Below are 286,462 nucleotides of genomic sequence, written 5' to 3'. Positions count from 1 at the left end.
ATGGTTTTCTATTTCTCTGATGCCAGCCACCCAGACAACTCTGTCATTAGTTCTCTCCTCTCATTTTACATTACTCTGAGGTGTGTTATGGGTCATGGGTCAAGGGGTATCATTTTAAGGATGAGTTATTCAAAGGGAAAAGCTCTCTTCATCTGTTTTTGTGAGCATCTCTGGAAACAGAAGTTTTCTCTTTAACTCTTAAGGCCACAAATTTTCAACAACTCTCACTTTTCCATTTTTGTTTCAGCATCACGTAAGATCACAACTACTTCACCATTTTCTTAAATTCACACTTTGAAATACTCTATTTTCCCCAAAATACTCTTTCATGAATTAAAGGAGTTTTTCCAGAACACTATTGTCCATCTCTATAGTTTTAGCAAAAGAATATTTCAGCTTATTAAAGCATCTCCTTATTTCTCTCTTCATCTGAAGCTTAATTCCTTTCTTCACTGTGTTTGATAGTTTATGTTGTCTTTTTACCTGTTGATTACTCTCTCTCTTCCTCTCTCTCTCTGGAAAAAAGGATTAATCTGCAAGTCTCATCTGGGTAATGAAAATGTTAAAATCTTGCCCAGGCTTTGTAGATGGTTCTGTGATCTCTGCCGGAGCAGCAGCTGGAGCTATCTGCGATGGAAGACTCTTCATGACTGCTCTGGAGAGTGTGGTCACTGTCTCAGCCGGCCACAGGTCAAGACCTTTTTTCTTTCTTTACTCGGCAGTCTCTGGTGAATTCAGTCACAGCAAAAACTGCAGCCGAGCCAGGGACTGGCCTGGCCCGGCCAGAGCCCGGGGCAAGCCCCGCAGGCCCCATCTCCCAGCCGGGAGCCGCGGCAGGCCCAGCCCAGCCCCTGCCCGGGCCGCATGGCCTGGCCAGGGCACGGGAAGCCAGCTAAACCTCTGTTACTTATCACAGCCAGGAAACAAAGAGACAAAGAAATTCCAAGGCTTAGGTCTTAAGGTGGTGTTCACAGATTGGTCTCACTTTTCAATGGTTAAAACTGCTGTCAGTTCTTAGAAATGGCCAGTTATTGGCCAGGAAAAAAACTCCCATCAGCCTCCAGCAGTTTTAACTTCTTTAGGTGTTTCTCTTTGTTTTCTTAAATGCCAATCTATCACCTCCACCAGAGAAGTCTTTCAGAGAGTAGGTGGTTATTATAAAATGACAAATCTACTTAGATGTGGAACAAAAATCTAAGGGTCTTACCTACACTTTGTTGATAATCCCTGGGCAGGGCAGATGTTTCTATCTCTCTACCAGCTTTGGGAAAGGATTTTGAGGCAGATCATCTCCATCAATGCTGCAGGCCCTCAAGGATTATAGCTGTGCTCCTGCACCTATCCCCTGCACAGAGTTGTGTTAGGGCTCAGTGCTGTGCTAACCGTGTCCTGGCAACAACTTGGAACACCAGGAAAATAGCAATAGGCTGGCCTAGGAAGAGCTGTCCAGCATGACAGAGAGATAAAGAGACACTGTGCTACAGCCCCTGCATCTCTGCTTGTGCTCCCTGATGGTCAGCAGATGATGGGTTGAATATCACTGCCCTCATCTGCCTATTGGGAATGGTCCCTGCTCCATGTTATCCCTTGAAACCTGCTCAGAAACTGAGCAGAGATGTGAGCTAAGCCACAGCCCAATCTAGTAACACAGCAACAGATAATTGAATGGTGCTCTAGGCCCCAGGGAAAGTCCTGGCACTAGTTAATTGATTAACATGGAAAAATGGGAGCAGATCTTTGATCAAATTGTAGTTCATAAGATCTCTGATGGAATGAGGATTGCGAGAATGAGAGAGGAATCTCATTAACCAATGTTGTTTATAAGTAGCATTTAAATAATCCTTCTGAAGACACACACAGCCACCCCTTAGGAACATCAAAGAACTGGGAAACTGATGTGAATCTTCAGGTGGCAAACATGGGCCTGGTGACCTCTGGGAATTTGATAGTTCTACAGAACTTACAGAACATCTACTTAGATGCACTACAATGCATCTAAGATTGAATCAGTGTGATTGATTTAAAGCTGCTGTAAATTCACAGCTAAATAACCAGGAAAACACACACACATAAACACACACATTGCTCTGTGTGACATCAAGACCAGAACTGTAAACCTCTGAGACCACTGGACAACATGAGATCTCAGATTGTTATTCTGTTGTCAGAATCTAATTCCCCTTTTAATAAAAAAGCTTTTAAAGTAATTTTCTTGTAGTCACAATGGGAAGCCTCTGTAACTCTCTCAGGACCTTCCTTCACACCAGCATCCACAACTCCAATCAAAACAAAAATATGCATTGCCAAAATCCAACATTCTGATTAGCATGAACAGTTAATCAGCGCTTTTGTCCCTGTGATTAATCTAACAAGTGTCTGTTATACAGCAAACATTCCACCAGCTCTGATTCCTCTCTGCTTGCCAGGTCCAGTTTGTGGAGGGGTTGGGCATGAGGGCCATGAGCTGCTCTCCTGGCTCACAGGCTACATCTCCAAGCCATCCTGCCAGGTGGGCATGCAGGTGATTTGTGTGACATCTTTGGCCTGGGGATTTACAGCACAGCTTTAAGTATGAGAAACTGCAGGTGAAGCTTGATTAAATTTGCTTTTCTTTTCTGTGTACAGCTCTGTTCTTACTGCTGAGGGAAATAGTTTGATGCTATGGCATATGGCATATGGGGTCATTACAGATATCTAGTCCTTGAATCCAGAATTTATGGAGAAAATGTTGGGGGCTTTTCCTTTTCTTTTGAGCAGACTCTCAGAGCAATTTGGTACCTGAATCCAGGTTTCATTTGGTGAAGCAGCAACTGCTCTTATCAAGATATAGGCATCAAACTGTGGGGTCCCGCCCATCTAGGATATGAGTGAGTGATTCCTTGAGCACATTTAAGATGGGACAGGAAGATGAGAGCTATGGGAATCTCTCAGGAATTACCTGAAGACTGGAATTACATGAATAAGCCCTTGGAAAAACACGAAAACCACAAGGTGGGAAGCAATGTTCACTTGCTCAATTCAGTCAAAGTCACTTGACTAAAGCAAGAGTTTTCTGACTCCTGATAGTCTGTCTGAGTCAACCAATCTGAGATGATCCTTACACAGGCATACAAATCCAGGTGTTTGTGAGGCAGGGAACAATGATTAGTGGGTACTTTGATGCCTCTGAAAGGCATTTTAAGAAGACATGAAAAACCTGTTATTGAAGAAGGTTTCCTGAGAAGCCAGCTGCCAAGAAGGTAGACTTAAAGCTCATTCCTTGGTGCTGGTGATAACCAAGGCAGAAACACCCAAGTTGAGTGTTTGATATGATTACAAGTAAACAATAATCAAAGGAAAGAATTTGTGAGGGAGGCAGAGGCTTGTTTTGTCTCTTTCAGGCTCATGACTAGGGGTTGGTCTCAGGCAGGAGATTCAGGGCTGCCACGTTTTTAGTGTAAAGACAGACTCTGTTCAATACCACCTTTTCTAGTAGCACCACTGAATTTCTGTTTGTGTGTCTGAATCTGAAGAATCTGGTTGTTTTTCCTTGGGCTACTTTTTTTTTTTTTTTTCCCCCCAAAACCTCTGCATTGTTTATTGCACTAATTGTCTCCTGTGTCAGGCAGTTTGATTCTAACACTGATGATGTGCTGCATCACCTCAAGATAACTTTACTGAAAGGAATGGGCTAGATTCTTTGTTTAATGAGAGCAAGAGCCCCAGTTAAACCAACAGCTGTAACTTTTACCTTGGTGGTAAATTAACCAGCTTACCCCATCTGCAGATCCAGCCATATGATGCTACATGAGGCACCAAGCCACAACACAGCAATAGAAAATCAAGGCCACTTAATCCTGTCAGGTTTTATTACAGAAAAAAAAATGTTCCTTTGAGTTGGAATTACAACAAAGATATACATGTTCTGATATGACTCCTCCAGCTCAATGTATTATCTCTGGAAGATAGAAAGATAATAATTCTATGTGTAAAGAATGTCTGGCAAACTGCCAGCTTTTTTGGTTGGTTTTTTTTTTTTTCCCTTTTGATTACTGGAAAGTAAGATGGGAAGCTGGCTCTCTATCTAAGAACTGGAGCTAAAAGCATTTCATGATGAAAAATAACTTAAACAAACATCCTTTCTCTATCTCTCACAGTTCCTGTTGGCTTGTTTTGATTTATTTTTCTTCTTAAGACCAAATTCTGTATAGTTAATAAGCAGAGTGATAAAAAGAAAGCAATGCTCTGTAGCCAATCTGATGTATTTCTGCTCTGAGCACAATTTTACTACCGTATCTCTTAAGGTCTCACTCAACTTCTCTCTCTGTTTTTTATTTCCTTTGGTGGTTGCACATCAAATAAAAAGGAGAAAAAAGAAAATCATGCTGAAAGGTGGGATGTCAAATGTGAAGATGTAGAGAAGGAAAGGTACATGGTATGGTCCCTGTAGACAGGCTGAGGGAGAGGCAGCAGTGGTCTGCAATTGGCATTGATTTGACGGTGTAAGAATGCTGTCAGTCACATTTACCTCCTATCCCAGTCCGGTGCTTAAGGTCTCAACCTGCCATGACTCTGTCCTTGGGGTGAAGAGGTGTTTTATATCATTATTGATGCTATTGATTGAGCCTTGCACATTTCAACTTTGAGTTCTTCTTTCTTATCAATGCTTTCATTAATTATACTTCCCCTATGAGCAGTAAAAGTGTCCAGGCACAAAGGGATGAGCTCCTACATGAAGTGAGATCACCCCAATTTGCTGCTGTAGCTCTCTACCATGAAGGTTCCCACAAAGTAGTTATTGGTCTCAGAGCACATGAGCTAAGACCCTCTATATGAGGACTTAGACTCCTTCTTTGCTTTAGCTTTCAACACCCAAATAAACAAGCAGCCACAGATGTCATGCTCCTAATGTCTGAAGACCCAAGCGCAAGGTCACATTACACTATCTCGAGATACTGCTCATCAGCAGCCTGCAGATAATGAGGGGTAATCTAGTTTAGGCTCATCCTCTCCACTCGTGAGCTAAACTGAGACCAATAATAATGCTTCTGCCTGGCAATGAGTATACATCCAAGAAATTGCTGTGGCTCAGCTGGTTTGTTGTAATCTGCTCATGCAACAAGCACCGACCATTTCCAAGGCTGCTGTAACAGCTTGTTCCAAGGACAGCAGTTACAGCTTGGCAGCAAGACCATTTAGCTTTAAAGCAAAGGCTCCTCAAAGAGCACCACTGCCTTTAAGGCTGGGAGCAATAGGCTCTTGACCTCCATTTGGTTCAACAGCTATCGCTGAGAAGAAATAGGACTCTGCAGCAGGGATGTTTACAAAGCAGGGGATAACACAAGGAAATGTCACCCCTAGTTTAATTCAGACCATAAAACCAGCAGATTCCTGCTTGTATTTTCCTGAGCAGGCATTTCTGACTCAAGTGAATTAATGAGTTTCATCTTGTACTCCTGCATATTTGATATTCTGCTGTCCTAGGGCATTTAAAGGAGCTAGTTTGGGTGGTTGCTTTTTTGGAATCTATTATATTTTCTTTATCTTTCTTTATCTTATATTTCACCAAAGGTTTCCATTTCTTCAGGCCATTAAAGCCACAAAAGGGAGACATTTAAAAATGTTGTTGTGCCATGCAGAGCTCAGTCACAATGGATTTCACAAGCCACCCTGCCCCTATAAAAGAGGAACAGGATTTGGTCTTGCAAGACCTTGCTGAAATACATCAGTTTAATTAGGGAATATTTTGCAAGTGTGGAAAATAATTATTCTGCATATAAAGTGGAAATGACCAAAACGTGCCTTATTAATGTTGATTCACTCTAGCCAGCACACAGTGAGTAGAGACTGGAGTCCCCTGATGAATGGCGCTCCCTTCACACCAACATGCTCCACGTTCATAGTGGCTGAACAAGGCACATTTTGTGGGAGCAGTGGCAGGACCAAGGGCACACAACCTGTACGTGGACCAACACCTGTGCAACCCCAGAGGCTGGAGCTAAGGGCTGCCCCTAAGCCCTTCCTGGATTCTGCTCTGGGAATCAGGCAAGAATGGCAAACTAAGGGAAGAGGAAAATTTGGGATTAAAATTTGGAATTGTCTTCAGTGAGGTCGTTATTGCCCTTTTATTGCCACTTGTCTCAGATAGAGCTTTCCCCTAGATGGGGTGTCTCTGATCACACAGTGAGTCTTGGCCCCTGGTTCAGGAATGGCACATGATCCACAGCACCTTTCAGCAGCAGACACAGGTCACGAGGGGAGGACACAATCCTACCCCACACATGCTTCTCCCAGATGGGCAAATCTGTGTGTCCTGGATATATACCTGCAATGACAGGGAGAACCAACATCATGGGATCTGAATCCTAAGGAGGACAGGGTTTGCTGTCATCAACTGACTTTGATGCATATGTCAGGACAGCCCAGAAGAGGACACCTCTGACACAGGTGTTCGACCTGTACCAGACAAATTCCTTCATGGAGCTACAGACTCATGTACAATAGTTAAGATGGCTAAATCTGTTGTTTCTACTCTTCACCAGCCTTTTGGGGGCGTCTCATGGACTCCCAAACATCAGTAGACCAGACAATTAAATTGTTTTTCTCATAGACCACACAGGGGTGTGACCTGCAGAGAGAACCAAAACACTACCCAACACCTTTGGAGTTAATTGTTGTGCTAAACTGATTTTTGTCTACATTCTTAGATACTTGGAGAAAATCCTATTGCTGCTACAGCACATGAAGCTTGGTGAAGTTTTAGTGGGGCTGTAACTCAGTCCTTTATAACTGGCATATGCAATCCAAGTCAGCGAGGGGCTGTCTCATTTTATTTAGAGCCATGATACATCATCTGGCTTATCCTAAGGCAGGCACCTAAAATGTATTGGGAAATTACATTAGCAGTGGCCATTTCTTTCTTGTGACTAGAAATGGGAGCTGAGGGTGGCTCAATCAAATGGAGGGGAGATGTTTGCATTTAGATGTGTGAAGGAAAATGAAGTTAATCCTACCCGGTGATGGATGTGGCTTGCACATAGCTGCACAACGATGCAGGAAAAGGAGACTCTTGTATTGTACGTATACAGAAAGAGATGGAGGTTGTGTTAAGAAAGCAGAGGAAGAAGCAGGAAAGAGGAAAGTAGCAAAGTCCGTGCTCTAGGTGACCCAATGAGCCAACAGATCATTTGTGGAGCCCTTTGCCATTCAAATCATTGCATCAGACATTCAGTCTTAATAACAACCAGTCTTAATAACAATAAACTTAATGACCTTTAATCAGTGGTCGCTCCTTTTTTTTATGAAATAGTGTCACCTGCTACAGCACAGAAGGAAACGTCTCTGTTGCAAACTGGTTTACCGGGTACCAGTTTTCCTCCCTTCTTTCTCCTGACTTTAATTCAGAAAGGGACATCCCGAATAAAGACCTGCACAAGCCTTGAGGACAACAGAAATAAGCAATGAACTGTACTCTCCTCTCAGTACCAATGTTCATCATATTCAGAAAAAACAAAACTGGAGGGCCATTTTTTCCCATGGACTGAGTGTGGTCTGGAAGACTGGATCCTTCACAAACCCAAGAGTCAGTAAGTGCCAGTCCACTCTGACAAAGAAATCTTTAATAGTAAAATAAAATGTTCCTTGAGCAAAATGTTCCCTGTCCAAGGTGAGAACCATTCATTTTCAGTCTAATGGTACTTTATTCTTTTTTATTTTTTCTTTTTCTTTTTTCTTTTTTCTTTTTTCTTTTTTCTTTTTTCTTTTTTCTTTTTTCTTTTTTTTTTCTTTTTTCTTTCTTCTTTTTTCTTTTTTCTTTTTTTCTTTTTTTCTTTTTTCTTTTTTCTTATTTTTGTGTTAAGAAGAAAAATAAGGAGAGCTTGGTGGCTGCATTTACAGTGAGAAATTTCTGTTCAGCTCTCTGTCTGATGACCTCTTCAAATGGATATGCCCTTTTGGAAAAAGCTACTTTTTCACTTACTCCAAGGAATGAATCAGAACAGAAACTCAACTTTAAATCAGGTTCTTTCTAACTTCCTTCCTCTGGAGAGAAGGAAACCAAATTCTTTGTGTAGGCAGTGATTTATATACACAAAGACATCCAAAGCAGCAAACAGTAACCTGAGCATCTCTAGTTTTCAGGCTCCACATATCATGACTGGCTCCACACAGTCATGTGTTCAAAGATATCCATAAAAAAGAACAATTTTCCATCTTAGAAAAGAGCTCTCTTTCTGACCTGTTAGGAACCACATGTGCTGGCAGGCCAGCAAGGCTCTTTTCACCTCAAACATCTACGTTTCCATCTCTTTGCACATGTAATTTTGCACCTCATTGCTCCTAATTGAGTGGTTTTGAAAACCCACCCCATAGAGCTATAATTCTCTGCCATGGCCACGGTGTCAGAGAAAATAAATTCTCAGACACTTCTGTCTATAAATAATTCTGCTGCTGTGAGGTTATCCACAGGGAGTGTTGACAACTATCTCATTACTAGCGTATTTCTCCCTTTTCAATCAAATTGCTTGTTTCTTACCCCAGCCTCTTCCCAAAAGCAAAGGTGCAGGATTGCCACAATCACAGGGCTTCCTAAACACCATTTTCAGCATCTTATTCCTCCCACAATGGACAGCACAGCTGTCGTGGGAGCTGTCATCTCCAGGATGGGACTCAGGAATGAGACTCATATTAACCTGAAATTGTTCACAGCAATTTTCTGGAGTGAAAGGATGTCAGGTCTAGGTCTAGGTCTAGTCACAAAGCCAAACTCCAGCTTGGGCAATTACATCCTGCTGACCTAAAGTCCCTCTTACAGTTTCAGCAGGACATGAGTCCTCTTTGAAATACTCTGCTGCGGTTTATCTCAGAGACAGATGCATTTTGATGGGGAAGGTGATTTCTGTAGATCTGGCCACCAAAACCAGTTGTGAGTTTTGGAGCAAACACCATAATGTCTGTTTTTTCTCAGGTGAGCAACAACAGCCTAGTTTCCAGCATGGAAGGGTTTTTACTGAAATGGGAGCTTGGAGCAACAAATAACTCAGGTATTCATAGTAACTACTGAAGAGGAAGCTCAAAGTGGGTAGATTTGGATTGGATACAAAGGAGAAATTATTTACTGTGAGGGTGGTGAGGCAGTGGCACAGGCTGCCCAGAGAAGTTTGTGGATGCTCCATCCCTGGGAGTGCACAAGGTCAGGTTGGATGGGACTCTGTGGTCTAGTTGGCAGGATGGTGTCCCTGCCGATGGCAGAAGGGTTAAAATGAGATGATATTTAAGTTCCCTTCCAGACCAAAGCACTCTATGAATCTATGATTCTAAGCTTCAAGGTCACAATATTTACTGTATGACCCAAGCAGCCATGCCTCAGGCACTGCAGGCAAACCTTCACCCCTTGCTGTCACTTCCCCACAAACCATCACCATCAAGCAGCACAGATTTAAAGGTTCTACACAGCTTTTGTGCCAAGTCATCAAGTACTTGCATGCTCTGGTTTCTACCACCTTTATATTTACTCCATAATTAAACAAGCAAGGGACATAAATAGCTGACAGCTTAAAAGCACCATCTTATACTCTTTTCCTTGCTTTGTAAACACTGACCCTCTCACATAAACTACAGAGCACAGCTCTAACTCGCTCTCCCCAGCACTGCTGTTTTTTGCCTGAGTCCAGGGTATATTGTAATCAGTTGAAATGCTTTTATTTTTTGCCTTGAAATTTGTCTTTTTAAGTCAAAGAAAGTGGCTTTTCCCATCCTGAGGATTGCTGGTACATCTTTGAGCTGGAACAGAGTCTCATCAGAGCACTGTGCTCAGGTCAAGGCAGTACAAGAACTTTTATTCTAATATGATGTGAGCCACAAATTTTTATGAGGAAGTTTGAGGAAAGAGCTAGTTGACCTTCTCCAGAACAGATCAGCTCTGATGAAAGAAGTTAGTATGTTTCTCTTAGCTTGGACATCCCCCCGCCAAGGAAAATTTCTGCTGATACAAAAGGCCCTGGAGGGTGGAGGGATGGATGGATAGAGCTGAAAGATATCAAAATGAACATCTAACTTTGAAACTTTGTCTTGATCATGCGGCTCTACAGAAGATTCAAGGTGCAGTGCCTAGAGTAGGAAAGCCCTGACTAACTAGGTGCTCGTGCCAAGGTGCCCCTGCCCAGTGATATAGGGCAGAAAAGCTAAATTTGGGGTCTTTGAGCACCATCTGCTGGCAGTTTCCCCAAGAAGGAGCTGGGGCGGGATCCGAGATTTCACCATGGCCAGGTCTGGGAGCAGCAGCACACTGCTGAAAGAGTCCCAAGGTCTCCTTTGAGCCTCCATGGGGGAATGGAACAAGGGATTTCAGGATTTAGATATCTAAATTAGGTATCTACACGTGCTGTGTTGGCCTTTAGGTGCTTCATAGGAGTTCATTCTCCACACGGCATTCTCAGCCATTACCTCAACCATCTCTTCACTCCTTTGTTGCCTTTCCATGCATGTTTCACCTGTATCTTATTTTTAAAATCACAACCCCACAGGCCATAGTGACCTTGAACAGCAGCTTGGCTCTTAAGTCCTGAAATAGTCTCCTTTGAGGCAGATCAGATAGGAGAGGTCTGTATAGGACATTGTTGGCTGCTGGACCCCATCTTGTCCCCAGTTGTGCATCTCACCTGTTCCACCACACCTCCAGGACAAGGTACCGCAACACTTTACAGCTGAGATACGCAGACAAAATTTGGTTCTCTGTAAAGTCATAGTGTCATGGAATATCCTGAGTTGAAAGGAAACCATGAGGATCATCAAGTCCAGCTCTTGGCCATATACAGGACAACCCCAAGATCACAGCATGTACCTGAGAGCATTAACCAAATGCTTCTTGAACTCTGTCAGGCTTGGAACCATGACCACTTTCCTGGGGAGCCTGTTCAGTGCCCAACCACCCTCTGGGTGAAGAACCTCTTCCCAATATCCTACCTAAACCTCCCCTGACATAACTTGATGCCATTCCCTTTGGTCCCATCACTGGTCACAAGAGAGGTCTGTGGAACTAGAAAGGATATCTTTGTCCATGGGGACTAGTACCATCCTTTCTTTCATAAATCCTTTCCTTAAGCCTATAGACAGGGACACAACGTTGGAGCATTTCTCATATTCATGCAGAAAACAGTGTATTGCTGGAAGGAGGTAAACTATCTGCATATAACAGCAGAGCAGAAGTGACTGAGATGACAGTCAGAGATATGTAAATGGAATATTGATTTTTATGTGCTGCAAATAGCAAAAGGCAGTTGTCTCTTGATACACTTGGATTAATGAAGCGCAGCATTTGGCACTGCAAGTGTTGCTGCCACAAAGCAGAAGATTGGGACCATAGTCTCTCAGACTTAGAGACAAAGCAGGCTGAAGGAGTTAAATGCCTGCAGTCCCATAGAAAGCTGTCTGTGAGGCATTCATCAAATATGAGTCACCAAGTCAGCCTCTATTGAGCCTTTCACTGTTTTCAGTTGTCTCTGTGCTACCATCAATCTAACACTGTGGGAAGGTGAGGAAGCAGTGCTGGAATTGGGGTGAGTCCCAACTGTTGGGATTGTTCAATACAGGGGATTCTTAGTCTGAAGCTTTAAGCACATTTCTAACTAGCTTAGCTTGGGAAAACAAAACAAAACAAAAATCAAGAACCTAATATATCTCTTTCAGGGAAAAGAAAAAGGAAGAAAAGTTCCAAGCAGTTTATTGACCTGAAACCAGAAAGGGATAATGAGCAGCAGGAGGAATGCAGGGTGGAAACCACCACCTCATCAGGGAATCACAAAATCACAAAAAATGGCTGGGGTTGGAAAGGATGTTTGGAGTCCAACTTTGCTGCTAAAGCACCCAAGAAAAGAAAGCTCTAGAGATGCAGAAGACATCTCAGGATGTGGAAGATGCCCTGAGATGCAGAAGATGCCAGAATTCAAAGGCTGATGTCTGAGATGAACCAGCCCTACTCTAACCTATTCATGCTGCAGGATCCTCCTGCAATATGGATAAGATACTTGGAGGTCTGGCATTGAAACAAAAACCCCATACAATAGGAACTTATTTTCCCAGGTGCCAAGCAACAGGATATGAGTAAATGGTCTCAAGTTGTACCAGGAGAAGTTTAGATTCGCTATCAAGAACAATTTCTTAAATGAAGGGGTTGTCAAACATTAGAACAGGCTGCCCTGGGATGTGGTGGAGTTGGTATCCCTGAAGGGATTTAAAAGACGTGTGGATGTGGCACTTGGACACATTGTTTAGTGCTGGGTAAACAGTAGGACTAGATGATCTTAGAGGTATTTTCCAATGTTAAAGATTCTATAGAAATAAAGATCTCCTGTAGCAGCTCCTTGTAAGCAACAGTGCATGCAGCAAAAGGAGGAAATTGCAGGGCATTGTTCTTAATTTTAGACAGCCACATGGCACAGAACAGAAGCTAGTCCTAACTACATTTTTAAGAACTTTATGCAGGAACTAGTGCCCCTACAAAGAAGCACAAAGATACAGGTGAGCAGATGGAATTAGCAGGGCTGGATTAGCAGTTGGAATTGATGACCTTAAAGGTCTTTCACAAGCTAAATGTTTCTATGATTCTATGACTTGAGACCTCTTCTCAGGCAGCAAGCATAGCTTAGAAACTGATTCAGGCTTGAAGCCAGACCTGTTGAGCATTGCTAAAAATTAATGCAATCATAGGACAGGTATGAAATAGAGGGGGGCCATGCTGGGGTGTGATGCACAATTGTACCTCTTCGGTTGTTGCAGTGCTGTCCCACTTTTGAAAAAGGTCTGTTCATTTGGGGCTATGAGAAACCTAGTCTAATGGAAGGTGTTCCTGCCGTGGCTGGGGGGTTGGAATAAGATGATCTTTAAGGTCAATTCCAACCCAAACCATTCTGCATTCTATGATTTAGGAACACATTATCTTTTTGAAGGGGCCATTGCAAACTGCAAGATAATCTATTTTTTTATCTTCTCAGAACCTCTAGAGAATAAATCTTGTATCCCAGATTGCTGAAACAGGAGGTTTCCTGCCTGCTGGCAGAAATCTCCTTCCTCTCTCTCTCAATCTCATGACCAGTCTCTCTGGGATAAGTCAGTCCCTCTAAGAAAATCCCCAGACTCTGCTTCCTTGAGTCCTGCTTGGTCATGTAGATGAGCTCTAAGTCCCAACCTCCTCCTGCTCAGTTGAGGGCAAACCCAACTGTCCATGAGCTGAGGCAAAAATTAAAACCAGGTTTTACACCACGGTTTTGCCTTACCCTGCCTCCCTGTACCCAAGGTTCCTCTCTGCACTTTTGAATTAGGAGGTATGTCAGGCTTGTGGAACCAAGCCCAAACTTTCCTGAGAAAACACACCAGAGTCAAAGGCATGTTTTTAAAATAAATAGCAAAGCTGACAAGCAAGGGTGATGGAAGACGGAACCGGCATTGTTAGAAGCTGGTAGGAGTAAACCAAGGGGGCTCTGCATGGCAGTTTCACACAGGACTCAGCCTCCTGCCAACAATATCTGGGGAATATTGCTCAACAACCAAAAGAATGAGCATTGAGCATTGGGAAGGGAAGAAATTAGAAGTGTCTGTCCTGGCCAGTCCAATAACATGAGGACTAATAACAGAGTGGGAGAAACAAGTGTAGAGTGAGGGTTAAAAAAAAAATACAAGGAGAAACAGGGCAAGAGAAAAGCAAATCAGAGTTATAAAAAGAGACAGAGAAGGGAATTTTATTCATGAGCTTTCCAAACACATTTGCCATTATTGCAGGCATGAGAATATTATTCTGCTGCTGTCAGGGGACATGTGATGGGGCTCCAGCCGTCAGAAAATCACTGCCAGCTGTCAGAGGGCCAAGCCATTAAGGGCCATGGGCCAGCACCAATCACGCTGTCAAGAAATACACTTGCTTGTCAAGGGATTAGCAGTCTGGCCTCCAAAGCCTTCAGAGAGCAATGGCTTCAAAACTGGAGACAATCATGTGAATAGTGCAGTCCCTGACAATGGAAGCAGTGGGTAGAAGTGCTCCTTTTAAATACAGGAGTAAGGAGTAAAGGAGAAAGGTGTTCAGCTGTTTCTGGTTCGCTCTGGTACATAAGGAGCTCTGGGTAGCAGAGAGCATCTTTGATTTGACAGCATTAAGAAAAAACAATTCAATTCATCCAGAAGCACTGTTTAGCCTTTGATCAAATGGGCTGATGCACAACAGTGACCTCTGAGTGCACTGCAGCTTTCTTTGGGAAGACTGACATGAGAGACCAGAAAATCTTTGCTGGAATCTCGCTGAATTTTATTCTTCTTTCATTCAAGCATCAGCACTACTCTAACTTATGACAGTTGCACCTCTTTGTGAACAAGGCACCTGTTTGGGTAGCAAAACTGATGCAGATAATTCAGTTCCCACCCTTGTTCAGCAATAGTCCCAGAGAAAGGCCAGTCTTAGAACCAGCAGGGCTTACTCTGTGGGTGCTTTTCTTATTTTACAGGTGATGAGACTAGACTTGGCTTTTGAAGTCTAGCCTGCAAAGTCACTGTATCCATTTCCCTGAGACAGTCACACTCATGGTTCTACCAGGAAGCTACAAAGCTATATTTATATAGATCACAGAAATCACACAGTGTTCATGGAGGGTGTGCTATGGTTTGTATTAAGCACATTGGGTCAAGTTTAAACCATATATAAACATTGCCTAACTTTTAGGTCACACCTACTGTGGTATTTTAACTCAACCACTGGGTGATTCAGACTGTCCAGAGCTGCCATGCTCAGCAGTCAGTGCAAGGAGAAGTTGCCTGAGACAGGAATTCAGTATTACATCATATTGACTTACCATTGTGGTCATAATGCTTTAACACAGGCAGAATTCAGTATATGATTCATGCCCATGATGTAACTTCATATATTATAATCAGGTAATTCCTATAGCAATTAAATTATGTCACACTTCTGGATGAAACTTTTCAGAAAAGTGTCCCATGATGGACTCACTCTCTCCTGAAGTTTTGATGTGATACACCTATGAATTTTGCTGTGTCATAGAATCAAAAAATTGTTTACATTGGAAAAGACCTCAAAGATCATTGAGTCCAACCTTTGACCAAACATCACCATATCCACTAAACCATAGATCTATGTGCCATATCCTGTGGTCTCTTGAACACTAAAGAAACTCAGTCATGTACCCTGGGCAGCCCATTCCAATGCTTTACAGCCCTTTCAGTGAATAAATTCTTCCTGATGTCCAAAATTAACCTCCCCTAGCACAGCTTAAGGCTATGCCCTCTTGTCCTGTCATAGCTGCCTGGGAGAAAGGACTGACTCCCACCTGGCTACAACCTCTTTCAGGTAGTTGTAGAGAGCATAAGGTCTTCCCTGAATCTCCTGTTCTCCAGACTGGACACTCCCAGCTCCCTCAGCCACTCCTCACATGACTCACTCTCTAGATCAAAGGTTTATTGCCCTTCTCTGGACACATTCCAGCACCTCAATGTCTTGTCCTGAGGGGTTCAGGATTGAATGCGGGATCTGAGGTACTTTTACACAAGTAAAAGGGGACAATCTCTGCCCTGCTCCTGCTGGCCACACTATTTCTGATACAGTCCAAGATGCCATTGGTCTTCTTGGCCATGCGGGCACATGGTGGGTCATGCTTGGTCAGCTGGTTGTCAAACAGCACCTGCAAGTCCTTTCTCACTGGGCAGTTTTTCAGCCACTCTGCCCCCAGCATTGCTGGGGGTTTTTGTAATCCAGGGGCTGGACTTAGCACTTGGCCTGGATCTGTGGATCCAGCCTGTCCAGATCCCTCTGCAGAGCCCTTCTGCCCTCCAGCAGATCCACACTCCCACCCAACTTGTTGTCATCTGTGAACTTAACTGAGGTTGTCCTTGATCCCCTCATCCAGAACATCAATAAAGGTATTAAAGAGGACTCTCCCCAGACCTTTTCCTTGAGTCATTTGGGGTCTCTTCTGCTCCCTGTCCCTATCTACCAGGTCAGGGGGCCAGCTGTGCTAAAGATAATTTGCCTTACTGTTAAAGACAGAGGTGAAGAAGGTACTCAGTATCTCAGCCTTATCCTCGTTCTTGGTGACAATGTCCTTCCCTGCCTCCAATAAAGAATGGACATTTTCATTGGCCCTCCTTTTGTTGTCAATGTGTTTATAAAAGCACTTTTTATTATCTTTCACAGCAGTGGCCAGATTGAATTCCAGCTGAGCTTTCGCTTTTCTAATTTTCTTTCTACATGACCTAATGGCATTCTTGTACTCTGCCTGAGTAGCCTGCCCCTTCTTCCAAAGGTCATAAACTCTCTTTTTTTCCCAGAGTTCCAGTGAAAGCTTCCTGTTCAGTCAGGCTAGTCTTCTTCCTCAGATTAGACTGGATATCAGGAAAAATTTATTTTTGAAATGATTTTGAAATGATTGTCAAGCTTTGGAACAGGCTTGGCAATCACAGGGAAGTGATGGAGTCACCATCCCCAGAAGGATTTAAAAGACATATGGATGTGGCACTTAGGGACACAGTTTATTGGTGGGCTAGGCAGTACTGAGTTAGTGGTTGGGTTTGGTGATCTTAACAGGTCTTTTCCTCCCTAAATCATTCTGTGATTCTATGATTCACTTCTGTGACATCAGCTCCACTTCTTGGGAGCTGATGCCACAATAATGCAGGGTCCTTGGTAGAACAGCTCCATAAAATTTCTTTTTTCCCTGTCTAGTAATGAGCTGTCCTACTGAAGCAGCTCATCAACAATTTACTGTGGAAATGGAAGGACACAAGTCACCCCGGAAGAAAGTGAGAAGTGGAAATGTGTTATTGTATTTCTTTGCGTTTCATTTTATCCCCTTTTAGTTCATAGGTCTGGAAAATCCAAGCTATGCTAATAAAGTAAATTTGAATTGTCTGAGCAGCCTCTTTTTTCAATGACTTGTTAAAGAAAAGAGTTTGGTGGAGGTGTAAGTTGATTAGCTCACTGGTAATTAACTGATATCCAGAAAAGTAACAAAGGATTTTGTCAAATAAATAATGACTTGATTTTTCCTTTCCTCCTCCTCCTTCCTGCAGTAAATGAAAGAAATATAACACTACATGAGCAGAATGCACTTCATTTCCAGGCTAAATAGAAAAATTTGCATATGCTTGGGGTAAATGTGCCATTTTCCTAGAGATCAAGGAAAAGAATAGCAGCTGCCTTCCCCACTGTTGGTGCAGTACAACTGAAGATATTGCAAATTTTTAATTTTTTTTTTTAACATTTGACATTTTAATATATGTGCATCTGATTACCACTGAGACTCTGCTTGTTCCTAGTGGTTTTCTCCTTTTGTACCTGAGATTTTTTTCAAGTAGCAATATGAGGAAATTGCTTTTGCTGTCCATGAGACCAAGTGACAAGCAGCACACAATTGGATGGACAGGGTTTATGGAGTATGATAAATCACCTTCTATGTTCAGACACTAACTGATTCATTACACAAAATACAGGTGATGAATGGTTTATGGGTGCTTTCTTACTTATACTGAAAGTTTTAAGAAAAGGGGAGATACTGGCAACATCTAATTATTTCAAATCCATTCCTACTGCTGGTTTAGGATTAAAAAATTCCAGCCCTTCTCCCTCACAGACCAGATTAGCCTGTCTTCCAGCCATTTTCTTACTTCCTGACAACATTTTTCCTTCAAAATTTGCTTTAAGTAACCCTTATATCATTGGGACTTCCAGTCCTGCAGTAGGTGGTTACTGAACTGTCCTTGACCAATCTCCAATTGATCACAAGAAAGCTGGGCTTTTTACAGGGGCATGCAGTGATAGGATAAGGGGAGATGGTTTAAAACTGGAAAAGAGTAAGCTTAAATGGATAGTAAAAAGAAATTCTTTAATATGTGGGTGGTGAGGCACTGGAACAGGTTCCCCAGAGAAGCTGTGGATGTCCTATCCCTGGAAGTGTTCAAGGCCAGTATAGAGGGGCTTTGAGAAACCTGATCTAGTGGAAGGTGACCCTGTCTCCTAAGGCAGGGGTGCTGGAAAAAGATGATCTTTAAGGTCCTTCCAACCATTCTATGATTCTGTGATCATACAGTCAAATTGGTATGACTGGGAAGGACAGATACACACCAGGAGTTCACACTTGAAATCAATGGTACCAGAAACTTTAGCAGGATGAATGTAGATGGGAGAAGGCCTCAGCTTGAAGAGCCTTGGCAGGACAGGTTAGCAAACTGAAGTTGACACCCCAAAGCTTGTTACTGATGGCTGCCGGCCTGCACAAGGTAGCCGCTATCACCAGGAAATTCCTGCCTAATCCACCCAATGGCTTTGAACACTGTCAAGTCACATAAATCATGAACATCCCAAAATCTTTCCTGCAAGGCTGAAAACATGTTTGTTGGAAAACAACTCTCTTACCTCTGCACCATAGCAATATGATACTATCTATGTACAGATTCTTAACTGCAAGCTGCCCGTGCCCTCCCTTCTCTTCCCCAAAAGGAGCTGCAAGCTGCCAGACAGAATTAGTGATGTGTTCTCCTCCACACTCCTTCTTGCCTCCATTCATGTGAAGGGAGCTAGGATAGGAACAAAAAGAGAGGAGCGCTGCTCCTGTTTTCACCATCCAAAAAGTGCTACTGTCATTTTGTATCCCAAATGGACTCAGTGCTGCCTGTTCAAGCACTGTAGAGAGCCATGTTTCATGGTTCCCTTCCTCCAGGATATCTCTCCTCCCAGATTTCAAACAGGGAATTTATAATTTGTCCTAAGGACAGGCCACTCCAATGAATGGTATAATATACAAAAGCAACAGGCTGTCCAGGGAAGTGGTGTAATAACCATCTCTGGAAGTGTTCAAAAAAACCTGTGGATGTGGCACTGGGGGATATGGTTTAGTGGTGAGCATGGTGGTGGTAGATTAACAGTTGGACTCAGCAATCTTAGAGGTTTTTTCCAATCTTAATGATTCCATAATTCTATGATTCAAAGTGAGATTACTTTCCTTAAATGACTCAATTCCAGACAGCTGAGGTCAAATCAAATCCAAGAGCCAATTAGGTATGCACCTTCCATGGATGCTGTGAGCACAGAAAACCTAACAGGAGCTTCATTGACTTCAAACCAAAGCAGAGTTATTTTTCAGAAGAGAGTAAGGACCTGGAATTCATGACCTTACCTAATGTCATCTAGCCAAAATTGCCAGACATCAAAGCTTAATTCCATTCATAAATCATTGGCATTTAGTGCCCTTGGAGACAAAGCACCTGAGCACCATGTGGGATAGGACACTCGATATAGAGAAGTTCCAGTGATCTCAGGGCATCCTGCCTGGTCTTCAGCTGTTGCTCTGCAAGAATCTCCAATGACACAAGATGCCAGCATTTGAGAAAGTGAACTAAGCCTGTAAAGCAGGATTCAAACCGAAATTAACACACTTAAATATTGTTAAAACTTTGTGTGAGTCTGTTCATTTGAGATCTGTGTATGTAAACTAGCAGGCAGGAAAAGACAGCTTGCTATGTTTTTCCCTCAAGAGAAAGCTGTTTACAAGTGTAAACAATGAACTGCTATGGCATTCGCTTTTGCTGTTTTAAAGCACTAGAAGAATTCTAAAGCACAAAGGCAAACCAATTCCCAGACTCTTTTGAGAATCAATGAAATTGAGGCACATGCCATTTGTGCTTTTGAAAAGTCTCCTTCCCTTGAGATTTCCATTTGATGTTTCAGCTTATACCAGTGTACCTTTACCATAGACATTTTGCAGCTGGTAAGGGCTCTGATTCACAAATAAGGGTGAATTAAGCTCTGATAAGTGGAGAAGAGCTCTCCTTCCACAATTCTCCCTGTGTCGAGTGCTTCTCCCTTGGGAATGGATGAACAGCAGGTTTATCTCTTCCCTTACCAATTTCAACGCTGAAAATTAGTGCAAAGTGACATGAATTTTACTTCATACTAGTACAATGGGTTGAAAGCTGCAGGTGCTTGCAGACACCTACGCAGGCTGTGTGCTTGCAGAGCAGTAACCACCAGGTGCAGAAAAGCTTCAGATTAATCCACTGCTACAAGAAAGCAAACATCCTCATTTTGGTAAAATAGGACCTGCTTTGGATCAGCTTTTGATTTTAAAGGGTTTGGGATACATCTTGCTAGACTTGAGCAGACAGGCTGTGCTGAAAAAGGGTGGAGAAGAGAAAATACCTCCCTAATATCTGCTTTGAGTATTGGTTGTAGGACTGAACCATCCTCTGCATGAGGGTATGTTCTGTCCCTGGCAAGTCACACCTCCTTCCCTAAATATCTGCACTCAGGAGCCCCTGTTTCCATCAATCCTTTACAACACTATTCAGGTAGTTGTATTCTTATCTGAGCCCCTCAGTGCTGAGTCCTCACAGCACCCACAGAGCTGCAATCCGTGATGCTGTCATTCACCACTGCAATCAGTTGCCAAAATGCAACAATAGCCTTGAGAATATGACTAAGAACAGCCATATCACACTGGGGAAATTATGAATATTTATATGGCTCTAGGACATGAGTTCCCTTGATGATAATTTACAAATGCCTGACTTCATTTACCTCCAGCACAGGCATTTCTGTTTTACCTAGCAACAAGCAGGCAATCAGATCTGTTAAAGTCCATTAAAGTCTCTTGGATCAGATCCTTCCTCATGTCAGGAAACAACTTCTCATTTTCACTCATTCAGGTGCCAATAATTTTCCATTATATTACTCCAGGTGTAATTACCATCATCTCGGCACCAGTGCCCATAAAGAGCCCTCAAACTTCAGGGCACATTACAAAGAGTCTGATTCAACCTCTTATAATCCTACTTTTAGCATCTTACTTATGCTATTTGCATATAAATCAATGGGATGAATTACATGTTGCACATGATTGGGCTTGCAGAATCTAGAGGTGTTGATGCCCTTTTCCTCTAACCAGTATAGACTAGGCAATTCAGAAAGCTGCCAATAATGACATTTGGAGCTGCAGTATTTAGAAACCACCCTTATCGTGTCAAGTAAGACTTTAGAGCTGAGAGTCACGACTTAGGATTCCATACCTAAGATGGTGCAAATGCTGTTCCCCAATACAAAAGGGCCTTAGAAGAGGGACAAGTTCATAAGGTGCTTAGAGGGCTGGAGAGAGTTGGGATTGTTCAGGCTGAAGAAGGCTCCAGGAAGACTATTGCTCCTTCCAGTACCTAAAGGGGCTCCAAGAGAGCCGGAGAGGGACTTTTGACAAGGGCAAGGAGTCTTAGGACAAAGCAAAATGGTTTTGAACTGGAAGAAGGCAGACTCAGATTAGATACTAGGAAGAAATTCTTTCATGTTTGGGTGGTGAGGCACTGGAGCTGATTAAACTGTGGATGTCCATTCCTGGAACTGTTCTAGACTTTGAGCAACTTGGTGAGGGTGCCGTGGTGATGGTGGGGGGTTGGAACTAGAGGATCCTTAAGATCCCTTCCTACCCAAACCATACAGGGATAGTTACCTGTAAAATTTGAACAGGCAATATGTAGGACAAAATTCAGTTTTATTTTTGTGACTGATATCCTTATTTTCACATTATGACAACCAAGCAGTGAAAACATCTTCAAGATTTTATATCAATTTTATCTTTCCCTTTGCACACATACACTGATGAGAGGGAATAAGTATAATCTTCCCCAACATAAGTCTCCATAACGAGTTCTAAACAATCTGCTTATTAGGTCTCATTTTATGCAGAAATAAAACAACCAGCAGTACAAGCCACGATAAAGTGTTTGCACAGAGCAGAGATAAAAGTGTTCCTTGGGTGTCATTCCCTGAATTTACTTGATCACAAGGAGCTGAACGCGTGCCATTTTTGAACAGCAGTCCTTTCCCATAGCCCAGCAAAATTCTGCTGGATCCATACACTAAAGTGACAGGACATATCCCTCTAGTGGTATAAACCGACATGATTCAATTACCCACTGATGAGTTAAGCCATAAGGTTTCAAGCCAACATTAAATTGTATGGAAATAGGATCCTTTGGCACAGGCAACCTGAGGCCACAGGAAACCACTCCATCAGCATGACAAGCACACTTTTAGTAATATTGAAAGTAAGTATTTCAGTAGCTCTGTTTGGTTTTTGCTGTTTCAGAAGCAAGATGCTCCCTCCATAGGTTGTACAGATCAGACAAAGAAAACCCAACACCTGGACAAAGGCAGGTTTGATCCTTTAGTCAGATAGACCACATTTAGATGCAAAGATGCAAAGAACTTCAGGCTATCACATTATATCCAGTGCAGTAATGGACAGAACTAGGCATAGCTCAAGGTTACAGAGGAAAAGTACTGATTTTAATACGCATTCTTGTAACACCTGAAGCAGTCAAAGTTGGTTTTGTGGAGTAAAATTTACCTCTACGAAACATTTTCAGGGGAAAAAAACACATTTATTATAATAGTTTGTGGCTGCCTCTTCAATACTTTCCTTTTGAGTGCAGTGACTGAAGGGTTTGTCAGAGTTCAAAAGCAGAGAACCAAGCCACAGAACAGGTTAGAAGTAAATGCATATTGTGATGGAGGATACCCCAGAAACTTAAGAAAATTAAGAAAATTAAAATTAAAGAAAATTAAGGCCTAGCCATGAACTTTTCTTGTATTTCTGCAGAAATCAGAATGGATGACAACTTACCTTATTGGTATCTACCACAAAAAACACTTTGTTACCAGTTTTAAAGCTAGTTTCATGTCTGACTTCTTTTTCTAGCTTAGTGGCAAATCTTCTCATGTCCAACATGCACATGATGAGAAAAGAAAAAAGCATCATTATTTTTAATTATTTATTTAAAGCCAACTTGCCTACATTTTTCCACATTTTTTCCAATTTTGCTCCTGGTGAGTAAATATTTATTCTTTTTAACTTTTTAACTATCAGTTAATATTTAAAATAGTTCATAGTTCTCTCCTTAGTTTCTGAACTGCAATATCAAATGTTTTAATTATTTTTCTGTCAAGAACCTCTAATCTTAAAATGGTTTATCATGAGAACAAAAATCAGAGCCCTACAAACTTCCTTATTATATAAACTAAACCTGCAAAAGTCTGAAAAGCTGAAGTGCATCAAGCAGGCCAGAATCCTCCTGATTGTTTACAGCCAGTTTTATGTATCTTTATCAGTCTGGTACTCTTCCAGACCCCAGTTCTGAAAGTCTAAATCTGTGGGAGTAATCTAGGTCTGAAAAATATAGGAAGACAGGTCTGCATATAAAAATCTACCGGGATTTTGATGATGTTTTGATAATTTAGTTGTCATTGCCATCACTAAAATAAATTTTATTTTTGTGCTTTACACCATGATAAAGAGTAGCAATATATGTTAGATACATTTCTACCTGATGCTGAACGTAATTATACACAAACTGAACTTCAGAAGGCAAGACAGTCTTCATGATAGATGTATACATTCTGAAACAGCAGTATTTACAGTAGGAAAGGTCTGTGTTTAAATTGGCATTTCTTAGCTTACAGAAGGAAAGTTGAGAAGAAGTAAGATGTGGAAAAAGAAGTCCGTGTGTTTACATGCAGGTGTAATAAATTCTGCCAGCCAGCAAGGTGTAAGCACTGTGTGCAGCCCCCAAGGTCTGCCCAAAGCTTCTCCTCAAGTCTTTGGATTGCCTTCTGAAACACAAAACACACACAGTATTATCAGGCCTTTACTGGTACACTTTATTCTTTTCCCTTGTGTCTCAAGTCTTTCCATTTTTAGATCATACTTGCCTCTGGATACCAACTCTGCTTGAGAAGCACTTTGCGTATTATGGGTGTAAGTATAGTACGCATAGTAAGCATTGAGGAAACTAAATAAGGCATCAGAGGAAAGGAAAACCCCCATTTAGCAGGCAGTGCTAAAAAAAAACCCTCCTTCCTTCTCCCAGCCCACGAGTATGAGGAACACTTGCCTCTTCATTGCCTTCAGGAAGAAATTCTTCAATGCGAAGGTGGTGAGGCACTGGCACAGGCTGCCCAGAGAAGCTGTGGATGCCCCATCCCTGGAAGTGTTCTTGGCCAGGCTGGATGGGGCTTTGAGCACCCTGGTCTAGTGGAAGGTGTCCCTGCCCAAGGGAGGGGGTTGGAACTGGATGTTCCTTCAGATCCCTTCCAACCCAAATCATTCTACGATGCTGTGAAGCTGTTTTTCAATAACATGAAGGCAGCACGCTGTCTCGCTCGCCTGACAAACCCTCCACGACGTCTCTAGGGAAAACCGGAGTGGAAAGCTGAGGGAAGGAGAAACCTCCTCACTGCCCGCAGACCGGCTTGTAAAGCGGGTGAGGAGAGCGCCGTGATGTTGCACGTCCCGCCTCACCCTCATAGGAGCACGGCGCGGGTTCCCTGATAGCCAAGCACACCCCGCGCTGGTGTTGCCTCACAGACGTTCCCCATATCCACATATTTTCACCACAAGATTTTTCACCACAAGACGTTTCGCCACCTCCGTCCGACAGGCCGCAGCCCGTCCCCATGGCGACGGCGGCTCCGCCCCGCCGGGCGGGCCCAGCGCCGGCCCCGCCCGCTCTCCCGCCGCTGCCGCTGCGCTCCGGGCCCGGCGCCCTTCTCCCTCCGCTGCCCCCGTGCCCTGGCTCCGCTCTAGCCTGGAGCGGCCGCCGCGATGGCTCCGGCCGCCGACCGGGAGGGTTACTGGGGTCCGCCGACCTCCACCCTGGAGTGGTGCGAGGAGAACTACGCTGTCTCCTACTACATCGCCGAGTTCTGTGAGTGGCCTCTCCGGCCCCGGTCCCTGCCCCGGCCCCGGGGGCCGCGTCCCACCGCCGCCTCCTTCTCCCTTTCCGCAGCCCTTCGTGCTCTCTCCCCGCGGCGGGGGAATCCCTCCTTCTCCCTGTCCCCTCTTTCCGGAGGGGGGACTGTGCCGCTGCCCCTCAGCCAACCCTGTGGGTGGAAATGGGTGTCTTCTACCTCGTTCCCCCAAAAATCCGAGTCGGGAGCACGGGGAGGTGTAGCCCCTCTCTCCCCAGCGCGTTGTTTGGGCCCCCGTCCCAAGCGTGTCCCTTCGGCCTGTGTCCATAGGGATGGCAGGGCTGGAGCGGGGGTGCCGGGGGCCTGCGGGGGTGGCTGGCACGGGGTGGCCCGTGAGGTGGCTCCTGGGGGTTATCACGGGAGCCGGGGGGGTTGTGTGGTACCACAGGCATGGGTGAAGAGAGGGGTTTTCACTGGAGTCGTGCTTGGGGCGCCACGCCGTGAAGCCGCACGGGTCTGCTGCTCCGCTCCGCTTGAGGTGGAACCATCTGCCCAGCCTGGACGGTCAAACCAAATGAAACCGATCTGGGAGAGAAAAGGTCTCTTCCTATGCAAGATACGTCTTCACCCAGGAAAGACACCTTCCCTCAGGTGGTCTTTGGTGCCTCACGATGACCGTCATCAATCAGGTGGCTCTGCTGCAGGTGGTGGGAGTTCAGCGAGGCTTGAAGAGTCGCTCTGTTGCACGTGGCTATCTTTTAGGATAGCTCAGAGCCCTGCAAGAGAGCAGAGCAGTGGTTTGACATCGAAACTCTGTTATGCAGAAACAGTCAGGATTTAACATGTTTTAGGGAAAGAAAGAAGGGGCTTCAACTACGGTGTCATTCATCAGGTGCTTGAGAAAGGAGTGTCTTGCAAGTGATAAAAGATCAAGCCCTATATGTCGCTGAGGTTTTGTTGAAAAACTAAATATTTTGTATCCTGAGCAGTGACTTTAAAGGGTGTAGTAGTTATAATTATGTGCTGCTGCCTGGCAGACGCCTTGTACTACAAAAAACTTTCACACGTATAAGGTAAGTAGCTGCCTTTGAAGTGTTAGGGCCCTGGGTGCTAAAGTGACCAGGCTCACCTACCCTGAAGTGATTGAAGTGGGCAATCTGTAGAGGCCTTTCACATAGCTGAGATACTTCAGCAGCGGTTTGGAAGAGTTTGGCATGCAGAAGACGGAGGGTTCTGGGTATCCATGCCAAGCTGCAAGTGTTTCGGGTTGCAAACACTGACATGGGTGAGGATCCAAAATGAATAATTGTGAAAGAGGCATCAGAGTGTAGGAATAGGAAGGAGAACAGGATCTGAAATGAACAATGGCAGCATAAGCAGCTTAGGAGCTCAGAGGAAAAAGGAAGTTGGTGTGTAGATTTATGGTTGAAAAGAGGCAGGTTGGCTGAAAAGGAAACAAAATTAAATACTCTTTAAGGGGACAGAGTTAGAAGTTTAAATAGAATGAGACTTTTGCAGAGTGTGTATTTTTGTGCTTTCCTTGTGAGATAATTCTCATAGGGAAGAGGAAGTTCTGTTGCTTCACTAATGTAAAAATAAATTTGACTAGCATGTAAATTTTTAAAATAATCCCTGCATTGTTGGCCTTGTTAAGTGATACTTTTTGTCTACTTTTGGATTATTCAGGAGAAGGAAGATGAGGATTAGAGTAATGGGAGGCAGAAAGGCTTGTGTTCTGAAGAAAAAGGGAGTAATTATACAAGGTCTGGTCCCCCCTTATGATTTTGGTGTTTGGGACCACGGCTTGTTGGTCTGTCAATTGCACTAAAAAAAACTGTATATAGGGGCTGTGCTGTAAGATAAAGCATTTAAGTGGTCTAAGTGTAAAATGCAAAACAGTAAGTAAGCCTGCTGTGGTGTATGGATAGCTTAACAGCAGCTAATTTCAGTCCAGGTGCCAAGATGGGTTAGATTTTCTTCAGCAGTGGTTCTGTAACAATGTTTTCAGGGTCTGAGGCAGTAAGTGTCCTGGGGATATTATTTGAAGTTTTACCTTGCAGAAGAGTGAAAAGCAGTTTCTGACTTGGTATCACTCAGGTAAAGCTGATTGTATGTAAATTTTTTTGCATTAAGTGTTTGTTATTAATAATTTATAAGAAACTTTGGAGGCCCAAAAATCGAAGAATACTGGCAGGTCAAAAGCCAGTAGGTTGTAGGCTGAGGAACCAAACAGAAAGCTGCTTGTGCAAATTTCATTTTTGTGCTGTTTAGCATTTGGTTTTAACATGCTACTTTTAGTACAAAATTGCTACATTGTGTTCTAAAAGCCCACATGCAGTTCCTTGCCATTCGCTCCTTAAAGAACTAGTGTAAATTACAACATTTTATCAATTGTACGTAGTGAGAGATGTGGAAGCGAAGTAAGATGGTGGTGTAGCTCTTCATACTTGCATTCCCTTGATGTATCCCAAACACAATGACATGTATTCAAAAGTTCACTTTTTTTATAATGAAAATATTTTTTCTTGCCTTTCTGAGTCTGCATCTAGTCAGTTTTTCTCCCCTGTGGAGGTGGATGACTAACTGCTCTACATCCGTCTGTAGAATATTAAACCAATTGAAATGGAAAACCAGTTGAAAAGAATTGTTTTGTGAGCTTAACTCTATTAAGCCTTAAAATGAGTCTTACATCCCTCACTGATCAAACCTATTGTATGGTGCAGTAATTCCTTTTTTAGGATTTCTCACTGATTGACTCCTGTGTGCTGAAGAGCAAGTAGTAGACATGTTGGGTTTTTTTTTCCTCCTTTTAAGCTAAACCTTTCCAGGTCCCGGTGCTTGAAAGCTGAATTATCCAAACTTTGTACACTTGATTGAGAAAAATAGTAAAAGATAAACCCACCATCCTCCCACATAAGCAAATAGAAAAAGGGCAAATATAAATTCTGGTTTTTAGCACTTACCATTCAAATGTTACAGCTTACTCTAATTTTAGCAGGGTTGGTGTTTTGGGCCAGTTTAGCCCACATAACATTGAGTTTTGGAGGTCTGTTTTGACATGAATGTGTATGACGGGAGCCTTACCCTTCTTGCATTTAGTCATTCCTGCAAGAAGAGTTTCTCTTTTAGAATATGATAAGTGAATATAACTAATCTTCACATATCCCCTTTGTTGAAAGCATGTAGAGTATACCAATTCAAACAGATACTTTAGATTCAAAGGAGCCCTGTGTGGTACATGAGCGCTTATCATTCAGTCAGGAAAATCTTGGGGGCGAATTTGTTGTTTTTATCAACAGAATGTTGTGTTCCAGTTTGGATCAAACTTGAGTCATGTTTCCAGTTTTGCTGCTTTGAGCTATCATTGTCCACGAGTAATACGCATCATCTACAGCATGACTGCTTTAGAGATATTATATCCTTATGCTGCCATTTACAGAAGTAGGCATCTAGAATATTGCTTCAGGCTTTTCAAGGAATTGGTGAAATTGTTTCTTTCTTGGCTTCTGGTCTTGTCTCAGCATGTTCTGATACCTTAGTATAAGAAAATATTTTTTATTATTATTAATATCATTACCAGAGTTAAATCCATTAGTTTTTGTTTTCATTAGAGATCTGGTAAGTGACTTCTTGTAACTGGGATTTCCTTATGGGACTCTTGTTTAGGTAAAAATCCCACCCATGTAATGAGAATCTGCCCATGTGTCTGGCTATTTTTGTTCCATTTCCTTAAAGCCTTCTGATTTTTGCCTCAGACAAGAGATTGAGATAAGATTATTGTTTCTTGTCTTGTTCAGTGTAAAATATCTCATTATCTCTCATCTTGGATGGTAGAGAGTGCCATCCAAGCATTCTCTACATTGTGAACTGTGACACAGAAATACTATTGTTTCTTTTTAGGCATTGCTTGAAAGGACAGCTGCCAAAGATGCACAGATCTCTATTTTCTGTGGGGATCATTACTTTAAAGCATAAAAACTTGCAAAATTTACTTAAACTTAGAATGATATCATTAATGTTGAATTTGTACTGCCACGTATGGATTGTCACTTGTTCCTCGTGGGTGTCCTGTTGCATTTTGCCTTTTTTTGCCAGAGGCTTTGGAAAGCAGCCAGAGACTGTTGGGCTAGGTACTCTCTATGTGAGAGTAAGAAAACTAAAATAAAGCCAACTGTCTGCCTCCAAGACCTCTGCAGTTCTTTCAGTGATAAAGTGGCAGATGAAGGAAACATCAAGTTTAATTGGGTGTGATCAGCCCAACTGCCTGCCTGGCTGAGATGGAGCGATTTAAAGATGACATGACACAGATGAGTTCTAAAGAGTAGCTTAACAGAAAAAAAGTCACAGACCTGTAGACTTGAAGACTGAAAGGGATTTGAGTGAGTAAATTTAATGACCACATTGGAGAAAACCACATCACAACTTTCCTCTGGAAATTTATCTGGCTTCTTGAGGGAGCTCCCTAAACTTAGGGGACACTGCAAGCAAAAAGGTAAAGAAGCATTAAACTAATTGATGGTGAGTGTAAAGTCAAGTGGAGTGTGCAGAACAGTGCTCAGCTGTGTGGTGCATTTTAGGATGAGCACTTCTAGCTTGTTTTTTGTGCTGCAGACAAAAAGAAGTTGAAAGAGGGGTTCCCTTCTCCAAAGAGTAATATAGCAGAAGCAAAATCATAAGCCAGATGGTCTGTTCTGTCATGTTTTTTTTTTATTTCTTTCTATTTGATTTTGAATGAGTGGCAAATACTGTTGCATTAATTTATTTATTTTCCTAGGCTGTAAAAGTACATTCTTGGCTTAAGCCTAAAGGTAGTCTTGTAACACTGTTTTGATGGATTTTGCATCAGAAATGATTTATATATTATTTTTAATTCTTCCTTGCTTTTTATCTTCCATTCATGATCCAACTATACCTTTTATCTCATGACAGTTCAATTTTCAGTTTCCCCACCAACCTTCATTGAAAGATGGAGTCGAAGGCTCTGGGAAAGTTGATTTCTCCAATCATCAGTTCTTATTTATCCATTATGTTATGGATATGCTTAAAACCTGGCAGATGCTGTGCTAATGGACCACATGTGTTTATCTACTGATATGTGTGTAGTTATTAAGAGACAATAAAATTCTTAAATATGGATTAACAAAACATTTGATTACTCTATAATTAGTGCTTCATATTCAGTACTTGTACAGCTGGCAGTTGGACATCTGCCACTCCAAATGAGCAGTGACATTTGTACAATTTAATTTTTCTTATGTGCAAACTGAGGCAGGCAGGTCTATGAACTGCATGATATGAATTTTATATATTTTTTTATATAATAGAATATATAGAATATATATTTGTAGCTAGAAATCAGAAGATTAATGTAAAATAAATTATTATAGAGGAACACTGCTGACTTTTAAGTTACTTCTAATGAGCTTTTAGTCAAAGATTAAAGGCTGTCATAATTGAAAGACAAAAAGTCTTCAGTCTGGGGTTTGTTGTGTTTTTTGTGTGTGTAACTGCTATTTATGTAATGCATTTTCTTTATTTGCTGGTGCCTTTCACAGATAAGTGGGAAAGATTTTTATTTTTTTTTAAAAAAAGAAGGAAGATTTAATTATCGATGCAAAGATGTTCAAAGGAAGTCTGGGAATTGTCTCCAGTCCCAACAGCTCAGCAGTGTATTGTTGTTTTATCTCACAATACGTGCGAGTGCTCACACACTAGGCTGTTTCTTTGACAACCTCAAGAGGATCATGGAAAAGTTAGTGGCTCATGAAAGGTTAATAAAATGCAAAGAGTTCTTTTAATTCAAAATGTGTATCAAAACATGACATTATAATGCTAGAAGAGAGCCCACTTGCAAGTGGTTATCAGGGCAAAGCTGATACCTTAGATTGCCTTCTAGCTGGGGGGCTCTTTGCACTTGCCTCTTTAATTACACTCATTCTTCTGTCCATTAGCAGAGAAGCTGAGCTGCTGCATGAATTAAAGGTGCTTCGTTATTCTGTCTTTGAGGAAGTACTGTGAAGAGCAAAAGAATGTGTCAGGAAGAAAGGAATTCTAGAGAAGGCTGCAATAGAAAAAAACCCAGAGCAACACCGCTTCAGTGTCAGTCATTTACCATTAATTGATCTGAATATGCCCATATAGAGAAGCTCAGGGTAGAGGCTCAGTGATTTTGCTGGCTACTGTTTAGATGTAAGGTTTCAGGTACAGACCCTTCTTTGTACTTGAAAATGCAATTATAAATTTTCAGTGTTTTTGTGCTAGTTCAAAAAAATGGAGTGTCTAACCATTATATATATTTTTTTGTTTCTAAAAATTAATTTCCTTGAAGAAATATGTTGCATGTGCACTGTGACCAGTGACTGTGAAACTGGTATTTCTAAATGATCACTGCAGTCAGCATCTCCAGGATCATTATCTCCTTTACAGTCAGGTCCATCATCCTCTGGCAGAGTACGTACTTCAGTGTGTCTGGAGTTTGGAAAGCAGAAGTTTGCTCTGACAATCTCAGTGGAGAGATTGCACCCTTTGTGCCCCTTCCTCGGCCAAACAAGATTTCTCTTTAGTTCTTTGCCTCTCCACCAACTGGTGACTCAACCTGCCCTGCACGTTGCAGCACTTTCCTGAAGGAAATTCCAAACTTTATTTCAAAATTGAGATTAGTGTCCAGCAGCATGTCTATTTCCCAGCTGTGTCCTGGGGCTTCAGTTTCTTATTTTGGTTTTGCATTGTTCCTTTGGACATGTTTTCTGAATGCAGTGTCCTTGGAGTGACCCTGAAATGGTGCGTGCAGAGTGTGTGTCTCTTAAAGGATCTCTGGCTGGTTTTGGGAACAGGGAGGTGTTTTCCCTTAGCCAAGTCCAGGTAATATTGCAATTCTCCTCTCTAATCGGAGAAACTGGAGAAGGGGACAAAAGTGTGGCCTGATTAAGCTGGGCAAGGTTCAGGATGTTAGTTTGAGGCTTGACTTTTATATTTGAGAAGGCAAGATTTAGACTTCCTCAGGCAGGAAAGGAGACAAGCAGGATTAGGAAAGACATGGCGTTAGGGGTGACCTGAATATCTATGTTTTGTATGAATTTTGTAGGTATTCCAGCTAGTAGGGTTTCAGGGTATCAACTCAATGGTCATGACATGACCCTAGAAGCTCTCGATTTATAGTGTTTTAATGAGCTCATTATTTGCAGTAAGATAATGATGCCACTACTCTAGGCTGGATTTTTAGTAATTGCTGATTCCAGTTGGATAAGGATTTGCATTTGAACAAGAACCAGCATCTGGGAAACAGATGCAATATTAGCTCAAGGAAGTACCTTAGAGCACTGGGCATTAAAATTAGTCTGGACACTTTCAATCTTCGGACAGAGATATTTCTGTATTAACCTGATAAACAAATGACATCTCTTTCTTCATTTTACCTGGTCAACACCATTTGTTTGTTCAGGCAAAGACCTGCTTCCTGACTGAAAAGCATTCTATTGTGGTCCCTTCAAATGTGTATTTTAAGCTTCATTGAGGAAACCCAGGGACAACTGAAAAATTACTTGTATGTCTTTGAGAAAGAGGGTCTGTAAATCTGGCTTGCCTTGAAGTCAAATGCGTCTTCTGCAACAGGAAGCTAAAATGACTGATGAACTGATTTTGTAGTCACAAGAGAGGAGTTTAAATTTCTTCTAGGTAAAATGAGTGTTTCTTCTACAAGTACTTATCCTTTCTTGCACAGCAAACGTTTGCATGTTTGTGTGAGTCTCATTACAGATTTGATTGTTCTTGGAGGGAGTTTGTAGTGCTGCTCTCCTGCCAGAGACTTCCAGGTCTGGTGCTGACCCCAGACTGCAGCAGCCAAGCTACTCTGGGGATTATTGCATGCAGCTGCAGCGTGTATTTCTACTGATATCCCTGCATTCCTTCCACAGGATACAGATGTTATTTATTTTTTAGATTTTAAATCTTATAGACTTAAAAAAAGCCCCCACAAATGTATAAATTCAGAGTTGCACCAGGTAATATTTTGTTCATGAATGGAAACTGATGTCTTTGTCTTTTTTTTTTTCCTTTTTTTTTTTGCCAAGTGTTTTTCACAGTTGTGAAAATGATCTGTATAAGCAGAAAGAATAAAATATACACAGTGTGCTGACCACAGTGTTTGAGTAAACTGCCTGGAAAACCAGAGAAAACTTTTTGCTTTATTTTTTTCAATTTAGTAGCAAAAATGTAGAAGAAAGGTTGGCAACACACTTCTGTTCATACCAGCTTAATGCTATCTCCATAAGCTGCCACTAGAAGCAGCAGTGTGGAAGTTCAGGGTTCTTTAGATGCAGCAGAGTAAAAACCAGAGGATCATTGATGGTTTGTGCTACTGGTGAACACTGTGTCTCTCTAAGAATCAGTTCAATTGAATTGTGTCAATGCCTTGTAAAGCAGCAGAGAAATGCACTGTGGTAGTGAAATCATACAGCAGATGTTGTTTTCATTCACTTAAACAAACTGCTATGCCTTTGTGATCTGTGATACCACAGTTGCTTTTCACTCAGAGTTTTGGTAGCTGTTAAATCTTTCAAGACCCAAGTTTTATAATCCTAAAAGGCTCCTCAGAATACATTCTTCTGCACAATGCATAACATCAGTGCAGTACTGAAATTCTGAAACTTGAGTCTATCAGAATTTCATTTTTTCATGTCCTTTTTTCCCCCCTCTATTCTGGCCTGCAGAGAAATACTGTAAAGCAATTTCCATTTCTTAAACACATTTCCTTCCAAGCTCTTCCATGCTGATTTCCACTTGACTTCTGGGGTTTTGTTTTTTTTTCTTTTCTATTATTGTCTCAAGCATTTCCTCTGAAAGATCTCCTCTGCCAGCCTTTGGGCCACCCCTTGTGTTGGGAACATGGTTAATTTGTATATGGTTTTCAACTATTTTGTGTCTTACTAAGTAAGACAGATTTCTGCCCAAATTCCTGCCACCTACCTTACGAACTATAATTGTGCAGGTACTATATTCATTTACATTTATAACAAAAGGATAGTCTTTAGAGCTTGAACCTTCAATATATTTTATATGTCTTCCTTTAGTTGGTTAGACTGTGAGATACTTTACATACTGAGTTTGATATTACTTTCTCTGTGGAAAAGCTTCATTCTCCCTCCAGATAAATAGCTTTTGCCACGGTTAATAGATGGCTGCCAGTCTTTTTCTTCTCGTTTTTCAAGCACAAACAAGAGCGTTATCTTGAAATGACAATTGGACAGTGACCAAAGAATACAATTGGAGTTATAGACTAGGAGTGACAACCTTTGAGTCTTGCATTATTGAATTAATTGGGTGCTGTTGAAAGTTCTTGCTGGAGGTTATTATATTAACTGGAAAAGGTTATGAAGACTTTGGAGAAATGAAGTACCTATGTAAAAGAGATAAAGTTAGATACTTAGGAATGAAGATGATGACTCTGGGTCATTTTTGTGATCAGTTGCTTGTCATCACATGTTTCAGGTAGTCTTAAGGTTTTTCATTTAAAACAGCCCTGGGAAAAAAAAAATATATATTTGTAGAAGGAATTTTTTATTAATACTGATGATAAGAGGGTGAATGGCACCAATCAGTATTTGAGTGTCTGCTGTGTGTCTGAATCAGGCTGTGATTACTGACCAGTTTCATTATCCTCATGTGTTCTCCTACAGTTGCCACGTAGTATTTCACCTTTAATTTCCTGCCATCCAAGTCAGGCAAAGTAGGAGAGGCTTTAGTTGTTTTGGATACCCAAGGGAAATCCAGATTGATAGTAAGAAAGGAAAGAAAGTGAGAGGATTTGGATTTTGAAGGTGGGCTACTCAAGCTAAAGCTACAAATACCCGGACATTATTCTCTGCTGCTCACCATTCAGTGAGCATGTTGAGCTCCTCCCCTAAGGCTCAGCTCTCCTGTGTCACTGGGTAGTGCCTGGTCCTACCAGGGCCTCTGGGCTGATACCCACAGCTTCCATGGGTATCAAGTTGTTTTTTTCATTATAGTGAGGACTGACAGATGCTGGGTTGGATGTACTTGGTAGCTTAAAGTTGTCAGCTGCTAAAAGCTGTGCTTTTGGATTTGGACAGACCCTTAGACTGAGAGGAGTTGGTGCAGACACTGAACAGGAAGCCAGGATGCTGACACCAGCATAGGAGAAGAATGGCTGGAAGGAGTTAAGAATATTGAAAATGAAACGGATGATCAGTGCAATATATTGGTCGCTGCTTAATTTTAGCCTGGGATGAACATTAATCTCCATGTCTGTTACTTCCTTCCAGTCCAATATCATCAACCTGCCTTAAAATAACATTCAAAATAAGTTTTATTTTGTTTTCCAGTAAAGGATATAAAAGAAGCAAATCTGCCCTTCAGCAGCAAGCTAATTGCATGTAATATTCTAACTTTACATCATCTCAGCCTAATCTCTTTAGACTTTGATTGCATTTTCCAGATGTAAGCACTTGTTTTTAGTGAGCTTTCTAGATTGGTATTTCAAATGATCTGCCTATGTCAACTGTTTTTACTTTAAATTTGCTTTCAAAATCCTTCCAGGTGTACTTCAAAGTAATTGGTGTGCTCGCTATCATCTTAGATTCATGTTTATTAGGGAAATTATGCTTTCTTTTCCATGTGGTTTCCCATACCCTAGGAAAGCAATATTAAAATATGACAGGATGGCATAGCAGCTGGCTGTAATGCAAGTTTATTCCTTGCAGTCTGGTTAATTGTGAATTTCTTGCATTGAGAATAAAATGTCCTGTAAAGAAGGTGTGCACTGTCATATTTCTCTAAATTGCTTCCTGCAGTCTCAAAAAAATGGCCACAAATAAATTCTAACATCTTTATTATTACATTTCTAAATACTGTTATTTTTCATGTAATGGTACATTTAAAATGCAAAAGCCATTTATTACTGTTCCATGATGCCCTGCACTTGTGACAGGTATTGGTGTGATAAACATACAATTACAGTAAGATAATAGGCTTCAAAAGAGACACAGTACTTGGCTTTTTAATTGAGGTGTTGTAGCGATCTTTATTCTGGCCAATCACCTCAGAATATTTTCATTGGAATTGCTTTCATAATTATCTATTAAACTTCACAGCTGGTCCTCCACGGTTTTAATCTGCCCTTTTAATGCTTTCTGGGGAAGAGCAGTTCATGCTGATCTCAGTCTTCACTCATGAAAGGTTTTGAGACAGAGCCCTCTAAAAAAAAAAAAATTAAAAAAAAAAATCAGTGTAAGTTCTGGGGCTTTAGACACTTTTTCTTCACTTGTGATAGCCTTTAAGAATTCCAGGAGGAGAAGTTCATTATGCTAAATATGAGAATTAGTAACAGAAACATTGTTTCTGGAAAAGTACCCAGCTCCTACTGTGGCTGTACTTTCTGCTTTGAAGCTTTACTTATGAGAAGTGGTGTGGTGAACTCATTAATTTTTATTGTGGAAGCTAAGGATGGTCAAGTGGCTAGAGGAGCACTTTGGTGTCCTGAATTCAGTCGTATGCAGGTTTCTTTGTGACTCAGGCAGCTTTATCCAGCCCGTCTTGCAGGGATATTGAGCCAGAAGACTGGGGTTGCTTAGATCCTGCAGTAAAGAAGACTAAACAGGTGACCAGTGTGTTTTAGATTTGAGGGGAAAGACCAAAAAATTCTTTGGCCCCTCAATAAATGTTTTAAATTTAAATTTGCACTATAAGCATAAATATAAGTATTTCTGGGATTGCAAGGGTACTGTCAAGGGTATTTGTTTCTTATGAAGGAACAAGTGGAGCTTTAATTTGTATAATTAGTTAAGTATTAGCTTTCTCTCATTTCTCTCATTTATTTTTAGTATAATTTACATAAGAAGCAAGATCAGTGTTAGTATAGTATTCTGTTAGGTTGTAGTTTTTGAAATGCCTTCACTATACAGTAGCAAAGCAGTTTGTGGAGATGGGGGTAAGGAAAAGGATAGCTTAATTGTGACCTAGGGCAATTCAGAAGCAGTTTATAATAAGGGCTTTTGTAGGACGTGCATACCAAAGAGGCTTGTGCATAAGAAAATACACCCACACTTTACAGGTTTGAACTGAGCTTACTTGTGTGTGTTTTGTTAGTCAGCAGCATCGAGAGCTTTCTCTTCTAAATAGCTTTTGATTGTTTTGAAGAACACTAGTGTAACATTAAATAGTGTAATCAGACTGAAACCATCTAAAAGTATTAGCTGGACTAGTATGATGAATGCCAAGGGAAGGAATTCTGCAGCTGGAATATAAAGTGTAAAACCATAAATCAGAATGTATCACTTTACACAGCATGTTGGAACCACTTATAACTGTGCACTGGAATAAAAATCAAATTGTGTTGTTAATAATTAATTATTTTTTTTCTAAAATTGCCTCTTTAACCCTCCTCAATCCAATATATCACTGAAATGGTTTTATTTCTTCAGAAGGATATCCTGGAGAAATGGAGGCCCGACAAGGGAGAAGCAGCCTAGAAGGTCTAGAAGCCCTGTCCTGCATGCTGACTTTAAACACTTAAAAATTCCAGCTGGCCAGCTCTGCAGCAGCAATGTTGCCTTCAGTTTTTTTGGCCTTGTCCCAGCACTTGGACTTACTGGAAGCAGCTCTGCTGCCGCTGGGTCTGAGACATGTGCGACTGGAACGCGGTGTGCTCACACCAGTGGTATGCATCTGAGTTGGTGCTGGCCTTGGGAAGGAGCCTGTGTTCCCACCTCATTTGCCACCTTTCTTCACCCTCAGTGCATTGCTTTCTTTATGTATCTTGCAGTGTGTTTTCCATTCTGTTTGAAACTCTTCCACGACTCATGTTTCTTTTGGGAGATGTTGCTTCTGCCAAATCCTAGATTTCTAGGTATTTTACTGAAACTTCCCTTTTCCTTGGTTCAGCCTTATTGCTCATCCGAATGCTTTTCTTTAGTAATGCAAATAATATTTCTTTTCAATCCTTCCCCAATGTAAATCCTTTGGATTCCACATTACTTTCAGGCTTCTGCCTGGCTGAGATTTAGGTAGCTGTTCTTTTCCTTTGTAGGTCTTCCTTTTCCTTTGTAGCATGTAGTATGCTTAGTTGTGTCTATTTCCTCCCTCTCATTTGTGCCTTACAATATTTCTCATAATAGTATGAAAACTTCTATACAAAGCTAGATTAATGCAGCATTCCTTTGTAATGTACTTCATTATATTTTTCTGTGCTGTTTTATCTGTCATAATTTTATAATTCCTATGATCTATGCGAACTTTACAGATTTCTGATATTATTTTAAATACCTAGGAAGATCTAGAAGTCTCAGTAAAGATCTATTGATTTGAGTTGTTATTTATGTGTACTCATTTTTATAGTTCCTCAGGAAGCTTTTATACACAGCTTTTACAGTTCAGTAATTCCTTTGGTATTTGTGTCCTTCAGTATTTTTCCTATTTTGTTATTAGAAGTGTGGTGGCCACTACAAGTTGCAGCTGAATTGCAGAAGTTATAACTTCAATTAATGTCCCAGTAAACAAAACCAAGATTAGCTTAGTATTTGGAAAGAAGAATTACACAACGTAAGACATGGATCTTTTAACTTAAAAATAAACACCCCATACTCACATTTTTTTATTTTTCTTTTATAATTTTATTTTTTAAGTCAGCATTGGTCCTGTGTTCCAGCCTGCAGTAACACTGTGTTGTATTTCACTGAGTGACAGGAAGTTTTTATTGATCCTTCATGCACATTAGCAAGTAGGGATTCCAGTAATTACATACTGGCAAAATTCCTTTTGGGATGACTTGGTTTTCTCCCCTTGAGGTCCTTTTGAAATATCAAATGGAAACAGGAGTTTTCATTTCCTAACACTCTGAAGTGCAGTTATTGTAGACTTTGAAGTGGAATATATGAAAACTGGCTGGTGGAAGTGAAAATCTAATTGCTGCTCTGCCCTCCTGGTGATAAGCCATAAGCAAAAAAAGCGCGAGGTTGAAGGTAGTGGCCAAACCAGATGATTCTGTGTAGCTGGCTGTTCTCAACAACAGAGCATATGTAATGGTAGTTGGTTGTGCTCTCAAATGTGCCTGAATTGCACTGCTTTGCAATTTCTTGCAACTCAGTAAACTCTAATAATGAGCTGTAGTTTGCACCAGCACTGTATGAGATGATTCCAGAAACAAAAGCCATGAAATAGAGCTCCTTATATCTGAAAGCAGATAGAAAGATGAATCAAGTTCTACATGATGCCATCTGACAGGCTTTGTTTTTTATAAGTATTTTTAATTTCTTCCTGCAGTGATGGAAAATGAAAGCTGCATGATCCAGGAACTGACTGTGCAGAGCACCATAATATGCAGCCAATGAAATGGATGTTTTTAGCCTCAAAACTTTTTTTGTTTACTCGTGTGTTTTACTTAAAGGGATACTTTGACTCTATTACAACTTAGGAAAGTGGCTTCTATTTTCTAAAATATATATATGTTTCTCCTGTTTCACATTTGGATTCAAAAATCTTACTATAATGAAAAATCTGACAGCTGAAAAATCTCACTGTGGTGAATGTTGTGTTTGTTAGTCCTGATATTAAATGAGCTCTTTATATATAGTAAATTTTTTAAACAGCAAGTATTTTCTTCTTTCCTCTCTGAGGGTAACATTTATTTCTATTGGTTTTGGGTCTTGTAAAAGCCATAAGACAGTGAAAAGTCTTCATTTGTTTGACGGAGAAAGCAAGAACATTTTAAAATTTGGAAAGATCCTTGTGCTTGTTACATCTTGCTGTCATTCTGTGTACAAACATAGGAGAAAACCTCTCTTAACACAGGATAAATAACACTGATCACTTTGTCAGGAGCTGAGCATGATAATTTTAGCTTCTTTTTATGATAGCACTTTTCCTTCCTCACTGAAAACAATATCTTAATTCTAACTTCCAGTGTTTTTCCTTATCTTTTTGCATCCTGTTTGTTATTCCTTTGTGACCATGTTATTTTATAACTCATTTACAAGTTTACTTTTTTGTCTCTTTTGACTCTTTATCCAAATTTATTGTAACAATTTCTTTCTAGTGTGGAATATTTGGAAAAATGGAAATTTTATGGAAGGTACTTCCGATTTTTGTCCTTCCCGACTGTGTGTACAATGCCTGTGCAACAGTAAGCTGTACATTGTACCTGTGTTTGCCTGTAGAAACTGTTTCCCTTTTAAGTTATTTTTCTTCATATTTGTGATCAGCCTTTGTGTACAGGTCTTTGTGTTAATGATAGTACACATTTTTTAGGATCTGAAGATGACTGTGAATGTACGTGCATTAGAAGAACACTTGTCAGATTTTGCTGCTGTATTTGTAGAACAGGAAGCAGATGTGGTTTAACACTCATACAGTTCTTCTTCCTACAGACAGAAGCTTGTTGAAAAGATGTTTTGCATAAATTTGATTTTGGTCTGGTACCTTATGGTGTTCTCTCAATGAATAAAACATTACTTTGAAACAATGGTTTGCATTAAAACAGTCTTGAAAGACTTGTGCAGTCCGTCACATTGTCACATTGTCACAATTAGACATTAATTTATCCCTGTACCTAGTACCATGTATAATCTTTGTGGATGTGGTCTGGTTTAGCACTCCAATATGCTACTACATTGTGTAATCTGATTGTGGAGCTTCCTGAGCTCCACCCAGAAAGCAGGTTCATCGTGCTGCTCATTTCTGTTGGGAAGCAGTTGTAAATATTTCCTCTCTAATGGGAAGCTTTCCTCTTTATTCTAGCCTGCATTTATTTAGGGTTAGTTTATATCTATTTAGTCATTGTCAGTATTATCCTTCAGTTCAAACAGCTCCCTTTTGTCTTTGGCATTGACCCACAAAGTCTTTACAGAGCACAGTTTTGTTCTATCCAGCCATTGTTTTGTTCAGTGAGCTGAGCAATTTTTGTCCCTTCTGAAACTGTAGGCTCCCATTCATCACTCCTATCTGAGTGGAGCTTCTCTGCACCTGATGAGTTTTCTCTTTTGTTCTATCAATAACTAGAGAACAGTGTATTCTACTGTTGACTTGCATGAAGACATAACTATTTTCACTGTCTCTACTGGAAATAAATTTAAGCAGTTTGGTGCATTGTGATGGTTTGTGGTCAGTTACCATGCAGTCTAAATTCACTTTTCTGCCTCTTCAATTAGATGAATTCTATATATGGAATAAGGATTCATATTCTCATTGAAAGGTGTGTTTGTGGCCATCATATTTAATCCTATTCTTGTCATTTCAGTCTGAAAGTTCATTAATTTCTCCCTCAGATAATGTGGCTTGCCTTTCTGTTGATGAACATGTTGAAGATAAAATGTTGAGAAGCAGTCTTTGGACACTAAAGAAAAATTAAGTCACTCCCTGGTCCAGTATTCAAGGAATCCAGTAGTGAAATAGAAGAATGCAGTACAGAGTTAAGCCCAGGTCCATCCATGTGCATTCATCAGATTGTTGATGTACCCTATTTCTTATAGGTGTAAGCAATAATTTCTTCTTTAATTATTTTACGTATCTTCTGCCCCTTGCCTTAGTTGCAATTTCTCCATTCTCTGGTTTTCCCGTGGTGTTCTGATGCATTATGTTCCCCCAGTTTTAAAAAAAGGAAATTTAGTGAAAAAAGATGAGATTTTTTTTGTTGACAGTTTGTTTTCCCATTTTCAACTTCCATATTTATTTCTTGCAAAACTTGTTTCATATCCTTGTTTGTTAAATGACTTTAGAGTTATGAGTCTGCATTGTGCCACCTTTTTCTTCTTTCTTGATATTCTTTGTTAATCTCTGTGCATATCCAACTGCCATTTTTTGATGGAATTAGTAAAAATCCCTTTTAATGAATTTATAAGCTATTCTGTGTGAGGATAATCCTGTAAAGACTAGCTAGACTTCTATGAAATATGTATTCCTGGGTACCTTGGGTTTGCAAGAGGCCTTGGAGTTTTTGTTCTTGAAAAAAGTAATTTTGCTAGCAGCATGCCAGAGGACTTTATTGTTCCCCTGCCCCCATTTCCCCTTTTAAAAAAATGTACACAACTTTCAATAAGTATGTTTGCAGATAGGCTTGCCTAATCCATGCTGCAAATGTTCTGAAAAATACGGGCCAAAAAGTGCAGAAAAGGAGTGGCAGGAATGTACAGCTAGATTAGGTCTATGGTATTTCCTCTCTCAGCAAGATGGTCCCAGATTAAATGCTCGTAAATTTTCAATAATTTAACGTAATTATAGTTTTACAGGAAGCGTTGAAACCTTCCCTTCCCTTTCCTACAGGAGAATCTGTTTTCTGCATTCTTACAACCATCTGAAGTTTGTTATCCTACTGCAACTCTCTTCCACAGTCCTGTGCCTTCCCAATTGTGGATAAGCATCATGGTATTTCTTTTGTTTGGCAGTTTCATATTTGAATTTTTGCCAGGCTTTTGACAGTTTCATAGCTAAGTGACCTTGAACAGTGACATTTATATAATGTCTACTGACTTCTCTTGAAAATGGTTGAGCACTGCTTTAGAAAGCAGAAGTTTCGCTATCCAGACTATGTAACCTTTATTCTACTTCTCAAGGTTCAGTGACGTGTTTGCATGATTTACAGGAGGACATGGCAATGGTCAGCGTGTCACACAACAGCATTTGAGTGAATTTCTTCCAAATGTGGTCTCTGTTGAAAGGGAATCACTACCTATTGCAACACTGTAGGAATGTGGTAAAAGGATTCCATGTTAAACATGAAAAAGGCTTTTATATTTGTATAAACTTGTACATCCTTGCAGAAGGTTTTTTGTTTTCAGCTGGGCTCCTTTTACATGCAGGAACTTTAGAGCTGACTAGATGAGTGAGGTCTCTGGCACATCTGATTTGACTGTTGTTACTTGGTGAAATTCATGCTTGGGCACGATATGATGTTAAATCAGTAAGGAAGTGATTTAAAGAAGTTCTGATAAAAATCAGATGAGATTTTTAACTGGTTGAGAAGACTGTCTCAAAGTGACATTTGTATCTACTTTGTGAGAATATGAAAGAGCTACTTTGTTCAAGGGAGCTAGGTACGCTTCTGCTACATGCGTTCTGAAATAACCTTTTTCCCATTTGAGTATGAATTTTCTTTAAGACTGTGAGGTATGGATTTTTGTTTTTAGAGGTGCTGCAATGCCTTAGGGTTATATGAACATAGTTAGGTATGTTTTGCTTTTCTTTTGGATGGATCTTGGCAAGTAGGATTCCTGAAAAATGTCTGCTAGAATTAGGGGTCTGATTCAGAAAGGACCTGCTCACTCTTGTTCTTTGTTCTAGAATGTGAAATGCTTCTGGGATTTTCTGCTGAATAAAAAATGCAGAGATAGGCAGAGGGTTTGGTGTCTTCATAGCCTCATAAATTGTATATTTAATTTGGATATTTGCAAATTAGATTTCAGTTTTATATATATTTAACTGATGGTATGTGAAAATGTGCAGTTTACTCTATATAAGCCTTTTTTAACAGATTTGCTCATTTTCCCAAATTGTATGGCATTTAATTCCCATAACATAACCTCTGTTCTCAAAATTATGATTTGTGGTTAAGCTAAAAAGCTGAATCTGCATCTCTTCTGTTGAGAGATGCACCATTTCCTTTTGTTTCACTTAAACTTTGCAGGATTTCATTGCACTTCTGCTTAGGTCAGCACAGTTTGGAAAAGAAAAACAGACCAAATCTAAATCACTGTATGAGAGCTGGGCTCTTGGCTTTTATCGCTTTCTCTGGTCTCTGCAACACATGTCGTTTCTTTGCATTGGGTAGAATGTAGGATAGAGTCCTAGAAGGTTTTGTGCTGGAAGGGACCTTCAAGACCATCTAGTTCCAAGCCCCTTGCTGGGGGCAGGGACAACCTTCCATTAGACCAGGCATGGAGAGCAGTGGTGTCTTGCTGAGTCACTTTCTGAATGAAAACTGTTGAACCTGTCTCTAATGAGTGAATGTAATTTTGTTAGATTTAGTTAAAGTGCATAATACCCAATTCTAAATCTCTGCTTTATGTTTCTGTCCTACAGGGAACACAGTGAGTAACCTGATTTTCATTCTACCTCCAATCTATGGTGCGATTCAGACCTATAAAGATGGCCTTGAAAAACGGTATTTAGCTGCATATTTGTGTCTTACAGGTATGTGTAATACTTAATTTGCTCTTTCATTATAAAGAGGGCTCAGATATGCAATGGAAAATATATCTAGATATTAATAAACCCAGTAGTTAAATCCAAATACTATGTGTGTGGCAAGTAGACCTCAATTTTCTACACTTGTTAATGTTTACAGAAAATTTAATCTGTTGCAGGAACATGAAAATAGAATTCACTAAATAATTTTATCAGATTTTAAAGTGATCCTTTTCTGGCTTTGGGTCCTGCTAAGTGTATCTTAGTTTGCTCTGTATTTTTCTGATGATTTACAGAAGGTGTCTTGTGTATTCTACTTATAAACAGTTTCACACTATATTAATATTTTTCTGACATTTGTGTGGGAAAGTAATATAAGAAATGGCCAAGGTGTAGAGGGAAGTGGAAAGGCATTCTTTAATGACTTTGAATTTGTTTCCAGTTCCTCTTTGGCATTTATCACCCAGCCATCATGTCTGGGAAGTTTTGCAAGAATGGAAGAGCAGTATAATATTTGTTTAGATCAACTCAAGGGAAGTCTGTCCACTCTAAAATAACAAAATTCAGAAAAGAACCAACTTCCTTTTAAATGTTAATTGTGTGACTAGAAGTTTTGTTCCTTATAAGAAAAGATGTTTGAAGATGGTTCAGATTTGGCACTTGGGTCTCAAAACTAGATTTCATAGAATTTCTGTGTTTCACAGGATTTCTGTGTTTGTTATAGCTCCTGTCTCTGTGGAGATTTTTCCCAGTCTTTGGAGTGGTAAGGGGTTGATAAATGTTACTTTTAAGACTGGCATGTTATGTATTTAGGTGGATGTTGTTGAAAAACACATACCCACATGTTAAATGTATCCTTGGTACCAGTTAGACTGTAACATAGACAAGGTGCAAATTCACAAGTTTTCAGTTATGTCAGCTTCGCTGATACATGCACTGCTTTGCATATTGTCTGAGCACTTTCTAATTAGCCATTTGTAAATTTTCTATGGTTTCAAATAATTACTAATTTCTGTCTCAGTATGAGACAGACAGAATTCTTAAAGGTCAGGGTTTACTTTTAAAAAGATATGGTAAGAAATGCTGTGTAAATGTTTGGTGAAGTTAGGTGTTCTTGAATCAGTTTCCCATACTGCCATTCTTTTTAAACTATGGAAAGGAACCCCTTAAAACTCAGTTTGAAACTGTCTTCACCATGATTTGTAACTACCTCTGTCAGGCACAGTTTATGATGGACAGTGTGCTGCTATCTGTCCAGAATGTCAGGCTGTCACACCAGATGAGCATTTCTCATATCCCATTAAATGTTTAAAATAATAAAAAAAAACCCCAAAAAACAAAAAACACCTGTCTTTGATCACTGTAAACACCTTGGACTTCAGTTTTTCCTCTCTCCAGTGTTGTTTGAAGGGGAGCTCAGCCTGCATTTCGACAGCAGTGCTGGAAGGCAGTGCTGAGTTCCATCTAGGCCCTGCTCATCTGTGACTGAGTTGGCTTTGATTCCTGTCTGTAGTGATAAATGGCTTGATTTTTATCACATGTTGGAACCTAACATTAAAGGTCTCTCCCAAAAGCATTTCCCTTCTGCTTTGTATCTGCTTCAGTATCTGTAACCCTGTTTTACAGCAGGTGAAAGATGTAAAGAAGTGTGGAAGACTTTATAGTTTTTCAGTGAAAAATAGGAACAAGATGATTTGGAATCACAAACCACTTAACATTTGCTCTACTACAGAATAAAAGCAGTGAATGAGAACATAAAAAGAATTTTAAATATGGTTGAAATGTGTCAGGAACATTGTCATTCTCTCTGTGCATGTGACTTAACAAGAAGCATACTGGAGATAGATTAAGTGTACAGAAAAGTCTTTCTGTAAGAAAGTACGAGACAAAATTCTTTCTATCATGTGAATTTTATTTATTAACAGGTTTCACTCTATTTATGTAATTTGTAACAAATAAATGCAGACTTAATCTTTGAAAAGATAGTGACTTTAACACAAACTTGTGATTTCACTTGAGGCAGTATGCTTCATTAAAGCAGAGTTTCTAACTGAGTGTTGTTTTGTCAAAGTAGAAATTCTTTAACAATTCTGCTGTGAAGATGGGGGTGGAAGGGAGGGCACTTTAGTTAGGTTTGAACAATTTTGAATAGTTACTGAGATTTTACAAGATACTGAAAGACAGCTGTCAAAGCCAACGTTAAATTAAATCTGCTAGCATTTGAGAACATAAGAGGTGTTGTTTCTAGACATTATTTTGATCCAAATCAGCTGTTTCTTTTACGTGCTTCCAGACATTTAGCTGATTGTCAGTTCCTTTGTGTTTTACCATGCTGTGTTCAGTGTTTGACTTTTATACCCACAATTTCTTTGGTTGACATTTATTTCATTTTTGAAGTAAATGCATTTTGAACTATGGAAGCTCGGTTTGTTTCACATACATGGTAAGATCTTGCCAGCACAAGGGGTATTTCTAAATAATTGTTCAAATAAATTTCTTGCTCATACTGGTGCCAAGACTGAGTTACACTTTTCAGCAAAGCCTTTAAGATACAGCTCACTGTTCTCAGCCCCTTTTTCTGCTGCCTTTCAACATAAAGTGCATGTTCTCAGTAGGAACTAAATATGATTTTTAAGCTGTAGAGAACCATTTAATCTACATATAAATTATGAAGGATAATCTTAAGCCATTATTTCAGTATGTTGTGTCACTTGAAGTAGGTGGAACAAATCATTGGACCATTACTATCCCAAAGAATAAGCAGTTGGTTTTGAGTAATTCCTTATGATTCTGGGGTATTGTATCAGGTTCTATACATGCCAGGTCCTCATCTCCTGCATCCTGAGGAACTGTGATTCCAAAATGGTTCATATTCTAGAAGTATCATGATTTTTAAAAAATTGTGTCTGTATATATATATATATATATATATATATATATATATATATGTTACTTCTGGACCTAAGGAAATAAGAAAGCACACAATGAAGTAATGTTTGTTAGATACTTCAGTTGAAATTTGGAAGGATTGTTCTGATTGTGTTTCTTTGGCCTGCTTAATACAGCTCAGTCATTCAAGCAGTGCCAAAATGGAGGAAAGAAAAAAGGTGCAAATTTTTTTCTATATTAGGCATAGCCATAAGAACTCTTAATTACTAAATTTAATTTCCAGTGAAACTCTGTATCATGTATTAGAATATTTTCAGTCAGAGTTAATTCCGTTCCTCTTACCTAACACCTGTAGAGAAGCTCCCAGGGCCGTGTCAGTGCTGGTAAATCAGCTGTGGTTGGGAACATTCCTGTGTGCTGAAGCCAAGCAGTGTGGATGAGCCCGTGTCTGTTCATCTTAGCCTCCCAAACACGGTGACCGCATACAGACACCCTGCTGGGCTGTTCCTGGAAGCTGCTTGGGGAAATGCTCGTTGGAACAGGCCTGATTCATACCACAGACTGTTCCAACAACTCACTAGTGCAGACACTTGTACTGCAATGTCTGGGAATAGTACCAGCCAAGCAGGTGTTTAATTGTAGAGCTGTACCTCTGGAGTAACCAGTGTTTCTCCTGTCTCATGCTGTGGAGGGGAGCCATTACAACACAAAATAAACTAAAAATAGTTAATTTAATTCTACTTTTTCATCTTGTTTCATTCTTTAACTTTTAATGATGCAGTGTGTTGTTGTTTAATTATGTTCAATCATTGTAAAAAAATAAAATGGAATTCAGCTCCAGATTTAAATACCTAAACATATGTGTCTACCTGTGCAGAGGGTTCTGTCTGCCAGTGCAGTCAGTAAAGCCAGGAGAACCATTTGACTCATTCTAAAATACCTGTTTAGCCAGCTGTATTACTCTTTATAATGACATTATCTGAGTGGAGGCTTTGAAACCTAGTTTATGTGTAGATACCTAAATAAAGATATCTGTGAAATCCTAATAAACTACTTTTTAAGTAAAGGACTTGGGCTTATAATGAGAATTTTGAGTGCTGATGGATAGCTACATCAAACTGAATTATCACTGATTATGTGATACTTCTGATGCTTCCTAAAACTGTTGAAAAAATCACTCTAGGTTTCAAATCCTGAAGGTTTATAGGATTCATATATAGAGCTGGATCTTTTGTATAATATTAGATTATTTCTAGCCATAGGTATTTCCCTTAAGTTTTTTGACAGTACATGTATGAAGTAAAGTTTGTAGACGCACTGTTTTTATATCATCGTAACATCACTGTTTTATCCACTGGCAGGAACCCCACAGGGTGTTTGCTGCAGTACAGAAAGAGACCCTGTTATTCTACACAGAATAGCAACCCTGACTTTGCGTTGCTAGTCTTCTGAAGTGACATTTTGATCTCATAATATTGTGACTTAATGTGCATTCTGTACTTAGTACATAATTTATATATATATCCCCTGTAACTTGGCAGGTTCATTGATGTAAAAATGCCAAGTGACTTGCAGTATTTACGAAAAGTGAGTTAGAGCAGTTAGAGAGGGAGTGGTACTTACTGCTTTGATGGTGTTAAAGCTTCCCAACCAATGTGCAGCTTTTACTGAGTTAAGCTCCTTTGCAAAAGGAAACACCTAAAATATGAAAACTGTAACCCCCACTTACAAGGTGAGGAGCAGATTTATTGTTCTGTGTGTTAGTGGCTGTATGGGAAAGTTTCTTCTCCTGAAATCTTGTGTCATTGCAGTGATCATGATCACTCATATTTTGAAAAGTTCAAAGCTGGCAGAATGTCTCATTGCAGGTGGTTTTTGTGAAGTAACTATTTCTTAGAAATGTCTTGAGCCTGGAACCATATGATCTGTCCCTGTAAGCTTTTCTTCTTCCAGAAGCCTATTTTTTATAGATAAATATTATAGATAAAATATTTTTCTAGAATGCATAGTAAAATTTCATAATCAGAGAAATTCTAAATATGATTGTTACACAAAAGCAAGAGGAGTTATTGTAACTGTAGAGATTAATTACAGTTGTGGGATTAAATGACTTGAAACACTAATATCTGCAGCATTCTTGATTTTTTCAAAGATTGAAGAAGAAAAATTAATCTAAAAATAATTGCTTCTTATACAGGAGGAAGGGAATGAATTTGGTTGCTGATTGTTGAGATCTATTAACCCAAACAACATTAACAAAAACAAACAAGAAAACCCCAACAACATATTTTGTTAATCTAAAATTTGTTGAAATTTCTTATGCAATGATTTTGCCATACTTGGAAATGACATTTGTTACAAATTGTAAGTTTGTATTCTGTGACAGCCAGGATAATGGATGGCACTGTTTTAATGATGATCTTAATGGATTTTTTCCTCCAGAATGAACAGTTTTCGTCATGTGGTCTGTATATACAGAAAAATAGCTATGAGAGTTCCTCATTAGAATCTCAATGAAGGTGAAAGCAGTTTTTGCTTATTGTTTGGAAAGATTTTTCAGAAGCAAACCAACGTAATCAGAGTTTACAAAAGTGCATGTGGTTGTTTATTTTCTGGTATGAGTTGTGCTTAATTTTCCCAGAGAAATAATGACATTGAACTGTTGGATAATATATTTTGAAATGTTGCTGTATTACTGTCGTGGTTTTAAACCAGTAACTAAAAAAACTATTTTTAATTTTTTTATTTTTTTTTTCAGTAAAGCTACATGCTTAGGTATTTAATTTCACTGATTAAGTGTAATAATCACAGTTCTAGTTATTAACTAAGGAAGCATCTCTAGACATGTCTCTTGACTGTCTTGGCAATCCTTTACAGACTGCACAGAGATAGAATTCTTGTTTATGCATCAGTGAAACTTGACTGGTTTGTGTAAGCAAGGTGATACTCTAGCCACAAAATATGGCAGCACTGCTCAGTGATCAAGGCTTGAGTGAAAATTACTTGACTTTCTCTGAAACAACAGTCAAAGGTAAAACAATTTCTTGAAGGAAGACAAGACATCACATTACTGTACTTGTTCTTGCAAAATAAAACTGAGCTGATGCTTAATGAGAGTGTTTTACTGATAATATTTCAAAGTAATGAATGATGCATTAAATACTGTACCAGCTTTGTTCTAAACAGAGAAATCTAGCTTCCAAGAAGCATTATTCATGCCTGAGTGAAAAAACTGTATAGGCAAAGCATATGTCTCATAAAGTGACTTCAGAAGTAAATTCAAAATGTGTAAAGAAAATATTTCAAATAAATACAATTAATTTCTTAGAAACTCATTTTTCTATTGATAAGGCCCAGAAATGGTAATCTCATTTCAGAAAATGAATCCTATGTGGGATTGGTTTGTTTACCTTGAGTTTCTGAGTTCTAGCAGCAATTCACTTCTGCTTTTGAATCACATAATTGTCTTAAGTTGGAAGGGAGCCACAAGAATCATCAAGTCTAGCTCTTAAATGAACAGCCCCTGTGGGTATCAAACCTCAGACCTTAGTGTTATTAGCACTATATTTTATGGAGACAAGAGAAAGCTTTTAGTAAAACACATGTTTTAAAACTGGACAGTAAGCAGAAATATTGAGAGTCTTCCAGAAGTACTAGTTATTGAATGATTCTTTGCCTTCTAGAAGAGTTGGAACACAGAAATCTTAATTTACTTAAAATTAAAATAAATAAATAAATAAAAGGAAAAAGACAAATTGATAGATGACACTCCATTCTGGTTGCCTCTGCTCCTTTCCTCTTTGAGATTACACCCAGTTAGTAGGACACAGTATTGAGAGGAGGTAAAGAGGGCACTCACACCTCAAGCCCTGTGAATTCAGGGATTTAATTGGTGACTAATATATAAAGTAGAAGGCTGTGAAAAACTAGGGGTTTGTCCCTGCAGTGAAATGCTGATGTTATAATTGCTTTTTCACTGTTGAAGCATGCATTTTGTGCGTTTAAGTTAATGTACCTGAAAATTTTACATGCATACTATTATGCTGATAATAGTTCTGGTTTGTTTTCAGCTGTGGGATTGGGATCTTGGTGCTTCCACATGACCCTGAAGTATGAAATGCAGGTGAGTACTGATAAGTAGCTGTGAATCATTTTCTGTGTGTATCTCACTGTACAGTCAATTTGCCATTTCTTGGCTAGATGAAATTTGTATAAAATGAGTTAATCTGCCTTAAGTACCATTGTACATGGCTCCTGTTCTCAAACAAGGCAGTAATGCAGGTCTTGTTTCAATAGGTATTTTTGACTGATTATATACAGAAATATATACTTCCATCTACAATAAGAACTGTCATCAATTGCTTATGTTGGTAGAGGACACTTTATCCTTTGGGAAATCATGTTACCTTTTTACACAAGATGTTATTTTAAAATACCCACAGCTTTGGCATAATAGCTAGCAGTATAAACTAGAGTTATTGCTACCTATTGTAACTTTCCTTATCTTTGTTTCTATTTATCTAGATGCACCGGTAGCATTAATACTGAAATCAGTATCTTCTGAGTAGCAGTAATTGAGTCATTTTCTCTCTTATTTTTGAGTAGACAGCATTCTAGAACAAGTCACAGGATATAAGGATTGTCCTGGTGTTTCTTGTTTTCTAAAGTGACACAAGAATTCTTGTCCTGTTGTACTCTGCAAAGATTAAGGAAATGTATCTTTGAATTAAAATCACAGGACGAAGTGGGATTTTGTTCAAAATGAAGAAACCTATATTTAAAAGTCTGTGTTCCCACCACAGCCAATGGAAATACAGTTAAATCAGTGGAGTGGACAGAGGTAGTTGGCTGGGCTGAATCATTCTCCAGACTCCACTGGCAGTCTTTGCTCAAAAAAGATTTGTTTGTCTAAACAGAGATGTTTAGTGTTATTTTGGACCCTGTGAGTGTTCTCTCAGGCCTTCAGCTCCCATCTCACAAGGGTGGGGTTTTCTTAGACTCCCATCACATCTGCCAGTCTTGGATGGGTGTATTGGAGGTGACAGAGCATCTCAGGTGGCATTAAGCAGCTATGCTGTGGCAGCTGAATTGAGTCCTGCATTTTTGCTGATCCCAGTGGGACCTACATATTGCTGATTGCTTGATGTTTGCCTCCATAGTGCTCTGGTTTGTCTCTCTGGCAAATGGTGGAGACTGACAGCTTCCACAGAGCATATCGCTGTCACCATGCAAGAATATTTGGTGCTTTTCTTGGCATGAAAAAAGTGGTTTGGAGAGCCATTTCACCACTCCCTCCCAAATTAGAGTGCTATTTACCTGTATTTGGTAGTGAAACTGCCTTGATTTTCTGCCTCTTTCATATTGCTTCCCTCAGCTCCTTGTTCCTATCATGGCCAGTATTTCAAATCCTCTTTCTCACACTGATGCCGAGGTGAGAAAGGGCACCCTGAAATCACAATCATTAAAATGATCCATACGTAAAACCTTTTATGAAGGGGGAGATTCTGTTTTGGGTGGAGGGTTTTTGGGTGTTTGTTTTGGTTTGGGTTATTTTGCAGTTGTTACTGGAAGTTGTGTGTGTGTGTAGGGGCTTTATTTTAATCTAAGTCACTTTGCTGCTGCTTGCCCAATAGTTCTTGTGTTGCATCAGAACAACTAAGGGGCCTATGAACTGTGGTAAGTAAAGTGGGGCAGAAGCAGATGAGAGGGAAGCAGGAATGTCTTACATCATCTTGTCAACTGATGTAAAAGGCTTTGTGTGAGGCAGAGAAAGTACATTTATTTTGGCAGCCAATCCACAAGTGATCCATAATTATTCCAGTTGTTTGCTTACCGATCACCATGGAGGAAACAGTTCAACCAGTAAATAAACTTTTCTCATTCACTTTCTCTTGTTATGTTTACAAATCAGCATAGCTGTTCAAGGAGACTTTCTTTTTTTACATTTGTTTTGCAATCTTAATACTGTAAATGATGGATTCAATTTGCTAATTAAGAAAAATGTGAAAGCTTCTGTTCTTGAAAGCAGTTGTTAGAATACTTGTGTGGAGATCACTCCTTTTTATGTTATTTTTATGGGAATCTGCTTGATTGGATTCTTGAGGAATGCACAAAATGCTTATTTAGCCTGTTAAATCAGCTCCCTAAGTTTCCTTCTTTCGATGGTTCTTCATTGTCCAGGCATGCCTTTGACAGTACTCCTAGAAGCATTAATTCCTTTAGATACAGAAGTCATTGTCTTCTGCATGCAAATTCTAGTTAAGATCTTTTGAGAGGCTCTTTGTTGCTACTGTAATGTCCCTGAGATGCTGCCAGCATATGAACTTAAGAGTGTAATCACCTGTCCAAATCTGGAAAATTTTCATGTATTGTATTTCTTGTTCTTCCCCCGCCTTATTCTTTTATGAGGTGTTAAATGACTCACACTCTTTAACAGCCACATGAATTAATCCTGTGGCTAATTCCTACCAGACTTGGAAAAACACATCTCTGACTTTTTAGAATACTATTACTGTAAAGCTGAATTCAGCTATTGTTTCTGTTTTGTCCCCTCTAAGGCATCACAGCAAAGATGAACTACTGTGATAGCAAGGTGCCACCGAACATTCCTTGCTACCAATGCTCCTGATACTGTCTTAGTGCTGCCTGTTGCGGTCCCTGACCCTGTAATGCACAGGTCTGGCATTTAAACCTTGCTCTGCAAGATTGGTTGTGTGCTGGCTCAGCACCTGGACCTGGCTTCCCATAAGCCAGACCAGTCTGATCTCCTCACTGGAGAGAGGCAGTGGCAGCGTGGGGGAAGAAGCAACATCTGCCCTATCGGTGGCAGCTGGGCAGCAGAGCTGTTTAGCGCTCTTGTGAAACAGTTCCTGAGCTTTATATAACCAAAATCACAATGAGCTAATACTTCACACTCAAGATAATACATCTCTCTTCTTTCATAAAGAATTAGATCCACTTTTTTTTCTTTTTTTCACAATAGGAAATTTTAAAGCTAAAATGGAGGTTTTGACAGTGCAGTTAGAAAATTATCCCAAACTGAGCAGAATCAGGCTGGCTTTATAAAAGGGTTTGAGTGAGCTGCTTACTGCTCTTAATAATCTCATTGTTTAGAATAACATTGTTATGAGCTTAAGTACCCTGTAGCAGTAGTAGGAAAGCAATTTCTTTACAGGAACAGCCATCAAGAACTTTGAGTGATGATTGAAAAAGGTCATAATCTTTTTTGCATCTAGTTCTTGTTTTTCTTAGAAGTCAAGCTCTAAAAGTTCTAAAAGCTCTTACTGTTAATGTTTGCCTAAAATATTAGCAATCAGGAGCTGTGGATCTTCATTGATCCATTTTGTATCCTTTTTCACTTCCACGACTTTCAGTCCTTCCTTAATAGGAAGGTAAGTTTAAGTGTATATTTATAAGCAGAAATTCATGAAAGTTCTTTGGTGAGAAGTTCTACAAGAAAATGATGCTATGATTCTTTTTCCTGCTAATGTTAAATGGCAATTTTGAGTGTACCTGCTATTGAGAAATCAACTCTCGTGTGATTACAACTTTAATTCCATTCTATTAAGGTGGCAAGTTCCTGAAGAAGTAACTGTTTTAGCTGAAACACATCATTCTTCTCCCAGAGTATAAAAGTTATTTGAGATAATAAAACCTTATGTGCAGCCATAATTTCTGGGAGAAAACCCCAACAAAACAGCCCACAAGAACCCCACATCAAATAAACAAAAAACCCTGTCTCTGAATTAAAACAATGTAAGAAATTTCTAAAAGTAGAATGTAAACATGCAAGCATATTGCCCATTCGAATGGGCTAAAATTGTAATTTATGCTATGAAAAAATTACATTTCAATTTCTCTGTCAAGTAAGAACATGCTACTGACTGTAAGGCCATAGATGGGATGGTCCTCTTCAGCCTGGCTTTACAGAACTAATTCCTACGAATATCTTAAGAGGCATGTGCAGCAAAAAAGTCAAGATTCTTTGAAGGTGTGGGCGTTTATGAAGGATAATATTCAAAAGATTCAGAGTAATAAGCTTTTTAATGCAGCTGAACAGGGTTTGACAGTGCTACGTGTTAGAGTACAGTCAAGAAGATGGATATCCAAATGACTTAAAAACTCTGTTTACTTAAGACTTACTTCTCCTTAATTAACTTAGACAAGCTTGTGAGTTAAAAGTAGCTTTCATGTTTTGATGTCTTTGCTTTTTACAGCTGTTGGATGAACTGCCAATGATATACAGTTGTTGTGTGTTTGTCTACTGCCTGTAAGTACTTGTTAATTTTTTTCCTTGAATATTTATGAAATGTTAACTTTTGAAATGTAGAGTCTCTGAAGCAAAATTTAGCATATATGGAGAGAACACTTCTACTGCTTTCAGTGAGATCTGTTTTTGTACAGCATTATGATACTAGAGTACCAGGCTGGCTTTAGTCCTAGTTTTTCTACTTTAGATATATTTTACCAATGGGTTTTTTTTTTTTCAGTAGGGGAAAAAACAAACTCATTAAAGCCTTAGTGTAGTATACAATCAGAGCTCAGTGCTACTTCTGTAAAAACAGCAGACATAATAAAATCTACTTCAGTAAAGCCTACAAAATTAGCAACATTATAATTTATTGGAGCTGGATTTCTATGATGTATTCTGGCTCAAAATTCAAATTTCATATTTCTGGCTAAACCTGCTTTTCACTCATCTGGAAAATTAAGGGGACAAGATTTTACGAGGAGTTGAATACATATTTTGGGGAGAGTGTCTTAGAACATGCATGACAGCTTAATGTGATGCCAGAATATGTTCTCCCATTTAATTTTGGGAGCAATGTAGCATTTGATAATGTAAAGATGTAAATAATGTAAAGATACCCTGAGTTGGCTTTTTCTTGCCTGTTGCTGCAAGGTCTGGATTGAATATGATTTGTTCTGTCACTTGGCAAATGCTAATGATAAATCAACTTGTTGCAGACAAAAAGAGAAAAAAATATATTTTTGCTTTTGAGCATATAAAATATTCAGCTGTTGAAAATTGTGATGTCTTGGTGAAGATTACTGGTAGCTTGCAATGGAGATGGGATGCTTTAGGACGAAACCCCTATCTATGGAAATTGCCCTCAGTTTGTGACTCATATGTTAGTGTGATTTGTACAAACTCAGGACCAGAATCATAATGCCTCTTTTAGCAGAAATATTTCCATTGTAGCTCCCTATCTCCTTGAAATTGCCTTTGCATTTGTCTGATTTGAATGTGATTGGAAAAAAGGATGAGAAATGGCTATAAAAAATCTATCTGATTTTTTTTTTTTAGTATAGTCATTACTTTATCTTCAAAAGCACTGAAGTCTGTTACTGCATTTATAACTCCAGTATGATTCTGTGTATGTATGTCTGGTAGCAATTAAAATGCTCAAAAAAATGAGCTAATGTCATATAGGAGGCCTTTAATAATTGTTTTGGTTTGCTTGAAGGTAGGTTGCAGGTGGTTGTGCACAGGACATTCCCTTATACATCATTCAGTCCTGCTGATTCTCAAGCTGTGTAATTACTTCAGCAAGCCATTTTGCAAAGTAGCACATTAGTGCTGCCTTTAGACTTTTTGTTTCCCAGATGTATTTTTATTTTATTTCCTTTTATCAACTCATGATGGTGTCTGTTTCTCCAAGTTTATAAACAAAGGAACTAGACAGATGTAACTTGGAATTATATAGACAGCTTCCTTCAGCACGGATGATAATGGGCTTCTCAAAATTCATTTCTGCTGGGTTTTTTGGACCTTTTTTCTGATGAAGGTATAGTCTGTGTGTATTTCCATCACAACTGAGACTGAGACATTGTGAAGGTAATTTTAATTGGTTGTTTTACATACTGGGAGCAGTCAGGTGGTTTTACCTTCCACTTCTACTGGTACCCAATCTAGCAAATTTACTGCACTGCAACTGTAGTGAAACTCTTAACAACCTACATTTTAACAGATCTGAGTTAACCGTTTTGTAAGGCAAAAAATTACTGTTTGCTCAGTAATGTTTTTGACAGCTGTGTCACATTTTAAACTAATTTCTAATTTGCCATCCATTATCACCCTGTAAGCACCTTCTGAAAACACTTCTGCTTCAGAAACTCTTTTCTTAGAGTGGGTTACTTCTTGGCATATGCTTGAGCTTATTGGTGTTAGGGTTTTTTTGCCTTAGATTTTTAAAAAAGCATTTATTGGTAAGAGCATGATTTTTTTTCTTAAAATAATACATCTTTTTGGAAGGAGTTAGAATTTCTGGAGGGGCCTAAGACTAATTTGGATCAATTTTCTCACACTTTTTTTAATATTATACCTTGGAAATTGCATCCATTATATGGTAAGTGATGAATGTTATCTCTCTCCTTTATCCTCTCTTCCAGGTATGAATGTTTCAAGTACAAGAATACAGTCAATTATGCACTGCTTTTCTTGTTAATAACATACAGCGTCGTAGTCAGCATAGTAAGTAACTTTTTCTAATATGGCATTTTCACCCTTAGTTTGGCAGTTTTTCTGACAGTTGGAGGAATGTTATAGAGGCAATACTAAATCTCTGTCACTTCCAGTCAAGAAAGACAAATTATTCTTTTGTTGGGAAAATTATGTTGCTGGCCAGAGAAACCTAAAACCTTTCTATCTAAACCACTGTACAGAATAAATAAGGAGGAAAAGCAATAATCCAGTTGCTAAAATAGGAATGTGAGAAAAACAGTTGCCATTAACTTGAGACCTTGGATAAGCTGTGTGTCTCACCTTCTTTCACTTTAATTCATCTGTAGGAATAAGAATCATTCTGTTTGACTGCAAAAAAGTGAACTGTGATACCCAGTCCAGAATCCAGACTGGCGTTTTAAAACAGGCAGAATAAGAGAAGAACTTAGCTGTTTGTTAAAATGCTTCTAATTTTTTTGTGTCATGTCATGGCTAACTTGTCTCCCTTTGTCAGTGGAGTGCTCATTCTTTATGAATAAATTCAGTTTCATTCTGGCTGTCAACCACAGATGGAATTTCCTATGTAATTTTTATTGATAACCATTTCTTTAAAAATTAAAGTATTATTATAAGTCATCTTCAGCTGCCAAAATACTTGCCTCTTCTGTTTCTCCTAAAATTTTTTACACTTGTGGCACATTATGCCTAAGGTCTAGTGCCCTTCCCTTTTCAAGAACATAACTTAAATTAGCTGTATTACTAATAGGAAGAACTACTAGCTTTTTGTAAAATTAATTGAAACATTACACTGTTGTCAAAAACAATAATAGCAAATCAAAATTAAGTATGTTTTCTTCTTGCAGTGCGTATCGAGAACATCTGGTAACTTCAGTATCTTAATTGTTTTTGTATGTGTTCAACTCTACTAAATTAGAAACCTTATGTTAGATGTTAATGTTTCTATTGGTGCTTCTTAGTTTAAAATAACTCCACAGTTAAAACCTCAGGTTTTGGCAGAGGAAATTTGAAATATATGATCAGCTTTAATGGTGCATGGATAGGCACTCATGGCTTGATTCTAGCAGGAGAAGCCTTGGCAATATTTAGATGAATAATATTATGATGGTTCTGTTGCAAATTATTGCTCTTTTTTAATTGTTCCAGGTTTACCTAGATTTGAAAGAGCCTGTATTCCATCAGGTAAATCTTGCTCTGTTGGAAGAGCTAGTTTTGGTTTTTAACTATGCTATTTCAGTGGATTGTGTTACAGTATTTTACTGCTAGAAGAAAGATGGAAGAGAAGCACAATTTGCCATTTGTTTTTTCTTTAAGCAGTATTGCTGCCTGTCATTTCACCATCCTCTTACTTAGTGACCTGAAAAACTAGATTGCTTAATGTGTGTTGTGTTTCAGCTTTTGACCTAATATTTCCTATGGTTTTCATCTGTGGCAAGGGTAATGAGGTGACCCTGAGGTGTGAGAGAGGAACAGCTAAATAAGTCTTTTTCTGCTGCTTTCCATTAGCAGCTGCTTTGAAACTATGACCTTACATTATAAGATGTCTTGATTGGCTTAGCACCACATTCTTCTCTCTGCTTTAACATATTAGTTTGAGTTTTTTAACTACTCAGCTTTAATTTGTGGAAATTCAAGGTGAGTTTAAGCACAGAATGCCTTCTAGGGTTTTGCACCAGACTGCTTTGTCCAGACTTAATGGCATATTTGGTACAGGCTCCTTTTGTAGCAGTATTAATATGCATCCCCTGCCTGTGGGGATAGGACCTGCATCACTTACCTCTTCACAGGAGGTTAGGAAACGATGCTCATTTCTGTATGCCATGGGTAGTTTTCCCTCATTTATGTTTTTTTTATTAGGGATAACAGCTGAAAAATTGCCAAGCAAAAAGCACTGAGCTCTTTGCAAGATGGAGCTTTAAAGCTTTGCTTTTTGAAATTGGTAGTGCCACTGCTTGTCAAAATATGCCTGCTGCATCAGCAGTTGTAAAAATGATACGTGGCTCTTGTTGGTGGATTAGTGAAGTGCTGATCAAGAGAATAAATTTTCAGCTGCTCCAAATAATCTCCCCTAGAAACATGAATTGTTACCCTACCTGTAGATAAAAGAGAAAATTGTGGTATGGGATGTTTTGGTGATATTAATTACATCCTTTATTTTTTTTCCCCCTACTTACATTTCCAGCAGAAAGGTACTGATTGGGACGAAAGTGACAATTTCTGGTGCTTTTACTGAGCTGGTCTTAATGGGTTTTGAATGAAGTGACTTAGAGTAGTTTTATTAACTGCAGTGGCAAAATCTACTATTTATAATGAACTTTTATCTCTTTAATCAATTATTTTCCCAAGCTGCATTTATTGGAATTAATACATTGCAGCTTCACTATAGTCCATTTTGATGCATTTGTTATAGGTATTGCCCCATATCACAAAAACTAACACAATAGATATTATAACTTTTTGAGAAAGAGGGAAACCTTGAACTGTTGTCCCATGCCTTTAATTTTCTGCATCTGTTTTCTCTTAGGTTCAGAATATGAATTCCCTGTTATAATTTATACATGAGGAATCAATGTAGAAAATATTTGGATCCCGTAAAAGTATTGGACTTTTTACAATTCTTTCCAAATTGATTTTTATGGAGAACATACTGTTATGGCCGAATTCCAAATGCTCAAGTACTGTAGTCATTTATTCACAGTCTTTGCCAAATATGTTGTAAATCCTGAGGAAATATTTCCCTGGTTGCACAGCTAAGTAAGGTTATTTTCTTAATACTTGTACATTATTTTAGAGTGCATAAAAAATGAAATAATTTCTGTAAGCATTTTCAAACTGAGTGGTTCACTTAGACTTAAAGTAAAATTAAATATGTTCATGCAATCATAGTTTAAATCACAGTCTTTCTAACTGGGTTAGAAAGCAGCATCAGGAGATAAAGCAGCATTTGGTTCCTCCAGGTGTTTGTCTGTGATCATTTTGTCAGCCTTGCAAAAAGAGGAAGAACTACAAAGATAACTTTTTGTTGTTCATTGTTTCAGTCTGGATTGTGGTTTTTTTTTTCATCTGGAAGGAGGCCAGTAAGAATGAAAAAAGGATCCTATTACATTTAGCAACCAGGATCCAAGCTTCATTTTTACCTAAGTTACTTTCTACTTGTCTTTCCAATTTAGGCTCATAAATTGCCAGCTGCCAGCAGGGCACAGAGGTGATTTCAGTTTGTTGTCCATGGCACAGTGGCAGCAGAGACCAACTTTTTTTTTCTGCATCCATATATTAAGGGAGATTTTTAAGGTTTTTATTGCTTCAACTGTTGGAAGCCTGAGATGCATGTTTTGGTAAGTTGGAGGCAGCACATCATTTGAAGGAAAAGACCAATTCCTGCTTGACAGCTGATCTAGTATTTTTTGCCACCTCAGCAATTAAATGAAATATATTAATGGTCTTTACAACCGTATATTTTCTTGTTTATATCTAAATCTCTTAAACTAGAGCACTATTAATCCTAGTTTTCAAGGTGCTAAACAACCCTATGTACCAGCTGCCTGGTTGTTTTTAAGCCAGTATCATTGTCACAGAAAACAGCTGTGCCTCTCCTCTCTTTTCCATCTGGCACACAAATTTATTTTCTGATGTGAATCTGACTGGGGAAGTCAACAGGTTGAAACTCTACTTGGAATTAATTTTAAATCAGATTAGTTGTTCATCCCTGTTTACCACATGTATACAGGGAAAGGGGCAGGGGAAGAATGGCTGCTAGTGTGATCCCCAGAAATACAGAGACAGCCCTGGAAGTAGGGGTAGTTACTCTGGAAGTTAAATTTTCAACTCAAGTCTTACCAGTAGCCTTCTTCCTAATATGATGAGGCCCAGAAAGCTGTCACTACACAGCAACGTGTTCCATCCTGATGTCTGTTTGTGGCATACCACATCTGATCACTTGTCATGATCAAAACCTTGTTCAGCTAGTGAGCCAAATTATGTGAACAGTGGAACAGTTCTAAAACCGTGTTTTATTTGTGTAGTCATCTGCTATGACAGTTTGAGGCAAATTTTTAGCAAACAAATAACTAAAAGGTTAATGGAAAAATATACTAAATAGCTGTTTCTTCTACATTAAGAAATTTTGTATAAAAAATAGGCATTCTAGAATATTCTTGTGTCCCATGAGAAACCAAGGCAGCTGATGAAGCAGATCAGTAGGAGAGTTGCAAATAGGGTAAGGTAGTGACTAGTGAAAAAGGACTAAAGGAGATTATGAAAAAGCCTGAATTTTCTTGGAATCAGTAGGGGGACTGTTTTGTTTGGTTGGTTTCCTTTTTAACAACCTGTAGCAGGAAAAAGAAGAGTGTACTGCTGGTATTTGTGATGATACAAAGTTTGGGAGGAAATTAACAGATAACTGGGAGACCCTGAGGATGAGGAGTGATTCGAAATGGAAGAGATGTACTGATGGACAAATACAAACTATTCTTGTTCTAAACTGTTCACAGATCACCAAAAGAGTGCAGGGTGTGCCTGGATGTGATACCTAACAAAGTTTTACCTTGATAGAAATAGTAAAGCCATGGATGGTAAAGGGCATAAAGTAAGCACTGCTGCCTGACATCTGAACTAAGTTGTGCAGCTTGGTGTGTAGCCCTCTAGTAAGAAACAGCTGAGGGAGGTGTGCAGCTCCAGTCTCTGTATATCACAGCAGCACCTCCTGGGTGCTCACCTTCAGTGAGGAGGATTGGAGCATACAGAGCAGAACATTTTGTTGTTCCAGTCTTTTACAGGCTTTTAAACACAAATGTGTTTTACTGCTAACAACCTGTTTGGGTGGGGAAGCGGAAAAGGCAAGAAATTGAAGTGTCAGCTATGGGCATATTTTTCTTCAGTCACTGCAAGGTTCTTTTTTTTTTTTTTCCTTCCTTCATTACTACTGTCCTCTTCTGCAAGCCATTAACTCACTAGGAAATACCAAGCTGAAAACTCTGCAAAGGAAGCTTTTCCTAGCTTTTGCTCTTTGCTGCTTTTAGCAACTGCTGGAAAAGGTAGCATTTTACCTGGGCTTCAGACTGCCTGTAACATCTGTTTCTCTAGGCATAGTCTGACACTATTGAACTCCTTGTACAAACAATCCAATAGCAATTTGGGTACAAGCATAAGGGTGGTCACAACCCCTAATGTGTATGACAGAAATTGTTCTTAATGGATAATTTTTTCCCATATCTCTACTGCAAAGGAGTATTTTAGCAATGGAAATTTTAAGAAGGAGCAAAGAAAGAGAGATTGGCAAATCAAACTGTAATTTGCATTCTGGAGGAGCCTTTCTATGAGTATCTTCCTCTGTACCATCTCTCTCTTAGAATAAATTGCTGTATTTGATTAGAAAAAAATGAAAAGGGCTGTTTTAAATGAGGCAAATAATGTATTTATGTGGTTGGATCTTTTTAGGCAAATGATGTCAGCGATGAAGAATTGTACCAGCAGGCAGCAGCTAGCACACCTGAGCACTCCCCTTCCTACCCTTAGCTTGGGACTGATAAGCACTTAAGCTGTGTCTAGCAGGTTTTGTTGGTTTTCTTTTTTTTCCTGGTTTACTTGCTGCACCCCAAAAAGGGGACTGGAATTAACTAACAAGCCAGAACCAATTAGCCTTTCAAATAGTTTTGCTTTGTTTAGCTCTACAGAGCAGAACACACAGTAGTAGTAATTTATTTACTGAAGTTCTTTAATCTTGTTCTGAATGCAAATGAAGAGCTGCTGTGCTGACTGACTTTGAATAGTCAGTATTGGAGCTTACTTTTACCTGTTGTCAAACATAAAGGCTCTGTTATCTGTCTTGTTCTGTATACGTGCACTGATAATACAGTGTGTGGTACTAACATCATCCTTAAAGCTAAAAGGAGTTTGCAAATTTGCCTTTATGGATTTTTGGAAGGGGTGTTTCACTTTGCATTATTACAGTAACCTATTTTATGTGAGATGACTAGACATACTTACAGGTTAGTAGGATCGGAACGCCCCAATTACAGTAGAGTGAGAGGCAGTCCCTGTCTCAAAGACAGTCAGAAAGAAGGAGAGGGGTATAAGAAGGAAAATAGAATATGGTAAGGACACAGATTTGTCTGTGAGGTGTAGCAGCTTTTAAAAATAGACAGCAAAGGTTTATAATTTTTCTGTTTCATGTAAAACAAAGGCAGAATTAAGTAGTAGAATTAGATAGTAGCTAAGTAGAAGCAAAATAGGAGAGTTAAGTCAATGAACAAGGAAGAAAAAGATACTAGAAGGCTTGTGGGCCACTGGAAAGAGGCAAAAAAAGCGAGGCACAGCTGCTTGGAACAAACTGCCTTTTGACAGGAGGAAACAGTGTTCAGAATAAAAAAAATACAGAAAGTAATTGAATGTCACCAGTGTCTAAAAATCCTTCCTGCTGCAGTGACTTCTGCATCACTCTTGGGCATGACTGGCCACATTTTTTCCTCTTCTTTAAGATCTGTACATCTTGGAGGTGGTGTTACATGGATTTTAAGTTTGTGAATAAAAAAAGGAGAGTGATTTGAAGATCACGAGGCAAATAATAAATTATTACTTTGACTTTTTTAAGTCAGGTGATTGCATTCAAATTCATCAAGCCTACAGTGAGTCAGATTTTGCTCATGGATCTTTTCAGTGTGTGCAGCCTTCCCACTATATAATTAGATTATATAGTGAATCCAAACAATCTGTAATAGTTGTTTGAAATGCTTCCTGGAAAGTTTTTCCCCTTAGTGATGCTCAGTGTGGGAATAGTGCACAGTCTATTCAGGTGTTTGCTTTCAGGAAAACATTAATCAAATAGAAGTACTGCTTTCAAAAACAGCTTTAGCTGATGCTTGTACAATCCTGGGCTAAAATGCACAGAGAGAGAAGAGATAATAGGAGTTAGTTACTGGTTTTGATTTCAGGATGCTTTCTGAGTGCCATCTAGTGTTTGCTTTCCGATTTAGAATGGTGGAACGTTGGTTTTACAAAACTGGCTTTTTCCTGTAATTGTATAAGGGACATGCTTTATAATCATACTTTTATTTGAAACTTGAATAGACAGCTTTCTGGAGATGAAGTTAGAAGGAATGCTATTTTCCTGAGACTTAAAAATAAAAACAAAAAAGACAGAGGCTGCAAAAAATTTTTACTCCTGTAGTATTTTATAAGGTCTCTTGAACCCAACTGCTGAATTTTATCTCTTTTTATTTTCAGATCATGTATGGAACACTAGTTTCCATCATAGTCCTAAGATCTGTTTATATAGTATTATGGTAAGTAGCCATTTAATTAATTAATTAAATTCATTAATAAAGCATTGTAAGTTACAACATAGCATTTGCAGCTGTTTTATTTTGGTGGGCTTAACATGAGAAATTGGCAATGGGAGAATTTCTTAAACTAGGTACATAATGTTAGCTCCTGGGCTCCCCTGGGCTGAAAGGGAATGACTCATCATCTTGCATTTTTTTGAAGCCACTGAGATAACATTAAACTAAGCTGAGATTTCTATATTTATGATCACTGTTTACTGTCAGGTGTTCTGCTGGTGGCTTCAGCTGTTAGCCTGGGATTTAAACAGGAATTGAGTTTGTCTTCATATTGCTGGGTAGTGTGAAATCTGTTGCTAATATCCAAACTCTAATGATAATTTTGGGAGAGTGGTAAGACTGCAAAGTGGAACCATCACTTAATAATTTCCTTTTCTCTTCCCTGCTCAAGTATTTAAAACATATTAACACACAATAGTTTTTCTTAGAGTTTTCATTGGATAAAGTTAGGCATAATGTTATGGAAATTGAAATTAAAATTGTAACAAACAAAAGGTATTAAACATGCTAGGAGACATTGAGAAGCATTATAATCATCAGAGCACAGACTTGGTAGGTAAAAGGGAGGAAAATGGAATTTAATCAGTATTGGAGTAAACACATACCTTTAGCTCTCAGGGGCTCAGCTGGTTGCCCATTTCTGTCTATCCACTGTGAATATTTGGTGTTCCCATGTGTTTGGGGATTGCTTCTGAAAATTACTTATTTCTTTCTTCTGTCATCATTTTAAATGTGCTTTTTGTTAAACTTTGTTTCAAGTTCCACGTGTGTCTGTTCAGGAACACAAGGAAGAATTTAACAAAATGTGAATTCAGAGTATTATAGAATCCTCAAATATTCTGAGTTGGAAGAGACCCACAAGGATCAAGTACATTGACTGAATCGCCTTCCAATTGCCATTTCAGGTCACCCGGTTTGGCTTTCCCCGAGAAATTCTCACAGGCCAAATACAAATGTTCACAGACTTTTTTATTAAGCAAGAAGAACTTAAAACTGATAGTGTGTTGCAGCTTTAGAAACAATCATCAATTTAAAGGCACTTTTCAAACCTGTGGACTGGAAATTTTAATCCTCGCCTAGAGATCTTAAGTGATACTACATTAATTCACCTCCAAGGGGAACTAAATTGAATCAAATTGAAGAAATTTTAATTTTGTTTTTATTCAAAGATTTAGAACAGTTCTAGTCTTTTAGATTAAATTTATTTTTGTCTGTGTAGACAAACTCTTGGGCCTGCTATTTTTCTACTACTGTAAATTCCACAAAGTTATGCATTCTCATTATTTCTGAAGCATTTCATGGTCTTCTGTTTTTATCAATAACATCACCACCTTCCATCCCAAAGTATCACTCATTGTTTTGCTCCAGCAAAGTCTGTCTCTGAAGTTCCACCTACTTTTTGCTTCAGTTTTGGAGGCTTGAAGTGTATATTCGTAATTAGCTTGATCACTTCATTGCAACAGTACCCTACAAAGACTTATTTCCCCCGTTGGTGTTATTATGCAAACTGGGTAGAAATTTGGGATGGGGAGAGAAGTAGGTTTAAAGTGCTTCTAAATTTTAACTAAACTACTACTAATTTTAAATTAGTTCTGCTAGAGAAGCTCTGCCAACCTGAAGGTACCCACTCTTTTCTCTAAAATTCATCCCCAAGCACACTTAGCTTTACCTTCTCTGCTCTGCTAGAACATATTCCTGTGTTTCCATGAGTAGTGCTAGCACTTGGCCAAGCCACTTCCAGCTTACTGACTTGAGTTTTGCTTGTTTTTCTCTTACTTCACTTCCTATCACTCATATTTCTTAGTGCGGCCTTGAAGTCACACTCTGAGATTAGAATGAAAATCCCAAAGAACAGCATGTTATTCTTTCCAGGCTACTACCTCATCCTGTCCTCACCAGTTGTTCCTCCTCCTTCCTGTTCCCCCCCCCTTCATCTCTTTCTTAGAAATGCTTTCTTCGCAAGATTACAACTAGGCAAATGTTATTCTCTGTTCACAAAGCATGTTCCCTATAAATAAGTGATGCCAGTTGATTTCTTCACAAAACACCACTATTTATTCCTCAACAATTCCTGCTATAATTACCTAATTACTTGCATGTTTAATATACCATTTAGTGCTCTGTGATATCATGGTCTTGCTCATGTCTCTGGAGCACTGAGGGGGTAACATTACAGTGTAGTCTTTGCCATGTACTGCATGGTGCTCCATGCATTTACTAGACTATAGTTTATATCGGCAGTGAATTTGTGAATATGTACAGCTTTTATCTGGTTAGAGCTTCCTCCACAGGGCAAGCTACCTGTTGTGTTTTGCACATTTTGGTTCCCAGTGCTCACAGCTCTGAAATGTGCTGTAGCACACACAGTGGAGGAAAAAGAAGCTCAGGAATGTGTTTTAACACAGAATCTCAACTGTGGGTTCATAATGCTTAAAAACAGCTTGAACAGTACTTCATGGCAGCCTTTCACAGTTGGATTTGGGTTTGCTTTTGCATTTGCCTTATTAATGGGAAAGGAGCCTTCCATGTAGGAAGTTCAGATTTCCAAGGTCCAATTTGAATGTAGATAGGGAAAGTAAATTTATTAGTGATGTGCTTTCTTGCATTTGATTCTTCAGTGTTTTCCATATCTTAAATAAGACTTTTTTTCTCCCCAAATTAAATAGCCATTTTTCTATTTACAATAGTATTCAATTCAAAGATGATCATAAAAGCGCCGGAGGTTAATACCACTCATTTGGTTAGTGGTCATGGTGGTCTATATTCACAAAATAATAATTTTGAAAGACCATATTTATACAAATTCCCTAGTATAGGGATATCATCTCTTGCCAAAGACCCTCTTCTTTTGGGAAAAAGTCCTAGTTGGTAGCAGGGCTTTTTTTTGTTTGTTTGTTTGGGGTTTTTTTAATGAAAAAATATACATGGGACTGAGGAATTAGTACCTTTCAACCAAAGTTAGTTTTCCCACTTTTTAGTTTTGTTCTAGGAGTGTGAAATTAGGAAAACAATTATTATTATAGAAGTAAAAGAGCAGTCTTGGAGAATATGAGATCAGGAGAGGGGGGGAGTAAAATACAATATTTAAACAGATGTAATTTGAAGTTGGTATTTTTTTCTTTTGGGGCAAAAATCAAATTGATAAAGAATTTTATTTATGTATAACAGCATTTCTGTATGTTACACATATTTAGTGTAGTATATACTAGTATGTTATTGTATCTTAAAGCATTCTGGACTAAACTTTGCATTATTTCTTTCTCTAGGGTATACCCATGGCTTAGAGGTCTAGGTTATACATCTTTAACTGTATTTTTAATGGGATTTTTTCTCTGGAATGTGGACAACATTTTCTGTGATAAATTGAGGTGAGCTTTTTCACTTGTCTGGATAGCTCTTAATAGCCTTTAAGTATAAAGACTGGATTGTTTCTGAGGTGCATATTCAAGTCCATCTCAATGCCTGTATGGTTTGTTGCCTAAAAAACATCCATGAGATTTTATGCAGATTGCTCATGACTAGAGTCAGCACTCAACCTGGGGCTTTTAAACTTTTTTTTAACCATTTATTTTTTGTTATTTCTCTTTAACCTCAAATTAAATTGAGAAGAAATAATGTCACTGAAGTAATTTTGAGGATCTGTGGCTAAAGCCTGCTATTCACAGTTGATTTCATCTGAATGTGTTTTTATCCTGCTTGTTTGGGTTTTTTTGGGTTTCTGCAATTGCCATTTCCCAGGGAAATAGACAAAGATAGTAATTCTGCATGTTAAAGAAGACATGCAGAACTACTGCTACCACTGTTCAAGATATATCTATTACAATAACCATGTTATCAATAAACAGCAATTAGTTGGAATTCCCGTGTTGCTCAGCAAGCTGGAGGAGGTGGAAAGGTTAATTCCAGCACCCATAAAAATACATTTTTGACAATTTGAAACACAGTTATGCCACAGAGTCTGTGTTGTACAGATTGTCCTAGTAGGCTGGTTTGTCAGAGCCAAATAACAGTGTGCTGTAAAGAAGTCTAAAGTTTTCCATCCCTTCTGGCTCTGCAATCCCTGTCCTAGGTTAAGCCAACTGAAAGATAATTCCAACAGAGTATTCTTGAAACTTTTTTTTAATTAATATAATACATGATCTTCATCCCCAGGAGTGCTTGATACAAATGAGATAGATGGGATAGAGTAGTTATTGGCAGCACAAGTGGCTGGATTTACAGTTACTTTGCAAATGTTGGCATCAGGGTTGATTTTTGCAGCTGCCTCACATCACTGGTAAGATCAAAACCCCCAGTTCACCAAAGCTGCTGAGCTGCTGTGTGTCCATGGGGCTTTTGAACTGGTTCCTAGACCCAAAAATGACACCAGCTGCTGAGGCACTTTTTTCCATCCTCATTTCATAAGGACAAAAAAAGGTTAGTGTCTTTCCTGTAATACTTGTTTGGTCATGGTGCTGGAAAAAAAAATGTGCTTGTTTACTAGCTTTAATCAGACATCTGCAGAGCCTTGGATTTCTCTAGGAGGTATTATAATTTGAACCTTTGGAGAAAATACATTTCAATTCCTTGAAATTCTTTATTCTCTGAAGGTCTAACTTGTGAATCATCCACCTACCTTCTCTGTTTAAAGTTCAAAACTGAGTTTTGATTCAGGGGGTTTTGTTCCATTTTTCATTAAATCTGCAGCTTATTTAAAAAAAAATAAAATTAAAAAAAATCTGTAGCACTCAGTTTCTCTGGTTTTAACCACACAATTGAATTTCAGCTTTCAAATTTCCTACCATCCAAAGGCTTGGAAGTTGTGCTGGGCTGCCAGTCTGCATGTTCCACTGTGTCATTGTTGGGCTGACTCAATTGAAGCTCTGTGCTAATATTTGTGACTCAGGAGCTTTGGACCAAGCACTGTAATATCAAGCAGTAAGGACATATTCCAGGAGCTGCAGATTTTCCTTCCTTAACACATGCAATCATTGTTTTCCATTTTTTGTTTTGACAAGCAAAATTAAAGTGCAAATGAAAAGAACAGTAGATGCAAACAGTTCCTCCACCATCCACCAAAATAGGCGTTATCTGCAGAAGCCTAGTGAACAGGAGAAATGTAGTAGGAACAATGTAGTTTCTTCTCTTTATTTCTTTATCTCCATCCCTTAGCCCCTTCCCAAGTTGCTTACACCCCATAACTACAATTTACAAAGCATGTTGGTGGAGTATTTCAGATCCTCTGCTTTAATTGCATCCTCACTAAACACCCATTTTGTCCCTGTTTTAGAGTCCAACAGAGAGGCAAGTTGAACTTCCATGGACCTGCAGAATGGGTGGTGTGATTGCCAGATTTAGAGTGATAATGTCTGATAAATCTCATTTCTTCTCTTGGACCTTAAACTCAGCATTTCATCCTATGGGCAGTAGTTCACAGGCTTTTGGGGAGGAGAATAGTAGAATTCATTTGGGACTGTGGGATGCCATAAATACATTCCCTGAAATTTGAGTCCAGAAGTAATAGATCACTCATCATATGAAGAAATGTCTGTTTTCCTTAAATGTGTAAGAAAGTCAGTTTGCTGATATCTCTCTGTACTGGCAGTTTGAAGTATAACTGCTGCTCTTCACCTGCTGTGAAAGCCCGACTCCTGGAACCCTCACCTGTCAAGCACATGCCTGAGATATGGAAACAATAACATGTGATCTGACAATCAAACTTGGTGCTTTGAGATTGCTTAGCTGGGCAGAGATATTCCATTGCATGGTATTTCTTTCTTTCAGAGCATTACGAGAGAAGATGCCTCCCGTGGTGGGAGCTGTGACACAGTTTCATGCATGGTGGCATATTCTCACAGGCCTTGGTTCTTACCTTCATATCCTGCTAAGGTAAGAAATGTTTTCTAAAGTGGATGTTCACAGAGCTCTTATGAGTTTTCTGAGGTTCAGATGTACTTCAGAATGTTGTACCATCCTGAAGAGCAGGAAAATGATTTATTAAACTGCTGTGCAGTTTTCTTTCCTCCTTGTAACTGTTCTAAAAACTCTAATCTGTATTCTTCAAAATGTAGTCACTAGTCTTTAAATAGCCATAGTTCTTCAAAAAAATTAATTCAGAAATGAGGACCCTGTGGCAGTTAAACCAAAACTATTTGACAGTATATTAATTTCAGAATGTAAGCCATTAATACCTGTCTGTTCTTGAGAAGCAGTCCTGAAGTACTTAAACATGTTTAAATTTAGGAACTTAACAAATCCTTTGATAGGCACTGTCACTCCTGAAAAACAGCAGGCATCCTGCTGTAATGCAGAAGGGTGATGGCTGAAGTAATTGTAGTGGATCTGTTCCCAAAAGGGCAGGGTATTAGTTTGAGGAAGAGACTTAAACAAGAATGTAATTTAGCAAGTCTGGAGCCAGCAGATTTTTTGTCTCATTTTTGCTCTGTACCACCATCTAGTGGAACCAGGGGCAAGAATAGAATATAAGCTGAAATCTGTGAAGGATTTCTGCAGTTTGTTTGTCATCTAATGAAATAATATTTTACCACTTCGTCCATAACAAAGAGAATGCCTTTTTTACATACACATCCTATGTAGTCAAGAAAACTTGGTTACATATCAATTTTTCTACATCTAACATGGTATTCACCTTTTTTTTTAGATGTTAAAATACCTAATAAAAGGAACATGCAAGGAAAATAAGTACATTTCCATTAGGTGATCTGATAGCTTATAGTTACATTTATGTGTGTATATATATGCAAACATATTTACCTACACATATGTAAATGTATATATACATAAATACATTATTGAATGTGTCAAGATATATGGAAAACAGTTGCTTCCTTTTGTTTTACAGGTTATCTTTCCCCCTAAAGAGCTTGAGGCAATATTTTAAAGAAAATTCCTTGCAGGAATCAAGCGTAGGCAAGGTTTTTTCAACAGGCCACAAAGTGGCATTACCACTTAAAAAAAACTGAGGTCATTCACAGGAAAAGATCTACTGAGAGGAGAAAGTGTCTAAGAACAAAAATAACATATGGAATCAAGCTATGCTGTTTTTCAACCCCATTTAACGTCTGCTATATTTTGTGGTACCCTGATTTAATTTCATCCTTCTAAAATGACAGGCTCCAGCCCCTATTTAATTTATTATTTTTTTTTTCCACTCTCAGGGTTTCCTTTTTTCTCCTCACATAGGTGATAGGGTAAATTATTTTGCTGATCAGTCTACTACAGGGGGACTTACTGTAAGTTAACATCTCCTATATTGACTGAATCTAGGCAGAATGGGTAGCTCTGTAATCACAGAAACAATTATTTTCTAGCTAGAAGATAAAACTGGGATCAGGACATCCTTACTTTATATGCTGCCTTATACTTGAAATTTTAAGCATGCTTTTTTCCTTCTCCTCAGTTTATATACAAGGACACTTTTCCTGAAACACAGGCCAAAGGTGAAGGTAAGCAAGCAGTATTTTGTGTTTATTAATGTACATTTGGTATATCTCGTGCTTTCAACTTTTGGTGGGGCTCAATAATTATGCCTGTTAGGATACTGTCTGACTTCTGCTTACATCCCAAGAAATGCAGTTGAAATTTTTGTAGAATCGCAGAATGGTTTGGGTTGGAAGAGACCTCAATGATTATCTAGTTTCAGCCCCTCTGCCAGATGAAGGGACACCTTCCACTAGACCAGGTTACTCAGAGCCCCCAGGTTATTCCAACCTGGCCTTGAACATTTCCAGGGGTGGAACATCTTCTCTGGGCAACCTGTGCCAGTGCCTCACCACCCTCAAAATAAAGAATTTCTTCTTAATATCCAATCTGAACTTACTCTCTTTTGTTTTAAAGCCATTCCTCTTTCATCCTATCATTAGATTATGTTTAATAGTGTTTGGTTTCTGTTCCAAGAAATATAATATTCCAAGAAATCCTTCCCCTATTCCTATTTTTTCTTTTGACAGTTTGTTTTTGGAATATGGCCTGTTCTTCTTGTGGAGCCACCCAAGAACCTTTGACTGAGCCCTGGCAGCCACACACGATCACCTGGCCTGGCTGAATAAAGCATTTCAACAGTTACTCTGGCTGAAGTGTCAAAATTATGGATCAATCCAAGAACCATTGCTATTAAAGGACTTCTCTGTGCTACGAGGCCAGGAACAGAGCAAAGAGCTGGCACACTAGGGAAATAGCACTTAGTACAGCTTTATTCTAAGTTGTTAAAACAAAGATTAAGACACAAAGGTTTTATGTATATATTGTATAGCGGATGATATTGATGTAATATTTCGTGCTGGTCACAGAAAACTAACCATTTTTGAAGTGGATTGCATATGTTTTTTCATTCAGTTTTTGCTCCTTCTGTGGTATAAACTAATACTAGTAACTGAATGACAAAACCAGGCCATTGATGGCCAGGCTAAGCATTTGTGTGGCCTATAGTGAACTGAATGCTTAACCCAAACTACTATAACCTTGCACTTTTATACAATTAATGAAGTATGTAATGGTTGATTTAGGCCTTTATTCTACCTTGCTTTTCCAGAGCCTCCTTTGCAATTTATGTTTTAAGCAAAATGGTTGGGATACCTGTGCCATTTGGTTAATTTTGTACCAAGCTTCGGTTTTCTCTTTAGTCCAACTGAGAGGTTCATCATGGAGGATGTTCCAAAGTGTGATCAGCAGAAGACACTGAAATGGTGAGGCCTTATAGGCGTTCCTTCTTGTGTCTGGAAGCCCAGTTCCTAATTTGTTTCACCAGTGTTTCATCACAAAACTGTACAGTGGCTGTAGAAACATAAGAAACACTTTTTTTCATTTTTTTGTAATTGTTATTTGCATACCTTCCTTTTCTATCCCTTTCTTTAACTTCCCATTTCCCATTCATACAATGGAATCAAATGATTGACAAACACCTTAGATGTGCTCCAGTTCAGCTTTGAATTAATCTTTCTCTTATTTTACAAGTCTTAAATATGGGTCTGACTTTCATAAGCATCTTCTTATTCAGAAACTTTGAAGTAGGAGTAAAGAACAAGACTGAAGTTGAGGATATCCCCAAATACAGTGGCAGTGCTTTGCTTGCTTTTAATCTATCACGTGCTTGGTCTGTGAGAAAGCTGACCACCTTTTAAAACCAAATTTAGGGGATTAATGGGGGAGACAAACCCTGTTTTCTGCAATTTTTATAATACCCAGCTGATGAAAGTTAATAAGTAAATGTAAAGAAAACATTAAACTAACACAGTTTCTCAAAATATACCTCATATGAAGGCTGTGGTTTTGACGCTCTTGATTTTGGGGCAACTAACAGAGGCTATCTCTGTGCCTACTTGCTGCCATTCTATGCAATTTTTGTCTGCTTTTGATGCTCTAAGGGATTTATCCTTCTTGCCATGAAGAAAAAAAGGGAAACGCTCAGACTGATCCAAAATCCCATTCTGTGTTGATTTACAAAGTGCTCACAGCAGCAAAGCATGGTAATGTAGCTGTAAAGCTGTCTCCCAGGTTTCAGAGCCCTGACTATTGAACAATCAGTGCTGACTAAAATAGTCTCCTCCCTTTAATGTCTTTTTCTCTGTTGAAGTTTCTCTGCATCTTTCACATCCATCAGTAACTCTCCTACTGATGTGAACCTCCAAATAAAAATGTGGCTTCTGTTATGTGGTGAACCTGGACCCTTGAGATCAAATAATCCAAACTCTGGGCTGGAAAAAGATATTTAACCTTGAGTGAGTTCAATGAGTTTTAAGCATGTGCTGATAGCAGTGCATTTCAACCTGTACACCCCTATAAAGACACCTGAAGGGTAATTTTAGAACAGCTTTGGTATCAGAAGGCTCCAGTTCCATAGACAAAGTCAGCATCTGTGTTGGGAAATTTGAGTGTTCTTCAGACTGAAAGAAATTAGCAGAACTAACAGAGAGCTAGTAAAAAGCTGTTATGGATCAGGTGTCTTTAATTATCCAGAAGGCATATTTTTTGTAAAGAGATTTGAGAACTGTTTCAAAAATGTAGCTTGAAAATAAGTGCCTGCCTGTTCACCTCCAGGCTTTCTCAAAAATGCTTTCTCAAGCATTTTTCTGCACACTGTATCCCATTTTCTTATTTAGTATGTTTACATGTGTTCATAAGTTTTAAGAGAAGCAGTGCAGCAGCAAGACATATCAACAGTCACTTGTTACATCTGCTAGGTATGATATTATTTTTGTGGCTATGAAAAAAACTTTTATTTTAGTGGCCTTAGTTTTGTTGCTGAAGGATCTGGGGGCTCTGTTTATTTTAGCAATTGCAAGAACCAGAGTGTCTTGAAAAGCCACTTTCTTATTGATCAGGCATCTCTACAATGGTAGATTTTAAAGAAATTGGTTGATTCTTCTACACATTTGGAACTAGGAAGTCTATGATGGGGGGATTTCAGAACTTGTTGAATTGTCAGGATTTAAAAAAAAAAAGTTGGAAAAACTTATATATTCATTTTATACTGCTATTTTTCATTCATGTATTGTTTGTCATTGATGTTTTTTTCTTTAAAAAAAAAAGAATATGCAAATTGGCTTCTTCCTACATTCCAAATGACCAAAAACATGCACACCTCTACCACCTTGCCAGCAGCCTTTCTTTCACCAGGTTATATTAGACCCTGAAGAATGTAATTTACCTGTGTATCCTTCTCCGCATAAATAATCTAAAATCATGGGTGCTTTGGTTTGACTGCCTTACTGATCTTGTGAGTGATATTGAAAATGACAAGCCAGTTTTAACTGGGTATCACTGAAATTCAGACTGCCTTTTCTAGTGCCTGGAAAGACGTACATTCTTATTCCTGTAATGTGTTAAATGTCTATTAATTGCTTTTAATTTATATCACTTGTGTGACAATGTTGCTTAGAGCAGTATATCCCACATTTTTCTTGCACTACATCTTAGCAAGTCATGTGGGATCCTATTTTTTGAGTAGGATTCAGACAGCAGCTACTTTAAAGAGAATTATGGAAGTAGCAGGTGTCATTTGATATGAATTCTACAGGATGTGTTTGACAGACTTGATACCAATGAACTGTTCTATTCCTTATATCTATGAAGAACCAGGAAATCTGCCACCATACAACCATCAATTTGACACAGGTGAGCAGCAAGAGTAGCTCTGCAGTCTGTGAGCCGAAAAATTCTTTCTTGGAAATAAGAGGAAAAACTTCTAAATTACTTTCGCAGTACAGATCAAACTCATACCTTATTCTGGGAATTTAGATTTTTTGGATACAGCTCAAGACATGCATTCTCCAGAACTGAAAATGTGAGGAGGAATCTCATCCATGTTTTGAAGGCCATGTTGTTGGCTAGCAGTATTAGTTATCTTCAGACTTCATCATAATGGTTTTTCTGTTAACACAGGGCTGATGTGCTGCCCATGAGTGTTTAAAAACTCCCCCCTTGTCAGAGTTGGAATATGCAGTGTTACCATTTGCCAGTCTACCTCTGTCATGTATTGTACCATACCTGTGCCCTTAATTACATTTGCCTGAATGTGTGCACATCAGAGCAGCTTTAGACCCTGCAGCCCCTGGGATTGGCAAGTGTTGTATTGATTCGTGGCTGACTCTGTTCTCTCCTTGTAAACATCCTCACTTGTTTGGTGTCTGTCACTTACAGCTTGTGCTCAGTCTGCCGCTCATCCTTGTGTAAGTCTGGCTGCTTTAGAGAGATTTGAGTAGGAGGACTTCAGACAGGTGGAGTGAAATCTTTTGGGAGGGATATAGTGGAAAATACTGCTCCATGATTAGTTTTAATTCTCTTTTAATCCTGTCCTGTGCTGTCTGGCTTAGATAAAGCTGAATTGTATGATTTTAAATACAGCTGATTCTTTTGGCCATCATGGATTTGCTTCTAACACCTCATTTCAAGCAGCTGAATGTCTTTTTCACAAAGCACCTCCACATGAATCTCAGCAACAGAAAATCCTCCCAATACCATCAGTGTTTCTCACAGTCACTATCACCTTGTTTAATCTGCATTCAAGAATTTCAGTAATACCATTTTTAAAACCTGTTTTTCTGTGGATATATTACACATTTTAATAGCAGGTAGTGAAACAATTCAGTACAGCACTGCTCAGTCAGAGGAGCTGTAATGGAGCAGCACTGCTGTTTTCTTTAGTAGACATCAGAATTTGGGAACACATCCATTTTGGGCGAATGTGTGCCCCGTAATTTAGATTAATGTATTCAGGTAAAACTTTCAGTTTACTTTAAACCCCATCTGCACTTTATAAGTAGGCAGTCAGAGGCTTTAACTGCAAAGTGCTCTTTGGTTGTGAGACTTTATCATGAAGAGGGATAAATGATGGAGTCTTTATTACACATGAGCAGAGCAAAGCCAGAAGGAGATTAAGAAATCTTACGCAAAAAGAGAATAACAAAAGATTAAGCACAGAATCCTGTAGTATTACATCAACCACCCTCCTGGTATCTGCACTTTAGATACTTGAATGTTTTGCTATTTATACATTTAACTTTCCATGTTGACTCTGCTCTCTTCATCACAGAAGTTACGTAGTTTCTGTTACATTCAGTTCATTGTAGAGGACTTAGGGGCTGTTTTATGAGGATGGAGCATGACACAGATTGTTTTGTATATGAATGAATATATTTCTGACCTTTCTGGAATGTCCTCTGCCAACTTTGAGAGTCTGTAACCTAAAGACAGAGAACATCCTGTGTAACTATTAAAATTGGTTTTGGGTTTCTTTGTTCAGTTTCTCACGCACAACTGCCTGCAGCTGCCAAGTGCCTGATCTCTTTGTTGCAAGGCTTTTCTGAGAGCTGGGGCTGTGATTTCTTCTGAATTCTGTAAGACAAAGTCTTTGGTAGGTGAATGGCAACTTTAGTTAAAAATTCTCCTTCTGCAGAAATCATAGCGCCATTTTTAGTGGCTTTCCAGTTAGTTATCCAATACATGTCTGCCTCTGACTCAAACATGAGCCTGACTATCTACCTTCCTGATGCTGTTGTATCTTTCCAGGCTTTGAAAGCTGGGTGAGGGATTTGGCTGTACAGGAGGTGTTTATTTTGTGTTGTGTAGTTCAGTGGCAGGCAGTGTGAGGGCACAGCAGTCAAGCAAGCACTTTATGTGGAGCGCCCTTATTGGAGCTCCCAGCCAGATACTCTAAACAGGGCTGGGGACAGAGGGATTTATATGTACAGTTTGAGAAACAGGTTTGATGTCTGAACCATCTGAACCTCTTACTTTACTGCAGAACTCTCTCATTTTACTTGTTGAAATTGTTTTGGTTAGACTAAGTATGTAATTGTAGATTTAAGAACCCAGTTCTGAGTTCATGTGAGACCCTAAACCAGTGCCTACAATTATTTTTTTTTACATATATCACACAAATTTAATCTGCCTGATGTTTAAGAGCAGATTGTTAAGATTTTTAAAAATGCAAAGATAAAGGGTCTTTTGCTTATTTGTCCACAGGAATAGCTATAAGCACAATCTTAGATTCCTCCTCCTGTCCCCAAAGCTCTAGAACATATATATGTTTCTCCAAAGACAGTGCTGAATAAAATGGCTCATAGCATGTTATGTACCAAAATGTTTTCTACATTGAAGCTGTGGAAGAAGTTTGTTTGTATATGCTGTTGCTCCCTGGATTTTGGAAGAGAGGGTTTCAGGCAGCATAAGCAGTTGTTACTCCTTCGACTGAAGAGAAACAAATTTTTCTCTTGTTTTTCCAAATTGATGTTGACTGTTTCATGTTTATTGTTGATCTCAGCTTAATTCACCAATGATGTTACAGTCTGATCAAACACCATCTGTCCACCTGGAGTGGACATGAAATCTCCTGTTCATGAGGTGACCATACTTTCTAACACGGACACTATGAGTTTCAATATGTGGGTTTCTCTTCCTGAAGTTCAATGCATTGTTGCAGATAGATAACACTGTGACAGACGAGTAGCAGTTGACTTGTAGAACACAGCTACATTAAGAAAAATGTTTATTGACAATTTTGATATACTGAGCTGACTATTCCTACCAAACCAGCTGGTAACTAACATTAGGCTTATATGTATCAGCGTATCTTATTTTCCAAAGCAGAGTAGCTTTGAAATATTTAATATGTTTAATTTGTTATTCATGCTGCAGTCAAGCACTAATTTGTGTCTTTATAGTACAAACTATTAAAGAATTTCGTTTTAAATACAACCTTTTCCAGGTGGTTCTTGGCTTACTATGTGTTGCACAAGGCTGGCTGGTTCATCTGGATGTTGTTCAGTAGATGGGTGGTTGTACATCTTGGCTGGCGGTGTGCAAGTGGAACAGCAGGATTTGTGTGTCCTGCATGGACGGGGAAGCAGCCAAGAGCTCTGTGAGAGCTCCCCAGTCATTCTGCCTTGTGCTGTGGGGCCCTCTGAGCACTGGGCCTTGCTTGGAGGTGTAGTGTTGGCTGTAAATACTGCAGGATCACCTTCCATCCAAAGGCCTTTCCCAGCACACACCAGTTAGGAGGGACTGCAGGTGGGTGATGTGGGTGGGAGAGGAAAAGGCCAGGAGTAAGGTGAATGTGCAGGGAGCCCCAGAGCATGCAATTTGCACACACTTTGCTTCAGCCTTTTCCTGTTCCTTTCAGTGAGAGAGGAGGATAGTCACTGCAGGGCAGAACCTTTCCAGGCAGGAATTGTGGACAACCAGGGACTAATCCAACAAGCCTCATCACACACCAGCAGCCAGAGTCTGGTAATGACCATAAGGTGTTTTCCTCACTTACAGCTGCTCTTCCAGGTGCTCAGAGACCCCATTTTCTCCTGCTTACCTCTCTCAAAGCTGTGTCTCTGCAGGGAGAACCTGGAGTCAACTCTTCAGGGGCCAAGCCACGGGGCAGCAAACCTCGGAGCCAGCGGTGTAAATGGCTGGGGCAAGCTGTGCCACCTCCTCTCAGTGGTGCTGCATACAGAGGCACATCCAGACTCCACAGACAAGCGTTGCCAGAACTCTGGGACTGGGTGAAATCCAGCTTTGCATATTGAACTTGAGGCTGGTCTAGAAATGAGTAATACTTTAAAATTTCCCTGGGGATAAAAATATTGTGGTTCTGCCAAAGCCCTCCTCCCAAACAAAAAATTGAATTTTGAGCTTGATGATTCCCTTTCAAGACTGCAAATTGCAGCTTTATTAATTTCTCACTTTCCCCTACTTCAAGTCCCCCCTTGGTTGGTTGGTTTGTTTGTTTTTTTATTTTTTTTATTCAGCCCGTTGAAGGGCTAAAAGTGAAGGTCTATACTTGCACCACTTAAATTCAGTGGCCCTACACATAGATTTGGCTGTTCATGGTGCTGTATGGAGAGAGTTGCAGCCAGTTAGCAGAGGAGCTGACTATCCAGCCTGGATATTTGTTGCTAAGTTCATGGGGATGGACGAGACAATGGAGTCACTAATGAAGCTGTAGGTCACTTTTGAGGGCTCCTCTGATGGGTCTCCATGGGGACATGGACAATGGTTGTGCTGGCACAGGAGAGAATCAACAGAAGAAGGACAAGGACAAATGTCTGCGTTCAAACTCAGTCACCCAAGAGGAGATAATGTGATGAGCTCAAGAAGAGGTCCCTTGCACCCTCAGCAAGAACAGAGCTGGGATGATGTCCTCATTCACCTTTTGTATGTGAGGTACACAAATATACTCTGTACTTGCCAAGATGAACTAAGGTGTGAAGCACTGTGTGCAATGGATAAAACATCCCAACCTACGAGCAGGAACCTTGTGGATTTACTTTAGACCTATTTTACAATCACTATAGTAAATTTAGCATCCTGGCCCCTAAACTCCTTTCCAAGGTGAGTTACCCCCAAGCTGGGTATCTCACCTTGCTCACATGCAACACCCAAGGCTCTCAGTGCATAACACTTTCCAGCTGCTACAGCAATACAAATAGCCACTAAGAACATCCAACCTCATTAATCACCTTCCCTCAGACTAACTTTATAATTAGTATGCAAGAGGCACACACCAACTTAATGAAATTAGCAGTAATTAGTGGCCCTGACACACACGTAGAGCCAGTACAGGGACCAGCTGGAGTGTGGGGTGTGCAGGTCCTGTGGACCTCGTGCCCATGGCTCAGCACCCAGCAACACCTTGGGGCATCGAGGGTGCTGACTCTGATCTCTCATCCTGGAGATCAGATAGGTGAATGCTAATCAACAGCAGCTTGCATGATCCCACAGAAATGGAATTAAGCAAGTTACTCTGCTGATGTAAACTGATGTCAAACCCCTAATATTTATAGGCTGGCCGAGTATCAGAGCTGCAGTGATTTATGTGGATGTCTAACTTAGCTCTGCTTTTTCCTCATAGCTGGTGTGTTGACTCAGTGCCGAACAGCAGAACGAAGTACATTTGTTAAAATATTGCAGTATTGTAGAAGCCTGGGGACAAATCCAACTTCTCAGGTAGGAGAAGTGATGAACAGAACAACCAGATCCCCTCTGCAGCCAGGCAAACATGTCCAGGCACTTGTGAGTCATTGCTTCACAGGGTTTTATTGCTTAATGGGGTTTTGTTCATTTAGAGTCCTCTGAGGGTTGATTTGTTTGGATTTTTTTTTTTTTTATTTGTTTGGGATATTTTCTTTAATCATCTCATTTTTAACATCCCACCTCAGCTGAAATGAAAGCAAGATTAAGTGCTAGTTACAAAATGAAAAACAACAACAAACCTGCAAGCCACAGCATGAAAACAGAGCTGCTACAGAAAGGATATTTTTATACAGGTTATCTGAAAAGCAAACAAACTCCAGCTGTTTTCTTTCTGCTGACATTAATTAAAGCAGGAGGGCTGATTAACGCTGTGGACTTGTTTCTGCTGAAAATCTCTCTGCCACATCCCCCTGGATTTGACAGTTCACTATCAATTTGCTTTGCAACCGAGGCACTCATGCACATCCCTCCAGAGTGGTTGTGGCTCTTCAGTAACGCCCAGGACATCTGATACTAAGTGGCTTTGTCCATATGCTCACATCATGTGGTGTTCATGTTCAGGATGGAGTAAAAAGCCTTTTTCCCATGCCATGAGCTGTGTTACATCCCAGCAGATCTCTTCCTCTCCAGTAAGCATCACAGGGCACATCAGCAGCCCCTTGTCAGGTTTCTACAACCATGAGAGCAACAACCCCAGGTCAAACTCATGTTGATCAGGCTTTAGGGGAAATCAATGTTTAAACATATTAAGGGCAGAACCCTAAATCAAAATAAAAACCTGGCCATTCTTGCCTTGATTAGATTCAACATTGCTGAACACAGTGCTGGAGGCAATTACCTCCAGCAAGGGTGGTGATTTTTATCTGGAGTGGAAACATTCCCATGTAGGGAGGCTGGAGGTAAAGAACATCTCTTTACAACCTCTGATTTCAAATGAAACCCTGGTGTTATTCTGCCTGAATCCATGCCCAGCTTGGCTGTCTCTGCTTAGAGAGCCATATTTTAATTGTATATATATTTACTGTCTGATAATACCAATATATGAGAAGGCAGCCTGAAGCTTCAAGCTCCCGAAGGCTGAAGTTGGAAGTCAGCAAATTAGAGAGTGCAGGAAGAGTCTTGTTTTATTCATTAAGGTGTGACAGTAGTTTTAAGTCTCATACATGGATCCTGGAAAGGAACATATATCCGTATGAGTTGTGAAGGAATGGTTCATGTCCATGTGAAGACTAAAACTCTACTGCTCTTGCATTAAATACATTTTTCCTTGGCTTGGCGAATGAGAAGTGACTGAACTGATTCCTGCAATCACTTGCACTCACCCAGATACGAGGCTGTGGGACCTCTCCTGATAGAGACCTCAGGCTGACAACAATCTGTGGGTGTGACTGGAGCAATGCCTCTTCAGTTGAGGTGCCCAGAGGAAGGGACAAGGGCTGAAGTATCTCACTGGCCAACCCACCCAGAGTGGCAGTCCCAGATCACCGAGGTCAAAACTGGCACACAGACTCACTGTGGCAGTGGGACCTGTACCAAAAGCACAGGGGTGTTTGTGCCTGGGACTTACCCTGTTTCCCTCTGGGGAGTGAGATAAGCCAGTGAGGGCTGGCATGGTGCTCCATCCCTACAGCTGCCTTGCCCTAGCACAGTTCAACTCCTTTGAAACCTCTGATGACAGGGATCCTACAGCCTCCCCTGCCTGCCCACTCCAAAGCTAGGCTTGGAAAGTATTCCCCAATAGCTCAATTAGATACAAGCCTTGTCCATCCTTTGGGTTTTTTACCTTGTAAGAAGCTGAATGTGAAGAGGAATTTCTTCTTCCTTTTTTTCTCTAAATTATTGATGTCACTAAACTGGATTTTTTTTTTTCACAGTCTTCAGAGCTGAAACAGAAACTTTTGAAACACTTTTTTCTCTATCTCTTTTTTGCTTTAATGTCTTTTTGGCAAAGGCATCTAACAGTGAAAAGGCATTCAATGGCTCTGTGTATCATCAGCCATTAAAACACCATATGCAAAGATGAAGTAATCTGGATGCTTTGAGATGGATTTATATCCTTGGGCAGTAAGATTTCCCAGCCTCATACATGGTGATTGGTCTTCCTGTGCCATATGACTACTGCTGGGTCTGTTTTTTCTCTCTTTTTCCCTTTTAAAATACAGAGATGTGCGTGTGAGACAGTGTCGTCCCCCAAGGAAACCTTTGAACAAGATCAAGGGCTCTCAAAAGATGCAACACCTGGGTCAGGCATCCCAAACCCTTCCCACCGACCTCATGCAGCAGAAATTATCTCCTTCCACAGCCCAGACTCCCTGAGGTCCACTATAAGCATAAGTCCTGGGCATTTAGGTTGCAAACAATTGCCCACATGAAACAAGAGCCTCCATTGAGAATTAAAGGTAAAGCTAATAATTTTGTCTTTGCTTTTCCTCACCAAACACCTCACAGAATTGTGTGCTAATTAAAACAACTGGAAAGTAAGAAAAATGAGCTGAGTTACTGAAAAATAAGGAGGATTTCAGATTGTAAGGAGGACTGCTGGCTGTTGTCTACAATTGCTAGCCTGTATATTAATTATTTTCCTGCTGATTCAGAGGGAAGATAGCCAAGCTGTGAATCAGCCCTACCTCTTCTTGGAACACCTATCATTTCCCTAGATCTCCTCTCCAAATCCCAGCCAGGTCTGGCAGTGCTTTGTAAATGAGATCAGTAATTGCAGCACAAAACATAGAGTTGCAGAGTCAGGAGAGAATTGAGTAACTCTGCTTTCTTCCACATTGCAAGGAAAATGCTAACTGTGAGCTGGATATAATTTTCTCCAGAAGATGGATTGATATTTACTTTTTTGCAGGATCAGAGGGCTCCTGATTTCTTTGCCATTGCATTCGACAGACTGTGCAACACCGACTCCTTTAAAAAAAAGCCACTGAGAATCCAAAAAAAGACCAAATTCCCAGCTCCTGACCACTGTCCAGCAGCCAAGACATGCCTCCTTGTGTGAGTGAAAGTAGATATGACACAGATTTAATGAGGCAACCGCTTCTTGGCAGCACCATAGCTCTCCTCAGAAACTGTACTGTTATTCGTTTACTTGACTGATGCAGTGGTGTTGTGAAAAAAAAAAAAATAATGGGAGAAAGCTACTTGGTAGCCAAGTAAATAAGGTTTGAAAAGAAAAACAAAACCTATAGCTAAATCAGCAGGGTTTGCTGAAGTTTAGGCAGGCCTTGGACATATCATAGTTTTGGGGGTTGTGGAGAAGCATTTCTGGGAACTCTCTGAAAACTTAGGGTGCCTTGTCACCATGTCTGCAATGCCTGAGGCTCCACTGGTGATACAGAGCACCTAAAATTAGAATCACAGAATGGTTTGGCTGTAAGGGACCTTCAAGATCATCTAGTTCCAACCTTGCTGCCATGGGCAGGGACACCTCCCATTACAGCAGGCTGCTCAGAGGCCCGTCCAACCTGGCCTTGAACACCTCCAGGGATGGGATATCCACTGCTTCTCTGGGCAAATATTATTATCATAGTCTTCTCAAGACTGAAATATTCTCATTCTATAAAACTTTGTAAAAGAGGGAAATCAATGTATATAAGATGCCATTGGTTTAATTAGCATCCAGATTACTTGTGTGTGAGGGGACTGTCTGCTGGTAAGCACCAGTCTCATCAGCTGTGCTGGATAATTGCTGCTTTTCCCAGTGCATTTTAAAAAAGCATATCCGGAGCTTTTAAAATTATGCTTGAGTTCGTTTCTCAGACTGGCAGCAATGAAAAACTACTGGTGTCAAAGACCTCTGAAAAAAGTACATTTGGGAACATCTCCTTCTCCTACACAGTCTTTTTGGCTACAGTACAGTATTTTTCCCCTAAAACATAAAGCTTGGAGGAGAGGAAGCGGCAGAAGTCAATCACCAGACACTGCAAGAAGTGAGGATGATTTCTGAGCAAACGTTGAGTACCCAAGTCAAGGCTCTTGTGAACTCCCAAGCACAGCATCTCAGTTACAGTTCAGGGCTTAGATGAGGATGTTAAGAAGTGCCTTGCTTCTGGGGTATTCACAAAGAATTACATCATTATTATTTTTCCCCCCGCAGCCTATCTTTCCAGCCTGTCTGTACTGCAGCAAATAAATCTTGACTTGCTGGTGGTTTGAGGCTCAGCCCGGATGAAACTGAGGTGTGGAGGTGACCTCTCCAATTAATACCCAAGCAATTTCCCCTGAGCTCTGTAATCAGAGACACCTGGGAGCAGATTTTGGAGTTGGTTCCCTCCCCAGCTGCAGGAGTCAGCACAAGTGCTAGAGTTGGCTGCACACTGATGTTAGGTCAAGGTTAGGCTGATAAACAATACAGAGAAAGAAGTACCCTACAAGCCTCCAGGACATGTCCTAGAGATGTTCCTTGCTGAAGAAGAAAAGGTGGTAGAATGGAAATATCTGCCTTGGAAGTGGTGGGTGCCAAGGTGTCACAGGTGTAAGTTCCCATGGGGTGATAGTGATGAAAACATGAGGGCATGGTTCCTGGTGCAGAGGAAAAAAGGGGCTGTTGGAGGACATGGCCACTGTGGCAAAGTATCCTCAGCCCCTCCAAAATATCCATTTCCTTGAGGAGCAGTGAGTGTGAGTGGCCAATCCATGGGTCCTGGAGTATGTTGGAGGCACCTTGATGCCTTAAGTTTCAGCTTTCATATTTTTCAGATTCTGTGCTGCCTAGGTGTGTAGTTTTGAGCTTCATACTAAGTGCCAGTGAGCTCTCTTCACAGAGCAGGTAGACAAAACAATTCCTATTCCAGCTTGATAACAGGGACAATCATTACAAGTTTCAGATCCCAAAGCATAAGCAATGGTGAACTGAAGAGAGAAAACAAGAAAGATGGGATTTCATAACCTGAAGCTGTGATTGGACAATTCACCCAAATATGCAGATGGACCAAAACTTATAAAAATGTGAGACCTCGTGACCGGCCTTCCATTTTGTGACCATTTTAGGTCCATCCTGGGTGTAGCCCTGGCCAGGCTTTTGTACTGCCCAAGGGGCAGATAATATAATAATATAATCTAATCTAATTAATACAATATTGTCGTGGTTTTAAACCAGTAACTACCCCATGACAAATATATATATTTGTATTTATGCTTATGCTTTAAGGCCTTTAAATAAATACTTACTTTATTCTTAACTCTCTCTAGGCTCTGTTCTAGGTCAGCCTTCTCAAGGCATCAGGCTCACTAAGAAATATATTGCACAAAATTAATAAATTCCTGGGGAAATTTGTCATTTCAGATCCACTGGCTACTCATCTTACTGTCTTGTCTTGCAGGGAATCATCTGAGTCACATTTGTCTTCTTCTGGGAGCTTTCCTCTACATTAGTGGTAGCAAGGACTTGGTCAAGGTGTTCCCATGATGTCCAACATTTGCCTGCCCCTCCTCCCCAGGTGTGGCCACTCCAAAAGCCGAGGAGGGCAGTTCAAAAGTAACATCTGAGGATCACTGCCTGGAAGGACAAAGTCTTCTGCCACAGGAACCAGGCAGTGCTTTGATGTATCTACACCTTATAAATGGGAAATATTGCTAGGCAACTGGGAAACAAGGAGAAAGTCAAAACACAGCAGGGTTTTCCAAAATTTCCTTAGGAAAAGCAAATTCTGCCTTTCTGTGAGTCCTTCAGAAACAAGCCACTGGTTTTGCACAGAGAGCATGTCTGGTAGGACAGGGAAGTTTTATCAAGTAAAACTAGGTCTCGGTTATATCAGTGTAAATCTGAAGTAATTCAAGTGATCCCAGGGATTATTAGGGCTTGTGAAGCCAAGATTTTATTTGATCTTATATCACAACAAGGTACTTATTTACAAAAAGAGTTTTGTGGAAGAGCCTTGATATGCAGCTCTGCCTTGCCCAACTCAGGAGCTGCTGGAGTATGGAGTTTCCATGTCTCTCTGCTGGGAGGTGAAGGCAGAGATGGTGGCAGAAGGAGAAAAAAAAATTCGTTTTCTTTTTTTCTTTTTTTCTTTTTTCTTTTTTTTTTTTTTTTTAAGAATAAGATCAGCAGACAAATTGCCTGAAAAATGCTTGTCAGGACTGTTTGGTGTCAGCATTTGTTAGGGTGGCTTCTGACCTGTCATAAAAAAAGAAGAGTTGAGAGGACAGCAGTGCCATTTGCTCCTTTCATTCCTCTCCACTCTAGGGAATGTAGAATTGCTGGCAACCTGCTTGTTTTCCAAACAGTCTTGCTTTTCATTGTGGAAAAGCCTGTGTAAAAACCAAGGTCATGGACTGAACTCCTGTAATGCTGTCTGCTCTCAGGCAGAGGTGCACTCCTGCCAAAGCAGCTGAGCCCTGGTCCCCTCCAGCAGGGTAGTCACAGCTGAATGATGACCAAAGCCCTGGAGGATTTGTGGCCAGGAATTGTAAAATGGTTTGTGTTGGCAGGGAACTAAATGGCCAGAACACTTGCCACTAGACCAGGCTGCTCCAGACCCTCAACCAGCCTGGCTTTGAACACTTCCAGGGATAGGGCAGCCTCAGCTTCTCACTGTGCCAGTGCTTCAACATCCTCACAGGAATGAATTTCTTGCTAATATCTAAACCTTCCCTGTCACTTTGAAGCCATTTCCCCTTGCCCTATCACTCCATGCCCTTGTCAAAGTTCCCTCTCCAGCTGTCTTGTAGCCCCTTTAGGCACTGGAAGGTGCTCTAAGGTCCCCCTGGAGCCTTTTCTTCTCCAGGCTGAACAGCCCTTACTCTCTCAGCCTGTCTCTGTAACAGAGGTCCTACCCATCCCTGGGTGTGTTCAAGGGCATGTTGGATGGGGCTTGGAGCAACCTGGTCTAGCAAAAGATGTTCCTGTCCATGGCAGGAGGGCTGTTATTAGGTCATCTTTAAGGTCCGTTCCAACCCAAACCATTCTGTGGTTCTGTGAGAACTCACGTAGGAGACCAGAGTAAGAAAGTTGTTAGAGTAAGTCCAGCTCTCTTCTGATTATGCAGTGCTGAGCAAAAGGCTGCTCACATGGCCATGGGACTGGGGACCTCAGCCCCATTTCCCATGCTTGTGTCACCTGGTGTCACCCCTACGGAGAAGGATTCAAGGAGGATTCAGAATAGAGAAGACTAAATGCTTAATGCATAATGCTTAATGCTAAATGCAGCCAGGTGCTGCCAGAGCTTGGTTTGTGATACCTGAGTTATCTTCTATAGATACAATCCCAGATAACCTTTCCTCTGCTGATTTACCTTGCTAGATTTTCAGGGAAAGGCCAGTCTCAGCATCTCTCAGGGCCACAGCTCCCACCCTGATCTCAGGCGCCGCATCAACCCTGTCCTCCAGTACAAACCCCACTGCCATGATTTCATCCCTCTAATCAAGGAGCTTCTTGCTGTTTGCCTTCCATGTTGCTTTACTAGCAGACAGCCCATTAGAGAGCTACTTGATTTGTCACTGTGCAGAAGTGAGAGCTGATAAAGACAATTAATTAATGGTATGGATTTCCCAGCAGAGCTCTCAATTAGCACGAGCTGTTTGCCAACCGACCAGGGTGCAGATCACAGTGCGTGTGCACCCCAAACCATGCCCAGTGTATTCAGGGAGGCAGAGGGTGGGTTCCATCAGGCCTTATGGTTTCCACCTTGCATTGTATGCAGAAACTGGGGGAAAAGGGGTCTCTTCATGATGAACAGTTACAATTCAGATCTTTGGGTAGAGATGTCATTGCTGCTTGTCATTGCTCATAAAGACTTGGCTGCCGTGTCCATGCTGCTCTCCTGGGGATGGTCATGTAACAAACTACAAAGTGAGGATCTTCTGGCTGCCAGAGACCTCAGGTTATTCCTACCCAGTTTATGAGCTGAATTTCCTACTTATACTGGCCATAGACTTACTTGAGTTGGAAAAGTGCTCTAAGGTCATTGAGCCCAGCCACTAACCCAGCATTGCCAGTCCACCACTAAATCATGTCCCTGGCAGTGCATGGCAGAGAATGGAAAGGGAGGAGAAGCCTGACCCTAGGCAATCTTAAATTAGGAGGGAAAGGGTATTACAAGGTCTCATAGTAGCAAGAAGATGCTGATGAAGTTCAAATGGGAAATGAAATACAAGTATTAGCAGAACAGATATGCAGCTTCTGAACTGTCTGCCAAGAGAAGTGGCAAAATCTCAGGCCTGACTGCATGAATGACCAGAGTTATCCCCAAGTATCTCAGGTGTCCTCTGAGACCTGCCCCCTGCTAAGCACCTCCCCAGCCTCTGGCAAAGGTTTTTGTAGAAAGAGCATTGCTGAGTTCAGCCCTGAGACAGGCTTTGAAAGGAGAAAGTCCCCCAGCCATGCTTTGTGGGGCTCCACAGGGTCTTGCTGTACATCACAACATTGCTTTTCAATAGCCTCAGCTTCTCCATCATGGTCAAGGGCAGCAATTTGGCTTCTCATCCAAGAGCTGCTTTGGCTAAAAATACGAGGAGTTGCTACAGTTTGTCTTTTGGTTACAACTGCTGGTCCTTTGGTCACTACAACCCCCATAAATGAACGAGCTAATTAATGCCCATCTCCTCCCTCTGGTGATTGACTATGACCTTGAGTGACCTTGCTGAATTTAACTTTCTCAACCAGCTATTTTCGACAGCGAATAATTTAACATCCTTGTGACCCCAGCCTTGCGTCTCTCCTGCCAACTGGCTCTGCAGTTTAAATGAACAGCAATAAATAAATACATATCTGCAGAGGGACCTAAATGACTCCCATTACTGGAGCATCTGAAGGCCTGCTTAAATAAATCAAGTGAGTAGGAGATTATGCTGCAATCATGTGGAGAGGGAAAGGAGAGAATACATTACTGGTATTCCAGAGCCTGCAACTCAGGGGTGAAAAACTTTGCAGAATTCAGAACAATGAGGTTTAATTCAAGTGCAGGTGGACAACCAGAGGCTCATTTTGTGATATCTTCAAAGAGGAGCAGCAGATTGCAATCTGCTGGGATCACCAGTGCTCAGAACTCCCACCAGGCAGCTCCTGCCTTGGGGATGGGGCTGTTGGAGGTTGCTCCCTGTATATCCATGGCATGAAAGTGAGGATGCAGGCACTAACTACCCACCTGAAGTCATCCTCTCACTTTTCTCACCCAAACATGCCCTCAGGAGGGGAAAGCTGGCCTTGTAGGAGCTGGGATGGCAGGATTGAGCAGTTCTTCAACTCCCACTACTTTGGGCAGGTAGACACTTCTAACCATCCTGGGATTAAATCTCACCTTGGGGATCCCCTGCATGAGAAGGAATACCAAATATTCCTGTGAGGAAGGAAAACCCCTCTAAGTCATCTGCTTTGCAATCCCAGAGTGAACAATGATATTCTATTTGTTGGAGGAATCACTGGCTGCAGCTTTCCTCATCCACTTTGCCGTTTACCTTATTCCTACTTATTTTTGGGACCTGGTTTTAAAACATTGTTTCTTCCTTTCCCCTGCCCAGCCTTCATGTCAGCCCTGTCAGTGTGGCTTCATTTGCATGACACCGAGGAGACGTGAAGTGTTGTTATAAATCGTATTTACATAATTTTCCTTCCCCCACTGAGGCTAAAATCAAAAATGCAGCTAAATTAATCTGGAAGATCTGGGCCTGCCACGAGTGCAGGCTGGGGCTCCACATCCCTGTGGGGCAAAGGAATGTCTGGGGACCCACTTGCTGCTTAAATGTGGTGGAAGAGCTTTTCCCTAATGTTTTCCAGCTTTTCCCTAGCGCTCCAGCCTGCTAACAAAATGAAAGCCAGGCTCCTGCTGTTGATTTGTCTCAAGGGTGAGTCCTTTTTCTCTTCTTATTTTTCCTCTTTTTAATCCTTTGATCCAGTTCTGCACAGCATCACTCATCACCCCTGTGGGTGACAAACTCCACCCTGTGTCCCTCTGTCCCCATGTCCCCAGCAGTGAGATCCTCCCCCTCGGCAGCTTTGGGGTCAAACTGGTGAAACAGCTCAGGAAATTACTTTTTATTAAAGCAAGACCACAGTGGCTAACTGGGTAAGAGGTGCCTCTGCTGGTGAGAGGAAGGATGGATGACCATATTAATTAATTCATATCAATGGAATGTCTCTCAATTAAAACACATCACAAATCAAAAGAGGCTCTATGCTCTCCCTGCCCTCCCAGGGGGCAGCAGCAGCACCATCCATCCCTGCCCTACTCTGCCTGGCAGCTGGCTTTAAGGCTGCTAAGGGGATTCTGGGGTTGGAGAACTTTTTGGGGTCTACTCTTCCCCTTTAAAAATCTTCAGATACTGAGGGTTTGTCTTTTATTTTGGTCTTTGCCTTTTGCTGCTGGAGCTTCCCACCGTGGAGGGGCGATGGTTCAGCACTGCACATGGACAGGCTTGAGACCTAAATATAGCAGGGGTTAGGGTTATTTTCTTGGGTGATTTTGATGAGGGGAGAGAAAAGAGGTGTATGAAACACCTGGTTTTGAGCAGCCCTGAGGTCTGCAGAGGAGAGGGGAAAACAAGCAAAGAGAAGGAAAATGTTAAAAAACAGCTTTTGCTGCCAAACAAAGCCTTCATGGAACTACAAATTTTTGGCCTTCCTATTCATTTAACTAATAAATGAATTAAAATAATTGTAGCACAAATATTGCATGAATTGTAAGCAATGAAGTTACAAAACTAACAGGAAAATAACATGGAAAGTTCAGGAGGGTTTCAGATAATGAGAAACTGGAAGAAAGGGCTGGTCCTAGAGGAGGTGAATCACTCATGTGATTCGTGGTGACCACGTACAGCTGCAGGTGACACCTCAATGGGAACAGAAGCCTGTGCCAGGCCAATGCTGCTCTGGGCACAGCCTCCTTTCTAATTTTATCACCAAAATTTCACTGCATTACCGCTAATGTGGCAAGCAGATGTCCTCAAGCATTCACGCTGTCACTGGCAGGCAGCAGCTAACCCTCAGCCCTGCTTTTTGTTGTTCAGAAGAGTCTGATCACCCATGATTTTAAATGTGAGAAGTTTATTCTTGTAGCTTCCAAATGTTTTCTTTAATTGTTCTTCCCATGCCATCTATTTTTGGCTGAAATGATGATCAACCATGAACACTACCAATTAAACTTGTGTGTCAAGTCAGCGCATCAGATCAGAGCTGCCCTGACAGAGGGTCTGTAAAACCTCACTGGTTCCTTCCCACTGGTGGGGATGTGCTTTTGTGTGGCTCTTGTTTGGTACTCCCCTCTTAAATGTCTTTTTGTAAGCTGGGACAGCTTTCCACCAGTCTGGACACCTTGGCCCCATCACCAGCCTCGTTGTGTCTGTTGCACATCGACCTCCATGGATGTGCAGGTGGGCCAAGTGCATGCCCAGCCTTTGACCCCCCCCCCTTCCCAGCGCCTCAGCTCCCCTCTTACGAAAGAGAAAAGGGGATTCACTTTGGTCTTGGGCCAGAAAAAACATCTCCTCAACCTCTGTGATCATGCCCTGTGCTATTCCTTACAGGGGATGTGCTCTTTGCACTCAAATCCTGCAACCTCTGAAGACTCTTCCCTGCACCCTCCATGGGTTACATCCCAACACCTCCCAGCTCCCCTGTGTCTAGGTGGCCCAGCTGGTGGTGGTGCATGGTGCTCCAGCTCCCAGTTCCCAGTGCCAGGGGAAGGTCCCAGGCAGTGACAGTGGGACCTTGTCCTGTTATTCAGTGCCAGGGCAATGCTGGGCCAAGTGCCAGTGCCTGGAAGGTCCCAGTGGCTAGCACCAGTGTCCAGGGATGTGGGTGCCGGTCCCAGATCCAGTTCCCAGCTGGTGCTGCTGGTGTCAGGGCAGCCCCATTTCCCCATTCCTGTTCCCTACCCAGATCGGTGCCAGGTGATGGGTCCATTTTCTGGGTGATCCCAGGTCTTGGTGCCCGGGCATGTTGGACCTGGACCCCGGTTCCCAGCAGGGCTCCCAGTACACCAGACTGGTCCCCAGCTCCTGGACCAGCGCCAGCTGGCGCCGTCCCCATTTCCCACTACGGGCTGGTGCCGGTCCCCATTCCCAGTAGCGACCACAGCTCCCAGCAGTGGGGAGTGCCGGTTTCCGGCGCCGGTTCCCGTTCCTTGTGAGAGCTCCCGGTGCCGGCTCGCTGTCCAGTCCCCGATCCCATTTCCGATCCCAGCGCCGGTTCCCATTCCCGCTCCTCGCTGCCGGTGCCATTCGCGGCAGCGGAGGCCGGTTCCGCCGCGGCTGCCGGTGCCGGTTCGGGGCCGGTTCGGACCCGGCGCGGTGCCGGGCGCAGGCGCGCTCCCGGCCCGCCCGTCGGGGCGGCGCTTGCGGGAGGCGAAGCGCTGCGGGCAGCGGCGGCACCGGCACCGGCACCGGGCAGCGGCAGCAGCCCCGGGCAGGTAAGGCGAGCCCCGGCCCCGGGAGATGGTGGCTCGTCCCTGCAGCCCCGCCGCTGCTCCCTCCGCGGGGGGACGGCTCCGCGCCCCGCCCGGGGGTCCCGCCGCGTCCTCGGGGGATGCTCGGCGGCACCTGTGGCTTTGGGGAGCGGGTGGCGGCTGCGTGCCGGGGTGGGGGGCTGCGTGTGTTTCTATGTGAGCGCGGAGGTGCGTCAAGGGTTCCTGGGGAGAAAAAGCCCGAAGAAGGCACTCTCCTCCTCCTCCCCTGCGCGGAGCACGCTGCAGCCCTTGCCTTCAACAAGCGCTGCTGTGAGCGCTGGTGCTTGGGGGCGCTGGAAGTCGGGGTACTCGGCGTGGTGCATAGGAAAGTTGCATCCCGGGTGGTTAAAACCCCGCAGCTGGCCCCCGGTTCAGCTTGTGGAGCCAGGCTGGACAGAAACTTTAAGCACCGAGGCCTCGGCGCTGGCTAGAGAGCAGGATTTCTGCGCTGAGAAAAAAACCTGAGGTTTCAGTATTGTTCTTTGTTCCGGTTTTTTGGGGTTTTTTTTGGGGGGGGGACAAACGCAGGGGCTTTTAGAAAGTCTCGTGGAAAGTTAAGGCGAGAGAGAGCTCACGCTCTAACGAAGGGCCAATTTGCTGCTGGGCTGCAGGAGACTGATGGCTTTTGGCATTTTTAACCAGAGCTTGAATGTGTGCTTCCCAAATCCTATCCTGTTCTCCCTTCCCTGAAAAGTGTTATTTTGAGCTTAGGACACCGGCTTGGTGCTTTCTAGCAGAGGGTGTCCCATTGGCTATGGCTCTGGTCTTCTATCCCTCACCTCCCACACTGGTAGCTGCAGGTGAGCGTGGGCTGCACGCCTGGCTCTGCAGATCCACCCTGTGTCACGCTTGGGTGTATTACCAGTTATTTATCACCAGTTACCATTTCTGCCTGGATGCCGTGGTGGGGAGCACAGCCACGGCAAATGGAGCTGGAAGCAGAGCAGCGAGCTCGGTGTGTCGCGGAGAACGCTCTTAAATCCTCAGCTGCTTGTCTTCTGCATCCAGCAAGGACCATGCTGCAGGCTGTCCCCAGGGCACCTCTTCATCCCATCCCATCTCCATCCCATCTCGTACCTTTGAGGATGCTCCTGCCAGGGTCAGCCTGGGTTCCAAGCGGGCTGAACCGGTGTTATACTGGCGGGAAGGCAGTGTGGGGTCCCTGGAGCTGCATCTCTCACCCCTGGCTCTGTACATGGGTAGTGGGTAACCCAAAGTGCAGGGAGCCTGGCTGGCCCTGCTGCTCAGGGCAGCAGTGGATTGAGGAGGAACAAATCTTGGGATACAGGTGAGAGCAGGTATCACCCCAAGGCGGCATCCTTGGGGCAGCAAGGACTAGGACAGGGGAAAGAGTCAGGCATGGATGGAGGTGCAGAGCCTGATCCAAGTGCTCACCACTTAGCTTCTGCTCGGTGCAACATATTGCTACAGGCACATGTGTCCTGGTGGGATCTATTTCCCCTACCCTTCCCGGGAACATCAGCTGTCTCCCACTTATTTGAGCAATTCTTTCGTATGAATCACCTGGGGCTCAGCTCCGTCCCATGACCCAGGGTTGTAAAACCCAAGAGGGGAGTAAGAAATGCTCTTTCAGAAACCCTTTCTCTACCCTTAGGAGTGGGATGTGAGGTCTAAGCCCCTCCTGCAATGGGTGTGTGTGCACAGGTGCTGCTGTGTGCAAGGGGGCTGGCTCGCTCAGTGGCTGGTGCTTGCCAGCAGCCATGTGCCAGAACTGGTTGGGAAAAACTTTCTGCTTGGCACCAGAATTAAGGATCAAGTCAAAAAGGAAAAGTGAGCGAAAGGAAAAGCAGGTTTTGAGGAAGCCAGCAGGGCTTGCTCTAGCAGGCCCTGCTCAGAGTAGAAGTCAAGTGCCTTTGTCACGGCACGGTGACACGCAGAAGGAATAATGCCATCTGCAAAGCAGTGACACATGAAACAGGGGCAAAGTGACATGACCAAGGCACTCAGGAGGTTTGTGGCAGACTCCAGTCCACCCTGCTCCCTGCCATCAGCACACCAGTCCTTGTATAAAATGACTCAGGTGTGGCTTTGATATGGCCACAAGCCCAGGAAAATCCCTGCCCAGCTGCTGTGCCCACCATGAATGGCATTTTCTGTTCAAGGGAGCTTTCAGCTGGTGATGGACAGCTACCGTGGGTATTCTCAAGCCTCTGAGGTGGAGGGAGATAGAAACCCAGAACTATTACTGAAGAGGACTGACCTGTCGCTGTGCTCTCATTTTTAGGGAAAGGAGATGCTCCGGGTCTCCTTTACCTGGATGTGCCAGCAGTTTACATGGTGCATATGGGAGTTTGTCAGTGGAGAGGATTTCTGCAGAGGGGGGCTGGGGGAGATGACAAAGGGCACTGCTGGACAGATTAAGCCCACGCAGCAGAGCTTAAATCTGCTTAAAGCCTTTCAGGGAGGATCTGAGCTCATTCTCATTTTTCATGCCGAGATTCGCCTGCGATACCAAGCTGAGGGGTGGATGAGGTGCTCAGTCAGAGGGGAACACCTGAGCTCGAGGAGGGGCTCCAGGCTGTGGGGATGTCCCCTAAGTTGTATACCAGCTTGTGCAGTGGGGCACACTATGTCTGGACTTTGTGCTGTGTTCAGAGATTGAATCATACTGGGGTAGCTGAGGCTGGGGGTTCAGGGCTGTTTTGGTCCTGGATGCCCCTGGGAGCATTGCAAAAAGGCAAAGGGAAACAGGCAGAGGGTGTTTGTGGGACATGGGTACGGAAGAGTTAACGTGGAAGGACCAGGCTCTTCGATCTGGTGCTTGAGAGGGATTAACTCAGCCTGGAGCAGGTGCAGGGAAAAGGGCTCTGAAGCTGCTCAGAGGGATGGAGAGCTATTATACGAGGCTATAAAAGCCCAGCGAAACAAAGGCAGAGAGGGGATGTGCTTGCTGACTCCAAATACATCCGAGGGGTGAGCTCCAGGCAGGCAGAAGAGCGATTTTAACTGGGGGCAGTGCTGGTGCTGGGGTGTGAATTCATTCAGTTTAGCTTAGGAGGCTTATCTGGAGGCTCTGCAACTGTGCCACATCAGAGGAGAGTGGGAGAGTGTGAATTAGAGCACATCACCTCTCTTGCAAGGTGCTTGGCTGTGATATAAGGAGGTCTTAGCATTTGTCAGTGTAGGAGGCCGGCACCCTGTGGTCCAGACACCCTGTCCTGTTGTCTCCTTTGGGAAGGGCTGTGTTAGCCAAGCAGGTCTCACCATCTTCCTGATGTGGGACCAGAGCAGACCAGCCATGTAGCAGATGAAGCCCAGCTGAGATAATTTTTTGTCTTTGATTGTGCCTCAAAAAAATGAATCCATCTCTCCCTTTCCTGCGTGGATTAATAACAAAGCATCCATGCTATAAAGAAGGCTTTGGCTCTGATCCCAAGAGGAGATTTAGACAGCATTCGTGCTGGGGTATGATGATACGAAGAACGGGTGCATCCTCTAAATCTGCTCACGCTTCTGCATTAATTATTGGATATTTTTGGCTGTCCAGAGATGCCAAGATTCTTCTCCTAATGCTTTCTCCAAGCAGGGCAGCATCAGGTTAATACAGAGAGAAGGAGAAGGATGCAGCTGTGCCTTGAAGGCTGGGATCAGGCGCTCGCTCTCTCTCTCTCCCCACTAATTTCCAGAGGTGTCAAGTCCTTTCTCTGCAGATGTCCAGAGGTGATGCCCCTTCCAGAGAAGCCTCCTCAGCCCACACAGAGGTGTTTGCTGTCCTCTGCTCGTGCTGGGGTGGTGCAGGGCACGCTTGGGCACCATTTACATACTTATGTCTTCATGCCTTCGCCTTCACTGCTCTTCTGAGGGGCTGTGGGGCACAAAGCCTTGACAGTGGGCTTGTGCTGTCCTGCTCCAGGCCAGACAGTGCTCCTGCATCTCCCAGCCCCGGGGGCAGTGTCATGGGTGAGGAATGGGGGGCGGTGATTACTCTGGCTCTGCTCACTTCCAGTTGATTAGCCAGGGAGAAAGGGTCAGGCTCTGGGCACTGCAGAAAATGGACACAGATCCAGTGGCTTCATGAAAGCTACGTTTTTCACCAGTCAAGCATCTGTCTGGCTGCATTAACCCATTACCTGCTCTCAGCTCTCCCTTTCACACCATGGAGACTTTTCATCTGTACCTTATTCCTGCTAAATTGGCTTATACTGTAGGATGCACCCCTTCGACAGAGGAGTGACTTCTTTAGGTCGTGGAGGGAAATAGGAATGGTTGCCATTGAGTTTTTCACCTGCTCTGGGAGCAAATCCTTTCTGCTCCACGCTCTGTGGCCAAGGAGACTTCACAGTTTTTGCTTTTCTGCACGATGCATTGGTTTTTCAGCCCATATTGCAGATCCTCATGCTTTGGGTATCTTCCTGGACTGGAGATGTGACAGATGATACCCCTGCAAAGCCGTGCTGGGAGCCCGCGGGGTTTGCAGCATCTAGGTCAGAGACTGGCTCCTTTGGGCCTGGTCCAGCCCTTCAGAGGGGCTGGACTGAACTCCTCAGCCCCTGCCTGCAGCTTTTGTGTCCCAATTCAATAACACTTTGATGCATTTTGCCTTAAAATACTCCTCTGGCAGAGAAGAGATCTCCCCGCCCCTTGGCTTGCCCTTGTGCAGGAAGAACCAGTTTTAGTCCTTCCACCATCCATCTGAGCATCAGCTCTGCTCTGTCCTGTGACTTCCATCCATTGGCAACAAAGGTTAAAGGGAGAGGGGACTATAAAGCATCCCAACCACCTTAAGTCTGCCCCATGCTGGGAGAATGGAAACCTTAATGGGAAGCTCTGAAATGATTTGTGGGAGAGGGGTCCTTCTCCATACCATGCAGGGTAAGTCTCAGCTTATCGTGGCCCCCAGCAGAAGACAGATGTCTTGGAAAGGCACCAGAAGAGGCCATGAGGACAGTCAGAGGGCTGGACCACCTCCATCCACTATGAAAACAGGCTGAGGGGGTTGGAATTATTCAGCCTGGAGGAGAGAAGGTTTCAAGGAGACCTTAGAGCACATTCTAGAACATAAAGAGGCTGCAAAAGAGCTGAGGCTTTTCAAGGGCATGGAGAGATAGGACAAGGGTGAATGGCTTCAAAGTGGCAGAGGGTGGGTTTAGATTAGATGGTAGGAAGAAATTCTTTCCTGTGAGGGCAGTGAGGCACTGGCACAGGCTGCTCATAAAAGCTTTGGGTGCCCCATCCCTGGCAGTGTTCAAGGCCAGGTTGGATGAGGCTTTGAGCAACCTGATCTACTGAAAGATGTCTTGTGGCAGAGGGGTTGGAACTAGACAATCTGTAAGGTCTTTTCCAACCCAGACCATTCTACGGTTCTATGATTCTATGACATTTTCTCCTTGCCTAGCTGCGGCTCATCCGTACATGAGGGAGACTGCAGCCCTAGTTGATTCCTTCGAGGTTTATCTTGGAGCCTAGGCATAGGTTGCAGCAGACCAGGGCAGGGCCATGCTTTTACCATCAAGATTCTACACAGAATTAGCTGCAGCATGACAGGCAGGTCTCTGAGCTCCGGGTGAAAAGGGCAGAGCTCTCCAGCTCTGCTCCTGCATTACCTTCCCTTAAACCATGATGCACTGTGTTTTTGTGGCTGTTGCTGGAGTGGTTTTGCTACATCTCCAAATAATCCATACAGTGATTTCTCTGGGTGGCAAAAGGCATGCCTCCCTTGCAGTGAGCACCCTCCATCCCAGTTTTCATCACATTTCCACTGGTTTGAGCTCCCCTGACTGCAAGCTGCAGGATGCAAGGTGCCTCTGATTGACTCCATTCCTTCACAGCCCCTCCTGGGCTGTTCCACCATTTCCTCCAGTCCCTTATAGAGATGACAGATGCATGTCTGTTTGTCTCTCAGGGTTTGGGGTTCATTTGTTTTATTTTTTCTGAGGCACACCCTGGTAATCAGAAGCTTCCTATGAAATATTTGCAGGCTCCTTGCTCCCAAATCCTTGAAGAGCTGGTTTTACCAGTCATCTGAGCATGTGTAAATACTGTGAGGATTGCTTAGGGGTGATTAAAGGAGGTGATTTCTCTGCTGAGCAAAGGGAAGCCTTGATTTGATAAAAGCTGCAGACTCTACTTTTTCAGAGCCAGACCACCACAGCTGCATGAGTGCAGGATGGGGATGGTGGCTGCTGGCTGCTTGCCCAGCAAGTGTTGCCTTTGGATCCTGGCAGGTCTTCATGCAGGAGAGTGGTGATTTATTGCATCTAACACGGGGCTGTGTCAGGTTTCTGTCCCCTGCAGGGGAGTGAGACTCCCACTTGTGTCTCTGGGTACATCTCATACCTACTCTGCAACTCGCTGCTCCAGCTCGGAGCTGCTGCCACATGAGAGTGTCTAAAGAGACACAGAGCAAGGACTTGTGGCAGGGTAATGTCTGGGGAAGGAGGAGAGGGCTTAATCCTGATCCCAGAGCGCTGTGCTCAGCCCACATTCTCCTGCCTGCTGCTCAGTGTGGGTTAGGCACATGCGCTGAGCCACCTCCTGAAGACAAGCCAGGCCATGAAGAAGATCATCAGAGCAGTGATAGGCATTCTTGTTTGGGTGAGAGCAGGGTGATGGGTCTGGCTGCCAGCCGTGGTAGCAGGAGCAAGCACCAGTCACACTGGGCTGCAGCAAAGCAAAAGGTCTTCATAAGAGGAGGAATCCCCATCTGGAAAGTGAGAGGTTGTATGTGTCCATGGCAGAAGGTGTTGGACTTTTGGTGACCTTTAAGATCCTTTCTCTCCCAAACCATTCCATTACTCTGTGATCTGGGACACTGAGTGGAGAAAACGTGCAGTGCTCAGCATTGTGACCTGTATCCATCTCCCTGGAGGAGGAGGAAAGTTTATGTCCAGTTCCTGCCTGGAGAAAGCAGCTCCAAGGCTGTATGGCAAACTCCTACTTCTGTGTTTAGAGAAGGCCAGCACTGCTGAAATGAAGGAATAATGGTGGGGGGAAGCTGGCTGGAGGTTGGAGGAGTTGCTGCATCCAAGGCGGAAACAGCTTGAAGAGCTCAAATTAAGGCAGTGGGAACTTGTGTTCAGACCTTTCAACTTGTAAGAACTGAGTGGATCCAGTAACAAAGATTTCTAATAAATCTCAGATTTGAGGTGGTCCAGTCTGCCTAAGAGAGGTCTGTTCAAAAGTACTATCAGTTGCTGCAAGCCTTTAAATACGACTTTTGTGCCTGATGCTTTAGAATAGTCACAGAAAGAAAAATTCATTTAAGACAGAGAGGGAAATGGAGGTAAAATTAAATTTAAAAATAGCAGATCTTGCTGGGCGATCCTGAAAGTTTTACAGACAATAAGAATGTTCTTATCAGTCAGTACCCAGATGTGGTCTGATATTTGCTGTTGTGGCTTTGGGATTTATAGGATATGGGTTTCGGGAAGTGACTGGCAAGGGGGTTGAGGGACTATCAAAAGAGAAAACTGAACAAGGAGGAGCCAAGTCAGAAGTGGATCAGAGTGCTTTTATTCAGGTTTGGGTCAGGCAAAGAAAAAATCCTAAAACTGTTTATTAGCAAAAGTTGGGAATCTTGTCAGAGGTTTGAGACCTGACCTGAGGCCAGCAGCTGTAGGGCTGGGGCAAGGCCTGTGGTGTGGAGCCTGCTGTCAGAAGCAGTGGGGTGCCCCCATCAGCTGGAGTTGCAGATGATCGTGTCCTGCTTGAAGCAGAGCAGGTCAAGGAATACATTTCTGCAATGGCCTCTCTTAAGAGGAGACCTGAAGGACTTGATTGTACCTCCAGGCCTCTGGTAGGACAGAGTTTTAGGCTCTGTCTACAGCAAGGGGTGGAGGTGATGGAGAGAGAAGAAACCTATTGCCTTGGGGATGGTGTTGTTATAGAATCACAGAATGGTTTGGGTTGGGAGGGTCCTTGAAGGCCATCTCATTCCAGCACTCTGCCATCAGCAGGGACACGTCCCACGAGACCAACTTGCTCAAATCCCCATCCATCCTCACCATGAACACTTCCAGACAGAGCGTGTTGTGATCAGGGCTGAAGCTGCAGCAAGGGTGCTCTGGATCAGCCAGAAGGACAAACATCACAGCTAGGCTGGGAGGGATGATCTTGAAGGATCCAGCTGCCTCTCCTCACTCTCCTACAGAGTAGCTGCAGCCCCGTTATCTCTTCTGCTCCTCCCGAATGCGTCTCTGTGCGTCGTTTGAAGTTCAATTGCTTTAATCATCCCAGAGGCTGCGGAAGCTATTGAAGGCAGAGCATTTGCATGGAGACGTGCTGCATTTTATCTGCACTAATGATGAGTTTTCTGAATGAATTTTCCAGTTCCTCAACCTCTTAAATAAGCACCTCTGTGACCTGTAATGCCCAAGAGAAAGGCTCACATGGGTACACCAAGCAATACCCTGTGACTCGTCTTTCCCTCTGTCCACCTCATAAAGGTACAGGCCTGCCCTTAGACCATAATATTTTAGCCCACCTAGCAAGAAAACCAGTGCGAGCATATTGATGTGGCACAAGGCTTCCAGTGGAGTCAGTGTGACTGGGTTTGAAAGGAGCTGGTATAGCTGTTCAATTAAAAACACTGAATAAATTATAAAAATACATTCTCAGTCCAATCCTGCAAAGAAAACTCCCTCTCCCTCTCCCCTCTCCCTCTCCCCTCTCCCTCTCCCCTCTCCCTCTCCCCTCTCCCTCTCCCCTCTCCCTCTCCCCTCTCCCTCTCCCTCTCCCTCTCCCCTGCCATGTGGCTGGATGACCATAGGTGCAGGTAGTTCAATTCTGTATGTGAGTCTGCTCTTCCTAGGTTGTATTTTTCCAGTGCCTGAAAACCTGCTCTGCATGATCAGTGTCATGTGCTGAAGAAGGTTCCTGCCTTCTCCTGCACAAAGGTGTTTTTTTGGAGGCTGCACTGGCTGCTGAGTGAGCCTGGGAGTGCTTTGGTGTTGCTGGCACTCTGTGCTGCTCCTTACAATTATTAACTAGGGTCAGGGTGTGCTGATGCACGAGGGGTTAGTGAAGTCATGGCTGTCTCCAGGGACTTGGCATGGCAAAGCCCATTAATTCACCTTTTGTTACTTGTCCTGCAACTCCTGCTGATCTCCAAGGGTTATTAACCCTGCTGTGGCCTGGGAAACAAGCCCAACACATTGCTGGTGTTTCACACAATCAGTGATGCTGGATGAGGGCCCAAACAGCATGTGGAAGGTACCCAAAACTTAGCTTCTGTGTTCTCCCCAAACTGTGAGTGGATTGGGGTGAGCTGGACCCTGAGTGCTGAATATATTCATCAGGTCTCTGCTTTCCCTAGAACAAGGCTGGCTGGCTGGTGGCATGTTACTGCCTTGCTCTTCACACTGCTTTTGGGTCTGTACTTCTGCCACCACCTTTTGCTGTTGTTCCATCCCTTTCCCTGCTGTTCCTGCATCCCTCCAGCCTCCTGCATTTTCTGATTCAGTGGGAGATGCTGCCACTAGCTTTGCTTTGAGCTTGTTACTCCTCCTGTGTCAGGATGCCTTTAGACATGTGTCCTGGTCCCATCTGATCTTAGAGTCTGTGCTGGGGGAAGGGCCAGTCTGGCTGGTGCCACAAGCTCTTGTGTGCAAAGCTCTGGCCAGGCAGAGCTGGAGCCAGCACAGGGTTATGAGAGTGTTCCCAGAGTGGGGCTGCCTTTTCTTCTGCAGCTCCAACATCTGACTGTGTTTGCAAGTGGTGACTCATAGCTGCAAGGAATGAGGAACTCCCAGTCAAAGGCCTCTGTCCCAGTGTGAGTCATCCAAGCAGAAAGGGAGCTCCTGGTCAGCACACCCCGCTGGCTTCCGAAGGAGATGGGCATTCAAGGATGCCCAGACCCTCCTGTTAACCCTGGCCTTCCATGGAAGAAAATATCCCAATCCTGCACATACATACATACATGCAGACTTGCTGGCTGGCTACATCTCTCCCTGTGGTGTCATCTTGCTGTTAAGCAATAAAGGAGTAATGTTCTGGTGGAAAAAAATCCAGAGGAAATAAAGCAAGAATGATAAAAATCACTGTGCATTGCCGGAAACAGCCTCCAAATGTGACATCTTATCTCCAGTTTATTTTGTGCAGATGCTGACAGCCAGGCGTGTTCTGGTGATACGGAGTCACTTGCAGTAGCTTTCTGCCAGGATGTGTGACCCCACCCTTTTCCTGGCCTGGGTGCAAATGCACTTTTTAATGGGAGATTGATCTCTATTCATACAACTGTAGAATGGTTTGGGTTGGAAATACCTTAAAGACCTCCTTATTCCAACCCCCTGCCAGGGGCAGGGACACCTTCCACTAGACCATGTTGCTCAGAGCCCCATCCAGCCTGGCCTTGAACACTGCCAGGGATGGGATATGCACAGCTTCTCTGGGCAACCTCTGCCAGTGTCTCACCACCCTCACAGGAAAGGTTTTCTTCCTGATATCAAATCTAAACCTGCTCCCTTTCAGTTTAAAGCCATTCCAGATCATCCTATCACTACATGCCCTTGTCAAAAGGACTTTTTTTTTGGAGATTATTTTCAGTAATAGCCAGCTGTTAGACAGCAACTTCCTTTGCAGGTCTTGGAGTGCTTTGCAGAAGGGAGCAGGATCTCTGCAGAGGGAGAGTGATGCTTTTTCTTGCTCCATGGAGGGGGAGGATTCATCAGGGAGCATTTGCTGTACTTGTATGTTTGCAAAAAGCTAGAGAGCTTACTCACTTAAAACAAACAGCCCTTAGCCCCATCAGGATGTTTTTAGGGGCTAAATCCACTGCACTGAATTTCTGAGGAGGAGCAGCTAGTCCCTGTGGTTGCTCATGCAAGATTAACCCTCAGGCTGAAAGGTGCCATGTTAAGGTGTACTGGTTTGGATGCCATCTGTGCTGTAGAAAATCACTGATTAAAATCAGAGCTTGATATAAACATAATTAAGAGTAAAAATTATTATCTCTCCTTTAGCCTAGCAAAGCTTTTAGCTCTTAAATGAGAACAGAGATATGACCTGATGAAGAAAAGAGATAAAGGCCAGAAGGGGACGTTCAGTGCTCTGTTCTTCAAGTGTCTTGTTTCAGCAAGTAACCACTGTAAATGTTCAATAATTTGCATTTTGGCTAAAGCAGCAGCTCTGTAAAGATGTCCAACTGTGCTCAAAAACATCTGGACACAAGCTACCTGTAACTTCCCATGGGAATTAGCTTCCCTGGTTAACCGCAGTCAATTTGAGAAGAAATGATGTCTTGTGTTCTAATTTCCATCAGTGCGGTTTCAGCTTCCCCTCCTCGTGGACATTGCTAATGCAGGATGCTGCACTGTGCTTCTGGCTCTGGGCTGTGCCATTTGGGGTCTAAAGCAAAGCTATGGTGAATGCACAGCTGGGAGTGGGAAAGGGCTTTGGGAATGGCACAGGTTGCCCACAGGAGCTCTATGAGGAGGGTTAGAACTAAAGGATCTTGAAGGTCCCTTCCAACCCAAACCATTCTATGACTAAGATGCCTTGAAGCTTTTTTCTTCATGGTTGGCATAGAGTTGTTGGCCAAGAGGTGTGGAGCGCTTATCTTGTGTTCAGTGTAAACAGTGAGTAACAATTCAACTCCTTCTTCTTCCCTGGGTCCTGAAGAAGCAGTGTGTAAAGCTCTCCTTGCATCAACAGGGTTTCCTCTGCTTAGCTGGGCTTTTGTGTTGGTAGGTGGTGAAAGAATAACCCTGGTACTGACACGTGTCTGTCAATAGAAACACCCAAGGACTGTGTTTAATTATTTAAATAACATATTTAGAAAAAGCCTGCCTGCTGTTCTGAGCACCCCACTGCTGAGCCCCGTAACATTGCACCTGGTTGAGGAGTGAGAAATCACATGCCTGGTTCCTGCTCCATCTTCTCCTTGGCTGATCCTGTGCTTTTGCAATGTGATATCGAAGCCCTCTCCTGTCTAGTGGGAACAGAGCTGAAGGGCAGCAGATCCTGTGCTTTAGAACAAAGTGTTTTGTCTGACCTGGAGGCAGACTGCTGTAGGATCTACAAGCAAGGAGGCTTTGCTCCTGGCCAGGCTGCAGCCTTGCGATAACACAAGCTTGGTGAGCCTGTGCCAGCCACCTGGGAAGCCTCTGAGCTGGAAGTCAAGGAGAGAAAGATGTTTGGAGGGGAGGAAGGAAGAGCCTTTCAGCAGGTATTTGGTCCTGGCCAACACAAACGCTTTCAATCCTTCTCCCTGTTGCAGTTCTTAGAGCCGTGTCTCTTACCAGCTGGCAGGAGCTGGAGCACCTGGATGATGCTGGAGGTGAAAAGGGGAGCCCACAACACCCCTGAGTCATAAGTCTGGCTCAGTCTTCCAGCAAAGTAGTTTCTTGTTTAACTCCTTCGTGGCAGGACTGAGGTTGGGATCAGACCACTGTTTGTAAAAATTCATGCTAAGAGTGGTGAGTGCAGATTCCCCTCCCTGCCCACATGCAAACAAATACATATGCAATGATATATAAAAATAATATGTAGGGTTGTTTCTTCAAATCAGGGATGAAAACACCCAGTTCCTGTGCTCCTGGAGCATCTGAGCTTGGTCCAAAAAGGCAAAGAGTAATTAGACAGCCTTTGAGCATTTTAATGTGGCAGAGGTGAAGTTCAGCCCGGTAAGCATGAAATGGTGCAAATTAGAGAGAGTAATGAATTTTAACACTGCCCTAAGAACATTCCCTCTGCCCATTCCTTTTAATTATTTTGCAAGGTGGTTTGTTTTTTTTTAATTTGTTTGCTTTTCTAAATGATCCTGAACAGTATCCCTTCCCCTTCTGCTTGCCATTTCCTTTGCAACTCAAATCCATCTACACACTGTCATGTGAGAGTAGCCCTGCAGCGAGGACAGATGGCTGGCAAGGTGACAGTCACTGTAGGGTGGGATAGCAGGGCAAAAATTCAGGAGAATTTGGCCATCAGAAAGGCTGGAACTCCTTGGCTGAGATGACTGCGGTCCCGTTCTCACCGGGATGGACATTGCCCAGGGTGCCTTGTGAAAGTCGGTGTTGCAGGCATCATTGGAAAGCACAGCTCCAAGCTGCAGGGTGTAGCAGTAATTTTATGAATGAGCAGCCAAGTGCCAGCCCTTGGCCACGGTACAGGCTGCAGAGCAGCACCCAGCATCTCCTACATTAAACCCAAAACTCCTGCCTTTAACTTGATCATGGCTTTTAGAAAGGCAGCAGACCTCCCTCCTCCCTCCTTTCCAGACTCCCTTTCTAATCTTGCTGGTTCTTTCTGCACAGCTTCCTGTGGAAATATCCTTTCATGTCTCAGCCCAGTTCATGCACCAGTCCAAGCAATTCATCTTGCATATCAGCTAGCAGCATCTCCCTCCTCTCTCAGCCTGGTGTATCCCTGCAGAAGGCAGTTGACAGCCATCCCTTCCCAGCACTGCTGTTTTCCCTGTGTAGCAGTGAGTGTTACCACTGTGAAAGTCTTGGCCTGATTGTCACTCAAAAGGAGCTTGTTCAGTGCCAGGGTGTCCCCATGACCTCCCTGGGTACATCTCCCTTATTTTTCACCACCTTCCTTTGCTGGAGATCTGAAGGCTAGTGCCTTCCCTGGCCCTCTTAGCAGGGTGGATTGGAGTACTGGGTGCATCCTCTGACTGCTCAATGAGGCTGTCAGCCTTTCCAAAAGGAGTAAATTTGGTGAATTATGTTGGGGTTTATATTAGGCTATTTATTTTTAAGGCTTTTCTGAGGGCAGGTGAAGCACTTGGGCCTCTTTGTAGCATCTGGTACTGACAGGAGGGAGAAAATCCCCAGGAGCTGCTTTCACAACTCCTCCTCAGTAGCACAGACCTGTGGAGCAGCCAGCAAGGGGATTATTTTGGGTTCACTTAAGCTCTGAGTGATGAGCACTTGTGCTGCTAATCAAGCTGATAAATGTTGTCAATTAAAACCTGTGCTTTGCTATTCAGCTTTCCATAAGTGAAGTGTTTTTGTCTCTCCCAGAGGAGAGAAGGCTGGCTGGGTGGGCAATGCTCCTGGAGCATCAGAATGGGCATTAGTTTAGCTCTCAGACACCTACTTTCCTTTAGCTAATCCTAGTGGTTCATTAACAAGGGAAGTGACAATGCTACTTAAATTGATGCCAACCATAAGTGATCATATAATCCTTGGGATTTTGGATGTTTACAAATTAGCTGCTTCCAGTCAGGCATTATTGCAACTTCATTATTCCACCATGTGTCATGATACCACAACAAGCATGTGGTTTCTATATGTCTCACTAGGAGGGATGAGAGGTCAGCATCCTGGAAGCATCCACACACTCGATGGGGCACCCTTGGTTTTACCATGCTGGAGACCAAAGCTGGGATTATGTCACTTAGGGATGTGCTTTAGTGGTGGACTCGGAAGGGCTGGGTTAGTGATTGGCACAGGTGATCTTAGAGGTCTTTTCCAACCTGAATGATTCCATGCTTCCATGGTTATGTGTCACACATGTTCCCATTTCTTCAGGAATCCACACTAGACGTTTCCAGACTGAGGTCACTAATGAAGTTTTTGAAAAAGAACATCCCGTTTTGGGGAGAGATAAGGATTGAACGTGGCTGTTATAAATAAATACAGAGAAACTTTAGGGAAGGAGTTTTGGAGAAAGTCTGTGATTAGGCACTGGGGAATTATGCAGAGCATCCCTTTTCCTTGTGCCTGAGCAAAGGGGTTGGTACCCAGTGACCAAAAGGCAGGGGTGATGGAGCAGTGATGGAGAGGTGCTGATCTCTCTCTGGGAGGCATTTGACCAATGGTTTCCTGCTGTTGTCTGGATTGTTAAATTCACATCTCTGCCCTGGAAGCAAGACACTTGTCAGGAAAGAATAATTAATCCAGAAACATGTGGTGCTCTGCCAGGAGACCTTTTTTTTTAATTAAAACCCGATCTGATAAAGTCTGCTGAGAAATTGGTGTCTCTGACAAAATCATGAAATGCACATGATTTTGTGAGCTGAGGCTCTGTGGTGGGGGTGCTGTGGGTAGGGCTCAGCCCTAAAATCCCATCTTGCAGGGGATGTCTTTTCCTCCTTTGCCTCTGAGGGCTGTGTTTTTCCCAAATGAGTTAGAAATTTGTTAAGAAGGAGTACACCAGTTATTATCTACTACTATGCCTGGTTTGGTGTTGTTTGGCCAGCTTGGGGGGTAAATGGGAGTCCCAGCCCCGGGGGATCAACAGGGTGCACTCTTGCTCTGAGGTGGTTGTCTTCAGCCACGGTGTCTTGGTGCTGCCACTCAGATGCTGCAGAGGAGGACTGGGTGTCCCTGGCCAGACCGTGCCCTGTCTCATTCCTGCTCTGCCTGTCCTGCAGAGCCGGTGGGGAAGGATGTTTTCCTCAGTGAAGCCGTACGAGAACCAGCGCTACGCCTCTCTGAAGAAGGAGTGCCAGCGGCGGAAGCAGCTCTTCGAGGATCCGCTTTTCCCTGCCAACGACGACTCGCTCTTCTACAAGTCAAGGATCCAGGGCATCCAGTGGAAGCGACCCAAAGTAAGTGCACCCATCCCCTTGCCCCTCAACACTGCTTTCTACCATCTCTGCTCTCAGGCCTTCCTGAAAATGCACAGTGCACCCTTCACCAAGGCTGTCAACATCTCCTCTCCCCAACAGCATTATTTACCCAGACCTGATATTATGAGCCTCTAGGGTGCCAGGAACCCCTGCTGCACTCAGGTCCAGGCTCTTCTGCATCCAGTCAGGTCCAAGAGCAAAGGAGGCTTTTCTGTCACTCAGTTTCCCCATGCATAAACCAGAGAGATGGTTTGCAGCTGGCTTGGTATTGTGTACTCCTGAAACGCTGGTGGGTCCAGCAGGGCAGAGTGTTATCTCTGAATCACAGAATGGTCTGAGTTGGAAGGAAGGGCCTTAAAGATCTGGTTCCTAAGGGCCTAAAGATCCAGACCTTAAAGATCTGGTTCCAAACCCTCCTGCCAAGGGCAGGGGCACCTTCCACTAGAATATTCCTGGTATTCAAGTGGAACTGGTCCATTTGGAAAGGGAAAACAAGTTTTGGGTAGGTGAGGTGGTTTGGGGATCTTTGGGGAAGAGGGTGGTCATACCCATCCTTCCTCTTCTGTGCAAAAACCATGTCCTCTGCCTCTTCTCCGTGCTGCTGTGTCTGTCTCAAAGGCAGGTTGTGGGAGGCTGGGGATAACATTGCCTGTCCCCAGTGTTGCCAGTCCCTCTTCTGCTGCCCTCAGTGCCAGCCCAAGGACATCAGGACCTGAGGGCACTATGAAGGATTTGTATGTCTTGTTACGGCTGTCTGCTTGGAGTTGACCATGAGAGCAGTGCTCTGACTGCCATGGATCACAGGGAGTCCCAGGTAGCAGTGATAATTGTGGCTGGGGAGCAGCAGTGTCCCAGCATCTCACACACCTGGGTTTCCTTCCTTCCCTGTGGGGAGCAGCAGCCCTCTCTACCCAGCCTTTTACCCTGTGCTTTTCCACACGTGGCTTGGTGGCATTTGAGAGCTGTAGTGTTGCCCGAGCTGCCGTCATCTTCGCCCCCGCTGACAGCCCAGAAAATCAGCTGGCCTTCCACGAGACAGTGCTGTGTCTGTCTGGGCAAGGGCAGTCTGGAGGGGGTGGACAAAAGGATTTGTGTGAAGGGAGAGATGGAGCTGAACTGACTCTTGTTGTGTGGCCAGAGGGGCTGAGCCTCCAGCATCCCACTGGGCTCCCTGTGGGAGGACGCCTCGCTTCCCTCTGCTCTGCCTTTGTGTCTTCCACCCCAGCTCTGCCTAGACACTGGATTTGTGCAAAGTTCTGTGTGTGTTTTAGTTTATTCCCCTTGTCTGCTGGAAGGAAAAGAGGCTTTGTGCACAGCTGCCTTCTGAAGACAGGGCCCACTATGCTATGGTCTGACTCTGGGGGCAAACATGAGAACACACCTTGCACATGCCATTTATAGAGCAGACAGGTGATAGCTGAGACTTTCTAAACAACTTTCTCTGGGACTAACAGGTAGGGATGTATTTGAGACCCCCTGGCTGCTTTGCAGTCAGGTCTCACACATTAGTTCAGCCATATGTCTAAAGGTGGAGGGTTGGATCACTTTGTAGAGGGACAAAGATTGCTTGTGTTCTGCTGGGCATCTCAGAGCTTTTCTCCATCTGCTTTTCTGGCTTTCATCTCACTTGCAGCCCTCGGTGTTCAGGCAAGTATTATCCTCTTGCTGTCTTGCTCTTCAGAGCATGAGGTCTTTCTTAGAAAGCTTTCTGAACCTCACCTGCAAGGTGTCATGCTCACCTAGTTCAGACCTATCCCTGCTGAAGCACAGAGTGAATTCAAACTTTTTTCCAGCCACCCAGCTCTGCAGTTTCATAGGATCAGAGAACTGTTTGGCTAGGAGGGAATCCTTAAAACAGTTAGCATAGGATGTTGAACCAGGGCTCTTTCTGACATGGGCTGTCAGTGGGAATGGAGGCTGGAAGTGGGTCCCATGTGCCAGCAAGGTCCTGTGGCTTAACAGAGGTGGTCCTTGTTTTGCTGCCTCTGCACCAGATAAAGGGAACTTTGCCAGCAGTTTGGGTGCCAGAGGGAGTGCATGCTGAGCAGTAGCAGACTCATGATGCCACTGTCTGGTAGGATTGCTTGATCAGACCTACTCAGCTGTCTTGACCACAAAATCACCGTTAAAAAAAGAATCTGAGCTCACACCTGCCCTGTTTGCTGCTGAAGTTCTGAGAAAGCTCTTTCTCAAAAGCATTTCTTTGTGTTCTTTCTCTCAGTTCTTAATTTCAGAAAAAGTAACTAAATTTCATAGGGACAATTGCTTTGTGCCAGCAGACAATGCAAAATGACATTTTTATTTGCTGGAAATGATTCTGCCTGGATTCTTACTGGTCTTCTGAGGGAGAGAGTCCAGGAAAAATCCCAGCATCTTCTGTAAGAAAGCAATCACTATCAGCTTTTCCAAGTTAATGCAGGATTCAGTAGAGTAGAAAAAGTCCATGAAGTTTAAATCATCTATTCTGCTTGTGTGCTATTGAATGGCACGGTGCAGTTATTAAACCACAGCATCTTGTTTCTATTACAACCAGCAAATCTTCTTTTAAGCAATCCCAGTTAAACCTCATTCAGGAAAAAGCAAGTAGTGATACTCCCAGCTTTTGGCAGATGCTGTTTTGGGGATTTCCTTACCAAGAAACGGAGTCCCCAGTCCCAGGGATGCTGTCTGCAGGGAAGGGATGTTGTGTACACACTTTCATCTCTCAGGGCCATGGTCATGGGTTGTTTTGGAGAGTTCCAGCTAAAACTGTGATAAAACATAAGAGCTCATCATGTCTCTAGCTTTGCAGTGAGAACAGAGTGGGTGGAGAATGGAAATAAAAGCTGTTCGCTGTTGAAAACAACCACTTGTTTTCTCAGAAAAGTTGTCACTTGTGATCTGTGGAAAGAAATCAGACCTAGGAGATAAATTCTACCCTGAGAAGCTCTAGCTGCCCTATCCCTGGAAGTGTTCAAGGCCAGGTTGGATAGGCTTTGAGCAATGTGGTCTAATGGAAGGTGTCCCTGGCCACACCAGGGCAATCAAAACTAGGTGACCTTAAAGGTCCTTCCCAACCCAAACTGTTCTGTGATTTTTCAGGTAGAGCACTTGCATGTGAAAAGTAACCTTAGTGAACTCACTGGGTTACTGGGAATGTGCTTTGCCAGAGGCAGGATCTTCTTTCCATATATTTCCACTGTGCTAGTGTGGACCTAACAGTCTATCCTCTGTGTGTGCACCTCTGCCTTCCCAATTATTCTTCCAGCATCCTCTCTGTTCCTCCATGCACTCCCAAAGCTTGAGGCTGCTTTGGCCAAAAAACCCAACAAAACAACAGAACCCCCAATCTCTGCAGTGCTTTCGCTTTTGCTTGAGGCTTTTCTGGGAAGAGGGGAAAAGGAGAGGCTGAGGAACAGCTCTGGTCCCTTCCCTGGTCAGGTTGTTTTGCTTCAACTTCCTCCTGCATCCGGCACTGCAGCCTTTCCTGGAACAGGCTCAGCCTTATTATTTCCAGCAGGGTGTCCTCCCTCCCTCCCTGCTTTCCTTGGCCTCCAGCCCTGCTCTGGATGCCAGATCTTTGCAGAGGGAGCAGCTGTTTGAGCCCTCTAATCGTGTTTTGGCTCCGGTGGTTGTTTGCTGGACGCCTTTGTGATGCAGCCCAGCGAAGCCAGAAAGCCAATTACTGGAGTGCTTCAGAGGGAGGGAAACCACAGCATCAGCCTGAGCAGGGAAGGGGGTCCTGAAGAGCCCCCTTTAGTGAATCCACTTAAAAACAAAGCTGGCTGCTCATTGCCTAGCCAAAGTAGATTTTGGAGATCACTCAGGCAACATCAGTGGTTCCTTTTGGCAGCAGCACTCAGCTGTTGCATTAGAAATTAAAACAGAACTTTTAAGCTTAGCCTGAATCCCAACACCTTGCTTGAAACTTCTTTCCCTTCTGCTCTGTATGCTGCTGTGCACAGGAGAGGGAGACCTGTATCCAGACAAGTAGTACCACTTCCAGTGGAAATCTCAGCCTGATCCTCAAGCTCTGAGTTCTGCCCTCCCCTTTTGGGACAGGAATGCTGGCAGTGCACCTTGGAACTGGGAGGTTTGGTCTGTGCATTGGGTGAGCTGGTCTGGATGTTTGGGAGGTGGGTAAATAAGAAGGGGTGGCACAAAGATGAGTAGAAGGGGATGGATGAGGTGCAGGATGGATGGCAAAAATAAGGGGAGATTTGTGGCATCTGCCGTGTCTGTTGATCCCCTGTGGAAAAAACGATGATGATCTAAGGTAGAAGAGACTCATCTACCATGGGGGAAAAGAGTTCATCTCCTCTAATCATCACTGTCCCAAGCTCTCTTCTTGGGTACAGAGTGCTTCCAGTGATGCCATGGGATTGCTACAGGTTTTGATTGGAGTCTGTCTTTAATACCTCTGGGCCTTACCCAGGGCTTGTTTTCTCTATGCAGCAAGAGAGCCACTTGATTCAGGTTCAGCCCACCAAGCTATGACCTGCTGCTGGGATGGGTCACCATCCAGGACAAATTTGGGCACCATGGTACCTGTGGGAAGCCAATGAAGCCTGGTGAGAGGCTTACACCATGCACAGGTGTGATGTTGAACTATTTGAGCTGCATGCTCTGGTCCTTCAGCTCTTCCCAGGGAGCAAGGTTGAGCTTGGAGATGTTTTCTTCCTCCCTGTTCCGGGAGGCAGGTGGGCTGCTGTGTGCTGAGTGTATTCCTGCCCACAGCAGGAATGGCAGGAGCAATTCACAGTCATCCCTAAGATGCTGAGTGGCTGAGACATGAGATCCCAAAGACGCTGGGAGGGGCCCAGGTGGGATCTCTGTGCTGAGCTGTGCCAGATGTGCTGTAACAGGGAGCTGTGACAAAGACAAGGATTTCCAAGCCAGCTGTTGTCACAGTGACTGTGTGGCTCGAGGTGATGTGTGGCTGTTGTTGAACCTGAGCTGCATGTGAGTTGAAGCCTAGATGGTTGCAACCACCAGAGAAACTTCTTGGATGAAGTCCGCCCTCCCAGTCTTCAGAGGATAGTTTTTCCCTCCATGCCGCTTTCTCAGTATTTTTATCTCTCTCCAGCATTTACTTGCAAGTATCTGAATTATCTCTGCAGGAATTAATTGTCAGGGGAGATTGTCCCTGATTAAAGAGCATAAAGGTAGATTCTTGCTAAATGGGAATCTTATTTTGTCTGGATGAAGGCAATGTCATTTGGAGGGGAAAGCCTGAGAGAGTAGTTGGAGGGAAGAGAGACAGACCAGGTATTTTGGGAAAGGTTGTGGAAGCAGGAGATCTTAGGGCAATAGGATTGTGGCATTTTCAGCCCTACTGTGGCACTGGTGAGAGATGCTCTCACAGACCTGAGGTTTTTTCCCAGACCGACAAGAGAAACCTTGCTTTAGACACCAAGAAAATAGGATTTTTCAATAGCCATTCCCTGCCTTCCTGGTATGTATCCACCGTGACTTGTGCATGGGGTTTTTGTCCATTTACAGAATCATAAAGTGGTTTGGGTTGGAAAGGGTCCTAAAGATCCTCTGGTTCCTTGGGCAGGGACACCTTCCACTAGATCGGGGTGCTCAGAGCCCCATCCAGCCTGGCCTTTGAACACTTCAGTGATGGGGCATCCACAGCTTCTCTGGACAGCCTGGTCCAGTGTCTCAGAGGGAAGAATTTCTTCCTAATATCCAATCTAAATCTACCCTATTCCACCTTAAAGCCATTCTCCCTTGTCCTGTGATGCAGGATTGTCTCCTGAACTGGATGCTGTTGTCTTTGGAGGAGGTGTTGCAGGATGGGAGAGCATCTCTTAGCTCCACTTTTCTGCACATTATTAAGCACTTAGCTCTTCTCTCTTGCTGAGTGAGGATTATACAATCAATCCCCTTGGGGGTTTCCTGGAAGGGGAAAGGAGTCAATGTACTAATTCACTAAAAGCAGGACCAGCACTTCCCTGCCCACAAGCTTCTGCATTAAAAGGTCTTTTCCCCAGTGTGTAGTGCAGGCTGGGAAGCTGGCAAAAACACAAGAGTGAGGATAATGGTGAAGACAGAGGTTAGGTTCTTGTAGTTCTTTACTCTCCAGAGCTCACCAAGAGTTTAGCAGGGAGGCATTCCATGGCAATTGGGTGGAAAAAAACTTCTGGTGTCCTACTTGGAAGCGTTTCTTGCAGAAAGACTCAAATACTAACTTCTGTGCTCCAGGGGTGTCTTTACTGAGCTTTTTGCAGTCTTGTCCTGTCTCTCTCAGTTTTGGTCTCACCCAGTGAATGTTTGGGGTTGGTGTTGACGCTGGGGCTCCTCTGTGCTGCTGGATCGACTGAAGGATCATCTCCTCTGAACAAACTCAACAGACTCTGTCTGGGGTCCATCACAGGAGTTAAAATCCTTCCAGACCTTTGCATTTCTCAGCTTAAGAATTTATGAGCCACTCGCCTGTTAATTTATCTGCTGCTTTCAGTAAAACTGGAGCTGATTGCCAGTCTGGCTGTTCCTTGCCAGGAAAGGATTTGGTCATCATTTAATGCAATCTCTGAATTGACCTTGTTTTTACATTTTTAAGCCATTCATAGGCTACCCCATCCCTCAAGGATGAACAAGAGATTCATTGTTATTATTTGTACTTATTTTAAAAGGTCTCTACTCCCATTAGATGTGATGCTGACCCTGGCTGCATTCCAGCAGGTCTCGCCAGATCCTGCCAGGGCCGTGGCCTCATGGTGCCAGGCAAACACACTCTCCTCCTTAGCCCCAAGTGAGGACTGGAATTGATAAGCTGCTTGGCACTAGTGCAGCCTTTGATAAGAAATTTCCAGCCCGTCTGCTCTGTCCTCATCATCAGAAGGACACGGCCTTAAAAGCAAAAGTGACGGTAAAATCCCTGGATTAGATTCATTGCGTGCTTCTTAGTGCCGCTGCGTGTTGGTCACAAGAAATTATTGTATTGGTAATGAGGAAGAGCGGAACAATAGCAGAGAAAGGAGTCCTGGGCATCTGCTGCCTCTGAGCTCCATGGGAGGGAGTGTGCAAATCCTCCCAGACTGAGCTCTGGGGTCCTGGGGGGACACATTCAACCTGCAGAGCAATTACAGAGCTGCTTATCATAGAACCACAGACTGGTTTGGTTTCAAGATCACCCAGCTCCAACCACCCTGCCGTGGGAGAGACACATCCCACTAGATGTGTTTCTCAGTGTTAAGGAAACTTTCCTGTCCAACCATCCAGGAGCTGCTCTGGCAGGTCACACTCCCACCACTTGAGCTGGGTTGTAGCGGGCAGCTCCAGGGAGACACTGGCTGCCCCCCTTGACTCCCTACAGTCACAGACCAGCTTTCCTTACCAGCTTTCCCACAACAGAGTCTCAGACACCTGGATCATTAAAATTATTTCATCTTGGTGCAGTGATAGAAAAATGGCCTGAGCTGGTGCCTCTGAGGAGGGACCCCAAACAAAGGAAACCTGAGGTATTTATCCTCTCACAGTCCAAGCATGGGGAAGCCTGGAGGGTCTCCCAGTGTCCAGTCATGGATGGGACACAGGTGCCCTTTGTTCTTTGGTCAGCAGTTCACAGCCTCTGGTCTCAGGCTTGGGCTCTCTCTCCCCAGAGCTCAAACTGCAGCTGCTCACTGAGATACCTGCACTGAATGTATTCCTCACCACTCAAAGCCCTCTCCAACCTGTCCTGGGGATGGGACATCCACAGCTTGTCTGGGAAACCTGTGCCAGTGCCTCAACACTCTCACAGGAAAGGATTTATTTCTATTATCTAACTTAAACCTGATTTTATTCAGTTTAAAGCCATTCAAGCCATTCCTCCTTGTCCTGTTATTTCATGCACTTGTAAAAAGTCCCTATCCAGCTCTCTTGAAGCTTCATTAGGCACTGGAAGAAGCTCTAAGGTCTCCTTGGATCCTTCTTGTCTGCAAACTGCACACTTTCTCAGCCTGTCTTCCTAGCAGAGCTGCTTCAGCCTCCGAGTATCTTTGTGGTCTCCTCTGGACTTGCTCCAGCAAGCAAGGTCCATGTCCTCTTATGGTGGGGGTCCCAGAGCTGGATGCACGCTCTGAATCAGCCAAAGCTTTTAATCTTGGGGCAAGCTGGGAGTTTCTGCACTGCCTGTGAGCTCTAATCTTTGAGCCCTCAGAGAGGATGGGATTTGGGGGTGATTTGCCTGTGGTGATTTGCCTGTGTTAAGGGCAGGCATTCCTGCTGGAGCAAGTGTCTTTCACTAAATCCCTTGAAAAGACTTGATCAGGCATGGTGTTGCCTCTTGCAGAAGGAAAATAAAATATGAAGAGTGTGAGTGTGTGAGTTTGTGAGTGTGTGTTAGTGGAAATAGAAAACAATGCTTCTTTGATATTTCTGGATCTTTGTGAAGAAACCACTGCTCAGTGATGCATTCCTCCCAGTCCCCATCCAAGACTGAAAAGGATGAACAAACCATCTTAACGGAGAGTGGTCGTGGATGGTTAAATTTTGACTGTGGTCTGATGCAAATGCAAAAACTGTCAGAGTTACATAAGAATTAATGTCCCTTCTCCCAGTTGGCAGAAGCTCATGACTCCACATCTCTAGAGGGTGGCTCTCTCATAAAACAGGATTCTGTTTGTAAAGCTACACCCAGTGTATGAATAACCAGAATAGGCGTGGGCTGAAAGTAGTTTCTTTAAATGGCTTAAACTCATGATAACCTCATTTTTCATCATCATTGCATAGTCAGGGATTAATTTAGATTGTGGTGAGGTCAAGTCCGGTTTTTGAATGGAGATGCTATGAATGGGACACAATCTCAGACCAAAGGGTATTTCTTTGCCCTGGGACAAGGAAATGGAGAGAGTATGGCTCAAGGGGGTGTGGGAGGCGTCCCCACAGAAAAGCAGTTCGGAGATTTTGATCTGAGATCCACGCAACTGAGTGTGGATGTAGTTTTCAGCTTCCAGTTCTTCTTTTCTCATCAATAACTTGACTCTTAGGTTAATTAAAAACAAACAAACAAATTCTGCACAATTTAGATTTCTTCATACTCTTTTAGAAGATTGGCTTTCAGTGGGATACAGGATTTGGCCTTCAGGCAGGGCAGCTGCTGAATTGGAGGCATAAACTGTGTGGCTGAGCTCATGGCCACATCAGCTTGTTCCAGGTTTTCACATCAGCTCTGTCAAGAATGGCTGGGTTTGGACCATTCCTCCTGAAATACTATTTCACAACAGGACATACTTGGGCAGGCTCCTCCTTTTCCACCAGCATGGCCCCACCTCTGCATTCTCCGGGGTGGGGACTGATGGCCCAAAAGTGGTGCAAGATGTGGAGCATCCTTAGGGCTCCTGCCTGTGGTCTGTGGTCCCTCACTTGTATGAGGTCACATCATCCTCCAGGTTTGGGGCTTGATGCACAGTTTCAAGCCAAAGCAGTTCCTCTGCTTGAGGTTAAACCCCACAACTAAAAGTGTTGGAGCAACTGAGAGCATGGTGTGCCTGCCATGTGAGAGGACAGACTTGGGAGTGTGGGTGTATTTTAAGCTCACAATACTGCCAAACCAGGGTTGGTTCACCCTTCCTTCCCAAGGGAAGCTGGTCAAATGAGATCTGTAGAAGAGCTCAAGATTGGGATATGATGGGTGGGGGAAGCTGGGCAAAGGTGGCCAGCAGCACTCTACTGAGTCACAGGTGTATCTGTCAGAGGGTGTTAAACTGCCTTGGGAGCTTATTTTTTTCCTCTTCCTCCACCTCTCTTGTGTAGCTCCCTAGAGCCCATGCTTACATGGACCAGGATTTAGGGAAGGAGATCCAGGTGGAGCCATCTCTGAGAGCTGCATTTGCTCGGTGTACTCTCCACAGCTGAAGACTGTAGTTGTGTGCAGCTGTAAGGGTCCAGCTGGTTCAGGGGATGCAGCATGAAAGGGAGCCAGGTGACATTTCTGTGAAGGAAGGATGGTTCCCCTGGTGACTGGGCTGTGCTGGGACTGGAAACCCAGAGAGACCACTTCTGCCTCTCGATGGGGTGACCTGTGGCATGTCATCTCACTGCTCTGAGCATCCCATCCCCCAGTTTGTCAGTGAGCCTTGTGAAGACTTTTCTGCTTTGGCAGGGACTTCTGCAGACCTCAGGGCTGTTGGTATCCAGGGATTATTTTATTTTCTTAGTGGCTTTGCCACCAGACAAAAGCACTTGCTGTGGGAGAGATGGCCTGGGGAGGGCTGTGTCTGGATGTGTGGTGATGCTGAAAAGCCAGGCTGTGCCAGCCTCTGCATCAGTCTTGTCTGGCTAGAGACTGAAGCAGTCCTGGGTGGAGCAGTGGTGAGGCTTCCCAAGAGTGCATCCCTGCAAAGGGCATGTGGGATGGGAATGACAAATCCTGTACTTTTGTGCCATTCTCCTTCCAGTCCCTCTCCATCTGCCCCTGGGAAAGTGCAGTACTCTCACAGCCATCTCTCCACCTCTCATTTCTTTATCCTTTTTTGTACTTTGGATACCCGGAAGGTAAAACTGCAGAGGGACCTGTCAAGGTCCTGCAAATTGACCTTTAGATCTTGTTTGCCTCTGTCCCTGCTCTTCCTGTTGCCAAAACAAACACTGCCCTCACTCTTCCTGGTGCCAGAACAGGCACCACTGCATGATGCTGTGGTACACAAACTGAGTAGAGGAGTTGTGGGGAGCGTGTTTTTTGGATGCCTCCCTTCACAAGCAAGTGCTGTGTGCTGTGGGTGGAGTGCCCAGTGCCTTCTGCATGGTGTGAGAGCTGATAGCAATACAAATGTGTACACACTGAGATACTGAGAATGGATTAGCACTGGGGATGCCTGGCTGAGGCACTACAAACCCCCACAAACAGTTCTGTAGGGTGTAGATATTCCCAACCAAGCCTTCCCTTCCATGTGTGTGAAGCTGATCTGCCAAGTAGGTATTTTTTAGTAGAGCCAGTAGTGACAGGACAAGGGATAATGGTTTTACATGAAAAAGGATGAATTAAAAGTTGATATAACAGCACAATTTTTTATAGTGAGGGTGGTGAGACACTGGCACAGGTTGGCCAGAGAAGCTGTGGCTGCCACATCCCTGAAACTGTTCAAGGCCAGGTTGGACGGGGTTTGAGCAACCTGATCCAGTGGAAGGTGTCCCTGCCCATGGTGGGGGGTTGGAGAGAAATGATCTTTAAGGTCCCTTCCAACACAAACCACTCCATGATTCTGTGATCCTATATTAATGCATCTGAAAGCGCAGACCCCTGGTATTCTAAATTAACCCCATTTCCCTTTCCTTTGTCACCCTGGTGCAAATTTTATTAATTCCCCTTTCTGCAAAATCTCATCCCAGTTGCAAGTACCTGCAGCAGGGCAGCACAGGGACTTTTGTGTCTGCTGTGTCACTGCTGCTCACCATGCTCGAGTTCCTCTTGCTCTCCTGTCTGTGTGAGTGACATTTAAGACAGGATCCTTTCGGTTCCCAGTTGCCCAGAAGGGAGGGGAGGAAGCACAGCCATGCTAATAGATTATTTTGCTGATTTTGCAAGTCTGAAACAGCTAGGCTCTGCAATGAAATTAGACTAGTCTGTTCCTTACAAAATCTTGTTAGCAAAAAATGGTCCTGGCATGCAGCAGATGTTGTGTCTCCCTTGGTTATTCTTCCTCCTGATGTAGCTTTTTCCCTCCCCACATCTGGTTTGACGTGATCCAGATACCAGTGAATCTAAATCTCAGAAACCTGTACCAAGAAACATTGATGGTAAAACAGTCATCAATTATAAAGCAAATTAGAGACTGATTTTCTTCTTACAGCCCTGGGTGGAATTGGACAGGCTGGAGAAGGTGAGGAAGATATTTTCTGCTTTAAATGCATTTGGAAGAAAATTGTGTGCATTTTGGGAAGGTGTCCCAAAAGAGAAGGCAGAGGGAAAGACAACATGCTTTTGAGTGGGAAGCAAAAAAGTACAATTCCTCTGATTGGGTCTTTTTTCTTTTTCTTTTTTTTTTTTTTTTCCTTAATGAACTTCAAAAACCCAAAGCCAGCGGGAGCAAACTGTCCCAGTCTGAGCTCTCCTAAGCGGGGACCTGCTCTGGTTCTGATTTCCACCTCTGTCCCACATCCATTGGAGGATGGAGGATATGAATCACCAGAACTTTGAATCACTATTTTGGCCCGCTCTGTGTTATCAGTCTGAATCTTTCCACAGAGCCATCCACACAGGCTTTCTCTGAATTGTGTTTTGTTGCCTGGAGCTCAGCAGGCATTTCAGCAGACAATTTTAGGGAGGGCAGATCATTTTTGATGGTGCTTAGGGTCCTTGGAATAACCATCTCCTGAGTGAAGATGAACAAAGAACATGTGGGTGCAGCACTTGGGAACATGATCTAGGGATGAACATGGAAATTGGATTAATGGTTGGACTTGGTGATCTTAAAGGCTTTTCCAGCGTCAATGATTCTGTGATTCTTGAGATCCTCTGAGACAGGTTCTCCTTGGGGGTGAAGAGACATGTGTGACTCCCTTGGCCAGGATAGAGCTAAGAACCACACATTAAAGCCATAGCTTCCCTGTAGCCGTAGCTTTTGGCTTCCCCTCCCTGTTCCTCCCTGTTCTCCACCTGTGTCCAGACTAGGAGGAACCAGGACCCAGGATCTGGCTGTGACCAATGAAGGACGGGATGGACTTCCTGTCTGCTGAAGCCTCGAGTGTCAAGAGGCAGTTTGGGCTGTTTCAGTTGGGCTGAAGCCTGCACCCAGGAGGGCCCAGGGTGTGTGTGGGTGTAGATGTTGGTGTGCTGCCCTCCCCTCTCAGGGTCGTGGGGGTGGGTGGGTGATGTGGTGTTTGCTGCCTGAATAAATGGTATTGCTCACCTGGATTCTGTCTGCTGCATGGTAGGGAGGGGAGGAAACCAAGGTCATGTCTTTCTCGGATCAGGGCATCTCTGCTCCTCTCCTCCTTTTGCACTGGGATTTATATCCCAGGGCCTGTAATTCCATCTGGCTGCCGAACAAGCTCCTTATCACTTCCAGCTTTTCCTTCACAGGAAAAGGAGCACTAAATGTTCCAAAGCTTTTCTTGGCTTTTTGACCTAGTTTCCACTGGTATCTTGTTCATCAGCCACCTGTGCACGTGGGCATGGTGCTCCATGGCCCCGAGGGTGCTTTGCATCACACACCAGGGCCCCACTGTGCTCCTTGCAGTCCTGAGGCATGGCAGCCTGGCTGAAGCAGTGCCTTGGTCCTTGGCTCTCACCTCAGTACCGCCAGAGAATACAGGGAATGCCATCCCAGTGGATTGAGGCCACACAGTCTAGACCAGGTACAAAATATATGAGTGGAAACTCAGTAGCTTCAATAGGGACTGAAGAATCCAAGTAATTTAATATTGGTAAGCTCCAGTCCAAGGAATATGGCAAACCTTCTCAGGGGGCTTTGCTGGGGAAACTGACCCATGGAGGAGACTCATCCCAGTTCCACAGCATTAGAACAAGGAGGCAATGCTGCCTTCCCCTTTACAAGGATTTTATATTAAGAAAAATTTCTTCACTGAAAGGGTGCTCAAGCATTGTAACAGACTGCTCAGAGAAGAGGTGGAATCACCATCTCCAGAAATATTGAAGAAAAGTATAGATGTGGTGCTGAGAGACATGGTTTAGTGGTGGACTTGGCAGTGCTGGGTTAATGGCTGGATTCCATGATCTTACAGGTCTTCTTGATGATTCTGTGATTCTTCACTCTGGAGAAGAGAAGGCTCAGGGGAATCTTAGCAATGTCCATGAATACCAGATAGGCAGGAATGAAGGAGACACAGCCAGACTTGTTGGTGGTGCCCAGTGACAGTACAAGAGACAGTGTGTGCAAACTGAACATCAGGAAATTCCAAATAAGCATGAGAAAAGACTTTATACTGTGAGGGTGGTCCAAAAACTGGCACAGGCTTCCCAGAGAGGTTGCAAAGTCTCCATTCCTGGAAATATTCAAAACCTGACTGAACACAGTCCTGAGCAACCTGCTGTAGCTGACCCTGCTTTGATTAGGGGGCGTGGACTGGATGATATCCAGAAATTCCTTATTGCCACCTTGATTTGGTGATTTTGAGACCACTGGGACCAGGCTCAGTCCCAGGGCTTGAGTGTGATGTGTGGGCCTTCTGCAGGGAAGCATGGTAGCCTTGCTCTGCACTTCAGGGCAGACCTTACTGCAGCTTCTCAGTACTTGAAAGGGGCTTATAAGAAGGATGGGGACAAACTTTTTACCAGGGCCTGTTGCCATAGGACTAGGAGTAGTGGTTTTAAACTGAAGGAGAGTTGATTTAGGCTACCTATAAGAAAGAAGTTTTTGAAAATGAAGGCGGTCAGACGCTGGCACAGCTTGCCCAGAGAGGTGATCGATGTTCTAGCCCCAGGAAACATTCGAGGTCAGGGTGGACTGGGTTCTGAGCAGCCTGATCCAGCTGATGATCTCCCACTTACTGTAGGGACTTGGACTAGATGGCTTTTAAAAGCTCCCTTCCAACCTAATCCATTTTGTGGCTCTGTGTTTCTCATGTTTTCGTGTTCTCACCTGTCTGTGTATATCAAGCAACCCCTTTATTGTAATCTGCAGATCCCCCCAAGGGCAGAAGGGGCAGCTGTGGTGCTCAGATGGGATAAAGAAGGGGAGCCTCTGCTCCCCAGAGCAGGATCACAAAGAGCTGATCCTACAGACACCCCCACCAGCAGACACATCCCCACTGCTGGGTGCTTCCCTGCTGCTGTGAAAGAGGAGCTGAACCCCACTGCTCTTCTCCCATCCCTGTATGCACGCAGCAGTGCTGAGGCACAGGTGGCTCCTGCCTTTGCAGGTGTCAGCCTGCCTCCCCCTAGCGCTCATCCCAACATCCTGCAGAACCAGCATTAGGGGATTAGTCCTTTTCCTTGGGCCTGATCCTGGCCCAAGTTTGTGTCAGGTTAATTTTGATGTATTTGGTGCTGGCTGGGCCAGGTGGGAATAGCAGGAAGTGCTTATGGTTCCTTTTCCTCCCTGTGATGGAGCCCTAGGCAACCTAATCTAATGGGTGGGGTCTCTGCCAAGAGTGCAGGGTTTTGGAGCTAGATGGTCTTTACAGTCCCTTCCTACCCAAACCCTTCCAGGAATCTATGGGTAGAGGCAATACAAGTCCTCATATGCAAAGTCGGGGTGAGGGGGCATATTCTTCTGGGTACAACCAGCCTGAAAAACTGTGAGGTGTGGGGGAAGGATAACCTGCTTTTCCTTTTTCCTCTTCAAATTAAATGTAATGACAAAGGGGAAAAGGTTCTTTCAGCTCCTTGTCTGTCCCATCTGCTCCCAGGCTCCAGCTGGATGTGAACTTACGAACTGAATTGAGGAGGAGAAGATACATTTTTTAAAAAGCAGTGTGTCACCTGAAGCTTGCTCAACACCCTCTGTTATTTAAGTGCTTCCTTGGCCAGGCTCTAAGTGGGAGTGAGAAACAAGGGGGGCAGCCTGGCAGGAGCCAGGCAGAGAAAAACTGATGATCTTGGTACATGGATGGGGGGATGAGCTTACCTCCCAGCTGCCTCCTACCCAAGTTTCTCCATTCATGGAGAAATGCACAATCCACCACCCTGGCTTTAGTGGCAGGATGAGTATTTAATCCTTCTGACCCAACTACAAAACTTTTGCTTCACTGAATTTTTTTTATCTGCTGTGCTATGATCTGGAAGAGCAGATCCCTCACCCTTTGTAAAACAGTTGTGGCGTAGAAGCATCTGAAAGAGGAGACTTAGAAGGGCTGTAATGGTGTGAAAGCATGCTATTTTTGACAGGGATGATTATAACAAAGCTGCAGTGGTGCTGGGACAGAACAGGGAGTAGGTCTTGTAATGCTGCCTATGTCCTGGTGGGAGCAGAAGGCATGACAGGGTCCTTCTGCCACCAGTGTGATGAGCAAGGCCAGCAGAAAGCTGCAGGTCAGGTTTACATGGATCTGAGGAAGAGAGGAAGTGACTTTCCTTTGCCAAGAAGCCCTGCTCCTGTTTTCCCTGTCTGCTCACTGACCCAGTGTGTTCTCCTCCTGTCCCACAGGAAATCTGCAATGATCCACATCTCTTTGTGGATGGGATCAGCTCCCATGACTTACACCAGGGCCAGGTCGGGAACTGCTGGTTTGTGGCTGCCTGCTCCTCCCTGGCATCCCGGGAGTCTCTGTGGCAGAAGGTAAGTGGTTCCCTATGCCAGGGGAGAGCCTGTCAACACCTTGGCTTTGTGTTGTGTTTGTCCAGGTCAAAAACTGGTTCTCAGGGATGCCTCATGTCCTGAAAAGCTGATAATGAACAAAAAGTCTCCCTTAAAAGACTGTCTTGCAAAGAGCATTAGTCATCATGACTGCAGTCACCACACTCCAGCCAAACCCTTGGCCAGTTTCTCCTTACCCAAGTGGATCAAATCCCATCCTGTTTTTCAGATCCCAAATTTCAGATCCCTTTGAATTCCAAAATAATGTAAAAATTAACAAGAAGAATCAGGATGCTCAGCTGCAGCATTTGGCCCCATTTCCCTAGTCCCCATGGTTTCCCTTCTCTTTCACCATTTACTGTGTTCCCACCTTGGCAGTCAGACACCAGTGCTGGGACAGGTAGGTTGATTTCAGGGTGTTAGCATCTCTCCCAAGTCCCTGCTTGCCCAAAGCATCCATCCCTGGCATGTCCCATGGCTGGATGGCACCATGTAGCAGTGCTCCTTCAAGTGTGGGGTCCAAAGGGAATGTACTGTGGGCCAGAAAGCCTCCAAGGAGCCGCACCAGAGCGAGGGGCTGCAGACCTGGGGGGCAAGCAGAGAGGTACAGGGCGAAGGAGGTGCTCAGTGCCACATCCTTGGGCAGTCTGTGCCCATCTCTACCATGGCCTCAGCTGTGCAAGATGTCAGCCCTGTGAAAACCAAGGCAGAGGGCTTCAGACTCTGTTGCAGCTTTGCATCATCACAGGGCAAGAGACCAACAAGTGAGCAACTTTTCCCAGACTTTACTGTAAAAGGCAGCCAGTGTGTGCAGGCAGCACAACCAGCTTCACCCACAACCTCGTACAGCCACGGGCCTGAGACAGTTTCCTCCACACCACAGCTTTACATCTGCTCTGTGTGATGTGGTTCTTCCAGTCTCTGCTTCCTGTGGTTCCTTCATGAACACCAGGCTCAGGGATTTCTTGCGGCATCCCCACTTTTTGTTAAAATCAAGGTTTTTCTTGATTGAGCAGGATAGATGGTGTTGCCCTCTAGATAAGCAATAAGGCTTCCTGCCATGGCTGCTGTGGTGACTGCTGTGGCTCTCGTTACAAGGGTGACATGGGGTTGTTTAGCTTGTTCCTCACCATCAGCATCTCCCAAGGGTGAGTGGGCAAGTTGTCATCCTTCTTCAACATTCACTTCCAGCTCTGCCCTGGGAAATGCCAACCAAACAGAGGCTGGGTCCCTTTGGACACTTCATTATTTCAGTTTGCCAGGCATTACTTTTCCTCCCATGGCAATTTGGCTATGGGTGTTTGTGACTTCTCATTTTCCATTGATTTAACTCTCAGAGGCTTTCTTTTACCTGCCCCTGTTGGATCTTTATTTATCAATAACAGGACAGGGCTGCAGGTAGGCACTCCTTGAGCTTTTTATTCAGTATTACCTTTATTGGTACAAGGTACAAGTAAAAGGTGAGACACAAAAGATGTTGAAAGTGCTATGACAACAGCCAAATTTTCTTGGTTACAATGTCTTTTTGAAAACTTTCTAGCTAATAGCATAATGTTAAAAGCTTATAAGTGTTTGCTTATGATCTGGCTCTGTAACACCCTTTCTATGACCCTTCAGACATGTCTAATTTTTATGAAAAGAAATTAATACATTAAAATGGAGGGCAAAGCCATGCCAGGATGCTGTTGCTGACTTGCTGCTGCAGGAGCAGTGTGGTGTCTGACTCCTGCCAGCTGTTCCATCCAGAAAAGGGCACAATGGTCATGTTAGTTTGCTACTCCTTGACTTAGAGTCAATTTGTCCCTTGGGACCCTCATGTCCTTTTCTGGATGGCACAGCCTGACGAAGGCCACCAAAATGGTCAGGAGGAAAGTGGGTTTGTGCATCCACGAGGAGAGAAGGTAAAAGGGGAGCTCATTGCTGTGTGCAGCTACTTAACCATAGAATCATAGAATGGTTTGACTTGGAAGGAACCTTTAAAGATCATCTAGTTCCATCCCTCCTGCATGGGCAGAAACATCTGCCACTGGACCTTGTTGCTCGGAGCCCCATCCAGCCTGGGTAGGGGAGTGTGGACAAGATGGAGCCAGGCTCTTGCAGGGATGCACAGAAGACAAAGGACAGCAGCACAAGCTGCAGCTGATCTTCAGCATGAGCCCAGTCAGACACTGGAACAGGTTCCAGAGAGGCTGTGGGACCTCTGTCCATGGAGATACTCAAAGATGGACTGGATGAAGCCCAGAGAAACATGATTTAACTCTGAAGTCCTGCTTTGGGCAGTAGGTTGGACCAGACTCCTCCAGAGTCTCATTCCAGCCTGAATTAGCCATGAGCCTACACTCAGAGAAAGACACTGCCACTCATCCCTGCCAAGGTGGCATCCCTGGCTTTGTTTTGGGATAATGAGCCATGGTTGCCAGGGAGGTTGCCAGGGAGGCTGACATCAGACATCCCTTCCCTATAGAGTACCGTGCACAGCAGCACCAACAGTTCTGAATCTGCAAATGAGTCGGGAGGGCACCCAGGGGAAGCCCCAGAGGTGTTTTGCGTCACTGGCCCAGGTTGCCTAGCACTGCTGGGACTGCAGAGAGGGGACACCAGCTCCAGGGGCCTGTCTGATCTTTCCCCCTGCGTGTCCTGCTAGAGAGCCACACACTGCTGAGGACGAAGCAGAGGAGCAGCCAAGGTGATGGCAGCTGAGGCAGGGATGCTTGAGCTGCCCTTCACCTGCGATGAGCAGCTCACCCAGCGCATGCGGCTGCGGTTCCAGAGCCTGCAGCAAAACAACACGAGGCCCCAGGATGGCGAGAAGCTGCTGCGTCCCAATGAGCACATCTACCGAGTGGATTTCATCCAGCAGCACAAACTGCGCTTCCTCCGCTGGGACGTGCAGCTGGAGAGACCTGGGAAGGTCATGGTGACTGGCACCTCCCAGCACTGGACCCCTGACCTCACCCACCTGATGAACCGGCAGCTGCTGGAGCCGGTGGGCATCTTCTGGAAGAGGCTGGGGGCCGAGGAGGTGGAGTGCAATGGGGCAGACGCCCAGGAATTTGGGGAGCGGATAGCAGAATTAGCCCAGATCCGCAAGGTGATGTATTTTCTGCTCACTTTCACTGGTGGCCTCGAACCAGCTCAGCTGAAAGGCTCCATTGTTTTTAAAGCTTGATCCCCTCTTGCTCAGCTTTTCTGAGCAAAGCTCCAGCTACGCTTCTTTCAGTTCAGTTCTTCGTTCCATTTTTGCATCTGTTTTTTTGTGCTTTTATTTTTAATGAGAGACAGCACTGTGGTAAAGCAGAGAGCAGCTCAGTGCTTCTGGAGCCCCTCAGCCCTCTGAAATATTCCCCAGATGTGCTGCCCTCTGTCTAAATGATGGGGAGAAGGGGACTGTGAACTTGCTGCTGGATTTGCCCGGAGTATAAGACTGCGTGCTTGTAAATTCATCAGTGATTCACACAGGGTCTTACTGGCTTGGAAATACAAGGCTGCCCTAAGTCCTCTCACTGTAGCAACTGCACACCAAAAACCCACTGGAAAAATAAGTAATTGCCATACCAGAAAGCAGCAGGGACCCCTGGAGGGAGCCCTGCTTTCCAGTTTCCATCCTAGCCATTAAAAAGGGAGGGCTTGTTTTTGGTGGAGTTCCTCTCCTTGCAAGGTGCTGAGTGCTTCCAGGCTCTGGTGACTTGTGCTGCTGCTGCTGCTTGGAGTCTCTGAAGAGCAGTCCCATGGAGAATCCACCTTGCTGTGAAGCTGAAGTACAAACACTTGGACTGGCTGTATTCTGCAGATACTGTAAACCCACTGGACTAATGGGGAGTTTGGGCCAGCCTTTTCTGACCACTGCCACCGTTTCGTGCTGGGGGGAGGGTGGAATTTGTTGGTCCAAGATGGGTTGGAGCAGGTGTGTGTGTTTTGGCAGGGCCAGCAGCTCAGAGCAGCCTGGGCCAGCAATGAGTCCTCTGCAGCAGAGCTAAGTTGTGCTTTGTTCTGTCCTTAAAGCACACATGAAAATATTTACTCTGAAGTGTCTATAGAGAGCCTTGAGGCTGCAGAGCACTTTGCAAGCCACAGAGCAGGACCCTGCTGCTTCTATCCTTAAAAAAGCAGTGTCTCCTGCCTTCTAAAACACAAGAAAGGGTGTCTGGGTGACCATGGGAGCAGAGGGGAATGGTACATTTCTAAGTATTGGAACAGGAGAGAGTTTTGTGCCCAGTTTGCCCCATGACTGCAAGTAAACTGTTATGTTTGGATGTTTTCCTCCACCAAAAAGTGGAGAGTACTTCACTGAAGCTTCTTGAGACACACAGATAGAAAAGTCCCTTGAAAGAGCTAAGTATTATTACAGTTGGTTCTTTGCTCAGATTGCACTCAAATTTGTGTGAGTACTCCTCAAGGTGCAACCTGACACCTTCCCAAGATGAGTAAGGAGAAAGCAGTGATGGGAAAGCCAGGGCAAGGTGACTTTGTACCTGGGGCCTGTGGACTTAATGCAGACCAGACCCAAAAAGGGTTCAACCTCTTCTCCAAAACGTCCAGAGATGCAGACCCTATGCCTTCTCCAGCCCAACAATAGTGTATAAAATGATAGGCACAAATTATGTCAGACAGAGAGGAGGAAGAAGGCAGAAGATCAGATACTGGCTGGAGAGGTGGTGGGAGCTGTGAGTCTTGCCCAAAACCAAAGCCCAGCAACCACCAAATCCTACAGCCATGCCAGAGAAGTTGAAGTCTTTATTTAGATCCCAAGAAGTGCTGGACTCAGTGAGTAGAGAGAAAAATGCATGCATCCCTGCTTGACCAAACACACCTCTAGGGTCCTAGCAGACTTCCCTGTAGAAGACCCCTCTTTGTACATCTCAGAGCATAGTTCCTGACTACAAACTGCTTTAGACCAAATAACAGGAGCCACTGGCAACATCCAGAGGGGTTTTTGCATGCTAAGTCTCACAATATGTCATTGCTACGTTGCTAGGGTAGAGCTCTTGCTGCAGATATCTCACTGGGTATTGGTGTACCGCAGTAAATAAAACCCTAGACAATGGGTTCCCCTAAAGGACTGAGGCTGTTTGTGTCTTCTTCATGCTCCTTTTGGAAACTGCCCTAGTCCTGCATGCAGTAAAGCACCAAATTTCAACTCAATATTGGTATTCTTGAGCCCCTTTTAACTTCCTGTAAAATTTAAGATGGACATTTAATTTATACTCTCTTGGTGTGAAAGGCTTCATGGAGTATTGAGTGGGTCTTTTGTGGTCAAGAGCATCTTGAAGCTGGGCATAGAAGGGGAAATGATTCTCAAGTGGATCCTTGTTTCCTTCAGAACTGAGGAGGGAGGTGAGGGGACCAGTGTGATCTCTCTCTGCTGCAGGGAAGATGAACCTCTTTTTACCAGTCACTGAAACTATCCCTGCACAGTTCCAGCATCCCATGAAGACTTTGAGATACTCCACCCTGTCCCATCTCCCAGGGGAATTCCATCCCAGTTTGTACCACAGTTCAGATTGGTACAGCTGCATGCCTCTCTCCTTATCCTCAACTGGCAAGTTCCCAGCAGAAGGCTTGGAGAACTTGGCATGTACCAATTTCTCCTTCTTATCAGGGACGTTTTCTCCAGGACCACAGATACCTTTTCTCTTAATTAGCCATTCTTAAGAAAATTGAAAAAAGCCCTAAATAAGTTTAGGGAGGTGAACCTGCCATTTCTGTGCTCCCAATTTACCTGTCTCTGAACCCTTTCACAGTAAATTTTTCACACTAAATGGTGTTGCAGCTCCAGATTTGAGTCCCTAAGGGAAAAACAGCACATCTGGGTGAAGGACAAGAACAAGAAGAGCATGATTTCCACTGCCCCAGTGTCACACAGCCAAGTCCAGGACTTGTTTGGATCCTGAGATGGGTGGTCCATGGAATACTCTCCAGCAGGGAGCACCTGTGGAGATCAGACTCCTCTCATTTCATTGTGGGTCAGTGTAGAAGTACGACCACTCCTTGCTCCTGGACCCTTCTCTGGATGAAAGCTGACCATTTTTGGTGCCTTCAGTGGTGGAGGGTGCTCCCAGAGCTGTCCCTAGGTGAAGAACTGGAGGAGGATGGTGGGGACCTGTGTGTCTCACCACCAGTGACAGTAGGAGCAAGTCTCAGACCCAGCCAGCTGGAAGCTGTCACTACAGGCTCTGGCTGACGAGCTGCCTCTAATCAATGCTGGGATCATTTCTAAGCCCACATTAATAGCGAGTTGATTATCACCATGGTCCTCTATGACAATTCATTAGGATGAGCTCCAGTCAGGAGGGAATCAATGGGCACTGATGGAGGGCTGGCTGACCTTTCCTGGCAGTCTCCAGAGAGGACTCTGGGACATAGCTGTTAGCACTTCTATAAAACACCAAACCCTCCAAATGTGGCTCTTTTTCATGGCTTTGTCTGCTCTGCTTCTATTGATCCAGATGACTCAAGAGTGCCTGTGAGCTTGCAGGGCTGATGGCATCATTAATATTTCAGTGTAGGAGCAATAAGAGCCCTGGGCTGGATCATTGCTGGTAGCTAAGGAGTCAGGGAGTTCTTCAGAATGAATTCTCTGCACAATTCCTGCTTTGTGACAGCAGACAAAAAAACCACAAAACCAAAACCCAGCTCTGTCAGCTGGACCAATGGCCCAAAGCATAGTGCAGGTGTTTTCACCATGTCCTGTGGCTTCTTGAAGAGGCTCTTTCCAAGCAATGTAGTTGTGTCCTGTCCTATCCCACCCCAAAGCACTCAGCTCTCCACAGGAAAGTGATTATTTGGTGTATTGGAACATAATGCGTGCCTGCATGGACACCTTGGGGGTTTTCTATCACTGAGCTCATGAGCCTTTGGGAGCAGGTAAGTGAGTAGCAGGGGTGTGGCCAGGCAGTCACATTACTGCTGCTGTGTGAGTCAGAACTTGTCAGCCAACAACTGCAGTAACTACAGGTGGCCTCACAGCCTGCCCTGGCCATGCAGCAAAACCACATTGCCTCCAGCCTCAACAAATCTAAACTGTGCTGGGGCAGTTCCTTGCTGTGTGCCTCTGTGCCCTGGCTCTAAACAAGATGCAGATCCCCCTACGCGTAGCATCTGTGCCTAGCTGTGCTCATTTCTGTCCCAGCTGTTGGGTGAATTTTCTATCCAAAGCAGAGCTGGTGGTGCCTGCAGCCATGACAGGCTGTGGATTTTGGCAGTTCCCCTTTGCCTGTGCCTGTCCTGCTGGCAGTGACACCAAACCTGTGCCTCCCCAGAGGCTTCTCAGCAGCCTCTCAGCTGTGCTACTTTCAGCTTGGTTTCTTTCAACTCAGACCTTTCCCATCATTCATGTAATCACCTCCCTGTGCTTGCCTCAGTGAATGTGGTAGCTCGTGACAGGGAAGAATGGTGACCTTGAGTGAATGGGGATCCTTGCTTTTCCCACTTTTAGTAGGTTCATGCAGAGTATCTGCTGCCTGTTCATTGGCACCAGGTAGAGGAATACCACACTTGCTCTTGGGCTAGTCAGGGCACACCAGAACCAAGTAGGAGAATCAAAGAAGGTGCCCTTTTTCAGTGGTACCCTACTGACACTAAAAAAACAAAACCCATGGTCATAAAAATAACAATCCCTGGTTAGACAAAGAACTCATCTGCTCCAATAGCCTGTCTACAGAAGTAGATGGCAGCAGATGTCCAGGGTAGGGTTATAAGAAAGAGGACAAAGGTCTTTAACTCCACCTTCCAAGGGACAGTGAAGTCTAATGTACTCCAGTACATGTTAATCTAGTCTGAATTGGCAGAACCAGGTCCAAAATCTGGCCCCATCAGACTGTAAGGAAGTCCATCCCCCTCACAGTCTTCCTTGTCTTTGATATTGTCTGCATTAGTTCCAGGATGAGAGTCAATCCTGGGAAAAAAATAAATATTTTGAACTTACGTGCCTGTTCTTTTGCAGGTCATCCCAGACTGGAAGGAGCAAGAGTGGAACCCTGAGAAACCTGAGAGCTACGTGGGGATCTTCCACTTCCAGTTCTGGCGTTTTGGTCAGTGGCTGGATGTGGTGATCGATGACCGCCTGCCCACACTCCACAATCAGCTCATCTACTGCCACTCCAACTCCAGGAATGAGTTCTGGTGTGCCTTGGTGGAGAAAGCTTATGCCAAGTAGGTACCCAGGCAGTTACAGGATAAAGTGGGACCTTGGGCACTCTGTTTTTCCCCTCTGTTCATTCACCAGCTGGTTTGCAGCAATGGAAACAACATCTTTCCTGCAGAAGAGTGGTACGTAAATAAAACAGAAAAACACAAAGAAAAAAAACCCTACACTAGCCCTCAAAGCAAAATACCTTTCAATGTTTCTTTAAATTACACCTATTCTAGAGATTTCAAGTTCCTTTTACTTTGGTCCTATGACAGCAAGAGTACAGCAAGGAATATGGGTCCTATTCTTTCACCCTAATTTGCTGTCCTCTCTCACTTAATGTTCAGCTACACATCTCCATTCTTGAGGCTGCCCCAAGAATCACCTTCGACCCCTTAAAAGGTCAGGCTGGTGTTGTGCCATCACTGTCACCCTCTTTCAGGTTGTCAGGCTGTTACGAGGCCCTGGATGGAGGCAACACAGCTGATGCCCTGGTGGATTTCACCGGTGGGGTCTCTGAACCTATCGACCTGACCGAAGGGGACTACATTGCTGATGAAGCCAAGCGAAACCTCCTCTTTGAGCGCGTGTTGAAGGTGCACAACAGGGGAGGCCTCATCAGCTGCTCCATCAAGGTAAGCAACATTACCAGTGTGGTCACCAACCCACGGGAATTGGTGCTTTAGGATGCAGTTGTCTTACACAGTCATAAACTTCTAAATTAGATGAGATAAATTGTGGCCAAGGGTTCTGACTTCTTGATGATGGCAAAAGGAGTGAATGCTGAGTGTCAACCCTCTTTATTTCTTGTTGCTATGTCCAAGAGTGCAGATTCATCCCAGCACCCTTTAAATGCTATGAGGGGATCCACTTCAGAGAAAGGTGTTTTGGTGTCTGCATCTGGGTGTCTTTATAAATGTTAGTTGCCAAACCTCCCAGCATAACCATTAGGATGAGCTTTATCGGTTGCCAGTATGGGAGAGACTTCATGAAGCATGTGAAGAAAAGGCGGGATCCAGCACATAAAATGGCATCTGAGACTTGCCAGCTGGCTCTCTCCCTGACTGTTGATGCTCTTCTTTTCTGCTTAAAGAAACCTGCAGGGGAATCTGAGTTGCTTTCTTTCCCAGCCCCTGCAGAGGTGGTCATGTCCCCCTGGTCTGAGCACTGTCTGTGTCCCCCTGCCAGGCCACATCAGCAGCTGACATGGAGGCTCGCCTGGCCTGCGGACTGGTGAAGGGCCACGCGTACGCGGTGACGGACGTGCGGAAGGTCCGTCTGGGCCATGGCCTTCTATCTTTCTTCAAGTCAGAGAAGCTGGACATGATCCGCATGCGCAACCCGTGGGGCGAGCGGGAGTGGAACGGCCCTTGGAGTGACACGTGAGTTGGGATGGACAGCTTGTTTCAGTGGGAACTTCTTCCCTGCGAGGGTGGTGAGGGACTGGCACAGTTCCTCGGAGAAGCTGTGGATGCCCTATCCCTGGAAGTGTTCAAGGTGAAGTTGGATGGGGCTTTGAGCGACCTGGTCTAGTGGAAGGTGTCCCTACTCATAGTAGGGGAGTTAGAATGAGTTTATATTTAAGGTCCTTTCCAACCCAGACCATTCTGTGATTCTGTAATTCCATGTTCATTCATACTGGTGAGGAATGTTCATAGGCCACCTTTGTGCTCCCAGTCTTATTCCAGCAAAATAAGCACCCAACACAGCCAGCCTCTGCCACCACCGACTGCTGTGATGGCTGTGGATGGGATGAGATGAGATGAGATGAGGCACCAAAGGCTGGTGCAACCAGAGCCTTTTTGATCAGAGTCAATTTTGTTATCTTTATGGATAGGACTGTGATTGTACTGGCCAAACAAAACCTTGCCAGACTGGATTCATTGGTCAGGAGGGAAGTTGAAGTTCCAAGCCATGTGTCCCTTACCTCTGAGTAGTGATGCTGTTCTCTTCCCACAGCTCTGAGGAGTGGCAGAAAGTGAGTAAAAGTGAGAGAGAGAAGATGGGAATGACAGTGGAAGATGACGGAGAGTTCTGGTGAGTCCCTCCTGGGTTTGTCACCACAGGCACATTATCCTCCCACCCCATGGAGCATGTACATCTTCTCCATGTGTACTGCTACCCAGAGAAAACAGGCTTCCAAGCCATAGGATCTCCAGTGAAGTTCCCTCCTTTAGCCCATGGGTGTTAGCTTTTGATGGCCATGACTCTGGAGTTGCAAGGTGCGCTCTGCATCACTTGGGGGCCAAACCATTTCACCAGGGTACTGGGAACATGTCATAAATGTGCTGAACTTCACAGCCTCACCAGGAATATATCAGTACATTTACCCTTGTGTGGAGAAAGGGGCACTGTGCTGCTTCTCCCTCTCCAAAACACAGAGATCTGTTTAAACTCAATAAGTATTTACTGCAGGCATAGAGAAAGGTATCTCCATCTCTTTTGTAGATATTTGATGAACAACTTTTGTTATTCATCAGCCACCAGAGACACAGAGACACACTCTAACAGGTGATTAAGAAAATCCCTGCAGTGTACCTTTGCAGGGAGAGAAGCAGCATAACCCAGTTCTGCCCTTTTCTGACTCAGGATGACCTTTGAAGATTTCTGCAAATACTTCACGGACATCATCAAGTGCCGTCTGATCAACACCTCCTACCTGAGCATCCACAAGACCTGGGAGGAGGCAGTGCTACATGGGGCATGGACCAGAAGCAGTGACCCCTTGAAAAACCGCTCCGGAGGCTGCATCAACCACAAGGACACTTTTCTGCAGAACCCTCAAGTGAGTAATGGAGCAGAGGGCCTTCTGGAGCCTTCACGTGTGCTTTCAAGTGTTTAACTCTCCTACAGGGATCTAGAAGGCTGAAATGGCTACCAGACCTCTAACAGATTATTTGAGCTTATGGCAATTCTCTGGCACAAGATGACCAGCATCAAGGCCAACTCTATTAACATTATCGCTCTTATCAAGGAGACTGCATCCAAGTGCTTAGTGTAGAGCATCTTGGAAGGAGGCAAAAACAAGCTGTGCCACAGGGTAGAATTGTTGATTGGTTCCAGTCAAACAGGGCCAGGAGTCATCTCCAACAATCTGGACATCTGAATGACCGGATTCCAGTTTTTCTGCCCAAACTTTGACGCTGTTAAATTTACCAGGACAGGTGTAGCCCATAGAGCTATTTCCTTCTAGCTTGAAGTTCATCTCCTGGAACAAACTTTTTTAGAGAAAAGGAGTCTTGGGGGACCTTATGGTTCTCTGCAATGCCCTGAAAGGAGATCATATCCAGGTGGGAGTTGTCTCTCCTCCCAGGTAACAAGTGGTAGGACAAGAGAAAAAACCCTCAAGTTGTGCCAGGGAAGGTTTAGATTGAACATTAGGGAAAACAACTTTACTGGAAGGGTGAAGACATTAGGAGGGGCTGCCCAGAGCAGTAGTACAGTCACCATTTCTGAAGGCATTCCAAAGGCGTGTGGATGTGGCCCTTGGGGACATGGTTTAGCACTGGACTTGGCAGTGCTAGGTTAAGGGTTGGACTGGATGATCTAGAAGTCTTTTCTAACATAAATGATTCTACAGTTGTCTTGTCCTGCTCTGAACTGGGATTCTCACAATCACAAGACAGGTCCTTTTGAGTCCTTCATCTAACAAGCAGTTGAAGGATGGCTTGGTCCATTGCAGGAGTTGTCATCGAGGATGTGGTAGAGTTGTTTCCAGCTTCCAGCTCTCTATTAGCCTTTTGAAGTCAGGCTGTCCCTGCATGGAGGTGGATTGGGGGAAGCTGATTTTAGATCTGCTAAATCAACCCCCACCCAAGCCCAGGGATCCTGTATTAATAAATATTTCCCTTACCTTCCTTTCTTTGCTTCTAGTACGTGTTTGATGTGAAGAAGGCAGAAGATGAAGTGCTGATCTCCATCCAGCAGAAGCCCAAAAGAACCAGCCGCAAAGAGGGCAAAGGGGAGAACTTGGCCATAGGCTTTGATATCCATAAGGTAGGCTGGGCTTCCTGCATGTTGGCCTGAATGCCACTGTAAATTTGTTGGTTGTGGAGTAGTACATCAGTCCTGCATGGCCATATTGTTCATTTAAGCATTATCTGGGTGCTTCTGGGGTGCCTCCAGCACAGCCTGCCCTCCTCAAGAGAGGAAGAGGGATATCAAAGGGGACAGCATGGACAACAGGTTGCCCAGAAAAGCTGTGGATACCCCATCCGTGGAAATCTTCAAGGCCAGGCTGGATATGGCTTTGAGTAACCTGTTCTAGTGGGAGGTGTCCCTGCCCATGACAGGGGATTGAAACCAGATGACCTTGAAGTTCCCTTCCAACTGGAACCATTCTATGATTCCGTGCAGTTCTTGCTAAAAGCAATGATTAGTCTTCTCTCTCCAAATGTTGAAATCTGTTAGACTAATCCTTATGTGTTGTTTTCTGGGTCTGCAGTGTTAAGCTGGGATGCAAGAGACGTATCCCTGAGTCAAGAGTTGGGAAACATACAAACACACTTCTTTTCCACCCAGCACAGCTGGGACTGTTTTGCTGGTTCTCTTAACTCCAGGTGTCCTGGCACTGTGGACTCAACTCTCGCAGTCTTTCCCCCCCTGCCCCCTGGTGGATACCAGTACCTTTTCAGCCAGTGACAATCCACTGACCATCCCACTGTGGTCTCTGCCCAGGTGGAGTTGAACAGGAACTACCGGATGCACACCCTGCAGCAGAAGGTGGCCAGCTCCATCTACATCAACTCCCGCAGCGTCTTCCTGAGGACAGACCTGAAGGAAGGCCGCTACGTCATCATCCCCACCACTTTTGACCCTGGTCATGAAGGCGAGTTCCTTCTCAGGATTTTCACAGACGTGCCTTCAGATTGCCGGTAAGGAGCGCGAGCAGGGATGGGGAGGAATTGGCTTTTCGGAGACAGCCCTTCTGATTTGTGGTTTTCCTGAGTGGTCATAGCCTTGCCTGCAGCTGCTCTCTGGCTTCCTGTTAAGGGTGGTCAGGAGACAGGACATCTTTACAGGTCTCCCCACAGACATGCAGAGAAGCTCCCACTCTGCTCCTAAGCATAACATGGGAGAGCATCCCAAACCCAGGTTGAGGAGCTTGGAGTGGGGAACAGAGTCTGACAGTGGACAGTGCATAGTCACAAAATCACGGAATATTCTGAGTTGGAAGGGATCCACAAGGATCATCCAAAGATCATTGAGTCCAGCTCTTAAAGGAATTGCCTGTACAGCTCCTCATCGTGCCGGAGCAAACTCCTTGGGATAAGACTGGGCACCTCTCAAAGGCCACGTGTTTTTCCTTGCAGAGAGCTGACACTGGATGAGCCACCACACACCTGCTGGAGTGGGATGTGTGGCTACCCACAAATAGTATCCCAGATCCATGTCCTTGCTGCAGCTGGGCTCAAGAATCAGGATTCCCAAGGAGGTACTGGTCTTTCCCTGCCTGTTGTCTGGCCCTGGAGGAGTTGGGAGGTGGTTTATGAAGTGGGACATGGCTGGAATTTATATCCTCAGATATATCTGCTTCAGACATCAGAGGAAGAGAAAGTCCATGGAGAACTAAACTCACTTCTTGCAGTGGACATGATCTAGGAGCTGTTATATTTAGGCTGTTACCTGAGACCCTCCCAAAAGTTTCCCAAAGCCCTTAGCAGAGGTCCTGTAACAACTCAAGCTTTCCTCCCAGGTATGAGTAGCTGTAAAAGTCAAGAATTGCATTTAAAACTTTTTTGTAAGAAGGACAGAGAAAGAGCCTGATGTGTGGTATTCATAGCTGGAGGCTGGATAAATGTCTTATCAGCAGAGGGTATGCCAAATGTAGCTCAGTTTGGGATGATGTGGATCTAGATCAATTCTGACATCCATCACTTTTCCTGCATGGAAGACAGCAGCAGGACCTGAGGGCAAGAGCCCCATGTTCTGCCTGCCTCTGGACCAAGTGGTAGTGATGGCTTGTGCTAGGAGATTGCTGAAGTTGGGATGAAAGGTCTAGAGGTGGCGATTAGAGAAGCAAATGTCTTTCCACCATGGAAATAGGAAATCTCCCCCATTTTCTGAGTCAAGGATGTGTGGTATTTGTGGGAAGATTTAGCCAGACACTTTCACTTTCAAGCTGAATTTTAAATACAGCAATTGAAAAAATAAAAAATCTAAATGAAATCCAATTAAAATTACAGGTTTTTTTCCCACCCAATAATTATTATCAGGGCTGCCTTTCATTATATTCCTAAAAGTAACAGATGGGATCTTTTCTAAGCAAAGGCTATTCAAATGTGCTCATTTATCACATGCCACAAAGGGAGTCCTTATACCCTATCTGGTGTTTGGGCAGGGAATTTAACCCCTAGACAAGTGGTTTTTTCTTGTGTTATTCACAACAGGTCAATGCACCTGCAGCAGTGTAGGAAAATCTGTAGCCAAAGGTCTCTGAACTGTTCACAGAAACAAGGAGGTTTATCTTTCCTTCAGACAAGAAAATGTGTGAATCCTGGAGTCATGAAACACAAAAACTCCTTGGGAATTGCTTTCTTCCAGCTGTTTTCCAGCTGTTCAGCTCTCACCACCATCAGTGAGTTTGGTGTTTTCCAGTGCAGTGGCATCTCTCATGCATCCCAGGCCAGACCTTATATACTAATTTGGAAATAGTGATTTACAGATAGGAATTTGGCTCTGGCTGATGGAATCTGAGGATTTATTGGGACATCCCAAAAGACAAGGTAATTTGGAAAAACAGCTGTGCAATCCAGCAGCTGTGTCTCACCAGGGGAGCCAGGTCCTTGCAAACAGAAAGCTAGCAAAGAGGTGGTCTGGCAAGCCCTGGCCCTCATAAGGGGCTTGTTTATTCATCCTCATTTCCACTGGACAATAAAACTCATCCAACTGCTCTGTGTTTCCATCATAGCCACTAAAGGTCATGGTAAGAAAATGCATTCTGGAAGTTAAATTTCCATAGCAATAGCTCTTTTTCTACTGAAATTCCCAAAACAAGCACTTGTTTGGCAAGGTCAAAGTATTCACTAAGAAGAGACTCTTCCCTTTTCCTGGAAGCTCAGGTCCTCTCCAGCTGTGGGCTGGTTGTATGTGAACTTGGTAATTTTATCCTCCATCTAGTGTTTCCTTGTGTGAGCCTCTCTCTCTTCTCCATGGTTTTATTTCTGCCTGCCTCTAGGAGAGCAAATGCTGAAAGGAGGGTTGAGTAGGATGATGTCCTCCATGGAACATGTACTGCAATGGTCAGAAGGGTTTGGGGTGATGAAGGAGTGTTCCTGTAGAATATGGAGACAAGAGAGGCAGCATAGAATCATAGAATTGTTTCAGTTGGAAAAGCCTTCTAAGATCATCGAGTCGAACCCTTAACTCAACACTGCAAAGTCTACCATTAAGTCATGTTCCCAAGTGCCACATCAACACATCTTTTAATTTCCTCCAGGGATGGTGGCTGTGCCACTGCCCTGGACAGCCTGTTCCAGTGCTTGATAACCCTTTAGATGAATTAGTTTTTCCTAATATCCAGTCTAAACCTGCCATGGTGCAATTTGAAGCCCTTTCTTCTCGTCCTGTTACTTGTTTCCTGGGAGAAGGGACTAATCCCTACCTCATTACATCCTCCATTCAGGGAATTGTAGAGAGTGACAGGGTCCCCCCAAGCCTTCTTTCCTCCAGGCTGACCCCCCTCAGCTCATTCAGCCTGCTCCTTAACAGATTTGTGCTCCATCCAGACCCTTTCCCCACTTCCTAGCAGTCCCTGAGCACCTGCTGCCCAGAAACAATGTCACCTAATAGAATTAGGTGACAAATTCTCAGCCAAACAGCTGAGCTCCATGGACGTCATCTGGGGTGTGACAAACCCTTCGGCAGATACCCATCTCCTCTGGTGGGCTATGGAAGCTAAGTACTGCATGACACCCCTGGAAAAGAACTCTAAGGGATTACAGCTCTAAGAAGCTACAACTAACTAAAAATTCCCTTTTCTCTCCTCAGGAGCTGACCCTTATGTGATCATCAAGTGTGAAGGACAAAAGGTTCGTTCTCCGGTGAAGAAGAACACGGTATCACCAGAATTCGATGTGAAAGGACTCTTCTACCGTAAGAAGCCAGGACAGCCCATCATTGTTCAGGTACCTGGCAGGCAAGCAGTGGGCTGAGGGATGGAGACCTTCTCTCACTTGGACTCCCTACCCTCTCCTCACACTGTCCACAGCAGATCTGTTCCCCAGGCTGAGCATCACTGGTTAATGCAGCTCAACCTCTCACCACCACGGTGACACCTGGTAAAGGCATGTCCTTCACCCCTCTCACTACCAGAGTGACACCCCCAGACCTCACCACCTCCCTGGCTCCAGCTCAGGGCATGTCCCCAATGACCCCTTTGCTCTAGTTCATGAAGGTTGGCTGCATCCCTGAAGGAGCTGCCCTCATCCCTGGTTTTTTTCCACAGATCTGGAACCACAACTTGATAAGTGACGAGTTCTTGGGCCAAGTGGTGCTCACAGGGGATCCCAGCGACCGGCAGTCGGTGCACACACTGCACCTCCAGGACAAGGGGAACAGGAGGTCAAACGACCTCCCTGGAACCATTGCTGTGATGCTGCTCAGCAGTAACATCCTCACTAACGTCTGAGTACTCAAGGATGACTCTTCTGGTGCCACATATGTGAATATGAACATGCACACATAAATATATACAGAGCCTACCTACCATCTGCAAAGTGTATATGAGCCATGCATGCATTCCACTCCAAGGAGCCAATTTTGTGTTTTCAATGTTAAAAAATGGTGCCTTTTTTTGGGGAACCGCAATGATCCTTCTGCTGGCGTCCTCTGCAGCCCCCCTGGCTGCCACGTGCGCTGTGGGACCGCTGTGAGCACGCTGTGTGTCCTGACAGCCAGAGCACGATGCCCTGGGGCTGTTTGTTTACACAGGCTGGCACACACACGTGCCACCACACACACATGTGGCTACCACGGTCCCACCGGCTGCTTCAGCGCATCTTCAGTGTGTCTGCTTGGGTTAAGAGTAGTGTGCATGGAGTTGTCTCCCTTGAAATTGCCATGTAATCGCTTATCTGTGGAGGCACCACAGCAAAGGAGAAGAGGAAAAACAGATCAGGGCCTGTTGGATGTTTTTTGGGTATGGGTTTGCATGCTGCAACTGCAAGGAAATGCCCAAATCCACTGGGGCAACGAGACCGAAGGCTCCATCATTTTGGGGACAAGCTTTCTCCACCCTGGTCTTGCTCAGCCCCATGCAACTCTGAAAAATAGGAAGATGTCAACAGCTGTGGTGGGATAATTGTTCTCTGGGGCTGAGTTTCTGAATCAGTCTGGACCTGGCTCCTGTGGGTGCCTCCTGAACTGCCGTGGTGCCTCCTGTCTCCGTGTCTCCATGCCATCCCCATCCCAAGAGCTCACCCCAGGAGCTGGGGTGGGTTGTCTGCTGGAGCAGTTCAGTATTTAGGTAAGAGAAGATTTGTTCCTCTGAAGGCCAAAATGTCAAGTTCAAGGAACGAGGAGCTTTGCTCCATGGGCTCCATCTGTACTGCTGCCTACAGTGCATCATTTCTCAGTGCCTCGCTTTCTCAAATTCTTTTTAAAAATTGTGGGATTTTAGCTTGTACTAGAGGAGCACTGCTCCCAGTGCAGCCTGAAAATGCTGGGAATTTTTAATTCATACCAGTGTCCATCTCTCACCTTTAATTTCCAGTCTCCTGTTGTGGAGGACGAGTTGCACAGTCCTAGAGCCAGTCTCACAAGCACAACCCAAATGCATCCTTGGGGACGTGTCTAGGGCTATGGTCTGCTACTAATTTCCATGAAAACTGGGTTAATCTTCCTTATTCCACTGGGTGGCAGAATCTGGCTTCTTATAAACCATCTGAGATAAACCAAACAATAACCTGTTGTCTGGCCTTCCAGCAGCTGGCTAGGACAAGTTTCAAACCATTTTTTTTTTTCTCCTGTTGTTTGGGTTTTTTTATTCATGTGCCTTTAAAGTGGTGCAAGTTAAGGGATTTTTCTGTCAGATTTTATAAGAAAATATTTTGCAGTCACCTGCATGCAAGTGGAAATTAATACATACGATAAAATCTTCGAATCTTGGTAAATTTTGATCTGAGCGGAGTCCTTTTCCTGCAACAAAAGTGAACAGGAAAGCCTTCTTTTGCTATAGCAAAGGGTTTCTGCTTGTCCTACTAAATATCTGTGTTGGTCCTGCAAGTCTGGGCTTCTTTAAAGGTAAAGGTCTGCTAAGTCTGAAACACGGTAAAGTGTTCCCCAAAGTACCTGCTAGCTCATTGCTTGGTGCAACCAGAAGCAGACAGTGCAACTGCATTGATTTTTCCAGGCTGCTTTTCCTATTTCCTCATCTCCACAGTCCTGCAGTTATGAGTTTGCTTTTTTACCAAATTTGCTTGTGTTCTTAGGTCTTGTTTCTCAGGACTTAAAGCAGCAGTCCCCGTGATGCTCTTTCCAGATCTCAATTACTCCTGGCTTGCACTGAGCACCCCCCAACTCCAGGTGCCATCACTGGGACCAAATTTGGTTCAGTGTCTTGCAGAATTGACTTAAATGCTCCTAGTTAGGTACAGCAACTTTTTGATCCCAAGGTCAAAGCAAATCCTTGAATTTAGGAAGATCAATTCAGAGATAATTTCATCCTAATTTGGTTTATGAGACTTATCACTGAAAATAAATGGAAGCAGGATTGTGGGGTTAGAAGGTATAATTTGGGTCTTAGGAGAAGATCTTACAGGCTTTTGTTCAGAGTGATATGTGAGAGGGATGCCCAGAGGTACCTCACCTGGCAGGGGGATGAGCTATTTGGCATTACAGGAATGTGACAGGAGCTTTGCACCATCATCAGCAGATGGAAGTGTCCAGACTGCCTGCATTAGCCTTGTTTTCTCAGGAAATCAGGCTGTGGATAGCATCAGCACAGGAGAGACATTTGTCCAGGAGTGCCCTGTCATGTGCCAAATGGCTCTGTGATCCCCCAAGGAGCAGTGCCAAAGCTCATCAAGGAGCTGTGGTGCCCTGGTACCCATGGGCTGCCTCCCTCCTCCCTACAGAGAATCAAGCCATAAAGAGAGGAAAGGCAGCTTTTTAATAGCTTCTTAAAAAAAAAAAAAAAATCGCTCTATTTCAGGACCAAATTGTCTTAATATCAGTAATATTTGTCCTTTTTTTTTAAAGGAAAAAAAGAAAGTTTTGGAAAAGCTTGTGCAGAAGCCTTCTTCCCCTACATTTCCAATGGAAGAACAAAAATTACCTTTCTTACTCTTCTTTTTCTCTTATTTGTACAGCAGACGAGGGAGGGGAATTATTGAAATGCCATTCCTATTGTTGATGCCTTTTCTCTTTGAATGAAGTAAACAGAAATATTCAGGGGGGTTGGGGATTTTTTAATTATTTTTTTTTTGAGAGGAGGGCAGATCTGAAAAGCATTTTTCAGTCCCTCACGAGTAGGGTTGGACATGTGTCTGATTTATTTCACATTTCTTTTGTTAATCATTTCAACGGTTGCAAGCAGCCTGGCATTACACTCTGTGGAACCCATTTCTTTTTGACATCTGCCTGTTAAAACAGGCTGTGACTTGTCTTCATCTCCAAAGGCAGTGACGTGTCGTGCTGCACAAGATCAGAGAGTGGTCCAAACAGAAAGCCAACATTGTACAGCTGTAAACCTCCTATAAATAAATAAATTGTGTATATTTTATTCAGACTCCTTGCTTTTGAATTGCTGTGTTCTTCCAGAATGCTTTTGATGGGCACAAGGTGGCTCTGCAGGGCCTTTTGAATTTGCTTGACTCACCAAATTCCATTCAAATTCTTTTCTCTGTAGACTTTGAGACTGAGGCAAGGTGATCTGCATGAGTCTTTCACACAAGGTTATACTCACATTCACTAGGAAAATCCATGGTGGGAATGAGTAACCTCCTCTGACCATAAACCTTTGTATCCTATGCCCCAGACTCACCACAGTGCAGGGAGCTTGTTTTTATGAGCATCACTTGACTTGGAAAAGAGCTCTGTAGATTTCTGAAAAAAGGAGTGAGAGTCAGGGGGGAAGAGTTTATGGGCAAAGTAGAAGTAGGAATTGGATTTTGGGTGGCTTTCCCTCAGAAAACAAACCTGCACAATGCACATGGGGAGCATTTGAAGAGCCTGGCTCTGCCCTTGGGAATCTCCAGTCTTGCTGCTGTAGCAAACATATCCAAAGCTTTAGCACTGGGATCTTGCTTCCATCTCAGCTTCCCTCCACCAGCATGCCTGTGCATGTGACTTTGCAGCATGAAGGATCTGTGTGCTCCTGCAGGCCACCTTTAAGAGCCTGGAGCACACACCTGGAAAAAGCCCCTTTATTGTGGGGTGGAGGTGTCTTCCCAAACTCTTCAGCTTCTGGGATCATCCTCTGGGACAAGACGTGTCTCCAAATAATACCTGGAGAATGAGCATCCTACTCCTCTGTCTCCACCACTGAAACAGCTTGCAAGGACCTTTCTTAGGGGGAAACCTCACAAGCACCTCAGTCCCCCAAACATCCTGATCCTCTCCTGGAGGATATCCTGAGCAATAGACCTGGCTGGGCACTTATGGGGCTGTGATGCTTGATGCTGGCCACAGCACAGGAGCTCTGATGTAGACCAGGTGGCTTTACTGAGGCTGGCTTTGTGCACATTCTGAAAAAAAGGTCTATGCAAGCCTGGATAAGCCGCAGACCATCACGTAGGCACGGAGGTTGTGCTTTCGCACCAACATCCACACCTCGATTTTGCTGGTACCGGGGCAGTGGGATTAAAAGTGTAGCTTGCTTTGCAGCTCTGCCTGAGTCTGCTGGTGGTGCAGCACACCAGCATGGAGTTAGGCATGCTGGAATTGGTGTGGGACCTCAGCATGTCAGTGGGGAGATGTGCATGTGTGGAAACCAGCAGCAAGTAATAAGAGTAGCACACAGCTCCAGCCCATGTTCACCAAGGGTTCTGCAGCATCTCCTCATCCCTCCAGCATGGTCATTTGCCAGGGATTTCTGCTCAGAACATTAGTTTCATATAGTTTCATATTAGTTTCCATAGGGGACTTTTTGTAAGGGCATGTTTTGATAGAACAAGCGGGGAATGGCTTTAAAGTGAATGAGGATGAGGTTAGATGAACTATCTAAAGAAGAAATTTCTAAAGAAGAAATTCGTTACTGAGAGCCTGGTGAGGCACTGGCACAGGTTGCCCAGAGAAGCTGTGAATGATGTCACAGCCCTGGCAGTGTTCAAGGCCAGGCTGGATGGAGCTCTGAGCAACCTGGTCTAGTGGAAGGTGTCCCTGCCCATGGCAGGGGGCTGGAACTGGATGATCTTTAAGGTCCCTTCCAACCCAAATCACTCTGTAATTCTATGGTTCTATGATTCTATGATAAATTGGCAGTTCAGGGTCTACCTTTGACCTGAAAGAGCATCTTCATGGAGGAACAGACATCCATCCTACTGAAAGTTGGTGCTGAAGTATTTCTTCTTGCACTTGTATCCCTTATAGCCATGATCTTCCCACCTTAAACCTGTATACATTCCCCACCATATGAGCCTCCTGCCTCTCAAAAGGATGAGGGATTTCCAGCAGGAAGGGCTGCAGAGCTGGAAGGGCCTTCAGCAATGAGATGAGTTCATTGCTTGGCCCTCAGAACTGTTCAGGTGCTGCCGCACTGAATAGCCCGGGTTCATTCCCAGGGACTGGCCATTGGAGTCTGGAGTCTGTTCTGTCTGAAAGCTCCTTGCACTCTCCAAATCCCCCCTCCAAACCCAGTGGTGCACTCTGGAAGCATGTCCAGCCCTGTGTTCCTGGCAGAGCCCCACTGCTGCCTTTCCACACGTGTATATGGGTCCTGTTGGGCACAAGGCAAGGCTGCCCAAGCTTTTCCAAGCACATTGGATACAGCCCAGAGTAAAGCCCAGACACAGCCAGAATCTGCCCTCAAATCCACACCAACTACATTGACACAGTGAGGAAGGCTTCAGTGATGCTGGGCTGTGGACTGTGCTGTGACTTCTACATTTTGAGCAGAGTTCCTAGTTAGCTTTGAAGCAAGGAGGCTCCCTTTTAGTGCTCCTTACTTCGGCAGTATCACCAAAAAACCACATTCAGTCGGGTCCCCAGGAGGATTTCCAGCACTGTCATTCCAAAGTGGAGCTTAGAAACAACTTTTATGATAACATTGCAAATACAAAGGTGTATTTTGCACCTTTCACTAGCTAAAATGACAAGCTTTATACCTAAGTTAGGAACTTCAGTGGTGCTTCGTAGCACAATTAAAATCCAACCCCGCCTTTCTCAGCAGGAAGGAAAAAAGACACTAGCCCAGATTTGGGCAGGGAGTCACCAGGTCAGAGTTAAGCTTCTAGGCAAAACCTCAGCTCTGAGTTTCCTGGTCCTCAAGTGTTTTCCCGTCCCAGTTTTCACATTTACAAGTGCACAAGGCTGGTGCATTCAAACAAGGATGCCTGTCAGCTCCTGGTCTCACCCCACAGGACCTCAGTGCTGTCCCTTGCACAGCCCAGAGACCTGTTTGCACGGGACAGGATGACCTTTCCAGCCACACTTTTTGCTAGGCATCCATCAGGGCTCTGCTCAATGAGGACCTGAAACTGCAGCAAAACTCATAGCATGTGTGCCATGAAAACATTTTACATGAGCGGATAGTGATAGGAAAAGGGGGAATACTTTTAAACTTAAAGAAGGGAGATTAAGATTAGATATTAGGAATAACTTTTTTGCCGTGAGCATGGTGAAGCACTGGAACAGGTTGGTTGCCCAAAGAAGCTGTGGCTGCCCCATCCCTGGAATTGTTAAAGGCCAGGCTGGATGGGGCTTTGAGCAACCTGGTCTAGTGGAAGGTGTCCCTGCCCACAGCAGGGTGAACCTAGGTGATATTTCAGGTCCCTGCCAACTCAGGCCATTCTGTGATTTTATGATACCACACTGATTTAATGTGATTTAATTTAGCCACAAATGATTTAACGATATCCGTGGCGGACTCGGGGCTGCAGGAGGACGTCTCTTTGGAGAGCGGGGATGCTGCGGGAGCGCGGCGCTTGCGGCTCCCGCGATGGAGGTGCCCCCACACCCCCAGGCGCACTGACACCCCCTCAGCACACCCACACCCACAGCGGGGGCTGGCTGTAGCCCGGCTCCTCCCCCGCTAAGAGGCTCAGCCGGGGCAGGCGCTGCCCTCGCTGGGTGCTGGAGGCAGCGCGGCTCCGCTCCGGGCGCCGCTGCCCCGTCCCCGCCGCCGTCCCTGGCCATGCCCCGCTAAGGTAAGGCGGAGCGGGGCGCAGCGGCACCCGGGGGAGCCAGGCGGGGGCTGGGGATGCTGCGGGTGGGGTTCCAGGCAGCGGGGATGCGGAGGGGCGCGGTGAGGTGCGAAGGGTGGGATGGATAGATGGATAGATGGATGGATGGATGGATAGATGGATGGATAGATGGATGGATGGGGGTGCCCCGCCGGGGCTGCGGGCAGCGAGTCGGATCAAACCTGGGCAAGAGGCTGGGCTCGATGGGAGGGGGGAGGCGACACGACCGCAGACCTGCCAGCAGTGCCCAGCAGCCCCGAGCCAGCTCGGCTCCTGCAGCATGGATTAGCCGCTCGGTAATTTCTAGCTGCTGCTTAATTTGGCTGGGGTCACCTAGCAGTGAGCTGGAGCGAAGGGTGGAGGGCATTGCCCTCCTGTGCTGTGGTGTGCAGCCCTCCACGCCTTTTCTCCCAGCCCTTTCACATTCAGGGATACCTCCGGACGTGCTTAAATGTGGGGAGAGGCTTTGGGGGATGTCCCTGCAACATGGATCCCTTGGCAGTGCCACGAGAGCCCAAGTGTCCTCCCAGTCCACTTCACCCTCTCCCTGCTTTCACGCACTTCCAAACACATATTTAGGTGGATAAAGCACAACCTGTGCTCAGGCAGGTGCTGCTCTTCACAAGTTTTCCCCGGCTGCAGCACAGCACGGATTGTGCCCAGGCTGGTTTTGGGGGGTGTCTCCTGGCTCACACCGATGCTGGTAAGCAGCACCCAGGATCTCCCAGGCTATTGAAATTATTAGGACTGTCCCTGGGAAGGGACTGAGGCTTGATATGGGATATTCCCACAAAGCAGTTTGCATTTTGCTGCCTGGTTTGGGAGTATGATGCTTTGTACATGGGCTGTGCTGGACCAGCTGAGCACAGCACCAAAATAAAATCCCAGGATTTCCTAGGATATTTACAAGTATATTATCATAAGGAAAATGGGACAGTGGAACTGACATATCTTGGTCTCTCTGGAAAGACTGGGGTGTGTGGTGGAGGACCTGTCATGTAGACAAAATGGAGGGGGAGTTTGAAAGGCAACACACCAGTGGGTCTGAGATTGCCTGGTTGCCCCTTGCTGTTAAGTCTCCCCTGCAGAAGGAGGTGGCAAAAGCTAGAAATTATTTTCTCATGGCTGTGGTGTTGGTGTGAGTGCCTCTCTCCATACTCTGGGCAAAAGGATGTCCAAGAACCAACCCTGTGGGGTTAACCTATGCCTTACATAAAGATAGAAAACACATGATAGTTGCAAGCTGACTCCTCACCCATCCTCCACTACTGGATGTTATGAGTCTTACTCTTCCCATGAGGTGAGGGACTGCAAGGTCCCAGGACTGGTAGTGTGAAGGTATGGAATGGATTTGCAGCTTTGACTGAGCTTTGCCAAAGCTTTAGTCAAAACCTTCCTCCCTGTGAGACCCTGTGAAGTCCCCTCCCTACCCTGTGCCTAAACTGTCCCAAGAAAACCAAAGAGGGACAAAAAAGAGCAAAAAAAATCCAGGACAGCACTTCTGTTCATTGATAGTGAAAATTTTTTTACCTGTGGCTTTGCAGCCTCTGAGCCCTTACAATTCCCAAATATGTGTATCTAAACTGTGTTTAACTTTGTGGTGGTGGCCTGGTGACAAACTGTCCTTCTCTCCTGACCTGTTTGAAAGAGCTGGTGTTCTGTAAAACTAAGAGGTAGGGCCAAAGTCTCCTTTTGGGCTTTTTGGGGTGAGACTGGAGTAGCTTCATGAAGCTACAGGATCTCCCAACAGACAGTGGCATTTATGAGATCTGAATCCTGGCCAGGGATGACTGTCTTTTCAAGGCAATATTATTTCTAACTCATTTCCCCTCCTCAGAGCAGCCAATTCATCTCACTAGCTGTGAAGTTTCCCTGGGCCGAGGGCTGCTGTACAGTGTTTCTGTCTTACGCTTGCTAACTTGTGACTTCGCAATCCTTGGGTTGCCATGGAAAGGATTATGCTGTGATTAATGAAGGCATTGTCAGCTAATAGTTTTTTTCAAAGCCTTTCCTGGAGCTGCAGAGAACAGCTTCCAAGCCTGGCAGAAAGGGTCTGACAGGATAGGTGGCTGCAGGCACTCAGTCCTGGACACATTTTTGGTTGTCCACATCAAGACCGTGCTGGCTCCAGTCATAGTCACATCAGCTCTGCCAGTCACTTTTGAGGGTGAGAGGAAAGCCAGGGGCGTTTATTGTGCTCTTGGAGCAGAGCCAGTGCTTTTTTCTCCCAAAGCAGAGTGGGACAAGTGTCACTGTACCAAGGGTTTGACAGGATGTGGAGACAGCGTGTAAGACAGTTTTGCGCTGTGAAACCCTCCTCTCTGCTAGGCACTGTCCAAGGAGAACTGATATGGGATGAACCTATGTGTTTGTGGCTTTCCAGTCCCCCAGTAAAGTGCTAGGTACAGCCAGAGAGCTTATCAGGACAGCACTGCCCCAGCAGTGTCCGTGTTTATTCTGTCTGTCCAACCCCAGGCAGACCCTCCCAATCCCTGCTGTGCCTGTAGCTGTGCACAGAGCCCCTGCTCTGAACTGTAGAATCACAATGGTTGGAAAAGCCCTCTAAGATCATGAAGTCCAACCCTCAAGCCAGCACTGCCAAGCCCACCACTAAACTGTGTCTCCAAGTGCCACATCTACACATCTTTTAAATACCTCTGGGGAAGATGACTCCACTACTTCCCTGGGCAGCCTGCTCCAGTGCTTGACCACCCTTTCTGCAAAGAAAGTTGTCCAATATGCAGCTCTTGTAGTTAGACACTAGTGGAGAGCAGTGTGTAGCTGTGCCCATCTGTACAAAGGGAGTGCAAAATGTGAAAATCCATTGAAAAACAGGCATTTTAATGAAAATAGAAGAGTTAGAAATCCCTAGCCATAAATCTCTGGGGACCCCTCCATTTCTTGGCATTGTTAGACAAGTCCCCCCCCGAGACCTGCCCAGCCTGAGCAGCTAGGTAGCAGCTACTACCTCAGGCCAGCTGGCAGTAAAAAACAGTGCTTGGTCCCATTGTCAGCCTCAGAGCAGTCACAGAAAATAATTGAGCTCTTCTTAGACTGCAGTCCCAGCAAATGCCATTCCCAGGCTGTTGGTTCAGCTGCTGCCATCCCCTTTCCTGCATTTAACCTGGTGTAATGGCACAGCATTTACCCGGGGTGCAGATGACCTGAACAGTTTCACATGCATGAAAGGAGTTAAAACTGACACTGTAAGGTTGGCTGTAGACTCACAGGTGCCTAGGGGGGAGGTTGGCACTGATGTTGTTGCTGCACAACTAGTCTGATCTCCACCTTTATGAGTGTGGCGGAAGGAGGACTTGCAAGAGGATGTGCCTGATGTTACATGAGTGTTGGGAGAACTGAGCCTCTGTGAACCCTGGTCTTGTCCTCTCTCCCCATCTGACACTGGCTTGTACAGTGGGAGCTGTGCTTGGAAGGGGCTTCGCCCCATCAGACAAAGCCACTCTCTTAAGCTGTTCCTAATTTTGGAAATGGGAAGATAAATCAGGGATCATGGTAGCTGTCAACATCTCCATGTAAATGCAAAGACTTTTAGGAGTATTACAGAATCATGGAATGGTTTGGGCTGAAAGGGACTTTAAAGATTAACTCATTCATAGAGCCCACCTTGCCGTGGACAGGGATACCTTCTACTAGGGCAGGTTGCTCAAAGTCCCATCCAACCTGGCCTTGATCATGAGACGTAATCTTGTGAGGCTCGCGGGTTGCAGCTGGGAAACACCTTCCACCTGAGCAGGACTCACCTGCACAAAACACCAGGGCACAGGGAAAAGGTGCTGTGGGCTGTGCAAGATTGGGACCAGGACCCACATATTGGGACCAAGCCCTTCTGTGTTTCTCCTCATATCTGCCGTTGTCCAGAGAGCACATTCCACTCCTCTGATGATTCATCTCATTTCAAGTCATCTAGAACAAAAAGTGGTTGCACTGGGGAGAATTCTGAGAAAGAAAAAATGGACAGAGGTCTGGAACACCTTCATCAGGAGGAATGATTGTTTAGACCAAGGCTCCAAGCTGAGAAAAGATGGGAAGAAGGTATCTTGTAGATCCTGGAAGATCATGTTTGCATGATGATTGCAAAAGAAAGATTTTCCTTAATTTTCCTTTAAAATACAAAAAATTAGGGAGCATCAGATAAAGCTTATAGAGACCAGGCTCAAATATAAAAAGAGTTTTCACAATCTGGCATCTTGGGTGCTCCTTATGGCAGAACCCTGTGGATTCTCAAAGGATTGGGTTAAAAAAACCATTTGAACGAGTTTCATTTTAAAAAAGCCTCTAAGAACTATAAAGCATATATATGAAAGGAAAAAGAAAACTAACCTGTTTTGGCTCTAGGGGTTCTTGAGCTGCAAATGATAAGTTTCTGGACAAATATCACAGAGAATTACCACTACATCTGCTTTTATACTGCTCCTTAGGCATCCTCTGTCAGGGAAATATAGTATCTGGGGAGCCCACAGGCTGGATCCAGTGTGGGCTATTTTATGTGGAGCTCAACTCACTAAAAAGTTGTTCATGCCCAGAGATCCTCCTTCAAAGAGTTCTTCTGAGATATCAGCCTCACTTCACTTCTTAGTTGTCTTGGAGTAGATAAAGTGTCAGCACATCATTCTAGTGCAAATGCCATGTGTCTTGTGGGTCGAGGGAAATCAGCAAAACCTGTTCTTTTTTCATTGAAAATATTTTTATTGCAGCAGGTACAAGGAGGAGCTTCATGGGATTTCTTGTAGATTCTGTATCAGATTTCCTGAAAGCCATTAAGGAATTGCCACAAAGATATTGATCATCTGGACTTCTGCTAGAAGAGCTGGGGTCTGTGTGTGGATGTGTGTGGATTCCTGTGATTTCCAGAGTTAACACATGCTTTTGTTGGGGTGAGGTTTGCTTCATAAGTCAGTTGTCCATGTGCCTTGTGTGTATTGGTGCACTGGAGTTTGAATTCATGCCAACAGGAGAGGCTGGGAGAAGAAAATGCTTTGCCTCTTGGTGGCATCAAGTTGCCAGCCAAGGCAAAGCTCCTGCTGAGCTCAGTGGTCTCAAACAGCTTTACAGTAGCAGTGGGGCTGGAAGGGAAGTGGGAGCACCCACAAACCACACCACCTCTCATCACCACAGGTAGGGTCCTCTTCCCTAGCTGAGTCTGAGGCAGACCCCCTGCACTGGGACAGAGGAGCCCAACACGTGTGTGCTGTGGTGAGGAGGAAGGAGCCCTGTGAGCCCAGCTAGAGTGCATCAGAGTGCTGCCTCCCACGTCTGAGCCTTTGGGTGTTTTCCAGCATCAGTGGAGGTTGCTGTTACGTTATGATACCCCAGCTATTTCTGTCCTGCTTCCTTTCATCCCTCAGATTTGCTGGATCAGTGCCCTCAAGGCCAGCAGATTTACTCTGGGCTGACATGAACTCCAGAAACCACACACACACACACTGGGTTTGTCTCTACAGCCCACACAAGGTTTTGGTGTGGGGAAACAAAGGAGTGGCCATTTCATCTGTCATTTCTGTGTAAGAGCCTTCATCAAGTCAAGTCTACTGAAAGTCTGCATGAGCTCTCCATGGCTGGAAAAAGACTTCTAAGATCTTTGCTAAGTGATGAAGTAAATCAGGACTGCAGTTGATTCAGGTTAATTGTACCTAATACAAATTAGGGCGGTGGGTAACAGAAAGGGAAAGCTGTTAGGGCAGCCTTACTGCTCTTAGAAAAAACCCTCCAGATCTCCCCCAATGCCCTGTTATGTCTGTTTTTCTCCCAGGGCAGACTACTCTCCAGAGCAGGAAACCAGGTCCTGTCCTCCCAGCCCTGAGCTCAGCAGTCAGGGAAGATACTAAGCAAGCAGGGCTGGAACTAAAGTCACGCTTTTCAGATGCAGCTGTGATGCTGAGCTCAGCCAGGGAAATGAGAGTTGTCTCCAGAAACCACTGATTTCTTAAGTGTAGCTAAGAGCAAATGACAACCATCAACAGCCACCCCTTTCTTTGTGTGTGGATATCTCAAAGTACTGCAAAGAAGGGCAGGAACAGAGCAGCTTGTAAATGCTGGAATAATTTAAGGACCTGATTAAAGCTAGCTTTCTCATCTAGGCTGATTTCCATAGGAAACAAGGCTTGTGTGGCCACTCTGCCTGTCCCTTTAGGTGTGTCACCTAATCACGGTAGTTTGATGGTCAAGTTCACTTCAAATTTGAGCTGTAACAAGGAAACAAAGTTCCTAGACATTTCATGAAAAGACACAGTGAGCATGGGAGAAATCTGGTGCCTTGCAGCATGATGCCAGTGCCTGTTGGACACCTGAGGTGGGGTGAGAAAGCTATTATGGATGCCCCACCTGCAGGAAAGTCTTCTTAGGAGGGTCTATGCCCTACTGACCATCTAGAAATCTTATTATTTGGAATTTTGTCGTTGTAAATGAGGGTTTTGTTGGCACTTCTCCTCACAGATGAAATTCTATCTATTTCTGGCTCTGCTGTTTGCCAGGTGGGAACTTGGCATGGAGCAAAGCCACTTTACTTCCTGGAGACTGCAGTCCTTTTGTCCATCCAGGCTGTTTCAGGATGCAATGACTTTTATGCCTATGCAACACCTAACATATAAAATTATAGAATGGTTTGGGTTGAAAAGGACCTTGTAGATTATCTCATTCCATCCCCCATACCATGGGGACAGGACACCTTCCACTAAACCAGGTTGCTCAGACCCCCATCCTTGAACACTCCCAGGGATGGGGCATCCACAGCTTCTCTGGGCAACCTGTGCCAGTGTCTCACCACCCTCACAGTATAATGGTTCCTCCTAATATCTAATCCAAACCTTCCTGTCTGTGTGCCCTTTAGTCTAACTCTGCTTTGACCTGTACAAGTGACTTTAGCTCAGCCAGATGATGCCCTTTAGAGCAGAGTATCCCGTGCCCTGAATAACACCCAGCAAGGAGAGCAGCAGATCAGCAGCAAACAGCCCCTGTGACTCAGAATCCCCAGCTGAAAAATTAATAATATAACTTTTTGCATGTGCAGCCAATGAGTCAGGGAGTGTCTGTCCCCCTCTCAGCCGGACTATTACAGGGCTGATGTCTCCCAGCACTGCCTGATTCTGCCCTGAGGGGTGTGATGGTGATTGCACAAAAGACACCCTGAAAGGGCAGAGCAGAGTCTCCACTTAATTTTACAGTCCCTGTCCAAGCAAAACAACCTCATGAGTCAGCAGGAATCTCAGCAGAATAAACAGGATTGGTATCTTATGATTTGAACCCACTTAATCCTAACAGCCCTTGCATTTGGAGGTTGACCCCAGCCTCTTGAAGGGCCACCCTGAATTTCTCTAGGACCGTGAAAAATAAGAGGATAGTGTTAGGGCAGGCAGAAGGAGGATTTCAGTAAAAATCCCAGCAAAGGGGTTACTGCTGAGACAAAAGCCCTCACAGGATTACAACAGCTTGCAGAAGTCCTGCTCCAGCCAGCATTAGTAGCACCAAAAGGAGAGTGCCAAGGCCAGATCATTAGGGACCAACAAGAGTAGAGGTGAGACAGCTGCTTATTATGCCAATTTAAGGATAGAGAAGAGTAGAGGAGCTGCCTTTATTAAAGACATTCTGTTCTGAAGTCATAGGTACAGACCTGAGTGCCCTGGTTCTACTGCACAACCTTGGGGAAAGTGACGTCCTCCCTCCATGCCTCAGTTTCCCTCTGTGTGAAAGGAGGATAGTGTTAGCCCCTTCTTCCTAAATAGGCTGGGATTCAAGAAGGAATAACACAGGATAATATCTTGCTAGAGTTGTAACTAAAACAATGACTGCAGTGACTTTTAGAGAACATTTCTATAGGAAAAAACCAGAAGTGGGTTAGTAATTAATTTACTGAGCTGAGCTAAATTCAGTAAATTACCTCTGCCATACACTATCTGGGTGGTGGAGGGTCATCTAGAGACTGCTGTAAAATGGAGCACCTTTCCTTAGATTTCTGGTTCCCAAGCCTTTGCAACAGGCTGCCCAGATAAACTGTGGATGCCCTATCCCTGTTGGATGGCTCTTTGAGCAACCTGATCTAGTGGAAATTCTCCCTGCCCATAGCAGAGGTGTTGGAACAAGATAATGTCTAAGATCCTTCACAACCCAAGTCTTTCTAGGATTCTATGACCTTTACAGAGTTGTTATAACAACAGAGTTATAACTGAGAGAGATAACAGAGTTTTTGTAAGTGTCTGAGCAATAGAGCCAAAGGGTTACACCTGCATCTAATGTCTGTGGTTCCACTGTAGGGCTGGCAGAGCATGGGTGCCTCAGAAGGTTGAAGCCTCCCAAACCTGGCCCAAAACAGGATGCACCATGGATCCTGTGGTACATCCCTCCCAAATCCAAGCATTCAGTGTAAAACACATCAGGCTGAAGTCAACCACCACGTGTGTGTGTATTGTTTGCTCTATAAACAGCAGGGATTTACCAGCCCATGAAGGGGCAGACCCATGGTGACCCCACTGGCACTTGCTGGCCCGCTCAGTCCAGGCTAGTTGTGCTTCTCTGAATCACAGATAGGCAGGTCCTGAGCTCTGGTCTTGGCACAGTGCTGTCCAGACATGCCAATTTGCTCAGGACAAGCAACGGGGCTTCCAGTACAGCACAGCCCTACTGCAAGAAGAATCTTGAGAGTATGTTCAAGTCTCAAATCACCCTCAGTTTCAAACAAAGGCTTTACTCCTAATTAGTTCCTGTCATGCGCTGGGTGCTGTGTGTAGGGGCAAGACTTGGGATTTCATGTACAGGTACAGAGGAGATGAAAACAGTTGCAAACACCATTCAGCCAACCTGCAAGTGCAGCATTTTTCCTAGATCAGCTCAGCCTGCTGTGTCTGGATTATGCTGAAATTACACCTGACCTCCTTGCAAAATGATACTTTATTTGATTAATTACTGTGGTGGTTGAAAAACGCTCAATCGCCGGTAGAGGTTGGCGCACAAAAGGAAATTGCCCTCCTCAGGAGGCTGTGCTGAGTGCTCTGTGGAGAGTCGGGATCAGATGCCACCGTGGTCCATTGTTCTGCTTGGGCTATGTGAAAGCACGGTGAGGGAGAAAAGGTCAGGTCTTTTGTTCGGCTCCTCTGCCTGCTGGACTTTTCGAGGAGATTGAATGCAGGGCAAATCTATTGAACTTCCTGCTGAAGGCTTAAAAAATTGATGCCTGTTTCCTGACCACTCTCAGATGAACAGAGGCTACTACATATCGATTCTCTGACTTTCCAGAGAGGGGAGTTTTCTGTGATTTCTTGCTTTAATGAAACATTTTGGCTTGGACTCATTCAGTTGAGGTGTCTCTTTCCATGGCACTACTACCAAAACCCTCCAAATAGAGGTTTGGGGATCAAACCCTCAGAGTCAGCTAAGTGGTCTTTTTTTCATATTCACAGCTGCTCAGGGATGGGAGAAAGGAGGTGACATAAAAATGAAACCAGTCACCTCAGGTTTCTTCTGTAGTCTGTGAGATAAATAATCCTGGTGGATGGAATGAATTGGACCTTGGAAGCACTGGCGTGTCCCCATAGTCATGGAGGTGATCTTAGAGAACCATAGAAATGTTCAGGTTGGAAAAGATCTCTAAGATCATCAGTTCCAAAGATTAACCCAGCACTGCCACATTCACCACTAAGCCACGTCCCTAAATGCTCTATCCACATGCCTTCTGATCGCTTCTAGGGATGGCAATTCCACACTACCCTGGGCAGCCTGTTCCAATGCTTGAAAACCCTTTCAATGAAAAAAAAATTCCTAATATTCAATTTAAACCTCCCCTGGCACAACTTGAGGCCATTTCCTCTTGTCCTGTTGCTTGTTACTAGGAAGAAGTGACCAACCCCACACCTGGCTGCAACTTCCTTTCAGGGAGCTGTAGGGGGAGAGAAGGTCACCCCTGAGCCTCCTTTTCTTCAGGCTAAATAGCCCCAGCTCCTTTGGCTGCTCCTTATCAGACTTGTGCTCCAGACCCTTCACCCTTCTAATCTTGGTTGACTTGATCAAACCCAGTGTCTGCATATAAACAGCTCAATCCCATTCTGGGTGTCAGATGGGACATGGAGCATGAAAAGGTTGAGAACCACAGAGACACCCAAATGATAGCACTGTCACGGGAGAGGAAATGATGGATGCTGATGTGAGGCATAAAGCCACAACTGAGAGATACACTAATGGGCTCCCATTCTAGGATTTGCATGCTTCTGTCTTACTCCATGGTCCTCAGGCTTGTGTGGATAAACACAGTGACAGGTATTTGCTCCCAGCTCTCCTGTGATGTGTGGCATGGCCAGGAGGAGGCAAGGAAATGTTCAGGCATCGCTTTGCACCATCCCTAGGTGGTGAGTGCATCACAAAGCGGGCTCTTGGCTTTGTGGAAACCTTTGCTTCTGTCTTGAGCTCTGCTTAAAATCACATCCTGAGGTCCACAGTGTTTTGGGGTTAGTTTTTCGAGTTAGCTAGTATATAACCCTTTGAGACATGGTGTCAACTCAGACTGTTGCACTCTTGCACAAAGTAACAGAATCAGTTCAGTTGGAAAAACCTGTGAGATCATCAAGTCCAACCTGTGACCAAACACCACCATGGCAATAGACAATGGCACCAAGTGCCACATCCAGTCTTTCCCTAAACACCTTTGGGGATGGTGACTCCACCACCTCCCAACCCATTCCAATGTCTAATCACCCCTTCTGTGAAGAAATTCTTCCTGATATCCAACCTGAACCTTCCCTGACACAGCTTAAGACTATGTCCTCTTGTCCTGTCACTGGTTGCCTGAGAGAAGAAGCCGACGCCCACCTGGCTACATCTGAGGTAGTCCTAGAGGATAGCTCAGAATGCACCCCCAACATAGCTAAACACACAGGGGGTGTCAGCCTCTTTGGGCAACTGTCTATATTGTCCTCACCTGAAATATGAAAGAGTTTGAGTAACTCTGTTAGGAGATTGGTAGTGACAAAGCAGAGGATCAAATGGACCGCAGAGGTCCACTCCAAGGACTGGAGCACCTCTCCTATGAAGACAGGCTGAGAGGAGACGTTTGGGTTCGTTCAGTCTGGAGAACAGAAGGTTCTTGGGAGATGTTAGAGCCCTTTCCAGTAATGAAAGGGGCTGCAAGACAGCTGGAGAGGGACTTTGGACAAGGGAATGTAGTGCTAGGACAAGGGGGAATGGCTTTAAGCTGAAGGAGACTTTATTTAGAATAGATGTAAGAGAGAAATTTCTTATGATGAGAATGGTGAGGCACTGGAACAGGCTGCCCAGAGAAGTGATCAGTGCCCCATTGCTGGAAGTATTAGAGGTCAAATTGGATGGAGCTTTTAGCAACCTGATCTAGTGGAAGGTGTCTCTGCCTGCGGCAAGGGTTTTGGAGCGGATGACCTTTAGAGATCCCTTCCAACTCAAACTATTTAATGATTCTAAAAAAGCTCTGAGACCTTGCATCTGGAGAGCAGTCTCCATCTTCCTTTCACTGACCAGTGCAGTGCTTTGCAAAAGCAAACAGTATGGCACAGCCTGGAGCTGTCATCACAGGCTGTGATTAGTGCTGCAGCTCTTGGTGGAGGAAGGCACAGAGGATCACATTCCTTTCCTTTGCTGCCTTTTCAAACCCTTCACAGTCTCAGCAGAGATCACCACCTCAGCTTTTCATGGTGCCACATCTCACGGCTTGTGGAAATCAGCAGTTTCAAACAAAGTCATTTTATCTCAATCATCTGATACTGCTGGGGATCTGGTTGTTGAGATTTTTTAGCTCAGTCAAAAGAAACAACATTGTTTGCATTTTTAACTGGTCCACAGTCAGCCTGACCAATGAGGAGAGCTCAGCACAGGGTTTATAAGTGCTTGGTTTTCAGATAGAAGCGATATTTTTCATATTGTTCATATCTACCCAAGGTCTCTTGAAAATCATACCCTATTTTTAGGTACTGAAATCTTTGGCTGGAAACTCTACCTTCTGCACAGCCCCTGACACTCATTTGTCGCTCATGTTGTGTAGATGACACCCTGTTTATTGGTGGTTTCAGTTACGAGCATCATTTCCCCGGGTTTCAGTTGCACTTGCAGAATGACAGACTGCAGTCTGCATTAGCACTGCACTTTCTTCCTGGAGCTACTTTTGTGGGAAAGAAAAAACAAACCCTGACGTACAGAACTGCAAAGTATCTGTGTATGTAATGCAGCAATGCTCCTCCTGTGCTGGGCTGCTTTATTACAGAAAGCCACCTTGGTAGCTGTGTTCTTTTCATCCTGTAGTTAATTGGCTACTTGATTAGCAGGTTCTCTGTGTTCTTTTGTGTGGAAAAGGTTGTTATTACTCCAGGGAGCTGTGATTTTATGGGTTTGGAGATTCCAGATCTTTAGGATGACCATAGCATCACATTTTTGTGAAACACAAAAAAACCAACCAAACAAAACCCCACCACAATAACAAACTACCAGGTCTTCCCTGCAAACAGCATCCACCCACGAGAAGGAGAAGCCTGACAGGAGTACCCTCAAATCTAATTAGCACCTAATCCTGCGCCTTTCATCACTGTAAGGCTGACTGTTGAAGAAAGAGCAAGAGAAAAAGCTGCACATTTCCTGAAAGAGCCCTGTCAGGCTGTTATTTAGTTGCACAGTTTTGCACACCAAGGAGCCCTTCTGAGGATCCAGGGCTTCCCAATGGCTCTTTACCTACCCTGCTATTAGGTTTACCTTTACATGTCAGCTTGCAGCTCTGCTTGAAGTTGTCTTTTTACCTCACTTGTCTGGAAAGCTGGATCTGCAGCTGACAGGGAGGTAATTCTTTATGCCAAAATACACCTCTTGTTCAAGTAGATATTCCTCTCCTGAGACCAGCATTCACTGGATATCTGGTAATCACTCAAGTTCTCATCCAAAAGCTGTAGGAAAGGCTTTTCTTGACCTTCAGTGAATTTGGGTCAGAGCTTTTCCAGGAAGACAGGCTCTGTGCTGATGATGGTGCAGGCAAAGCCCGCAGGCAGGCTGTGTCATGGATGCACCGCTCACATGAGCAATGGTAACTCCAATGTTTTCTGCAGCTTATGGCTATTGTGACCTGCCTTGCTGAGGTGAGAGCTTCCTCGCATTCCTCACGTCATTTGTCAGCATGACCTCAAGCTGATCCGTCTGTGTGGAGGCGGCAATTAAGGCATAAATAAGGGAACTTTCTCAGCACCGCTGGCAGGCAACATATGGCCAGGTGGTGCTTGCCATGTCCCCACATCCCCGCCACGAGAGACTTGTACTGTTTGCTTACTTGCAAAAGCTCAGGGTATGCTGTCCTGTGTGTAAAACAAACAGTGAACACTCTGGGTGAATTCCCATTGCTATTTATTGCACTCCAGGCAATACCATTGTTTCCTGTGGGAATGTGTCTTTTCTCCACATTAAAGGAGATAATGGGTAACAAAACCAGAAGGCTGGACTTTTCTGGAGGAGCTAGAAATGACCATTTCTTCTTGCAAGGATGAAGATATTTGCACCAGGGGAAGGGAAGGTGTAAGTGAATGGCTACTACTGTAACACTTCAACCCAAAGCTCAGATGGGAGAAATGTGGGAAATCATAGAGTCATGGAATGGGTTGGGTTGAAAAGGACCTTAAAGATCATACACATTCAACCCTTTTGCCATGGGAAGGGACAACTTCCACTAGACCAGGCAAAATCCTCCATGTGGGCCCATCTATCATCTATGTGCTCAGCTGTAGTTGGTCAGTTGTGACTGCCTCAAGTGAGAAGCTGAAGGCAAATACAGAGGATGAGAAGATACTTAAGTATTTTTTAACATGAAGAATTGTTTGAGCTGGAGCACATTACCTAGAGAAGCAGTAGATTGTCTCTGTTGAGAGCTTCTTTGTTGATCAAGCTCACAGGAAAGATTCCTGTTAAGAAGATGGGTGGCTGCCATATTAAGACTGATACCTTCAGACCTGAAAGCCCTTCTTCCCATTCAGGGCTCTAGGAAGAGTGCAGAAATACAAACTGTTGTGCCAGCTTCCAGATGGACAAAGACTAGGAGGAACAGTGTGTAGTGACATTTGCCTTCCTCCTTTCTGCTCGCTGTCACCCACAGCCAGTGGTCAGAGATTCCCAAAGACTGGCGGGGTTTGTCAGCTTAACTGCATTCAAGAGCCATTGTTTTCCTTCCTGACTGTAATCCTGGTTTTGCTAAGGACAAAGGTGCTTGTCTCTGAGTGTGTAGGTCTGACCTTTTTATTCACCATTTCTCAGATGAACAGTAAAATACACTGGAAAATCCTTAATCCTTCTCAGATCCCTTGCAGGAGGGCAGGAGGTGAAAGCGGTAGTGTGCAGAGAGCACTGCCGTGTTAAATCTCTTTGCTCAGCTAAGGTGACACATGTTTCTGCCAGGCAAGTGAAGTGGACACAAGCTGAATGAAATTTTTTACCGTTTGGAGTGCACAAGGTATTCTCCAAAAGACGGGCTCTACACCAAGATGGGTATGGTTGGGGATAGACATTGAATTTGAAGGCACACACCCCATAAATTACTTTTTTTTTTTTTTTTTTTCATTTGCATTCAGGAAAATCATTTAGGGTGCAGGAGAAAGGAATAGATTTGACATTTAGAGTGAAATACCTGAATTTCTTCTGACCAATGCTTAATGAGCATGTGCTCTGGAGGATTAGCACTGCAGAGTGATCCCCCAGGAAGTATGGCCAGTCATGTGGTTGGACTCCGGTCCTGAAGTGCCAACAAGGGGCACAGAAGTGCCAGTTAAAGAGATTAGAGTAGCAACCCCCTTCTTTGCAATTGCAGGATAATGGCTTTGTCCAGGTTCCTCAGACTTTCTTCCTCCAGAGTCGAACTCCATCCGGTTCCTTTTGTATGAGGATCTCTTCAGAACCAGGAAAGCCATGGTGGAGATCACGGTGGTGCAGACCTCATACTGAAGTACTCCTTGCCTTCTGTTGACCACAGCTTGCAAGCAAATGGCATGTATAGCTCTGTGTCACACATCACTCTGCATCCAGATGTAGTTTGAGCCCCTTCCGCCTCACCCCACTGCCTCCCCCAGGTGCTGAGTTCAGATGATGCTCAACCAGTGATGGCCAAAGAGCTGCAAAATGAACCGTATTTACCAAAAATACACTTTCCAGAGGGTTGTCTCTGCCCTTGTGTTACATATGAGTGATTTGGGAGAGGTGCTGGCTATGTTTTGCTTAGCCCAGCTCATTTCCCAGACCATCTGTAGAGCTCCTCACAGGATTGGGATTGAAGTGCCCTGCACTCACCTGCCAGCAAGGGTCAGAGGGTCCAGATGGCTGTTTTGTTCCACCAGGGCCCTCATGAATTAGTAGGCAGCTGATCTCTCTGGTGCTCAGACAAGCCCAATCCTTCTTACTGATCCCTGTGGGAAGAGCAGGCACGGGGGTCTGCTGCCTCCCCTTTGGGGTGTTCCCTGCTGAGCAAGCCGTGGGGAAAGCTGTTGTTTGAGCTCTCTGTTGTGTACGACCTCTCTTGCCAAGACATCACGAAGGGACTGACGGCACGCTGAACAAAATGAAGCGTGGTGGCTTGGACTGATGCTAAACCTTCAGAAAATTAAAATGAAAATAACCCACAAAAGATTCTGGGCACCAAAGTCCTGTTTAAAACCAGTCTGGATTTGGTACATAAATATTCTTCCAAACCTGGCACAAGTTTTGGAAGAGTATTCAGCATCACCACAAGCCAGGCTGAGCAGGATGCCCACACACCAGGTAGTTCTATTGCTGGGAACCCAGATAGCCATGGGAAAGTGCTTTGTTTCGGCAGCCGCAGGACAAAAACTGAAGGAGCAGTTCTGAGACATGGACTTGTGCCTTTAGCCCAGCCTGTTGGAATAGATTTCCCATGCATGGTTTTTGCAGTGTGGACACCCAGTGGGGCCAGCTCACTCAGGTCACTTGGCTACTTAGCATAAAAATTATGCCTGGGATACTTAGGAGCTCCCTTATTGGGCGAGGTCTCTGTTTGTCAGAGTGGAAAAGGGAGGAAAGGAATTACTGGATGACTTGTCCACAGCAGATGTCCTTCAGCCAGGGAACTCTTATCCAACTATCCACCCTAGTGTCCAACACTGTCCCCATGATCATCACACACAGACCTCTGAAGAACCTCCCCCAGTGCCTGCTCTGAGCCAGGCTAAGATTTCATTTACTGTTCCCAGTGGAACACTCTTCAGCATCCCTAGGCAGTCTGCCCCAGGGCTTGCTACTTGGCAGGGTTAGAAAGTTATTTTCAATCTGTGTGAATTAAAGAGAAGAGTAATAATTTAATGTACTACAGAGAAGGTTCAATCTTAGAATTAGGAAAAGTGCCTGACAGCCTTTCAGATCCTGAGTGTGCACGTGATTTTCCACCACGCATCTACCTTCTAGGAAAAGCAAAATTAATTCATTAAATATGGCCTGTGGCCAAAGTTTGCCTAGTGAGCATTTCCTAATGAACGGTGATGCCCTGGCTACTCTTGGGACACCAGTTCCTTTCCTAGGCAATGCAGGGGGTTTGTGAATCGTGTAGATGGTTTTAGCAGATGGATGTTTTCATTAAGATGGTTGAAGGCACTTGGATGGCAGAAGCCTACAGATTTCAGTGGGGTAGTTTCCTACTTCATATATGCGGTCTGTGAAAATGTAGAGGAGGTGCAGGCGGCCTGGTGAGGTAAAGGGATTCTGTTGAGCCTTTACAGTCTCTGGAGAGAGATAAATCCTTTCTAGCTAGGATGGGAGCCCCTTTGTTTCCCACTGCACCTGAGAGGCTACAGAAATTTCAGCCAGCAGGATCAGTACCAAATCCTACCTTGCTGAATGTGATGCAAGCAGTTGCTGCTGGTGGGGAAGAGACATCACTTTCCTGGCCATGAGGAAAGTGTGTGGGAACACTGGCATGGGATATTATTGTACCTTTTTTGTGAGACTGAGTCTGTCTCTTTGGGACATCCCACCTGGAGAGGATTGTGGGGAGGGTAGAAAGACTTCTCTTGCCCATCCCTCTGAGAAATGTTTGCTTTTTAGTGGGGGGAGCACAAAAATGAAAATGATGGCTAAAACTTGAAACACAATATTTAGGTTTTTATGATGAGTCCAGATTATTTTGCCACTGTGAAAGGAAATATCTTGTGTCCTGCAAGATTATCCTTCATCAGTTTTCAATGTCCAGTGTCCTGTGGGAATCATGGGTCTGAGATTGAGTGCCTTTTCCCCTGCTTTTTAAGGCTTGAGTACTTTTACTATGCTGGAAAATGTTCCACACCATAAATACAGCTACTATTGATTGCCACGTAGCAAGGATGACTCTGAGATTAAAAGCTGCAGAAATTCAATTCTTTGAAAGCACTTTTCATTCATACAAACACAGCATATTTAATTTTGGGAGCCATGAAATGGCAGCAGAGCAGCAAGCACATGGGACTTTCCCATGCAAATCCCACGAAGATACAACTTGCACGAAAGCTGGAGCAGAGAGTGGAACTACGCCATCCAGGTCTTAGTTTCAGGATGTGTTAGGGGACTTGATATTCTCTTTCCTCTCTTGAAAGCAATTTGGGTAAAAAGATGAAAATCCATCCAGCCTCGTGATGCATTAAGGACAATACTCCCCATCTCCATCTGCTTTAGTTCATGCCAGAGGATCCAAAGACACATGTAATAAATCAGTATCAGTGTGTTTGCTGGGCTAATACTTGGATAACTTTCTAGGACTCAGTTTACAAAATATTACTTGCATAAGTGACCTCCAGTCCCAGTCTCCAGCATTAATCTGGATGTATTTAGAGGATTGTCTCTCACTGTCTGGAATTAATATTACGAAAGCATTGGGAGTTTCAGTGGTACTAGCTCTCTTCCACACCTGGGGCAGTGGAAATGCTGTAGGGTTGGGACAGTCGCCGAGCTGGGTCTCTTGAGTCAGAGGGAGAGTCATTAATTGCTGACTTATTTTGATTTAGGTCCATTCCTGGTGATTGCTGATGTGTTTATACAAGAACCATGGTCATTCTACGACAGGTAAGTGAATCATTCCTGTCCTCAGCTTCTCTAGTTTTACTCCTCTACCACAGGCACTAATAAAAATATTTTTTTGGAGGGGAAGGGTCAAGTCAGGTTATTTTTGTCCTGTCTTATTTCCCTAAAAGGAGTGTTACAAGATGCAGAGATACTCATTAGCCTTAATCCTTGATTGGCTTAGAGGAAATCATTGCTCTATGTGTGTAGTCCAGATTAACCTCACACCATGTTCCACTTCTATTTTCTCATCTGGGATGGCCCAAAAGCTGCACATGAATCCTGGACATGCAGAAGAGTAAAACAACTTACTGCCTGACTTAAAATAGGATCTGGTCAAAAATTGATTTTCAATTTCCAGCAACAATTCTGCTTAGGTTGTGTAAAAATAGAATCTTTTTTCACATTTAAGAGAAGTTGAGGGATGGAGCACCTCTGATATGAAGACAGCCTGAGAAAGCTGGGATTGAGAAGAAGAAGAAGGCTCCAGAGAGACCTTATATCACCTTGCAGTACCTAAAGGGAGCTTGTAAAAAAGGAGAGCAACTTTTACGTTGGCCTGTAGTGATGGGACCAGGGAAGTGCTTTTAAAGTTAGAGAGGACAGGTTTAGATGGGATATTAGGAAGAAATCCTTTCCTGTGAGAGTGGAAAGGTACTGGCACAGGTTTCCCAGAGAAGCTGCCCCATCCCTGGAATTGTTCAAAGGAAGGTTGGACAAGGCTTTGAGCAATCTGGTCTAGTGGAAGGTGTCCCTGCCCACAGCAGGGGGTTTGGAACAAGAAGATCCTTAAAGTCCCTTCAGATCCATTCTAAGATTCTATCAGTTGAAGAATTGAGTTGTATAGCAGGTCTCACGTAGATTCTGCAATAATTTAAGGCTTCATATTTAGTGTTTACCCTTTGTCTAGGTGTAACATGTCTCATTCTCAGCTTATCATTGCCATGTCTCACCTGGGGACGACTGCCAGTCGCACCAGGGGACTGCAGAGACTCAAGTGTATTTGTCAACACAGTCAAGCATTGATGCAATGGAGCACATCTACCCAACAATTCTGATTGAATTCTGTGTCTTGCTTGGTAAATCTGCTTTTGTCCAGCAGAAAGCATGGGAGCTTTGAAGGCACTCACATAGTTTCAATTTACAGCAGTAACACAAACAGCTGAGCATAGCTTTGAGTGGAAGGAATGCCAGAGTTCTTGTGGAGCAACTGAGATGCTTTTTATAGCGTTTCCCCAACCTGCCGGAACCTGACCCCAACAAAAAGAGGCTGCATTTTGGTGGGGGTGTGTGGAAGCTCAGTCCTCCTTCCAAAGGCTCCAAGATATCGACCCTGTGCACAAATTGCCTGATGTAGTTTGTGATGCTGAGGAAAATGGGCGTGGAAATTAAAACGAAGTAGGCTAAAAGAATAGCAGTTGAGAAATACCTTGTAAAAACTCTGTCTAGGATGGTATCACTCCAGGCTGCCTGTTATGTCTCTCTCTGGGTGTTACCCCTCTGTGGTTCAGCTACTGGATTATAGTCTTCTGTACCAGTCTGAATTCACCTTTGCAGAGCCTTAATCAAATTGAGAACCTTCCTAGTTATCTAAAAACAGAGTGTCCTATCTAGGCAAGGCTGCAGCGTGTTCCTGAATAATTCTGGGCACTCTCCCTGTGGGTTCAGATGCCAAGCAGTTGCTCACAAATATCAGATAAATGGGTTTGTGTTGAATTTGTTGCTTACTGCAAACATCTCTGCAGCATGGATAAGATGAGCAAATTATGAATAATAATGAATAATTCATTAACAATGAATTAAGGTTACCCAGATGTTAGCAGGGATCTTCCCTCTCTGAAGTCACTTTATACCAGTTTGTCCCGTCTAAAGGCCCTTTCTGAGTCACATAAGAAACACTTTGCTCTCTGTTGCCCTGAAGACTGCTGTTCATGTGATGCTTAATTGCATATAGTAGATATAGCAGCAATATTCCTATTTTGCCTCCTTCAGTTTTGGTGTAAGATTTTGGAAATGCATCTATGTTGTTCATGACCTGTATTACTTTCCAAGGAGCTTTCTCTCTGTCTTTTTTTTTTTTTTTTTTGCTCATTCTTGAATGTGCACAGCATGCTTACAGTCCTGCCATCCTACCCCTTTTTCCCTGAAAACTTTATCCAGCAAGGTCAAACAAAACCCCAAATCATGACCTGGGATAGATAAGCACAGAACATTTGGCCCTTACTGCTTGGTTTCCACCCAGCTATTAATCCAGGAATTTTGAAGATGAGTCTGTGACATTGCTTTCCTTCCCTTCTCCCATCAGAGCAATTCATACCAGGGTCTCCCCTGGGGAGAACTGAGCACTGAGGTCAGCACACAGCTCCAACGAGGAGGAGAAAGCACACAGAGCTTTCTGCCTGCCCTGTGTCTTCCACCCAGTGGCCCAAAAGAAAAGCCAATATTGTTCCCCAGCAGGGGCCTGCAGGGAGCCAAACTTATCAGCTTTAGTTGCTAGCAAATTACTAGTGGCAAGTAATGCACAAAGAAAGGGAATGCACAAAGAAAGGGAAGATGGAAAACGAGGGCTTCCTGAATTCCTGCCTTGGCAGCCTGACAAGTTTGTTTGGCTCCACAGCACAGCAGCAGCTCGTTCATGCACGTTCTGTCTGCTGCTTAAAGTAGAGACATTTTTGGAGCTGGAGTGGAGACAGGGAGGGTGTGGTGGTTCTCCCCACAGCCTGGCCAGGCAGAGGGCTTTCCTGGTGGAAAATGGCTACAGATTGCTGCTTGCTGCATGGCTCTTTTTGTCAGATCCACCTTCTCGCTCTTGTAGTCAACCCTCAGATAACCCAGTCTTAAATCCAGAGTGCTGGAAATTTTCTGTTGCTGGGCCAGCCCAATTGAAATCAAACCCACTTATCTGCTGGGGAATCATGCTGCAAAATCTAAGTATTTCGTGGAGGACCGAGTTCAGCATCAGGAGTTAGACTAGATGATCCTTATGCATCCCTTCCAACCCAGGATATTCTGTGATCCTGCAAATCTCATCCATTAAGCTAGACTTTTCAGATTATTGTATCTGTGTTACCGTAGTCGCCTGACTATGTCCAGACCACATGAAGAGCATCGCTGCTGCTGCAGGCTCTTCCCATTCTCAGTGTCCCCCTAATCTGTTCCTGCAGTTATAGAGAGAAAAGTGGAAATAAGAGCTAAAAAAACCAGTGGAGACCTAAACCAAGCAGATAAAGGAAAACAAAGTTCAGCCAGATATTAAGGTCCTGAGGGGTCAAGCACAGTGGATGCCTCACACTATAAAGTTCTTTTTAGTTCATCAGCAAAAAAAGGAAGTTGTTCCAACAATTTTGAAACTTTGCAGGAGCCAAGGCTTGGTCAGAGACTTCAGCTCTGCTCTCCTGGCTTGGCAGACCTGCTGGCAAGGTGACTCTTGGGGGCAATGCCAAAATCTCAGTTTTCTTGCTCCTATCTACTCTGCAATTCCTGTGACACCTCTGGCATTTCTTTGAATGTAAAGTCTGCAGCTTCAGCTTTAAACCCCACAAGGCCTACATGAACAAGATGATCCTTGATATCTTCGTGTTTCTGGTTTTTGAGGATATTTGTGGCTTCCTGCTCTCATGTCAGGAATGGCCTTTAGATAAAATTGTCCTTTCTCCTTCTTGCCATTTCTTAGTGTTTGTATACAGAGCTATAGTTTACCTCCATACCCTTGGAATTGACCAAAATCCTACAAAACCTTCTTCCTCCCACCTTTTAAAACAAGCTGTGCAGTCCTGCTGTGATGGCAGCAGCCCTTTCTCCACTATTCCAGCTTAATTTCTTCTTGTTAAGACCAGAATTGCACATAGCAATTCAGGTGAAGAGGATTTGTGCAGTTTGTAAATGAGCAGAAATAAATGTTGTGACTGCCAGTGTTTGCAGAGTCTCTGTTTGATGCTCCAGGAGATATTTTTTCTGTGCTGTGGGTAAGAATAGCAGACACCAGGTTTTGAAATCCTTCACAGACATCTTTCACTTGGGCTCTGTGAGCAACAGCTTTACCTGGAGCTGACATAAACTGTTTTGAGCACACATTCAGCTTTGCCCAGTGATTCATTGTGCTGTATATTTTGCTAGCAAGGAGGAAGAGGCAGGGGGGAAAAACAAGAGTATTGTAGGTCTGCTTGGGGCTCATCTGTAATCATGTTATTATAAAAAGCAAAGTGTAACTCTGCTGTTTGGATTCTCTTTCTCATAAACACTGAATAATTTAAGCCATCTCCCATTTATGCCTTGTATCTGTCTGATCTATGACTCTGAGGCTTCCCTGGATAGCTGTAACGCAGCAGTGAAAAGTCCAGCACAAGCCAACCAAAGGGCACATTTGCATATAGATTGAAACATGAATCGTTGGGAGCCATTCATTAGTTGCAGTGCTCAAGACATTTGGCATTTTAACAGCTCTTTGCATCAAATCCTTTCCATCACATTTATGGGACAATTAAAGTGCTGGGGTTGCTGCGTGCAGAAAATGAAGCTGCAGGCGAGGGAGATGTTCTTGCAGGGCTATGGCTGTGGAATATAAATTGTGTGATGTCAAATAAAGGTAGAGCAAGCAATCTCAGCCCTGGTGTGAAGATACCTTCTGAGAGAGCCTGTCTGAAATGTACTCATTCCTGCTTCTTGATACCTCAGGCTAACCCCCAGGATCCATCTTCCCTGAAATGTATGCACTGAAACCTTCATCTATTTGAATTCAAGACACAGAAGGCTTGGAGTGAGGGTTGCTGTATGTGTAGCTGAGTTTAGTATTGCTTTTTTAAGAGGCAGTAACAAAATACCCAGCCAACAGGACATTCATTTGAGGGTATAGGAAACTTCAAAGGATTCAATAACAAATTTTACCTCAATTTCGGGGTCACATGTTTCACCAGGGAGAGCTCTTGCAGAACAGCTTATATATCATCTTGTCTTGCTTGATGGTAGCTTCTCCATGAATGTTAGAGCCCTTAAAGATGCATTTAACTTGCTGAAACCTGTCATCTGGAGCAAGAAGAGAAGAATTCAGCTCCTCAAACTGTCTCTTAAACCCTCCAACTCATCATAGCCTCAAGTTGTGCCAGGGAGTTGAGATTGGATATTAGGAAAAATACCCTCACCATAAGGATGGTCAGGTATTGGAACAGGCTACACACAGGGCAGTGTTGGAGTCATCATCCCTGGAGGGATTTAAAAGATGTGGCACCTGGGGACGTGATTTAGAGTGTTAGGTTAATGGTTGGAGATGATGATCTTAAGGGTCCTGTCTAACATAAATGCAGCTTAGGATCATTCTATGATTCTATAACATGATCCTGAAGAAGTCTCACTGTATTTACATGATTTTTGTAAAAAAACATAACATCCTGTCATGAATCTTGGACCTCACCTAGCCACTCTGCACCAGCTGGTGGAGCTGAGGGCTGCCAGCCCATCTATCAACCCCTTTTTCAGGAGTGAGGTTTGGGGAGGGACATCAGAAATCTTTCACTCTCATCCACCCCACGTCTTTTCCTGCTGCTAGGGATCAACACAAGTGTTGATTTCCCTTAGTCAACCAGCTGTGGAGCCTCTGATTACTGTTTGTATTGGGAGGAAGCATCTTCATCCCAGCTGTGCAAGCAGCAGAGCAAAGGAGCTCCTATCCCCATCCCCATCCCCATCCCCATCCCCATCCCCATCCCCATCCCCATCATCATACCTACCTGCTTCTGTCTGCCATCCACTCTGTCCCAGATGTGTGAGACAGCTGTTATCTGGACCACCTTGTCCACATTTTCACCAAAATCGTATGATTCACATGTACTTTTAAAAATCTTTTACATAAATTATGATTTTTTTTTTCCTGTTATTTTTACTCAGGCCAGTTCTCAGGTGGGATATGTAGGGACTGAGAATTGGAGGGATTTGAGTCAAAGGTAGATATTGAAGCCAACATGTCTGCTGTAAGGAGTGTTTGTGATGTGACATCCTCAGTGGGGTGTGGGACCATGTTTGCTGTCTTCCCCTTGTGCAAAGGGCTGTGCAGCAGGCTGGTGCCTCTCCCTGTCAGAGGTGACCTTCCTCTTCATCAAATTCCTCTTGCAAGATTGGAAAACATTTGACAGCAAGGCATTAAAAAGGGAACCCTCAACATTTCATGGATTTGGGGTTACAGACACTTCTGTGGAATGACTCTGATGTACATCAGTGAAAGATTTGGCTCTTATGGTGTAAAAATTCATTCCCTTTTCACGACACAGCATCATTTGCTAGCACAGAGTAGACTTGACAGCAATTTTCCTAAAGAAACTCACTTAGCTCTGGCTTTTGCAATCAGGTTCAAGAGGCTGAGAACATCTCCTGGGATCCTGGGGAAGAAAAGTAATAACAGACCTTTTCAAATAGCACAAATTGAAAAATGTCATTTATTTCTTGGGAGAAAGTGGTGGGGGTATAGAGAATATCTGTCAGGATGAAATTTCCTGGTCAATAAATGCAATAGTTCCATTGAAATTAAAAGCTGAATTTGGAGATAGAATTCCAATAAGAACATCAAAATTCTACTCTCCATGTCAGACTTCAGAAAAATGTGTTTTCCCCTAAAAGCTTTGTTTATATGTTTTTCCTGTTGCATTACAGGTTTTGGTGAAGTGGAAATCTCTATGAAAAATTTATAATGAGAATTTTTGAAGATCAAATATATTTTCAGTTGTTTCATAAATGTAGCCAACATAGTCAGATAATTTAAATGTTTGTTTGAGTATAAGGAGACTTCTGAAAAAGAATTCAAGATCTATTTAAGAACAAAGAAAATTCAGTAGTGGGAGTGAAATAACCTGAGGCCAGTGAGCCAGCTGCCACTTTAGATACTTGTACTGGAGCTTTTGACAGTGGGAGAATGAGATGAGTAAGTGTGGACTGAGACTTGGGAATTTGTATTCTGATACTTTAGCATTTCCATTTCGCAACTCCTGGATATATTTACAGATACTGCTCTAGTGGTCAGCTCGGGCAGGGGTTGTGCATCAGTGTTGCAGGGTAAGGGCATTGCCCTTTCCCTGTTGGCCACACCCATATGGATAAGTTTTACAAACATGGGAAGGTGATATGATGGTGGATCGGTCCTCTTCTTCTCTGCCTCACAAATCAGCCCTGTCTGGGAGGTGGCACAAGGGAGGTGGCACTGGCAAAGGAAACATCCTCCTTTCTTGCACTGGGCGAAGGTCAATCTTAAAAGTTGACAAAGATTTCACCCTCTGTAATGCAGTTTTTGTGAAAGGAGAAAACTTCACCAGTTTTTACATTTCAAACTTCACTTTACATTACAAACTTCACCACTAATTTATATTTACCAATGTAAGTTATAAGGACTTCTGTTCCTGAACAGAAACTGTTACAAAATTCTTAAGATAGTTACAGTGGGCTGAAGTTGGCAATGTATATCAAATATTCAGATTTGTTCAGACTCAGGTCTGTCCCACTTGGCATTCTGTATCCAAAATGACTGTTGCTGAAAAGCGAGGGACTAGTAAGCATACACTGTTATTTCCCAAAAATATTTTCCTATCCTTCAGCTAATTTCCTGGCTTTCACCCCTGACTATTCAGCTTGGTTATTTCCCAAGCCAGATGTGACTTATTTAGTTAGCAGTCCCTAATGCATATCCCTTCCAAGCACTTGTACAATGTCCTTACTTCTCATCTTCTTCCATGGCTATTTTCTGGATCTACCCACCACTGAGTTTGATATCCCCTTAATTTTGGACCAGAGGAGTATTTTAAAGAAGTATCTCATCCATCCTGTCCTGCTCTGCCCTAGGCAACGTCATGGGCCACTGGAGAAAGCAAGATGCTACCTGCCATAGATGGTCCTTTGGTGTGCCCTGACCTTGCACACCCATTTGCATGTCCCGCCTGAGGCAATCCCATGCGCATCCTGATAGTATTGCTCCCTCCCAGCTCTTCTACCAAGAAGCAGATGTCCTCCATCCTTTCCTCAGAGACACTTTAGCAGAACCCAGAAGAAGAAGAGGTTGGTTTGTCCTGAGTGCTGAAGAAAGAACCAAATTATGCTTGGTTTTAAGGTTAGGAAAAGCACCTGTCTGGGACAGTGATTTGCCCACCGTGACTCAGAGGCCTTTTGTGCAGCCCGCACGATTTATGTGCATCCCCTACCACCCAGCCAGGCGTTTTATTGCCAGCACCATTGCTGGCAAATGACTCTTAAGGTCACACACCACATTTTCATGATCTACAAATCACTCTGAGAGGGCATTTTACTGCCCCTTTACCCCATAAAATTGCTAGGTTCGGTGTGAGACAAACAGACAGTCTTTCCAATTGCATAGACGCTGGAAGTTAAACAACATTTGCATCCAGCAAAATGCAGTGGGGGCATTAACCATATTTCCATGCTGATACTGTCAGCTAATTCCTGAAACATAGGCTTAATTAATATATCTATATGATAATAACTCTTGGCAGTCTCAAAATTAAAGCGGTATGACAATTACTGAGTTTCTCAAAGCAAGTATAAAATTGATGAGTATTACTCATATGAATTAATTTTCCTTCACATGATTTGGGTTTAGACATGAGTACCCAGTAGCTGCCAGTTTCTGAACAATCTCCATGCCATGCTAGGCTCCCTGAAAACCCCCCAACCAAACCAAAATTTTGGTTCCAGGAATAACATTTAGCAAAACTTATTTGTAATTCAGCCCGTCTCAAAATGGGTTTTGGCGGCCATATCCCCCTTTTGCAGCATATGCAGAATGGACTGTCCATGTAATGAAATATCCATGAGAAATGTAAGAATTACAAAAACTACAGGAATTATTTGCTGTGTCAAAATGCTGAGCTTATTTCTTTTATAGTTTTGTTCTTCTAGCTACTGGAGTTCAGGATGCCCATGTGAAAGTCTTAGCCCACTGGCAATCTTACCAGCCACCATTCCTTAAAAATTTCTTGTAAGAAATAGGTCCAACTTCCTTTTCCAAGCTGTGACAATTGCTTTGTTTGCAGTGGCTGGGGATTATTTGGTGGGATTTGGATTTTGAAACATGTTTCTGGATTCATGTGTGTAAAAAAGACTGATGTCTGGTTCATGGTCACTTTCTGAAGGCCAGGTCTCTTCAGTGTGTGCCCAACAAGCTCTAAACCATTAGTGGTAAAGCTGTCCCAAGCAAGAACTTGGCAACTGGTCCTTTCAGACCCTTAACAACTAGGTTGTCCTCTGCGGTCTCTGCATTATTCCAGAGCCTTCTGGAATTTCATATAGTATTAGCATCAAAGTTTAATTAAAACCCATGGAGATATTATCAGAAACAAGTCTCCTGATGCATTTGGTAGTTCCAAAGAGTTACAGCAGATGGGGCTGGTATTGTGCTGCGCAGCTCTGCAGCTGGTCCACCTCCTCCCTCAGAGGGACCCACCACCAGCACTTGGACAAGATTTTCCAACACTGTAGGCAGAGGGATTGAAGAATCCAGGCAAGTGGTTGCAATTAGCAGCCTGCTGTGAGTTTCCTTTCCAAGGTGATCTTGTATGGAGGCAACTCTGCAGTCCTCAAAACAAAGCAAGTAGTGAAATACGGATATTTTTTCTGGGTTTTGAAAAGTACTCACAGGATTCTTAGGGACCCCAAAGATGATCTCATTACAATCCCCTGCCATGGGCAGGGACGCCTTCCACTGGATCAGGTTGCTCAAAGCCCCACCCAACCAGGCCTTCAACACTTCTGGGTTTGGGACTGCCACACCTTCACTGGACAACCTCTTCCAGTGCCTCACCACCCTCACTGTCAAGAATGTTTTCCTGATACCTAATCTAAACCTAATCTAAACCCGGGTTTTTTACATGTTGGAGTGTCTTTTCTCCTTTTGGAGGGATGCTACTTGTATTGCAGCATCTCTGCACCTTTGTTGCTGACACCTAAGGAACAAAGACCAGTATTGAGATGTTTTGAATTGCTTCAAAAGCATTGCCAGCATGGTTTGGTTGTTTTCAGCTATGCTTTCTCTTGCCATCCTTTCCTCTCAGGGAGTGGCTTTCAGGGGCTGGCTTTGCAAACACACCCCTGAAATAGTCAGCTTCTCCCTTCAGCAGTCATCTCACAAATTCCCTCGGGATGCTACTGTCTGAGGTGCAAACTAACCTCCCACCAGAACCCCTCGTTCTCCTCAGCAGTCATCACAACCCCCAGTGGGTAAGCATAGAGGGTGTGCAAAAAGGACAGACCTGCTCAGACCTGGTGTGGCAATGAAGGAAAAGTGGCATTACTCCCCTTTCATTCAATATTTCCAAAGATCAGGTATTCTGTTTAAGTAGTAGAGTTTGTCTAGACAGATCAGTGTGACTTTGGCTAATGCAGACCCTTAGTGCAGACACATTTCTGCTGGGAAAATTGCATTTACACAAGTATAGACTACTACTGTCTAGGAAAATAATATATTTGCAGTGTGATTAAGCACTTCTTTGTACTAAGTCTACATCTTTGTTTATGTAAGAATTGCTGTGCAGATTCCAGTAGTCCCACCTCTATTTGGTACACAGGAACTAGTTGCAGACTGGGTCTCAGTGAGGTGGTGAAAAGGCAGGGAGGAGAAAAGGAGAGTGTGAACTAAAGAAATTCAGCAGAAAGCATCTTCCCACAGCATGGAAGATAAAGGTAAAACCCTGAAAGACAATTTGACAGGTTGCATGTGAAAAGTAAAATGTATTTTATCGCAGATGATGGAAAAACATTCTTTGTTTCCAAAGGAATGAAATCAGCCAAAACAGTGAAATTCATGTGGTTGTTTTTAGGCTTCTTTGAACAGCCTGCATGAGCCAGGATTAGAAACATCCCTTCCAATTTACATTTCTCTGTATCATCTTCTTTTTTTATTATTTTTCCCCTTAATCAGTACTGTACAATGTAATTCTAACTGTCCATTCTGTGAATCATTATGATCTTGAAAAGGCTGTATGCCTCAGAGGCAGAACAGCATTTTGTAGACATACCTATTTACCTCCATCTGTTACATAGTTCTGTAGCTCTTGTGCTCATCCGCTGGGATTCTGCTTTCGTGAATCATATCAAACCAATCTCTTCCTTCATCCAGGGAATAAAGCTCATCCATGAGAGTGGTGGAGCCCCCATCAGCTCTGCTCAGTGATGCCACAGAAGGTATCTCACAGGCAGCAGCTCCACTCCCCCGGCCATCCCAACAGCTCTGTGTTCTTGCTGCTCTCCCTGCTCTTGCACTGGGGCTTTGCTTTTTGCCTGGGGAGTCAGTTCAGGGACTAAAACCAGCAAAACACTTTGCAGAAACACATGAAAATCTTGCTGCTGGGTTAATGCCCTGAGCTGGTCAAAGGAAAAAACAAATCACAGATTCTTTAAAGAGATCTAGTCCAGAGTCCCTGCAATGAGCACAGACATCTTAAACTGGATCAGGTTGCACAGAGCCCTCTCCAACCTGATCTTCTTCCAAACATCTAATCTAAATCTCTTTTCTTTTAGTTTAAAACCATTACCCCCTTTTCCTGTTAAAAAGTTTGTCCCCAGCTTTCTTATAGCCTAAATCAACCCTACTTCAACTTGAAGCCATTCCCCCTTGTCATATCACTACGCACCCTTGTAAAAAGTCCCTTTCCAGCTTTCTCCTGGATATTCTTTAGGTACTGTAGAGGCTCTAAGGTCTTCCTGGAACCTTCTCTTCTCCAGACTGGACACCCCACCTCTTTAAGTTTGTCTCCATAGTAGAAGTTCTCAAGCCTTCTGAGCATTATCATGGCCCCCTTATGCTTAGAGAAGGAGATGGCATTCTCTTAGTACCATCTTCCTGAAACTTGATTAATTTATATAAAAATACCCAAAGTATTTAATTCTTGATGGGTAAGGGCAAAGAGTTTCCATCATGCCTGCTATTGCAAAGTAAGGAAGATTTAGCTGCACCCTTGGTTCTACGGGAGCATGGGTTTGACTATTCATGGCAGATTTAGAGTGGATCTGAAAGGTCCCAGAGTGGTACCCAGCAACCTCTTATTCCTAGGACCTGAAGAAATATGTCTTGGTCAAACAGTACTGAATTATGTGCTCCCACCCTAAAGTGCTTCCCTTCTGATTCCTCCTGTTTTTGTTTTCCCTCAATCCAGCTTTCCAGATTTGTACTTCTTATGATTGCTCTGTTGCCTTCATTTGGATTTCTTCCATTTGCATTTAGGACAGGACCCGGCCATGGGGCCAAAAGGTTCAGTCTTCATTTCCTGTTCCACTTCTGCATCTTAGCAGATTTTTCAATCACATCCCAAGCAGCATCCATCAGCTTTTTGTATGAGACCTGATAGGCAGGACTCTGGCACGGCTTTTGGGTGGGTGACACCCGAGGACAGCCTAATCTGCTTGTAGCATCAAGGGATTGCCGGATTCTCCACCCGTGACAGTAATGCCACAGGAGTCACGGATTAAATCTTCTATCTCTGTGTTTGTCTGCGTACTTAAACTCCTCTCCTGAGCCAAGAGGTCCCAAACAGTCAACAACAAGCTCCTTGCCAAAAGCCAGGGAAGAGGTCAAGCATCACTGGGAGCTGAGCCTCATTACACCACACTAAGTTGCACCCTGCTAAATCCAACTAAATCCATCATTTTTGCTCCCAGAGCCTTTGACTGTCCCTCAGCACCAAATGGGAAAATGTTGGGATGAGTGCCACATTTGTGAGAGGTTTTTTTTCAGTCCTGTCAGTATCGGAGTTACAGGGTGAGTAAGCAGTGCATCAATTATTGAATTATTTAACAACTCCTCTAGTATCTCTCCCCTTGCTTCAGGAAGCCTTTGTGAGTAGCTCATTACCTGGGCTGACAGCTGGTGCCTGATCTGCTACAAGAAATTGTGAATGGAATCTTCTTTGAAACAGGAAAATTATTAGTGCTACCAGCTACCAGCATGCATGCTTCTCCTCTACGTTATCTTTTGTTATCAAGCAGAAAAGCAAGCTTTTTCTTCCTTTTCTACCTCTTCCTGATGATAGTGGCAAATGCACAGCTAGAGATGAGTGCAGAGCATAGCAATGAGCAGTCCTGATTCTCCCTTGGGTTGCACAGCTGTGAATCCAGGAGGAGCTCCATTAAACTGAGCAGGGTACACCTGTGTAATTGAGAGCTGAACTGAATCAGACAGGTGAAATCTAGAGGTGATGATGTGTGTTTTTAGTAAAGCACAGACATGCTACTGCCTGAAGGATGCAGGTAGCTGCTGCAAGTCCTGACTGGCATAATCAGCTGCAGTGCACCAGTACATTTGGATTTCAGTCTGCTCTCTAAATCATACTGAAATTTGGAGCTGGGGGAATACCTTATGTTTGCACTGGTCTTATGTTCACTTGGGATTTTCTTTCTTCAAAGATGAGCAGGAAGGGAGTAAAGGATTCAGCTCTGGAAACCTGGATATATGATTGTGTCTGTTTCAAAAAGAAAAAACAACAAACAACTGCACAAACACACAAACAGGTTGGTTTGACAACATCACTTGTGAGAGGTATGACCCACAGATAACATTTGGCCCACACAGTCATTCTGCAGGGCGTCATCTTTCTTATTTTAGAAAAGCAAGTTTTGGAGCTGTGGGGAGTAACTGCTGGCCTGAGTCCTTAGAAAGCCTCTGCTAACCACTGATTTTTTCATATCCTTCAGCAAGGATATGACTGAGTATCAGTCCTTAGGGATTTTCAGTATCCATGCAATGGGTATGGGCTACCTTAGCTAGCCTTGCACACAGGTACTGTGGTTTTGTAGCTCCAAACTGTCCTCTTCACACTCTCCTTTAGGTCAGCATCATCTCACTGAATTTAATTACCTGCTTTGGTGACCATAGAAGTGCCTTTTTTTTCCCCCTTGAATGTAGAATAGGCTAAGCTAGGATATTTTGTTTGAAAGGGATGATATCTAGCAAAGGTCTGGATGTCTTGCTGAGAGGTGAACGCTGGGTTAGTTGAGCTGTACCTGACCTTTTGTCACTGAGTAACTTGGCTTTTCAGTGCTAGCTCCAAAATAATTGATTCAAGAATACTTCTTCAGCCCTGGTAGCGTCTGATGCATTTTCTTAGGGACTGAAAAGCAGTCTGGGACAAAGAAACCCAAAGTTTCATTAAATTAGGTGTTTCATCTGCTGTGAGGGTGCTTCCTGCAGGTGAAATTTCCCTTCTTGATCCAGCAGTAAAGTCCATGCCACTGCAATAGCACTTAATGGGAGCTCAGGCCTCAGCAGCAGCATAAACATATTGCCCATGTCACATCAATTCTTTAGGATAAACATTTACCCCTTACTATGAATATGCACAAAGCATGTCACAGCAGGACCTTGATCTCAGCTGCGCCTGCTGCTGCAGAGGTGTAGTAAATCATCAGATGAGGGTCCAGCATGGCTCTTCTGGCTCATACTTCTGCCTCTGCAGGGAAGGATCTAATGTTACCCCAGGGAGCTGTAATCTAAACCGGATGGCATTGCTGACAGGCTGCCAGCCAGCTAAAGGTTTCTTTTCCTCAACTGTATCCGTCCCCTTATTGTACTAAGTGTGTTTATTTGTTCCCCACATAAGGCATAGCACATTCCCTCAGAAGAAGCAGGCTGATAGGAGGCTTAGTGCTGTTGCTCTGCCTCTTGATGCATAGAGAAGGGAGGCTGGTTTCCAAGCTGGGTCATCCCTTCCAAGGAATGGGGTTTCCCGTTTCCAGGAGGCAGCATGCTCGGGTCATTCAGGCAGACCTCACTGCAAATGCCAGGTGTCTCTGGCTGACACGTGTGACTCTGCCTAAGTGTCTCCAGAAAATCTGCTACTAGCAGAGGAGCAATGCAAAAAATAATGTGTGAAATGACAGATCTTCAGCAGCCCCAGTGCCAGGACAAAAATAAGCATACTCATATAATAGGACTGGAGAGGCAGGATTCAGCCCACTAGGGTCGCGTCTGTCCTTTGGATCCCATTCCCAGGACAGCCTAGGGCAAATCATTGCAGTTCTCTGCTCCTTAGCTTACTCTTTGGCAGCACACTGGGACACACAGCCTCAGAAATATGGTACAGGGTATGGCTGAGCAAGGATGGTATTGTCTGCTTCAGTGCAAGGTGAGATAAATGCTCTAGCTGCTTTCTTGGATCTGCTGCTCCTGCCCTGCTCCAGTTTCTGTGTCACAGCAGTGAAGAGAGGTGTGCTGGTGAATAAGGAACCTCTGTAGGACCCCACTCAAACCCAAAGAGCCCCTTCTGTGGGTGCCTTTATATACATTTAATCAGTCTTCCCTTCCACGTGGATCCTCTCCGTTTTTTAGCCTTGATTTGACATCTATCTTCTGCTTTTTAGGGGAGCAAAACTGCAGTCATTTACAGTGCTGTGTGTTCAGGGCATGCTGAAGGGAGGTGTTCATGTTCAGGGAGGTAGACATCTCCCTTGGGATTGCTACATTCACTCTGTCCTCTTCTCCCTGCATTACTGTCATGCCTCATGTACATTTTTACTTGCTTCATTGGTGGACATACATCTAATTAATCTTCACCTGGCTTCTTATCCATGAGACATGATCTCTTCCCTGCACAGCTACAAGAGCCATACACCTTATTGTTCCTGGGCTTTAAACCTTCAGTGTTCCAGCTTAAACCTTCAATGTTTGTTGCCTGTCCTTTGGGCAAGGGTTGCCTCGCTGCTGTCACTGCTGCTCACAGATGAGAAGCACTAGCTCATTCTGAGTTTATTGTACCCATCATCTGCTGTTGACCTTGGAGACTGTGCCCCATGAAGGGTGCCTTCGAAGCCTTCCTTTGTCTAGAAAGTTTACCTTCAAGCATATAAAATCACAGAATCATTAAGGTTGGAAAATACCTCTAAGATCATCAAATCCAACCATTAACCTAATGCTGCCAGGCCTACCAATAAACCACATCCCTGTGCCCTGTTCTTCATGGACAAATGGATTTGAAATCCCATGGAATCAAGGCATCAGTAGAGCTTTTCATTAAAAGTGATAAATGAGAATGTCTTAGCAGCTGCACTCTTTTATCTAGTCGTGCATTGCTCTGGTCTCTATAAACAGCACTGCTTTAGATTCAAAATTTTAATGGATGAAATTTGGGCTGAGCTATAGTGGTCTGAAATTCTCCAAATGACCAGAAAAGCCTTTCTTAGATGAAAGTGAGAAATTTCAAGTGTATCTAGCATAGGACAAGAACAAAGCAAATCTGAGGTGACTGTAAAATGCCTTGTGCTCTTCTGGTTTGGCCAGTGGTCCTGATTAGTCTCTACTGGAACAGACCTCCCTATAGAGAAGGAGTGATTGCAGAAATGTGTCCATGGAGCTGGCAGGTGTAGAGTCAGTGCGACCTCATTGTCTCGGTGGTCCTTGCATTGAGCCCATTTCCATCCACAGCACAGGCTCTCCTCTCACCTATAGGCACGGAGGCCGTGCTGCTCTGAACACCTTCCACTCAATTATTTAAAATTCAGTTGCTATGGATCTACTCCAGGCGATCAGTTTAAAGAAAATGCAGATGGCCTCTGGTTTTGAGTTCCCACTGCGCTTTGGTTAATTTGGTATGTAAAGGTATTAGGTTAATTAAATGCCATGTGTTGCATGGGGACTGACTGCATTTGTGGATTAATAAGTATCCCAGAGTGTTCTGTGCTGAAAGTCCTCAAGCTGGCAGATGGTTATTTCACTAAGAAAGGAAGGTAACAGAGAGAAGTCCTGGGGAAATGAAGAGGTTTCCTGTTAATCCTGCAGTTGTTTTTCCAGACTGGGTAGTTGCAGTGTCCTTCAGGTCCTTGACTGAGTAGAAGCCCTTGCTGGAGAGACTGGAAGAATTTAAGTGAAGAGAAGCAAAGCTGTACATTTTGCTTTGAGATTCTCACAGGGCTGGTCATATACAGTGAGCGTGTCAGCTGGCCAGGGGAGGACCATGGCTGGTGCATGGAAATTTTCCTGCTAGGAGAAGATCTTTACCAAGAGCTATATTGTGAATCAGGTCAGAGGGTGTCCTGCGAGCAGCAGGCATGGTCGCGCCGCAGGTCTAGAGCAAACCAGCCACCGTGTTCGGGCATTCATGGTGGAATACACGTAGAAAGCAGGAGACAGGGGCAAATACCACCGCAAAGTTTCGGAGATGTTGAAGAAGAAGAAAGTCGTTTTCATGCAGCCATGCCCTGAGGTGGTGGAAGATCAGGAGAGAGACCAGGGCAGATGGACACTACTTCGCAATGTCAACCAGGTCCTGAAGCCCACGACCATGTTAGCGGTAAGATAGGGGGTCCCAAGCCCTGAGCATGGCTGGAAGCTTTCAGGCTGCTTTGAAATCTCTCTTGCTGTTGATGGGATCCTTGCACTGCCTACACCAGCTTCTCTCACCTTCCTCCTTTGTCCCCCCGCCAAGCACTGTAGCTCCCCTGCGGTGCAACCTTCTTGCTCTTCGCATTTGGAAGCTCCTCCTAAAGATCCTCTTTGTGAATTGTGTGGATCTGTGTGTGGTGTGTCCTCCTCTTGCACCACTGTTTGGTTGTCACTGCCCCCAGGTTGTGAGGGTCTGCCCCAAAGCAGTTTGGAAGATTTTTCTCGTTTGGGAGGGTACTAAAACCCACTGGGCTGCATTGAAGAGGAAGAGGTGGACCATGTTAAAACTGTAAAGGGTCTGGTGGTATTTGCACTTCTCCAGTACTCTGTCATGTATTTTGGGAAATAAACTGCACCAGTGTAGGCATGAGGCAGGTTATGCAACTCACAAGCCACAGCTGGTAAATGCATGAATCACCCTGATTTGCCCTGAAATCTCCAGTATATCTGCTGGGGTTGGGGCTGATTTGAAGGTGATTGCTTCAGCAGAAGGAATGTAACAGACTTCCATGGGGTTTATATGGAATTGATTAAAGTCAGAAAAGGAAATAGGTCGGCACTCTTAATAAGTGATGTTATTTCATACCCCCCCCGACCTTCCTGAGCTTACCAACTTAGCCCATCCCCTAAGACTTTTTTCACCAGTATTAAGAACTGTACTTTAATGAGTTTAAAAAGAGCAGTTTGAGGGGACAAGCATTCTGTGCATTAGGCAGACAAAGCACAGAAGCTGTCTTAGTGGTAGCAGAATATCAATTTACCTTGGGGAGGGCAGACTTCCTTTTATCTCAGCTGTGAGGTAACACACCATATGAAGCAGACTGCTTTTACCACTATTCAATATTAGAGTGTGTTTTTTTTAAAAAAAGCAGCATTACAATTCTTGGATTTTTGATCAAAAGCAATTTTTACAGAGCTGCTAAGGTGTTGGAAAGGTTTTCCGCTGAGCAGGAGCTGAGCAACCCGGCTCATCTCTTGCTGACACCTTGATCAGGTTACCCACCGTGTGCATGAATTTACCCAGTGATGCAGAGAGGATAGCAGTGCTGAACATTCTGAAATGCTTTGAGAGTCTTGGATCAAAGGAGCTAGAAAATAAATATTAATATAAATGGATTTATAACGTATCTGCTCCTGACACTGCCTTCATTAGCTGTGATTTTTTTTGCCTTTTCAGCTAAGTTACGAGATGTGAGGATAAGACAGTTAATGAGAAAAATACATTATTATATTTTCATGAGCTGGATAAAGATACTTAGATCTGTAGCTCAGTCCTCTGAGGAAATTAAAACCTAAACTAAGGACTGGATCCTGAGTTCCATGAAAGCAGAATGACTTTGTTGATATCCTAGTGTAAGCCTGGCAAGCAGCTGCCAAGGGTAGAGTCTGCCACAAAATGGTTGGGAATTCCTGGTGTGTAGTTTCTCCATGTGTGGATCCCTGAGTAACCTTACATTCTGGTGGTACTCACAGGCTTGTGTCTCTTGGAAGTCTTAGTGAATGGTGACTTGGATGGTGATGGCTCCAGCTTATACCCCCCAGCACAGAGATGAATATTGTTTAGCAGCCTATTGGGCCAAACCAGACCTACAAATATGCTCTGTCCACAGAAATGGTTGATAGTGGATACTCAGGAAGGGGTGATATCAGAGCACATGCAAAGCGATACATCCTGGTTTTCCCTTCTCCCTCTCCCAGCAGTTTTTCAGGACTTCAAAAGGGACATAACTGCATTTGCATCATGCTTAATAGGTACAAGTGGAGCTGGTCCCCGAGAATGTGGTGTTAGGTGGGGCTACAAGTCTACAGCATTAATCTCAGCTGCATGAATGAAAGCACAGCTGACAACTAGATTGCTCCCAATTTTAATATCTTTTCACCTTGAGAATAGGGGTGGGACACAATTCTGCTTTGTTCCAGTGTGGGTCCTGCTTGGGGCTTTAGTTTGTAGTTATTTTGGAGTTTGCTTTTGTATTGAGGAAAACAGCTTCTTTAAAAGCTTCTTTGCATTTGAGTAATTTAATATCCACAGAGCTGATGAGAGCAGATAGTCCCTGCACATCCGGACTGACAAAGGTGTATAGGATCAGTAGTGACATGAAGTGAGGGGATTGGGGTCAACTGCTTTCTGTGTCTTTCAAAATGAAAACACAGAAGTCTGAAATGAAACCGGTAAAACATTAGAAACATGTGAAAGGACACAGCCTTTTGGGATTATGGATGCTAAAACTTTGCACAGCTTCAGGTCTCAAGTGAAAGTGCTCACAGCAGATAAAATCTACTGAGAAGTATTAAATACAAACAGCCCACCTACACATTGCTGTAGCTAGAAGAACTCCTGAAGAAGAACATATATCTGCCTCTCTGTTTATGTTCTTAACCCATCTTTAGTTATTCCCTTTTCAGCAATCTCCAAGGAATATTTGATAGTTGTTATCTGCAAGTAAGAAAGGGACCACAAGCCCCTAGATAAGGCTTAGCAGAGCTCAAAACAATCTCCTAAATGTCATTTCTTAGGTTTGTATATTACACAGGGAAAAACCTCCACCTGGGTGGGTTTTTCTGCCTCTATCACTGTTCTGTGACCACTCTGTTGCCAGCAATCACTCATGAGCTTGAGAAGCAGAGGGTTAGGGCAGTGGGACAGCAGAGAGTTAGGTCCATATGCTGTATGGACCATGCCCTGCTTCTGGCACCTTGCAGGGGATTTCATAGAGTCGTGGAATCACTAAGATTGGAAAAGACTTCTGAGATCTTCAAGTCCAGCCATTAACCCAGCACCAGCGTGTTCACCACTAAACCACATCCCCAAGCACCACATGCAAAGCACCTGCTTTCCTGAGCCTCTGTGAAAAGGGGTGGTTTGTGGTTTGCGAGGGAAGTCATTTGACTTGTGCTAATGACTTGGGTACAAAACATCAACAACTCATATCCCAAGGGATGCTGAACTCCCTGCAGCACTGAGTATAACTATGCTGTCTTTGCTTCCAGGGGGATTATGTGTGGATGGACCTCAAAACTGGACGGGAATTCGACGTCCCCATTGGAGCGGTGGTTAAACTGTGTGATTCTGGACAGATCCAGGTCGTGGATGATGAAGGCAATGTATGTACAAAGGCTTGTGATGTCCCTTCTTCAACTCTATGGCTTTGCTAGGCTGGGGATCCCAGGGCCATGAAAATCAACTTTGTTATTGACTTCCCGTATTTCCTTGGGAATTAACTGTGACAGAGTTTTCTATCTGTAAAGGCAAGATAATGTTGTGTCCCTGTTTTTGTGGCTGTACTGGGAGTGAAAAATTGAGAACCTTCTTGAGAACAATGATAGCAGAAGTCCACAAAAGACATTTAGGTAGCTATTTGAGCAAACCCTCCTCAACCTGAAGTTCCGGTTGTTATCCAATCCTTCCTGACCTCCTACCAATACCTGATGTGCCCAAACACTGGTTCTCCTTCAATTTCCCTCCCATATTTTTGTTCAGTGGTGGCTATTTTAGAGTAAGGTCTGTATCAAGGTGCTTCTCTATGCTGCTTTTTTTTTTTTTTTCCCTTGCTGAGGTAATTGTAAATGCTCTCACTCCCCTCAAGGGTAATAGAGATTTGGTTTGGCAGGGTCCTTGTGGGCAATTTGTAGTGGCTTTTGAAGCCCTTAGAAGTGGTGAGTCTAAATAACACTGCCAATAAAAATATGACTTTGCCACCCCTGTCCATACATTTCTCTTTTTCTAAATCTACTTCTCTCTGCTCAAGAGTGGCAGAGGGTTAAGCAGTGATGTGAAAATGCAGTTGTGAAGGGGAAGACAAATTTGCTATTTGTTATAAACTCCCCTGATGTTCTGGGTGACCATATTGCCCTGGAGGAGGTTCCTGCCAGGATGTCTTGTGTCTCCTGTCTCTTGTTGCTCCAATAAAACTCAAATTAAAAAATGTTTTCCTTCTTCTGTTACAAATCTTTCAAATTCATCACTGCCTTGCCCCAGGAATAGAAGCTGTGGTAGATGTGCTGATGATCTCTTGTGTATGTTCTTCTGTCTGGTCCTTGCCTTTGGGGTGGGCTGTTTGTATCTTCCATCCTAGTGGTCTCTCATTTGACTTACTTTTCTGTGGCCTTGCTCTTTTCCCAGGAGCACTGGATTTCCCCACAGAATGCCAGCCACATCAAACCCATGCACCCCACCTCCATCCACGGAGTGGAGGACATGATCCGCCTAGGGGACCTGAACGAGGCGGGAATTCTCAGGAACCTGCTGATCCGCTATCGGGAGCACCTCATCTATGTGAGTGTCCACCTCACCTCCCCCCCCTGCTCTCCTTAGCCCTGGGGAGCCCCTGTGGGTGGGAACCCTGGCTGAACTGAGCTGTCGCTGTTGGACACAAAATGAGTCACACAGACGCAGTTCGAGGTGTGGTGAAGGAAAGAGCGAACTTTATTTTTCTTTTCAGTATTTATAAGTTTCTGACCACAACCAGGGATTGGATAGTCAGGTTAACACTTACCCAACCAGACTGGCCGTGAGAGATGTCCATCAAAAGGCACATCTTTAATGGAATGTATAAACACCTGTGTTTATAGTTACTTTCCTGGGAAAGTGGCTAGAACATGTAGAAAAACAATATCGATGGCCTGATTCTCAGGGCGACACTGAGCATCTGGGTTTCTACCTTCACCTTGTCCCAGGTGGTGAAGGGCTTCTGACTTTGGAGGATATTGCAGAGCTTCTAGATACCCCAGTGAAAGACCCCATGAGTTAGGTGATGGGCAAAGTACACACCACCTTGCTGTCCCACCCCTGTAGAAGTTTTGGGCATGTGCATTAGCTTTCTGCACACAGAATAACCAGTTCAGCCCAGGCCGTGAGCATGATATCATCATCCAAAAGCAAAAACTTCTGTAGAGGTGTAAACTACATGCTGAATGTGACCCTTCTGCCCTCTCCCCCTGAACTATTAACTTGTTTAACCCAGAGGGGTGAAGACAACCACTGCTGTAGGAGGAAGGGGTAGAGAAAGGATAAAGAGGGGCATGCATGAAATAACTGGGAACAAAGTGAGTAACTCCCAGAACACCTCTAAAAAACCTTCCCAGTCTGTGTTAATGACTTATTAGTCCTGGGTTTCCTGGGATCTTGGCAGTTGTTCTCTGAGGACAGCAGTGTCCTTCCTTAGGTCAGCTCAGTCATGTCCTGCTGTGGCTTTGAAGGTCTTGGCAAAGCCTCCTGGTCATCTAATTTTTAAATGGCTCTAGAGACTACTGGATTTTCAGGCCAGAGGGAATTGCAAGATAGTCAGACTTCACAGATAAAATAAGCTAACAGAGTATGGATGGGATTTTATCTATCAAGTCTGTTCGTTCATCGCTGCTTGATGTGCAGTGCTTTTTGATAGGATATTTTTGGATTAGGGCTGGGCAGTGATGGAGAAGACACCACTCTGCTTCATAGGCTGTTAATATGATAGTCCCTTGCCCCCTTTCTGGGACATGTCTGTCTCTTATTTCAGAGATGGAGTCCAATCCTGGAGGAAGGGGACACGGGTGCTGAAAAGGTACCCATAGGTCCCCAAAGCTTGGAGGAGAATAGAGACCTCCAAATGCATCTCTCACTCAGACACTTTGTTGTGCATGATCCCAAAGTCCCCCGTATTGTCAGTTTAGATAAAAAGAGTATAACCAGAAAACTATTCCCATGTTAGATGAACTGGGTTTCTCCCCTTATAATTAAAATTTCTCGCCATTTATAATAATAAACTAGCAAGTTAACAGCCCAGATTCATACTTGAGGTGGTGTCTCCACCATGGCACCCATGGCAGTCACCAGAGGAGTGAATAGAGCCAACAGAGACAAAATTGCCTTTCAGCTATACAAACAGAAGTGCCTCTCAGATGCTTTAGAGTTGACTGGAGCTTGGATATCATAGAGGAGTTTATGTTGAAAGAAAATTTTAGGCTGGGTTTCTACAGTCCAGCCTCCCAGCTCAGAGCACATCCGTCTTCAAGGTTAGGTGCATTACTCATGTGGAAAACCGAATTCGAGCAACCTGAATGCCACTCAAGGAGTACAGATGGCCAATAATCTGTAGGTGATTGGCTCATTCAAGGAGCTTGTGTTTACCCTTTTTTCTCCCTTGCTTGTGGGCACCCTTTGGTGGCACAAAGTGGATTCCTGCTGCTCTCTCTGGGAAAGTTTGGATCGTGTTGGTTATTTTGTCAGTGGTGTCTGTGTGTCTCTTTTGGGGTGTCTGTGCTACCTAGAAAGTGTCTTTGCCTCTCCAAGTGACCAGAGGTCCTCAGATACAATTCCCTGTGTGCAGTATCAGATTGCCTGTGAATACACCAAGCTCCTTCCTGAAAGCTCTATCTTTGAGCTCCCTTGCCAAGCTATTCACAGGCATCCAGGAAGATTAGTAGCACAAACAAGCACTGGGCAAAGTGTCATCCTAATAAGGGCTGATGCAAAGGGCATCTTTTGGCCTGGAGGTGAGTGTGGGTGGTGATTTGGCCTGAAGTGACACAATAACCACTTCAGTTTCTCTGCAAGTTCTTCTGGTCCGATGGTGACAGTGCAGTGCATCCTACAGAGTTCCTGCCTAAGGGATGGCCACATCCCACAAAGACATTTGCAACACAGAGGTTCCAGGTTACCATGTCTTGATTGCTCCACACCACTAATGGCTTTAGAGTGCCAGCCCAAGAACTGGGCACAGCACAGCAATTAGTGCAATCTCGAAATCAGAATGACACTCTCAAAATGACAGAGAGTACATAGCTTGATAGAGAGGTATGCAAACCACTTCTGTCTACAGGTGTGTAGTTGGAGGCTCAGGAGCCCAACCTTAGATTAAGGTTGCACTTAAGTGGTTAAGAGTGATGCCACTAGGAGGAGTAGATTTGTGTCAGATGTGGTAAATATTGATGACAGTTTTGCAAAGCCAAGGTACCATATGGATGCCATGTGTGCAGGGGACACCCAGTCTGCTGAGGTGCTTTTCTCTGTGGTATAATTAGCCCTGTCTTAAAGATAGTGAAGTTTCACTGCTTGAAAGGATTTCTGAGCCTGCTGTGTAAATGATTGCTTTTCCAATGGGACTTCTGTTCCTCTTGTTTCCTTGTGTCCTTAGCTTTGTGGAGGATGTGGTTCTGCTCTAATAAAATGTAATTTCCCTTTTTCTTCTCCCTCACATTTTACTCATAAGACAAACTGCGGCGGGAGGGTAAGTATGACTCTTGGCAATGTCATTTGCAATTGCTGCCATGCCTTCCACTGGATCACTTTTTCTGTTCACCATTGTGGCCTTCTCATTTACTTCACACCACCATTGCTGCTGCTTTGTAAATGCACTGGGAGCAACCATCTTCTCTGTGCAGAGCTTGACCCACATGGTGAAGCTGTGACAACTTCCCAGAGCTGGAAAGTCCCCATCCTGTGAATGTGGTTAAAGCTTTAAGCTTCTCAGTAATGGCCTTAACTTGAAGGGAAGAAATGTCTGCAGCAAAATATGAAAAACTTCAACAAGGGCTTCTTGCCCTTAGTTTTGCTTGCATACAGCAAGAGAAAATATGTTGAGTACAAAGAGAGTCAGTCTGGTGGGGAGTTTGGATTTGTGAATAAGGTTAAATCTCTTTATCTGGAGATGAAACCAGTGCCTGCTGCTGCTCTCTAAGGGCTGCCAAAATGCAGTAACGTTTGGTAGAGCTTTAACCCCATAACAATCCAGATGAAGTCAGCCATGGTGTTCTGGGTAGCAAGGGAAGCAGGCTCAGAAAGGATTTGTTTGGGGCTAATTAAAATGTAGGTCATGCAGGCAGTAATGAATTTGCTGTGAGATGTGGTTCCTGTGGTCAGCTACAGCAGAGTCCCTGCTCTCAGTGGAGCTTTATTTTTCCAACAGAAAAGGGCTTTGACATCACCCAGCAATAGAAACCAGTGTGCTACTATTTCCTTGGAAGTGCCCTTTGGCCCCTCATCAACAGAGTGAACAAAGTTTTGCCTTCTGTCAGCTGTGAGAATTGGGAAAATTGTGATTATTTATCAACTAGGAATGACCTACAAAAACAAGCAATAGTACAACAGTTCATGCTGACAAAGTGTTTTGTAGATCACAAGGGAAGGGTCAGTGAGAGCATCCAGAAAACATTCCTAATGGTTAACACCTTTAAAAGCCTCTCTGTTTACATTTGTGGCAGGGCAGACCAGAGTGGCTGAAACGGAGGGATTTCAGAAGCCTCTGAAAGGAGTTAGGGTTTTGTTTTTTTTAAAGAGGCTCAAAGAAAGTGAGAAATGTCCCTAAAATTAACCTGGAATAAATAAAGAGGGAAAGAATTTTTCAAATATCTTAGATAGGACTCAAAGGAGTCTTCATTAGGAATCTTGATGTCATAATCCCATTTAGAAATTGAGCTTCCTCCTTCTCTGAGCACTGAGGTTTCCTGTTCTGTTCCCTTTGAAGGCTTCTCAGGGACATCTCTGCTCCCTTTTTCAATACCTTCTTTTTCTAAAATCAAGTCTACATGATTTCACAGCCATTTTCTACCCTTTGGACTTAGGACAACATTGTTCTGGAGCTCAAAGAGATTTTTTCCCTTACTGACACATAATCCCCTGTTACAGAGAAGAGTAGGGTGTCCTTTCCCAATTACCGCTACAAAGTCAAACCTCACATGAGATTGAAATGAAAGTTGCTCTCTTGTGTTGGCCATGAGACTAGAAGGTGAGGAACCCCTAATGGCTTTCATCATCCCTACTATGGGACACAGTTGCCACCTACTGGCTGCCTTCAGGAGGCCCAGACTGGTGGCAAGTTTTGTGTAGATGGTGGCAAATTATTTCTTCTCTCCCACGACCATCCTTTCTGTGGCACTTTGCTGCTTTGTGCCAAAGCCTTATTGGGTTTAGGCCATACAGATGAAAACCCATAAGGATTATATGAATGTTGAAATTACTTGTTTTGTTTCCTGAAAAAATATATGCAGTAGTGAGGGAACCTTCACAGCTGGTTCTACCCAGGAAAGAAAGGTGAGATGAATTTTATAACTTCAGTTGCTAAAAATTAACCTAGAGAAAGTGACTTGAATTCTTTGAAGTCACAGAGTGAAAGTAGCCTTCATCTCATGCCCCTTGGCTAACCCAAGGTGGAGGCCCGTTGACTCACCTGCTCTGGACGCTGACTTCTAGACAGATGAAACAGGGCAAGGAGATCCTTATTCTCTGCCTTGAGCTTGGGATGTGGCCAAACCTCCTCGTCACTACATCTGAGCAACATAACAAAGCTCATGAGTCCTTTGATGAGAGGCTTGAGAGAAACAGCTTTTGGAAGGGCAAAAATGAAAGAGCAAGATGCTACAGAGTAGTTTGCTACCCAAGGCCCAGGAGAGCTGGACCAAAGGCCATTTACAAAGTTTCAGAGATAGATGAGAAGGAATATGTCAGGACTTTGTGGGCAATATCCATCTGCACAGGACAAGGTTTAAACTGAAGTATGGAGAGATTTGGCTAGGCAGAGAGGGTAGCAAAGAATGCATTGCAGAGGGAAGCTTAGCAGCTGCTGTGAATTGATGAAATCAGGTTAGATAGTCATCTGAAAGAATGGTTTGGATCCAACTCGTCCTGCTGTGAGATATGGGAATGGTTGTCAGGTTTCTTTCATCTATGGTTTCTCATCATACTTGCAGTGCAGTAGTTGTGTATGGATGTATGCTGGCTCTGGTGATAATTTTGCAAATATGAGCTTCTCTTAAGACTCTGAATCTTAACTGAGAGCATACAAAATATGAATTAAGGCTTGAAACCGTGCTGTGCATAAGCAAGGCTGAATATGAACTGATTTCGGTATTTTGGGACTTCTGTTCCCATTTTACTCCAGGCTCCCCCTGCAAGCATCTCTGACTTAAGCATCATCTTTCATCCAGCTTTTAAAAAGCCTTTATTTTTCTGGCCTCCATCCACATCCCATGCAAGCTGCAAAGTCTCTCAGCTACACCTCACTGTCCCCATAACCTTCATGTGCTTCTCCTCCAGACATACACAGGTTCAATACTGGTGGCAGTAAACCCCTACCAGCTCCTACCCATCTACTCACCTGAGCAGATACGCCTCTACACCAACAAAAAGATTGGTGAGATGCCACCACACATCTTCGCCATTGCTGACAACTGCTACTTCAACATGCAGCGCAACAACAAGGACCAGTGTTGTATCATAAGGTGAGTTGCTGAGTTTCCAAGTGGGCCAAATCCTGAAGGCAGGTGCTGAGATGCAACATGCTTGATTTGGAACAGCTTATCAGATAGAATCAGACACTGAATGAGTGATTAGATATTCCATCTACATATTCCTGGTGCAGAGGTGGTCTCTGTTCGCAGTCACTGTTCCTAGCAAAGGTGCTTTATCAATACTTTGGTATTTACCCTTACAACCCAATAGATCTCATGTTTATTTTTAACCTCCACTTTTAAATTAAAGCTCAATACTCCTACAGACATCAAAACTGCAGACATTGATACTTTCTCACAAGGAAGGGCCAGGGACAGGCTTGGTCATTCAGACTCCTGAACGGTGTCTCCATGCATGCTCTGCTCTGGACCGATCAACCTTGGGTATCAAGAAGTTCCTGGTCACAATTACAGTTATAGTTCCCTCCAGTATCTGTCCCAAATGGTTGTATCAGCCCTCCAACATGATCCTATAAATTCTGAACCCACAGTCTTTTCCCCAAGGCATGCCTACCCTAAGTTTCATTGAATAAAAAAGCATAACTCTGGAACATCCCATGTGCAGTATCTCAGATACATGAGTCTGAAAAGGCCATTCAGGAAGGCTTGTTTTCCTGGTCTAAAAAAGCATCTTATGGGGCCCATGGGAGAGTTAATGCAGTGTGGCAGTGGCCTGAAAAGTGAAACAGTTTGCCCATGAGGCTAGGGCTGGATAGTCAGTGTCAGGAAGGTCTGTTTTGGTCACTTATTTTGGCTACCCCATGTATCAGACACACCATAGACTCACCCAAATATTTCTGCTCAGCCCTTCACAAGATAACTGAGGTTATCTTTCTGTGAAAAGTTTGAGGAATAACTTTGGTTTTCCTGCCCCATAAGCTTCTCCTCTCCCACCTGCTCGTTGTTAGAACAAGCCTAGGAGACCTGTGGAAGTCCTTGCTGTTAAAAGGCTGTATTTCACAGTCTGCCTTATCACAGCTCAAGACTGGTGATGAAGACGTCCCATGGGAACATGGAACAGCTAGATCCTGGACCACAGGGTCATGGTCTGGTGATCACACCTGGAAAAGCACTAACTGAAAGTACTTCATGACCCTCTTAGTGCTGATTGAATGATGACATTTGCTGGGGATACTGAAACTAAAGCAGCAGCTTGGGCCAAACAGAACACAGAGCAAATCTGGATCTTGGCTGGAAGCTGTCTGGTACCATGCCCTACCATTTGTCCCAGAACCGGTCCTTGGGATGGTGGAAACCCATCCTTAGTGGTCTCATCCTGCCTACGCTAACAGTGGAGACACAGAGACAGAAGTTCCTTTGGAGACAGAGGGAGGGACATTGGCAGGGAGGAGGCAGCCTGGCTTTCACTAACCTCCACTCCTGTTGTCTTTGCAGTGGAGAATCCGGAGCAGGGAAGACAGAAAGTACAAAACTGATTCTACAATTCCTTGCAGCAATCAGTGGTCAGCACTCCTGGATTGAGCAGCAGGTCCTGGAGGCAAACCCCATCTTGGAAGGTGAGGCCTCAGATAATAAAGAATTATTTTGCTAGAAAAAATAAAAAACAAATTCAGGAACCATAAAATATAACCAAATGTAAATCACTTATGTCACACTTCAGGTTTCCAAAAAAGTGACAAAACTTTCTTAAGTACACTTGTACTAAACACATTCAGATTCCTGCCATCTGAATTTATTTTTCACAAGACTAATATTCTCTGATTTGAGCTGTTAGAACCTGTTTTCCTCTATATATATGTTTTCCTCTATATTTTTGACAACTATTGTTGAAAGCGAAGCATTTCAGCTGACCTGAATTATTTTTTCAACTGTTTTGTTACTTAAAAATTGGGAAAAAAAGTGGTTTTCTACTTAAAACAGTACTTTTGTTCCCCCCAAAAAATCTGTACAAAACCCTGAATTTTACCTAATTCTGTGTGTAGGATGTAAAAGTGCTGATTAATACTTTTTTGTGCATCTGATGTTCAATCAAAGCTCTTTTGAAAAATCTCACCACATCTTTCCAGTGCTGGACTGCATGCAGAGCATCAATATCCCCTCAGTGCTGCATTCAGCTAACTAATTATTTGCTTTTTTTTGGCCATAGGTGCAAAAATCCTATTCTTAATCTTTGATGGTTCCATAAAACATCAGTTTAATAGGACCTGAGCTTCCCAGCACCTTGTGCTGGCTGTATACAGTAGCAAATTCCACCTTTTCCTTCCAAGATCAGTGAATGGCAGCAGAATGCAGAAGAAGAAATAGAGGAGTCCAGGAAAGAACCAGATAATGAGAATCAGCTTGTGGCCTTAATAGGTTCATTGGCAAGCTGTTACTGTGATCAACCCCACTATTTTAATTGAATATCTGTAAATTAAATAGGTTATCTGACCCGCTTGACCCAACATGATGCTAGATATGCCTTTCATGCTTGTGTAGAAAAATCACATTTTCCTTAAAGAATAACATTGGGGTTGTTCTCTAATGATGGAGGTTTGATCAGCCTGGTCTAGTGGGATGTATCCTTGTCCTTGGCAGAGGGGTTGGAACTAGATGATCTTGAAGGTCCCTTCCAACCCAAACCATTCCATGATTTTTACATTGACTGCTTGGTAAATAGCCCTCTAGGAATCAACAGAAATGTGACAAGCACACAGGACACTATTGAATATGCACTTAGTCCCTGCTGAGATTCAGGAAAGAGAGGCTCTGTAATTCAAGCACATGCCCATCAAGCACATACCAGAAATCCTGGAGCAGAAATTGCAGGGTGTGCTGGCTTAGGGCACTCATCCAGACCCAAAAGAGGATGGACATGGGTACCTTTCTCTGCACAGTCTGTTTGCAGGGAGAAGTCTCCTGCTGGAGGTTGGCTAAGTTGTCTGTATTTCCCTTTTGGATGTATTTTCCCTTTTCTTTCCTTCTCAGTCATCAAATCACTCACCAGCATCTCTGTCATTTTCTGCACAGTGTCACCTTTCACACTGCTGCCACTCTTGCTCAACTCCCTTCTATTTCATCAGCTGCTGCAAAGTCCTGCTGCCCTAGCCCTTCTTCCTGGATAAGGTGACCCCATTCCCAAGCTTTCTCCTCTGTGCTCTCTCTGTATTTCCAAGGACAGTCATGCAATATACATCTTGTTTCCTCACACTGAGAGGAAATTGATCCAGCCAAACTTAAGGGAAGGCTTTGGGGCTGATTTTAACCCTCTCAGCTTCACTCTTTTGACTTTTTCCCCCCATGACACCAGATCCATCATCCTCCCTGCATCAGATCCTCTCTAACTCACCGTAATTCTTGCAGCTTTCGGGAACGCGAAGACCATCCGTAATGACAATTCCAGCAGATTTGGGAAGTACATCGATATCCACTTCAACAAAAGGGGAGCCATAGAGGGGGCAAAGATTGAGCAGTACCTGCTGGAGAAGTCCCGGGTGTGCAGGCAGGTAAGGTGATACACCTGCAAGGCGCGGGAGCTGGTGCTCGGGCAGCCAGCCTTTGCTGTGCTGTTCTCCTCGCAGAGCTGACACCTTCTCTTCTCCTGCAGGCCCAGGATGAGAGGAATTACCATGTGTTCTACTGCATGCTGAGAGGAATGACCATGGAGCAGAAGAAGAAGCTGGGTCTCGGGAAAGCCACAGACTATAACTACCTTGCGATGGTGAGAGAGCAGTGAAACAGAGGTGTGGTGGTGAAAGGTTCTTAGCAAGGGAGAAGGAAAAAAGAGGTGCTTCTGCAGCCAAGAGCTGCTTTGCTGGTTGTGACCTTCCTGAGCCTTAGCCACAAGGTTTGACGGATCTCTTTGTCTCACCACCACAAGGCTCATAGTCTTAGTGGAAATCCTTAATCCCTGTGTCTAGACCAGGCTGTTTCCACACTTTCTGTGAAGTAGGACACAAGCTTGGATGGGATGGTGTATGGTGCCCATGCCACGTGTTTGGAAGTAAGCAGGGTGTTAGATAAGACCTGCTGCTCTTGAGGCAGAGGTATAATAGAGTGCTTGTCTGGATGGCAGGTTCTCAGCAGAATATGGGGCTGAGATGTGTGTGCTCCAGGTGTCTGACAGAGCCAGCAATCTCCACCCCACTCCCTATATACCACTGCTGATATCCAGAGGAGCTGATAGAAGCAGGTGTAATTAAGGCTGGTGGGTCATCAGCAAGGCTGGGACCCAGCTTTCTAACTGGATCAGTGGGAGCCTCTAGCTCTCTATCCCCATCTCAGAGAGCTTCTTCTCTTCTGCTTATAGCAGTCAGACACAGGGTACTGGGGGATGACAGAGTAAGTGTAGGTGACGAGGCTGAGCACTGAATCATAGATTATGACAAAGGGCAGAGCCAGATCCACAAGTTCAGCATCCCTTAAGCAAAACATTTCTGGTTCTGGGGGAAGCCCTGACAGCTGAGGGTTACACCCCAGTGCTCCCTGGCTCTGCCCCATGCAGTGTGTGCCCTGTTTGCCTCCCCAGGGTAACTGCACAACCTGTGATGGCAGAGATGATAGCAAGGAGTACGCCAATATCCGCTCCGCTATGAAGGTCCTCATGTTCACCGACACCGAGAACTGGGAGATCTCCAAGCTGCTGGCTGCCATCCTGCACATGGGCAACCTGCAGTATGAAGGTAAAAGGACAAAATACAGGGACATGGTCCAGTGCACTGCTGCGCTTTATTCTGCATGCTGACAGGGAGCTAAGCTTAGAGATGGAGGGCTGCATCCAGAACACCTGCCATGGTGCCATGCCAGGGACTCAGGTGTTTTTTGTGGCATTTGTAAGGACAAGGAGTAAGGAATAATTCCACCTGCGCAGAGCAGGGCTGCCAGGCTGCAGTGTGCTCAATGACATTCATATTTTCTGAGTGTTGTGAGGTTGAATATGGCCACAGGCCATTCAGTAGACTCAGGTTTTGCAAAGAGAGACTAATGGAGTGTTTGATGGGTGCCTGCCAACTGTGATTGGATACACCTTTGTAAATGTACCAAACTCAGCTGCAAGAAATGACACAGTGATTTAAAAAGCCTCTTTGGAAGACAGAAGCCTAGAGCACTTAGATGCCAGAAACATTTCTACATTCTTCACTGTCTGGTCTGGCAGAGCAGAGTACAGGTCCTTCGCAGCCAGCAGCAGGACTCCAGCAGATGCATGAAGTTTTCTCTTCCTTCTGATGGCCAGATTTTTCCAGGACATCACACAGAGGCAGTGGAAAACAACCGTTTCCCTCACCCTATCCACTTTCTGCAGAGACATGTCCCTTGCTGATGGCTTTCCCTCTGTTTTTCTTTCCCCAGCTCGGACCTATGACAACCTGGATGCCTGCGAGGTTGTTCAGTCAGCATCGCTCATCACCGCAGCAACATTGCTAGAGGTGAGTGGGCCTGCAGTGCTGCTGTTCCCTTTCTGATTCGATCCCAGGTTTTTAGCACTGTGGCAAAGCTTCATCTGAGCCAGCCTCTCCTTGCACCACCAGCCCTAGGAGGCTGAAGAGGTCTGGATGAGCTATATTGTGTCCTGCATTGGGAGCATGAAGGTGAATGTCTCCATGTGGGCTGAGTAGCCAGAGGAGGCTACAAAGATCCTCAGAGGGCTGGAGCATCGCTTCTATAGAGACAGGATGAGAGATCTGGCCTGTTTCAGTCTGGAGAAGAGAAGGCTCTGAGGACAGCTTAGAGCCTCTTTCAGTACATAGAGGGGCTATAAGTGAGCTGGAGGAGGGACTTTTGACAAGGGCATGGAATGATAGGACAAGGGGGAATAACTTCAAACTGAAAGAGGACAGGTTTAAATTAGATATTAAGAAATTCTTCACTGAGGGTGGTGAGGCACTGGAGCAGGTGGCCCAGGGATTTTGTGGCTGCTCCACTTGTGGGAATGTTCAAGGCCAGGTGTGATGGGACTTGGAGAAACCTGGTCTAGCAGAAACTCTTCCTGTTGGGGAGTTGAAACTATATGATCTTTAAAGGTGCCTTCAACCCAAACTATCCTATGATTACACAATCATAATATCTGAACTCCCCTTCATACAGCAGATAGAAACAGATCCTCTGGTGGCACATCAGAGGGCACTGGTGGCATGTCCTAGAAAGGGCATACAAAATACCTCAGTCCCTGAAGCAGTGTGTTTCTCTCACTGATATAAAGTCTGTAATGGTACCTGAGACAAATGTCATATATACCCTGTGTATCTGAAGTGAGGTGAGATGGCTCTCACTTAAACCATCCATGCAGTGACTGGAGCATTCTTCAGTGGCCTTCTCAAGAGCTACCAGGGATCCCTCAGGGACATATCTCATCTTCATAGGCACTGCTGGTCCCAGAGTGCGATCCACAGCTCTCTGCCCACTTAGGGAGTGGACATTTCCCTGAAGAAGTGTAACAAGGGTCAAGGTGATGCAAAGATTTAACCCATGCTGGTAGCATACAGCTTTGCAGGTTTTGCTTTGTTTTCTCATCCTGTCTTCCCACACCTCATTAACATCTCATGCTAAGTCACAAGAACACCTTCCAGATTAAAATACAGTAGAAAAATGTTAGTTTTTCTCTCAGAAAGTGCCTGTGTCTTCATTTGAGGTACCTCCCCTGTAGAGCAGCTGTGTTTGGTGTTGTCTCTGTCAGGTTGAGCCCCAGGATGTGATGAACTGCCTTACCAGCCGGACTATAATCACAAGGGGCGAGACCGTCTCCACCCCTCTCAGCATGGAACAAGCGCTGGATGTGAGGGATGCTTTTGTAAAGGTAAGTCTTAGGGCATTTCCTTATGCCTTCTGTTGAAAACCTGAAGAAATCTGCCCCTTCTGAGACTGGAGCATTCACTTCCCAGGAAAAGGGTCTCGCTTGGTGCCTGTGTGAGCTCAGATCAGCAAACGCCCTTGAAACTATGTTCTAATCGGGATGTACAAAGAGTTGAGATGGAAGGAGTCTAGGTAACCTGCTCTGCAAGGGATTTGCAGTCTGGGCTGGAGATTGTCTGTACTCAAGGGGACCTGCAGAAGGACCTAGCATTCTGAAATGACTGTACCTCAGCTGCAGGAAAGATCCTCTGCTGCTGTTAAATCACAGCAACTCTACCAACACCTCTAGCACCCACACCTGAATTTCAGGATTTGGGAGCATAAGCAGCAGTAAATACAGCTGAGCAACACAGGGCCAGGGATAGAGCAGTCCAGAAAGCATCAGAGCACTTAGAGCATCTTGAGGCTTTGGAGTGATGAAGGTTGATGGGCTGGGTGTGGATCGCTGCTGTGCTGTTTGCAGCCCCATGTAAAATTGCGAGACAAGCATTATTGGCATGCTTTGGCCAAGTTGAGTCCTCATTTTATCTGTGGGGAATTGGTAGATCAAGCTGGTTTGATAGCTAACTAGCCTGCAAATCCTGGCAGTGTCTTCTCTAGTGGTGAGGGGCCTTTGAATTGGGCTCCCCTCTTGGTCACACTGGTGTAGCTTATAAAATGAAAGATAGTAACAGTTTAAAACATGAAGTTCTGGAATTACTGAAGCAGCAATATCTATGTCATTAGGTCATAAGACTGTTCAGCCAGTGCTGCAATGTTTCAGTGAGCACCTTGTTCAAGTGAGCAATATGTTCTTGCAGCATAACATGGCTCTGCTCTGCTGATCTAGAGAGAAATGTGTGGAAATCAAGGAAGGGACTATCTGGCTTCACAGCAAGCCCATAGATCCAAAATTTATAACTATCCAAATTTGGGTTTTTTCTATCAGTTGTCTTTTAGCTAGGCTTTCAGGTCTGGTTTCCTGGACCTACATAATGGTTCTTGAAGCTTTAAACCGTGCCAAGAGTCTGGCACAAACATTGGTGAGCACGTCCTCAGGGACTTTCTGGTTGCTGGCCATGCTCTAGGAGATCCCATGCCATCAAGGCTGAAGTGGTGACACAGCCTAGCAGGACAAACTGCTGAACTGTCTCAGTGAGCTCCATCTTTGGGATATTGCAGGGAATTTATGGGCGACTTTTTGTGTGGATCGTGGAGAAGATCAATGCTGCAATTTACAGACCTCCTTCCCAGGAACTCAAAAGTATCAGGAGATCCATTGGCCTTCTTGACATCTTTGGCTTTGAGAACTTCACTGTGAACAGGTATGGAGCCTGCAAAAGGAGAACCAGGTCTTAATCCTCCTTCACAAGCCCAAGCTCAAAGTCTTGCAGTCCTTTCACCTCTCCTGAAGTGAACTGGTCTGGGTTGGACCAAGCCTTTTTCTGTATGAGAAATTATCAGAGCTAATCAATTGCAGCAGACAGTGGAGTTCCTAAACTGATTTAGACCACACACATAACATTGTTTTGTGAGAAAATCTGATATTCTGAACCAATAAGGCAATTCTAAGCCAACAGCAGCCTTACTGACAAGGTCTGTGGTTGACAAGGTCTGAGAGTATTGCTCCAAGCATGAAGAGAAATGTAGAGAAATTAACCAGGGTGGATCTAAATTGGCCTTTTCTTGACCTTCCCTCCACAGTTTTGAGCAGCTTTGCATTAACTTTGCGAATGAAAACCTGCAACAGTTCTTTGTGCGCCACGTATTCAAGCTAGAGCAAGAGGAGTACAACCTGGAGAACATCAACTGGCAGCACATCGAGTTCACTGATAACCAGGATGCCTTGGACATGATTGCCATCAAGCCTATGAACATCATCTCCCTCATTGACGAGGAGAGCAAGTTCCCCAAGGTGTGTTTTGGGCTCAGCCTTGCTGCCTGTGACTCTCCTGATTTTATCCCCTTTGCACTCACATGCTGGCACCCTGTGAGAGATCTGCTCAGCCCCAAGCACACATTCACCTGTGGCCTGCCTATTTATAGTTTTTATTGTTCTCTTAAATTTTCTTCCATCAGTGTCACAGCCATACTATAACAAGGGTTTCTGATGGGAAAATATGCCTGCAAGGCTCAAAAACACCTACTGGCAAAGTTTAAGAGAAAGTAATGTTAAATATACTCTTTTTGGACCATTATTTTGAATACAGCACTACATACCAGTAATATTTAATAAATTTCCTAAATTTCTGCTCTTGACATATCTTCTCCGACATATCACTTCTCAGTTTAAATGCACATCATTACCAAGACAGGAAAGAAATGTGCTATTGACTGGAAAATTATTTCAATGGGAATAGCCTTGGTTAAATGTCAGATCTTTTCATACATGTACAGGGTACAGATGCCACCATGTTACACAAGCTGAACTCCCAGCACAAGCTTAACACCAACTATATTCCTCCGAAGAATAACTACGAAACCCAGTTTGGCATTAACCATTTTGCTGGAATTGTTTACTACGAAACAAAAGGTATGGAGCAGCTCCTAGGGCCCTGCAGGGGGAGAGGGGATGTTCATGGGCAGAGAAGCTGCTGCTGTGAAGAGCAGGGCAGGGTGGTAGTCCACAGTAGTGTCAATGTATTCCTTTTCTGGTTGCAATGACTTGACCCTCCAGCTGTGCCCACAGGCTGCAGGGTTTGGTGCTGTTTCATTTGTGTGTGCCTGTGACAGCATGGCAGTGCTTTGCACCACTGCATCTTTAATCCAGTGTAAGATGTGCCTCCATCTTCCTTCTTATGGTCCCTCTCTGTCTGCCTGCTCATTACTCCCATTACCTCACCAAGAGCATCCATTGATCCAAAAACCCAGAAGCTGCTTGCAGCTCACGTGCTGACCATATTGCACTGTGTCATCTTTGTGTTGTCCCATTATTTCTCTAGGTTTCTTGGAGAAAAACAGGGACACGCTGCATGGAGACATCATTCAGCTGGTGCATTCCTCAAAAAACAAATTCATCAAGCAGATCTTCCAAGCAGATGTGGCAATGGTAATGCAGGCGGGAGAAGATCTTTATTCACAAGGAGGGGTGTTTCTGGAAGGGGTGGAAGATTTGCAGTCATATTGCTCTCATGATCTTTGGGGTGTTTCAAACCTGTTAGTGAGAGTCAGCCATCAGGAAGTGTTAATGCCGTATCATGGGTGCATCCACACTCACGCCCCCAGTTCACTGCATTTGGTTCATCAAATATTATTATTTTGCTTTGATTGCCCCCCTGAATTGCTTAGGGATTGGAACAATCAGGTTTGTGATTGTAGAAATCTGAGAGAAAAGTAACTGTGCCTTCCGGTTAGGTCATCCAGATGTGTGTATAATAGAATGAGAAGTAAACTAACAAGAGGGCAGTTTTAGATTAGGTGTAAGGAAGAAACTCTTACCTGTGAGAGTGGTGAGATACAGGCACAGGTTTCCCAGAGAAGCTGTGGATGCTCCATCCCTGGAAGTGTTCAAGTGTTCAAGCAATCTGGTCTACTGGGAGGTGTCCCTGCCTATGGCAGGAGGGTTGGAACATGACCTTAAAGGTGCCTTCAAACCCAAACCTTTCTATGAGTCCAGGTAAAAGCTAAATACTTTTCGACCTGAGTAGAACAAAATGACAATCTCTTTTGTCCTTAAGCACTGCAGCAGGACTTGGAGTGAACAGTTGTGTTTTACTGTTACAACAGCAGAGAGAGGAAACACCAGTTATGAAAGCTAAACTTCAAAATCCCACTCCTCCAGGACGTTTTGTGCTTACTCCATGCTCAGTGTGAGAGAAGACTGTGTACCTTGAACTTTCAGAGAAAGGCAGAGTTATTGCTTTAACCCTTTCCACCTCATGTGAGCATTTATTACTGGAATACCAGCTTAAATGCTGAATTAGTGACCATTTCACCTTTAATAACACAAATGCATGATATTTTCTTCAGGAAGTTGAACATCTAAATCTCTCTATTTTGCCTTGCTCCCAAAATTAAAGTAGAAAGTGTTTTAAAATATCAGTCTTGCAGAATCTGAAGGTCTATACAGATCGCTCACTATGGCCAAATCCCCCAATCTTTCCCAAGGCAAAAGCCATGGGACTGCAGAGGGTGTGGGGATAACATTTTTCAAAACAAACAATTTTTTTGGCAGAGGCCCATTTCCAAATGCCAGCCAATGCCACTGATGGACAAAGGGACTTAGGGACTTTCAGGAGTGCCAAGTTGTAAGTGCTGAATTCCTTTACTTTCCAAGGGAAAGAAATATTTACATTCCCAAGACATTTCTTCGAATGTGCTATGTGCTGTTTTGCAAGCTCTGTTCATAACCTTTAGCCATTCAGTTTTGCTCCTGCTGAAATTAATGATCATTATCCTTTTGACTTCATTAGGAATAAGAGAACATTTATCAATTACTAATTAAGCTACCAATTGGCATGACACTCTTGTTGGGTTCAGAGCTATCCTCAGAAGTGGATACTCCTGTTGAAGTAGACACTAACTCCCTTAGCATCAGTGCTGCTGCTTACTTTGCTTTTTATTGCTTGCTCCTCGCTGCTTTTTATTTTTGGTGTAAGCTTTGCAGTTGACCTTGGAAGTGATTTCTTTCTTCTTTGGGCAGAGCAGAGATGCACTCTGGGGCATCAGTGGAAGGGTTTACACAGTCACACAAGCTTTCTCACAGGGATCCCTACCAAAGCATCTTTAAAAGATGCTGGAAGTATGTAATAGCAAAGTTGAGATGTCTGCCTGGATGTTGTCTAGGATCTGAGAACTGAAACCTTTGAAAGCATCAGAATCCTTTTTTTTTAGTAACATAAACCATTCGGGATTTTTTTATAGTTTCACTAGACATCTTCAAAGTCTGTCCCAAGTGGTAGTCTCTGCGCTTTGATACTTTAATGATATCTGGTTTTCTTTTTGGAATGAGAGATTTTTAGCTTGACATCATGGAACTGTAAGAAGAGCCAACACTGTGTAACAGCTCCCCTAGTCCTGCACAGTGTCACTGTGAACCTGGAGAACAGTAATTCCCTGAACACCACCACAGAACAGTTCTCAGACAAGCAAGATCCAGCATGGGGCTGAGATGCTTTTGCCATTGCTTTCCACCAATGCTCAGTAATGTTTTCAGCCCTTTTCTTAGGACATGTGCCCCAAAGCAAGGAGCAAGTGAGCCTGGGTCATGGAAACTGACTGCATATAGCAAAGAACTGTGCTGAAGTGTCATGGGAACTGTTCATGCCTTCCCCAAGCTTCAGTGAGGCAATCTCTGGAGGAACTTTCCAGAGACACTTAGGCTTGGTCAATCAAATATAACATCTTCTCTTAAAAAGAATCAAGTGACTGCTCTGCTAGGGGCTAAATCAAATCATGAGGCATTTTGCTCAACACCTTCCAAACTTTGGTCCCCAGGAGATTATTGATGAGTTTGTAGGATTTTGTGAGTCAGTTAAAAGTCCACATCTGCTTTACCTTCCGTCTTTCAAATAGGGTCCTTATATTCCAGAAACCTGAGAACGCCACAGTTCAGAGAAATTTGAAAACTGTTTGAGATTGTATATTTGAGCACTGTAATAACTGTTTGGTCCCTGAAAGACCTAATATTTGTAGACAGTGAAACCTGTGTGGTGAACTGGGTATTTCTGGAACGAATGGGGCTGGAAAGTCTCATTTATTCACGGTCATCACAGAGAAGGTTTATCTGCATGTGTTTGCTGAACAGGAACATTGCTTTGAGTGGTGCCAGGTGAAATTATGGATTGAGTGGGAGGTGTACACTGTTCCTCTGAGAAATCAGCTGGTATGGTCTGGCAGCACTGCTTGCTCAAGGAACAGGTAGAAGGAGCAGTGGAGGATGGAACCCTGTAAAGTGAAAAACAAATGGGAAACTAGGGGGGGAGAGGGGGGGATTTTCCCATGGGAAACATTTAAATTCTATGAAAAATACCTGACTTTTGGGATTAAAATTAGGAAGGGAGGGATTTCTTTAGAATTTTTTTGTTTTGTCCCAGCACCTTCCCAACCACTGTATATTGAAAGCAGATATGTGTGAAGAAGAAGAGTGGGAATGGCTGAAATTGGATGGATAAAGAGTGAGGTTAAAAAATGTACAAAGTTTGTTTCCAAGAAGCAAGAGCTGAACACTGGCAGCTCCCTCAGATTCAGAGAAGTGAACATCAAGACAAAGGAGAAAAGCCAGGAGATGTTTAGACCAAAATCTAAAAATTAATGCATTTTGTTCATGAGATATATAACAGCTGGACTTCCAAGACTAAAAATGTCAGGCTCCCATTTCAGTTATTCCTTCTTTTCACTGTTTGCTCTTCTCTGTCTCTGTTTTGTGTTTTGTTTTGTTTTTTTACCTGTGCTTCGTGTAGTTTCTCTGTGGCTATGCATCCAGCACATTTGGCCAGTCGCCCACACCCACACCAAAGGTAAATTGAATACATGAGTTCCTCTGTTGTATACTCACCTCTCCTTGGCAAGGATTGTGCTTTACTCCTGTTGATTTATTCCTCTTCCTGCACTATCTATAGAGGATCCATTCCAAGTGACCAATGTGTTGGAGAGCATTTTTACAGCTTGTTGAATAGGTACAGGTATATGACTGTGTCACTTAATTCTAGGGCTCAACTCAGACGAACTTTGTAATGATGCAAATTTGGTTTGGATGAAATCAGAACCAGGCTCAGCTGAAGTTTTGCAGATTTTTTCCTGATATTTGAATAATTTTAAATAACTTCAGGTGGATCAACTTCAGGTGGTAATTTTAAATAACTTCATGTTTACCATGGTGCCACCATTGGCTTCAATGGGACATCCTTCCTCCAAACAACTGCAAATCTGACCCTGTTTTGCAGTTTTGGAAGCAAGACAGCTCACATGCAAAGAGAGATCCCTTGAATTGCATTTCTGGTTTGTTTGGAAATGCTGTCATTTTTGGAGGTGGAAGGTTAGTTCTTGTTCAGGGGGTACCTCAGATCCAAGCCTTCAGAGACAAGATAATATGAAATTTTGCCATGTTCATCGAAACAGGCTTCTGGCACCTCCTTTAGGTCTTTTCTGTTGCATCTCATCTGCTGACTGGTTCTGATAACTTCCCAAAACTTGCTTGCTAGTTATTTGGCCATAAGGTAGCATATTGTGTGTTAAAGGTTCTATGATATAAGCTTTGTGACTCTGCTCACATTTCCACAGCCCCTTAATAACCAGAGGATTAGCCTGCTTTTCAAAATTCAGCTCTCTGCATGGGGCTGAATTTCATCCCTTTTTACTTCTGCGGTATCTTGGATGTTTGGATTTGGAATTCCAATGAGGAGGATCTGACCCAAAATGACCAAAAGCCATTAATTTCAGTGGTGGACTCCTTCCCCTCTGTATCATGGTTAAAACTGTTTCAATTGGAACATATCCATATTGTGCCTTGCTCTAGAGTTGTAGCAAAAATAATAGTCTTTCCTGAGTTAGGATATGAGAGAGATGAAGAGGGATTTTGACAAGGGCCTTGAGTGATAGGACAAGGGGAATGGCTTTAAACTGAAAGAGAAAATGTTTAGTTGAGGTATTAGGAAGAAATTCTTTCCTGTGAGGGTGGTGAGACACTGGCAGAGGCCACCCAGGGGTGATGTGGCTGCCCCATCCCTGGCAGTGTTCAAGGCCAGGTTGGATGGGGCCTGGAGCAACCTGGTCTAGTGGAAGGTGTCCCTGCCCATGGCAGTGGTGTTGGAACTAAACAAACTTTAAGATCTGTTCCAACCCAAACCATTAATAATTATGTGATTCTATGAATTAAATCCAAGGAACAAACGTGCAAAATCTATCAGAAATATTTAGAGCAGCTTTTTCCTCTGAAGATATCAACAGGTGATACAGGGAAATGGGAGTTTTGTTGTTCTCATAGTTGATCTTACAATTAAACTTTGTTTTGTAGGTTTTTTAATGAATAATAATTGTTCATATTTGTTAGACACCGAGGTAAAGGTGGAACAACCAAGATAAAAATGATTTTTTCACATATACATATATATGTGCATGTCAATTAGCTTGTAGTTCAAAATAGTGTTACTTGGCACTGTATGTAGCCCATAGCAATTTTACATTGGAAGGCACTTTTCAGACTGCACAGCCTTTAATAGCAAGACTCTCTTCACTATATGACACTGCAGAATGGGGTGGCCTCAGCTTTCAGTGGTCACCTGAAGGCCACCCCAGTGATATTTCATATAAAAATATAAAAAAGAAAAAGCATCATTTTTCCCAGAAACTGCAAGTCACATTGGTATGGCCCAATTTAGTGACTTTATAATCCTAAAGAGATGGGAGGATGGTCCTTTGTCCAGAACCTTTCCTCAAAGTATTGCTGTTGACACATGCTTTACCCTCCTTCCCTGGCTCTCCTCAAGTATTTCATCCTTCTGCATTTCCACTGAAGCAGGCTGTCTCCTGATGGTATTTCTGGTGCACCAGCAGCCTTGTCCTTCAAGGAGAAGGTGCAGAGGGACAGAAGGAACCTCTACCATTTCTGTCTCAGTGACATTTCTCCTTGTAGTTGCCATTCTCCTTGCCTTTTTTCTCATAGTTACAGCAAACAGCCGTGTGTGTGTTTGCACTTCCACAGTTCAGACTGGCTTGAGATGGCACAAAGAGGCACAATTGAAGCATGTCTGGATGTCATGCTGGTCTGCACGTAATTCTAAAATATCTTCTTTTTCTTGTTTTTCTCTTCTGTTTTTTGAGTCTTTTCCTCCTTTGATGTTGAGTATGGGCTGCGTGCTCCAGTCTGGGGTACAGCACCTGCAAATCCTGCTCATTCTTCCCCATGCACAGAGGTCTCATCCTCCCTTTTACTGGGCTTTGTATGGACACAAGTGAAGAGGTAGTCTGAGTCACAGAGATGTTACAGTCTCAGAGTCTGAAGGCTAGGAAGTGTCTGGCCAGGGAAAAGCAGAATGTATCAGCCCTTTCTCCATCAGGCTATGGGGACTGGGTCTGGTTTTAGCTTAAAAAATGCTTATCCTCTGCAATAAATCCTGTACTTTCAATGCCTTGCTAGGCTGTGTTGAGAGGCTGCTCCTCTCTGGTTTTTTTTGGGCTGTTTTGTTTAAGTAAGGGAAGAGGTGTGATTCTCTCCAAGCTGGGTGTTGAGGTGAGGCAGATGGAACCAGTTACTCGAGTGGTGTCACCCATCCCTGAAGGATGAAGCTGATGTAAAGCACTTGTCAGAGTATTTACTGTGTATCTAAGAGCCCAAAAAGTGCCCATAGGGATGGTGCCAACCATTGAGAGAGGTCTGTGCACAAATGTCAGGCCCTGAAATGTCATCCCTGAATGGGATGATGTTGTCTTGACAGGGGGAGCCCAGACCACTCTGACTATTTGGACAGGAGGACAAGCTGCTCTCTGGTCACTGTCCCTTCCTTCCAACCCCTCCCAGCAAATAGCTCTCAGATGTAAGGATGGAGATGGCAACCCTGCTTTTTGCCAGATCTGGATGCATGCAGGAAAGAAATGCAAGGCACCAGCAAGCTGGACAGGCATTTCTTGCTGTCTGGGAGCAAACCACTCCCTTGTAGACCCTCATCCAAAGTTTTACTCCCTTTCTAACACCATGGCTTAAAAATAATCTCTCCCAGCCAAGTCCAAACTGACTAAAATTTGGCTAACATGCAATTGTTTCCAACTGCTAGCCCTGCTCCTGCATGTGTTGCTGCTTCTAACCCCTGTGGCTATCCTTCCACATCTCACAGCAGTGACCTCGTGTGCATAATTAGCAATGTGATAAGAAAACATTCATCAAAGCCTTTCAAACCAGGATTCTTGCTGAAACAGCCTTCTCCTCAGAAAGTCTGCAACAAAATATGAGCATCAGACTCTAAGGTGCTCTGCAGGTAGCAGATGTATCCATTAATTATTCTAGATTTGTTACCAGTTTGTCCTTCTGGGAAGGATTTTCCTGGGAGAGATTGCTAGTAGGCCCCCATGCTCCTCTTGACAAACAGGCCAGGTTTTTGTGGTGTTTGCATGAGCTGGGTTTCCTCTTGTTGGAATTCCATGATGACTTTGTGTTTGTCTTGATTGGGTTTGTCTCAACATCACATCCAACCTGAGCTGTGTAAACTCCCTGTTGGTGACAAAGGGGTTGGACTAGAGGGAATTTTTAATCCCTTCCAATCCAAACTATTTGGTGATTCTGTGGAATGCCTCAGTTTTGGGAGGTGGGATTGTTGAAGATTATTAGTGCTATGTGATGAAGCATGTGTAAATATTTTAGCAAAAGTAGAAATAAACACAGGAACAAAAATATGCAAATAAACACTGCAAAACATGGCAGCAAGGCCAGCGCAGATGAGGATTTTGTGACTCCACAGGTGGCTTGACCACCCACAAATAAGAGGATGTTTGGAGGAAAAATGCATTAAAATCCTGCTGGAACTCTCCCTTTGGGGAATTCTCTGGCCATCCGGTCATGTCATGGGTCATTTTACGTGTTCACCCTGGTTTTAATTAAGAGGGAGTTGCCTCCTGGTGCCCGACTCTTCCTCCAACCCTCCAGCATTACCTGCTGCCCCACAAAGGCTCCCTGAACACCAGACCCCACAGGACACACAGCACCACTGTGACTGATGTGTAAAGAGCTCAGGTAATAGTGGCTGGCACATGAAATGAGCTGAGGACTTCATTTGGAGGTGGTTTAACAAGGTTTTCCCAGAGCAGGGAAAAGGGACTATTAAGGGAAACATACACATTCTCATTTAGAAACACTTGCCCCAACATAGAGATCAGGTTATTAATTTGACCAGGGGAGCTAAACCAAGAAAAATACTCTAAATCATCCTGATTCCCCCTAAATACTCACCTCATTTAGTCTAGTTAGTATTCTTTTCCAAAAGCAACTTGAATCTGTGGTAGTACAGGCTGAGGAATCTCAGCAGAAGTGTTGTAGAGTCACCCTTCAGCAAGCATTCTCCTGGATTAGCTTTTACCCTAAATGGGTCTCTGGTTCTTGTTCCATGGAGCAGGAGGAGCCTTGCCCTGACAGCAGGAGCCGTGACAGAGGGTTTGGTGTGCCCATGCTGCAATGCATGGGGAGAGGGAAGCCCACACTGCTCCTGAGAGCATCCCTGGGCAGGTGCATTGCCCCAGCCTGTAGTACAGAGAATTCTGATGGCCCAGAAGAGGCTGTTTGCTCTTATGGGCGGATCTTCCTCATGGTGCCACACTGGGAAGATGGGTTTTCCAGTCACACATGGAGGTTCAAGCAGGAGAAATTAAATTGTGGCACTTTTCCTGCCTACATAGAGCCATATGGAGTAGGCTGCTGGAGCCTGGCTGTTGCAAGTTCAGGGGCCCTGCCCTTCCCATCTTCTGCCACAACTTTCAGCCACCTCTGGCCCCACTCCCTGCTCCAGACCAGGCTGTTGCAGGAGGTTCCTGGGGATGCAGCCAGAGGGGAAAGGCAGTGTTATCCTTTCATTTCCTGAGTGCACTGTGCTGCGGTTTTTCAGGGAGCAGAGACGAGGAAGCGCTCGCCTACACTCAGCAGCCAGTTCAAGCGCTCCCTGGAGCTGTTGATGAGGACTCTCAGCGTGTGCCAGCCCTTCTTTGTCCGCTGCATCAAGCCCAATGAGTACAAGAAGCCCATGGTAAGTCCTGCTTTTCTCTCCTGGTTGCTTTTTGTACTGGACTGCCTGTAGGGTCGTTCTGCCCTGGAGCTACTGATAAAACTCCTTTGGGTATCACTGGAGTCAGGATTAACCCTGCACACTTAGAAAACCAATCCACAGCCTGCTGTACGAGCAACAGAGTCACAAAAGGGTTGGCAAAATCAGGCACTTGCTTTGCAGTCCTACAGCACCCCAAAACTTTTTGCAGGGGGTATCTCCTGACCCTGCCTTTCTTCCCAAGGACGATCTCAAGGAATTCCCCCTGCAGCCCTTTATCCTATAGGAAATACCTCTCCATTTCCATAGGGGGTAGGCTCCTTCCTGACAGAGACTTCAGCTGAGCCATGGGTTTAGTTCTGTGGCAGAGTTCAGTGCTTTCTAAAAATCATCTTCCCGTGGGTGTTTTCCTGAAAATCTTTGCTCCCAGTGGATCTCCCTCATTTTAAATCCTTTGATCCTTTGATCCTTTCTACTGCCTTTTTATTTTCTTCACCGATTACAAAAGCATGGTTCTAAAAGCAGAGGGGAAAAAAGAGGCAAAATAGCACAGAGGAGATGTGAGAGGAGTTATCTTGCTCCAGTTCAGAGGGATTTGCTTCAAAAGCAATGAACGCTATGGGAGCAAACTTTTATGAGCAAATTAGAAAGAAGGACATGGCTCTCAATCCCCCTGACCTGCTCATGGAAGAGACTGAGCTTTGCAGCAGAAGGCAGGTGATAAGGTGGGTGCTGCATGCCCTCATCCCTTTCCCCACACCTTGAAGGCACAGACACCGATGCTGTGAGCAATCACTGTTTCTTGCTCACCACAGTTAAAAGTGATACTGCTTGGAAAGGAAGAGTTTTATTTAATAAATAATCTAGCCAGACCTGGAGCTTTATCTAAGGTCAGTGTCTGTTAGCATAGCTCAGCTGAGTGCAAAAAAGCATAAAATACTGAATTTCGGAGCTGTTGTGTACAAGCAGTGTTTGTTTGAAACTTATTTTTGCTGTTCAGTGAACCTAATATGATGCAGAGCAAAAGGTTTGGTAGGTCTCTCAGATCATTTTACTGTGCTCTTATTCTGGGTTTGGTGAGAGTAAAAAGGCACCTATTAGCCTGTTAATGGAATATCTTGGGTAAATATTTAACAATGTGTCTGATCTGTGATTATCATGAGAGCAGAGATTAGAACAAGATCTTTTTTTTGAACATAGGTAAGGTTGAGAAATAGATGTACATCCTGAACTAACGTTAGAAAATTATTCTAAATGCCCTGACTCTGAGCTGTTTTTACACCTGGATGTTTGGAATTCAGTTTGGTATTTTCTGTCCTGCATAGGAAGTCTGTATTTCATCAGGTCCTGCAAGTGCTAAGCCAGAAGTCTCTGTTCAACCTATCTCTCTACAAAACTTTCAGTGGGACAGGAAAACAGTTTCAAGTTTGAAAGAATTAGACAAAGAGAAATTAATCTCCCCGTTAAAGAACTGAGTGGGTGAGCTAACACTGTATCAGAGACTGCAGTGTGATATGAAATGTGATTTCTTTCCAAATTTAATTTTAGCCTTGGTTTAATAATCCAAAGGAAAAAAAAATCCCAGATAAAGTTGCACAGAGCTGTGCAGGGAGACTGCAAAAGAGAACATAGTCTGAGAGATCATTTTCTCTCCCTGCCTTTGAAGGAAAACCTACTGATAGTGATAGGAAATGGGATAGCGGAAGTGACAGGTCAGTGGAAAGTCCTGACTGTTTGTTACTTTATGTTATTCTAAAACTTTTACTTCCTTCTGAAATGTGCTTTAGGGAGGAAAAAAATTGTTTGTATCGGGATGCTGGCTGGAGCTCTCTGTGTCTGTACATCATCCCGTGCTGCCGCTCCTGAGTATTGTTCTGGTTAGTCCAAGAGAAAGGCGTGGGATGAATTTAGATAACAAAACCACGCAGAGAAAACTAAAACCGTCTCCAGCAGTCTGTGCCTCATCAGGCCCAAGTGGAGGAGTGCATAGTTGTCCATAAGTACAATGAAGTAGCCCTAAAAGGTTTGCAATCAAGCCCCTGTGTTCTGTAACCTCCCTAGCTGTTTGATCGGGAGCTGTGTGTCCGTCAGCTGAGGTACTCGGGGATGATGGAGACCATCCGCATCCGCCGGGCTGGATACCCCATCCGCTACACCTTTGTGGAGTTTGTGGACCGGTACCGGGTGCTCATGCCCGGGGTGAAGCCAGCGTACAAGCAGGTGAGAATCCTCTCTCACAGGTAACGAGTGCTCTCTGCTGGGCAATCTCCAGAGATATTTATGGGGTGTGCCTACTCTCCAAAATCAATTATGGAACATTTGATCCCCAGGTGTCCCAGCGGCGCTCTGGGCTTTCCAAGTGAAGGAAAAATAGCTACAAGGCTGCCAGGGATAGGTAGCCATATTCAGCCTGTCCATCTCACTCATCTTAAACAAAGTGACAATGAAGCTATAAGAACCTCATTAGCAGAAACCTGCAGGGTTTGGGACCAGAACAGGTTTACACTGGGCTTGGGAGAAGCGATGGGTGAGTCTGGTCCTGGTGAATCTCAACCCGTTTTCTGTCAGGGTGACCTGCGTGGGACATGCCAGCGCATTGCTGAAGCAGTGCTGGGGAAGGATGATGACTGGCAGATTGGCAAAACAAAGATATTTCTAAAGGTGGGTGGTTCTTCACATTCCCCCTGCCATCTTGGATCCTTGCCTCTGGAAGCGTGTCCTACCATTTCCTTTCCATCACAAAACATGACCCTTTTCCATGGTCTCTGGACTGGCATGTCAGTGGGCAGAACCTGGCTTAAGGCAGAACATTTGTGGCCAGTTTAGGAGCAGCAGGCAGGAGGAAGTCCTGACACAGTGCCAGCACTGATGCATTTACAAATCCAAACCGACACAGAAGTGGTCACATCCAGTGCTCAGCCTTTTCCCTCCTGGGCCAGGTGGTTCAGCTTCCTCTCCTGGCTTCACCCAAAAGGCACTGCAGCAGGAGGGATGCCCATGCAGGGCCCTGCAGAGAGAGGGACATGAGCACAACAGGCTCATTTTGCTTCCTGTGCATCCTTGTGCAACCCAAGATGTGCCTACAGTCTCCTTTTCTGCATCAGTCCAGCTGACACAGATCAGTTTAACACTGCAGGTTCCCTGCAGCCCCATACACACTCAGCTTTCCTTACAAACCCATTTCTGTGATGTTCTGGGAAGGTGAGGCTTCTTTTGAGCAAAAACCACGATGAACCCTGACTGCTTATACCTAAACTCAACCCCAAATCCCACTTCCAGCACAAGCACACTCATCTCTTCCCCAGAACTTGTTCTCACTAGTTGCTCTTTCCAGAGCCTGTTATCAAGATTTCACAGCTGTCAGGACAGGAAACAGAGAAACTGGGAGGCCCCAAGGGGCCATGGGAGGTCGAGCAAAGCAGGAAACATGTGGAACTGCCTCTGCTGCACCCAGTGCGGCATGGCTCAGCTTGCCATGACTGGGAAAGAAAGCTGAATCACACAAAACATGGGAGGAATCAGAATAAAGCTTGGATTGGTGCATCTGAAAGCCTCAGGGCAAAGGAAATTCAGTGTTTTGAGGAGGTTTTTTTTTTTCCTTAGGTTAGGGAGTCATTGCAGTCTTGGCTGGAAGAAGTGATGGGCCCCAGGCTGCCTGGAGTTTGTTTGCAAATATCTCCAGTGCTCATAGGAGCTGCTCCCATGGCTGAGAGCACTAGGAGGGAGCTCTGCAGGGAAGGGCAATGTAATTTAGTTGTTTTCAGACTGTGAAGTATTGCAGTTGCAGGTTCTGAATGCTCTGGTTCATTTGGGAATGAAGACTATGGTTGACTAGGCTTTATGTTAGGACTTCCCCAGTGAGCAGGTGGAGTAATACTTGGGATGTAAAATGACCCAGGAGTTTCTTTTGAACAACTATCCTGAAGAAGGGTCTTGTACCACCCACTCTGACCACATAGCAGGCAGAGGGAGAGCTTGAGACATTGATGCTGTGTTTCTTCCTCCCACAGGACCACCACGACATGCTGCTGGAGATTGAGAGAGACAAGGCCATCACAGACAAAGTCATCCTCATCCAGAAGGTGGTTCGTGGGTATAAAGACAGGTAAGTATGAACCCCATGGCCAAATGGCCTATGGGGGATGCTTTATCCAGCAAGTGGCTCCTGGAGGCTGCCTGACTCCTTTGGTGCCCAGATCACCAGAGGAGACCCTCGATGTGTTAGCACTCAGGTGCAGCAAGTACTGGAGGAAAACTGAGGAGGAAGCAAGATGATAACTGTGTTACTTGCCTCAAACCTGGACAGAATAGGACCTTCAGTCCCTGTTCAGTGCCATCTTCAGAGGATGTGGTGTTTGCTATGACAGAGCAGCAGTGGACTCTGAGCCAGCTGAAGGCAGCACTGAGACTCCAATCTATGGAGATCCCCACAAGACTGCAGAGGGAACGCTGGGTCACCTACTGCTACTAAAATTGCTCTCCCCAAGGCCCAAGGAGTTCAGAACTCTTCCCTTTGCAGCCCTCTTTCCATACATAGGAAGAGGCAGCTCATGGCACCATTGTGGATGAAGAGGGGGAGCGACAGCCAAGGACAAGCTTCACCTATGGAGGAGGGACAGTTCTTGGGGTTTTATGCTCTTTGATTGTTCAAGCCATGGCTGTGACTCAGATTGTGCTTTGCAGAAAGGGCACATGCTAAATAACTCATCAATCTTTCACTCACTGATCATAGTGAGACCCCCCCACAAGGCCTCCCAACACAATTGTCACTATGTTGTCTGCAGGTAGAATCAGATCAGGCTGAGGACTGGAGGAGCAGGTAGGGATAGCAGCGTGCTGTTAGTGAGGTTTGCTCCCAAAATCATTAGGGTGGGATTCAATCCACTTTCAGGTGCTAGAACAAAATAGGAAGGACACATAGAGAAGAGATTTTAGGTGTGAGGAGGCAGGGCTGAGGGAAGGAGAGAACCTTTCCTAGCATCTCCTGTTCTTCCCATTCCCATATCCCAGTGTGGCATAATCTCCCTGCAGAGACCCCTCAGAGAGAGTGCCTACAGATGTTTTTATCAATGCAAGGAGTGCTATGGAAGGAGATATTTTCAAGCCAAAAATGAAGTGTTTGTTCCACCTGGACACTCGGGTTCAAATGTCCAAGAAATGAGGCTTAAGAGATGGTGATAACTTGTGGCCAAACCACAGAGCCAAATGATTGATATGCTTTTCCAGGTCCAATTTCCTGAAAGTGAGAAATTCAGTCCTGATGATTCAGAGATACTGGCGTGGACATAACTGCAGGAAGAACTATGGTGCTGTAAGTACAGGGGTGCTTCCTGCCTCTTTCACCTGGGACATACATAAGAGTTTCCTGGTTCAGAATGTCCCACTGAATGTCAGAAGTGGTGAGGTTTGCTTTTATCATTTGGAGCGATGAATGGAAGTTTGCTCTTTTGCTTTGTTGTCTCATTGAAGAGACCACCCCCTAGCTGTTCTTTCCCCTGTGACTTTTATGTCCATTGCACCAACTGGTCATTTGGGGTTTTGTAAGTCTTCCCCTAGTTTCCAGATGACCTCAAGAACAGCTTCCTCCAAAATATGGACTCCATCTCCATGTGCAGCCATATTTGGATTTCTCACCATCCCAGTCCATAGTCCTCTTCTCTCCCTCTTCCAGCTGGTTTTGACCCGACAGGAGGGTCTTTTGGAAAGTATGTTAAGGTCTAAAGTATCTCAATATAATCTTTCAAGCCTGCAACTTGATAAAAACAGCCACTTCCAGGCTGGCTAGGATGCTGCCCCCTGCTGTCAAACAGCATCTTGACTGTCAACCAGGAGTTTTACAGAGGCTGGACCTCTGTAGGAGCAACCCTCATGGCTTGTGGCTACCTTGGGATGGCCAACCAGACATCCAGAGGCCTCTCAAAGGCTCAGTGGGGAAGAAACTGTTTGTCCTTCCTGGGCTTTGAATCAATGCAGCAGCCTGAGGGTTTAATTTCTCCGCCCTCTTGGAGAACCTCCCTCCAGAAGGTTTGCTGTCATGGGGTCTGATTTCAGCGTCTCTTATTTACAGCCGTGCAAGCAGGAAGTTAGCAGTGAAAAATCTGCTTACGGTAGGTGAGCCCCTGGCTGTCAGGGTGGCTTCATCCTGCTTCCTCTTGCAGATGCGGATTGGCTTCCTGAGGCTGCAGGCCCTGTACCGATCCCGCAAGCTTCACAAGCAGTACCACATGGCTCGCCGGCGGATCATCGAGTTCCAGGCGCGATGCCGGGGCTACCTGGTCCGTAGGGCTTTCCGCCACCGCCTCTGGGCTGTCCTCACCGTCCAGGCCTACGCCCGGGGCATGATCGCCCGAAGGCTCTACAAGCGCCTCCGGGGGGAAGTAAGTACCGTGGAGGAGAAATGGAGATGAGGACAGGGGAGAAATACAGGCTTCTGCGTCACGTGCTCTTGGGATCCATTTTTAAAGGAAAAAGAATCCAAAAATAATTAGATGCCTATTCAGAAAAACCCTTCTGTTTATTCCCACAGTATTATCGACGCCTGGAAGCAGAGAAGCTTCGGCTGGCAGAAGAGGAACGACTTCGAAAGGAGATGAGTGCCAAGAAAGCCAAAGAAGAAGCAGAAAAGAAGCACCAAGTACATGGGGACTGATTTCTTTCTGGGGTTCTGTCTGTTCTCCAGGAATTAGTTTTGCTCCTTTGAGGGGCAATGACAAAAATATCTAAGGGGTTTCTGCCCTACTTGAATGCTTTGTATTTAATTCTCTAAAGTACTCTGTGCTCTATTAGTTTGAATCTGCTCCAGAATTTCTGATTTTCTGCACAGGAATGCCAGAGATTATAGTTATTATTCACTTTTGTTATTGTATAAAGGGGGATCTGGGACACTCTGTGTGTATGTGGACATGCAGGGCTGTTGTATAAAAGAAAAAAATGAGGTCAGTGAGAGTTTCTGTGCATGGACCGACACCCCTACAGGCACTAAGGAATTGAGAAAATGCATTGCTTTGTCCTTCTGCAGTTGGGAAACTGAGACATGACCATGTCACTGATTTGCTCCAAGTTATGAATGGGTGTAGTGCCCTAAGCACCAGGCAGTCTGCCTCCCTAAATCCAGGCCATGTGGAATTTACTGCCAGCTTTTTGGAAGGAGCAGTTCAGTCATTGCACTTCTTCTTTTGCAGGTACGCCTGGCCCAGCTGGCACGGGAAGATGCAGAGAGAGAAGTAAAGGAGAAGGAGGAAGCACGTCGTAAGAAAGAGCTCTTAGAGAAAATGGAGAGAGCTCGCAATGAGCCAGTGAATGACTCAGAAATGGTGGACAAAATGTTTGGATTCCTGGGGACAACCTCCTCCCTTCCTGGCCAGGAGGGACAGGCACCCAATGGCTTCGAGGTACTGGAGATGTACAGGAGCCTGGCTATCACATGACTTGTGTTAGCAAAACATTAATAGATGAAGAGTACAGTAATAAAAAAGTGTGTCTCTGAAGGCTTCCTTCAAGGCCAGGCTGTCCTGTGTGGCCCCAAAAGGTTACTGTGGCTAGAGATGGCCAGGCAGCCTGGCAGCTTTCCCTGGGACTACCAAATGGAGGAGAGCAGTATCACTAAAAGGTCATCAAGGACTTGTGGCCTTTGAGATCTTTCCTTTTAGGTTCATCACAGCTCGTGGCATTTAGCTCTTAGACATCCTTTCCCCATGCTATGAGTGGGGCCATGCTCATTGCTTCTTCTGCTGCTCTGGGGACATTCCTGGGCACAGGCATGTCCTTTGGAGCTTGGGCTTTGCATGGGCTCTGGAGCTATATTCCATGTTTTTCTTCCAGCTGACTTTTCCTTTTGGGATGGAAGTCAGACTGGCAGAAGAGTCAGGCCCAAAGGGAAGTGGTAGTTTGATATCCAAAGCCACACTGGGTGTCTGACATGTCCTTCCACAACAGGACCTTGAGCAAGTCCAGAAGGAGCTGGAGGAAGAGGACCTGGATGCAGCATTGCCTCTCCCTGAGGAGGAGGAAGAAGACCTCTCAGAGTACAAATTTGCCAAGTTTGCAGCCACGTATTTCCAGGGCACAACAACACACACGTACATCCGCCGGCCCCTCAAGCAGCCTCTCTTGTACCATGAGGATGAAGGAGACCAGTTGGTGAGGCAGGGGATGAAAAACCTTGAGCAGGGCTGGGTGGGTTGGAGCAAGCCTGGCCTTCAGCCAAAGGGCACCAGGAGTTTCCATTTTGGGATACACTCATCTGCTGCATGTGTCCATGGCCACTGTCCCACCAGTATGCTTTGAGTAATTATTAGAGGAATATTAGAAGGATGGAACATTAGAGAGGAGGGTCCATCTCTGTACTTCGATATTTGTGTTAAGACGGTGAGGTGTTCTGGGTTCATGGCATGGGCAATGGAAACTGTTGCTTCAGTACCACTTGTAAAGCTTCTAGGGAGCTGGAAAAGTTGCTTCTGACCTTGTTGTACACACCAGTGCAGAATTAGAAGAGAAGAACTTGTCCCATAGCCAGCAGTGCAAGGGCAGAAATGTATGGAACCTGCATGGCCATAATGTGTATTACATTATCCATGAACTTGCCTTCACTGTGGTTCTTCTTCCCCTCTGCAGTGGGTTAGGAGTTGCCAACCTGTCCCTTGGTAAGTTTGGCATCTCCTGTCAAGGAGTAAACCCCTTGTAGGGTTCACAAACACATTCATGGTGGCACCAACATAGAGCCTGAATGTGTGGTCCCAGCCAGCAGCCTGCCCATCGTTCAGAGAGGATGTGTGCTGCGGGCAAAACTGTTACATGCGGCACAGGGAAGTATTTTACCTCCTGCAGGTGTACAGAGAGACCATGGTGAGGATCCTGATGGACTCAGCATGGCTTTACCACTCTCTCCACTACTCTGGTGTGAGCTAATGGGGTGTAATTTTCATTTCAAATAGGCGGCACTTGCTGTATGGATCACTATCCTGCGTTTCATGGGAGACCTCCCTGAGCCGAAATATCACACAGCCATGAGTGATGGTGGTGAGAAGATACCAGTAATGACAAAAATATATGAGACTCTTGGGAAAAAGACCTATAAGAAAGAACTGCAGGCTCTGCAGGGAGAAGGAGAGGTAACTGCTGCATCTGTAAAACAGATATTATTATTATTAGGTGCTGGATATTGAAATGTGCTGGAAAGAAACAACTTGTGAGGTTTGCTTCAGGCAATCAGTTTGTTGATTTTATTTGCGCTTATGCTACGAAGGGAGAATTGCCTGTAATTCTGTCCCTTCCTTACAGTGAGAACTGACTGTCCCATAGCTGAATGTTCCCCAGTGAAGGAAGTGCCCTGATATCCCTCACAGGACTTTGATCTCTCTCCTCTACCCTGCAGGGCTAAAGTACAGGGGGAGAATGCAATGTCCTAAGTTTCTTATTTGGGGATTTCCTTTTGATCTGCCCTGAGTCAGAAGAGACTAAATTAAAAATATGCCCTTAATCTTGAAGCAGGAAGTAATTAGTTACCATGAGATTAAGCTGTCCAAATAAAAATTAAAAAAAAAAAAAAAAAAATCCCTGTTGCATCCTTCTGGATGTCACTGGAGGACTTCATCTTAGTATCCTTCCCAGGCAAAACACTATTCCGGATAAATCAATGTCCAAGTGCTGCTACATTTTCATCTTTGGCAATTGCTTTATTCAGTAGGATAAGATATAATCCACTGTTGGCATCTTCTGGATGCCACTATTCAATTTTCAAGAAGTTTTCTTGAAAAATCTCTACAGTATTTGCAGAGGTAAATTAACAGATCTCCTTGTTCTTAGAAATGACGATATCATACTTATAGTGAATCACCTGATGAGAGTAGCCACAGGATCATAATTCTGTAAAAATATACACCAAGAATCACCTTGCATTCCTTCTACCCATAATCTCTTGCTTGTTTATTACAAAAAGGCATATTTTGAGTAACTGAGATATCAGGTAGTACAGAAGGAAATGTAAACTGTCCTTTTTTCTCTGTGGTTACATCATCTCTTCACAGTACAAACAGATGTCTGAGTGAAATGATATACAAATCCAGGTTTACAGTACCAGCTCATATTTTTAATGGATATAAACTGTCACAGCCACAGGACTCAAAGTGACAACTGGGTGTGAAATCATGGTCTTTTCAAAGCTGTATATAATGGCTGGTAACTGGGTACAGAAGTTTGCTATAAAAGTAGAAAGCGAGCAAGTAATTTGAAAATATTTTAGTCAGTGCCTGAAACTATCCCACATCAAAGGTGTTCTTCTGGAAAACTTGATAGGGCACAGGGCTGGTTAAAAGTTAGGCTACCACAGTGGGTAATTACCTGTCCATGAATCCCTGGCTAGATGACTTCCAGCTAAAAACCACTGTGTAAGTGGCTTGTCTCAGAGAGTGGTCTTGCTTGTCTCAGAGAGTGGTCTTGCTCATCACATTTCCACTGTCATACGGCAGAACTGGGTGGACCTGGGCTAAGCACAAGTCAGCCATGTATTCGACATGAGTTTTTCATATGTTCCAAATATATTATATATATTATATATATATAATATATATATTAATGATTAGAGAGTATCTATGAAATTCAGAGCCAGCCCTGGATTATGAAGGGGCACAGGAATATGGGTCCAGACTTCTGGTTCCCTCCAGCCTCTGAAACATCTCACTCTCTGCTCAGGATTAATGGTCTTTTGCAGGAGCCCAGGGGAGGCAGAGAGACCACTTGTTCAGCATTTGCATCTCACCACTTTGCATCCACCTCTCTTGCTTTGCAGAGTACTCACATTGATGGGCACAAGAAGAACAGTGTGCGGCACAAACTGGTCTCCTTAACACTCAAGAAGAAATCCAAACTGACGGAGGAGGTGAGGGGAGACGCTTGGCCGCCTGGCAGCACAAGTGCCGTTGGATTGTCTGCAGCCCTCTCTGACTCTCTTCTGCTTTTCCCTAGACAACATAGAACCAGCCCTCCTCTGGGTTTGGCGCTACCTGTCTCTCTGCCTGAAAGATTTAAGGAGTGTTTAAGGGGAAAGGTTGGCTTCCCGTGTCTCCTTGAGTCATTCTGCACCTCGCGCCGGCCTCCCCTCGGCTCCTGTTCTCCATCCATCCAGCACCTTCCCTCCCCTCTTTCACAGCCCTCCATCCAGCTGCTGATACCTCTCACCACTCTGTGATGGTCTGATTCTTATCCCTGCTTCTAGTTTCCTGCCCTCTACCATAGGTAGCAGAGGTGGGGTCTCCAATGGCACTCACCCATTCCTCTGCTCTGCTGCAGTGCCAGGGACAAAACTCCCCATGGGAGCAGTCACCCCAGGCTGAGAGCTTTTGAGAAATGCCATCTCAAAAGAGTGAGGAATGATAAATCTTTCAGGTGGGGGTGATGGAAACAATTGATAGACTTCCCATTTCCAGAGCAGGCACCATCTTACCTGGCTGTAGCTACTTGAGAGCCTGAAGATTGCTCTGTGAGATACTCCCTTAGGGGTCAGCGGGGAGAAACAGGGTCCAATCCAGCTCACCCTGACTGGCTCTGAAGATGCTCTAGAAATGTCATCTCTCTAAATGGAGATGGGGTTAGTGAGCTGCTAGGCAGACAAATGCCATCCTTGTTTTCACAAACAGCACCATGATTATGCATTTTCAGCTGCATCATTAGCATGCAGAATGGATCCATTTTGCCAGCGAAAACACTGATGATTATTTTAATATGATAAAGTTAAAGGGACAGGTCCTCCTTGGAAATAAGTTGGGTTTATTCCAAAGACCCTTGGTGGCCCTCTCCCAGCAGCAGGACCAGCTCAGAGCTGGAATCCAAGGGCAGTGCCATTGTAGAAACCCTGGGGAAGAACCAAGCAGGTAGAAGTGTGACTAGACAGGACCATTTTTAATTTCACCCATACATGATTAAAGCAAACACAGTCAAACCCTCCCATTGCTGTTAAAATCCTAGATGGAAGAACTCCTGAGAGCTCTCCTGGCTGGTGGAGGAGTCCTTCTGGGGGAGCACCACACACCTGGGATGGGGGTGGGGGGGACAGAGTAACTAGCTGTCCTGAAAGAGACCAATATGTCTGGTTGGCAGGTGACAAAGAGACTTCACGATGGTGAGTCTACGCTGCAGGGTAATAGCATGCTCGAAGACCGACCCACTTCCAACCTGGAGAAGCTCCATTTCATTATTGGTAATGGCATCCTCAGGCCAGCCTTAAGGTTAGAAATCAAAACAAAGGCATGAACGTGCCATTCTTGCCATTCCTTCTTCCTTGAGCTTTTCTTGAGCTATTCAAACAAGTTTGATATTATCTGCAGCTTTACAAAGCTCTCGTTACATAATTTTCATGGTTATGTCGTATAATGCAGGCTGGGCTGGGTCATGTTCCTTACTGTCCATATCAGTAGAAAGACTGCAAAGGGATTCAAACATTTCTGAAAGTCCTAATGACACTGGATTATTTTTTTTAGATGCCTACTCTTGTTCCTCACTGCTCTGTTTTCCATTTGACCATTGTATCTCTTTTGTTTGTGTGAATATTTTTAATGGTCTACTAATGAAAAATTCAAAATCATTTCAACTTCTAAATGAAGCATTCAAAAATTGGATAGGGCAGTTCCACATCTGATTTAGCCAATTTATGTGTTTATGTTTATTAATGGGAATTAATGTTAAATAGTTCCTTTTTTTTGTTGTTTAACTTCTAATTATTTTTTTTTATTCCTGTTGTAGGGATGAAATCTACTGTCAAATCTGCAAGCAGCTGACTCAGAACCCATCCAAAAGCAGCCATGCTAGGGGTTGGATCCTGATGTCCCTTTGTGTGGGATGTTTTGCTCCTTCTGAGAAGTTTGTGAAGGTAAATTGTAGATGACATTTGTCTAACAAATTGTCTGCTGGTACATTTTCTTTTCCACTCATGGGACCAGCTTTTCTCTTGGGTTTCGCAGTAGAGGGAATCCCAGTCTTTGCCAGAAACGAAGATGACAGAGTTCCTAAGAAAATTGTTCATGATCCCAAGTTCAATGTCTAATGCCAATGAGATGAGTCACCCCTGAGAAGTGACTGTCTCTTTCCTGTGACTCTAAAGGTAATGTAGACATCCAAATTAGATGATGTCTCTTGCATGTAGATATGTCAAGACGTGATTAAGTGACTTCCGGTAGGAAATTTGTTTGTGGGAGGCTGCAAATGGAATTTACACAACCAGAATAGCCCACATTTCTCCTCTATTTCTTATATGCAAAGGTCTGTGCATTCAGCATCTACTGGCTTTGACAGTATGACCTCAGGCTATCTACTCTACCAAAAGTGGCAAAGAATGGAACACAGCCAATTATAAATATGAATTTGTACTAAAAAAAAAGCACACAGAAAGGGAAGGATTTAATTTATGTGGATGTACATTTGCAAAGGTGCTCTCTGAATGCTGCTATGTTCCCCATCATGTGTCATATTGAAAACAACCAATTCCAAACAGCCACATGAGATGACATCTCATGTGACCATCTTCAGCAGCACTGTGGATCAGCAGGACTGAAGTCAATGGGAGATGCCAAGGGGCTGACACTTTTGAAATTCAGGTTGTTCTTAAGTACTTTCTTTTTCTCTTTTCCGGGCAAAGTTCTGTTCTAGATTTGAACAGTCTACTTTCCAAATGAGTTGTAGAGTCATGGAATTGTTTGGGTTGGAAAAGATGTCTAAGATCAAGTCTAACCACTGCCAAGCCTGCCAGTAAAGCATGTCCACAGGTGCCATACCTGCATTTTTTTCAGCACTTCCAGGGATGGTGATTCCACTACTTCCCTGGACAATTTGTTCCAGTGCCTGACTGGAAATAAAGATGTTCCATTAATTTCCATAGATATCAGATTAGGTACTGGGTGTTCAGCACTGAAAGAGCTGAAGCCAGGAATAGAAATGCTTCCTTCATCCCCAGGCCTTGTCAGTGTGAAATATAATAAAGAAGATAAATCACTGGCAGAGTCACAGAAAATTAAATTATGTGTGGAAATGAGATCTGAGAAGTATGGTGCAGGAAGTTGTGTTGGTTTAAATCTTTAATAACAGAAGATTACTTTAGGGTAGTGAAGCACTTGTCAGAAATAATTTATAAGTAGTTCTGGAGACTCAGACATAGAATCAGACAATCCCAAGATCATAGTATCGTAGAGGCATAGAATGGTTTGGGTTGGAAGGGATCTTTATAAGTCATCTAGTTCAACCCTGCTGCCAGGAGGGCATTCCTTCTGGGTCCTAGACCAGATTTCTCAGAGTCCCATTCAGCCTGGCCTTGAATGTTTCCAGGGATGAGGCAGACACAATTTTTCTGGGCAACCTGTTCCAGTCTCTTACCCCACCCTCATAGTAAAGAATGTATTCCTTATGCCAAGTCTAAACCTGCCCTCTTTTGGTTTAAAGCAACTTCCCCTTGTCCTGTCATTCCATGTCCTTATCAAAAGTCCCTCTCTAGCTCTCTTGTAGCCCCTCTAAGTGCCAGGAGGTGGTCTAACATCTCCCTGGAATCTTCCCTTCTCCAGGCTGAACAACCCCAGCTCTCTCAGCCTGTCTCCATAGCAGAGGTGCTCCAACCCCTGAGTGTCTTAGCAGCCTCCTCTGGGCTTGCTCCAACAGCTCAGCATCTTTCCTGTGTTGGGGCCCCAGAGCTGGATGCAGTGGGATCCCAGTGGGATCTGGTTAGGGCAGAGCAGGGGGGCAGAATCTCCTCCCTCGCCCTGCTGCCCACACTGCTGGTGATGCAGGCCAGGACATGTTGGGCTTTCTGACCTGTGAGTGCACACTGGTGGGTCATGCTGAGCTTCTTGTCCATGGATACACTCAAGTCCTCCTTCCCAGGATTAGTCTCAATCCATTCTCTGCCCAGCCTGTGTTTGGGATTGCCCCAGATAAGGTGCAGGAAATTGCTTTTGTCCTTGTTGAACTTCCTGTGGTTCATGCAGGCCCAACTCTTGACCATGTCCAAGTGCCTCTGGATGGCATCCATTTCCTTTTATGATTCTGTCATTCAAAAGTATCAATTAGAACTCAACATTATAAGAAGGATTTCACTGATAATGAGGCAGGTCTTCAACATGTATTCCTGCTCCCAAATATTCAAGTTGTGCTTTGGATCCCATTAGACACCTTTATCGCATCATGTGTTAAACATGGGCCAAGACACATTAGCACTCCTGTTCCTTGCACCTTTGTTTCAACCAACAGTAGGCCTAGGTGGGAAGGTTCAGTCACAGGGAGGTAGGAATGTGAAAAAATAAGTAATTGCATCGTTCATTATTAGCAATAGCATAATTAAAACTACACTTTTACATTGCATCAACTGCTTACTATCATTTGCAGAAGATCTCATCCCTATAACCTGCCTGTATCACGTAGGTACTTCATAATGTCTCTGTAAGTTACGATTGACAGAGTTATCTGTCTCTCTAGCCATGTTATTTATGGCTGACAGTGTTATAAAGCAGTCTGTGTTTCTGAAAGAATAACTGTGTGCTATCGTTCAGAGAACTCTTTATCTTAATATAAAGTCTCTCAGAAAAATTCAATTTACAGATTTATTAGTCTTAGCTAACATTTTGGCCAAGATGATGGTGTAATATTTTTAAGTGTGTTTGCTTTCATATTGTGGAAATCACTGGATTTAATTTTCTCTACAATAATGTTGTACTTTTAACATGTACTGAAGTGCTTCAAATTCTGGTTTAGGCCAAAATGCAATTTAAAATCTGACTAAGGAGATATCTGTTTAATGTCACTGTGAAAGATGTTTTGTGCTGTCAGTTAAATGTTCTGAATGGCATTCACTTACAATTCCTCTGAATCATTACTTACACATCTTTTTCATTCACTCCCATCTTTTTGGCCAACACTCAATAATATTTTATAACGCATCTTTAAAATATAAAGATAGAAATCACTGGGCAGCAATAGCAGAAACAGAAAAGCTGCTTTTCTGGCTTCAGTCAAAGGTCTGTCTAGTCTGGTATCTTATCTCCTCTGAGGCCAGAAATGCACAGTAGAAGAACTAGGCAGGGGTGCAGACTGTCCTACTCCCTCTCAGCTCCCAGCGGTGTGATGTAGGAACATCTGAGCCTGAGTGGTATCACTGTCATTAGTCACAGAGGGCTTTTCTCCAATAAAACATTACTTTTTGCAAATGCCCGGCCTCTTAAGCCAAAGGTCTGAACAATGTGTTCCCTGCTGCCAACAGTATTTAAGGAACTTCATCAACGGAGGCCCCCCAGGTTATGCTCCCTATTGTGAAGAGAGGCTGAGGCGGACGTTTGTCAATGGGACAAGGACACAGCCACCCAGCTGGCTGGAGCTGCAGGTATGAGCCCCTCCATTGCCTCCCCAGGGAACTGGGGCTCAGGGTTTAAGCCTTTCACTGTCACAAGAACCACATCTCTGTCAGGACAGAACATGGGACAGCAAAGTGCCTATTTCTGTTGAGAATTTTCATGAAATTCCAACGTATTGCATTCCCCATACATCCTGGATTTGCTCCAGGGTATGTTGAAGATCAATCCTCTTGGCTGCATCAGTATTTGTAAATTAAATGTGTGCTGTTGGCATTGAGGCCAGCTGGCACAGAGCAAGCCCCTGTGTGTTCAAAGGAACTGTCTTCCAGATGAAGGTGGCTGCAGGCAAACTGCCTCCTGTGAGTGGTCCCTGGGACTTGTTTGGGGATAATTATAGCTGGAACAAGTAGTTTGTGCAAAAATTTCTCATTTTCTAAACAGATTTGCAGCATATACAGTTGTGCTCCAGTGTCCATGAGCATTTCCAAGCATGCTTGTGTTTTCTGGATTAGGCATCTTGATGACTGAATGTATTAAATAAAATATTTATGGCTTCCACATGCTTCCAGTGGCTGACTGCACATTATCCTGTTGATAAATATGGTGTGGTAGCACTGAAAAGCAGCCAGTCAGTGGGATCAGGAATTAGTAAGTGGTTACCAGAGTAGGGTAAAGAGTATGCAGGTAAATAGTATTGAAATACACATAACATTATAAAGTTTGACTTTAATCCTTTAGGCGACCAAGTCCAAGAAACCGATCATGCTGCCTGTCACATTTATGGATGGGACAACAAAGACACTGTTGACAGACTCTGCAACAACTGCTAAAGAGCTCTGTAATTCTTTGGCTGACAAAATCAGCCTGAAGGACCGATTTGGCTTTTCGCTCTACATTGCACTTTTTGACAAGGTATGTCTTAAGTCCTGTTCCTGAATAGTTCTGGGAAAGAAGGGGGAGGTTCTCCTTGCTGTCACATAACTTCCAGAAGGCAGAGGGATTATTTCTACAGTACAAGTGGCAGCATGGTTTTCACAAAAAGAGTAGTCAAACTCTGAAGTTGGGTTGTAGGAAAATGTCTCTCCTTGGAGATATTCAGAATTTAACAGGAAAATGCACAGAGAAACCCATTCAAAGATGCACCTGTTCTGACCAGTGTGGTGGGCCAGAAACCTTTAGAAATTCCTTTCCTTCTATACACCTGTGTGATGCTATTCTCTTACTCTTAGTTAAGCTTATTAGAAATGAATTTCCAGTAAAACATCCTAGCTGGATTTTTATGCAAGAGAGACAATTAAATTTAACTGGAAAGCTAACAGTTTAAATTAAGCTTCCAAAATTAGCTAAAATCCAGACTGCTATGGCTGCATTGGCATTTAACCTGGTTTATTTAACCTTAAAACATATATTTTTCAGAAATTCTGTTAAAATAAAGGTGAGCATAAATGAGAGGGGTAAAGCTTCATCAGGTGAGACAACAGCTGCAAGTCAATGAAACTCAAGTATTCCAAGAGCTGCTGTGTAAGAGGATGAAGCATGTTCTCACCTACCTTATGGCCACCTCTGCTTCTAGATGGAGAAGAAAATAGTTTATACTCTGATTTCTTCATCTTTTTTGAGGTGGCATTCAGCAAGGGATGCTAGGTCTGAGGAGATATAGTGCTTTGGGGACTTCACAGCAGACCCCAATGAGAAGACAGGTACATTTCTGTAAAGGATAGACTATTTTATTCTGGGTTTTTCTGACGCTTAGCTGGGTTGGATCCAAGCCCATGACTTTGAAACAGTGTTTTTCAAAGCACAGTAGGAATCAACAGTAGTTTAAAATGGGACCATTGGCTTTGCTGATTCATGTTGATGCTCCCCTTTCAGTCTGGATGAGAAACTGGAGCTCAAAATGGAATGGCTCACCCAGCCATGCTGCAGAACTTGGCTGGCTAGATGACATAGAACCATTGATTATTCTGATTATTTTGAATATTTGGATTATAAAGGTAGTCTGAGTGACTCAAAAATAGATCTCTCTACCTAAAAAGGTCTGCATTTGGTCAGATGAATGCCACATTTCTCTCTGCCCTGCCTAGGTGTCCTCGTTGGGGAGTGGCAATGACCATGTGATGGATGCTGTGTCCCAGTGCGAGCAGTACGCCAAGGAGCAGGGAGCGCAGGAGCGCAACGCACCGTGGCGGCTCTTCTTCAGAAAGGAGATATTCACGCCCTGGCACAACCCCAGTGAGGACAATGTGGCCACCAATCTCATCTACCAACAGATTGTGCGAGGGGTGAAGTTTGGGGAGTATCGGTGTGACAAGGTATGTGACCTCAGCACGTCTGACGAGGTCTGACTGGTCTGACAAGTGTCTTTGAGATGGTGAAATAGGTTACAACAAGGGAGATGATAAATATTCCTCCCTGGACACCCATTAGCTTGGGCATTGTGGTATTCACATGGAAAACAGGAGCTACAGCAATCACATCCTCCTGACTGGGCTTGGATGCTTCCACATGCTGCATGACCACTCTTAACAATGACTATGTTAAGGCTTAATCACAGCTTTTAGTGGTCAATGTCCTGAACTTTAGATATGCAAAAAAACTGCAAAAGGTGAAGTTCTGCCAAAAGGAAGCATTCCCAATTCTGTAGTACACCCAGCCTCCACAACAGGCTCATTGAGTGGTTGAGGATGGATGTTGTGATGACTTGCTGACAGCATCAGTTTGGTTTGTTGGCTCCCACAGGAAGAAGATCTGGCAGAACTGGCTTCCCAGCAATATTACGTGGACTATGGGTCAGAGATGGTACTGGAAAGGCTGCTAAATCTAATTCCATCCTACATTCCAGACAGAGAGATCACAGCTTCAAAAACAGTGGAAAAATGGGCTCAGCTCATTATAGCTGCGCATAAAAAGGTGGGACAATAGATCACCTGTCGAGGACCACATCATGCTTCAATAGCTTCATGTGCCTTTTAAACATATGTCAGACATCATAGCTCAACTCTTAGCCTGGTCTGAAGCTAAAATAATGAGAAAGGGCAGGGCTTGTACTAACCATATTCAGCTTTACCACTGGTTGTTACGCAAGATCTGACAGAAGACATCCTGCAAAGATTTACTGTGAGATGCAGAACGCCATCTCTGGGGTGGCAGTCCTGTTACACGAGATTGTGGTGTCACCAGTTGTATTACAGAGGTGGTTTGTGTCTGTGGGTTATGTCAGGAATTTATTATGCTGAGCTTTGTATAAAACCTTCCTGACTTCAATTAGAACATTTGTGATGCTCTCACACTGCAACGCTTTCCATAAGTCATTACCCAGTACTCATGACACCATGAGGGGTGATGTTCCTGGTATGAGGATGGGCATTCATGTAATATCAGGAGCCAGCTTCAGATTAGGACCCCTACTATATAAACATCTCCAAGTGCATTAGGAGTCTCACCTCAACTGTCAGTGGAGATACAGGGATTCACTTGGATCTTGCACATCCCCTGTACAGCTTTGTACAGAAGTGTCAGGTGTCTAAGGATGCCCTAAATAAGGGACTTAAGGGCTAATGAGTGTCTGCTTCCAGCTAAAGGAATGTCAAGCTGAAAAGTAAACACTTACTTTAGGAAAACCCACAGTCAGCTGAGACAAGCCTTACAGAGACTGGTCACTCTAGATACCTGCCCAGCCTTCTCCAAGTCAAATTATTCCATAAAGTGGGAACTGAAGGCCAGGACTTTGCCCAAACTGTCGCTTGTTCCTGTAGTAGTTTGGCCCTTAGCCACACTGAGACTTCCATTAATATTTGTTCCAAGATTTTCAGGTTACATGGAATGATTTTCCTTGCTCTTTTCCTGGATATAACTGTTTTGCTTCATGTTGGTTGTGGTTTGCCTTTTCTGTAGGGAATTTATACTCAGAAGAGGGCAGACCCAAAAAAGGTCAAGGAAGAAGTGGTGGATTTTGCGCGTTTCAAGTGGCCTTTGCTGTTTTCTCGGTTTTATGAAGCCTTCAAATTCTCAGGTGAGTCAGGAGAGCACATCCTCAGAGCACAAGATGCTCTGAAGCAAAAGGAAGGAGAGATGGGGATTCCACAGACAAGAAGGGAACCATCTAGCTGGTCTTTCTTGGATGCATTATTTTTTGTTGCATCCTGATTAGCAATGGCTCAGGCTATAGGTCTGCCACTATTTCTCACCCTTTAAAAAACACAGAGCTTTTTGATCATTGCATCCTCCTTTGGAATGTTTTCTGTATCCTAACACCTTTCATCAGCTGATTGAATGTCTTATCTTCAACCCAGGACCAAGTCTGCCTAAAAATGATGTGATTGTAGCTGTCAACTGGACAGGGGTGTACTTTGTGGATGAACAGGAGCAGGTTCTCTTAGAGCTCTCTTTCCCAGAGATCACAGCTGTGTCAAGCAGCAGGTAAGGAGGAATAGACTTGGCTGACAACCTTACCACAGATCAGTTCTTTTCCAGGCTTTGCCTCTGGATGTCATTATGTTTCATGTTTATGTCTCCTATAAAAATATATCCCAGAGGAGGAAAGCTGCAAGGGCAGAGCTTCACCCTGGCCACCATTAAAGGTGATGAATACACTTTCACCTCCAACAATGCAGAGGATATCCGGGACCTGGTGGTGACCTTCCTTGAAGGACTAAGGAAACGATCCAAGTATGTGGTCACTCTCCAAGACAACCCAAATCCAGGCAAGTAAATAGCCCAGCTCACTGGTAAACATATAGATAGATTTCATATTCCTGAGGAATTTGGAAAAAAAAACAATTCAAACCAATTTTTTTGCAGTGGGAGAGGAATCTGGGTTCCTCAGCTTCCTTAAAGGAGACCTGATAGTTCTGGACCAGGACACGGGAGAACAAGTGATGAACTCGGGTTGGGCTAATGGGTTCAATGAACGGACCAAGCAGAGAGGGGATTTCCCAACTGATTCCGTCTATGTCTTGCCTACAGTCACCATGCCTCCACTGGAGATCGTGGTAAGTAATCTTACGGAATTACACTACTTGGTACAACATCCAGGGAGGTCAAAGCCTTTGTGAAGTGCTTAGATCTGGCCAGAGTCTCCCTGAACATAAGTCAGAAACCAAAGTGGATGAGACAGGTGACAAGTTGTCCAAGGCAAAAGCAATGTTGGCCTTTCTTCTGATCTTGGCACTCAGGACACCACAAACTTGTGACTTGGAATATCCACATATTTTGCTAAACCCTTCCCGCTGGCCTGATTGCTTAAAGGTGTATTTATGGCTGGAGGGAACTGCTACACTCACGTATGGATCTGTAGGTTCCAGAGCACATTATCTTCCTTAGGAAATGATCCACACTGTGGAAATACCTGTTATTCCTTGCATTAGTGACTGAGAATGACACAGAGAAGTGAAAACTGTACAGTTCTAACTGACTGTTAATGGGAATTGATGGATTATTCTCATTTCCACTGTTCTTGTTTTATATCTGCTTCCTCTCTTTGAATACATCAGATATATTTTATTTCAAATATACCAGGTAACAGAGAGCTTTTCATCCCATAGGCCCTGGTCACAATGACCCCTGACCAACGACAAGATGTTATCAGAACCTCTCAGATGGCAGTTTCAGACAGTGAAGAAAGAGTAAAGCCATACACCTTGGAGGAATTTTCCTATGATTACTTTAGGTGATTTTTTTTTTTAAACCATTCTCAAAAATTATAGGAATCCCTCTGCAGGTTACTTGGAAATCAGGAAAATTTTGCTACTGGAAAAGACTGTGAATACCCCATTGTGTGACTTTGTACAAGTGCAACCTCTGGTTTAGGTCATGGCACTTGAACTGCAGTTTTTCCACAGACAAGGTTTTATAAAGGATTCCTTCTCAGCAGTGGTGTAGCAATTTGAAATTTAATATTATATGGGAGGATGTGCTTAGGCTATATAGGCATTTTCATCTCAGCTCCAAAAATTTAAATGTGCACCACTGGTGAATGCAGGTGACCAACGCTCCCACTTTTGTTTGGATGGGCTGGCAATCCAAACAGGCAGATCAGTTCCTCTGAGATGTCTTCTCCTTGTCAGGCTTATACTGCTAGGTGATATGCTTTCATTGTGACTTCCCTGACATTCATTGCCATCATCCTTCCCATGGTTAGAAGCTTTTTGGGACAGGATGGGTGTGGTGTCATTACTGGGGTAGGGTCTATAAGAGATTCTTCTGAGCCATAGGAAAGTGCAAGTGGTTCTCTTTGAGCAGAACTGGAGCTGGATACTTGCTAAATTGTGATGTCCCATTTGGTGTAAGAGCTCTTTATTCGGGTGCTGTGAGCAACTGTCCTAGGTGAAACATTGGCTGTAAGCTGTTCCTATTATCCCTGTAATCTCTCCACCTCTTGCTTTGCATTTGCCACCAGGCCACCTCCAAAACACACCCTCAGCCGGGTGATGATCACCAAGAGCCGTGGCAAGGACAAGCTGTGGTGTTACACCCGCGAGCCCATCAAACAGCCACTGCTGAAGAAGATCCTGGGCAGCGAGGAGCTGTCCCAAGAAGCCTGTATGGCCTTTATTGATATCCTTCCTCTGCTTGGGAGTGCCCTTCAGCAACAAGTCTGACAGGCAAAGGGCTGACCAGGCTTTTTAGGGCTCCAAGCAAAGCCCAAAGAAATGTTTGTGGTCCCTGTTAAGGGCTGTGGGACCATGTCACAGCCTTGGATATGGGTCTGCGCCACAAATCTGTACTTTAACATCCTTGAAATCTGAGGTGTGTCTACTTAATCAGTGAGGATTCAGGGAGCAGTTATTGAGTCCTGCTGGTCCACATTCACTAGTGCTGTTCTGTCTTGGTTCAGCTGACTCTCTGCCAAGTGCACCTGCTATGGATGCCCTAAAGCCCTAATCAATGTGCAGACCAGTCCACATGGCCTTGGGGACAGAGTTTGATGCCTGAATATCCCTTTGCAGCCACTTCCATAGTCATGTGTAGCATGTCTTTAACAACATCATCAACAGAGGGGCTTCACCAAATATCCCAGTTAGCTCATCCTTGACTCCTACCTCCCACCTGTGCTGAAATATATGGGTGACTACCCATCCAAAAGGACCCGCTCAGTCAATGAGCTGACAGACCAAATATTTGAAGGTGCCTTGAAAGCTGAACCCCTAAAAGATGAAATCTACTGCCAGACCCTCAAGCAGCTCACGGACAACCACATCAAGTAAGAGCTGTTTGTTCCCCTTGGCCCAAATGCATTATACTGTGGTGGGCAAAGCAGATCTGAAGTGTTTGTGCCACAAATAATTTTTTTCCTCCTGGGTCTCTTCTTGTGCAGATACAGTGAAGAGAAAGGCTGGGAGCTGCTGTGGTTGTGTACAGGCCTTTTCCCTCCAAGTAACATCCTCCTGCCCCACGTCCAGAGGTTCCTGCAATCCCGGAAACATCACCCCTTGGCAGCAGACTGCATCCAGAGACTCCAGAAAGCCCTACGGTATGGCACTGAAAGACCTCCTAGCCCTGGCTGTACCACAGCATCCAAATATGTGTGAAAAAGTACAACTTGGAGATATTTTGGTGACTGGGGGCACAGTAAAAGCTCACAGCCTCTGTCTCTATTCCACCAAACTGATTGAAACAGACAATGGGTTGCTGATAAGCAGTGCAGAAAAACAGAAGTTAATCAACTTCATCCATGTCCATTTAAGTCACTTTCTTCTTTTTAGAAGGAAAATAAATCTTAATATTAAGGAAGTAGCTGAAGTTACTCAAAAAGAATATGCATTAAAAAGGGAAGATTTAAACAAAGGATTCTTGCTATGATGATGCTGTGATACTTGCCACCTCCTGTTTTTCAGGAATGGATCCAGAAAATACCCGCCCCATCTAGTAGAAGTGGAAGCCATTCAACACAAAACAACCCAAATTTTCCACAAGGTTTACTTCCCTGATGACACTGATGAGGTAAATGAGGGAGAAGGAAATGCTTTTCTGTTGGGATGGCTGTCAATTTGCTTATTAAAATCTCAGAGGAGGCTAATACTGGTTCTGATTTAGAAAAGCTCAGCCTTTCCAGAAGCCTCTGGGCCAAAGCATTACAAGAAGAATCCATCCTTTTCCACTCGGATTTGTTGCAAGTTGTGTTTTTCAAGATATGGGTGCTTTGCTGGTGTTCACTAGAGGCTTTAGAGTTTGACTGCAGAAAGAGGGAAACTGGATAGGTTCATCCATTCACTCAGAGTAGCTCACAGGCCTTGGTTCTCACTTATTCAGAGCCTAAACCAACAGATATTGTCCACCCAACAATACCCAGAGGGGGGTACCATGAGGGGCCCCCCTGGGAACTGGGCAGACTATTGCAGCACTGGCAAGTGGGTGACTGAGATTAACCCTACTGACCTGAGATGACACAGAAATCATACCTGCACTCAGAAAACTCTCACTAAGCATCTGATATGCTGATAAGGCAGCTAGTCATATTGATGCCAGAGCAGATAGGCATGTTCTTGCAGGTGCTGCTGTCTCACCTACTGATTAGTCTTCCTATGAGGCTCACATCTCTCTCTTCCCTCATACCCTTGGGTACAATTAAATTTCCCTGTTTCCAAGTGGGTTTATTTGTAAAAGAGTCCACACCCATGGAAAGAAAAGGATGATTCCTCTGCAGCAGCTGTGAGCGCCCTTGTTTATCTGTAATGGAGTGTTGAGAGAATTCTTGGGGTTTCTCATGATTTTATTTTTTCTTACGTGACCAGCAATGAGCATGACACTACTTCATACACATGCATCTGTGTGAGAACCAGTAGAAGGAAGCAGTGGGGACTTCTACACTTGGATGCGTTTACTGTGATCCATTTGGCAATGGAAGTCACTAGGTGGACTGGCAGAGTAGCATCATTCCAGTACAACATGCATCTGGCACTGAAGTGCTTCTGAGCATTAGCAGCACTGAACCCCAGATCAGACTCTTGTGGGATGTGGAACATGGTGGTTCAGCTGTGCATGTGGTGGTCAGAAGCTTAAGTTCCTTAAACTGCTATGAGCTGAATCTCTTTCAGTGGGTAGAGCAAAACTGAGGTGTAGTGGTTTCAGAAACTGGGCAGAAACACCAATTAAGTGTAGTGGTTTTGGTTTGTTTCCCAGCCAGTGCACCAATTATTGTAGTGGTTTTAGTGCTGGCCAAATGCCAGTGCACCCACTAACATTATTTACTCATTTCCTGCTGTGAGATATGGATTAGGAGGAGGGCAAAACAGGCTCAAACTTTTAAAGGGTATAAAGAAAAGCTTTATTAACAGAATTAAATGAAAAATAATAAGAAAATTAAAATAAACCTTCAGAACACTTCTCCTTCCCCCACACCCTCTTTTCTTTCCCACTGACAACATAAAGAGACAAAACCTGGGACTTTCAGTCAGTTTAGCACCCCAAAATAGTCTTTCTTCAGTTCACTTAGGGAGAGGAGTCTCTCTTGCCATGCCATGAAGACTTCTCCAGAAGAAACAGTTCTCTTGTGGCTTCAATATCACAGCAAACTGGCCACTTGGGAAAGGAAAATCTGCTCACAATGTGAAAGTCCATCCCATCTCTTGCAGCTTTCCCAAAGCTGCATTCATGGGCCATGTCAACTTATTGGGGTGCTATTTTAAGGATGAGCTATTCTAGCATAAAAACAAAAAATTATTTTCATCCATCTCTGGCAACAGCGGTTTTTTTCTTCTATTCCTGAGGCAAAGTTTTTCAACTCTCATCTCTCTCTGTTCAAGCTTCTCATTGGATTACAGCTACTGTAACATCTGCTTATTTAAACAGTGGTGCTCCTACTCCAAGCTGTGGTTAGAATGCTGCACCCCCCAATGCATTCCATGAATTACAGGGGAAAAACAAAGTCTGGCTGCTGGCACCATCCCTGCATACAGGGTGCTGGAAACAAAAAAACTGCTGCCACTCCTTTTGTCCTTCTGTCCACAGCACAGTTGGCTAAAAGTGGCTAATTGAAGTCCATTACCAGTCATGCTGAGATAGCCGCAGCTGCACGGTGCCACCGCGGTCACACCGATTTTGGCTGTGCAGTCCCGGCCACATGGCCACTCCCAGACCGGGATGCTGGTGGCCACTCCTGGTCCCAGAGTAAACAACGTTCATTTGCAAGCCATGCCAAAATAGCCATGGCCACGTGGCACTGCCCTGGCTGCACAGTGCTGGCCTGACCAGTTTCCTTTCAAAGGTCAGACCAAAGAGAGCTTCCCATGGGCTAGCCCATCCTTAAATGTGTTTTCATAGAGACATATTCAGCCCTTGTAAGTGGTTTGATCTTCCAAACTAGGCAGCTGATTGGCTCTTCTAGGTGCCCACAGGGAACCAGCCCCACAGCTGAAAACTGGACTTTCTTAAACCATGATGTGAGGCAATGTAAATGCTGAGCACAGCTCAAAAGGCAGAACCAGAATTGGAATGTGCATACAAATGGGACAGAGCTTTAAACATCCTATCCTTTAGATATTCGTCCAACAGGAATTATTTTTCCTCTAGTCAGCTATCTAGAAACCAGGCATCTGGCTTAGACCTGGGCTAAGCCAGGCATCTAACTTCCTCATCGTCACTGGAGAGACAGTTGGGACAAATCAGCCTGGAGGTCTCTCACTCTCTCTTTCCCACCGCTCTTTCCTCAAACAAATAGTTCTGACACTTCACTGTTACATCAGAAAAATCTCTTGCATTGCCTGGGGAGCTCTGGATAAACCAGAGGATATTAATACAGCATCACAAAGTACAATGGTACAGCAGTAGCATGACAGAGCTTCTGCAATATCCCTTCTGATGCCCAGAGCCCCAGTCCTCAATGTCACTGATTTCATTGGTGGTGGGCATCTAAACCCCTCTGTGTGTGTGTGTGTGTACGTGGAGTTCCTCAAAGAGAGCAAAAAGGGAAATTAACCCTTAGACAGAAGTGGTGATCTTCCTCTCTTTGTAGGCATTTGAGGTGGAATCCAGCACAAAAGCCAAGGACTTCTGCCAGAACATTTCCAACAGGCTTCTCCTGAAGTCCTCTGAGGGCTTCAGCCTCTTCGTCAAAATCTCTGACAAGGTGAGTGACCCACCCAGAGGCTGAAGTACCTGGGACAACCCACTTGCCGGTGGGTACACTTTGGTGAAGCCAGAGCCATGTGGTGAGAAGCATTTCACTACAAGCTGTGTGACATGTCTAAGTCAGATCTGACCTGATACAGGTGAGGTTTGCAGTCCTATAGCCCTGCCTTACAGCAGTCACCCCAAAAGATTTAAAGCACAGACAGGCAAAGCCCTCCTAGCCTGTTGCTGAATTGGGTTTGTAAGAAAGGACCAAGTAAGAAAAATGCGTAGCTTAGAGCTGCCTCTGGCAACTGGGAGAAATCTATGGAGATATCATCAGGAAAGGAAAGGAAGTGTTGTGGTGAAGCAGGTTGCAATAAGGAGTAATTAGTGAAATTAGACAGAGCCCAAAGCAAGGTGCTGTCATTGGCTTTCTCACATCAGCAGTTTATAACACATTAGTGTAAGAAGTACAGAGCAGTGAGCAACAACTGCAGGGGATGGGCTGGGCAGTGGCCAACCCTGCCCGTGGAGCCTTGCCACTAGTTTGGGGCACAAAAATATAAGAAGGAAATAAAGCTGTTAGAGAGGCTGTGGCGATGTGGAGGTCCTTGAGGGGGAAGCTATGTGAGGAGCAGCTGAGGTCACTTGGTTTGTTCAGCCTGAAGGACTGAGAGGAGACCTCATTGCAGTCTGCAACTTCCTCATGAGAGGAAGAGGAGGGGAAGACACTGCTCTCTCCTCTAGGCTGACCAGTGATGACACTCAAGGGAATGGCATGAAGCTGTGTCAGGGGACATGTAGGCTGGATACTAGGAAAAGGATCTTCACATAAAGGGTTGTTTGGCACTAGACCAGACTCCCCAGGGAGGTGGTCGTGGCACCAAGCCTGACAGATTTCAAGGAGCTTTTGTACAATGCTGTTATGCACGTGCTGTGATTCTTAAAGATATCCTGTGCAGGGCCAGAAGATGAGTTTTGATGACCTTGCTGGGTCCCTTCCAGCTCAGGATATTCTGTGATCCTATTGTATGACTTGCTCAGCCATCATGACTATCTACTGTGTCCCTCCCAGGTCATCAGTGTGCCAGAGGGAGATTTCTTCTTTGACTTTGTGAGACACCTGACAGACTGGATAAAGAAAGCAAGACCAGCAAAAGATGGTAATGATGACTTTTTTCCAGTCTGAGTCACACTCAACCTTCCTACAGCCCTCCAGCCATTTGAAACAAGATTGACCACTTAGTCTGCCACAAGTATTGGAACAGGCTGTACACAAAAGTGGTGGAATCACTGTCCTCTAGTGTTCAAAAAAATGTAGATGTGGTGCTTAGGGACATGGTATGGTGGTGTTCCTGGCAGTGTTAGGTTAATGGTTGGATTCAGAGATCTTTTCCAGCCTCAGTGATTCTGTGATCTGTCAGGCCACACTTGTGGGGGTGGTGCTCTCTGCACCATCCCTGGGGACATCACCTAGGAGGTGGTCTATCCAGGAGCAGCAAAACCTCTGTTCCAAGGCTAGTCCTGGCCCCTGTGTGAAGCACCTGCTGGAGGGCATCTCTCCAGGAAGTGCCTGCAGGAAGGTTTCAGTGGTGGGATTGATCTCACCTCACTGACCACATCCAAAGGGGATTTGGTTGCAGCTCTGCTGAATTTACCAGTGGCTGCAAGACACAGATGCCTCCAGGGTAGAACTCTGTCCTGTGTAAGACATGGGTACTATCAATGAAGTACCGTTGTACAAGAGAACCCAGATACTTTTTACATTTCATTAAAGGTTTGCATGGCAGTGATGTTGTTTGTTCTGCAAAGTCAGAACCCATTTGGCCTTGTGAATGTCCCATCCCTTTAAGTTGTGATGGCACATGGGCACTGCTGGATGCAGACACTGATTGCCAGCTGGTACTCACACCATCACTCTTATGTTTACATCATTTACACAGGTATAGTGCCTTCCCTCACCTACCAAGTGTTCTTCATGAAAAAACTGTGGACCAACACAACGCCTGGAAAAGACTCGATGGCAGACTCAATCTTCCACTATTACCAGGTGTGCCGAGACTCTGCAGTAGCAGTGGAGACTTGGGAGGGATTAGGAATAGGTTGCAAAGACTTGTCCATCTGCAGATGTTCTCAGGGAATAGCCTCTTAGCCAGGGGCTGGATACCTCCACAAACTCCATTTAACATCTGAGGGTGAAGGTCCATGCACATCCTCTCTATCTTTCTGTTGTTCCTTCCTCCATACAGGAGTTACCAAAGTACCTGCGTGGCTACCACAAGTGCTCACGGGAAGAGGTTCTGCAGCTGGCAGCTCTCATCTACCGGGTCAAGTTTGAGGATGACAAGTCCTATTTCCCCAGCATCCCCAAACTCCTGAAGGAGCTGGTGCCTCAGGACCTCATCCGGCAGCTCTCTCCAGATGACTGGAAAAGGGTAAACCAACAGCTTGATTCATACACCAGGCCTGGCTGGGAGAAGTCCAGTCTCTCAGGTAGCTTGTCTGACATTCAGTATTGAAGCTGGACTGCCAGAATCAGTGACACCTGGTCCTTCTTGGGCCTTACCAGAGCTTCAGCTTCCCTGGCACCACTAAGAGGAGAAATTGTACATGCATGTTCACATACACATGCCTTGCCTTGGGTTTTCTTTATCCTGAGACTGTGGCTGTAGTGGTGGATGCAAAGCCAGATGGAAACATGCTAAGAGATGGTCTCGTGAAGAGGTGGTCTGTCATTTAATGCAGACTACTGAGTAAAGGTGTAATTCTTCCTGCTTTACACAGGGAGAGCTGTGGCACAGGTGAAAACAGGTCTAGCCTTAAAATATTAGAGGTGTCTCACTGTCAAGAAATAGTCTGATAAGTCCTTTCTGCTTCCTATCTGATATCAGCATCTCTGGGTTGAAGATCTCTCAGTCTCCTCTGCTGCATAATTTGGATAACCAAAATTTATAATCTCTTTAATGGAGTCACCAGCTCAGCTTATCTAGAAAGGACCTACCTTGGTTCTAGGCCCTGCTCTGGTGATCAGCCAGCACTTTTTTGACCTGTTATTGGAATAGAGGCTAGAACCAAACATCAAGGTCAGGTTGGACAGCACCCAGAGCAACCTGCTCTAGGGGAAGGCAGCCCTGTCTACTGCAGGAGAGTTGGACTAGATGATCTTTCAAAGGTCCCTTTGAACCCAAACTCTTCTATGAGTCTATCATTGTGGAACTGATGCTCCCTCCCTGCAAATGTCCCTGGTGCCAGGTACTGCAAACCCTCCATCTCTGTTGTGTTCTCTGTTGCAGTCCATTGTGGCATACTACAACAAACACGCGGGCAAAACAAGAGAAGAAGCCAAGCTTGCCTTTCTAAAGATTATCTTCAAGTGGCCTACATTTGGATCAGCATTCTTTGAAGTGAAGGTACCTGCCCTGGGGGTTCTCTGGCAGCTTTTAGCCAAGATCAGGAGCCCTGTACCACAGAGGGGTTCCACATCTGAACCAGGCTGGGATAATCCCAACGAAACAGGGAAAATGTAATAGTCTTCACCAGTAAAGGGCAAATTCACTTGTTCATTGCTGCCCTGCCTCTTTACCCAGGCAGAATAATTGTAGAGCTTCAGCATATCTCAGTCTTTGGGGCTGCTCCCACAGCTGAGCTGCTGAACACACAAGAGCTTTTCTCTTTTTTGCTGAGGCAAAGGGGAACCTGTGGTTTTCCAAGGGATGTGTCTCTATCCACCACAAACCAAATCCAGACCACCCACCATGGCGCTGGAGTTCTATCAAGGACAGTAGAAGCCAGTGCTGTCAGAAGACAGGGAGAGAGGAAATAGGAAGGGGTCTGATTTTGCTTGACACATCCCCTAACCAGTTTGTGTCATTTCCAACAGCAAACTACAGAGCCAAATTATCCAGAAATCCTTCTAATTGCCATCAATAAGCATGGAGTCAGCCTCATTGATCCCAAAACCAAGGTAAGCAAAACTAACTTGGCTATTCACCAGATGCTCCTGAGCCCAGTCCCCAGGTCCTCACAGAGGACATCCCAAAGAGCATGTTGTCCAGTACTTAGTGAGTTCCCTTTAAGCCAGGTTAGAAAGGCTGGATAGACAGAAAATTTTCTGGAGACAGAAATTCACTGTTGCATAGAGCCAGCCCAGACTTTTTCAACAAAATATGGATTGAGAACATCAACAATTAGGGCCCTGTACCTGGAGGTTGCACACACTCCTTCCTGAATCCTTTAACAGGCAATAGGACAGGAGCTGAACTAGATGAGATCTTACTTCCACCACCTGCATGGTCATTCTAGCGTAGGAGTCCTTCACAAGCTCTGGAGGATCTGGAGTCTTGATCTCACTGCCATTCCCATGAGTCTCATCACAGTAGACATCCTTGGCATGCTGTGATGGAAAGTGAACGGGGTCATGAGAAATGTCCACAGCCCCTCATGGAAGTTGAAGCTCTCTTGCATGTTGAGTGTCAGTTTTGTGTTCCCACCAGGATATTCTCATCACTCACCCCTTCACCAAGATCTCCAACTGGAGCAGTGGCAACACGTATTTCCACATAACCATTGGCAACTTGGTGAGAGGAAGCAAGTTGCTCTGTGAGACCTCCCTGGTAAGAAGCATTAAAGATTTAGACCAAATCCTGACTTTGGCAGCAAATTGTGTCTCAGGAATTCTCTGGGCTGAAAGTGGTCTCTCAGAAGAGCCGCTGATAACAGGTTTTTTCTTCTGATTTTCCCATGGCACTGCTCAATGAATCAGGGCTCTCAAATGTTCCATCATCCAACAAACAAGCAAGCCTAAGATGCTTGGGATATTGCTGTGTCAGGAGCATGGGAGGCTTCTCCCTATCACTGGACTGAAAAACACATTAAAGCTGATATGGACTCAAGGGATACTCTTGATCCCTTTAACCAATATCATTTATCCAGCTTGTCCCTAGTAACAATCACAGCAATAAACCTCCTCCTAGATTCTCTTAAAACCAAAGCGCAAAGGATGAAAATTCCTTCTGGATTAATTGTTGCTCATCTGAGGCATTCAGTATTTTGTTGGCCATTTGAAAATTTATGTCCTATCCAAAGCTCCCTATGTCCTTAGTGTCAGCAGCATCCTGGGACAGGGACTTCCTCTGTCTCAATGTTGCAATTTATCTTTGGACGCTGTTCCTCATGGTGGTGGCATTTCACCCAAGGAGAATAGTGGAATAGGTCAAAATGTACCTGAAAATTTGAAAGTCAAGGACTGGTAGCCAGTGTATTCAGGAGGCACAAGCCAGAGACTGTAAGGTGTGCTCTAGAGGCTGGTAACATCTTCCCTCTCCTCCTCAGGGGTACAAGATGGATGATCTTTTGACCTCGTACATCAGCCAGATGCTAACAGCCATGAGCAAACAGAGGAGTGCAAAGGGCAGCAAGTGAACTGCAGGAAGCCACTGGCACATGGTCATGGGGCTAATTCACCAGCTGAGGGCTGTGGGATACCCGTGCAGCTGGGCAAGAACCTTTGCCTCCCAGATGTGGAAAATGAGCCGAACACCATCAGGGAGTTCACTGGACTCTGACCTTGAGGGCTCCAATCCCACCTCCCCTTCCAGTGAAGATGACTATCTCTGACCTCCTCACCCTGCATCCCAACTCAATCCTACACCTCAAAGATTTCCAGGGAACACCACTGCTCTCAGACAGTGACCAATGCAAAAACACTCCAGCAAGAGGTTTGCCTGAACCCATTGTTTGGCATCACAAAGGCTCTTGGAAGAGGATTTATGTGTGTGTGTGTGTGTGTGCGCGCGCGTGGCTTGCTTTGTTTTCATTTGTTGGCTTTTTTTTCCTTAAATATGAGAGCTGTTAGGATGCTAACAGGTTTTTGGTGAAGTTCTGGGAATTTCAGGTTTGAAGAGGAATAAGCGAGCCCTGATCCATGCTGGAAAGATGTCAAATGAACACTGCAGGGCTTGGTTTTTTGTCATTACAAAAGAATACACTATGTTCTTAAGATGTACAGAAAGAAAAAACAGGCTGGGAGGAGCACATTTTAACTAGGAATCAGAATAAACAAACTACTGATCTAACAGGCTAGAGTACTAAAGTGCTATCCGTGCAATGCTGGAAATATTTAAAGAACAAATTTTAAAGTTTTGTTTCTTCTTCTATTTATTTTTTAAAATATTAAAAAGGAAAAAAAAAAAAATCCTGTATTTCGTGCCGGTATCTGGATGCTGACTTGGGGCTGAGGGCAACCTGCAGAACAATCCCTTGCCCAGAGATTCCCCATGAGAATAGAGAAGAGCCATGACTGCCAGAGGCTGAGTAAGGCACATCTTTCCCAACCTAAGGGCTCAGCTGGAAGCGAAGCTTGGAAAATGAATTATCTCCTTTTGCTTCCTGTGTCCAGAAAAATTAACCTTGGGAGGACTTTCACTGCAAACTTCAATATGGATATAGGGGTTTTGAACACCCCATGCTTGGAAGACTGAAGCCAAGCTTATACTGGGTTGCAATTCAAACATGAACTTGGCCATCGGGTTTGTACCAGCTGATTTTCTTGTGCTTTGTGTGTTTCTGTATAAAGCAGCTCTTCATGAGTCCTAGCTGGACCTGAACCACTCACAGCAAGGGCAGACCCTTGATTTTGGTGGGCTTTTCTCCATCTTTGATTGGCTGTACTCATCTGCTGGCTGTTTGTCTCATCTGCCACCCAATGCCACACAGTGCGGACAAGCTTACTTTGGAGCAGAGCTGGGACCTGCTGGCAGAGAGGAGGCTAAAACCATATTGTATCTGGGAGGGAAGCCTGGGAGTGCCTTTCCAAAATCCAGGCTTCAAAGGAACACATGGCTGGGTGTGGGGTATCAAGAGAGGGGACAGTTGTCCACCAAGCTCTGGTGTTTGTGTAACCAACACTGAGTGTATCTCAGTAGATGTTGAGGCCTCTCTTGGTCCTGTGCATTTGGCTGGGTTTGACTGCTTTTGTAGAAGTCCATATTGTGGGGTGTCACGTGCTGCTCTGTTAAGCTCAGCTGGGCTCCAATCTCCAACACCATGGTGTGCCAGGCAGAACTGGCAGCACTGCCTACCAGACCTCGAGGACTGTGACATTCAAGTGGGATGCAGCAGTGACTTATGATTTCGGTTGCTCCATCAAAGCGAATGAGATGCTGCACGGAGCCATCCACCAGCCAGACAGGGCTGCTAGGAGATCCCCTTCCTCCATCATCCCCTACCCAAAGCACTCTGGTGATGGGAGCATGGTTACACCAACCAAGGCTGTACTGGGGGCTGCCTTCTCACCATCCATCTCTGACATTTCCCTCCTTTTTCCAGCTGCCATGATCCAGTGGTCCCAGGGATCCCACCTGTCCTTAGACACATGCCTATCATCACCACACCATCGCTGCTTTTTCTGAGTCTCCAGCCATCCCTGCCACCCACTGCACGCTCAGCAGATGATGTAGCACAGCAGTGTTTTCCAGAGCTGTCCTGGGTCATCTTTCCCCTTCCACCACCCTCATCCCTCCACTTACAGCTCTGTTGGCATTCCATGTACCCCATAATTTTGGGCAGGACTGGGACTCTGTGTGTGTGTACCTGTGTGTCTTATGTATTAGCATCTGCTGGCCTCTTTGTATTCACACCAAGCAATGTAACGTGAAAAAAAAAAACATATGTCCAAGTGAAATAATCCAATTAAAAAGCATCAAGTGGCTTGTGGGAGGCTGTTCTGCACTGTGCAGTTGTGGTGACATCTCCAGGGGAAAGAGTGGGATCAGGGATCCCGGGTTCTTGTTGTGGGCAAGATTTCTCCTTGCACTGTGCAATTCCTGAGGAGAGCATCCAGCAAGGGGGAACAAACCATCAGTATTTCCAAACTGAAAATCAATTTAATTAATTTTATCTTTTAGGATAAAAAACAGTGAAGTCTGGGAGTCTCCATTGCTTGTCCTCTATGACAAGGGCTGAATCTTCCAGTCAGTTTTGAGCTTAATCACTGCATGTAGGAAGTGCTGGGTGAAAAGCTTGTGTATGGGAGTCAGATGACCAGCCATGTGCTTAACGAGGTTGCCAGACCTTGCTAGCTGTGAAGCAATGAAAATAGTAGTTGAGATGTGACAGTGTAAGGCATTCAAGGGAACCACAGGTCTAACTGGCCAGGCTCTCCCTAGGGAAGGCTTCTGAGGATGGGGAGGGTGAGTAAAGGGAGTTACCAGTGCATACTGGCCAAGCAGCAGCTGGATACATGGATCAGAGAGCACTGAGGTGGCTTTCCCCGATGCATATTAAAGGCAGCAGTTGGGGAACCACAGCCAAACCCCTGACTAGAACACCAAGGCACAGGCTGAGGAGCCCATGGTGCACACCATGCTTAACCAACACACTCCCCACCTCCTAGTTTTGCTGCTCACATACCCTACATGGTGTCCATGAAAAGTTATGAACCACCTATGTATTCAAGGCATGGGGAGGGGAATTTAACACCATCCACTCCCCATATTTCATAGATCTGGAGGTGCTCTACAACAATTCTTCAGTCCTTTAACTTTTTTTCCAAAGGAGAATCTTCATTTTTTGCATTTCTAGCCTCCAAAATACTCCAAAATTGCAACTTGGGAAGGTTTGGATGTTTCTCAGCACAGATAACTCTGAAACTTCATGCTGCCCTCTCACTTGTGATCACTTCATTTAACAAAAGGCTTATGTATGTCTATAGTCTGGATCAAGTAAAGACTACTGTATTCTTTCCCTTTCCCAGTCTGCTGAAATAAGAACAAAACAGGATAGGTGAGATAAAATGTATTTAAAACATCACTTGCAATTTACAAAAAACATATTATCTCTTCAAGTAGAAAGATATGGCTTAAACCTGAGAGATGTTTACATCTCCCTTACAGAGAATAGGCCCCCTCCCCACTGTGTGCCAGCAGCCACTGGGAGAAATGAAAATTGGAATAAATCCCAGGCTGTAGAACAGGTGTACAGACCTTTCCAAGGAAAAAGCAAATACCTGGTAGGACCAATTCACACACAGCTCCATCCTTCTGAAGAAAAGTGGTTGTTACTGGTCAGAGTCCCAGTAGCTACATGGCCAAGATACTAAAAAGTCCTTCAGCCCCCATGGGAATGACGTGCCCTCACTCACAGACAAGGGGAGGAGATTGGCCTGTTGGGCTATGGCAGGGCAAGAGTGGAGAAAGGGAAAACCAAAGGTGCCCCTGCCTCTGTTATAGAAAGGTACCGATTGTAATGACCCAGCCAGCAGCACCTGACCATTGTGTGCTCTTGGGGATGGAGGACACCTGCAAGGCGGGAGGGCAGGAGGTAGTGTGTGGAGAAGAGGCTGGTCTGATAGGAGAAATCTGGGCACCTGAGAATGAGGAGGGCTGGAGGATGCTCAGATGTTCACAGCATGTGTGGAAACAGGGCTTACACACAGCAGGAATGATAACCCTGTGGGATGCCCTTGGTTCCGAGTAAATGGGGGGAATAGCTCCCATGTGCTTGCTGCATCTCACCACAAAGCACAGATTCTTCATGGCTACACCTCCATCTGTGCTCTCCTACACCCCAAGGATCCCTGGCAGGCATGGGAATATGAGAAAAGCTGTAGGAGAGGAAGGTTGGTGCTCATCTCCAGCAGGGCCATGAAGGCAAATGGCTCCTCCTCACCAGGTAGATCTGAGCCCCCACCAGCTGGTCTCCCTGGCCTCATCGAGGCAGCAGGTCCATGTCCCCTCTCTGCCCATGTCAGGCCAGGACAGCAGGCATGTCGCTGAGCTCTGGAAAAGGAGACACACAGTGAGCTACCAAACATCTGCATCTGTTCTGACAGCCACTGTGAGCAAACAGAACCTGTTTGAAAATGCATGCAGCCCAGGTTGGGCCATTTTGTCTGGATGATAGCCCCATGGGTGCAGAAATGTGGTGCATGGGAGGGTCCTCAGCCAATCCCACCCTGCCTGGCAGAACCAAGAGTGCTCAGTGCCTCCAGAGTCTCTTTTCACAGCACTGCAGAGTAATGAGTATTGGAGGGGACACCTGGAGGTGTCTGCCCCAGCCTTTGCTAGAAGCAGGGCCAATTGGATTGAGCTGCTATGGGGTCTGGGGCTGAGGTAACCCAGACTGCATCCTTCCTTACAACCTTCCTTATAAGTATGGACACCCATCACCAACCCACCCATCAGGATCTCGGTACTCCCACAGAGACCACCCTGAGCAGGATGCAGCTGCTCTTCTTGCCCTGCTCACCTGTCTTGAATTTGTTGTAGGTGCCACCACTCTCTATCATTGGGTTACTGTCCTGGGCACAGCAGGAGAAGTTCTTCTCTCGCCACCTGCATGGGCCAGAGAAAGTGGGTCAGAGGCTACTGCCTGCTGTGGTGTTCCTCATGGCCCCCTGCTGCCTTGGACAGCTTTTACCTACTTTGTGAGGGCAGGTATTTTGGGATTTTCTCAGGTCCTTACTGAGAGAGGTGCATGACTGATGTCTAAGCATCCACACTTCATGTGTGCAACAGCATCTTGAAGGCAACTTTCTGACTAAGCCCTGTTTTCTAAGCAAGATTTAAGAGCTCTAAAGCCTCCAAAATATTTACAGACGCTGGTTCTAAAGCAGACAGGAAAATTTAAAAATTGTCATTTTGGTGGGCTCATAAACCTGACAAGACCACACAGGGCACTGAGACACAGCTAATGGCCCTTTGGTCCCAGGAGGGTTGGGGATGCCCTTGCTTCAAGGTCAGTCCAGAGGAGTCTGTTGTTTGGTTGGGCCAGAAGGATCCACAGGACCCTGGGAAATGCACACAACATGAACATGATCCCGGAGGAGTTGGGCATGGCAAGGCCTGACAGTGGTGGTGATGCTTTACAGGGGTGATTCTGTACCACCCTGAAACCTGCAGTCTTGAAGACAAGGGGAAAGTGGGACCTGAGGAGAGCAGAGCACAGTAAGAGGGAAAGGAAAAGAAGGAACCACCTTGCCTTGGGAAAAGCCTGGATGCCCAGCAAAAATGCCTGTACAGCTGCTAGTTCATCACTGTCAAAGTGCTACTAATTAATTTTTTCACCATCCCAGAGCAATATTAGCACTCCAACCTTTTCCTGTACCAAAGCAAGTCACAGCTAGCAGCAGTCCAGAGTGCTCACCCAGGGGCTTCCCAAACTTTCTGCACAGGCACGTTCCTCATATAACTGTGGCAGAGCAGAACATCCAGCAGCCAAACACAAGCAGCTGCGGTGTGCCCGTTCTGTGAGCCCCAGATTTCCCAATAATCTTTGACAGAGTGAAAGGAAATAAAATGTGGTGTCTGTGGCACGGTCAGACACTTTTGTGTCAGAGGATGGATTTCCTGTGGGGCTCTGGTATGTGTAGAGAGACATGGGGTGCTCAAATATTAACATTGAGAACTTTCCTATCAGTCCAGTGAAACACTCTCAAATAGTAATAATAAAAAATCTGTTCCTTTCTCAGCCCACCAGCTTTGATAATTGGTATATGTTGTTACTATAAATCCACCTGTTCTCCACTGAATCCTGAGGGTAGACAATGCCTGAGCTGCCAAAATGGAAAGGGAAAATGAGAGCAAGCAGGAGAAACAGGGAGGTCTCGGGAGACTTTCAGGGCTTTCTTCCCTTTCCAGAAGAGAAAGCTAATGTTCTCAAGAGTAGTTTTAACCCTTCAAGTCACCTGAAAGCATCCCTCCTTCCCTCCACCTGGAGCAAAAGGTCAGGTTAGGATGGCCCTTAACAACTTGGTAGTTACCAGTGCAGAGCAAAGATGAGTGAGATGAGGAACGCAGAGGTCAGATCTGTCAGGATCCACATGATGTTGTACTGCTGTGGAGTCTGGAAGAAAACAACAGAGGTCGTGTCTACCACCAAGGACCACAAGATTTGAAAAAAAAAATTACTCAAACACTTTCTCCCTGATTGAACATGGCTGTTCAGCTGCCTGGTTTGCATCTGCAGTAACATCCCTTGGGTGTTTAAAGCATTTGGTGGCATCTCAAAGTGGCCACTCGCCACTGAGTCCTGGTGCAAAATCATTCTCCTTCATAAAAGCAAGTCTGATGTGTAGCCAAGAAGATTTTACCATATCACAGTGAATGCCACAGAGACCTCTTGTTCGTAAGGCAGGTCTTGCACTTCTCAGCTTTACCCCAAATATAACATCAACTGGTGGTATCTCATTTCCTCTGGCAAAACTGCCCTTCACTGAACACCACAGAGAGCCTGGGGTGGCTTCCACTTTAAGTCTGAGAGCATCTGAAGATTCATCCTTCTACTGGACCTTCACCCAAACTTAGAATGGACTGAAACATTGCAGTTCTCTGGAGGGGAGCATTGTAAAATCTAATTCAAGACTGTGAAGACAACTGTTTAAAGTGCTTGAAATGATTCTGGTGGGACCAATGCCTCAGGTGCTTCTTGGTTATACAGGCTGTCCAAGGCAGAATAATAAATAGAGAAATTATGTGAAAATTCCTTCCAGAAAGAAGGCTTATTTCTGCGGTTGTTTCCCTTGGACTTGCGGAACAAGACCAAGTTTGACAAGGGCAGTGGGATTCCCTTGGAAAAGAGAAACTTCTGACATCAGTAATGTGCTTGAAAAGCTTAGAACTGGAAATCCTCATGCATCAGCTTGTGTTCCCAAAGGCCCTTCCTTTCTTCCTGCACAAGTCTCAATAAGACTTCTTTTCCCTTATCTCAGAGCCTAAGGTGATAATCCAAACAAGTAAGGTGCTTCATCCTGAGCCAGGAGAAGAGAGAAGGGTATGGCAATACCTGTAGTGGCTTTAAGGTTCCCAGGAAGCCAGGTTTGAACTCAGGTCCTTCTTATGCAAAGGATCCTTAAGGGATGCTTTATCCATGTGTGAACTGGACCATCATCTCTGAAGGTAATCATGAACATCCCAACCCTATTTCCCACCCCTGAGACAGAGAAGACCTCCACTTACCATGAGGAAGAGTGGCTGGCTGAGATCCTTCAACAAGTGGACGGCATTGGTGGTCACAGAGTGTGCCCCAGAGCACCATGCCAGGGAATAGAGCCATGGCTCGTTGACCACATAGAAGTTGGTGGTGATGTTTGCCTCAGCATATTTCCTTTAAAAGACCAAAAGGCAACAACCTTCATTGAGCAAGGAGATTAGTACTTCCTTCGGGTTTACTCAAGGAGATTCGGGAAGATCATGGGAAATGGTTGTAATCTTCTGTAGGAAGTGCTTACTTTAGGACCTAGATAAGGAACATAAAGGAAAGCCAACCAGCCAATAATTAATTATTAACAATTTGTCAATACAGAATAGCTGAACAGCTGGAAACAAATGCAGATAAAATGCCCAAAAGGTCAAAAACCTTTCTAATCCTTCTGCCATATGAATCAATGTAACAATGAGTTTATAAAGGAGGCTGTAGCCAGGCAACTGAAATATTCTGCTCTACCATTCTTTCAGCATGGAAGATCTTCAAGCAATAGAGCAAGAACAACTGGATCCAAACTTCACCAGGGAAGGTTTACATTGGATATTAGGAAAAAATTCTTAATGGAAAGGGTTATCAAGCTTTGGAACTGGCTGCCCAGGGAAGTGCTGAATTCATCATCTCTGGAGGTATTTAAAACATTTAGAGGTGGGGACATGGTTTAGTGGTGGGTTTGGCAGTGCTGGGATTGATGGCCTTGATGACCTTAGAGATCATTTAAATCTAAACCATTCATGTTATTCTATAACCTCCCCACAGTGGGTTCCAAACCACCAAAGAATCAAAGAATAGCCTGAGTTTGAAGGGACACAGAAGGCCACAGAGTCCAGCTTTTCAGTTAATGGCTCATGTAGGGATTGAACCCCTAATGCTGGTGTTGGTTAGAGCACCTGAGTTGGTTAGACCAGCTGAGCTAATCCTTGAAGCTGGCCACCCAAGTTTGTTATGGTCACTCCATTAACACATCATTTCTCAAGTTATTATAAGCTTTATACTGAAACTTAATATGAAGTACATTCATTCTTTATATAAAGGTAAACTAATGTATCATCAATATCAACATTTAGAAATCTACCTAGGACCTGTCCAAGGTTTGCCCAAATGGATCTGCCTATGATTTTCTATAGCCTTTCAGGCTGGAGAAAAGAAGGCTCTGAGGAGACCTTAGAAAACTTTCCTGTACTGAGATGGGCTACGAGAGAGATGGACAGAGACTTTTTAAAAGGGCACCGAGTGGCAGGACAAGAGGAAATGGCTTTAAGCTGAAGGAGGGAAGTTTAGATCGGATATTAGGAAAAAATTCTTAACTTTGAGGGTAGTTGAGACACTGGCACAGATTGCTCACAGAGTTTTTGGACTCCCCATCCCTAGAAGTCTTCAAGGCCAGGCTATGGGGCTGTGAGAAATCATGTCCAGTGGGAGCTTCCCTGCCCCTGGCAGATGAACTAGATGGTGCTGAATGTCCCTTACATCTCAAACTATTCTGTGATTTTATGATTCTATGATTTCACATCCTGTGACAATTATAATTGAGAAAATATGAACATTAATCTTGTCCAAAGGATTAAAGTTTTTCCTTTCCTTTTAATTTCAACTAGACTTCAATGGTTTTGTGCATTGGAAAGAGAAAAAAATCCTATTTACAGAAGGAGAGCTGGACAGGTAATGCTGGGGGTTTTTTGGTTGTTTGTTGGGTTATTTTGCCATGTCAGAGTAGCATTTTGGGAACTCCTGCAATGAGTGTGGAGCCTTTCATCATAGAAATGACATTTTCAGTGTGTCACATGCAACAGAGTACTGATAGTGACAGGAAATTATGTCTCCAAAACACTGGCTACAAGAGGGTGACAGTCCCTCACAACAGCACTGGTGTTTGTTGGAAGAGCCATGGGAGGTTAAATAGTTGTTCATTCTCCTTGATTCAGTGGTGGTGGGACTGGAGATGGCACAAATAAAAAGAAAGAAAACAGGATACAGCTGTGTTGTTCTTACCAGGATATCCTCAGATCCTTGTCAATATGGAATTGAGGACAACCAGATTTAATTACATGTGCCACCTCTTAATGAACAGGAGGAGTGATCTGCAGTCTGTCACTCCTAAAATACATCAGGGATGGCTACTTGATCTGAACGACCTATTCTCAAAGTGTTATAGTCTCTGGAACTGGTCACTGGAGGGAGACATTGCCCCATGCATGAGGCAAATGTAGTCCAGATGCACCCCAAAGACTGTACCTGGGGCTGAAACCTACCGGATATCTTCACTGGACATGTCAGTGTAGACCAGATTGAGTTTGACGATATTGTGCTTTATTAGGTCTTCTATTGGTGCCTTTCTGCCCATCGTGTGCTGAAACCCAGGAGCAACAGATTGAACAAAGGACCTCACTCCGTTATGCAGCCACAGGACCTGCAGGTGACAAGAGGAACCAGTGAATTCTCAGCAGAAAAATTCATGCTCCTAATATGCCCCACTGATCACACAAGTAAAGATAATGTCTTGAGGGGCTTAACCCAGCCTGTCAGATGGTGTTTCACCCAATGATCAAATAATATTCAGATGCTTAGAACTTCAGAATATTCAGATGGTTAGGACTTGTAAGTCACTTTTATCAAGAAATAAGTATCCATTGTTCCTTGCTTATCCTCTGGAAATCAGTGAGTACGTTTCACACAGCCCAACAAAAGATGCAGTGCTGAAAATGAATGAAAAGCTTTAGTTTATGGAAAAGGCAACCAAAAATATTCTGTTCTACCATTCTTCCAGCATGGAAGAAAAGATCTTCAGCAGATACAGATCAGCATAACTCCCCAGACATCAGTGAGTACATAACATGATTCCCATGAGTTTAGCATTCATTCACTGCCAGGGTGAGGAAGGCAATAAAGATTCACAATTTATTTTAATTTAAGCCAGGATTTTTTATGCAATGTATAAAACAAGCATGGGTAGCAGGAAATAGACTGACAATTATATTTATAAAGGGGTGCTGTTTAAGGGCTAAGGCATCAGCTGTATATAGACTGCCTTTTTTCCTTTGCTGCTGAAAGATTACACCATTGTGAACCTTCTGAGGAACTAATATTAGGAATATACTCCAAATGATGCCTTTTAAATCAAGTGAAATGCTGTGGACCAATTTTATGCAGGTGAAATCATGCAGAGTATGTCCCAAAGTCCCAATGAGGAGAGCAAGAAAAAGGGATATGGAGTGAGACCACCCTACCAGATGGCGTTTAATCTTTGACTCCTTGAGGATGACATCCAGGATTTTGCGGACCCACAAGTTTCTGTAAGGATGTTTCTCTGGAGGGCGGTAGAGATCAAATATCACAAGTTTATTGTGACTGTCTGCGAGGCGCAAAAAACCACTTAGCGTGTAAATGGACTGATTCATTGCCTCTTTTTGATCTGCCTTTGACAGCGAGCCCATCCCTAAAAATGGTTTGTTCTAGAAATAGACAGGTATAAAGAAAAAAAGGAAATAAATCAGGCAGTTTGCTCTGGGAGCCAGCTGCATCTCTGAGAGGGAAACAGTTTGATGTCAGTCTTCAACAGGTGGGGATATTTTCTTTTTCTTATTTCTTCTACATAAGAAATGGGGGAAATTAATCCAGGCTGTGAGGACATTGCTTCTGGCACCTTAATTGCATAGTTCAAAGCTATCTCTGCTGTGCTTCTCTGTCCCACCTTGTTAGTTCTGAGTGTTATAAATAGCACATTGCACAAGTAGTTCTTTTGTCCTTCCCGCAGCCCATGAGCTCTGCTGCTGCCATGATAAGGTGATACAAGAACACCCACCAGCCAATTGTTACAGGTCTTCTTAATCTGAAGGCAGACTGAACAAAGTAGAGACCCAAACTGAAGGATTTACACTGACTTATTTGAGTTTCGACTCAACTAGCAGTTCCTTTGCTAACACTGATGATGTTAATTAATATAGACAGTTTGTGTCTCTTTTACATCTAGTTGGTGATAGTCATGAAATCACAGAAAAGCTTGGATTGGAAGAGACCTTTAAAGCTCATTTAGTCCATGCCCCCTGCAATAAACAGGGATGTGTCCTACTGGATCAGGTTGCCTAGAGTCCAGTCCAACTGACCTTGAATGCTTCTAGCCCTTTATGATGCTTACCTTAAGGAACCACGTTCCAGCATTCAATTTCTGCAGGGCATCCCAGGAGAATGACGAAGCAGCTTTATCAGTGTCATTAGGGTAGACTTCTTGGATATTAGTTGTCCTTCTCAAGGTGTCATCATGCATGAGGAAAGGAACCCCATCATAGCTGCCAGAGAACAAGAGTTCAGGTCACCTGGGGAGCAGGTTCATTCACAGGATGAACAGAATCAAGCCAGAGCCACAGTAAATGCAGAAGTACAGCCTTCCTTAGTGCAGAGAGTGCAATATGGACGAACGCTGAGGCTCAAGACACCAGGTTATTTCCAGCTTAAATACTTCTAGAGGATCTCACAGAAGTCATGCTTCTCTGTGCCCCAGTTTCCCTAAGGGCAATGTGAAGGAGATGACCTTTTTGCCTGCCAGCTCCCTCAAAAATTATTAGTAACTTATTGTTGGAATCTCTTTTTGCTGACATCAAAGTTTTTCTGTGGTTTCCAGAGAACTGAATTCTGAATGGATAGTGATGGAAACACAAAATTTTCTTTTATAGAAATGTCTAGTTTAGTAGAAAATCTAAATGTTAGTGTTTTTCTTATTCAATGCCTGGAAACAGCTCATCCTGCACAGAATGTTAGAATGTTAGCATTTCACAGCAACGGGTTCACCAAAGGCAATTAAAGATTTAATAATTAGGGAAATGTCACAAATCCGAACACAATTTTCTGTTGGTTTGTAGACTGATATAACCCTCACTGTGACCTGGAAGTCAGACTAGAGTAGGGACTTGTTTTTATACTCTGCCAAGCATTTAAAACACACTGTAGAAATAACGATTGTTAAATCAATAGCTGCAGCTTATTGACTTGCCTGACAGCAACCATGCCCTACAGCCCCTGACATCACATGACAGGGGAGGGACCCTGTCCCAGCCATCAGTAAAACCCAGTGGCCTGGAGCTGCATGTCTCCAAAGACAGCTCTTAGAAGAAGCAGCACATATTCTGTGAGATGTGATGTTTTGCCCTCACCTTATTGCGACATCTGTTTCAAGACCATCCCCACCATGCTCAATCGTCTTCAGAAATGACATCTCAGTGTTTTCTGGCGCCAGCTGAACAAAAAGGCACATGAGCAGATAATTTTCAAACACACTCTGGAGGACTCTGCAAACACTTTCTGCCTCTTTGTAGCATCTGTTTTTTATTAAGGGAGCATCATTATATTGTTAAAGCCTATTGTTTTTTTTCTTCCACTTTAGCCAAACCCATCGTGTAGAAGAATAACAGAATCATAGAATGGTTTGGGTTGGAAGGGACCTTTAAGATCACCCTGTTCCAATCACCCTGTCAGGGCAGAGACATCCTTCACTAGTCCAGGTTACTCGGGGCCCCTTTCAGCCTGGTCTTGTCCCTCAGGAACAGTGTTTTCCTTGTAAGCAAACCCATGCAGCGATGCCTTTGGCAAGCAGTCCCAATGACTAGAAATGTCTCCCACCCCACACTGATTTCATGGGGGAAAAACAAAGAAACAACAGAAGACAATGATGAAAGTAGCAACACACAGGATGAAGAAATTACGTAAAATAACCTCTTCAGACCTACCATTGGTGCTCCACGGTGTCCAATGAGGGCTGGCTTTGGTCCAAGTGTTCCCATCTCTCTGATGCAAGGAGAATACATCCCCAGAGGTATCAAGAAAAGAAAGAGAAGGATAGCCAGGTATGGACCAACAATTATCACCTGAGTAACTGAAAGAATTTGAAGGAGGAAGGCTAGAGTTAATCCACATCGTAACATATGAGTCTGCCTTGCCACTTTTAATATAGTCCTCCAGCTAAGTAGCTTTCTGGTTTTGTCCCATCCCTTTTTCCTTTCCTTCTCCTAATTTTCACTTTCTCTCCAAATAATGCAACCCAGGAAAACATATTGGTCAAGGCAAGGATGCAAGCTGTCTAAGTCAGGACTGCAGGTTTTATGCTTTAATTACATCTCACTATTCATGACAGCAAGATATGGCTTTATTTCTTTTTTTGTTTAAACATGGTGCAATGAAATCCATATGTAGAAAAACAATCCTTAACAGCAGGATGCTAACTTTTTCTTACTCAGATGAGAACAAGCACTATTTTCAAGTTTAATTCACAATGAAGAAGAGGAGGTACCTCTCCTTCAACTATGTTGCATCTCTTTACTTGGAATACTTCCCTGGTTCATTCGGATAGTTGCTAGTGACCTTCAGTGTGACCTAGATAATTCTACAGACCCTGAGAGCATGAATATTGTACCTACAAACTTGCCAAGTCATTATCTATGGTCTTCTCTGGAGTCTGTTGACACATTGCCCAAGAGCCCCCAGAGTGCTTCTCCTCAGGGACCAAAACAGTTCTTCTGAGAAATGAGCACCTGTGCACCACCACCTCTTTCCTGAGTGGGTACCACCATCCCCCTGTGCCAGTGGCTTGGAAGGAATTTGGGCTTACGCTAAAATGATGATGTACTAAGCTAGGAGTACCTCAAGCATGGTGGTATATAGCCTAGGGTCCCTGTGTATTCTCCCTCAACCTCACCAGCTGCAGTTCAATAAGAAAAGCCTTGGACAGGGAAACAAAATGCTTTCACCAGTCCATTTTGTCTGTGATTTTTATTTCAAACCAGTATCTGAAGATGGCTGTCAGGAAGGTAATTTTGGCTCTAGACAATAAGAGAAGAACAGACACTCCCAGCCAGGTTTTTCTGCAGTTGTTCCTGGCATCTGGCTTTATCCTTATGACATTTGGTCATTCTTCCAAGTAGTAGGCAGAAACTTCCCGTGAGATAACACTAGGAACTAATCAAAAAGATCTTTTCCCTAACTCAGCTGATCTCTCCTGAGATGTGGTTTGTCTGACTGGACTGGAGATCCCTTCTGTACACAGAAAGCAAAAATCACCCAAGGATACTGCCACTGGCTGCTTTCTCCTGCAGAGGGCTAAACAAATTTTCACTCATGACTCAGAACATGGGTGCTTCTGCTCTGTCTCCTCTGTCTCAATGCCCACCACTGCCTCAGGATAGGGCAAAAGAGTGCAAGGTAACATGCAAACCAGTGACACACTGGTTCAGCAACAGGGCAGTGCACAGCCCAAGCCCCAGGCCTACTAATTTCCCTGGGAGATGCAGAATTTTAAAGTCTTCTCCAGCTGGAGCGCAAGTGTGGGTGGAAAGGGCTCCTGCATGCTTCTTTTCCCATGCTCGTGTATATCTTTTATCATACAGGAAGCAGGAACCAGAGCTGCCGTACCTTTCTTATCTGCTCTGATGGCATGAAGAGCCACAGGCCAGGCAAGAAGGACCATGATGGCAATTGCCCCTATGTGGAGATAAGGAGCTGTGACCTGTCAAAGAGAAGAAAAGGATTTTAGTCAAAGATGAACTGTGGAGACAGATGGAAACAATCCCCATCAGAGCTACAGCCTTTACACCTGGATGGGCTCCTGAACTAGAAACCAGTCCATCATCTTCTCATGCTCATCAGAGCCCTGTGGTGAATATTCCAGCTAGAACTGCCAGTTACAAAAGTATGTGCTAGGAAAAAAATACAACTCTCCAGATGCAAGCCTTTCCTATTTCTTAGTCCCGATGCTCAATTCTCTAAGCTGGAAGGGTTGAAGAAAGCAGCAGTCACAGAAGTTACTGCATGTGACACTGTCTGCCCCAGACACTTGATACCAACATCTCCTGAGCAGAACCAGGATTCAGCTGTGCAAGCAGAGGTGCCATCTGAGATGTCCAGAATACCTGAGATGGATTTGCAGGGCTAATGGACAAGACACAGTACCTACAAGAGATTCATGTCCTTTGGGAACAGCAACAGGAGGCCATCTCAAAGGGCATGGTCACCTGAAATAAACAGCACATATAGGGAACCCAAAGGCTCTTGTCTCTCCTTCTCCTCGTCCACATCCCCTGGTGTCTGTCACAGGGAGGAGAAGCCAATGGTTTCTCATGCCAGTGCATAACCCAGTGGTTAGCGAATTGTAGAACAGGAATGTGCAATTAATCACACCCTACAACACCATGTCTTCAATTCCTCTGCCAGTCCACTTGCATTGCTCTCCCAGCCTTCAAAAGCACTAAGACACGTAGGGGAGAGGAAATAGGCCCAAATAGCACAGAATCATTGAACTGTAGAGTGGTTTGGATCCTGCAAAGCAGCTGTGTAGTGAAAGGCTACTTGCCTTTTCCTTCCCTATACAAGTGTGGACCTGAATGCTCAGACAATGAACAGCACAGGACAGCTCTTGCTTCCACCTTCAGAGCTGGTGAGAGTTGAGGAGATCAGCAACCATGAACTCTGACCTCCTGCATCCAGCATTTTGTCTCACCTGACACCAGCGTTCTCCACCTGCTCCCCAAAAACTCAGTGTGCTCATGCCCTCAGGAGATTAAACTCTTCTGAGTCACAAAAGACTGAAACTTTGAGGTACCAGCAGATTTGAATGAGGGATGAGGGAGAAAGTTCTTGCCGTGGAAAACCTACCAACCTAAGGGGTGATTTACCTGTCCTGGACAGCTGAAACTTAACAGAACACCTACATTTTTGGGAAGAATAAAAAAAAAGGGTTGCAACTTTCCGTATCTTTCCAAACTGAGACGTGTTACATCACATAGCTTGAAACAAAACCTCAGGCCTTGGCTTCCTTTCCCTCAACAGGAAATGTTAAATAATAATAAAAGTTTACTCAGAGCATGGCCTGCTAACAAAAAAATATGTGGAAAACATCCACCATACGGAGTATCTTCTGCCAATTGTCACAAAATACTTCTATAAACAAGCTGCTCTTTCAAATAGACCCCCAACCCCTCTTACCTGGAATGACAGGCGTACAGTTTTCCGGTGATCTCGCCAGAGTATAGATAATGCAAAGAGTGCTGAGATAGAGAAGCCAAGGACGAGAAAAGTACCAATCTGGGGACACAAAGAAGACATAAATCAGCTTCAGCATTTCTGCATAGGGTATGCCATCCATCTAAGTCACAGCTAATTTAAGCAGCTTGAAAAGTTTTTTCAGATGCATGAGATGGACTGTGCCAGGTCAGAGAGAGAGAGATACAATCAGACTAAAACCAAATCCATAGTTCTATCAGTATGGCAGGACTGATTTCAGGAGCTGGGTACTCAACTAAGTTCTCAGGATTCTCTCTGTAATCAGTGGAGAAAAGAGGAATTTCAGAGGTGATCCATTCCTGCTTGCATTATGATGGAATCTCTCTCTATTGATATAGATGGAGCTTAGGTGACCAGCTTGTATTGAATCCCTAACTTGCAGATGGAATTCATCACTTCTAAACTCAGAAGTGACAAATTCCACCCTAAAGTGGTAACAACACAGTTTCCTTGTTCTGTGAGCTGCCTTGTAACAGGCTTCAGAGAAAATAATGCCTCCCATAATAAAGAAATGAGAGTTCACTTTTTAACCAAAAAGGTGAGGCAGTGTCTCAGTCAATTCTTCACCTTCTTGTTTGATTTGGTACCAGCACTGTGGTATATCATCTTTCTGCTGACAACTAAAGGAAATTGTGCCAAGGCCCTAACCACTCTTCCGGGGATCTTCTACAGATCAATACTTTAATAACCTATTCTTAATCTCTTGCACCCAATAATGCCTCTTTTTTTTTTTCTTTTCTTTTCTTTTTCTTTTTTTTTTTAGTTTTTTTGTTTGGTTGGTTTATTTACAAATTGTTCTACAACTTTCTGGTTCTTCTGGAACCCATTTTTCAATAGTAAAGATCATTCAGCTTCCATTACTTAAATGAAGAAACACAGGATCAAGCATCTGCATGTTCAGCTCTTTCCTCCTACTGCAGCCTTTGTAATCACATTGCATCGTGTCCTAAACTGCACTGGATAGAGAAGCATTTTCAAATGTTTCACATAGACTCAAAAACTACTTAAGAGTATTCTAATACAATTTTACAACAACTCCCTGATAATTTGTTTCTGCATCTTCAAAACTCCAAAACACATTTCCCAAACCATAGAATAGAGTTAAGAACTATAGAACAGTTTGGGTTGAAAGGGACTTTAAAGGTCATGGGTGCCACACACTGGATGAAGTTGCTCAGGGCCCCATCCAGCCTGGCCTTGGCCACTCCCAGGGAACCATCCAAAGACCAAAAAGCATAAAGCACCAGGATGCCTTGGAAAAGCCATATTTCTCTCCTGCAGAGCGAGCAGACACTTTTTTCAGTGTTTCTGGGGTCTGCTCCAGAAAATCATGCAGTGCTTCTCATGAAAACTTTGCTTTTGACTTCATGTTACCATATGTAGATGTGTCAAATATAGACATCTTCACCTGAATGAGTCACTGCAGGCACCTTTCAGAGTCATTGGAGAAAAAAGGTTCTTTGAGTGTGATTCATCTCATCTGAATTTAGAGGCCCATGACCAGCTGGATGAACTGCACTGAAGAGGATTCATTTCCCTCCACTGAGTGCAAAAGGAGTTTGAGTGATCAGCTCAGGTGGAAATATCATTTTCATGGGTATCTCAATCTCGTAAGATTAATCTCTTCCCTCTCTTCCTGCTCTCCCATAGTCTAAGAGGTTTCCTGTGCAAAGAAACAGCACAGACTCCATTAGAAGCATAGAGTTACCAGAAAGCCCTGGCTCTGCCTACCTTGTGACTCCAGTGCAGGTACAGCTGCTGGCCTTCTGCAAGCAAACACATCGCGAGGACCTGCGAAATCAAGAAGACATTGTATGCATTCTGGTGGAACAAGGTGATGCGTGCCAGTGAGGCACTTCTGGAATTATTTTTGCATTGGGAAGTTACTTTACACTAGGTCTTGAACTCCAACAAGCCAAGAATGAAGTAAGTCAGTCCACAGCTCTCATGCAGAGCTTCTTCACATAATTCTATACCTAAGTAACCAGTGAGTCTGGAGATGAATTTCACCCGAAAAAGAGGCTTTGCTGCTGTGAAAATGCACAGATCTATGCTCAGGAGTCTAAATGCCAGGAGAAACTTCCTAACTAGGGTAAAGGATCATTTTGGGATCAGTATCATCAGGTATCAGGGCTTAGAGAAAAGTATCTGTTAGTAGACTTCAGTGCTCCACTGAGGAGGATCATTTATGATGCAAATCCATCCAGACTGTAGGATAATGGGATTGTATGAAAACAAGATATACAGATTTGGGGGAAGAAGATCTTCTTTTCTGCAACTCAACAGCAAGTGAAAGTAAGTTTCCTATCCATCTACAAACACACTCTCTTTCTAGGATCATGCTGATTTGAAGTAAGATATAAGGCCAAGTTGGGTAGGGCTTTGAGCAACATGGTCTAGTGGTAGACATTCCTGCCCATGACAGAGGGGTGGGAATTAGATAACCTTGAAGGTCCCTTCCAACACAAACCATTTTATGGTTCTATGATTCAGCAGTGAATACAAGTGCTTCCTGACATGTTGAATTCCTTTAATGGAGTAAATGCACCCAGTATGACATGATGAGTAACATGTGAGCCAGTTGTGAGAGAACTGAAGTACTTCTAAAGAGCTTAAATCAGATCCATCTAAATAATCTATTTCAGGGTGAAAAAATGAGAGCAAAAAGCCACTCTAGTCTTTTGCTGCAAGTGATGTTATGCAAAGACTTGGTCTTTGTGTACGGTAAAGCCAAGCATTTAGAACATTCTGAGCCAGAAGGATCCACAAGGAACATCAAAGTCCACCTTCTTGCCCTGTGCAAAATCACACCAAGAATCATACCTTGTTCCTGAAAGCATAGTCCAAATACTTCTTGAACTCATGGCACTCAGACAGAGTTGGTCCTGTGACTACTTCCCTGGGGAGCCTGTTTCAGTGCCCAACTATCCTCTGGGAGAAAAATCTTCTCCCAGTTTCTAACCTAGATCTTCACTAATACAGTTTTATTCCCTTGTGTCTTCTCACTGGTCTGTCTACTCCAAATTGCTTCCACATACTTTCTGGAATTGTCTAGCATAAGTACAGAGGCATGAGGGCTTAGGTGACCAGTATGTTTCTGACTAATACAGCCAAGGTTAAAGTTTCCTCTTGCCAATCCCATCATCTCCCAGAATCTTACAACCTCCAACTCTTGCATTCTTATATTATTTTAAATGAGGTGTGGAAGTGTATCCCCTCCACCAAAGGTGATTGCAAAGTGGTGATTAAGGGATGCTTCCCAGTGGCAAGAGAAATGGATTCACTGCAATGAGAATTTCATTTCTGTCTCCCTCTTTCTGAATGGCTGCATTGACCACGAGGTTATGCTGCAAAGGGTGGACAGCAGACACATAACTCCACTCTACTTCAGCATGGAAACAACCTTGTAATCATCTCAATACTACCTGGTGAGCTGTGGGCAGGCTCTGAACCTACACTACAAGGACATGCAGGTAGGCACTTAGACATTTGGTTCACCTGAAACATCTGCTCACTTAGATGTTCACAGCAGCTGGATTCAGATCCTTATGTTCATTCATTTTATGGCAAAAACTCGCAACTTGTCTGGTACCCCAGTCTCTTAGGGACGGAATTTTGAGGTCACATTTTGGATTTCAGTGTCAATGTACTATTCTGAGTTCTCTCTATCTATGAATGAAGAGGCCACATAGCATCTGAACCTCTTTACTTTGTACAGTCACAACCCTTAGAAAAAACATGGTTGAACTGCAGAGAGGCAAATGTTGGGGTTTGAAAGACTAAACAAGAAAAGATTTTTCTTCTCCACTGAGCATAAACAGTTCTGTAATTAGACCCCTCAGTTTAACCTTTTAGCCCTAATAGGGATGAGAAAATTGTCTTGGGGAGTGATTGAACAACCGAATTAATTGAAATTGATTGTGTGAAAAAATGACAATGATGCATGTGGATGGAGAGCATGGTTGTCAGAAAGCTAGTGCTTTCTTGTGCAGCATTTCCTTCAGCCACTTGTGGCTGGTGGGCAGAAGTCTGTATACTTCACTGGGTCACAATAAGGTCATGGAAGCATGCTTGCAGGTTCCAGCTGGGTGCCATCATTAAGAAAGAGGGTATGGTGTTCACAAGCAAAACCAGACCAGCCACCGGCTGATATAAAATCTTTCTGGTCCAACAAGGGCATCAGAGTGTTCAGTTTTCTGATGTGATGGGCTGCTCATGCAAAACACCACCAGAAAACATCAGCTAGGTGAAGGTGCTCTCCATCCAACACTGTTCAACCAGAACTTGGGATGTAATTCATCATGGCAGAAACCTATTTGGCCATCAGTTGTCTGAAATGTATCAGAGCAACCCACCTATTGTATAATGCCCACACTGAATGTCTTATTTAGATGTGGAAGGGCTGAGTTACTCTTACCAGCCCGTGAGGTTCCCAGTGTTTTGCTGGGTGGTCCATCAAAGCTTTCCATGAAAGGGAAGCTCTGTAAACAGTGGTGGAGGGGCAGATTCATAGTCCTCCTCTGAAAGAGCCCTGCTAGGGTGAGCTTTGCCCAGCCATGGTTGCTACAACACCCTTCATGTTTTGAGATTGCAGGAGTGTAAGTGGTGGCTGTGATAACTTTCCTTGCTCCCCTTTCCCTCAAGACCTAGTAACATTTAAGTAGCAGTCTCATGCCCCCAGCACCCACTGTTCAGCATGGATGCATGCAGTAGCCTTGCTGCAAAGGACATGGTGGCATGGTGATGCAATCGAGCAGGACAAGTGTCCTCAGAGACACCCAGCAGCTTTGTTTGGGTCACTTAACAGCTTCATAAAAGCAAGAAGCAAATGGACCTTCACTGCAGGGACCGTTCCCAGAGCAGAGGAACCTCTGGAGTGTTTCTCCTGTTGTCTGACACCATCCAGATTACTTGCATTCTTTCAGGTTTATCCATGCTCACCCTTTTGGGGAAGGTAAATGTTGTTAGCCTCATTAGACAGAACTGAGAGGCTTGAGAGGAAGATGTAGCTACATAATAAAGAGTGAGACCAGGGCTGAACTAAACCAGGTAGGACGCCAATTCCACATCATATCTTCCATCTTCCTTTCTGGCTTTACTCTGCCCATCACCTGCCCTGATAGCTTGCAGTCACCATGTTCATGGTGACAAAAACCTGAAAATGCTCTAAGAAAGTCCACTGCTTAGGCACTGACTGACACTTGGATCCAGGCAGAGCATGACCGAGCTGACACATCAACCCCAGGGGTCTTCAGGCTCCTTAAGCCCAGGAAATCCTGGTTTCTGTCATGGGCAATGGTGAGTTAGTCTGATCCTGAGGCTGACTCCAGATCCACAGCCTGCTGAGGCACCATCTCAGATGTATCCATGTCATATGGACAAAGCTCTGAGTTGCCCAGAGTAGTACTGTAACCACCAAACTACCCACACCACTCTAGAGCCCCTGAGAAAGCCAGGTAGGCTTTGCTGAATAATAGTCCATGAGCCCTAGAGCCACCATGGTGTCACAAAATCCTTGTAATTAATTATTTTTGTTTGTTCCTTTCAGAGCTCAGTCAGTCCATATCTCTTATGATGCTCTTGATCGCTGTGGGCATGAACAAGCGCCTGTCCTATTTACCACTTTGGGGTTTTTACCACTAGTAATGGAATAAAAGTACTGTTTACTTGTACTACATCAGGAAAAAAGGATCCCAGAAACCAATTGTGTTAGGTACTGCACGGACAGAGCCAAAAGAGGTTCCCTGTCGTGAGCAATTTACAGACTGACTGTATGATGACACATCAGGGAATGGGTAAGAACAGCAGGAATGGATGATAAAAGCTGGTTGTCTTGGTCACAGAGGTGAGACAAAGCCATAACCTCACCTTCAGCACCTGATATGTCCAAATGAAAGTCAGAGCAGACATGGGACTTATGTGGACTCCAGTGCCTGGAGTCAAAGTGAATTCTTGGCCTATAGCTCTGGATGAAGAAAGTGGAAAAACAGGTGCAAATCTGTCTTTATTTGAGAGCTTTCTTATGAGGGAAAGATCAGAGAAGAAGAATGAGTAAGTAAAATTTTTAGGAAAATTTTGGGGTTGGTATGTTTCCCTAGCTACAGCAGACACCATGTTAAAAAATTTCACAGGATTTAGAAAAGGGAAGGAACCTCTTTCAGCATAAACTTCAGCAGCACTTTGTGACCACACCTATAGCTTCTACCTGGGAAAAATCCTCCTGCAAAGCAGAGTGAGTCAAGTGATAAAGTTCTGTTCTCCTTCCTCTAGTAAACCATTTTATCCAGGATTAGAAGAATAACTCAGCTGTGGTGAGGTATCACCACTGCTACATGACTCAGAGCCCCGTATTTCCCTGCTGCCAAAGCAACAATTTTTAGTTCCCCCTAAATCTAAATCCAGGCACTGCTGAGTCAGCTTTCCATGGGTTCAAGGAGGAATTGTACACATTTATCAAAGGGAAGTCATTGAAAGAAATCACAGAAACAACATCTGGCTCAGAGACCCCTGAGCTCAAACTGGTCATTTGCAGGTGGATGCGGGGGGAAAGTACTGTAAACACTCATTGTGCTCCAGATCATCTCCCAACTTTCACTGTCTAAGGATCATATGGAGGACTAGACTGAGCTTTGGTCTGACACATAAAGCCACCCCTATGTTTACCTTTCAGGGCTACAAACCAAGGTCAGCTTACAAGGAGCATTGCTTACCAGTAACAGTGAGATGTATGCGAACAAGACTGCAGCCACAATCAGGATAACAAGAGACCAGAGAAACCAGAAGCCCAGGTTCCCATAGTTATACCTAAAAATAAACCAATAAAATACCGTAAGAATGCTTTTGGTTAGCACATGGACTAGAGAGGACCAACAGCCCTGCTCCTTGAAATTCTGAAATTTTCTAAGCAATAAAACAAAGGAAGGGGGAGGAATAGCCTATGCTGTAACATGCAAAAGTGATTAAGAGCCTCCTTCCCAAAGTCCCTGATTGCATTAACCATCAGACTAAAACATATTATTATATTTTTCCTTCCCATAATATTTCAGCAGCTTTAATTTAATTTTAGAGGCTAGATTTGCATAACTGTTGCCTACATACTACAGAAGGAAAAGATGTGCATAAATCCCTGACAATTTTTTTTTACTTTTGAATCTGGGAACATGGAATTCTCTTTTAGTGAGATAGTTGGTGCAATGCCTCTGATTCCAGCCACTACATTTCTTCATGTGGAATGAAGGAGAAAGGGAAGGGGGAAAAGAAAGACTCAGAAAAGGAAAGTTATTTAGTCCCTTCCATTAACATTTTTTATGACAATGATTCTCCCCTTTCTCCTAAATTCACACTTACACCTAAAAATTGTACCCAAGCAAAGGCAGAGTCTCAGCACCTCCAGACTCACTGGACATTCAATTTGGATGCTGTAACCAAGAGTTTAAAGTGCCAAACCTTTGCTTCATGACTAAAGTGCCCTGCTGCACCACAGCTGCTCTGGAGGGTGCTCATCCCTTTCCAGTCATCCTAGTGACCTGCCAAAAGGGCAGGAAGGAGAGGAGGAAATGATGTTACTTACCAGTCAAAGCTGTTGTAGTCATTTTTACCTTCACCCCATGTGTACAGAAAGACCAGAGAAAAGCAGAAAGCTGCAACGAGCAATGGGAAGAACATGCATTCCCGCTGGAGAGGGAGAGGAAGGACAAGCAGTCAGAGCTATGGCCAGCCCAGAGCAGTCAAAGCAAATGGCAGCTACTTTTAGGCTGTCCCTAAAAATATGTACTTTGGTGCTGGAATTCTAACTGAAGTAAATATGGAGAGGGATTCCCATCCCACCCTTGTAACCAGGAAAATGTCCTCAAAAGCCCACCTTCCACTACTTGTTCTCAGGCAAAACTCATGACTTCCCAAATTAATAGGAATGAGATTTTAACCACCTCACATGAGAGGAAATTGCAATGTAGAGCAGCCTTCTTTGCAATTCTTACTGTCCACTCAACCTTAATGTTACTTCTTTAATTTGATTCTATGTCTTTGAGACGTTTCACTGGCCAGCAGAGGTTGGTGCAAAGTCCACATTTATTAGCTGTGTGATGGCATAGACAAATTTAGCCTGCCACAGAAGCAGCAATTCATCAAGCATTTAGAGCAAAAACTATCAGCCTAACAGATCCCACTGGGCTCCAAATGATATTGGGCTGGGATTCCATGACATCAACCCCTTGTCTACTTAGACTGCCCTGCCCCAGTACAAAAATCCAAGTCCTCTTGTATTTCTTCTTCTCCGAGCTGATTTTGAGCTCATTTACCATGTTGCAGCAGCATTTCCCAGGCTCGGTCCTTTCGCGCTGGTACCGCTTCCACCGGCAGCTGTAGAAACCAGCCAGACACGAGATGAAGGGCTGGTGCTCGTACCTCTGCAGCAAGCGCCGACGCACCACCTTCAGCTTCCCAAACCTGAGCCTCTTGAGGCTGGTGGGACTGGCCTCCATCTGAGTGGCTTTATCTCATCTTCCCCCTAAAACAAGAATGCAAGTTTTATGGGGAGACTGTTGGGTAAGCTTTCCGTATTTGAAAAAGGAGAGAAAGTTTTCCCAAGCAGATGCTGAGACCAGCACAAAGTGATGCTGAGGACATCCCATCTAATTTTATATACTAAAGTGAGATGGCCAGCTGAGAAAGTTGGTCACTGCAAATCCTCTTAGCAGTCAGTGGTGCTCCTGGTTGTAACTTAGGCAGTCTGAATCACCTTTGACGCTACCTCTGCCTCCTTTTGGCTATACAGGGAGTTCTGAGAAATTAATTCATTAAGCACATTTCAAATTATGTCATATGAACCTGAATCTAGGATTAGCTATGGGAATTATTTAGCAACACTGTGACCTATTTGAAACATGCTATCAGTTTAACTAGCTCATGTAGAAAAGGCGCTAAACCCTACCAGGTACACAGCTCTCTTATCCTAGCAAAACTGCAGCACTGCAGAGACTGATCTCTTAAGAAATAATTATTACCTGGCTGAAACAACCTTACTTGAAGCAGATTTTCAGGTGTAGAAAGACCAGCCACAAAGATGTATATGTGGGAGATCTATTCATAATTATAATTAAAAACAAAGAACTTGGTGGTAAATTTCAACCAGTGTGGTTACAATAAAGCAAATAGCACAGGGACTAGTGCTAGCTGAAGGGTGGTTCACCCAGCAGGGCACTACCAAGACTTCAAGGAAAGATTTAGGAAAACAGTTTTGTGTGGGCATGTAAAGAAACCCCATTATACAGCTCTTTTTTGGAGCTGAGTAAGTCAGAGATATTTTTCTGTTATGTTAAAAGTGCCATCACACCCTTGAGTCCACATCAACCATGTTCAGATCCTGGAATATCTGCTGCAAAATCCCACCATAGGACTCAAGATTTCCCTGATTTTCTTAGATGTAATAACAATAATTTAAGAGGCAGAATAAACAGTTTGCTGCACTATACACATGGATGAAATGCACATATAAAGGGTTTGTGTTTGGAAAGAACTCAGATCCCAGTGTGACTGTGGATAAAATCTGTGCATAAATCCCTGCAGACTGACACATCCAAATAACTAACCAGTTTGCAGAAAGCACAAATAAATCACAGACATCAGATGCAAGTTGAAACAGAAAAGACACTCCCTTCATAACCTCTCCAAATGCCACAGCCTATTGGCAGATGGAGTGCAAGAGGATGGAAAGGAAGCAACAGAGGGGTTCAGTTTGGACCAATACTAATTATGCAGTGCTAAGAATGTTATGCCCTGAATGCCTTCCTGAGACAGATGTGCCTATCCACCCAGGACAGTCATAGGGAACCACACACACTTGGATGTGTGGGGTCACACACACTTGTGGTGAGGTCAAGCCATCCCCAGAAGCTCAGCAGCACCAGATCCTGGCACCAGAGAGTCACCCTTAGTTAAAAATTTATGCCAATCTCATGTAGCAAGATGGTGATTCTGCTCTAGAATTCCCAGAGCACAGCTGGGGGGATGTGGCACAGATGACAGCTGATCCAGCTGGTTTCATCAACTGGCCTAAAGTACACCTGGCATAAACCCAGAAATTACCAAGTTACAACAGCTTCTGAATATATTTGAACCTTCAGAGTTCTTACCAGAAGGTTGCCACACGCTATGGGACTGCAATATTTGTTACCTTCTACAAGGATCCCCAAGATATGAGTCCATGTATCACCAAAGCACAGTGTCCATTCTTGCTCAGCCCTTCTCCTTCAGCAACAGGAATTCAGGACACTAGACCAAAGCCATTAGTTTTGTTGTCAAAGGGCCATGAGGTTTCTTCTCACATTCCCAGGTGTGGGTACAAGGCTCACACATCAATATTTGTCTTTGAGCACACAGGATTTGACAGGAAAACAGATTATGGAGGCTGAAACACTGTCACATCATCTGTCTGGCTACAGCAGCATGCCAGGTGTTTAACTAGGTGTTAGTTTACCCATCATGAAATTGTCAGTGATGGAAATCCCACCATCTCTCAGGACAGGCTGAACAAGCCCTAACTCGCTTTATAATTAAAACTTGGGTTCGTTTTTTTTTCCCCAGTGTCTTGTCCCCTGTATTACAGTTAAGGACATTACTTCATGTCTTGTTTATTGTGGATATAGTGAACAGCTTAAACTCTTCCTCTGTTAGGTACTACAAGTATTTGCATATAGAGGTCTCCTCTAAAACCTTCTCTGGCCTCACCCATCCCAGTTTTCTAATCTTTCCTTGTAGTTCATATTTCCTTCTCCTCAGAGTATCCTTGTTTGGAGTGCACAGTCACTTGCTATTTGGGATTTCTGTGGCATTTCCCATGGGTTTTGGCACACAACAGCCACAGTCTGTCCAGGTTCCACCTGTTCACCCATAGCACAGGCTACTTGATACCTGCAGCATCCAGTTTCTCTCATGTATCAAACATCATCTGGCCTTGAGCTTCTGCATGCTTAAATAATTCACCCTGAACTCACCCCCATCAGAAAGGGAAAGGTGTTTTCAGCTTCATCACACAATGACAGAATTGTTTGGATTGGAAGGAATCTTAAAGATCATTCCACTATCCCAGGTTGCTCAGAGTCCCATCCAATCTGCCCCTGAACACTTCCAGGGATGTGGCATCCAAAACTTCTCTGGGCAATATCAGAGCTTCATCTATGCATCAGAGTACCTATGACACCACTATAATTAAAAATTTCATGACCTCCTGCCTTAGTCTTTCCAATCAAGTCACCTCTCCAAGCCCATGGGTTATTGGGAAAGGGACACTTCATTGCAGAGGAGGCTGGGGAATGAGGGAAAGACAAACACAACCTGCTGTCCACAACCCCCTCCACCAGCCTCTGTTTCTCACAGGAACATCAGGCTGGCCAAAAAAGAGCAAAATGCCTTTCTCTCTGGCATCCCCTGAATTCCCATTGACCCAGCTGTCCAAGCAGTATCACTATGGCAATAACACCTTTCAGTATCAAGAGACTCAAAATTCCTAATTTGTCCCCTGCTTTGGGCTCTAGCTTCTGCCGGCATCCATCTGTCCCTCTTTTCCTATCCTCTCCCTTTTTTCTTTCCAGAGACCTTTTCCCTCCTCTCCCAGCCCCCAACAGACAAAGCTGTCTGATTCAGCTGCTCCTTTGAAGCCAGCAAAAGGCCAAAGAATCCTAAATGGCAGTAAACTTGGACTGAAATTTTATTTTGTCAAGTACAGAGGACAGATGTTCTCTAGTCTATCTCCACTCAAGTAGATGGGAGACCCTATTTCACCTTCCAATACCTAAAGAGGTTACTATTCAGCTGGAGTGGAGCTTTTGACAAGGGCATGGAGTAACACATCAAGAGGAAACGGCTTCAGACTGAGAGGTAGGTCAAGATTAGATCATAGGAAGAAATAGCGGTGAGCTCTTGTGCAAAAGCAGAAACCATCCTGACAATTCCCAGACCACGATTTGATCCAAGGCTTCTGCTCCCTCTGGGCATACAGGGCTCACCCAGCAAATGGGAGCCTTTGAGCAGCTCTGCCCCACAGCTTCAGGGACTGCTGGGTCTCTGCTGAGCAATGAAGCACAAGGCATGCTCAAGGCACTAGACAAAAGGTGATGCTTGCGTGGAGATGCAAAGGAAATAATTGACAGGGAGAGGGAAGCCCAAGGACAACTAACCCAATCTGAGGCTGCTTCACTCTTAAGGCAGCAACTCCTAAGAAGAGCCTATCTCCCTCTACAGCTCCCCAGGATTCATGTATTGCTGTGCATTTACACTGGGCTGCTGCTGGAAACAGTCCAGTGGCAACTCCAAGTCCAGGAAAAATCCTGGACCTAGATGTGCCAGGTCCCACGTGAGAATGAAGAAAACAAAGACAGACACAAGGACAATCAGAAGGGTGCTTCTCAGCTAAAATGTACTCATATCTCCAGGCACTCCACTGTTCTCTTTATATGTGTCCTTCCAAACAGGCATCACTCTTCCCCTTTTACCTCTGCATATTTCCATTTCTGCCCTCAGGTTCATCTCCATGTTCTCAAGTAATTGTGTTCCATTTAACACATGCTCCCTCTTTACCACTCAGCCACCCTTCAGGTTCTCCATGACCCTCCATCCCTTGGCTTCATCCTTCATAGTTTCATCCGTGGTAACCAATTACCAGTCTGCTGCCACAGCTGGGACAAGGCAACTTGAAGCCATAAAAACATTATAACTCCCAAGGTCTGGCAGAATCTGCAGCACCTCATACCTCATCAAACACTGATATAATTGAATTCACAAGCATCTGATCCTAAGAAAGATAATATCCCAGTAACTGGGCCCAACAAGCACCTAAGGAGCAAACAACACTGAAACAAATGGCAGATGCAGAAGCCAAAAAAACAGTTCAGTCCTTGGCAGGACTTAGCAAAAGGCTTCACAGTCCTTGCATCTAGATTTGAAGCACAGTTCTCTTAAAATTCAGAGATCGTCTGCAATTCCTGCCCATCTTTACCAAGAAAAGTTAAATGGATAGAGAAGGGAAACAGCAAACTTGCATCCATTCACTGGGAAAGCCATGGGAGCAAAGAGCAAGCAGGTAAACACACATCAGTAGGATGGCAAAGTTTAGGACTTGTTAACAAGTGAGGCATGAAAGCAGTAACATATGTTTTTTCTGCTCCATACACCCCCAGGGACTTCAGGTTTTTCCTTGGCAAACAGAGACTTTGCTCGCAGATAAGAGTCCCCATAATCGCAGGCAGTCAGACAGGGCTGCTGCTTTCCCACTGCTTGGCAGAGAGTGAGGAAAAGCATGGGAAATAGCCTGGGGGCATGAGAGAGACAAGAGAAGGAGAGAAAAATCAGGAAACATATTCAGCCACACAGCCTGAACGCTGAAAGCACTGAAAAGAGGAAGCTGCTTGAGAGGCCAGCGCACAAGCAAGGATTAAAAACGTGTGTGTGTTTGGGTGCTGGGGCTGGAGCATTCACCTTCCAAGGGGCAAAGGTACGGCAGCCAAATCTGCCATTGCCCTATAGCTTTTTCCTTTGGGGCCTCTTGAGCATTTCTTTCCTTTCCCCTGCATCGAGGTTATCTCCCACACCGTACCTAACAGCGCAGGGCTGTGCAAGGCAGGGTCGGCCTGGGGGTGAGGGTCAGGCCAGGCTGTCCAAGGGGAAACAGGCGAGCGACAAGCAGCGAGCAGCCCGGAGCCCCCGCAGCAGCTGGAGCTGACGGCGGCGGAGCGGGAGAGGAGCGGGAGGAGAGGAGCAGGAGAGGAGCGGGAGGAGAGGAGCGGGAGGAGAGGAGCGGGCGGGGCCCGGAGCACCGCGGCGGTTTCAAACCGGCCCGGGCAGCGCGAGCGGCGAACGGGGAGCGGCGCGGGGCTGGCACGGGGAGTGAGCGGGGAGTGAGCGGGGAGTGAGCGGGGAGTGAGCGCGGGTTCTCTCGCAGGCAGCGATTGTCCCAGTGGTTGTCCCAGTGGTTGTCCCAGTGGCTGTCCCAGTGGTTGTCCCAGTGGTTGTCCCAGTGGTTGTCCCAGTGGCTGTCCCAGTGGCTGTCCCAGTGGCTGTCCCAGTGGTTGTCCCAGTGGCTGTCCCAGTGGTTGTCCCAGTGGTTGTCCCAGTGGCTGTCCCAGTGGCTGTCCCAGTGGCTGGCGCAGGGAGGGCGCTGAGGCGCTCCAGCACAGGCAGCAGAGTCAGCTGCCACAGAAGCTTCGAGATGAGACGACCAAGAGGGGAGCTCACCTCTAAGTGTCTGCCGGGAGGGTGACAAGAGGATGGAGCCAGCCACAAGGACAAGAAATCGGTGCACAGGAAGCTCCACCCTAAACACGAGGAAGAACTTCTTTACTGTACAGGTGACCAAGCCCCGGAACAGGCTGCCCAGAAAGGTTGTGGTGTCTCCCATTGGAGATACTCAAGAACCACCCAATCCTGTGCGATGTGCTCTAGGGTGACCCTGCCTGAGCCATGAGGTTGGACCACATGGCCCACTGGGGTCCCTAACAGCCTGACCCATTTTGATTCCATGATTTTTTCATTCTGATTCTGAGGTTGCAGGCTCTTTCCAGATCTTACAAATACATTTTCCAGTTCACTGCAAGAAAAGAATTGGGGGGAAAAAATTACGTGGGCAACGGGAGTCATGTGAGGGTGTGGTGGTTTGGAGATGGTCATTTCCCAGCCCCTGAGCATGGCCAGCTTCTCCTAAGAATCTTGATGGTGTAGAAAGGCAGCAGGAAGGAGTGATGCCCGCTCTGCCCATCCCACTGTTTCCAAGGGCTTTGGAGAGAAAGTGAACCCCATGCCAGGACTAAGAGATTCCTTGAACCTCAGCTGAGTCTCTCCAGCATCTGCAGCTCTTTAGCCTGGAGATTCCTGCCACCACTCTTTAGGGCATCACTTCCTGGCCTTTCCCCTGGGATTTTTCCACAGCATCACACCAACAGAAGCAAAGGAATAAAACCTCCTGGCAAGCTGCTGGTTGACCATCACCATGAGATGCACACTAGCCAGAAAAAGCCAACAAAGAGCATCCCTTAAACCTGCATTTCTACCCTACAATCTGCCCAAGGCTCTTGACCACAGTCTAGGATCTCTTTTATTTGACTATCATCTGCCCTCAGTTTCTTTTCAGGAAATGAATGAGGCGTAACCCAGGAAATTAAAAAAAGATCAAATAAAATAAGGATAGTTGCAACCTCCCTGTGATGAAGAATACAATCTATATCCTCTCCCTGGCAGATGCTAATTATAATTTATCAGTACAACCTTCAGCAGTTTCTTGATAAGCCCTGGTCTGGGATCCCAGGGAGTGGTACAGCCTGGACAAACACGTGCCAGGCATGTCTTCTGCACAGCTTATCTGTTGGCTTCTGAGGTGGAAGAACACAACCATTAGCAAAAAGAGACAATAGGACTTCACATGGGAAAGAACCAACAGATGTGGATGTAGAAGGGGTTAACAAGGAATTACAGCTCCTGTGACAGCAGGGACAACACTTCTCCATTCCATTTTTCGTAGTATACCTCTAACAGGCAGTGGCTGTGGCTTCCAAAGGCATGGAGGGATTTCTACCAAGGTTCATGCCCTACCTTTTGGAACATCCCACCACATTTTGAACAGACAAATAGAAACAAGCTCACTTCAAACAAATACTGCCAAAATCCTGTATCTATTACACAGGGACTTACCCCATCACAGAGGACATCCAGCAGGAGCTGTGCTGGGAAGGTGTGCCCTGCTCAGCCATAGTTGCCTCAGTGAATACATGCTTTAAGGCAAGATCTTCTCAGACAACCAATCGATTATGTGGGGTCAATTTGAGAAGCCCTTGAGCAGCCCCCATGGCTAAGAATGAGTGATATGGGTTTGGAAACACTGCTGCAGCCCCAAATTTCTAAACATACCCCTACATGGTAAAGCAAGCCTCACTCCTAGGTGAGATCTATTCACCTTGAAACAAAACCTGGCATCAGCCATGAGAATTTAGCATACAAAAGGCATCTTAATCCCTGGTTTTATCCCACAGTGATCACCACAGGAAATAAAGCTGTTAAATTGAAACCCATTTTGGCACAAGTCACATTTTTCCTCTCCCAAAATCCTTCCCCAGGACTGTTCAGAGTCTCTATTTCTTCAAGGTACCTCTCTCAAGCGTCTCACATGATCAGAGGACTGCAGCACCTCTCCTGCGAAGACAAGCTGAGAGAGTTACTGACTTTAAACTGAAAGAGGGTAGCTTTAGATTAGATATAAAAAAGAAATTCTTCACTGTGAGGGTGGTGAGGCACTGGTACATGTTTCTCAGAGAAGCTGTGCCTGCTCCATCCCTGGAAGTGTCCAAGGCCAAGCTAGATGGAGCCCTGAGCAACCTGGTGTAGAGGAAGGTGTCCCTGCCCATGGCAGGGGGTTTGGAAGGGGATGAACTTAAGTTTCCTTTCAACCAAAAACATTTTATGATTCTATGTTTGGAGCATGTTTGTCCTCAGTGTCCAGTCCCCATGGATGGCTCATTATGCACAACCACTTGCAGAAACCTTGTTTAATCATACTTATCATCATTAGAAATCACAGCTGCTTTTCTTCATTTTCTAAGCACTTTTCAGGCTACATTAACAAATGTATGCCCAGGAAATTATTGGCCAAGTCTCAGAGCATTTACAATGGGTTTTATACAAATGCTTTCAGCTTCACGTGGAAACAAGCAAAGGGAAATCATGATGTTTGTAAAAGGGTCTCAAAGTGCTACAATAGATTTTCCCTCTCTCCTCCTAGGAGCAAAATGAGTGTTTTGAATAAAGCTGAATAGCTGCTTAAAAAAAATTAAAAAAAAAAAAAAAAAGAAAAAGAAAAAGAGGTGGAGAAAGATTTTTTACAAATGCCATGTCTTTGGCTGGACTCAGGCATAATCTGGTCCAAGTGTTCTTGGGTACATGGGCACTTTTCCAGCATTGCAGAAATGAGCATGACTGACAGGTATCTTTGGCTCTGTTGGTGCCAGACCCTTCAGCAGAGTGTTTCCTCTGTTTCTGACCCTGATCAGCCTTCATATACCCCATATATAACCCATTCTCTTGGGTTATGCAGCACCTCTGATCTCTTGGTTCCCACCCCGAAAAGACAGAGCCCTTTGGAGAAGCTGACACCCTGCCCCTTGGCAACACAGGTAAGCAGAGGCAGAAACTAGCCCCAAAAGGGATCAGGAACAGCTGCCTTCCATCTGTGATCACACAGAGACCTTCCATCCTCCAGCCAGATGCTGGTCCCAGGTGGCAGCAGCAAGGTGGTGACACCACATCTGGGTGTCACTTTGTTCACCCATAAAGGGAATCAAGAGCATATCTGAGGTTATACATCCCCAGGTGAAGCCTGAAAATGAAGATTCAACCAGTTTGGGGTGAGATGCTGCTCCCCACACTTCAGTGTGGTCAACAGGAGAAGGGAAGAGTTTTGTTCTCACTGTGCTTGTGGTCATGCAGTGTCACCAGCAGCAATTGTGTGCAGTCGTTCTCAGCTAAGCCCTGTGCAGCATGGGGGCACAGCCCCGGGCTCTGCCCCTGGGTGGCCCACAGCTTTCTAAGAAGTCACTCTCCCACCATTGAAAAGCCACTGTGGAGAGGCAAAAAGTGCTTCCACGCCTCAAAGCCTGCCTGGGCGGGAGGAGGAGGAATAAATCCCTTGGAAAAAAAAATAAAAAAAGAGCTCAGAAAGGAGGGAAATATTTCTTTGAAGATATAAATCCTACTTTGTGCATTTCAGCATGCCCTGGCTTGGGTCCCTCTCTGCTCCTGGGAATGCCTAAGCGGCTCTTTGTGCCCTACTGTTAAGGGGAGACGAGGAGATTGGGACACAGTGTGGGGGACCCTCTCCGGCCCCACAGCCCCACCAAGGGCTACACATTGCCCCAAGCATCATCTCCGGGGGAAGACTTTGTCCCTGAGCCAAGAGAGGAGAAGAAAAGAGGTTTCCACACCGCATATCTCTCTGCTCAGCAGCTCTGCAGAGTGCTATTCAGCCTGGACAAAGGACAGGAGCCCTGGAGAGCCCCTGTGCTGAAGACCCCAGCACTGGCCCTCTCCCGGGCTGTGGTGTTAAAGTTCAGGCCTTGGAGCAAAACACCCTGCAAGGAGGGGAGAAAAAGGATGTTTGCCATGTCACCAGACAGACCTTTATCCATTTAGTTACTGACAGTATCGAAAGGCATGAGGGCTAGCCAGCTTTTGCACCACAAGAATGTGCTGCTGCTGTTCTCAGAGAAAAATCCTTTTCAGCTAATTAAACACTACCACAGTTCTGCATAAGCCAACTCAGAAAATTCTGAACTCATTTCAGAGCAACAGGATATTCTGACACACAAATCCCCATACCTAACCTCCACCTACAGAGGCAGCAGAGCCATCACCCAGAGCCTCAGTTTCCCAGTTCAGGGTTGCGCCAACAGTGCCACAAGATCAGCAGGTGAGGATTGTATGGCTCATTTGATTTTCATCCATCTCCTGGTGTGAGACATGGAGTTTACTTAGCAAAACAAGAAGATTAGCACAGATAACCCATGGGCAGAGCCTTGATGCACCTCCTCAGGGCCAAGGACACATTGAACAGTCAGATCTACTGAATCAGCACTCAGCAGCACTCACATCCCAGCATCCTGGAGGAAATGAGCGATTTCTTTAACTGAGAGCTTGGGGTGGGTGCTTTCATTTTTCCCTTGGTCTTCCTGAAGGGCTGGTTAGAATTGTAGAATCATTAGGATTGAAAAGACCTCTAACATCAAGTCCAACCATTAACCCAACACTGTCAAGCCTACCAATTAAATCATGACCCCAAATGCCACATATACATGTTTTTTCCAGGTGACTCCGCCACTTTCCTGGCCAATCTGTTCCAATACTTGAGCACCCTTTCAGTGAAGAAATGTTTCCTTATATCTAATCTAAACCTCCCATGGCTGAGGCCATTTACTCTCACCTTGTTACCTAGGAGAAGAGAGAGATGCCCACCTGGCTACAGCCTCCTTTCAGGTGGTTGTAGAGAGTGTTAAGGTGCCCCCTCAGTCTGATTTTCTTGAGGCTAAACATTCCCAGCTTGCTCAGCTGCTCCTCATCAGACTTGTGCTCCATCTCCTTCGTGTTTGAGTGGTCACCCTGAGCACCCAGAACAGCCAGCAAAGAAAAATGGGCACAACTCAGCTCCTGCAAGGGCAGATGTCTAAATAGGCCAGATGAATGGCCTCACACACATCCAGAGTGCCAGGGCACGAGCCCAGCCCAAAACGAAAGCACATTCATCACTTAAACCCAGCAAACCGTGCCAGTTCACCTTCAAGGAACTTCTGCATGCTGGCACGGCGAGGACAAGGCCACAACTGCCAGGGGATTGTCACCCTGTAGCCATACAAAGGGGGACAGCCAGAGAAATTCTGCATGTGGGGTGACATGAAGCAGTCACAGGGACCACAGGTGGGCCCGTGGGTAGGACCACATGTAAGGCACCAACAGGCTGATTGAGGGCAGGGGTGCTTAACCCTACAGAGCTTCATTCTCACAGAAGGGTCAAAAACTCACACCCATCTCCCCAGACAGCATTTACCATGAATTGCAAAGGAATACAGAACAGGCCCAGCCCAGTAGCAGGCTGCCAACGGGCAGCAGGGAGGGAGGGAAGGAAGAGGTCACAGCAGCAAAGCACTAAGATGAAGGCTGGAAAATCTGGGGGATGGAGAAGATAAAAGAGGTGGCGTCATTTACCTGCATTTCTTGCAAGGATTGGGTTGTGCTCAACGAAAAACTTCTTAAAAGCTTTGCAGGGAAAGAGGGCACTTAGGACAGAGGTACCATGACCCCACAGAACCTTTCTGACAGCTTTGAGGCATGAATCAATTAAAACAATCACAGAGCAAAGGTTAATCAGTAGCAAGTACATCTTAAGAAATAAGTAGTCTTTTAAAAAGTAGCTGCTTTTGCCAATTCCCCCCTCCCCGTTTCCTAAAGCGTCTTTCATTTCTCCAGCTCTGGAGACCTTCCAAAGTAAGGTCAGTGATTAAGAGCTGCTGCCGAAAGGACCAGACTGAGTCGGTGGCGGCAGCCGGGGCTGCCGGAGCAGAGAGGACCAGACCCATAATTGTCACTGAGGCTCAGTGCTGCAAAAGTGTCTCAGGGATTGAAAACCTTCCAGAGCCTTCCAGCCTAATTGGAGCAGATGGAATCTGGAGAAGCAAGGAATTGCTCACAGTTGCACTGGAGAACAGAGGAAGAGAAGCAGGAGAGAAAGGCAGGGACTGACTCTAAAGCATTTCTGCACAAGCAGTGAGACTCCAGCAGGCCTACAGTGATGCTTCGAGCTGCTCCTGGCCTGTGCCCTGATTGCAGATATGTGCTTCTTTCCACTTGCACCCAACACTGGAGCTGACATCCAAACAGTCCCCCCAGGCAGCAGCCACAGCCTCATTCACACACGTACTCATTCCCCCAGCCCTGCCCTCTTTCCCTGCCTGCTGCTATTCTCGTGCTCCCTGCTGCTATTATAGCACACCACCATCACAGCCAATCTCTTATCCTGTCACCTTTCCTTGCAAGTGTTGATGAAAGAAAAGAGCTGGCACACTGTGGTGGCCCCAAGAGCTTCCCTTGGCACCAGACCTTCCAAGGATGAGTCCCAGGACAGGGCTTCTCATCTCCGTCCTGCTACAGCATCTTGTGCACTCACATAGGCTACAACTGCTCAGCCACCAGAGAGGATCCAGGCCACGAGCATGGAGAGCCCATCCTGACCCTGACAGCGGGTTTTCATCATGCTTAACACAACATCTTCCCTGGAGACACCACAAAGACTGGCAAGGCAAACAATGACAGGAAAAAGGGATCAATATGAGACCAGGACACAGGCATGTTCATAAAATCAATGTATCACAGAATGGCTGGCGTTGAAAGCGATCTTCAGGATCAGCTGGTTCCAACCCTCTGCCATGGGCAGGGACATCTTACTGTTCAAGCTTCTGAAGTATCACTGTTTCTACCTCCCTCCTCTTTTCCCAGAGAGAGCAAGAAGTACACCAAATGCCAGTGTCCTGCTGGTGGAGAGAACAACAGGGAACATGACCAAAGATACCCTCTGTTTACTGTGATTTTATAAAATTCCAAGCCCTCAGCAACCAAAAAGCAGCCAGCTTTGAATGCTGCCGGGAGAGCAGCACATGTCCAGCACACGCAGAACAGGATGACGACAAGGTGCTGAAGAGAGGAGCACCTGCAGGCTGGTTGCTCAGCTCCCTCACACCACGTGTCTGTAGCTGGAGCAGAGGGTGCAATGTGGAGCCAAGCCTGAGCACCCTCAGGACTCATCCTGCCATGAAGCTGCAGCCCAGGGTGCATCCCCAGGGTGCACCACAGGTTGTGTCTCTACCCACACCAGCTCTTTTCCTTCCTTTCAGTAAGATCCATTACATAAAGGATCTTCTCCCAACTTTTTATGCTATCTGCTCACCTTTGTTTGCTGCACAGCACAGAGGTCTCTGGGGCAGTTCTACAGGCCAACAAATAGCAGGTCACTCCAGGAGGAGGTACAGACCTCTTCATGCAAGATATCCTGAGACAAGGAGTCAGGTTTGGACCAAAGCCAGGCTGTTGCTGCACATGTGCATGCTGTTGCAGTCTACAAGGAATGACCACTGCAGAGCTCCCTGCAGCCTGTCCCCCATGCAAAGCCACCGAGCTGGGGCTTTGCCAATGGGCAGGATCAGCTCCACGCTGGAGCACGTGTGTCTCAGCTGGTAAGTGGTAGCTTCTGAAGGTGTCTACACACAAGCAGAAAGGGTTGCCTGAAGGAGAGTCTCTGGGTTTGCAAAGAAAAGGAGGTCACACTGTCAAAGGGCCACAAACTTCTAGAGAAAAAGAACAAACAAATAAACAAACTTTCTCTTTTATTTTAGCCGATACTTTATCACACTAAGCAGAACTGCATGGTAACAACTTGCACAGAGGTACATTGTGAGCTGCAGGCATTCTCACAACAAAGCTGACACAACTAAATGGGAAGAACTGTGTTCCCATCACCAGAAGTGGTACATAGAGATACAGTTTGCACACCTCCTTGGTCCAATGTCATGGCATAAGGAAGTCCCAGGACTGGTCGTGAGAACAAGCTTTGTGTTCGTATCCTCTGCAAAGGATTTCAAATTGTCCTGAAAATCTTGCACATCTTTTAGATACTTCAATAACAAAGTTATAAAGGAAGCAACAGCTTTGTCTCCTTTTACATTCAGAACAATTTTTAATTAAAATCCAGCTGGTCTCATGGTACATTATGCCTTTTCTTGTGGTTAAATACAGCTTAAAATCCTTAAGCACCTGTAGGAAATGATTTCTGTTCTCTCTTGTCCTTCCACCTGGTATCGTCTCTCAGAACTTGTCAGAGGAGATGCTACACTGTGAGGCTGGGATTCCCAGAGGAAGTGTAGAAGTGAAGAGAAGGTGATGTACACCATGGGCTGGACCTCCAGCTAATCAAAGTTTGCACTTTGCAACTTAAAGTTGTCCCAGTGCCGATCCCCAGGTTCACATCTGCTGAGTGCCTGATACTGAATTAAAATGCACTCTTTCCTAGAAGCAAAAATTCCCATTTCATTGTTAATTGTGGTTATGCCTACAAAGAATGTGGAAGCATTCGAACAACAACAGCAGGGTCAACTAAAGCCAGGGTCAAATCCTGCTTCAGCTGCAAACCGAGCTGCTCTCCAAACAGTTGCCCATCCCAGCTCCCAGGGTGACCGCAGCATCAGGGCAGATGGTGGATTGTAGCGTAGCTTCCAGCCTTTCTAACCAAGTTGTGATTATTTACAGCTGTTCCCAGATGTTACCCTTCCACGGGTTATTTGTTCCTGAGTCAACCACCCCGTTCACACACTAGGCAAGCTCAGGGGAAGAAAGAGAGAGGCTCCTTTCTCCCTTTTACTATGGAAACAGCCCTTTATCCCAAGGATTGCAAATGCTCAGCCGCCGTTTCCCTCCCACCACTGCCCCAGCTACAGCGACCCCAGGAGCCGCTCCCGTCTCATCCCGGCTCCCGTTTATCCGCTCAACAGGTCACAGCCAACTCCCCCGGCACGGACCCCGGCTGAAGCAGGACTGCTGAGCACCTTCTCCTCGCCAGAAACTACCAGAAAGCCCCCCTGCTCACAAATCACCCCCTTCCCTCCCCTTTCCATATCGTTTCTCCCTGTTCTCCGGCTCTCTGGGCTTCCTTTCTCTCGTCAGCCCAGGCGGGAGCCGGGTCAATCGCATCCCAACTAACACACTCAAAAATCCACAGATAACAATGGGAAAGTGAAAAAAAAAAACCCCTCGCCACTCCTGTGCTAACTTTCAAGGCAAGCAGGGAAGAGCAGGCAGGGGTGAAGTTCATCAGGCAGGAGCATCTTGGAGAGTGAGGAAGGAGGAGGTAACTCACCGCGCCGTGACGCACATGGAAGGGTTTATTTTTGCTTTCCGCTGCACTTGGGTGGCTGTGTCCTCTGCTGGTGGCACTCCGGGAATTAGAGAGGAGAATGGTGGCACCGCTGTGTGACACCCGCTATTAGAGAGGCTGCTGGAGCCGTCCCTCCCACGGGAGGAGGGGCCATGAGAGGCTGAATAAATTCAGTCCCCAAGGCTAGAAAAATTAAAATCTCATCATGGGACGCAGACAGCTGCTCATGGCATGGCTCTGGGAGACACCCGCGACTTGGGGACTAACCTAGGATTGATTCATTTATCCCTTGCCCACCCAGAACAGGGAAGGTTGGTGTTCACGTCCCGCCTTGGCAGAATTAAGCGTCCAAAGGATGGGGTTTGAGGAAATGCCCCAAAGGAGATTTGGGAAACGTGTGTCATCGTTGACCCTTGGAATCAAAACTCCTGAACCTCCTCCATGAAAATATTTTCCACGGCTGTAAGCCCCAGGCAGGAATCCACTGCACCAGATTTCTGAGCAACCCTGGGTGCAAAACAGCTTATTTTACTTGGGTTTTTGCATGGTTTTGGACTCTAATATCTAAATCCTATTAGAGTTATAACTTCCTTCGAAGGGGGAGAGGGGACAGGTCTGTACAACAAAAGCAGGTTGGATTTTGTGCATTTGGAAATGCACCCTGGGCTTTCAGGGAGACAAAATCCCATAATAAAGTTTCTCAGGATAGGAAGCTGCACAACCTCATGCAGCTCCTCCTTCTCCATAAAAGCTCCTCACTGCATTAGAAGCTAAATAAACATCCCATCCAGCCCTGGAGGGCTCTCTGAAACACCATTGGTGCAGTTTTTCCATCCCTGTAGTTTCTCACATTGGAATTTTAATTGTTAGAAGACAGATCTGGGGGTCCCTCAAAAGCAAAATCAGCAAACTGCCCTTGAAAACAAAGAGAGCAAGAACAGGCAGAAAGGATGGTCCATCAGTTTTTGTAAAGTTCACATTACAAAGAGAAACTTTTCCTCAGAAGATGCAGAGCTATAGATGTGACAGCCTGGTTCACTCTGAAACTTGACGATGAGCAGAAGGCATAGAAGAGTCCCACTTTAAAACAGCCTTG

General features: G+C 44.4%; 4 protein-coding genes and 2 long non-coding RNA genes across 21 annotated transcripts; 4 read left to right on the top strand and 2 right to left on the bottom strand.

Annotated features, from left to right (window-relative positions):
• Positions 1-21,492: 21,492 nt before the first annotated feature.
• On the bottom strand, positions 21,493-24,501 carry LOC147654300 (uncharacterized). The gene is made up of 3 exons (XR_015284899.1): positions 24,318-24,501; positions 23,911-24,205; positions 21,493-23,629 (listed from the first exon to the last, which is right to left on the bottom strand). It is a non-coding gene; the product is annotated as an uncharacterized LOC147654300 (long non-coding RNA).
• ACER3 (alkaline ceramidase 3) lies at positions 24,457-78,715 on the top strand. Its single transcript, XM_023922154.2, has 11 exons — positions 24,457-24,723; positions 43,730-43,840; positions 50,794-50,846; positions 54,940-54,992; positions 57,116-57,197; positions 58,332-58,367; positions 64,407-64,465; positions 67,789-67,890; positions 70,286-70,390; positions 71,922-71,967; positions 72,472-78,715. The coding sequence occupies exons 1-11, from the start codon at positions 24,621-24,623 to the stop codon at positions 72,523-72,525; spliced, it is 804 nt and encodes a 267-aa protein (XP_023777922.1). The 5' UTR covers positions 24,457-24,620; the 3' UTR covers positions 72,526-78,715.
• Positions 78,716-80,884: 2,169 nt separating this feature from the next.
• LOC147654299 (uncharacterized) lies at positions 80,885-84,677 on the top strand. Its single transcript, XR_015283964.1, has 2 exons — positions 80,885-80,956; positions 83,146-84,677. It is a non-coding gene; the product is annotated as an uncharacterized LOC147654299 (long non-coding RNA).
• An 8,624-nt stretch (positions 84,678-93,301) lies between these two features.
• On the top strand, positions 93,302-144,866 carry CAPN5 (calpain 5). 2 transcript variants are annotated; one of them, XM_086882384.1, is made up of 13 exons: positions 93,302-93,330; positions 108,647-108,823; positions 124,861-124,992; positions 132,953-133,161; positions 133,581-133,773; positions 134,327-134,520; positions 135,098-135,175; positions 135,728-135,923; positions 137,012-137,134; positions 137,816-138,012; positions 138,451-138,572; positions 141,128-141,264; positions 141,585-144,866. In XM_086882384.1, exons 2-13 carry the CDS (start codon positions 108,662-108,664, stop codon positions 141,765-141,767), a joined length of 1,926 nt encoding a protein of 641 aa, XP_086738510.1. In that variant the 5' UTR covers positions 93,302-93,330; positions 108,647-108,661; the 3' UTR covers positions 141,768-144,866. The 2 variants fall into 2 exon arrangements, with proteins under 2 accessions (XP_086738510.1, XP_086738509.1); XM_086882383.1 differs by lacking the exons at positions 93,302-93,330; positions 108,647-108,823; positions 124,861-124,992 and adding exons at positions 127,499-127,571; positions 127,655-128,101.
• Positions 144,867-148,334: 3,468 nt separating this feature from the next.
• MYO7A (myosin VIIA) lies at positions 148,335-247,605 on the top strand. Of its 8 annotated transcripts, none has more exons than XM_086882376.1 (50): positions 148,335-148,443; positions 163,283-163,458; positions 166,455-166,512; positions 186,857-186,970; positions 187,989-188,141; positions 193,878-194,062; positions 195,467-195,588; positions 197,375-197,517; positions 197,619-197,732; positions 198,540-198,693; positions 199,361-199,437; positions 200,685-200,804; positions 202,022-202,164; positions 202,544-202,754; positions 203,237-203,372; positions 203,782-203,888; positions 212,368-212,505; positions 214,585-214,743; positions 215,092-215,184; positions 216,534-216,628; positions 217,750-217,834; positions 218,682-218,900; positions 219,050-219,157; positions 219,705-219,914; positions 220,459-220,662; positions 221,457-221,633; positions 223,310-223,399; positions 224,617-224,744; positions 225,259-225,385; positions 228,755-228,874; positions 229,584-229,757; positions 230,930-231,157; positions 231,585-231,755; positions 232,740-232,857; positions 233,138-233,264; positions 233,379-233,548; positions 233,646-233,836; positions 234,389-234,513; positions 235,243-235,400; positions 235,893-236,046; positions 236,161-236,316; positions 236,681-236,786; positions 239,797-239,910; positions 240,970-241,057; positions 241,838-241,944; positions 242,144-242,329; positions 243,188-243,304; positions 243,775-243,858; positions 244,388-244,507; positions 245,226-247,605. In XM_086882376.1, exons 3-50 carry the CDS (start codon positions 166,495-166,497, stop codon positions 245,313-245,315), a joined length of 6,534 nt encoding a protein of 2,177 aa, XP_086738502.1. In that variant the 5' UTR covers positions 148,335-148,443; positions 163,283-163,458; positions 166,455-166,494; the 3' UTR covers positions 245,316-247,605. The 8 variants fall into 8 exon arrangements, with proteins under 8 accessions (XP_086738502.1, XP_086738501.1, XP_086738499.1 ...); XM_086882374.1 differs by lacking the exon at positions 163,283-163,458 and adding an exon at positions 207,241-207,297 and having other exon boundaries at positions 148,340-148,443; XM_023922089.2 differs by lacking the exons at positions 148,335-148,443; positions 163,283-163,458; positions 166,455-166,512 and adding exons at positions 183,156-183,773; positions 191,056-191,073; positions 207,241-207,297.
• A 1,067-nt stretch (positions 247,606-248,672) lies between these two features.
• On the bottom strand, positions 248,673-285,488 carry GDPD4 (glycerophosphodiester phosphodiesterase domain containing 4). Of its 8 annotated transcripts, none has more exons than XM_023922125.2 (16): positions 285,349-285,488; positions 270,218-270,426; positions 269,488-269,591; positions 268,628-268,721; positions 263,649-263,708; positions 261,840-261,938; positions 260,271-260,364; positions 258,593-258,738; positions 258,020-258,102; positions 257,008-257,158; positions 256,100-256,324; positions 255,125-255,282; positions 252,848-252,995; positions 251,653-251,735; positions 250,140-250,225; positions 248,673-249,670 (listed from the first exon to the last, which is right to left on the bottom strand). In XM_023922125.2, exons 2-16 carry the CDS (start codon positions 270,398-270,400, stop codon positions 249,639-249,641), a joined length of 1,746 nt encoding a protein of 581 aa, XP_023777893.2. In that variant the 5' UTR covers positions 270,401-270,426; positions 285,349-285,488; the 3' UTR covers positions 248,673-249,638. The 8 variants fall into 8 exon arrangements, with proteins under 8 accessions (XP_023777893.2, XP_023777881.2, XP_023777883.2 ...); XM_023922113.2 differs by lacking the exon at positions 285,349-285,488 and adding an exon at positions 275,509-275,815; XM_023922115.2 differs by lacking the exon at positions 285,349-285,488 and adding an exon at positions 274,912-275,759.
• Positions 285,489-286,462: the final 974 nt, after the last annotated feature.

The sequence above is a fragment of the Cyanistes caeruleus genome, chromosome 3, assembly GCF_971803275.1.
Source record: "Cyanistes caeruleus chromosome 3, bCyaCae1.hap1.1, whole genome shotgun sequence".
NCBI lineage: Eukaryota > Metazoa > Chordata > Aves > Passeriformes > Paridae > Cyanistes > Cyanistes caeruleus.
The sequence above is the reverse complement of the archived record's forward strand: the minus strand, read 5'-3'. Positions and strand labels throughout refer to the sequence as shown.

Excerpts from the sequence above, each read along its gene's own strand:
- ACER3 (XM_023922154.2), top strand. The coding sequence starts at position 24,621 with ATGGCTCCGGCCGCCGACCGGGAGGGTTACTGGGGTCCGCCGACCTCC. Across the intron at positions 43,841-50,793 it reads TGCATATTTGTGTCTTACAG|CTGTGGGATTGGGATCTTGG; the intron begins GTATGTGTAATA and ends GTTTGTTTTCAG. Across the intron at positions 54,993-57,115 it reads TGTGTGTTTGTCTACTGCCT|GTATGAATGTTTCAAGTACA; the intron begins GTAAGTACTTGT and ends CCTCTCTTCCAG.
- CAPN5 (XM_086882383.1), top strand. The coding sequence starts at position 127,700 with ATGGCAGCTGAGGCAGGGATGCTTGAGCTGCCCTTCACCTGCGATGAG. Across the intron at positions 135,924-137,011 it reads CTTTTCTGCAGAACCCTCAA|TACGTGTTTGATGTGAAGAA; the intron begins GTGAGTAATGGA and ends CTTTGCTTCTAG. Across the intron at positions 138,013-138,450 it reads GACGTGCCTTCAGATTGCCG|AGAGCTGACACTGGATGAGC; the intron begins GTAAGGAGCGCG and ends TTTTCCTTGCAG.
- MYO7A (XM_086882372.1), top strand. The coding sequence starts at position 183,642 with ATGTTGAAGAAGAAGAAAGTCGTTTTCATGCAGCCATGCCCTGAGGTG. Across the intron at positions 232,858-233,137 it reads TGAAGCCTTCAAATTCTCAG|GACCAAGTCTGCCTAAAAAT; the intron begins GTGAGTCAGGAG and ends TCTTCAACCCAG. Across the intron at positions 241,058-241,837 it reads AGCAAGACCAGCAAAAGATG|GTATAGTGCCTTCCCTCACC; the intron begins GTAATGATGACT and ends TCATTTACACAG.
- GDPD4 (XM_023922125.2), bottom strand. The coding sequence starts at position 270,400 with ATGGAGGCCAGTCCCACCAGCCTCAAGAGGCTCAGGTTTGGGAAGCTG. Across the intron at positions 257,159-258,019 it reads GAAACAGATGTCGCAATAAG|CTATGATGGGGTTCCTTTCC; the intron begins GTGAGGGCAAAA and ends GTTCTCTGGCAG. Across the intron at positions 249,671-250,139 it reads CTACAACAAATTCAAGACAG|AGCTCAGCGACATGCCTGCT; the intron begins GTGAGCAGGGCA and ends CTCCTTTTCCAG.